Source organism: Erithacus rubecula (assembly GCF_903797595.1).
Source record: "Erithacus rubecula genome assembly, chromosome: 4".
In the NCBI taxonomy this organism is placed as follows: Eukaryota; Metazoa; Chordata; class Aves; order Passeriformes; family Muscicapidae; genus Erithacus; species Erithacus rubecula.
This window is the reverse complement of record NC_136686.1, coordinates 45,886,950-46,107,039: the sequence shown is the minus strand read 5'-3', so window position 1 is coordinate 46,107,039 and position 220,090 is coordinate 45,886,950. Positions and strand designations below refer to the sequence as shown.

Below are 220,090 nucleotides of genomic sequence, written 5' to 3'. Positions count from 1 at the left end.
TTTTTACACTGATTACATTTTAGCAAATAGATGCTGAATGCTCATTTGTTGCTTTTAAGACCTGCTGGAATTAGTAAGAGGAGCTGTAGTTGCCTCTGGGCGAGTAGAAGTACTGTTGTAGAAGCATTTGCGTGTCCCAAACTTCAATTATTCTTACTCGGAAGTCTTTGCAGTCAAAAGATTTTGACATTGCAGTTGTGGGTGGGTGTTTGGTGTTGATCTCTGAGGGTTGTTTGGGGTATTTCTTTTAAGTTAAAACTAGTAAGTAGATGAATGTTACCATCTCAAAACCTCACATAATTCTATGTTTTGCATTTTCTTTCTGAAACGGTGCTTACATCTACTATGTCTGTGATCTTGAGAGGTTGTACCGAGACAGAGGAGAATGGCTGTAATATGCAGTCTGAAGAACAGCTCTTAAAGGGTGCTTCCTAGCTTGCTCTTCCAGGATTTTCACCTGGAGTTAACAACTGTAGGCTTCTTTAAATTTTGTAGTCCCTAATTCACTTAGCAACCTTGGGCATTTGTCTTTTTTTCAGCCAACGGATGCTGTCTCGGAAGTGGGGCATCTCCAGCTTGATAATGAGGGTTCGTTGTTTGGAATATGTGTTACCCTGTATTTGCTTTGCAGGGATGACATGAAGTAGAAAGTTGCTGAATCCCTTATTCTTGAGTTTGCTTCCGGCCCCGGCCGCATCGCCCGTGTGTCGGGCCGGGGAGCGGAGCGGCGGCGATTCCCCATCCCGGGATCCCGGCGCGATGGGCGCGCAGCCCGTGCCTGTGGCAGCCCACGGGCCGGGTCCCGCGGTGCGGGGCAGCGCAGGGGCGCCCGGGGCGGAGGCGGAGAAGCCGGCCCGGCTTGGCGGGGCCCGGGGCGAGGGGAGGCGGCCGGGCGGTGTCCACCCCGTGCCGGGACTACTCTGCTTCTCTGCTTCTCCTCTGGCACCGGGTCGCGGTTCCGTTCCGTGCTCGGTGTTGGCGGGTGCGCGTACCGAGCTATTAATGCCGTCGTGCCAAAGCCCGAGGGGTGCCAAGTGCTGCCGGTCTGTAACAGCCTGCCGGGGCCGCCGCGGCTCCGCAGCAGGTCGTGTAGCATCTGCTGGCGGGTCTGAACTCACTGTCTGCTTGCAGGGTTATTGGAAAGCAACTGGCTCCTCGGGATTCCTTGCCTAATCAGAGGTGTTACCTCCTCCTCTTCCCCCAGTGTCTCTTGACATCATTTCATCCATCAGAGTTTCAGAGGAAAAAAAACACCAACCAAAGCAGAACCCACCCAGTCTGAGAGCAGCCCACACCAGCCCCTCAGTTTTGCCGTGACTGCAGGGAAGAGCTGGATCGGGGCAAAGATGAAGGATGGGAGCGGGGCTGAACTCCACGTCCTGAGGGATTTGGTGCGGGGCGACCCGAGAGGAATCCGGAGCGATGCACTGACCGGCATCCCCCGTACCCCCACAGGGGATCAGTAAGCCCCGCGATCGCGGGCATGCGAAGGTGCTTGTCCCACGCGAAAGAAGTAGCCCTCAAGGTGCGTTTGGCCCTGCTCGTCCTTGTTGCTCCATGGAATTTCTTCTGCCCTCCGCAACTGACCTGATGTGGACCGAAGCGTTTCTAACATGAACTTTCTCCCTGGGATCTGGTGGTCTCTTCCCTTGGTCTTGGTCTGGGCGACCCCACCAGTCACCTCCTCATGGTGGTAAGCTGTGCAATTCCAGAAATTTTTATTTGCTCTTGGGGAAGGTGGGGTCGGATTAATTGTGAATTAGGGGAGATGGGGGAAGCCTCTCCCTCTTAGTCTCACAGAAGCGGAGCTCGCCTGCTGCCAGCTGCTCCGGTCCAGAAAGTCTGGCCTTAAAGCGAGCGGATTTAGATGATCCCGGCACCTCCTTCCACACCCGTCCCCGCTCTCCGAACCTCCTCCTTCGCTTGAGCACAGCGAGCTGCGGGGCTGCTCGGGGCTTTCGGCTGCGGTGCGGGGGGACCTGGCCCGGCGGGGCAGCGGGCACGGCCCGGCCGGCGCTGCCCGGGCGGAGGGAGCGGCAGGAGGGCGGCCAGGGGAATAAAACAGGGAATACGCCCGAGGGGCGCGGACGAAGCGCCGCTGCTGGCAGCCGCCCCTCCGCGCCCCGGAGGCTCTGGGAATTGGCTACAGCGCCTCTACTTTTTTATTATTAATTTATTTTTTCCTTCTTCCTCGCCCTCACCCGCCCCTCCCTCCTTCACTGTTTCTCGTCGCTGAACTGCAAGCTGCCAGGGCAGAGGGCTGAGAGCCCGGCAGGCAGCGCAGGGCCCGGCTTCAAGTGATAGTTGATGTCGCTGCAAAAACGCGTTAGAATGGAAACATAAACCTGCCCCTCAGGCTGGGGACCCCAACCAAACCCAGGCTGGAAAGTCTTGGTGTAGGAGAGGAGGTTGAAACCCCTTCTTGTAATCCTGGGGAACACATTTAACCTTGACTCTGGCTGATGCGCGATCAAAGCCCAATTTATCAGACTGAACATGCTTCAATGAAATAACTATGTCCCTAGTCGTATAAACGTTATTTATAGCGATGGCTTTTTGTCATGGTGTCCTCTAAGTGCCACTTAACTATATAGTTTTTGGAAGTCACGCTTTTAACGATTTTATGATCGTATAAAATAATGAAAATTCAAGAAAAGGACATTTTCTTCTGTTTGATCCCTTCAAAAGACACCTATAGAAGTTTGGATTTTATGAAAGGTACCTTTCGAAGCGTTTCAGGACTAATAGAGACCATCTGGATACAGATGATGTAATTTAATTTTTTCAAGGTTTTTCTTTTTCTTTTTTTTTTTTTTTAAGTACTGCACAGAGCTGCAATAGCGAGGTTTGGGGTTCTCCTGAATGCTTCAGGTTATTAAAAAAACACAGGGTCGATGACTAATTGTAAAGGATTTCCACCAAAATGGCAGAGGCGGCTGCAGCTGGGGGCGCGGAGGAGCCTCCTTCCCCCGGAGCGGGCGCAGGGGGTCGGCGTGGCCCCGCTGCTGCCCTGCCCCTTCCCTCCGCAGGTACATGGGCGCCGTGGGCTCCTCGCGGGTGATGTGCGACAACGTGCCGGGGCTGGTGAGCCGGCAGCGGCAGCTGTGCCGGCGGCACCCCGAGGCCATGCTGTCCATCGGCCGCGGCGTGGCCGCCTGGACGGCCGAGTGCCAGCACCAGTTCCGCCGGCACCGCTGGGACTGCAACGCCCTGGAGCGGGGGCAGCGCCTGCTCGGCCGCGTCCTGCTGCGCAGTGAGTCCGCCATGACTGAGCCCTGGGGTGCGCGCGGCCTGCGCCCTCGGGCAGGGCAAAGCGGGGCTGGGGCTCCTCATAGGGTAACAGGGGCTCCTCATAGGGTAACAGGAGCTCCTCATAGGGTAACAGGGGCTCCTCATAGGGTAACAGGAGCTCCTCATAGGGTAACGGTCTCCTCATAGGGTAACAGGAGCTCCTCATAGGGTAACGGGCTCCTCATAGGGTAACAGGAGCTCCTCATAGGGTAACAGGGGCTCCTCATAGGGTAACGGGCTCCTCATAGGGTAACAGGAGCTCCTCATAGGGTAACAGGGGCTGCTGTGGGGCTGGCACGCCCTGGGCAGCGTGCGGGAGCGATGGCAAGCGGTGCCCGTCCTCCTGTAGCCTTGGGCTTAGCAAGGGTGAAGCTTGGCTTTACATTGCAGGAAGAAAACAAGAGGACATACAATGTTATTTTAGGGTCGGACAGCAGAACAGCATATACGATAACGTGAAGGTCTGTATTGCTTAAAAACTTGCATCACATCAGGGAGACAACGTGGGGGTTTGGCATATTAGGGGCTGGCTCTGCAGTTCCCGACTTTCTTGATCCATAATGGATATCAAACCCACATATTAAGGCTTACAGGGAAATTGAGGCATCAGAATGTGGCAGCAGATCAGAAGACTTTCCATCACAGCCCAGCCTCAGGATACCAGTTCTGGGGATGGGGCCTGCTGGAAGGAGCAGTCAATTGCAAACAGGAGCCCGGTGCGCTGGGATGGCAGGTGACACAGTCCCTCCTGCAGGCGACACAGTCCCTCCTGCAGGTGACACAGTGGCTCCTGCAGGCGACACAGTCCCTCCTGCAGGTGACAGTGGCTCCTGCAGGTGACACAGTCCCTCCTGCAGGCGACACAGTCCCTCCTGCAGGTGACACAGTGGCTCCTGCAGGCGACACAGTCCCTCCTGCAGGCGACACAGTCCCTCCTGCAGGTGACAGTGGCTCCTGCAGGCGACACAGTCCCTCCTGCAGGCGACACAGTCCCTCCTGCAGGCGACACAGTCCCTCCTGCAGGTGACAGTGGCTCCTGCAGGCGACACAGTCCCTCCTGCAGGCGACACAGTCCCTCCTGCAGGTGACACAGTGGCTCCTGCAGGCGACAGTGGCTCCTGCAGGCCCGTTCCCGCTGCAGCATTTCGCCGGCAAAGCTCTGCAGCTGGGTGCAGTGCCTCCAGGCTGTGCTGCCTGCAGGGTGAGGGGCAGCACTGCCCTCCAGGCACTGCGGCAGCTCAGGTCAGGCTCCGGAGAGAGCGGCAGGGCACACGCATCTGACAGAGGTGAGCCAGGCTTGTGCAGACCCCGAGCGACTGAGACTACATGGTGCTTCCCGCCCCGAGGGAGGATGGTTCAACAGGGTGGTCTTGCCGTGTTGTGGTCGGAGCAGGGCACCTAGTGAGTCTTCAGATCTCAAATGTGAGATTTTGACTCGAATAAATGGCTGGGATTTGTTACTGTGCTGCAGCTCTTTCCACCAAGTGCCACACCCTGCGCACATGGCTTTTCTTGGTGCACAGCCAGTGGCTGGCCCTGCCCTGGCTCTTGTGTCCCTGCAATGTCCCCGGCATCATTCTAAGCTGTGAGCAGCGTGGCACCCACAAGGAGGGGAGTAGGAAAGTACTCTGGACCATTGCCCCACAGGTGGGGACGGAGAGGAGGATGGCAGACACTGAGCCAAGCAGGGGGATTCTCATTCCGTGCGAGGTTCTGCTGCTGGGAAGCCATGGTTCCTGTAACCAGCTTCGTGTTCCCTTAGCAATTATTTGTGAGTAACCAGTAACGTCACCCATAGGCTGAAGTTTTCAATGAGGTTTGTCTGATATTCAGGAAAACATGTCAGAACATAGCCTAATAATGATGAGGCTATTTAATAATAAAAAATAAAAAAAAAGTAAAAACGCAGTTTTTCCAAAAGTGAAGTTTTCACTGTTGGCTCATGTGGCAGAATGACAGCATCAGGCTTCTGAGCTGTGCACTGAGCCTGATCAGGCTGTGATTGCCACAGAAATGTAGCTTGATAGCACTCTAATAAAATTGATTAGTTCAATAAACTCAAAAACCCCTTTTCTCTTCCAACAATATCAAGTGTTTCTTTTTAATTAACACTTTACAAATTTTTAATATTTCTGAATAAGTTTTCTCAGAAATAAGTCTTCAAAAGAGTGTGATTTGTAACAAGCCACAGTAACTTCTGCCTATTTTTCAAGGCAGTGTAGGGAAGGCATGGTTTGCCCAGTCCTTTTGTAAGCTTTTAGTTGCCATTTGCAAAAGGCTTGCACAGGGTGTGGAAGTTCAGGGCCCATAAGTTAAACATATTGGTGCTACTGCAGTTGAAATACTAAATAATATGTTCTATGGTGTAATTCTGCCTCTACAAAAAAATCATAGCTAACATTTGTCTTTGGGGTGCTCTTCTACTGTGCTAACATTACTTAAGCTTACAAGCCCTGCAAGATGTCTTAGATATTGCACAAAAATCTACTTGTCATTCTTCCTATGCTAAAAACTTCAAAAGTAGGAAAGTATTCCATTACCATAAAGAGATTTCTGTAACATAGCTCTGTATTGTAAACTATTACATCTTACAATAAAAGCAATTATTACATTTAAATTATATACCTAATCACCTATGAGTAGGCACAGTCTAGAAATTCAGATAATCTTTGGTATAATGAAGTATCTTGATTAGGAGATGGGAAAGCTGCCAGAGCAGCTGGCATGAAGAAGTCACAGCTGCCAGACCAAATCCTGCCTCAAGCATGACACAAGTGGTGCCATTGATTTAATGGAACTTATTTGTGTGAATTACGGTTATGGGCTTGATTCTAGGCAGAAAACCTAATATTAACTTATTTTTCAGAAAATAACACCCAAGCTTTCTCTCTAGCACATTTTAAAGCAGAGATGTCTATTCCAAGAGCTTCAGGAGAGGAAAATCTATTTTCAAGAATTACTTGCAGTATTTTGCAATATACATGTTGTTTTAGTGTCCCTATTTAATAATTTCTTGAGCTTATCTCTCCAATAGCACTTCATATATTCTTCTGAGTTCACGAAACATGATAGGAATGCCAGCTGTCCTTTTCACATATCTGTACAAAACAACTGATCCATGAAAGTATATTAATCAATATCAGAAGCAAATGTTTAATGTTTTCCAACTCTAACACTATATTGATGAGCTTTTACTAGGGAGGGGTCCAAGTTTAAGCCATGACTAATTCTGGCTCCAGGGAATGTGTATTTGTGTGATTTCAGCCTAGTTTATCTTTTGCTGTGCAATAAAGTCCAGGCTAACTGTCTGAATATAGGACAGCCACTCAAAGTAGCTACCCAATGATATTTAAAGTGACTTTTCTTGTTTCAGGTAGTCGAGAATCTGCTTTTGTACATGCCATCTCCTCTGCTGGAGTTGTTTTTGCCATCACCAGGGCATGTAGCCAAGGGGAACTGAAATCCTGCTCCTGTGATCCCAAGAAGAAAGGCACTGCCAAGGACAGCAAAGGCCATTTTGACTGGGGTGGCTGCAGTGATAACATTGACTATGGCATTAAATTTGCCAGAGCCTTTGTGGATGCCAAAGAACGGAAAGGGAAAGATGCCAGGGCACTGATGAACCTTCACAACAACAGAGCTGGAAGGAAGGTGGGTGTCCATCCAACAGATGCCTAGAGATGCTCTTGGACCAGCTCTGGTGTCCAGGGCAGTTAATGCTTGGCCCTTGCTGTCTGATCTCAGCAGTTATGAAGAAATATGGGAAGAGTAGGAGCCTGAGCTGCTGGTTCTATCTCCCTTGGAGGTTCAGTGTGACAGAGACTTACAAACAGACTGAATTCAACTGCCTAACAGTATTCCCATTGGAGTCACTTCAGTTGCTCCTTGTGTGGGAAGTTAAGCAGGAGTCTAAGCTGCAGGATCACTTTTGATGATGGAGGTTTTGTTTTGAGCCTGATTCTTAAATAAGCAGGAGTTTTATTTTTGGTTTATACAGAATATAAATTCCTAAGAGAGGCTGAAGATCACACTGAAGAGCAGGCTTGACAAAGAGCAAATTCAAAATAACTGTTGAGGGAAAAAACACCATTCTGTCCATTTCTGTATATATATGGTAAACTTAGTCACAAAGTGGGCAGCGATAAAAGGTAATTACTTCACTTTTAAAGCAAATAAATTCAAAATGCATGTCCCTCCAAAAGGAAATGGCCTTGGAGCATGATCTGTAACACCTTTTCTAAATATTGTATGAAAATACTATAGTAGAAGGAGTAGTTGCCAGGTGTATTGCCCACCTCTGGTGCCAGGGCTGAGGAATATCTGCAGTAACATTTTGTGGTGGTAGCTATAAAAAGTAAGAATAGTGCATGAAATTGGAATATGCTGTTTGGTTATTTAAAACATGTTAAAAATTTGCTGCTCCCATGACATCTGAAATAATACAGGAAAAAAACTGCTAGACCAAGCACTTTTGGAGTTATTTGTAGGGAGTTTTTGTGTCTTATCTTTGGTTTTCCTTAATGCATATTTAGTAGGAATTGTTTGTATTCTGATCTTTTTTTGTACTGTAAGTAGATTATTTTCCTGAAAAGGTTTTGTTCTTCAGCATCATTCCTCCATCAGTTTATTCCCAGCCGGTGCAATTCATATGTGATAGACACATGCAGTACTGTGATCACGTTTCTGTTACTGTCCAAAAGAGGGTGAAGTCTACAACATAAGCAAAGATTTGTTTTTTAAATGTGGGACAAGTTCCATGATGGGAAGTACCTTCTGTAATATTTGAGCATCTTATTATTTTTAAGTTTTAAAAAACACCAAATGTCAAATACTAAGGTAGTACTGGTAAGGTACTAAGATTTTTAGAACAATATCAAGAAAATTGATAAATATATTCAATTGAAAATGATGAATATGTTCTCATATGCTCTAGGACCTGCTTTATGAACAGAGGCACTGGTTTGTATTCACAGTGCAGTAGTGTAGGTTTAGCTTTGCAGGGATCTCACCACTTTAGCTGCCCACAAGCCTGGCATTTTGACCTGGGTAAGACCATGTTGCCCTTGGGTTTTTTTTGCCCCCAGAAGGGATGTTGATAGATTTCTTTTAAAACTAGACTATTCCAACTGTGTTAATTAAAAAATGAATAGAACAAATATTTATAATATTCCCATATGAATCACAAAACATAATATGCTCTATATCAGCATAGGAACACCACTAACAAAAAAAGTGATCTGCATTCCTGTGTGCTTCTTCCACTATCCCAGCAGGTTGTTTTAAACATACAAGTAGCTAAATTGATTTCTGCTCAGATAATTAAAACCAAGCATCTGTAAATCCCAGATTTGTGATATGGCAATGAAGTGGGGCTGTGGGAATTACCAGTGACTTCTTTGAAGTAGTCATATCATTTTACAAATTGGAAAGAAAATTAAAAATCCTTTGGTTTTATAATACATTCTCACTTTATTACTAAGTGCTTGACTGAAAAAGGCTGCCCCACTGTGCATCAATCTCACTTCTAATCATGGAGCTTTCCTCTCTCTTATCTTCCTCCCATGATGACATTCCTCTTGTACAAACTCTAAAAAGTTCATATTTCATGAACCCTTAAGGCATAATATTTATAGATCAAATATCCGTATCTACATAATTAGGAATGAATTATTTACTGTCTACAAACCCATCTGTTGTTCTCCAACATACATAAGCTATCATACAGATAGCTTAAATGTCTGAGATGAAGCTGAAATGTCTTTAAATGCTATCCAGATGTTAAATTAATAAGAGTGGTCTCTCCAGTGCAAACTAATGAAGGTCTTATTCTAAAATGTTTGTTAGAAGCTGTATAGGCATTTTAAGCATGTTATATTTTAAAATTTTTCATAGATCTGATGCTTAGAACAGGTACAGTGCTTTACACAGTCTTTAAAAATAATTTAAATATTAAATGCCTCTGACTTTCTGGGCAATATCTGAAATGCTGTTCAGGGTAAAGGGCAACTTCATGAAGATGAGCTGGAGAGGGTCAGAGGGTCAGCACAGCAATCCTGCAGCTAGAACAATAGGGAAAGGAGGCACCTTGGCCTCCCAAGGGGGTGAATGATTCTGGCTATTTCTGATCGTTTCCTCCTGTCCAGTCTGTGTCCTGGCACTGCAGCCCACACTGATCCTTGGATGGCTGGCAGGAGCAGGAGGGTAAGCACACCAGCCAGGGGACTGTGTGTGCAGTGAGTCAGGCAACCTGAGCACACCAGCCACATGGGGATGACTTGATGCTACCAGTGGGTGTCACTACAGACCGTAATTTGGAGACCCATCGCAGGTCTGGCACTAGAGCATGGATAGAAAAGGGCTGAGAAGCAGTTAATGACACTTTGTTTTACCTGTGTATATTTATATTTACCTGTGCATTTTAAACAGGCCGTGAAGCGGTTTCTGAAACAGGAGTGCAAATGTCATGGTGTGAGTGGCTCGTGCACCCTAAGGACCTGCTGGCTGGCCATGGCAGACTTCAGGAAAACAGGAGATTATCTGTGGAAGAAATACAATGGAGCCATTCAGGTGGTCATGAATCAAGATGGCACGGGTTTCACTGTGGCTAATAAGAAATTTAAGAAGCCAACTAAGAATGACCTGGTATACTTTGAGAGTTCTCCAGACTACTGTATCAGGGACAGGGATGTAGGTAAGCCTCTATCATTACATGTGAATGCTTTTAAAGACATTTGTACTTCTAAGGTCAAAAATTTTAGTTTTATTGTGTGTCTGTCTGTATATACGTATATGTATGTCCATGCCAACCATCACATTTTCTGAAGAGTTGTGCTAGCCCCCGTGGGAAGAGATAAAGTATTGGTGCTGCTATTAACACTGGATTTTCCTGCTTCAGAGGTTGTATAGAGACACATTTAGTGTTACAGAATTCAAGGCATTGCTAGTCACCAGGAATCCTGCTAGTGGGTCTTGACCCATGTATAGTATTTCCTGATGTGGCAATTGAAAACTAACAACTAGAAAACCAGAAATTTGCAAAAGAGAGGCAGACTAAGTAAGGGATGAGAGAAGTTGTGGAACTAATTAGTAGGTTGTATAATGGGCCAGATTGCACCCTGTATGACAGATCTGTAAGGTGTCTGGATAGCAATGCAACTCAACTCTTTTTGGCACTGCTCCATGTTTACAATCCAAGTTTACTTGGAATAAACACTGCAAAACAGCTGTACTTAAATAAGAACAATATGTGAATTCCTGGTCATGTACTATTGACTTCAGTGAACCCAGAATTTCATCCAGTACAATTACATTGTACAGTGTTTCTGGTTAGTTGAGTCCACAACATAATTTGAAATGTTATTTATTATTTTGGCAGGTAATGTTTATTACCTGCACTAGCACATACCATTCCTTGAATAGTGGCTGATACTGTAAAGTCTAATCCAAGTGAATAAACGGGCATGTTGTGGCATCATGTAGAGATTAATTTTGCAGACTAGGATTTTTTTCAAAACATTTCTCTCTTGACATAGCCTCTTTTATTGTAAAAACCATGATTTCTTTTCACCCAGAAGATCTTGTGCACTACCCAATTCTATGTCAAAAAGCCATTTAATAATCTCTTTGTACTAAGACTAATCTCATATGTCAGTCTTGTTATTATGGAGGAGAGTGGGCATTTTTCACCACAGTGTATTATGTGCATTTGCCAGACACTGACAGGGCCTGCCCAGAGATGGCAAAGTCTGACATGTTCTTTGGCTCAGCTCAGTGTAAGGTGCATCTGAGATGATGTTTCTTTGCTGCCCAGAATTCAGAGAATGTGGCTGTTTGGAAGAGCATATTTTCAGAAAACTGCAGTAAACCTTTGATGGGATATGGGATGCCCTGAAATAAACCTTTAATGGGATGTGGGATGCCCTGCTGCTTGCACAGAGCAAAGAAAGAACCACACAAACAAAACCTGATCTGGCTTTGAGGGAGATGATTTTGGCAGCTGCACCACATTTTTTTCATTTTTTTGGTTTGCCTTGTTGAGCATTGCAGAGTGCCAGCCCTGTTAAATGACTACAAATGAAATGAGATTATGCAAGTCTGAGTTTGGAAATAGGTGGGGAGCATCTCAGTGTCAGCTGAATCTAATACCACAGTGTTTTAGTATATCCTTGAATACAGTTCTGCCTTTCATTCTCCAGGGAATTCAAGTGATTTAATGCTTCAGGGAAAAAAAATATCTTGAGGTTGGTTAATATTGGAGCTGAATGAAGGATTCACAGAGCAAACCTCATTATTTGACCAGGAGGCAAACTGTAGAATGTCCAAGCCAGTGTCCTGTGTGCCTTGGTTGTGCTAACACATAGGAGCCACTGAATTAAAAGTGCTCAAGGATTCTGCCATCACCAGCCTACCCAGGAAAAAAGCAGATGCCTTCTCTTTCCCCACTGGAGCTTCCACCCTGGGTCTGGCATTCTGTCTGAGGGGGCAACTAGACATATATGCATGAACAACCCAAAATGTGGGTTGTCTGTTTTGTTGTTTTTTGTTTTCTTTTTTCCTCTAGAAAGGAAAAGAGAAGTAATTGATTTCAGGAAGGATACAATATGGGAAATCACTTAGAGTAACTGAATAGCACGATAATATAATAGCCTGACCACCTCTTTCCTTGCCTTAAGATTTCATGAAGGACAAAATGAAGATTTTTCAGAAGTGTTCAGAATTTGTTTAACTGTGCACACATAACTCTGCTGAAATAATTTTTGCTCACAATTTCATACTCAAAATTTGATAGAAACAGAGATAGAACATCCCAGAAAGCTTTAAAAAATCATCCTAAGTAAACTGTTGTTTTTATCAACACAGGGCCATTTTTTCAGAGCTGGCCTGGGAAATCCCAGCCCCTCCAGACAAATCTGCCTCCAGTGTGTACTGCCTGTTCTTTTCAGCCCTTCTGTACTGTGTGTTGCCCAAAAGATCCAGTAGCTTCAGAGCTACTTTTCTGTGAACACTTCCTTTAATTATTTTTTTCCCCAAGAACACTTGTCAGGAAACTGTTGTTGGGGATTTCACTGGTTTTGCACTTTTTTTTTCCCTTTTGTGTGTGTATATGTGTGTGAAAGTCTAATAATGGATGTTATTGCTTGACACTAGATTTTAATCAATAGAAGTAGAAAGAAAAAGCCCTCATTATATACTAATAAATAAATCTTAGGGCTTTAATAATGGAAAGAAAATATTTTTCAACATAACTCATGTTGACTTCCAAAAATAACTGCAAACTGAGAAGAAAGGACTTGATATACAGGCTGTGAAGTTGGCAGTATGAAAAGCTGTGGATGTTTTGGCAGGTAAAATGTATGTAGGCATGGCAATTCCAACATTTGAAATGAAAACAAAGAGGTTGTATAAAACCTTTTTACAAGTTAGAACCTACTCCTGCCTTGTAAGTGCTGAGGACGAGCATTGCAGGTAGCAGGCAGAAAACTGCCTTATTTTGTGCAGTGTCTCCTGCTGCCTTCATCCCTCAGCCTGCCAAGGAGTGCAGTAACTTGTCTGGCTCCTCACTGCTGGTTATTGTTAGTTTTCTTTCTCACTAGAGAAGCTGAAGAGATTCTAAAGATGCTGCTTTAACTTTAGAAAAAGGTTGGTTTTGCTCAAAACCCAAGCCTTTATATGAGCTTGTTTTCACTTCAGTCACAATCTGTGGATAATTAAGTCCCCTGTCCTAGTTGTGTAGTGAATGTTGATGTTTTGTGGTCAGCATCAGATGAAACCAGTTTCTGACTGTCTGTTAGTGGCTGAAATAATTTTGTTTTTGAAGCTGCTGGAAAAACTCCTGTTGAAAGCAGTGGGTGCATCCTGCTTAAGTTGTCCTTTAGTGCTGTGTGATTTCCCCTGACATCTGGAAATAAGAACACTGGACTTGGAAACTAACTTGTGCCTCAGCTGGGGAATGTGGTGAAACCTTTCTGGGCAGCTCCTGATGGATGTGGGGGAACATGGGCTCTTCCTTCACCCCCAGCTGCCAAATGACACAGCCCCACTCTGCTCCTGGTTGGGAGTTGTGCTGAGATGGAGGACAGCTTTGCTTTTCCTCCACTGGTGTGAATTCCTGATACACAGTGCAAGTCATGTGGGTCACAAACTTGGCCTTTGAACAGAGAGAGCAGGCCAAGTGCCTTTAAAAGCTCTTCACAGAATCAGGTTGGAAAAAACCTCTGAGATCATCAAGTCCAACCTTTGACCGAGCAACACCAACTAGATCAAGCACTAAGTGCCACACCAAGTCTTTCCTTAAACATCTCCAGAGCCAGTGACTCCACCCCCTCCGTGGAACATGCATTGCAATGTCTAATAACCCATTTTGTGAATTTGGTTGTATTTTGCACATACAGTAACATCTGGGATGTGATGCATATTGCTGTGGGCTGACACAAACAGCAGAACATGAGCTGTTTGCTCAGCGTCATGGATGGAGGAGAGTGTGATGGTTGGGAAGCAGGATCTGGGTTTTTTTCTGCCACAGGCTTCCTGTGAGACCACAGGTGCATCATGTAGTTCTGCATCCCCCTGGCTCTCAGCCTTGCCTGGACTGGGGGCACTGGGGGCCCCTGGAAGTCTGGAGTGATTCCTGAAAAAAGATTGGTCCATAGGCAGCAGCATGAACATGCTCAGAGCCCAGGGAGATTGGGGTTTATCAGGCTGCAGGAGCCTGTTTCTGGCTCCATTCAGTGGGCACCTGTGCTGAGCCAGAGGGCCAGTGGCCACAAGCACCTTCTGCTCTGCCTGCAGCAGACAGGAACCAGCCACAGTGAAGCTCTCCAGGTGTGTACCTCTACCTATGAATATTTAAATATTCCAATAAATACAGGAATCTAGGCCACGGGAAGGAAACTGAGATGTGTTCTAGGGCTGAAGCACTTCTCTGGGATGAGAGTTGAAGACTGTTCTAAATTTGATGCAAAAAGAGGAAAATTTGCACCCCCGTGGCTGAGATGCTGGATCAGGTGTCAGTCCCCTGAAAAAACAGTTTGAGAAGGGGACTTTGGTCCCATTCCTGAGACCCCTCATTGCATTAGTGGTTTGGGGTCAGCCCCCATATAATATGTAGTCTTCATGTTGCTGGGGGGACAGCAGGGAGTGGAGATATAGTGAAGGCTTGTATATTACAACTGCTATGAGACAGCAGCCTCAGTGCATATAATCATAGGGGGAAAAAAAAGAAAATTGGAATTTATTCAGCTTAAATTATTAATAATTGCATTTTAACTGCAGTTTACATTTTTATTAATTAAGATTTGTTTGCTATCCTAGCTCATGCAAAATTTAATTAATGTTTGCATGTATTTGTTTTCCTTAAGAAGGTAAATTTTTCATGTTCAGTGTACACCTGCAAGTGCACATTGTGAAATATTTCCAGTTAATTAACTGACCACACCATTACTTAGGGAATATCATCTTGCCAAGAAGAGAATGGAATTTTACTCAGGTCTGTGGAATGGCAGAATGGATGTTATTATTTTTTTTCTGCATTTGATTAATAATAACAATATGTAAGAAATTAGGTGAGGCAATTAATTTTTATGAAGTTTTCAGATTAGTGGTAATAACCTATGAGCAGTTGTGGTATTGATCCTAAAATGTACCCTAAATCAGTTCTTGTTAGATGAACAGTGGCTCCTCTGTGGTACACTCACTGTTCAGACTAAGACATGCCTTGCAGAGCCATTTTGTGCCACGTGGGTATAGGCACAGTCATTTCAGCCACTCCTCCTGAGTGTTTCAAGAACATAAGCTGTGGTATGGTTCTTCTCCCTCTTTCTGTCCACAGCAGGATATAATTTAGTTTCTTCTAATCTCATAATGAAAGGGGAGAACTCTTGGTGTTACCCACAGAGGTAAGAGGCACACAGAGCAGCAACTCTTCAGCTGCCACCTGAACTGGTGGAATGGGGCCCGTGGGTGGACACAGCAGTGATGCCAAATGCCTGGGGTGCTTCTGCACTCACTTCTGCAAGACTTCACTCACTGGCAGCACAGTTACTTTGAGCAACTCTTGAGTCCCTCACAGTCACCAAAATCTTGAGGTCTTCTCTTTCCTAGTCCCCTCCTGCACACCCAGAGCTCCTCAGCAAAGCCCATGAGATCAGGTGTTCCAGGCAGAGCATGGGCATCCCATTTCAGACAGTCCTGGGGGAGCAGGACTGCCTTGGGAGGGGTGTCTGCTCTCTGGAGGGGAAGAAAGTTCCAGGGAAAGTGAATCAGAATGTGATAATATTAACATAATCAGGCAGACCCTTGAACTATTTAGCTCATTTTATTCCTCCTCATCTCCAGGCCTGATTCCTAGGGGAAATATTAGAGCAATTTTACCTTTATAGACATTTCTCTGGCTTGATATTGAGTCCTGGGTGATGTGATGTTAAAGGATCAAATACATGGTGAATTATGTCTCCTGTACTGTGCTGCCCTGTGCTGGTTGCTTTGCAGGGTCCCTGGGCACGGCGGGCCGGGTGTGTAACCAGAGCTCCCGTGGCATGGACAGCTGTGAGGTGATGTGCTGCGGCAGAGGCTACGACACCTCGCGCGTCAGCAGGATGACCAAGTGCGAGTGCAAGTTCCACTGGTGCTGTGCCGTGCGCTGCCAGGACTGCCTGGAAGTGGTGGACATTCACACCTGCAAGGCGCCCAAGAGCGCCGGCTGGATTTCCCGGACATGACACACGGGCTGCTGATGCTGAGCAGCACGGCCTGGGCCCTTCCTGGGCCCTGCAGGGAGTGCATCAAAGGTCTTTTTTATTTTTATGCCTGTTTTGTCTTTGTTGTCCATTGCACAGAAGCTGCTGAAAAAGTGATGTAAACCCTGCAGCGTTTACTTTGCATTTCTGCATGACAATTGCTGCAGAGTTGTCTCTGCATAAACTGATGCAGCTCTAGAAGGATGTACTTATGCCAAGACTCTTCCAACCACCATGTAACTCTCCTCCAGAATCCTTGTGGCAATTCATTCCTGCCATCAGGAAATATGGCACTTCTACAAGATCACCACCACCAATCGCATGGGCTGGGCTTGCTCAAGCATCTTCTGAAGGATCTTGGGCAGCTCACAGCTGAGCTCTGGATACTGAATGACTCAGGAGTTTGAGCCATTGGTTGCTGATTTCCCCATTAAAGAAAATTTGTGGCTAGATTGGTGAAAAACTTTACTGGAAGGGTGTTTGTTCATCCCTGGTAGACTGGAGTTTGCAGTAAGGTGGCTACCTAAGGCCACCCTAGCCACCATTAGCACACTGTGGCTTCCTGTGGGGCAGGAGTTGGTCCATGGCCTAAAACAAAGGAAATTGCAGGAGATGTATTCAGCCACAAGCTTTGATGAACTATTAGAGTGAAAGCAAATGTCTTAGTTACATGTTTGTGAAAACCTGTCTTTAAAAGCTTTTAAAAAGTAATTAACTGCTGAGGATTTTTTTTTTTTTCTGACATGAAGTATTGAAGAAAATGGTTTTTCACCCTAATGAAAGCTGGGTACAGGACACTCAGCTACCTAAGGATGTTTCCTCCTTTTCACATACACAATAGTGGAAAAATGTTTGCAAAAAATGATGGAGAAGGAAGTGCCTTGCCTCAGTAATGACTTGGATTCTAGAGAAGTTATCAGTTTCTATGATCTTTTAAAGTTAATAAATCTGTTAAATGTGCTCAAAATTATACTTTCCACTCAGATGGAGACATCCAAATTAGACTTTTTTCTGCATGTTTTCTGCTAAACTGCATGCCTGTGATTTGGAGTATATTGGCTTGTGATGGAGGCAGTTGCAGGTTGTGCCAGGTTCCTGTGCTGGGCTGGGATCAGCACAAAACAACAAGCTGCTATAAAGATGTGCAGACCCAGAAACTGGAGCCTTGGTGGAGAGGAACTGGGTCAGAGAGGGACCAGCTGCCTCTCCTCAGGGCAAAGATCAGCAACATGAACCAAGAGAAAAATGGGTTCTGTGCCAGTAAGTATAATAAGGCTCTGAAAAAGCACCCACAAAGAGGGTGCAAGGTAATGAAAAAATAATGTAGGAAAAGGAATTTGAATGAGTGATAGAACACATTGTAGATGAAGGTAAAATTTCATGTGAAAACAAAACAGACTGGAAGAACCCTCAAAGATACAAACAGAGCAGGAAAAAGTAATATCCAAGTAGCTACCCAAGGCAATAAAGTGAATACTCTGGATATGTTTTATTTTTGGAACTTTCTGAAAAGACTTTAAAAATAAGGGGGTTTGGCATTAAGTGATCTTGAGGGAGCAGTCATTTACATCTGCAAGGCTTTCATAAAAGTTTGTATCATTAAAATGGGTAATTCGTCTCCAGAAGGCACAGCTGGTGTTAAAAGATTAGGAGGCTCCAGAAAGTTCTTTATTTGGACAATAAGATAATATTTCAGTTACTGTATATGGAAATGATCATGGCTAGAGGTAACAATAATCACACTTCTGTCTATTTACCTGGTGGGAACAGCCCTACCCCCGTGTCTGTGGATGTGCAGTGTATGTATAATGTGTATGTATGTACCCATGGGCAGCTCAGGGGTTATACTGCTGGCCTCTCCATTGCTGCCAGTTCTGGCTCTGTGCTGGATAAGGAAAATTTCATACCTAATTGTATTTAAAGGTGAGCTCCAAGGAGAATTTTTATTGGGATTTCACTGAAATTAAATCCACATGTAGTTCGTAACCTCAGCAATATCGTACTTTAAGCCTTAAAGAATTTAAAAGCAGTATAATTTTTAACCTTTTAGAGCCATTTTGGGGGGTTTTTTGTTTTGTTTTAAGAGTCAGAGAGCCTGTGTAATCTAAAAGATTACCTATTTAATAAAGCTGAAATTATTTCAGTGTTTTGGAAAAATGAAAAAAGGCTCATTCTTACAAGAGAACTTGTTCTAGGTAGTTGAATGAAGGTTGATGAAATCAAAAGTCTTCTTAAATCTGTTATTTGTTTAATATTTCAGAAAATCAACTCACCTGAATTCTGCAGTCCCAGATAAAGTGGTTTGGAGTCACTGTATTAAAAGTGCATTAACTTTTATTCCCCAACCTGGTCCTTCTCCAGTAAGGCACATCTTCCTGTTCCAAACGTTCCTGTGGGTCAGGGGCCTGTGGTTCCTGAAGGCTGGTGTTACCAGTAAGACCAGGAAGATGGGGGCATTGAGTCCCTTGGCCTTTTCAGTGTCCTTTGTCACCCTGTCCAGCAGCAAGCTCACCCAGGTGTGCACAGCAGGCTGATGTTCCCATTTCAGGCACGTGCCACACTGTGATGCAATGCCTGCATCAAAACCACTTCAGCAGAGGAAACCCAGAATATTTCACAGCATAACAAACGGGTTAGTGCTGAGCTGGCCACTTACTTGATGAGAGTTTTTTCTGTATTTATGGTTTTTTGGGGTTTTTTAGGAGCTCAAGGTAGACTTCTTACAGTTGTAGGTATTTCTGCCTCTTCCACAAAGAAATGCACTCCCAGAAACTTTTGCTATTTCTTAGTGGCAAAAGACACTCAGAGATGTAAATATTTATGGGAAAGGCCCTTCCATGATCTTCAGCAAATCCAACAAAGAATATAAGAGGGAAAAAAAAAAAAGAGGAAACAAAAAAGGAGAAGAAACAGAAATAGGCATGGCAAAGGAAAGAATACTGTAGTTTTGTTCTGTGGAATAAATTTACTCATGTATTTAGTCATGAAGAGGAAACAGCTATCTCTAGGTAGACATTTTAGTGTCAGAATAATGTTAGCTGGGGCTAAAGGTTGTAGCATTATTTTTTTAAATACGCAGTCCAATTTTCTTGAGGGAGTTCCCTTTAATTTGCTGCATGAACTCAGGATCTAGCAGCGCCCTGAAACACTGTTAGCCTGCCAAGGTTTTTGGGATTGCTTCCTCCCCTCTATTTTCAAGAAACTTCACCCTAAAAATTGTGTTGTGCTGTTATAGGTGAAATCTCATTTAAACAATTTAATTTTCTTTTACCACATGGAAAATGAAGAATGAATTAGGAATGGTGGTGTATATTAGGGCATGTGGGCATTGACACTTGAGAGATTGCTGCTTTTTCTTTTCCTGGAAAAATGTCTAAAACCAATTTATACATCTCATCCTGGCCTCCCATCCCTGTGTTAACTTCTTTGCAGATGTGAATTAGAAATAAAATGCTGCATTTTTGGTACCATGCTGCACAGCTGCTGAAGGGCATCTGGCCCAAACCACAGCTGTTGGCCACTGCCTGCAGGCTTCATGTCCAGCTTCTTGTGGGGCCCAGTGTATGGGGGCAAGGGGGAAAGGAATGTCTGGGGATTAGTGAAGATCTGGATCTGGGGAGGGTACTTCTGCTGAGAAAAACCAGCTCTTATTGCAGTGTGGCAGCACAGAGTGTACCAAGGCTCTCTCTTCTCCATGGCGTTTGCCCTGCACTCTTTGGAAAGGCTTCATAGAGGTGGTGGCTGCCTCCAAGGGCAGAAGTGGTTCTGTAGTCACATGTCACAGCCTGCAGGTTTTACCTGCCACTTCAAACAATAGAAATAAACTTACATTGTTATCAGAAAGACAGAGGCAGTTCATGGGCTGCAACCAGAAATGTGATTTTGGGTAGTTTCTTTTGTATAACAGCTCATTTGCTTGGGGAAATGGATGCAACTTCATGAGGTTAAGATCTCTTGTGAGGAAGAAGCAAATGCGTATGAATCAAACCACTGACAGCTCCCTCTGTGGTGGGAGCCGGCCAGGAGCCCTGCTGGAAGCTGGGTGGAGCCAGGGCTGCTTCTTACAATCTGCTGTAACTGGAGCCACTGAGGTTTTCAGGGCCATCACAGGATGACAGCCACACTTGGTTTTGAAGGGATGTGTGTGGTGTGTGCAAGAGGTGCAGCTTCCTTTGGATATTTAGCTTCTGCAGGTTTCTTCAACATGGCAAAACTCCTGATAATTTTCCTCCTTTCTGCTAGGGTAAGGACTTCATGCTCTGAGAAAGCAGTCTGTATGTTCAGCATACACACCAAATGATAAAAAAGAGAAAGCTGCACTAGAGAAAGCAGCAGCACTCCCCTTGGTGTAGCACTCACCTCTCTGAGTGCAGTTCCTGCCAGGGAGCAGCTGTACATCTGTCTGGTGGGAGGGAGGGACAGAGGGGGCCAGCGTGACTTGACAGTCCTGGGGGGAGTCTTCTCCTTTTTTGTGTTATAGTTAGGTTATAGTGTAAAGAGATAATGTGCATACAAATTCCATTGTCTTTAAAGGAAAAAAAAAACCCAGGAACTGCCAACATTTGGAGTTAAAAAACTTCTTCCACCCCTAAATCTTAAGATGAGTTATTATCTGCACCAGATTTCCACAAGGCTCATCTCTGCACTAAGCCAGAGGCTTTCCATCATTATAATCACGGGCTGTGTTTGCTTTTTGATCTAAGCCGTACAGAACTTCACAGGAAACATGTCAGAGGCAGCAAAGCCTAAGGCAATAAACTCTGCCCAATGAAAAAGAAAATCCTTTTGTCTGATTTGCCTAGTCTTCCAGATGCCTAGAATTATAATCAAAGAGAGATTTTCTAGATTAAAAAAATCCATGGAAATAGTAATAAAATTGCATAAAGGTATTTTTGAATTCTTAAATATTCCCCATAGTTCAAGGAAAAGATGTGATTCTTCCAGGAGTTAAGCACTCCTTTTTATCAGAGTATTACAGACAGCAGTTCCCACATAGATAATATCTTCAAGGACTAGGCCAAAGGAAGGTCAAACTACTACCTGCTGACACATATGGAGATTTGTATATACCTAGATATACACTAATGTGCAAATGCAAATGTGTTCACATTCAGGACTGTGAATCACAGCAGTTTATTCCTTTGAAATATAGGGTATAGGTGGATGGGATACAAAGCACAGGACAAGATCTGACTATGGCTGCTCCTTCTGATTTTCAGCACCCTTACATAATTCTGACAGTGCTGTTGAGGCAAACAAAATATGGTTATCCCTAGTTTTTCAGGTGGAGATACATAGCAGCACCTGATGTGAGGGTGTTTTCTGTAGCTGTTCTAGCAATTCAGATGAAAATAGAACTCAAATATTGGTCCATTTCATACTTACACATGCTTATCCACTAGCAATCCATTACCTCTAATCTTAGGCCACATCCTACATGAACTGCAAGCCAGAGCCAGACTAATTTCAACATTATAGTGAATTGTTTTGCAGGAGTAATAGCCAGAGATGATAAACCTGTATTGAAACCTCAACAGCCTCACCAGGTCTAACATGTGTCCGTGGGGTTCTCTGCTCTTCTAGATCTTGGGGCTTCCCCAAGTCTTACAGCTGAATTCTCCTTTTTTAATCTCATAGCACATCAGTGTTTACATGGTACTTTTTCTCACTTGAACAAACATCTGTCTTCTACTAGAGTAATGTGTCTGTGATCAAGTGAACAAAAAAACAATGTGATGCATCTTCTATTGTTAAGGAACACTTTCCTTTTATACCAGTTCTAGTACTGGGAGTTTTATCTCTGCTCACTCATTTCCTCATTGAGAAATAAACTTATCTGCTAGTGATGACAGTCCCTTAAACTGCTCAGTATTTTAAGAGCAACAGTGAAGTTGAAGTGGTAAAGTGGTATTTTTGATCCACTGCATCAGGGTTCTGCTTCCTTATCTAGAAGGTGAGCTGGAAAAAAAAAGCCTTGAGGCATCTGTAAGGATGCACTTTTAATTCTTGACAGAGGACTACTTGCTTCAACTTTTGGATGAAAATCTTCATTTTAGAGCTGGCCTCAGAAGTTTCCATTGACAGTGGCTAAGTCATAAATGAATACTTAGTCTAGTCACAGCACAAGGATAAGATTTCCTGAGGTGAGCACTAAAAGTGAAACACCAACCTCTCCATTAATTGTGCATGAACTAACACCCATTTTGCTAACGAGCTTTCAGAAGGTGAAGAAAATCCATCAAGTATGTGGGCTTCTTGAAAAGTCAAATGAGGATACAGTGACCTGCAGAGAAGGGAATCAGAAGCCCAGTGTGCCATCCAAACTGCCTGGAGAGCCTAAAGCAGCTTTAAGAAGGAGCTTGAACTGTGTGGAAGCCTCATCCAGACTGCTGAAGTGAACGCCTCACCCTAACTGAACTCCATGAGAAAAGGCAGTGACAATGTTGCTTAATTGAAACATTATTGGCAAGTGTCATTATCTGAATGTGTAGCTCTGCCCTAGCGATGGTGATACAGATACCACACCATTGACAAAAACCTAGAATCTGTGTTCTGAAAAAGCTGAAAGACAGCAATGCTACAATACACAAAAGTTTATTTTTTGTCTTTTCTGAAGGCAAAATATAATAGAACCTAACATCAATGTATTTTGTACAACAAAACAGTTTTTATATGAGAACAGACAATCCATGAAGAGTTTTTAAGTCTTATAACTGCTTCCCTTTTTTATCATGCTTTCTTGTGGTCAACAAAAAGTTGGCACAGATGTCATGGCAGTCAGTCAGCAGGCATGCTCCCTCAGATCCTTGTCAGCTGGTGCCACAGGCTGGAGGGCAGGATACTTTCTACTTTTTCCATCACAAAATTTAAAGGGGCAAAGAGGGTGCTGAGAAACTGCAAAGAAATCAGATGTACATTCAGATCAAAATCCAGGCGACAATACATGTCAAGAGAAAGCTATCCAATAAGATAAGATATTCTTGCTGTGTTCCTCTGCAAAATCCTCCACATAATTCACATGTAAAGACTAAAATTCTTGAATCTTGCATATACAGAGATTTCTGGATTTTCCAGCAAAAAAAGCAAGAGCTCCATTTTTACAAAGATCCATCAAAGTGATGAACTATAAAAGTTTTCACACATCTCACATCCTGGATTGAAGCTCACACTGAAGCCACTACAAGCTCAACCTAAAACCTACTGAAGAGAAAGCAAGGCTTTTCCATATCCGGGTCTGCCAGACCACCTCACAGAGACAAAAAGTGTATTTTGAGATTCAGGTTTAAAATGGTTCAGGGTGATGCACAGACTTGCTGTATATACTGAGGCATCATTAACTAATTTATCCTAACATACTCTGCATCACTGACTAAAATTAATCTTAACATCCTCTCTCTATTACAGAACACAACATTCAAATATCACTTCAATATATTAGTGTTCAGACAGGCATATGAAGATGATCAAGATGGAGAACATTTTATCACAGGAAAAAAACATTGGCAGCTACATGTTGTAGAACTCAGGTATTCAAAGCACTCCTGAAATACTATTAATTTTAATTGCTTAATAATACATTTGAGAAATACATGTTAACTGTGATTTACATTGCCTGCAATTCAACTCATACATACAACTCATTACGTACACCTATGCTGGGGCCCTACATGTGTATGAGAGAGTACAGCATGCACAATGCTTATGCATTTTAAAGGAAATAGTGAGCACTCTAACTCCTTTTTTTCCTCTTGGATGTGTTTGCATACAATGCAGACACTACATCATGGACAACTAGTGCATCATGGGAAAACCAGGTAACACCACCCCTGGTAATGTCATTTTGTCATAAGTTGAAGGAAAAAGTAACTGAAGCAGAACAGATATTTCAGCTCTGGTGCTAAAGGTCAAGCTGTATAACATGAGCCACAGCTGAATCAATGAAACACTGATTTACCTAATCTTAGAGACTGCTGTTTCTGTTTTAAGTGGCTTAGCCCAAGAAGAAGCATTCCCTCTGGTTAAGCTGTGAAATGCTTAAATAAATATGTTCCTTTAATTCTGGAGAATGCAAAAGGCTCTTCAGAGAATATCTTCTACTATTTGAGCAACACTTGATTTATGTGGTAAGCTTATAGCATCACATCTACTTGAATAAAACTCAGCTTTGCTACTAGTCCAAACTACATACCTGCTAGATCAATGAAACAAGAATAATTTGCCTGATAGTGACTTTTATTGCAATTCATAGAAATTTTGTTGCTCAAGTAGTTTACTGTATTCTATAAAAAACTCAACAAATTTTATGCAGCTTAAAACAAGCCAAGTTTTTTCTTCACCTGGAAAATAATTTGGTCTACAAAATACAATTCTGTTTGTCTGTGCTTACTAACTAGAAGCTTTACTTGCTCTGATATGCAGAACTGAATAACACCATACAGAGTCTTAGGGTATCTGTCTTAATATTAACACCAATGGCAGCTGTACTTACACATCAGGAAAATAGATCCTTCTTGTATGATTCTACTCACCAAATGGCTTTAGAACCTGCAAGCTCCAAACCATGGAGAAACAATGCCACCAGTGTAACTTCCACTATCTCTATCTGCAATCAAGTCAGCAATCAAAGCCAGGTGATTTAAGCCCATGAAAAGAATCTACCAATTTTTTCCAATTCCAGTAGCTCACTGCCCATGGCAGGACAGCTAAGTACAAAATCTCATAATGCTGCCAGCACATAGTATTTATTCAGGATACAAGGCTGATAAACCCAGGAACAAGGCTAACAGGGACAAATTTGGGATCTGCAATTGATCATATGCCCAAGTTGAACACTTACTGACATGTACACACTCAAGAAACAAGAATGAGTAATAATATTTCAGGTATGTTTCAGCACTTTTTACTGAGAGAAGAGGTACCTTCTGGTATAACTGATCTTTTCCATTTTCTAGAGAAAGAAATGAAAGAAAATTCTTGCTGCATGAACCATTGTTGTACCAGACCCCATTCACAGGCCTGGGTTAACACAAGACCTGTCTCAGTTGTAAGGGAGACTCTTGCCCTTTGCAAAAAGGGTTTGAAAGAGTACTGACAAGCTGGAATTTGTCAAAACCTTTAAGCCTGGCCTCCTCCACTCCACTCCCTATACCCCTAAATCAAAAATACCAAAGACTTTAAAAACAAGGCCAGGAGGCCAGTTTGGAAACATGAGATCTAGAACAGCGACAAATATATTTGAGAAAATATATTACAACAGAAGATACTCAGTATTTACTGGAAAAGCAATTCTTTACTATCTTTGAGTCTTTTCTGTTAGTGGATTTTTCATCTCCTAGCATGCTGGAACAATGTTTCTTGGTTTTGCAAAGAAAAAAAGTTTGGTTTAGAATAATTCATAGCTCTTCCCCCTCATCCTCCAAAATTTATTAATCCTTGGTGGATTAAAAAATTAGAAATAGGAGATATTTCTCTGGATGTAGTTCAGAAAAGTTATGAGGGAAATATTGAGACTCCTTCCTCCTTGGCAGTTCAGTGAAAACACAGAAACTTGTCCTGGTTAACAGTACACTCTATTTCTGCTCATACTGAGTTTCTATTGCATGGGAAATCACAGCAGCCATTATGATTACACAAAATAGGGGGTTCTGCAAACTATTTTTAGTTTATAGTGGATGATACATGAAAGTACTGGTATTTGATTCTCCCAACAAGCCCCTTTTTTGGCAAAATCACAAGACATTAAACCTGACAAGACAGCCATATAAACCAGAGAAGACAAACAGCTGTATCTTACTAATTAGCAGCCTTGAGAGTTGTGCATATATCCCCCTGCTCAGATAGGAACTGATGCTTCTGACTATTTAATACCTGGCAGCATTTAGCTCAGCTTTTCCTGCACTGGTGTCTTTGTTTACCAGAAGGGAGAAGCAGCAAAGAATACTCACAGCTTTTGCAAAGACTCCCATAAGCTCTGGGAACTGATGTGTCAGGAGGGCAAGCATGGCTGTGAAAGAACAGAGTCCAGCAGTGAAGAGGATGAAGAAGGGAAGCTCTTTCTTGGGATAAACTGAAACCTCATGAAATGCTGTAGAAAAAGATATGAGAAAAAGAAGCATTATACATTGAAAAAAAAATGAAAACACAACACCAACCAAAACCAAACCAACATTTTTTACATAATTTAGTCAACCAGAGACACACAAAAATGCTTTTGAAGGAAGAAGATAGAAGTTCAGATACATCTAATGACATTAGTGTCGTGTCAATTGTCTCTGCCAAGTAATTCTCTCTAAAGAGCATATTTCTAGTTTACTCTGGTGCTATGCACAGGTTACTTTTGTCTTCCTTGTAGCTCTGCAACAGCTAATCCCAGAAAACAGACTTGGAAATAAAACATCAATTTTTTTTTAATGCACATCATTAAGTAACATAATTAACTAAGCTGCATGTTTGCTAATGCTGATACACAGAGAGTGCAGAAACAAGTGCCCAGGAGCAGCAGTGAGCCCAACCATACAGAAGCATTGCTGTAGACCAGTTAAAGCAGGCTGTAAAACTCTGTAACTGTAAATTCTGAGTGGTTTATCTGCAGAGCAAGAAATACTATCCTAAAATCAGAACATACAAGCATGTATTTTATAACTTGGAAATTAAATGAACAGTGAATTTTTAAGATGTTAATATAAACTGATAAGAATACAGAAATTTCATTGACTGTGGTATAAAAAGTCCTTCACTGGACTTTGGAAAAAGCAGCACTGAGATGACTAAAAGGGTTAGAAGAGGACAATGACTATTTTTCCAGAGGGATATATCCCTTAAACCTTTATGGCAGCTCAGATTCAAGGTGAAAAGTCCTCTGAGTTGGCAAAAGGTCGAGCTGGCAAAAAGTCGAGTGGACTCTTTAACTGTTTGTTTCACTCCTTCAGTCTACAGTTTAGAGCTACAGTCAAGATAAATGCAAACTTTGAAACATTTTTTTCTCATACAAGACCAACCTCAAGTCTTCCCATATACTCAAATCCTATGGCTGCTCATATATATATGAAACACTGCTCTTCCATTTTGCCTACTTCCTTTGCTTCAGTGATCAGCTCTGCTCTCTTTGTACTTACAGACAACATAAACACAGGGTAATCCAGCAACATGGCAGGATAATTTTCATGACTGCATTCATCCAGAGTGGAGTTGTTATCAAAGCAAAAAGGAGGAATTCGTAAGAGTTTAAATTAGAATATAAAATCTAAAAATATGTATGACTCTTGAGTCTGCTAGTTTGATCAGTTAGAAAAAACTAAAGTAGGGATAGATCACAACTTCTCTTTGATTTAAAATAAATGTAGAGATCAGAAGTACCAGAAATGGGCTTTGTAAGTCTAGGATCTCTTGCACTTTTTTTCCACTGCCTTTTTTAGTGCTCAGGCTCAACCCTGTTGTTCCAATCTGTTATCCAGTCTGGGCAAAAGCTTTGTAATGGATATTTTTAATTTGGAGAGTCTATCAGCTTGTTGTGTTATGATACAATTCCAGCTGACTCTCCCACAAAACATGCACAATTAAAGGGTGTGGACAGGTATGCAAAACCCCTCTAACCCACCTGTGTCTGTCACAGTATGCTAAACCCTTCCCTCCCCTTACCCAGGAGATTTTGCAGTGAAAGGCATTTCCCAATAAGTGCCAGAGCAGAACACACTGCCTGCAAATACTGTTAGAGTCCCACTGTTAGCTTGTAACTTTGACAAGAACGATTAGTTTTGCATCTAAGGAAATGCTGAGCTATTCTGCATGACTTTGTCATTCCTAAACCTCCTGACACTCCACCCTCCCCAGCTCAGCATCCCTCTGAGTAAAGCAAGCAGAGCACTCTGAGAGGTGTTGTTATAATTAGGATGATTATAATGGGGTGGGGAGATACTGTCAGTTGCCAAGGATTTCTGCGTAATATCAGCAAGAATGTGCTGTGGAGAGACTTGCAATGAGTGGATTTTTGCTGTATTATTCTCACCTAATGTTTACTCATGTAGGCTTATAAAAGGAGGCAATACCTTTTTCAGCCCAAACTAGAGAGGTTCTGAATGAAAGACTACAAAGGGTGCAAATGCTCTCAAAACCAGCCTTCCCAGCAGAAGCAGCCTTCATTTTACTTGCTCCAGAACAAATTTTTCTTTATTGCTTCTTTGGGAGAAAGAAGGTGAGAGAAGAACCTTCTTCCTTGGATCAACTTTTATTTGCCTTCTCTGCCCTGACCCTGCAAACTTGTGTGTGTTCCACTTGTGCTCACACAAAGTCCCAGATGACTTCACATCAATCTCTTCATAACAGTACACATGCTATAACTTGAAGAAAACCCTTTGTTGCTATTTAAGACTGCTTTTTGGAAAATGTAAGCACAGCCTGTTATGAGTACTAGCTGCAGTAATGATCCAGCTGTCCTCAAGCAAGTTGGATCCTGCCTTGGAATTTAAGTAGCTAGTGTGTCTACCAAAGATTAACAAGGCTGTGACACTGTGCTTTTGGTTTGATGGGATGTTAACCTAGATGAAAGATCAGTGTCTTGGCAAGAGAGAATAGCAAGATCTAACTGATTTGGATCTTCTTGGTAATCTCTCTCCCTGTCTGTAAGCTGTCAGAAATAATAAATGCAGCTAATTGTTATGAACTATGCTGAGGAGCTGCCTCCTGAACCATCACAGGAGCTCCAGAGGCTCACTGTCAATCTGGTTATTCTAATCCAGTGTACTCAGTTTAAAAGGCATCAAAGGAGACTGGTGCTGCAAGACTCAGGTAAACAACTCTTCAGTGTCAATCATAAGAAGGAAAATATTGAACATACATGGTAGTAGTTCTCTATCTGCAGTCTCTGTACAAATAGGATAAGGGTAGAAAAGATGTCCTTTTTCCAGTGGATAGGGGATCATTCTGAAAGCTGAAAAGAAAACACAGTGCGTAAATTACTGTAAGAGTAGCAGTCACACTTAAGAATACTTGCAATTCTGAAAAAAAAAATAGACAAAACATTTACATTTGGTTGCAAACAGCATATAAATTGCTTAATGAAATGCCAAAATAGAAATCTACATTAAGTTTTTAATGACAAAAACTCCTGTGTTTATTTTATTCTTGAGACAATGTTCATGAATGTCAGGTGAGACCACATTACAAGGACATACAAGAATATTAGCATTATCAAGCCCATTATACTTCCAATTCCATAGCCAAATTTACACATTTTGTCTTAGGCTTTTAGGCTGCTGAGTTCTTAAATTTCAGGGGAAAAAAGTGTATCTGATACAGGCTATACAGGTATAGCCTACCAAAATGACCAGCTAAGCTTGTGCAATCAGACCAATACTTACAGTCTCTGTGCATAGAGTAAGAGAAGTTTTTAATGGAAAAAATACACTATACTTTTTCCATCACACTCCAGCAAGCCAGGTAACACTTGGATGAGATGAGCTCTGAGGAGGATCACTTTTCCAACACAGTCATGCTTTCATTTTATATTTAGTAATCAAAGATTAATTCTATATTATTAAACCCAGGTTCCTCTCATGCATTCTTTCTAAATGCAGTGGATTAAGTCAGGTTTCCAATATAAATTTTCAGGTCATGGATTAAATAATACTTAATTTTATGAGTTTTTAAAATTGAAAATAACAGAGAGGGAGGGAAATGGATTACTAAATTTTGACAGTGCTGATGTCATAGGCCATCTGAGTGTGGTTTATGGAAACATCAGAATACTTAACTGAAATACAGCTTTGCAATCACGGCATCCTTTTCCATTATCCTATATATTATTTTCACTGTTAAAATGTCATCATGTTATTCTCACTACTCCTATGAACATCAGTCACTGAAGCAATATTTCCCCAACAGATGTCCTAGAAGCACTGTACACTTCAGCTGTTAGGTACAGCCCACTGCCACACAATAGCACTCCATTATCTCTTGCTCACAAGGCAACTTAAGAATTTGTTTAAATACACAATGGCCCAAGATTTTCAGCTGTGCACACTGCATGTAAAATGATGTTAGCTGTGGTTTTTTGTGAAATTATATTATTGTATTTTTTATTGATTGCTGCATTTAAAGCATTAGTAAAGCGGGCAGAGATCCTGAAAGATTGTAAACCAACCTGGGTTGTAATGCTCTTCCAGCATTAACCACCCATCTCCATAGCAACCCAAAAAGCCAAGTACAAATAAAATAAAGCTGTGTATGATCTTAACACACAACAAATTTGAGTGTCTGTACAAAAACATGTGGAATGATGTTCAGTGCTCATTTTTCCAAAATCCCTAACACAAGTTTTTCTTTCTGATTTGGCTTAATAATGCAACAGACAAGCAAGCCTCTTCTGCCTTACCCTAAGCCACAGTAATATTAAGATTTTAATCAAAATAAAATGGGAGGTAAAGATGTTGCTTTTACAAAACAGGTGAAAAATGTCTGGATAGATTTTACTCAATTTAAGCAGTCATGCTTGACAAGAGACCAACTATGGGATATTTACAGCAAAACAATTTATTTAGCAATGTTTTCAGCCATGGGAGGAAGTTCTCTGGTTCATCCGGATCAGTTTGTGTCTATGTAGATCCTTCTCTGCCTTATTCTTTCAGTATGATCTATTTTACATTAATTGACTCAGGTAGCACAGAGGCAGTTTGCCACTCACCCATGTACCTGCTGCAAGAGCTACTGGAGTGTTTGGGAGCCCCTAGGTTTCTCTTCTTCATGCTAACAGTAGGAATTTTGACACAAGTTTAGAAATCAATAGTGACAAACCATCACCCCAGACACTTCTGAAACTTGGTTACACTTGAAACTCCAGACCTTCTGTACAGAGAACCTGGCCCAAACACAGTGGTGGGACTTGGGCTTTTATAGTTGTACTATGAATAGAATACCTACAAACACATAGAAAGTGAGGACAACTGACCATGTATTATATGTAGACTATTGGTTAAAACTAGTATTTTATTAATTTAACTTCTCTGTCACGTCTTCACTGGTTTTCACTTAGTTAGGCAGAGATGCCAAGATACAGACCAAACATGATTATTGGACTATACACTGTGAAACCATGAAAACCCTTGCTTGTCTTCATGTGTGAGCAAAATTTGCTAAAAAATTTTGAGGATTCGTGCACTGTTTGTATTTTTCTGAAAACACTGTGCAATATGAATTATGGATTTTTCTACAGAAGTTATGCAATGATATTGATTTACATCTTTACAGGCTATTATACAGCTATTAGCTAATAAATTATGTGTTCAGATTGCTGAATGTGGAGATAATAAGACGTGGAATGTAGTTAGATGAGAATTCCCTATGCTGCCTTCAGGCACAGATGAATCTTTTCCTAAGTGGCAGGAGGACTGCAGGGCAGCCAGACTCCTGTGCCCAAACCTGGTCCTGGTACAAAGCCCTTTAGGGCTCCCCAGCCTGACAAAGCAAAAGAAGATCTGTTCAGGATTCCCTGCAAAATACTGCTTTTACTGATGGAATAATGAACCCTGGGCTAAAGGACTTCTGCAATAATCCAGAAGTGAAGGAACACTGCATAAAGGCAAATCACTGAAAATAAGCCACTGGGAGTGAACCTATGACAGAGAAAATAATAGACTGGGAGAAATAATGGGAGAAGAGCTAGCAGATGTGACAGAGAACAATGCAGCAGAGCAAACCCCAGGCAGCACTGGTGTGATTACTGAGCACAGTGTTCTATACACCTAGAAATAAAACCCATGCATCCTCAGGGAGCCTACACTGCAAATCAGGCAAGTCCAGGTCATTTCATACTATAACTGAGATAGTACATCACATTTACAATGGAGGTATTAAGTGTATTTCTGTAGGAATTATCATGGTAACAAAATATCTTTTCTATCAAAGCTAAATGAGGACAAAAAATGGTGAAACACACAGAGACAAGGTGGTATAATGACATATGGAGAGGATAAAAAAGAACAGAATAAAGTAGAGCAGAAACTGGGAACATAAAGGAAAAAAATTGCATCAAAAAAAGGCCAGCAAAGGCTGATTATAAATTGTCCTTTTAAATTCTCCCTGGTGAAAAACACGTCTCAAAGACGGATAGGGTATTTTAGAAGGTTAGCATAACACCTTTGGAAGTCATATACTCCAACCTCCCACTAAAAGGAGTGTCATTTCCAAATTATGCTGGATTGCTCAGAACTATGTCAAGCTGAGCTTTGAGTATCTCTGGGGCTGGAGATCCCACAGATCCCTCTCACTGTGAAAAACATTTCTTAGGTCAGGATTAAATTTATCTGGTTTGAACTTGTGCGTATTGCTTCTTGTCTTTCTGCTGGGACATTCTTTGAAGAACGTGACTCTCCCATATTATCTCTCTGTTGGGTGGTGGAAGACACCAATTGAATCATCTCTTCACCCACCATAAGACTTCTCCAAGTTGAACAAAACCAGCTTCCACAGCATTTTCTCCTATACCACATATTCCAGCCCCCTATGCATCCCAGTAATCCTTCGCTGAATTCACTCCAGTTAAAAAGAAAGTAAAAAAATACAGTATTGCTTTATATTACACATTCATATATACCTGTCTATAAAGCACACTCATAATTTCTAAATATCAAAGCATTCACAGAATCACAAAATGGTGCAGGCTGGAAGAAGTCTTTAAAGACAATCCAGTTCCAACTCCAATGCCATGAACAGGGACACCTTTCACTAGACCAAGTTGCTTGAAGCCCCATCCAACCTGGTCTTGAACACTTGGAGGGATGGCGCATCCACAGCTTCTCTGGGCAACCTGCTCCAGTGCCTCACCACCCTTACTGCAAAATATTTTTTGTTTATGTATATGAATATACTCTCAATTTGAAATTATTAATTCAAATAATGACAAACTAATCTCTACAACCCTGGAATTAAGTAAGTTGAATTATTATCTCCTTATCTATGAACAAGAAAATGTGTCTCAAAGAAGTCGGGAAATTTCATCCAGTACTACACAGCAAACACAATACAAGACTTTAAACCTCTTTTACTAATTAAATGAAGTTTGTATTTTCAGTTCAAATTTCAAGTATATCAATGCTGGTGAGGATTTAATGGGTGTCCAAAATTCTCACATAATATACTTGCTAAAAACTATTACTTTTTTCATGACATCCAATAAAAATATTTTATTAAATCCTTTGTAAGAAAGAGGATTACTTACTGCCTTCCCATGTACAGTGTAAGAGGTTCAATGCCCCCTCTACTCTTTTCCAGTGTTGAAGATGAAAGAAAGCATATGCTATTGCTTCACTGTCCCCTCTCTTCAGAATATGTTCAGGGGGCAGAATTAGGCTTTTCATTTCTAGTAGATACTGAAATAAAAAAGCAGAGCACAATTATTGCAGAGATAATACAAAACACAGAAAGCTGACTGCAATTTTATAATGCACACTTGAAAGGTTTATTTCCCTAAAGTACTTTTTCTCATAAGGTTTGATCAATGTGTAACATCACCAACTGCACTTGAAGACAACTATTGAATTATTCCCAAAGACTAAGATATGTCAGATGGTTCTGGTCCACAGCAGTAGTATGGGGACTACAGGAATTCAAAATTCAGCATCTCACTGAAGGAGATTAAAAAAAGGGCTCAAAGCAGAAAATAGAATTTAATGACAAGAGCTTTTTAATTAAAAGTGCTTATAATAAAATGAAGAAGACTTTAAGCATGTTGATGCACAAAGTCTTTCTAGACGAAAACAAATAGCACTCATAGTTTGCACACAGGTTGCTGCATTTACTGCATTGCTATTAATTGGTTGTGAGGTCTATGAATATGTAAGCTTGGCAGCCACCTAAGTAGCTAAGAACAAGCTGCAAAGTAAAAATGTTACAAACCGTAACAAATGCGTGATTTCCATGGGTGGGGGTACAAGTATAGGACCTCTTAAGTTTGCTACTTGAACTAGCTGTCAAATGTGTAATTAAAATGGAAAGTACCACTGACTAAACCCACAAGCAATTTTCACAGAAATTTCCCCCATAACTGGCCCCTCTCTCAGCAAAAGCAGAGGATTCACGATGCAGGAAAAGACAGAGGTCTCAGGTATTATTCGAGCAGGTGACTATTCCTCCCTCCTCAATCCATGCACTAGACTAACAGTTAACTAGACAGACAACTAACTCTAGTTCAGCAGACATCACTGCTGTTACTACATTCCAGTGAGTGGAGGGGAAAGAAACAGCAGAGGGTAAAGATATACCCCTTGTTGGCATCCTTTCCTGTTGGAAAAGGACTAACAGATAGCAGACAAGCTGCTGAATCAGCTCCTGTTTGTCAGTTCTCCTAAGGAGCAAACATTTCCCAGCTGTGTCCTGACTGCTCTTCCACAGCACCGGGAAACTGCTGCTCTTTTCCAGGATGCCCAAGTTCAAACGTTCTCCCCACCAGACTGTTCCAGTTAACACAAAGGGCAGCAAGTGATGCAGGCCCTTGCACAAAGATGGGAAAGGTGTGGCTGGTCACTGGCCATGAAGGGGGAGTGTGCAGCCCCTCCATTTCATCCTGTGCTACAGCCTGGTCTGGAAGGAGGACTGCAGGACCTAGGGACTGACAACTTCCTAGGGCAGGCACCCATGAGGAGACAGCCTTGCACTGGAAGAGAAAGGGAGGCATGGGTGGTGCCAGCCTTGCACAACCTCTGATAAATGCTGGCTTTTGTGAACAGGATGTGCTGGTGCAGAAAAGAAGGCAGAAGGAGCGAGGATTGAAAGTCAGCCTTGTGGAAAGGAAAAGGGCAGAGGGAAATGAGCACCAATAGCTTTATTTCATGGAGGATGTCCTAGAGCGTGTCACCCCTTTGTCTGAAGGAGCTGTCAAGCAGGTAAAAGACTTGGAGATATCATGATCAAAACAGAGAACTGTCAATCTTGGGGAATAAATAAATACCTCAAAGAGAAATCACATGTTTCTGACGTGGGTAAAAGGAGGAGAAACTGAATTAGTAGTGGGAGTAGTTGAGTGTGATACCTGGATTTTCCTTAATGCCTTTCAGAAAAAATCTGGGAGAGTTGCAGACCAGGTGGATTAATGGAGGAAATTGCAATTTAGTAGGCAATCCAGGGGATTAAGGGTGATAGAACAGAATAAAGAGCTGACAAGAGGGAGGGAGCTGCCAGGCTCACACAGATACAGCAAACATTCACTGCCCTAAGGAATGCCTCACCCTTTTAAAACACACAATATATCTGTTGAGCAGAATGGAATACAGCTGCAAGAGCTGCAGGTTTCTACCTGTTTTATTAATTCAGAACATTAACTCATATTTCCATATTTTCTGCAAAATTAAATGAGAAAATAAGTTCTCAATATTCAAATATTTCAACCAAAAGAAAAAAACATGAAGAAACACAATGACATATCACTATTAGTAGGGAGAGAAAAAACAGGGAGGTTGTATTTCTAGGAGCATTAAAAGAAAATGTGTGATTTTGAGTCATATGTATTATCTGTTATCAATAAAAAGTAATTAAACAAGAATTGAAAAGAAATCAAGTGGAAATACCAGATGGAAGGATTTATCTTAACACTTGCAATCAAGCTTACTCCTCAGTCAGTTGACTTCTATTTTTCTCAGTTTCAGAAAGAAATTCTTTTTAGCAGTGCCTCAGATCAAAAATGTGAAACCCTCCTCCCTTGTTACTGTATCACAGCTACCTTCCTGAACAAAAGTTCATAACCTGATTTGGTGATACTCAGTAAGACCCACACACAAAGTTGATAGATGGTTCAAGACTCACTTTTGACTCAAAAATGATTTTATTTTATGCATAAATGTCAGCCACACCTTTTGGGGCATACAAACCGTCAATTAATTTATTTTGGAGGCATTTCCAGCAGAAACACTGACTGTACACAGCCCCAGAGAGACCCTGGCTGGAACACTTTGTACAGCTCTCATCAGGCACTTTCCAAAACAAAAAAGATCAAATTTCTCAAGTACACAAAGAAATGGTTTTGGGAGACAGCACTTGAAGGCCTCCATCTACTTAAATTCTCTGAACATTAGTAAAGGATACCAAAAAGCTGCCCAGCTGTAAGTAGGGCTTGATTATTATGGAAGGAGAGATATGACTGAAAATTAGGATGGTCTTGATGTTCTGTACCCTTTTTTTACCTTTACCTTTTAAAATCCCCCTTTTATGGTAACTGCTGGCTACTGGTCCTGGATCTTTCAGAGGCAGCACTGAGCCCCAGCAACCTGCTGGGTTTCTAGCAGGTTGTCTGTGAAACCAACACAGTCTCCCTGAAATATTTTGTATTGGACAAGCAGAAAAAATTCAGTCAAATTAACTAAATAATAAAAAAAACCCCAAGACCTTTCCTTAACAACTACCCAATGAGCTGCAGACTTCATGCTGCTCATAAAATGTGTGAACTACAGTCCTGATGCATGCAACAAACATCTCCAGTTCTTGGGAAAAATCAGCCAAAGACATCTGACTGTAGTTTCCAAGGGGCTGCTAGGAGGCTGCAAAGGCTGGACAGGTGCAATTTTCTCTTGAGCCACAAAAGACTTCAGGGTGGGAATCTGACTATTCATATCTCAAAATTTCCAAAGGCTTATTCCAGAACACAGCCCTTGTTGTCATAGGACTAACAAGGACACAAAATCCAATCATACCACTAAAATTCATACTAGTAACCTAGATCTCTTGACAGACTCCCTATGAACTCTAACTTCTGATACACTGGCATCCACCCAGACTGAACCACAACCTTCACAATGTAAGTGATAAAACTTCAATACCTTGTCAGTCCTTTGAACAGACAGGGAAGAGGGGAGTCCTCTGTCATCCTGACAGAACTCTAAACCCAAGCAGAGGGAGAATCAGACAACAGGCTAAATAAGAAACCTAGCTAAGAGCTAGGCATTCATGGAGGAAATCTAGATGGTAAGATCAACACGTCACCAACTGCATTTCTTTTACAGGAACAAATGAAGAAGTTTAACTAGAACAAGAAATAAAATGCTGGCACCATCTGGGCTTATCATATTCCTTTAAAAAATGAGCCAGCTCAGAAACAAACAGCCTAGACAATTTCAGCCAGAATGATCTTTTCACTCTTGTGGCCAGTGACAGGACTCGCTGGACACTGGAATAGGCTCCCCAGGAAAGTGGTCACAGCACCAAGCCTGACAGAACAAGCATGTGGACAATGCTTGTGGGCACAAGGTGTGACTCTTGGATGGTGCTGTGCTGGGCTGGGAGTTGGACTTGATGATCCTTGTGGGTCCCTTCCAACCCTGCCATTTTCTTTGATTTGATGGTTCTATGACCCAGCCTCAATGAAGTTAGAAGCAAATAGTGGAGTTGCACAATGATTTCTGCCATCATGAGACAGCTCAATTAGCCCTTTGCCACTGCATTGTTCTAGCTTGGATTTTTTCTTGGAGGGGAAGGGGTTGTTTTTTTTTTTTCTTTTTCTGATCTCTCTCTTCTCTCCCTCTACCCTAACCTGGAGATAGAAGTGTAAGGGGTTCTGGGCCAGTTACAGGACACTGTGATAGACACAACTCAGCTAAGCCATTCTTTAGGCATAATGGAATGTGTTTCCATGAGCATTTGGAGAATGACAATGGACCTTGTACACATGAAGTGCAACAGGGTGGAATTTATACTTCTCTTGCTTAAATTGATTGAGTATACATTATCTATTTCACAATATTGACAGCTCTCTGGCTCCTGACTCTCTCCTGCTGGGAGTGCTTTTAGCATTTCACATTACTTCAGTGACCTTTTATAAAATAAATCAACCTAACTCAGGCAGGTTTCTTTCTTTGCCTCACTTGTGCAATTTGACTCTGAAATTAGAGCTCAGGTTGCAAACAGGCAACAGTCACTCCTGCACCTGTGACAGCATCCTTCCAAGCCAGAATATGAGAATTTAACATTGTTTGAACAGGAACACTCCTCCTCCCAGTGGGATGAACAGCATAACCTTAAGGAAGTTCCAAAATACTGGTTTCTACATGCCCAGTGAAGCCACTTTTAGGTTACCTTTCAAATTCTCATTGAATTGATGGTAATTAAGAAATTTGGCCTTTCTCCTGGAAATACAATAACAAATCACTGTCTCACTGAAGAGTTAAAAACTCTCTCGAACATATCTCAAATAGTTTCTCTGTAATATCATGGGGTGTGTGGAACAGATTAATTTCCCATCTGGTCTATGAATTTGTTTGCATTATTTGTTTCTATTAGCAACTACAACTTACTAGAAACCACACAAGCACACGGACAGACACAGCTCTTACTAAGAAAATCAAAATAAAGAAGAAGAAAATGAAAAGGGATGGAACAGAGAACAGATGAATCTTTAAGTGTTTAAGTCAATGGTTTGTTACATCCTTTTAAGAGACTGTTTATAGACAAAATTAGCCTTTCTTAAAGTATTACCAATATTTAAATAGTCTGATTGAAATGCAGCATACTTCAGCAGAGACTGACTCTGTTCAAATCAACTCAGCTCCTGGCTTACATACAAATCCATAGAACTGTGTGCAGGACATACTTTTGACTCACTTTTAACATTTAGATATATGGACCATCATCTGTTTTCTCTTTAATGAATACCTCTAGTCTCATACACCACAAAAAGGACAGGGGTGCTTTTCAGGAGGAGTTTGAATGAAGGGAAAGAACTCTGCACATCAGTTCAGGAAGGGTGTTCCACAACTGAGAAATGTCCAAGAGACAGCTGTGGTAGCTTATCAGCATTAACATTTTATAGTCCTGCTACAGAGGACTACAAAGTAGGGAAGTCCCAAACACATATAAATAATATTGATGAAATCGTGTGTCTGTGTATATATATATCTTTTTCCCCAACCACTCCATAAATTATATACTCTTCATGATATAATATGTACATAAAACCCCTCTGGAATTACAGCTTCAGTGGCAATACAACCTTCTCTGTTTAACTCCTAAATTTTTGTGTAGTATGTTAAATAATTTGTCACATTTGTAGTTTACTTCTTCCTCATTCTGAACAGAAGACTCATTAATGTTTAAATCCCAGAGAAGCTATGAACACACATTAGTTTTGTGGCCCTGTTAGACTTCCTGTGATGCTGCTTGCTAAAACTTATCCCCATTTCATTAAAAACAAGGGATATGACTTCAATTACAGCTGAGTGGCACCTGAGGTGTATACACACACAGTGTGTAAAATTATAAACAAAAATGAACTTCCACACATTGATGTCATTTAGGTAATAGCAACAGGAATGAGTGTGAAATCAGCAATGCTGTATATTAATCTGTATTAGGCTATTCTGTTTTAATGTTAAAATATGAACTAGAAGACCCTCTGGAGTCTGCTCCTGTTACTATCTTATCATCCTGGTAATTTATGTTTCACAAAGGTTTTCAACTTCAGGGTGTCAGACTTTGAAAAATAGAGGGAATCAATTAACAACATGAAGCTAAGGAGGAAGAGGACTGGAATTTCTTTAAATCAAAAGTAGAGAAAATATTATAGAATCTGCATTTCACACATGGGCATACTCGTTAGAGCAGAAATTCAGCTCTTACTGAACAGCCACCCAACCAAAAGGTGCCTAGAAAAAAGGAGGTCATAAAAGATGAATGGAAGTATTGATCTGCAAGAAAAGCAAAATCTTGGAAGTCTGGAAGTTCAGAGGTTATGGAGCAAATACCACAACTTACAGTTAAGTGGATTTTGAAAAAGAGGTCAAACCAAAGAACATCCAGGTCTTAAGCAGAAACGGAAATAACAAAAGCAAAAAGGTGGTAAATGAAGACTTGGCCTCAGTTTCATGGCAGAGCAGAGTCTGGAGACAACAGCAGGATGGACATTAGAAGCATGCACAGAAGTGGAGGCCAGTGCACCAACATCTCTGTCCCTGAACAGTGAATAAAACAGTCCCAGAAACAGTCAAGACTAGAAAAACTGACCTAAATCAAAAAGATCCCCACTCAGTAACTGAGGAGAGACACAAATGGAAAGCCATTCATTTAAAGACGATAGAAGCACTGTGTATTATTATGGGAATGTTAGTATGCAAACTGTTAAAAGAGATTGTGATGGAAACATTTATCAATAGCATGGAGATAAGTGAGGAAAATGGAACAGGCTCCCAAGGATTGCTCATGACATGCTAAACTGGTATTTTTCCTTGGCAAGATCTCTAACTGGACTTCAGTAAAACAATTAGAAAGTTTCACCCAGAACAGGACTGAGCTAGGGATTTAAACTGGCAACTGGGCAGAAGAGAAATACCAATGGCTGTGTTGTCGCAAGAACCATTGGGATAGAAGAAAGTAAACAGAGAAGGCCTGGAACTTTCTTTTTATAGTATGGCAAAAAAATAGAAGCTCAGCTAATAGTACAAAAGGACTCATTCTCACATAAACTTTGTTGTCTAAAAATCAGGCTTTTATTGGAAAAGAGTTGCTCCTTTCATAGTCAACGTAGAAACATTGAGGAGGAAAAGTGTGTCTAAAGATGTCTAAGACAGTTCGTTCTTTCCACTGCCTGTAGAAGAAATCTAGATGATTTTATTAAGGAAACACTCTAACCTTCAGAGAGCTACATCATGCTATTTAGTGGTTGGCACAACAGACAAAGCTCACAGAGAAAACACTTAATTCCTGCAATGCATGAGAATTAACTTTCTGTAATCCAGGTGTACATAAGGAAGATGCTTTGAGTTTACCTTGACAAGACTTGGTGTTCAACTGTACCTAATGAATAGGCTCCCCACATTAACACATTCTAGTTTTCTGCTGCTTACTTTCAAAGGGCAATGCTAGCCCAAAGGTTTGTGGGGTGAAGTTCAGAGTCCAAAAAGGTCCAACTGCCAAAAAACATCAACCTTTAGCCTTCAGCAACCTCTCAGCAAAATTCTTACAGCTGAGATACAAACCCCAGAGAGCAGGTATGGGAATTAGAATGCAAATTCATTTTTTTTACTTTGCAGTACTCAGCAATTCTTCATTTCTGAACTTTGCATTCTCAGAACTTAATGACAGGTTGCTGCATAAGGAATTACTAATGCAACTTACAAACTCCAAAGCTAGGCTCTTCTGTACAGCATGCCAGAAACATTTTCTTACATGCAATCATCAAAACAAAGAGAAGATGCTACTTTGAACTACATCTTTAATGACTATTTTGCAAATAATAATCTATCTTTATGCATGATCTGCCTGCAGCACAGCATTTGGTGAAATCCACCTCAGCTAAAATTTCAAGTTGTACAGTCCTGAATGTGAATGAAAAAAACTGTGCATACTATCAGCTTTCCCTCTTTTCCATTGTTTGCTCTCTTTTCTACAACATCACCCATTATTCTAACACAAAAATCAGGAGTTATATCCTCAGCAGTATTAGAGCTACAACAATGTTTTCTCAATACTCACTTTTGGCACATGTGGATTAAATTCTACTGCTCTGTGAATAGCTTCTACTGCATTCATCTCTGCAGTACTCAGCCCTCGCCTTGAGGCAGCCTCTGGAGAAAATCTACAAAAGCAAAGAAACAAACACATTAGGTCAGAAATACTAGTAAGAAAAAGTCAGAAAAGAAATCTAGAACATGGGCCCATGTAACCAAACTGAGTAATTTTCCTATGCTCTCCAAACTTCCATAGCAAGTGGAAACTCTGAGTGATCTATTACATCAAGGCCAATAAAAATCCCAGCAGAAGCGGAAAGCATGTTTGTATCTAATCATGGCAGAAAGTCAGTTCAAACAGTCCCTTCTCTGTCACTAATCTAAATTTGCTCTAGGTACCTTGCTAGGGGCATATTCAAAGCTGAAATTGCAGGAAAAAAATAAAAGAAAAAAAATAACAAGACCAAAAAAAAAACCAAAAAAAACCAATGCCAAATTATTGTTGGAGGGTTTCTATTAAAAACAGGTTTGGGGAAGTTTTAGTTAAGTTCCCAACCCAATGCCCCTGGGTCAGGTTGAGATGGAAGCACGATGCAGCAGCAGTAGCAGGTGGTCTACTGGCTGCAGCACCATTGAGGGTAGCATGCCCAAACTGTGGGCAAATCATCTGCCCCAGTGAATAAAAAACCAGACCATGCAATCTCTTTCTCACCTCACACCCCACGGCTAACTCCAGAGCTGTACTTGGCAGGCAGACACCACAGGGAAAGCTGTGACAACCTTAGCCCTGCCCTCCCAAGCTGGAGTCGCTGTGTAGGGAGGAAAGATGTTGCAGTAGGTACTGGCGATCTACAGAATAAAAAGAATGAAAGAAAATTACTCAGATCTTGATGTGTACATACACTTTAAAAGCAAAAACTGTCAGGATGTCAGTCAAGAAAATGGCTTTCCACTCCACTTGCTTTTCAACTTTAGGGGGCATCAGACCCTCAGGTGCACAGACACAACTCTGCCTGAGATTTGTGTAAAGGCATCTGAGAGCAGAATGGAGATTTTTGAGCTCCATCTCACAAGGAGCTGAGCACCCTTTCAGAGTGGGCCAGTGCTCTCAAGTCCACAGGCATCAGCTAGATGTGCTCAGCACCTTGGAATGTTGAGACCCAAGCGAAAAACATAAAAGGAATGAACAGATATTTGTGTCTCTAAAAATATGAATGTCATCTGCCTCTCAGAATCCCTGACATAATAATGCTAAATCCACCTGCCGCTATTTAATTAGATGAGCAGTGTGCTGACAGCACTTGCAAAAGGACATTGTCACCAGTGCATCCACATTGAGTCATTACCTTTTTCTGGTCAGGTTTACACAAAGTTGAAGAGATTCAGCCACACAACCCTTTCCAGTTGCATCTTTAGTATACTATCTAGGAAGCCAAAGCTCACCCAGACAGTATATATAAAACATAACAAGAATTGCAATTATGCTATTTATCTTCTTTTCTTCTTTCTTAGCATCTCTACGTGCAATGTTTGATCATTACAAATTTTTAATATAAAAAATAATTTTATCAATTAACCGCAGATCTTAATTTTCCTGCTAAATCAGCAGATTGTTAGGGTGTGGGCTCAGCTAAGAAAAATCTTACATTAAATCAGGAATTTTGCTGGACAGTGGTTCTTAAGCACTTACTTGTCAGAGACAGCTCTGGCTTTGAGCAATGCAGCTGTGTAACATATTGTTGCTGATTTTGGTAAACTTATATCTGTTGAAAAGAAAGGAATAAAGTAAGCATTTGAAAACCTAAAAGGGTGCACGAAGAAAAGTAAGCATGACATAAACAAAATTAGTATGTGAACTCAGAATACTTTCTCATCTTGGTACTTATGCTGCCATGTCACATGGATTTTTAAATTTCCATCTGATATACAGGCTTTAAAATGTGTGTTAATGAACTTTGGAACTGCTATTTAAACAGCAACAGGATTCATTAGAGAACTAATTCAAAGAGTGACATGATAGAGACATAATGAAAGAACTCATTACTCCATGCATAAATGTATAGATTACTTGGAATACTTGAATTTTTCCACAGTTCACAAAATATCTAAGTAAAAGCTGAGGGGCTATCTTATTCTTCAAGTTTCACTGAGAAGCAGTTGTCTAATATGAGTATGTGACAGCTATACAAGTTAAGACAGCTATTCAAGTAATAATGGATTTGACTTGCAAGCAGGACATTGACTGAAGTTAAAGATCAAAAAAAAAAAAAAAGGTATTTTGCCTCTTAAGAAAATATTGGACCAAAACACACATTCACCAGACACTCTCTGGCCATTTTATCCTGTTACAGAGATACACATGATAAACCTGACTTAATCCATGAATTAACCTAATTTATATGTGTTTTCTACCAGCAAATTGGCACAATGCATTCAAAAGGTAAAGAGAAATGCTGCTTAACAGGCTTGAGTGATATATTTGTTCTCACTGTTAGAGAGAATTGCCTTCCACATTTTTCATATCATGGTGTAACCCTTGGAGATGTCCTGTGCAGGGCTAAGAGCTGGACTCGATGACCCTTGTGGGTCCCTTCCAATTCAGTTTATTCATAGTCACATATTGAGACTGAAATATTCCAGCATTAAAAATTTAAAGATGACACAACAAACCAAACCCACTAAAGGTTGGATTCTGCAAACCCTTCTGTACACCCTGATAACTTCCTATCCCATACAGAAAACATAGCAAAACAAAAACAAGGCACTGAAGTAGGTCCATTGTAGAAGTGAGTCAGCCTATCTGACTTTCTGTAAGAAACTATCTGCCCCTTGATTTGTCATTAAACTTGATTAAAAAGACAAAATTACCATGGTAACCTGGTTACTTTAGGATTAACACACACTTGTTATTTACTGAACTCATGTGGCTTGCAACATAGGGCTCCAAAAGGGAGTTAAATAGGACAAGCAAGTTGTATCTCAGCAGTCACCATCCTTCACTTATTAATAACCAAGCAACCAGGCACAATGTTATTCTGTGAGACAGAAGACATTGCAGAATGACTGAGGCACTTTAAAATGCTACCTATCATCTGTTTATGCACTTGCACTTCAAGTATGAGATGTAAAGATCCTGCTGGAGGCTTCCCTATAATATATTGCAACTATAATTTCACTTGAATATCTAATTGTAGTGACTAAAGTAATTAAAATCAACAGCATGCAGAGCAGTTTGGATGACAGATATGCTAATTACTCCTCTAATGGAAGACAGCTACAGAGACAGGCATGAGCACATCTTCAATGACAGAAAGAGAAAATATTTCTGAACACATCCAATAACCCTCTTTATACCAAGTTTTCCTTAACATCAGGAGTTAAAAGTTATCTCCAGTAAACAGAAATGCCTTTTAAATATATTAAAGCAAAACAGAGTATCACAAAGCACCGTTCTAGTAGACAGTAAGTGTTCCTGAGCTGGAAACATCTGTGCATACAGATTGCAAGATGATTCACAATAAACAGCTGGCATCTGCAAGGAAGAGAAATGTGGCAAGATGAGCTAAGGCTCAGATACACCAAGTGTAGAATAAATGGGGTTTCTCAAAGAATGCTGTGCTCAAATCTGATCACCCATGGTCAAGAACAACAGAAGCAAACATAATTATTGGACTGGTTTTGTATCAAACCAAATTAAATAAAGACTGAGAGAAGATCTAGCTGTTTCCTGTGCAGACCCACATGGAACACCAGGAGAGAAGAAGGGCTGCTTAGGTAAAGGACAACACTGGCACAAGAAGGAAGAGTTCAAAATTAAATTTAGAACACAGATTAAAAGAAAGTTTCTGTGAAATTAATATTTGAGGGAGATTTCCAGGTAGAACAGTGGAGCAAAAAGACCAACTTATTCTAGTATGGAGTTTGCTCAGCTCACAGAAGGGGCAGTGTCATGCAGGGGCCCTGATTCAGGAGGCATCCTCCCATACTATGCTCCATGGGAGCAGGCAGGACTTGTTTGAAGTTAATACTTACAGACCCCTAGCAATGGAAGAAATAGATAGAAATGCTCACATTTATCACAGAATCACAGAGTGGCTGGAGTTGGAAGTGAGCTCTGGACATCATCTAGTCCAACTGAGACAGCCCTAGCAGGTCAATGCCTGCTTGCTTTCAAAAGTGTTTTTTCTTTTCGTTTGCTACACATTACACCATAAGTATTTGGTTCTGCTACATGCTGGTCTGTGACTACAATACTTTAAAATCCTCATATAATTTTGGCTTCATCTCCAAAACTGCGCCCTCAAATTTGACAAGGAGGCATAAACAATTATGTCTGGTAACAACTTGAATTTAGCAAGGGAATCGTGTCCAAACTAGCCCTAGGAGATATGTACTCTGTCATGAACCAAAGTGAAGTTTTAATAAATGACTGTGTCCAGCTCTGTGAGCCATCTGGCAAAATATCTTCACATACACTGTTTCCCACCCTCCTGTGATTACTTGTGGAGCTCCCACAATATGTGGAAAGATGTGACTGCTATTCTTTTGTCAAATCCATCAGGACATTTTTGCCTAATAGAAACTGATGTGTCAATCTAGAAAAGGCTCTCCTTCTTTCTTATTGCTTGTATTGTTAAACAGAACACAAGAACTAGACTTAATTTATAAGCATTTTCTTTCCATAAGTCTCCGTCATGTATGGGGCGGTTGGGAAAGTTAATTCTTACTATTCATTTGCTTCTTAAGCAGTTGCTTGTAAGACTGAACTGATGGAAAGATGCTATGGATATGCAGAGTATGCCATATATAATCTAAAATTGTCATGGGATCTAATATTCTTATCAATAGCAACTAAATTAAAAATTTATGAATCTGGATATGGAATGATGCACCATTCCCTACCAAGTCAGCAGAAGGCTCTAAACAAAGAGACAGGCATACTGCAATTGCTTTAGTCATATTAAATGCAAAAATGTAAATCACTAATCACAAATTATTCCCTATTTTGCACAGGGGGTAGGAAGAATTGCAAAAAGAAGATTGAAAGCAATCTAGCAAATAAATATGTGCAGGCTGGATCAGTGATGACAGAAGAGAAATGCAGTCATCTACAAAGACACAAGCATTGAGAAAGGAAGTGAATTAAGCTGATACAAACGGTTAAAAACAAGAGTAATGTGATGGAAATCACTGAAGTATGAGCTGAACGTCAGGGGAAAAACACTATCAAAAAGGTCTAATATCCCATTAGAACACTGATCACATTTTCCCACAAAATGTAGTAGAAAACATGCTGAGAGAAAACAACTATGAATATGGTGCTCAAAAAAACCAGTTCCAATTCTCTGTACTTTTGGCATTCTTTCTCAGTAGTGGGAAACACCCCAATCAAACATACATAGTCACTATGTTAGAATGGGAAAACCATTGCAGCACATATAAGAAGTCTTTATTTTGCCATGACCACAAGTAAAACTTACAATGTTCAGATATGGAAAGATTTAAAACTGCCAATTTTAAACACTTCATATGCCACTCTTGCTGACATGCATATCAGTGACCAAGAAGTGTCATCCACTTCAACCTGACCAAGTTCAATCCTAAATGCCTGTACCGAGAAATAGTAATTTCTGCTAAAGAAAGTTACAGAGAGCAAGACTAGTGTAATTACTTTAGACTTCTTGTGCTTTTGCATAAATAGGAAAACCAAAAAATGCCACAGAATCATATGGAAAAAAAAAAAAGAAACCAGATGGTATGAGCAGACACAGAAGTCATGCTGAAATCTAGCTGAAGTGACAAGTGATTTTGATATGGAGGAAAGAAATCAGTTCTTGCAAGCAGAAGCTGAAAAAAATGTGATAGGAACAAACTATTTTCTCAATATTACTGTTACACAAACTGGAGGTCTTGATTTGCATCTTTCAAAGAAACAAAAGGGACTATAAAACACTGTGTTTGTGGGAATGGCTGATTCCATACTGCCACTTACTACATCTTTCACTCTGAAGAAAACTCTTCACTGCATTTAGAACACTGACTCAATTAGCTCCACCAGGTAGAAGATCTTCAAAAAGTCAATATAAACATGGCAAGCAATGAAACTATCTACAAAACCCCTGGAGACCATAGGTAATGTAGCTGAAGGCTGCATGCAATTGCTTCACCAATCTGGAACTCTCCAAAAGGACCGCATTCTATATAAGTAGAATTTACATGCATAATCTGAAGGACAATAAGAAATTGGACAGAAGGGAGAAAAGAGAGTAGCCCTGAAAAGGCTACATTTTAGAATAGTTACCTCTCTGTGCTAACTCTTTGGATTTCACTAAGTTAAAAGTTTTCCAAGAAAAAGAAGTCTCTGTTGCTAATGTGTTTCTTCAAAGGCCTGCATTTTGATATAACACTTAGTAAAAGCAGGATTCTGCTTGAGTAAGCTGCTACCAAATAAAAAAGTGTCAAAGTATAGAGCAGAATGAGATCTTTTCTATCTAAGCCCCATTTCCTTTCTATGTGTCCTTTGCTATAAAGTATCATCTCAAATGAACTCCACATTTGGGACTCTGGCAAGGCAACATGGTCTTTCTTCTTCTCTGCAAAGGGGTATGCGAGAGAAGAATTTGCAGAAAGTGTTCATCCAGCAAACCAGAAGGATATAAGTCTCGCTGGAAAACACTGCACTTTTAAAAAATGGAAGCAAGGACATGTTTAGAGAAACCATTGCATGACTACAATTAACTACAGAGGCATCCATTCTTTCTAAACCTGACTTTAAATTGCCAGAAAAGTGTGAGTTTTCACACAGTGCCCAGGTTATCATTTAATATTAGAGCAACTGCCTGCCCAGGGAAATTAATAAATTAGTTGCTCTAAGCATGACTACAAGCAGACCAACCCCCCAGCCATAACTATTTCTGCTGTAAATAACACGGATATGTGTTAAATCAGAGCCAAAAATATTTTCAGAATTCAACAGTATTTAGGTCATCCTCACTCTACTGACAGACACTGAACTCTGAAACCATAATGATGTAGCTCAGCAACAGTGCATGCTGTTCCACTAATGAGAACCTTTTTCCATGAATAATGAGTATGGACATCAGCTCTGTTGCCAGGTACATAATATAAACACAATCTAACACATGGCTTTTGGTAAAGCAGTGCATCTGCTTGCAGAGGCTGAGGTTTCACATGATGTGGTCCAACATTTTAGCCCAGGGTGGGAGCAGATTGCTCAAGGAAATAATTTGTTCATATGTTATCAAAATACAATAAATCAGGTTTGGTCTTAGTGAAAAAAAAAAAAAAAAGCAGTAGAGTGGGACCAGCAGAAACTGCAGATAGGAAAGTATAAATGAGTTCAGTGTTTTATATTCCAATAAATCTTACAACACATGAAGCTGATGAGTTCTAAAATGAGCTGTGACTCCCTCAGACAGGCCTTCTGAGACTCATGAACTGTAAGGGTTATATTGGTAAAGCCTGTGTTTGCTGAGTCCTTTTGCAAACCTAGTGCATACACACACCGTAACAAAGTGTGAGTTGAAACTGCCTGTGTTCAAACAGCCAAAGTAAGAGCTTTATTTTTAAAAGTCTCATTTGTTCTGACTCTATCAGAGAGTATTTTGAGAAAATGGAACACACTTTCAAGTTTTATCAACTTCCATGACATAAAGAGCTACCATGGTATTGTTTAAAATCAGGGATCAGTGCTTTTAGTACACTGAAATAAAGCTTGCACTTGAGTTTAGTCTTGAGATTTCAGAGTACAGGCTTAGTGCCCTGTTCTGTCACAGTTCTGCTATTTCCCAGGACTATTACCTCATACTACATTGAAGAATAGAAGGTGCCAACATACTGTGACGCCTGGGGAATAAAAACCAGCATTTCTACTTACTTGCTTCTTAACATGGCAAAATAAAGAATATAGGAATCTCTCCCAGTGTCACAGAAATTACTGAAATACAAGAAGCTACTAGAAAGACTCTGATGTTACACTTAACTGCCAATTTCTTCAATCAGACTAAGTACAACCAAGATCTCTCCCAGAGTCATTACTGCCACTGAATGGCAGTACTCAAGGGCCTGGGTGACACTTTGATCTCTGCTTAGAATGATTTGACTCCAAATAGAGTTGAAAATATTCCAGACTGGACTGGTAGGAGCAATTTTCACTAATGTTGCTTGCAATCAGCTGTTTATTTATCTTTTTTTAAAACAGCCTCATCTCTGCCACAGTTTACTGCAGGAGTCTGAAATCTGGCAGGATGATCGTGTTAGTGTCAAGCCAATGGTCTATTATAAGCCTCATTCAAATTTATCTTAACTTCATAAGTTAAAAGATGTTAGAAGAAAGCAGTTAGCACATATTCAGTGGGAGCTTCTGGCTTTTTTTGGCTATACCACCTAAAGATTCACTGTTCAACAAGTACAGGTGTCAGTACTCCAGTGAACATGCACCACCCCTTTGCCATGGTTCTGTGTGATGATATGGACCCAAGTACTGGGGCTCACAGCAAGAAGCTTCTGTCTGTGTGAGCTCTTACTGTTCTGCTTTTTGGCACTCAGGCACTGCAACAGAGAATGACAAATGAAGAGGAGGCAGAGGCCACAGAGAAAAGGCTAAATAGTAGAGATGTTAAGACAGTAGTTGTAAAGTGAATGGTGATGTATCTTGACCATCACTGCCCTGAAGAGAAGATTTGGATAGGTAGTCAGGAAAAAAACCCAGGAAAAGCGGAAGAACGGAATGGAGAATGAGTGGTACTGGCTGAACAAGGAGGCTCTGGTAGGAAGTGGGAGCAATTAAAAGCTAAAACTGAGCATGTGGAAGAGGATTCAGTCAGCAAATGGGACAGAAGACCAGCCAATTCCTTAAAGAAATCCATGACAAAGAGAAATGAGCACTGTGGTTATAGGCTCCAGTGTCCATATTGGTAGGCATTTATACAGCAGTAGCTCAAATAATGTCCATCTTTTTTTTTTTCCAGTACTGTGGATGTTTCAAGCCTTAAAATATTTGTTCAAAGAACATCTGAGATAGTAAGAGCTACCAATTAAGAACATTTTAAAGGTTATAAGATCAACCTGGCAAAAGAATTTACATCAAAATTAAGGCTACATAGGTTTCACTTAAGTCAGCTATTTGATCCATGCAGGTTATGATCTCATTTCTAGTCACATCATGATGTAATATTCCTTGCATAAACTCGCATAATCCAGTGCATAGAATGACGTTTTTTTGAGGGTGAATGAGGAGTGTGTAGTAACACAATAGGAAACTGACAGCTGTAAGTTCTCTGATTCATTTGCAGAACTTGTAAATTGGCTCCTGACAAGCCAGGGACTGCAGTAAGAAGAGGAAGAGTGGCACTGTGCAGACAAATGAACTTTGCTCTACAGAACTGGATTATATTCCTGGTTTTGTCACTGAGTTTTTACGCAGTATGAGGAAAACCCAGTTAATTTGAACTAAACAAAGTATGTCAGTTGGTGCTTCTACCTCTGTGTCTCTGAAACCGTGGTGCCTTCAAATTTAAAAGCTAGAGCTCCAGCAGCTGTGATTTAAACATGAAAAGAGTTGCAATGCTGCATAAACCAATGTTTATTGAAAAACAAACAAACAAAAAAACCCAACAAAATGTCCACCTTGTCTTCTGAGCTTTCCAAGGTTTCCCTGAAAGACATCAAGTCTGCTAATCACCAGACTGCTATGAAGTTAAATCAATGTTTTTTTCTATGCTACTATATCAACTCCACAGATAAGAAGTGGGGAACTGATAATATCAGGGGAACTGATAATTATTTTTTTCAGAAAAAGTTTCAATAGCATGCAATAAAAATTCTGCAGAACCTAAACAGTCATTCTTTAAACATCAACAGAAAACAAAGAAAGCACTGGGGAGCTGCTGTTGAATCCACCACCCTGTGCAATGATTTCAGCAGAAAAAATTCACTGTATTTAATCTTTGGATAAAGGATTTGTGTAAGGGCATGTATGAAACTCACGCCTATCAATTTAATTACAGAGTTTCCTAAATTTTAGGTGTTTGATGAAAATATATTTCTTTTGTGTGTATCACCTAAAGAAAATACAAATAGATATTTGAACTTACCATCATACTTTGCTAAGACTGCCTGGACATCTGCATATGCTTGCAGTTCCAACAAAGCCTCTAGCAGGTTTTCGTGGATGTTGAACATGCTGAGCAGGGGAAATTCCTTCATCAACTACAATCAATAACATATGAAAGAGTTAGATTATTAAAATCAAGAAGGGTTTCTTGTTCCAAATGCATTGAAATAGACAACACCAAGTTAAAACTCCTCAGTTCCTCTTGATCTTAGTTCTTTCCCAGAGTTCACTATTAACTCAGAAATTTCTGAGCTCATAATGAATACTAGGTCAGGTTCTTGTCAAGACCTGCTTGTATGGGATGTAATTAGTCAAATCCAACAACCCAGCTATCTGAAAATGTAACTCTCCTTCAATGAACAGACTCCTTCAAAGTGAAAAACAGTTATTGTTCTGGGAAAGAATCTTCACCAGTGTAGCTCCAGTGTATCAGCAGTATGTAATGCAGCACCTCTCTGATATATTAGTGGAAAAAACAGAAAATGCATTGAAAAACCACAAAACATCAAATGAGAGAAGCTTACATATATCCAACCATGTTACCAAGAATGTGATGCCAGGATTTGTAATTGCAAATACTTTAGAACACAATTGCTATTGAGGCTAACATGAAAATAAAAGAGAAAGAGGGAAGGAAAGGAAGAGGAAGAGAAAGATGAAAGAAATAAAAGACAGCAACAACAGGAAATGTAAAGCTTATGCAAATCAAACACCATAACTAAGGAATACATCTTGTATGACAAACTGAATGAAATATAGAGTTAAAATAATCTAATCTTTTCACATGTAAGTGCCTTTACTTTATGAACTAAGAGATTGAGAGATACCAGGAATTTGTTCTAAGATATCCTCAGTTTTAGTATCTGCATAGATTGAAATGGTTGAAGCTGATACTCAATTGTATCTCTTTTTTGAAGTCACACTTATAAGAAGCATCCATGTTTTTTACTGCAGAATTGATTAACTGATATTTTTTATTGTCAGAGTGATTCTCCAAAGAACTGAAGTGTTAAAAGATCCTTGTTTCATTGTGTGTCCTTTATGGTTGTTTAACTGCTTTTGTGATACAGATTCAGCACAAAAAAGTCCCTGACAGTGAAGAACTGGGGTAGCTGTTATTACCACTGCTTCTCAGGAACTTGCAGGGTAATACTAAAATTAACAATATCTCTGATAGGGTTTATGAGAACAGTAAAAGTAAAAGTAAAAAGGATTGAAACAAGAGGGATGGATATTCCCTAAGAACTTCAAAAAATGAGACACAGGTAATGCACTGGAGCTTCTTCACTCTGTTAAGAAAGATCTTAACAGGTAAACAGAGAAACAAAGCACAGAGAATTTCTTGTGCAATGGTCTGGTATAAGCTAATGGAAGAACTATTCTGACCTTAAGACTCTAAATTTATTTGTCTGGAATAGCATTGACTTTGCTGCACTTTGAGGATTATTAGAAGATGAAAGGCAAGAATGGCAGTGTTTCGTTTAACTGATTATATAAATTTCTGGTCAGAATTGGGATCATTGAGAGAGCAGCTGAAAGACATCACTGAACTTTTCATGTTAATGGCATGGGGATGCCCATAAACTCCTGGTTTCATTGGTAGGAGCTGAACCTGTGAAAAAGAACACAAAAAAACCTGGATAGTTTGCAAGCTTTTCTCCTCCATTAAAAAAAAAAAAAAAAAGACCACAGATCTTGATGCTCATGAAGGTTAAGTGGAAGGGTTTGAGAATAAAATAAAAAGTTAAGTCATTGTTCATGAAGAAAAGTAAGTGCAGGTGGAAATTCACATAGTTGGATTCATTAAAGACCCATCCTTAAGTCCACTTCTCTTCGTTCTTGTCCTTACTCACTGCTGGATTTTTAAGAGAGGAAGCTACTATTTGGCAGGAAAATGCATGACAGAATCTGGCTCTACATAAATGTGATTCAAAGTTCAGAATGAACATCCTGCAAAGAAACCCCTCTAAGGGATTAAGAAAGATTATCCTTCCTCATTGAGAATGAATAACGGCTGGCAAAATAACATTCCCTCCATCAGTGAAGAAAAGGGAAGAGCTGCAGCTAGTTATAGGTGTACTCTGGCCAGTAAAAGCTTCTACTCTGGGTCTCCACCTCTCACTGACATCACTCACTGATTTTTTTTTTTTGCTGTTTTAATTAGGTTCTGTCAGAGTGATAAAGCCTGTCTCAGACAGCAGAGGAATAAAGGTCACTGTCTGGACTGCCAGGCCTCCAAACTGAAAAGTGTAATTAAGGTTTTCTCTGGGAAAGGTCAAGCACTAAGAAGTCCAACCCAGTAATACTGAACTCAGTTAATACTGCAGCCTCAAAAATAAAACACCTCTAAGTGACCACTCTGCTACTTGAACACTGACTGTGCATAAATGACAGCATGTTTGCTATTAAAAAACAGAAGAATAAGACATGAACTCATTTCTTTGTCATATCTGGATGTATAGTTTCTACTTCTCACTGCAAATAATTTCCAATCACAGTTAAAATTTGTTTACTGAGAAACTTGCCAGAAAGTAAAGCCACTTGGATGGAAGAATATTTTGACAGGTCATCTTTCAGATCTCATAGTGAAAGCAAACACTGGGGAAGAAAAAAAACTGCCACACAGGTCTGGTGACCGGTCAGGGCAGGCCACATGCTGAGGAGCAATGAGGAGCAGACTGAGCTTGCTCCCCTCCCTAGCAGATGGAGGGGGAGCTGGCTCATACTCCATACAAAGATGTAAAGATGGGCACACTGTTCCTGAACACCAGAAGAAAAACACACCCTTGAGTTCCATACTTTGAGCTCTAATCTGGACTCCAGTTTAAGAGGCACAGACATCGCTTTGCACCCAAAGATTCATTTCCTGCAAAGAAAAATTCTGGAAGTAACTCTGACACAATCCAAACGTATCTGAACACTAGTCCCAGAAGCACCCTATTCCCAGACTCACTTCAATTCACATTACAGGATGTAGGTTCACTGATTTTGTGATATATATGAAAAAATGATGATTGGAAAAAATGCCTTGGTACAAAGAAATCCACATCTGATTTGTTGGATGAGAAGCAAGTTTTATCTCTCAAAGGGCATTTATTGAAGATTTCCTAACTGAGAGTATTTCAGTTATGGGCATTTTCATTTAGATCTAATTTTAAAAACATTTTCAAGGAATGCAGCTTTAATGTCTGCATCTATTATTCTCCCCATGACAACATTAACATCATGAATCAATTAATAAAGAAACATTATTTGTGTAGAAACCCACTATAACCTGCAGTTTATGCCTACAACTACACCCCAGGATTCAAGGGAATAGAAAGGTGGGCAAATGAATAATATTATATACAACCTGCTGTTGTTCTCCATTGGGATTATGGTTGTGTGCACGGTCACAAATTTCATGGCAGGGCATGCAATCATTCATTGTTTCTTGTACTCATCTTCTCCACAAACAGTAACATTTGTTAGATTAATATTCAACTGAATGCATTCATTAAAAGGAAGTGTGAATTTATCTCGAAATTAAGAAACAAGAAAGCAATGGAAATTCAATGCAAACAGTGAAACTGTTACAACCTTAATTCCTAGTGGATATGTTCCTGCAGTGGGTATATGAAATTGAAAACTCTGTTTTTTAGGAGGCTGCCATCTTTCAGGTGCAACTGTCCACCAAAACTGAAGGACCAAGCACACAGTATGGATAGCACTGGTATTTTCACAAGTGCTTTGCATAAAATGCTTTCTGGTATATGACCTGTAATCAGTTAACTAAACAAGGTAGGAAAGGTGAAACTCCAAGCCATTTCTGAATAGAAAAACAGAAGCCTCCCTCTCTGTGGGCTTCATTGTCTGCAGATGACCTTTCAGATGTCTAAACTCTGACTGAAGCTCACCCTGAGCTTGAGGTATTTGCAACTCGTCACTCCACACTGACCTTCTGATGTCTAATTAGATATTCCAATTCTTAAGTTGCTGTCCTGGCCAGCTCACCTGGCAAGGACAGAAGGGCAGAAACACTGTCAGCAGATTAAAACCAGTACACAAAAAGGCTCTCTTAACAACATCAGATGCTTAAAAATTAGTCTAACTCCTAGTCCAAAAAAAATTAATTCCATCACTGTCTCATTGAGAGTGGGATTCATGTGATATAAATACGTTATAGCTCTTGGAGTTGGAAAATTATCTAAAATACACTGGACCTACCTGAATTAAACAGAGTTCTGCTTAATTGCAGCAAAAGTAGGATTCTGTCAATTCATTAATTCCTTTAAGTGCTGCATTCCTTTTGGTAAATAATCACTGTTTTGTTTGGAAGTAGCTCTACAGTTACTCTTTTACAGCTCAGAGAGTATAGCAGCTAAGAAACCAAATCCATCAGATCCTGTTGTTTTGAAGCTTGGAAATTATTAGCAGCAGAAAACTTGTCTTTTCCTCATATGCGAGATTCAGGAAATTTGACAACTTCAGTGTCAGAAAAGAGCCCCAGATCCAGTTCACAGTAACTCTGGGATGGCATAGGTTTATAATTTAACATTCCATTTTAAATTTGAATTTAGACTTAGTGCTGCATAATATTCAAAGATATTATTACTTCTCTTCAATGTTGGATTAACAGTGAGTAAATAAAGTGAAAAATATCTTACTAAATATGCAATACTCTAAGGAAATATGTTAGAACATGAAGCCTTTTTGTTCTTCTCTTAATTGAAGGATTAAAGTCTTTAGAGTATGACAAGTTCTTTAAGGAGTACAATTATGAAAAGGTTGCTATTTGGACTATGCTCTAAAATGCATGTATTTCAAGAATAAAGGGAATTTTAAAGACAGATATGGCATGAAGAGCACAAGTTGCTCCAGATTTTATGCTTACTACTAAACAATCATTATATAAAACTAGTAACAGTGCTAAATTGTAATAATATTTGTTACATCAAATATTACTGACTTTATGAAGCATGAAAATAAAGTCATTACTCAGTCCTGCTCAAAAAAAAATCTTTTATTTGTATCACAGATTCACACAATGTTTTGGGTTAGGAAGGACATTATAGATCACCTAGTTCCAACCCTCCTGCTGAGGGCAGGGATACCTTATACTAAAAACAACCTGCTCATGAAAATTCATACTAAATACATCTCATTCTCCCTGAAAGTAAAAGTGCTACTAAAAGGCAGCAAAGCAGTAGACAGAAGGAAAATAATCCTTGAAAGAACATCCTGATGTACTTTTTTCAGAAACTGACATATTTTTATTAGTGGATTTTTGTGAAATTAAAGCGAGGAACTATGTAGGAGCTCAAAAATCAGCTAGGAGATTGCAGAGAGATGGAAGACCACAATTGAAGTACTATAGAAGTCTCTGAATATGAAGTGATGCCAGATGGTCAATACAAAAAGGATTCCAGTTACTGGGGCTCCCACCAAGACTATGTGACTATATTTTGTCTTAATAGAATTACAATGCTGGCAACCTGTAATTTAGATGAGAATCATTACTGTCAGTTTAGGTAGTAGTCACCAAATTTCTAGCTTCTGAGAGCTCTGAGCAGAATCACAATCATGACTAAAAGTGAGGGGTTTGAGTCCTGTGAAGATAAAGGAAGGGATAAACATCATTAGGGGAATCAGAGAAGTCTCCACTTTAAGAGCCCACTGAAATGAGAGATATTCCAGTTTGCTCTACCCACTTACCATATCATGTGAATCTGTGACCAAACAAACTAGAATTGAATATACAGACATGTGAAAATATTAAAATCAGCATTTATCACTTGCCATTATTGCAGTGCTTGAATATCAGAAAAAGAATTAACTGAAGACATCACTCTGTGGTGGAGACTGGCAAATGCCATCATTCAGAAGAATAGCAAAATATATGCAAAAGTACAGTAAAAGTAAAGAATAGTAAAATCTATGAGATAACGCTTGGTCTCATTGAACTAAGTACTTTCTATTTTAATAAATGGTACTTTAAACAACTGCTACAGATGTTAATAAAACTAGAATCCCACTCAAAGCAGAGCAGCCTGCCTAACCTGACCTGTGTAACACAAGCCAAAGAGTCTGACTCACTAATCCTTGCCTCAAGCACAGAAGCATATGGGAGAGACAGACAGTAGCTGTTGATGCAACTAGTTGCAGAAATTGTGTTGTTAAATTGCTAGGGATTATAACATCTTTACTAGGAATAAGTACTCTCTTTGTTTCACACAATTTGATAATTTGAGGTGCAGAACCCTGCTCTGGCTATATATTTGCTTTATTCAAGAAGTAATCAGCAATGCACACAAGAATACAGAATTCAATAAAATATTGAATAGAAATCCCTATTCAAAGCTCAGCAAAAGAAGTTGCCAAGAAGGTATGCTAGATTTGCAGAACTACCATACTAGCAAAAATCACTAATGCAATTGATCAGAAGAAGATAAAAACTCAATCCACCCATATCATTAAAATTGATTTAGTGTGCTTGAGTACTCCTTCAAACTCTTCAAGTGATGTCACCTCTTAAACCATTTCAGATGCTTAGGGCAGCCCAACTGTTTACAGAATTTTTCATGCAGTCAATGGATAAGCATGCAGCACCCTTGACAATACAAGCTGCTTAGGTGTCCTCTGTGGCATAAAATATGCATTTAGTGATGGCAAGTGAGCACCAAGATGAACACACAAATACACTCATGAAATACCCTCAGCAAGGTACTCAGAGCTAAATATGCAGAAAACTACTTCCAGGTCCTTTATTGTGAGCTGAAGTGTAATTTCTCAGCAGATACAACTAACACCAGAAATAAAATACACTTTTCTGACCCTTATCCTTCTCCAGACTTAAGGAAGACCTGGAGACCCTCTTTTTTTCACTAAACCTCACTCAATTCTGAACAAAGTTGCTGAGCATAGAGGAAGGTGTAATTCCACTGTGTCTCAGAAACATATACTTAATAAAACCACAAAGCAATCTTTGAGGGAGTGCATGCCCATGGGGAAGGATAAATACACTCTAGAATGAGTTTCTTTCACCTTCTCTCTGAAGGAGGAAGCAATTAAAAACTTCCACTTGCTTTGTCCACTATCACACCTTTTGCCTGCCACCCTTCTCCTTCATAAACATGTATCTCCCTTCAATTAAAGTTTGTTCCATCAAATGTTCTCCAGAACAATCCCAAGAAGCTCCAATTAATTTGTTGATTCATTTTCTTGCATGGTTCATTTTCATGTGGACACTCCAGTGAGCCAGCTAGGAAAAATTACTGTGTTGGCCTGTTCCTGCATTCAGTGGTGCAGTCACTGATTCAGTTATCCACAAAGCAGAGAGAGAAGTGCCTTTGCATACCCTCCACATCCTCTCTGTTTTCAATCAATGAAAAACACAAAATGCAAACCTAGCACATTCCTGTTTTGGTCCATTGTAATAGTGAGGGACTCTGAAAAGAGCAGATGGAAAGCAGGTGGCACAAAAGGCTACCCTTGCTCATCACCACTACTGGCTTGTATCACTGTCCACAAGGAAGATTCAACATGCAGGGATACTAAAGATTACTCACAGCCACCATAATGGCTGTTTGCCTCTGCACATACTAAATTCTCCAGCATCGTTCAGAACAAACTACTTAAAGTCCTCCTAACATAATCAGCACAACAAATAAAACAAGCACTGTAGACTTTCTCCTCGGGGACAGTAAAAGCAATCTAGTTCCCTCACAGACCATAGCATGCTCTGAATAAACAATAATAAAACAGGAATGATTCTGTTGACTACATTGGAGTTACTCCAACAATACACTAATCAAAATGAGATCACAAGTTAACTCAATATATACAAATAGTGACAGCTGCTGGTTTCTATAGCAAAATATAGTAAATAATTATCATCAGAAATACAAGCAAAAGCAACACCTATGTATGATTACATTACATGCTTCCATGGAAACCACAGGTTTGTAATTCCCATTAACTCAACTCAACTGAATGAATTACATCCAAGCAGCAAAGCCAGCAAAAAAATACTATCTCAAAATCAATCACAGAAGCAACAGAAATTCCTATCCAGTTTTTTATAAAATTAAGAACCCTTGATTTTAAACAGTCTTAAAATCAGTTTTTTAAAAAGCCGCTGGTTTAAAATACCTAAATTTAAATACCATTAAATTAAGAAATACGATTTTCCTATCAGCAGTGCATATAACCATAAAATTAAACTCTTATTTAAGTCACCAACAGCTCATTTTCCTTCCATTAAGGTGCTTTAAGTAGGATCTCAGTCTTTTCATACACAAAATTCAAGCAAGACAAATCTAATCCATCAGTAATGTCCTCAAGATGGCCTTATATATGCAATAAATTAAACACTCTCAAATATTTTATTTTTTCGAAGTGCCAAAGACTCACTACATCCCAATCATATTTCCCAGATGGTGTCATGAACCTCTTAACACTTCATTTCCATCATGTTCCATGTCTTGAGAAACCTGTTTTCAATCTTTCAAACAGGGCCTCCGCCCTCTGTTCCCTGATGTTAGATTCAGCAGTCCCTAGCCAACATACTCTTTTTAGGATGAATAAATTCATCTCCTTCCTCATCAATCACAAAGAAACCCTCAATGACAGATTCATGTTCTTCAAACCTCTCAGTAAGTGTACTATTTATGTCTTCCATGAAGAAATGGAGGATATGCATTCATCAGAAATAAGTAGCTCCAAGCCAGTCTAAGAGAAGCATCTGCAAAGCTGACTTGACCTTAATCTTGGTCCCAGTGTACTGGAGCTGTCACCTAGAGTTACTGCTGCTTTAATATTACATCTAGAGACTTGCTAATTCTCAGCTCTGATTGCTTAAAATAAAGAGCTCTAGAGGCATTTAAATTCAGTTCTGAGGATTTGGCTCAGTGTCTGTATGTGAAAAAAACACAGAATGCATTGATCTGAGTTGAAACTCTCTAAGATGAAATTCCATCTTTATACCTCCTTTTCCTTACATCTAATCCTTCCATTTTAACAAAATATTCCTGCTGACGAGTGTTTTCTGTTCTTCAAATGTCTAATAACTGATGACTTTGGGTTTCCCTGTTATTCCTGCCTCTCGAGATCCATGTTGTACTTAATTTCAACAATTTTCTCTTTTGCTTATAAATTTCAGACAATTTTATCTCTAGTGAAAAGTAAGTCATTCACTAATCAGAATTCTGTTTTTCACTTTGCATAAGAAATCTAGGACTAGACAGACCACCCAAAACCCCAAACCAAGTGTTCTGCATACACAACTATCCATATATATTGACATCAGCAGAATGCCTCACAGAGTATCTGTTCCCCATAGCCCTATCTACAAATCACAAAACACATTCAGCAGCCCATAGTAAGCTCCAGAATTTGCCATAATTATGATGTGTGATATTTGAATGGGAAATTCAAAATTTTATCTTTCTTGTGTATTAATGCCAGAACTCAGAATTCCAATGTCTGTCCCAAAAACATTTCAGTACTTGTCCCACAGTGCTTGTGTAACAAAATTCATGAAGAATCAGTGGAGCTGGCTGGACTGAACACAATGTTTTTGAAATCAACATTCTCCCAGCTGACCAGAAGACTGCTAAACCAGGTCCTTCTTCCTCATCCCTCTTTCTCACACTCCTAGCTGTACAATGACTGGTTTTTTGACAAGCTCTTTTTCAACACCTCTGTCTGGGATTTTAGTGATTCTGGAGATGAGAGTTGTGTGTCTGAAGAGCCCCAGCAAGAGTCAGAAAACAAAGTTACTCACCAATTGCCATGTGTAGATATTTAGGATGAGAACCTGCATTATTATGGTGAACTCTGCTCAATGTTTTCAAAAAATACTCATGAGTGCTCTAGCTCCAGGAGATGTTGAGTCCTGGATTCCAAGCTGGCAAACACACTTGCCCTACTGCCCCTGAAGCAAGTGCCTCAGCTCCAGAAAAAGTAGCTTTCCTTTTTACATCAAAATTCTGACTGATGCGTAACAAGAATTTCCCTTTTCTTTAGGTAGTGTCCTGGACCAGTCATCTGAGCTGCATAAAGCACATTTTACAGGTGCTTCATTCCTGTCTGGGATTTCATTCTGTGCATTTAACATCTGCATCCTAATCTGCAGAACTATCTTGCTGGATTTGTCTCTTCCATTTTTTTGTGGGAGCTAGAATATGAAGTGTAAGAAACTAAGAAAACTGGGAGGTAGTTTTATCATCATCTGCCCAGAGCTGCATGACTCCATTCCTCCTTCTGTCACAGACCTGCTACCTCAGGTGATATAAGTCACTTCCTCAAAGCTGTGTTCCTAATCTGCATCCTGGGAATATCACTGAAAGAAATGCTGGGCATTCACTGCTACATCTAAACTTGAGCATTTTACATACTTGAGACATGTACACTGCCTAATGTGAACAGCTGTCCCTTCTGCCATCTCCAAAATAGCTACTGTTCAGTGTTTCAAGTCTGTAGCTTTGTAGCTTACTGACTTATAACTACCATTGATAGCTCCCCTGCCTACAAAGACAGAATACAGACAGCCCCTATCTCAGAGGGGGTTCAGTTAATTAAAGATTCATTACTTGGGGTTTGACTTTTCAATGATAGGTTTTGCATTAATAAATACTGTCCTCAGAGCTGAACAGTGTGATGCAAACAATGCACAGAGCCAAACTGCAGCCTTGGAGGAGAAAAAAAAATACATAAGATCTGCTTATGAGGTGAGCAGCATTTACCACATGGCTCAGAAAAAACATACTAACTTCATGATCAAATAATTAAAGAATGCACTTCATTGCACATGTACCAGGATGGGAAATTCAATCTATATGGGTAACCATCCATCTGGTATTTGATGTTGCTTTCATAAACTTATAAATAAATGATCACTTAAGTTAATTTTTATATACATTACACATACAAAAGAACTATCAGCAGTGCTGAATGAAGCAGGAATGGCTGCTAACTTGCAAGAAAATGTATAATTTCTATACTACCATTATGTAAATATCACACGTGAAAGAAATCCAGACTCACATCTCTCATCATCTTCACTGCTTCCCTGGTCCTTCCCAGTTTCCTTGCACACATTGCCAGCCTTCTTTTAATATATACTAACACATTGGTGTCCCTTCCTGTATAAGAGGAAAAAGAACAGCGTTAAGATAAAAAAAGACAAAGCTTTATTTAGTCTTCCAACACAAAAGGAAACACAGTTTTCTTTCATTTTTTTTCTTACTTGCTACCATCAGTGTTTTCACAAGATTTTTAATAAAATGTTACCCAATTCTGAAGATTTAGATGTGGCATAATATCACTTAAATCAGTGGCAATAATCCAGATATACAGTGGTACAAATAAGTACTCTTGGGTTGGCCTTGCACTGATGAAATGTAAGATCTGAAGGTACAGTTATGTACATGCTTGTCAACAAGAAGTATTAAAGCAAATCTTCAAACTCCTAACAATCATCTTCTTACTTATTAGAAGAAAAATACACTTCTGTTTACAGCCTTTAGTCATTAGCCAATTATCATCCTCAAATTCCTCACACCACTAATTATGGCAAATTAATATATTTTAGATATGATAGTCCTGTGTGCTGGAAGAATCCCTAACAGCAAGGAAGACAGAAACTAAACAGCAGTTATAATTAGTCTCTTGGAGAATTCTTATGCCTTTCACTTCTCATTCACTTTGAATGCAAACTCTTAAAATGCTTCTGGACCAACAGGAAATGAGTGGAGAGATAATAATCTATAAAATTACTGAATCATGAAAATGTAAGACACCTGCTACAAATTATCTTTGTGTATAGCATGTGGTCTGTAAAGATTGTAGCCTACTCCTAACATTTTCAAGCCTTTCATAATAAGAACAACATGTGTGCTGAAAACATTCCAAGTACCTACAAATCGTTTTAAAGCTGTGATTAAAAATTTCAAATAGATTAAGCAGCAGGTTGAAAGGACTTACTTTAGAAGAAAAAAATAAATAAGGAGAGAAGAATTTCTTTAGCTGTATTCTATATTACCTAATTCCTTATCTCTTTATTGATTCCTATGTATTTAATATACAATTTATTAATTACATCTGTTTCAATATGTTTATGTAATGTACTATGAAGTATACATTTCAGGTTAAGCTTCTTTTCAGGATTTTGAGCAGAAATGGTCAAAAGGCATCTACTTATTATGAAATCAAAATAATTTTTCAGGCCAAATTCTGCAAGGTTACTAAGGATTTGGGATGCCTAACATGAGCAATCTTAAAAATTAAATTGCCCTTGCTTTCTGTAAACTATCACCTTTTGAAAGAGGGCAAGTGGGGTACCCAAGTCATTATCTACTCTTAAAAGTTATTATTTACCCTTTATGATCTGACAAAATATTATATGAAGGAGATGAAACACCTGAATAAACAGAAACACAGAACAATATGTTGTTCAAGAGATGACAGTGTATTTCACCTTTAAAAGATGTAATGCCCACTCTTCATCCCAGAATTAATTCTGAAGTCCAGAAATGGAATGCAAGACTTTTCAGAACCATAAAACTGCTACACATGTCCCCCCTCCACAGTCCCTCCTCTCCAGCCTTGTAAACCATGCAGAAGTCCAGCATATAATCAAAAGAATTCTATGTGAAGGCTCTGAGTCCAAGGCAACATCTGAGGCTGGAGATTCTCTAATTTCTGTGGGTGGACACTGGCATTTCCAAGGGGGACTGAGTGGCACAGAACAGTGGGATGATCCAGCCCCTCCTGAAGACATGGTCAGAGCAGGCAGTCACTGTTCAGCCTCCCTGCTCTGTGAAAATGCACTTAGCTTTGTGAATCAATGGGTTACCTCCTCTGCTGCAGTACTGAGGGCTCAGAGAATCAAATCTGATGATGACAGTAACCATCTAGCACACACAGGTTACAGAAATACTGTACTTGTATGTGCCTGCACAAACTTTCTCAGGTGACCTCAGACAAAAACATCATGACGGTGCTTACTAACTACTTCTTGTGAACTTTTCATAAAGTTGTTGCTTGGAATGGATTGAGTGCACAAATTAAGGTTTCACAGACAACCATAAGTCTATTAGAACCCAAAAATTGCCTCAAGGGCTCAGCTGCTCTATACTTTTATTTTCACCAAAAATGAACAAATCATCCTAAATATAATTTTACAACCAACAAATGTTTAAAATACTGCCCTTGAAGCTTTCTGAAACCTCGGGTTTTCAGGTATAGACTTGCATACACTTTTGAAACCAGGGTCACACACAATTTTGCTATGTACAATTTCTAACAGTAATCTTCAAATTATGTAAGATAGCCAGAGGCTGTGAAATCAGATCCTGAGAAACCTGAAGATGCCCAGAAGTATGGTAGTGCTTGTATTCATGTAATTAATTTGAGTAACTTTTGCCTAAGGTATCCATTGTAGTCTAGAAATAACCTTGACTGGTGGCTTTATTATCTTTTTGGTCATTTACTGTCAGTGAATGTATTTTCTTGGATTTAAAGAATATCTAATAAATAACAGAGCAGATAAATCTGCTTATTCAAATTTTTTTAAAAAGTAATAAAAATCTAGACTTTCAATTAAAGCACTTCCTTATTCCAGTTGTTAAATTTTATGTTTCTGTGACCTTTCTTAATAAACACAACTAACTTCAAATTTCCCACTGGTTAATGGGTCTCATTAACATTTACACAGAACAACACAGTGTAAGCATTTTCCCCCAGAGCTGTTAGGCAAAACATCACTTCACTCCTGTTTCCACCCTTCTACACCACCTTTTCACAGCATGAGCCCAGGTTTAGCAAAATGGCTAAAGGCAACTTCCTTAAAGGGTGTTCAGCTTTTTCTGAACGTCCTATCTCTTTGGCTCTGATACCTTTTCTTTTCAGTTAGTATGCTTAGGCTATCCTGCTTAAGTTATGCTATCATGCTTAAGTATTTTCTGCCATGACAAAATAAAGGCACCTCCGTAATCTGAGCATTGACAGCTCAGGAACAGAATCAAGCAAAAACACTAAAACAGAATAGTCTGGTTCTATGGCCATACTCCAGTCAATGTCAAACACTGAGTGCATAGTTCTTGGGGGGGAAATGAAAAAACCCACAACTCCAAATCCAAAGAACTCTGTGGAAGTTCTCTCCCTCCTAAAAACTTACTGTGTTGGGCTTCATACTGGGCACCGTGGTGCTGTAGCTGCTGACTGCGCCTGTAGCAGCCCTCCCCAGCTTTCAGAGCCTGCTTGAACAGCTTCTCTGCTTCTACAATTGTTGTTGCTTCCTCTTCAGCTAAGAGAATATAAGCAGTAGCACACCTGCAAAAGTATCAGAGGAAAAAAGCATGAGAAAGGTATGTGAAGTAAATAATATATGAAGACTGGCAAGGATGTACTGAATACAGAGGCAAGGAAATTTTGTCCATGTACCCTTCTGATGAACTATTCTGATTAATAAATATTCTGTCAACAACACCATGACTCTCATTTTTAGGTACTGTACCACTAAGCCCTTGAGTACACCTACTGACAACTGTCCCAGAAAGTAAAGCACTGTCTCACTAATCCTAGATCTCTAAAACTCGTTCTGGAAATCAAGACTAGTTTTATGCACAATTGTTTTAATATAAACCATATCCCTTACTGTAATGATATGAAAAGAATCAATAGAACTGTAACACTTGCCATATAAAAAGAATGGGTTATAAATGTAAAGATAAAACAACAACTACAACAAAGAAAACCCAACCCAGACCAAGCAAAAAGCAAAACAGCAATGTGCCCTTGCAGCAGAGCTGCACTAGAAGTGTTTCCAAGAGGTTGAGGGAGGTGATCCTTCCCCTCTAGTCAGCCCTGGCGAGGCTACATGTGGGTGTGCCGTGTCCAGTTCTGGGCTCCCCAGTACAAGGGGGACACAGACGTACTGCAGAGAGTCCAATGAAGGGCCATGAAGGTGATTAGAGACTGGGGCATCTCCCATATGAGGACTGCTCAGTCTGGAGAAGAAAAGGCTTTGGGGGAAATTTGTCAAAGTTTGTAAATGCCTGCAGTGAGGGGGCAAAGAGGAAAGTGACAGGCTCTTTTTAGTGGTTCCCAGTGACAGGACCAGAGGCAATGGGCACAAAATGAGGCACAGAAGGTTCCCCCTAAACCTCAGAAACACTCTTATTGTAAAGGTGACTGAGCACTGGTACAAGCTGTCCAAGGAAGTTGTCAAGTCTCTCTCCTTGGAGACACTCCAAAGCCTGCTGGACATGGTCCTGTGCAATGCATTGTGGGTGGCCTGGTCTGAAGAGAGGGGTTGGATATTGACCTCCAGAGATCTCTCCTAACCTCAGCCATTCTGTAATTCTGTGAAATGTGAGTAGGGCAGGCTTATAGCTCACTTTTCCCTTTTATGCTGCATGTTAAATCACTATACAAGAAGAAAGAATTCTTTCTCTTCTTCTGATGAAACATATGAAGGACAATCTGTAAAGTATTGATTTATGGAATTCTAAAAGGTAGCAATCTCAGTTCAGAAACCTAAGGGATTCCCTTTATGCATGTTAGCAATATTTATACAGTTTGCCATACCAGCAAATCATCACAGCACTGAGATTTTTGTGGGATCTTAGAATACTACACTTCTCATTGAAAAAGTAAGTAACAGACTCAAGGACAAAAAGTCACAGCACATTACATCATATTCTCTCATACTATGAAATGAGTATTTCAGAATGTGTTTATGAGTCTCTTCTTTCTTGCTTCTGTTCTTGATGACTAAGAAATCCAAAAGGGAACTCTCCATCCTGTAAATGCACATTTCATATGCTCATCAGGAGGTAACTTAATTAACACTTTTCTATGCTGTTCCAAAGCCTGCTGACATCAGTGGGAAGACTCCCATTGTCATCACTACCATAAGGATCTAGCCAGCACAACATGCAGCTGTGCTGTTTTCCTTCTGTTTTAGGCCTTCCTTTGACAGGAAGGAATTTTTAATCGTGGTTAAAAATTACTGTAGCAAACCCCCAGCCTTAAAATATCATCAAATGGATTTTTAAAAGACAGAAAATAAATGTTAATATTGTTGTCACTCACTCATTCAATTCCAAAGCTTCATGTGCTGCAGAAATTCGGGCTTGAGGGTTTCTCTCTCTCCAGGCTTTTTGCATTACTATTCAATAAACAAAGAGGAGGGAGAAACATCAGTTATTACAGGATTAACAAGGAGAATCTACTGCAATATAAGAACAGAATTTACTGACCTCAGCCTAACTCACTACAGAGCATTTCCTATAGCTCAGCGACCATTCAAAAGGATAGATAACAAGCAGGTGCTTTTATCCCAAATACTCCATGCTTTTTCTTCTTTCATTTAATTAAACTTTTTTCAAGGAGAAAGCCTGGCTGAGAGACCAGGCTGTCTGCACTGCCAAGTATAGAGGTGACAAGTAGCTACTTCCTCTGGTGTAGTAGGTTCCACAGGGAACAGAACCATAAAGGGATAGCTGGAATTCTTATTTTAGCTCCTTATTCTGCTGTTGCCTTATGTGAGTGCTAAATGGAAACAACTTCCAGGCTAATATTGCCACTTAATAATTACACCACTGAGTTCAGAAAACAGGATTCATATTTATTATGTGTCAAAAAAGCACAGTAAGCTCTCCTTCATAACTATGCCTTCAGAATGGAGCACCCAACTGTTAGTATCTCTGTCTTCCTAACAGACAAAGATTTATCTTTTCAGAGGCAAATTCTAATGACTGAAATCATTGCTGTACATTTTTAGTAGAATAAAAGACTGCATGTGGACTTCACAGTATAGGCTTAACACAACTAAAGCTGCTTATACAAATTCAGTTGTAAATGTGCTGTTCCCATTTTTTACAGAGCTTCTAACTACGTCAGGGAATGAAACACAGGTCTCAAATTTTACATCAGCTCTCTCTCTTTCTGTCAGTGTAGACTAAACAGAACCTAGATAATGTAATGCAACCTACTACACTGCAGCTGGAGGCAAGTGAACTATGTATGTGGAAGCCACTGCAGGAAAGAGGAGGAAAGGAACAAACCTTTACACTTTTAAATCATACCCTGAATGTCTCCAGCAACACAGCAGAACAACACAGCAACATAAATTAGATCACTTACATGCACAGACACTTGCTCAGGCCTAGAATTCTATAAATCCAACAACAATTGTATTTGGCATGATCAAACTTTTGCCTTTTCTTATCTATGCAAAAGAAGTGATGTCTCACTGCAATTTTCTTGCATCATCTTAAATCAGCCATTAATCTATTAGCAAAAGCACTTGTTCACAAGGTCTCTTACTAGCATCTGCAGGCCGTAAATGATCTGTGTCACATGTGAAGAATGTCTGATGGTCCTGTGCCGAAAGATTCATGTCGTAGTAAGTCAGAGGTTCTCTCCCTGTTACCCATGTATACCTGCAAACATGCCAACAAGGAGACATTTCGGTTAAGGAGGTCACACTTGGCAAAACAAATCCAGAAAAGAATCCTAGACCTTTGAGATGGGCATAGCCAGGTAAGTTCACCTGGTCAATCTTCTAACCAATATACATTGCATTTCACTGTACTGTGATGGAGCAGTGGTAGCTGAGCCTAAGCTGATGAGGATATTGAAAAGTACACACTGCAACTTGGTAACACATATGTTCAAATATTAGGACTCCATGAAACCTATATGGAGTTCATTAGGTTGTTTGCAATAATGGATTTGAACAGAAATGCTGCATTAACACCAGTTACAACACACTAAGGTTACTTCATCTTTTTTTATAAGGTTGCCAAAAACTGGAGAAATAGCAAATATTAGAGAAATAAGAAAGTGTATCAGCATGAATTTAAATTCCTTTTAATTCAGAAACTTTTTATAAATTACATAAAAACCTGACATGACTGCATGTATGCATAGTTGATTTTCTTTTCATCTTTTAAGTTAGATTAATTGAAAAGGACAGGTAAGCTCCTTAAGCCAGTACTGTGCCTGAGAACTGTAATTTTGTAGCACCTACCGATTATATTCAGCTCCTCTGAACAGATTTAAAGGATTTCGCCAGACTTTGCATTCTGTAAGAAGTAGACACACACATAATGAATCTCTCCCAAATTACAATGGTACTTGAGATTTATAAAAAACATCAGTCACCAAACAATGAGCCTTTTTAAATGACTTATTTTTTACAGGTGCAAATGCAAAAGCCCATCAAGAGCACTGAAATGAATGTAATCAGACTGGTATTCCTTTCTTAAATAATAATTTAATTATAAATTAGTGTCAACAAATGCAATCATTCCCGACAAATAATCACTAACAAAGCCCCAAATGCCACATGAAAAGATAATACTGATTAGTTCCAGGACTCCCATTTACCATAATGCAAAACTGAAGAGAGATCACACTGGGTTATTGCACTAAAAAACAGCAATTAACTCGGTCCCTATGGACTTGTTATTTCTCCAGAAAAACATAACTGTCCAGTTAATGCTGTAAATCACTGCGAATCTCAGATACAGTTGCCAAAATTAATTCCTCCCTAGTTTGTGAAGTAAAAATCCAGGGAAACATCTGCTGATCTTACTTAAGATAGAAGCAGATGCTGAAATTGATTGGCAGAGAAAAGTTCATTGCATTGCAAAGGTTTCAGAATATTATAAACATTCTATAAACTTCCCTCGGGGGAAAATTTGAAAGAAGTAAGAGATATGGAAATCAACAATGCAATTTAAAGCAAAAGTTTAAAAAATATAATCAAATTGTACAGCCTTTGAAACAGTGAGGTCTTGATTCTGGCTTTTCCTTTAATTTAACACCAGATTAATTCTCTTAATTTCAATAAAGACAACTCACTCCAGTGAAGGTGAGACCAGAATAAACCCCACTATTTGCACAAAGCCTCACTGAGAGGCAGAATGTCATTCCACCTCAGATCTGCTACTGGATGACCCCTCACATGGTGCTCTAGAAAAACTCATCAGTAGCACTGGCCCTCCAGCATTTCACCAGGTGCTTTCACTAATATTCACTACGAATTTTGTGACACCATTTCTAGAGCTCAAACCAACAGTTTTCTGTAGAATATTGAGTCAGAAGGGTATCTTTAGGGTAACAATATGCCTCTTCCCTTTATGTCTATTTTGTTAGAAAAAGAAGTACTGAACAGCAAGTCCTCTTTTTTCATGGACACAGGTCCCACGTCTGAGTATGGGGCTACAGTAGCATGGACAGAAAGCATTTTACATAAATTATTCACAGTAACTGAAGGAACCCTCAGCAGCACAGAAAGTGGAATAGGAGGTGGGCCCTCAGTTTGCTGCCTACCCAGCAAGTGCATGGAGCACACACAGGAAGAGGCAGACTTTAGGGAGGAGTATATCTTTAAGTATCCATTTCAGCAGGCAGCTAATATTAGACAGTTCCACCAGTTTACTCAGCAGAATGCTTGACTGACACTCAGCTGTGCTCTGCTGTGCAGCCAGAGGGTAGGGCTGTTTGACAAGCTTCAATCCGACAGTTTTTACATAATATAACTTTCAAACCATTGTAAATATTAAATCAACATCAGACTTCTCAGTTCCAGAGATGTAATTCAATGTCTACTCTGTTTGCAACCAATAAGATTAGGTAACAAGTATGTAATTGCAGTGACACTTTTTGTTCATCTTACTTGAATTCAACTGGTTATGTTTTATCCAAAGTATGAAGTATTTTGGTACTGTAGCAGGGAAAGGCTGAACTGAGGTAGAAAAAGGAGAGGTAAAGAAGGCCTTTCATTACCACCTTCATGTCCTGGGAATGTTTTGGCATCTGTGTGGCTAATTAAACATGGTGTACTCTTGCTCTTTTCTGTTTTGGTATCTGCTAACACCATGGTCTCAGTAGAACATCAGTCTTCTTACTTTTCTAAAGACAAAGGTATCTACTGCAACATTCTACCATAGTCAAACATCTACAGAGAAACACACAGTGAGCCAAGAGAAAAAGCCATCTTCATCTTGTTGGATATCAAAAAAAAAAAATCCCAGTGTTAATGCATGGTAAACCAACAAGGTTGCCTTTTCTGCCACATTACAAACTGTAACATAACTAAGTACTTATTTTAACTTTTCAGAGACTTTTTCAATAATGACTTTTTAAGCACTGATAACTTTTCTGAAGGCTATCCATACAGGCACACTGTCCAGAGACACTGAGAGTTCCAGCTCTGTGTCATTGCACTGACAGCAAACACACTCCTTGTCTATTTCTTTATATCAGAAAAGTCAAGATGCTGGTGGGAACCTCATTAGTCAAAATACGGTGCCTTCTGCTTTAAAATGACAGGAGTTATTTCAGAGCTGCTGAAGTGTGACTGAGCACACTGATGAGTGCACACAGGTGCTTCCAAGCCATCCCATGCTTTCTGCCAGTTCACCCAAATCTAATATCCTGGACCATGCAGTGCTGCTATTCACAGCCTCTCTTCAGATGAGAATGGCAACAGCTGAATTTGCTGTGCTGTATGGAGGCTTCTTTAAGTAGACTTACTCAGTAAATAACAAGGTTTTGTGAGGCCACCTATATTATTTAACATTTAAGTTCAGAGTTAATTTTTGTTTGCCTGTCTTCATGCACATGGAGGAATAGAGATAAAATTTGCCAGGTACAGACACAGGCAGCTCAGCTGTGAAACAATGTTTTCTCCATAAGTGAATTTTTTTTATTTTTGTGAACCTTTGTAAATTCTGATATATTCTAAAAGCCTACATATCAAATAAACTTAATAAAATTGTAGTTGATTCTAGGATCACATCCCTAATTAAATTCCCATATAAAGATTACAGTCTATAAGCCAAGCTTCGACAGAGACAAATAAGCTTCATTTTACAGATGAGGAGCACAAACCCAGATGCTCCTGCCCTGACTTTAACAGAGAGTCTCTCACTGTTAAAGCCAGAAGCAATAGCATTTTCGTCACTCAAGGGCTAATTTTTCAATTCATTCTCCTCAGGCAGCTAAGTCACCCAAGTAGTGGGTTGACACAAGTTCCCCTGGGGTTCCTTCAGTCCACAAATTTCAGTGCCTGGGGGGCTGATTCACTGTAGGCAGGCTGGCCTGTCTCAGAGGAACCATCATCCAGGCAATCAGGCACCTGACTCAAAGCCTCAGGCTACAGTGACTTAGGGTCAGACACCTTCACTGAAACTTGCATGGCCTTAGAATCCCTGGAAGCTTGTAAAAATCAGGCCACAAAAATCAGGCCTGAAACCATGCCTCCTAAACTGGAGGCCTGTAAAAAAAGCCTGACTATGTTAGGATTTGCCCAAAGTCACAAATCAAATCCATAGCAGAGTCAGGAACATAACAAGCCCTTAAGCTGTTAAAAGTCACCATGTTTCCACTTCCTAAAGTGAAATCCAAGTGTTGTTTACATACTACTTAAAAAACAAAGTGATGCAAACTCAGAATAACATTTCTGGCTTCTTTGTCTGTTTGAGGTTGTTTTTGGGGTTTTTTTTTTTTTTGTCTGATTTTTTTTAACAACTTTGTTATTACTTAAAATGATTTCAGTAAAAATACTTCCTGCCTTTAAAATCACAGAATCAGACAACTGGTTGAGTTGGAAGGGACCACAGTGAGTCACCCGATGCTCAAACAGAGTCATCCCAGAGGCCATGGCACAGGACTGCATTGAGATGGTGCTGGAATATCTCCAGAGAGGGAGACTCCACGGCCTCTCTGGGCAGCCTGTGTTCCACTGCTTGGTCACCTGCACAGTAAAGAAGTCCTTCATATTCTGCCTGCTGCCTTTTGTCCTATTGCTTGGCATCACCGAGCTCCATCCCTTTGACCCCTCTCTTCACATAGACATTGATGAGGTCCCGTCTCAGGAGCAGCTGAACAGGCCCAGCTCCCTCAGCCTTTCCTCATAAGAGATGCTCCACCCCCTCAATCATCTTTGCAGCCCCTCCGCTGGACAAAGATACCGCAGAAAGGGCACGTGCGATTCGGCATGGCTTTCACAAGGAGAAAATAAAGGCAGCCTGAAGCAGAGCCCTGCCTCTCCCGGCGCCGCTCACCTGAGACGCTCTGGCGGCTCGAGTCCGCGTCCCCGCCCGCGGCGCTGGCGGCGCTGGGCGCGCTGTTGTCCACCCCGCCCAGCAGGGGGCGCAGGTGGCTCACCGAGACCTGCTCGATGAAGGAGGTGCCGTACTTGCGGAAGTACCACCACTCGAAGATCTGCAAGGCACACACGCCGTCAGGGCCGCCGGCCGCAAACCGCTCCTCCAGCCCGCTCCTCCCGCCGCCCGCTCCTCCGCCCCGGCCCCAGCCCGCTCCTCCCGCCCGCTGCCGCCTCAGCGCTGCTCCGCGGCCGCACAAGCGAGGCGGCACCTGCCCGCCTCATCCCTCTTAAATACGACCCAGGATTAGGTGCAAAATCTCAAATATTGCCAACGCAATTATTTTTAATTAAAACAACAACAACAACAAAACCCCCTCCAATCATTTCAGCTGTTAGGCGTGTTTGGTTAAATTGTCCTCCAGAACAGCCTCCCTCCCCGGAGCCCCCACCCGGGCCGGTATCAGCCACGGGCGGTCCGGCCGGGATCCGCCTCGCCTCAGCTCCCTCTGCAGCCAGGGACTGTGAGGAAAAGCAGGTTTGCTTCTTTCCCCAGTAAATGCTTCCAAAGACATTCACTGAGTTTAATTTTTTTTAAAAAAATGTTAAAAATGCCAAACGCCAGGAAGTTGAATCCCGTTCCTTTTAAGATTTTTTTTCCCCCCTAGCTGAACTGTTTTTATTTTGTTCGGCTGACTCCAAATTAATTTTATTTTCAGGCATTTGTCTGAGCTAGCAAATCAGAAAAAAATTATTTACAGAACTCGACACAGAAAATAGTTTCACAGCCTAAGAGAGCACCTTGTAATTAAAATTATACGCATAAATACATATCTGTGGTATTTTCAACAAAAATATATATTACTTGGTAAGGAAACACATATTTCAGGAAACCACATAAACCTGGAAATGAAGACTGTTTCATTAAAATAAGGAAAAGGTTTAGACTGTAAAAATTTTAAAGAAACACATGCTAATAATGAATAGGTAAGTTGCACTTGAATTGTCACTCAAACCTCTACATACCATGGGGAAACAAAACCAAATCTGAGAAATTTTGAGAAATTTGGCAGGACTTTGTAATACTGACTGCACTAAAAACTGGGAATGAAGAGTCTCTGCCCTTTCCATTTTCTTCAGTATCTCCACATGTTATACCAGTACTGAAAGCTTTGATAAAATCTCTTCCTACGAGGCACAATCAACAATAAAGGAAAGGACTGTGTTCACATCTTTGTCACCCTCAGTGTGCTGTTGGGCAGGTTTTGGTGGGTCAGCCTATAGACAGCTGGCTCTGGAAAGCTTCTTCAGGGTCTGCCTGCTCCAGAAAACTTCAGGCCAGGCTTCACGCACTTCCTCCTTCAATACTTTTTAAAGTTCTCTTGACCTCTTTATACAGTTGAAAATACTTCTGTCTCCATGAGATTGGATTGTCTGTAGACAAGACATACTTTTTACCCCACCCCGTTTAAAGGAAGGAGAAAAAAAATTTTCTGACGTAGAAAGAAAACGTTCCTCTCCAAAAGATGCTCCCAATGCATTCTGCACTGAGGCTTCCCCTAAATTTAAAGGTGTTGCCAAAGCATCTAGAGGATTCATATAGAAGGAGTTTATCTGCACAGGAGTGAAAAGGAATGAAGCTGGTGGCTACTTGAGATGAGGTCACACAAGATTGTGTGACAGCTCTGGAGATCACTCCCCAAAACAATCTAATGCTGTTTCTGGGAGACATCAACAACAAAAAATTGAGCAGTCTGGGGAGAAGACAGAAGGCCTATGTGCACACCTAGCATTTGGGAAGATAAACAGATGGTCACAGAGAAACCAGAGCATTAATATATTCAGATCTTTGTGAACTCTTTCCCACCCAAGTCACCAAAAACCCACACAACCTGGACAGTTCCTCCTTGCACAGACTCTGAGGTCTGAGCATTTGGCACTGTTCTGGTTTCACTGGCATGTGCCTGCAGCAGCACCCGGGTGGGAATGCCGAGTGCCAAGGACAGAGTGCTGATGCAGTGTCACTGAACACAGTTCCACACTGCTGATAGGCTTCCCCTGTCATGCATCACTGTCTCTGAATGCTGGAGGTGGTGAACAGGGAGCTGGCATAGGTGTGTCAGCTTTGGTTTTAGCTGTTCTCATGCCCTTAGGCACACCACGCTTTTTAAAGGGGTTAAAGTTTATATCTTATGCTTTAAATGAGCATTATAAGCATGTGGCTGACCATAAGAGAAAGGCTATGCCATAAGATACAGCCACAGATCTGCTATGAACATCTGTTTCTCTTCTGTCTTTGAAAACCCTGGAACAAATGAAGGCACAAAAGCCACAGTTCTACCTGTCCAAAGTCTCAGATGGAGAGGGAGAGGGTGTTAGGAATGAAAGATTATAGTCTTGCACTGAGGCAAGGGACACTCGGTAAGAATTTCACTATAGTGCTAAGTCAGGCACTCAAGTACAGCTGCCAGACTGGCTGTGCAAAACTCAGAACCGTGTCTAACAAGCTTCGTACTTTCTCTCAGAGGAAAAAAAAAAGGTTTTGCAAAATGTGCTAATAAATTCCTGCTCATTATTTCAATCATGATCAGCTTTTAGATGAGGTCAGTAAAACCCAGAGAAGGAGTGAGAAGCACAAAAGCACACTTGAGCCCACTTGTCTTGCACAAATGTATACCAGCTGGAAAGCCATCACACTAAATTTCAAACTGAGGGGAAAATCACAGAGCGTACATATATAAATGTAGTCTCTGCTACAGTTCAGCTGAGTGACAGAAACTTGCTCAAACATGTGACACAGCTGTAAGACTACCTCCTTAGACTTACAAATGCATTAATTACTTTTTAAAATTGCACTGAAGTTCATAAATTGTTTAAGGCAGCTTTGAAAAATATTTACTATGTTGAGTGAAACCAATGCTAGGAAACATCAGCCAGATCTCAATCCATACAGTCTTTTAGAAATTAAAGACATAAATCATCATCACCATCATGAGCCTTTGCTTGGAGTGATTTGCTCAGCAAGTATGAGGAGGTAATCCGTAATCTGGTATTTAAATCAAAACAATAAATTCTCTTTAGAGAATCTTTGCATCTTTCTCAGACAGCATAATCTGCTTTGAAACCTGATTCTATAAATCAAACCTGGCCTCTAACTCCATCATCCAGTTTGAAAGCCATGTGAAGTCAAGGAGCTCATCTGATATAATAAATTACTATAAGGATTAATTACCCACTGTCAGAAATCTGAAGTAGAGAAAAAATTAATCAGGTGATTTCTGTACCACTTCCAAAAGAAAAAGCCACCTCGTTTCTGCCATATACATACAGTGGGGGGAGAGCTCATCTTCAGAGATCTCCCCTTCACAGCAGTGGCAAACTTCTTGGGGGTCTTTCTAGTTCGTGCCTGTGCTTTCAAATTGAAACAGGGTCAAACATATCCAAACCCTCAAGGGATTGTTGGGACCATAATGTTCACAAGGGCCAAGTCAAAACCCATTCTGAATATTTTCTGCTTTGTGTAAAGGAATGAAAATTAGAATTTTTAGTTTTTGATCTGATATAGGTATTGCTTAATGTAAGAGTATTTGATTTTGTAAATGTTGTCTTCTTAATGCACTTCTCTTCCCCTGTGCAATGAAAATGTTACAGTTGTCCTCTTATCTGTGCTCTCACATACAAACAATCCCAGATAATTTTATTTATCTCTGTAGCAATGAATCTATTCTGCATCATTTGGCTGTCAAAGCTGATCTTTCTGCACAGTTTTCAGAACAGATATTCCATTATACATGCATCAATTCACAAGGGATGGTTTTGGTGGTGGTTCTCACTGGACCAAGGAGCAATGTCTATCAATGATTTGAATTATGCTTTTCTGTTTCTCATATCTGAGACAGGCATCCTCTCTTAGAGGATGTATATGTAGTGTATATGTATATGTAGTGTATATGTATGGAGTCTTCAACAGAAGCAGTAAAGAATTTCATTTGCCAGTAACTACCACAGCTCAGATCTCTCTTTCAACCTTGTAATGAGACTTTCAGATCTCAGAGGGGTAGATTTGGAGTACTCTTCAACTAAGCTAATTGATTTAAAGGCAACTTACTTTCTGGAGGAACAGCATAGTGACAGTAAGACTTGATTCCATGGTTAAGTCTATTTTATAAATAAAAGGGACCACAGCACAGGTTTGGCACAAGTAATCATGCTGTTTGTTGCTAGCACACTACCTGGCCTGGGTCAACTCTCCCAGGCAATGACTGCAAATGTTCTAGTGTACTACAACCCAGGAGCTATTTCCAGGAGACAGCATGGAAAGGCCATCCATGTTTTGGGAGGCAAAAATGTTTATCCATATGAGTGTGACTATACAATGCTACTTGCCTTCTAACAAAGCAAGCTGCTGGTCTGTTTTATTTAGCTGTTAGGGGTAGCCAGTGACTCCAGGAGATCCTCCAGTCCTGCTCATCTTGGAACTAGGAAACAGCATGCCTCTGATCATACTGAGTGTCCTTAATGACAGCCTTGAAGGATAAGCACCTCCATTCCTTCTGGATTAAATACACCCACTCAGCATCCTCTTAGACTCTGCTCCTGGTTACCAAACCCCCATTTGTCTGATCTCAAAGAGTCAGCAGGAGAACATGCACGCAGTGCTTGTGGGCAGTGTATTCAAAATAAATAGCTATTTACTTAATCTACCTCTAGAAATACGGAAATGCCAAAAGAAAAAAAATTGCCTGGATTAAGTGTATTACTTCTCTCAACACTGTGTAAATCCCACCTAGTTATGCTACCATTTTCTTGCCTGCGAACTGGGTTCCAGCCTACCTTCCAATAGATCCTTCCTCTCTCTCATCTGCTCCTTAGCAAGGGTTTCCAGTCTCTTAGAAACTCCCTACAATTATTCTGCCCTTCCTGACCTGTGAGCCTTTTCTGAGCCGAGCAGAAACTTTGAATGGTTACCATGTATTGCTTTTCAGTCCTTGAAAACGGTCCCTACACAACTGTCAGACTTTCACAGAGTCTGTGGCAGCATTCAGAACTCAGTTACCTTTCTGCCCCTCCACACCAGACTACACAAAGGTAGTGAAACAAGCAGAAGATCAATTAGTATCTACAGAAAATAAGACAAGTCCTGTGTTACTCAGTTCCTCTCTCAGACTTCCTACACTGGTACCATTGGCTAGAACAGGCTGTGACTCTGACTGCTACATAATTGGGTAGTAGCAAACAGCCTAGCTGCTCAATGCTAGACAGTGTGTAGACTCATGCTCTACCTCTGTAGGCTGGCTTCCTAATTCTTGCATCTGAAAGGCCTGGGATTTGTTCATTGCAGAATCCTTTTCATCATGTAGCAGAAGATACTTACTACTGTCCTAAGCTCGGAAGTAGAATAATGAGGAAATATTGGTGGAGATTTAAGTGAGGTTTACTTCTACCTGTGCTTTGTTAGAACTGAGACTATCAGTTTCCAGTGCAAGTGCCTCACATGCTTGCTGAGCAACTTTGGTGATAACTGTGTGTTAAGTATGTGGCTTTATTTAGAAATCTCAGCGGCATTTACATAGTTCTAGCTCACAGCATTTACTGGATGTTCAAGTGTGTTTCATGACAGTTTTATTACCCTACCTGTGGAAAAACTCAGCCTCCCAGACACTGAATACAATTCAGCTCATTGTATTCTGTGAGACAGAAAACTGTATTTTACTGGATTAAAAATAACTGTAGTGGAACCAAGTTTCCAATACAGGATTTCCAATGCAACTCTGGACTAAATCTTGTTCTTATTTTTGATGCCTACAACACTGCACAGATGAAATTAATATATGATAAATTGTTAATTTTTAACTATGTGCTACAGTCAAGTAATTGCTAAGGAAAATGCTTGAGATAGAAAAGTATTTTCTGTACAGTTCTGACCTATAAGAAAAAAGGTCTGAAACCCTTTCAAGGCCAGAATTTTACCTAATGATTTAAAACAAAGTAAGAGACAAAATAAGACAGGAGTGTAGTGTTTTGCAAAGGAGTAATGTAGTATTCAATTGCCCAAAGCTGAACTTTGCAGTCATTGTTTCATGACCCAAACATTAGTTAGTAAAAGCAATCACTTTCCCATCAGTTACCACACTTATGAAATGATGGAATTTTCCACTATTTCATAACCTGCAGTGCTGTGATTTCTCCTTCTGATTAGGAACTGGAGCCAACTGATAATGGAAAGAAATCTGCCAGCCCATATGGTGGAAAATTCCAAGCAATAATAGTACATCTAGTACCCTAGTGATGTAGATTTGACAAGAGAATGCTTATTTTATAAAAGAACTTCACTTTATACTATTAACAGGACTGAGAATCCTTTAGAACTGATGATGCTGTGTAGTCTGACGTAAGCATGTGGCAATGTGGACAATTCACAATGTTACTGATTGTGGTAAACAGCATGTAAAACTGGGCCACTAACAAACAGCAAGGTTAAGAAATATTTAATCTGAAGCACACTTGGGCTAATGACAGGCTAGCACCACCTCATCAGAATTTAATCAGCTATCTTTTCTGATGTGTGGTCTGTTCAACTTGAAGTTTCTTCTTTCCATGAACACATCTTTTTCCATTATCAAATTTACAGAAAACACGTTCCTCTCAACACAGACAATGGTCCCTACAATCTAGGGTTCCTGGCTGTTACCTGTCTGGCCTATATACCTTTTTCACATTTAGAAAGGTGCCATATGAACAACAAACAACAACTGATAGCAGTAGTGAAGATTAAAACAAAAAAGCAAAAAAAAGGCTTAAAGGCTTTCAGTCTGATTTCTGTGTCTACACCTCCATCACCTCATTGTTTCTTCAACTTGTTCATAATGGGCCTTCTTATGCATACTTAGGGATTTCTTTTGATTGAGGCACAATCTGATTTCTTCGTGAAAGGTTTCTATTGCTGTCCTTTTGCCTCTTCTCCATATCATAATCTTGAGTACTTCTTGCCACTTCCTTCTTGTACTTCCCATCACAGTACAGCACTTAGAAATTTCTTGCTCACAAGTTGCCTGCTGAGCTCATTCCTCAGAAACTGCCTTCATGACTATAGTATAAAATGTACCTACATGCACAAAGATGAATTTAGTTCCACATAAATTAGTCACTTTTCAAAGTTTTTATTCCTGTTTGATTCTGAAATGTAGTTCAATAAACCAAAAAATAAACTGTCTTTGTATTGCCACCTCCTCTAGCTGTCTTCGCCCTGTAGCAACAAATAGGGAACTGTGTCTGTGAAACCCATGCTATTTCTCTCAATCCTTCTCATCTTGGTGGTGGGCCCAGCATTTTCTTCTTTTTGAGTGCCAGTGCTGAATGTAACATTATTTTCCTCCTGTGCATTTCAGTGAGTTCTGAAGTGAATCCAAGTCTTGCAGGTCTGGCTCCTGCTCATATTCTGAAAGTTCTGTTGATCTCTCTGGAGCTCCGTAGTGTGCTTTGGGGCTGATGAATGCCCAAGGTGCAGACATTAGGTAATTGCCTTCTGCTATGAGGAAACTCAAAGCAAGGCACAGCAGCAGTGCACCTGCTGCTTTATACCTGAAATCATCTACATGATGAGAGTCTCACAGGCATTCAATAGTCAAGGGTGCCATTTGTTTATCTACATCAGCTACAGGCAATGTGGAAGTGAGAGGTGAAGATTCTCCAAACCAAACTGATAGTGTTCAGCTAGGATCCTAGTTGCTTTCAGGTTTCTCTGAGATTAGCATCAGATTAGATCTGAGGTGATGTGAACCAGCCTCTAGCCATGTTTCTCTCTCTCTCTCCTCTTTCCACTTATCACTACAATAGCTTCCACTTGGTCTCATTGGTCCCCCAGTTACATGCCTAGTGTGATGTGGTGAGGGCCTACAGCTTGTATCCAGCAGATTTTAAAAGTGTACAACTTAAACAAACAAGACTAAAACAAAGGAAACCATTCTCTGAGGAGGGGAAGTGGAGAGGGAGGGGCTGATCACTTCTCCTGGCTATCTAGACACAGGTCACATGGGAATGGTTCAAATTTGTGACAGGGGAGGATCAGACTAAACATTAGGAAGAGTATCTTTACTGAGAAAGTGGTCAGACACTGCAACAGGATTCATTGAGAGGTGGATGTTCCAAGCTTGTCAATGCTTAAGAGGCACTTGCAGAATGCTCTTAATAACATATTTTAACTTTTGGTCAGTCCTGAAGTCATCAGGCTGCTGAACTAAATGATCATTCTCTTCTGTTCTGTGTTATGCTATACTGTTTGTTCATTTGTGTAAGCAGTAAGTCAACTCTCAGCAGTGAGGAAATAAGAACAAGCACCATATACAGTAATATATCTGTACACCCTGTTAATTCTTATATGTTTTAATCTTCATTTGTTTCTATGAAGATATTTAACAGAATTCAGAGAAAATGCTCTGCTTTAGACTCCTGCACTGTGATAGTATTATAGTTCACTCCAGTGCATTAATTTGCATAAAGAAGCCCTCAAGAATTACATATGGGAGGAGGATTTTATAAATGGTAAAAAAATACAGACATTTAAGCAAACAGGCAGATCTGTACTGGGAAAGATTCTAGAACTGGAGATCTGAAATAATTATCCCTTGGAATCCTGGCACTAGAACTGGTGTTTCTCTCATAATTCCTCCTGTATCTTTCTGAAAGGACCACACTAAGTTGAGATAGTTGGTACCTTTCCTCCTCTTCCTTTTATTGGTCTTTTTAATTTCCGTACTACTTGTCAAGGAAAGCACTTAATGTACAAACACTTGTTAAGAATTACTGTAGGGCTGCTAGTGAGTAACATTGTTCTTCAAGACTTTTTTTCTTCAAAGATATAGCGCTGAAAAATCTTTTTTTTCTTTGTCACTCCCACAGAAAGAGGCATACAAATAAAAAAAAAATTATGTGCTGCAGAACTATAAGTTTACAGAAGAAAAAAAAAATCTATTAGTCTGTATGAAGCACAAAATACAATTCAGGATATCAAAATCAAATTCTAAAGTGATAATAATAGATGTAGTACTTACCAAAATAAGTCCAGAGATTAATGAAGATGTGCCTGTCAGGGCAACATAGAACTTGGGGGTTAATGTGTTCAAAAACATACTCACTGAAAAAGAAAAGAGAGGAAACCATGAGTGCAAGAACAGGACATGTTCTTCACATGCCCCTTCCTCCTCCCAACTGCAGGTAAGTTATTGCCTTAGCTTTAATAAAAAAGACAGTAAAAATAACATCCTATTCCATCTGCCTAACATGCAATAAAGTAGAACATTAGACTGCCACATGCAGAATTTTGTTTTCACAACAAAAATCAATCACAAGGCATTGGAAAACAGTTGCACACACGCCAGGGACTTTCCTATTTCAGTCAGTGCCCCACTGACAGAGTTTATGATTCCCCATGATAAATGGAAAATATCTTATTATATACCTTTGCTACTCAGTTTTCTAAGATTTCTGACTGCAACAATCTCAACATCCTGCATTCAAAATTGTCTCAACATCCTGTAGATCCTGAAGTTTTTTTAAGGTTTTTGCTTCTCACTACCTTGGTTCCTCACAAAGTAGAAGATAATGGCATTTTCCTAATTAATCTGACTGCTCCAAAGTTGTTGAACCATACAGTATGACAACAATGAATAAGTGATTAGAAAAAGACCTAATTAGCTTTCTGTTAGTAAGGGGTGAAAAGCATGATAGTTGTCCAGATTATCTGAAATCTAGGGCAGAAGTGAAGTCAGATAAGCAATTCCATCTATATGGGCTTCTGGAAACCCAGAGGGCTTTTTAAGATATCCCATCTTGAAAGCTGCTGAGAAAATCACCAGGTAGTCATGCTCATCCCCCATAGCAAATCCCTATGGCTGGCTTTAGGAGAATAAAATATTTTAGGTGTTTGATGACTCTACGGAAGCTACTAGAAAGAACTGGAGTTCTACTAAATTCTAGATGTTTAAAGAAAATGCAACTTTCTATCATTTCCATCTTCCACAAATGAAAAAAAAAATCCCTATTAAACCACATAAAGGGTTAGAATACCTTTTGTAAACAATTCTACTGGTCTCATCCTTTGCCAGTGCCAAATAATTTCTCATACATACATACATTTATGTATATACACACATATAGAGTTTTGTATATGTACATGTATCCAGAACTGGGGAGGGCAGATAAATTTAAAAGGCTTGTAGCAAAGTACTAGCCATTAAAAAACATTGATAAAAGACCTGGAAATGTAGGTGTGAGGCCCTCAGTTCATTCTGTTCTCTTTAGAAATAACACTTAGCAGAAATTAAATAATATGAAGCTGAAAACGAAGAGGAGACAACAATAGCAGAATACAAACCATCAAACATACAATTCACTTTCCATGACTAGTAAAAAAAATTGTTTTCCAAATGTGCAGCACTAAAAGAGATTAAAACCCTGCAATTCAGCTGCTCTGGTTTTGGCTGCTTATTTTCTGTGTTGTTTTATGGTTTTGTCTTTTTTCTTGAAAAAGCTGTAAAGTGTTGAAATGGAATGGTCCTTTGCTAGTCCACTGGAGTGGCATTAAGCACCAAGCTGATATAGTAAAGAATAAATCTGGTGGTTTTTAATGCTGTTGTACATTTTTTTTCCCAAATGCACTGGATGCCAGATTCTCAATTAGTGTAAATCAGCATCACATCATCAAAACTGCTGTGTGCAACACAGCCATACTATCTCAATCCTTCTTTCCTTAGGTCTAATAAAAGCAGACTTTATATCTACTAAAAACAGACTTTGAAATAGTAGTCCCTGCTTTCTTCAGCCACAGCATCTACTAAGTAGGAAGAAGAATGGAGAAACTGAAATAGCTTTGGCTTCACCAACAACCCTGAGTCTTTTAGAAGAAACATTCCTCATTTTGGAATGCAAATGTAAGCCAGAGACAAACTGTGTCACCGAAGAAATTTCAGACTGCCAGTGGAACTACTTCCTTTGCTTAGGTCAGGATATGCCTGAGAGTGAATATGCTATCATGGGATGTAGATGCCTCTTTTCCACCTTGCAACATAGTGCTACTGCAGTGCCAACAATAACAAGAAAAGCCAGGCAGAAAGAGACTTTACAGGGGAGCTTTCTTTCCACTCTCCTACCACATCATGGCTTATGGAATATTGGAAATTTTTCTGTTAAAACTTCCCATTACCCTGAAGGTAATTTGATTTCCAAAGTTGTGAGCCATCTAAATCTATTGTGAAGATTCCACATGAGCATATCCACTGAATAAGGATATAGTCTATTTGCTTTAAATATTATTACTAACTTCCATCCATAAAAATTGTTTTGGGAAATACACCCCCACTTGGAAGAGCCCTCTCAATAAATTAGCTCCATGGAGCTCATCACTGATGTAGACTGAGTAAGGCTCATAGGAAATGCTATTAGCTTTCCCCTGTCACCACTCTTTTACAAGCAATGTATACTGGTTTATAGAGAAACTCTCAGATGTGAATGGAGATTGAATTTAATTTATCTATAATTGCCCCAAGTGTTAATACTTTATTCTTTGCCTGCACATATACTGCTGCTCCTTTATACTCCTTACTATAGGCTGCTGCTACTATTCACTTTGACAGCTTGGTCACAGGAACTCACAAAGTGAACAGATAGGATGCTGGATGCTTTTAGATTTTATGGACCAGACTCCCAGACAGCTGAAATAACTCAGCAGGTTTGATACACGTGCACTCAATGATCAGAGCTGTTTATCTGGACTGTATCTCTCTAACCCTTTGGCCATTTTTTTACCCACTCATTAAATATAAGAATCTTCTACTTCATTATGAAAAGTGTCACCTTTAGCCAATTATTAGCTACTCTCCCAGTTCCCTTATCTCCATTAATATTAACAAAAGGAAATGCTTTGTAATAAGAAACATATCTCCAAAACAGTAAAACTAAGCACGTGTGGTCTGACTATTTTTATTCTGAAGTCAATGAGAATTCAATCATTGTTTGTGGAAACTACATCAAGGCCTAGTTCTCATAATAATTAATCTCAAGAGTAAAAATCAATCCACTTTTGCATTGTGATATATATCATTATACAAAAGGGAGGATTTCTTTATAGTCAGCATTCTGACACTGAAGAAATCACTACTATATCCAATATCTTCATCCCCCAGAGGAATCAAGGCCCCTGAGTGTGTTGCAGTAAACTAGAGCCATTAGATAATGATACCTGTCCATTTGCCTAAATTTGGATAGCAGTATTTTTCTTCTGTATTTCCATTTGATGATGTAGCAGGACTGAGGAATAGAGAGAGATTTCTGAGAAATGTGAGCTGAAGACAATAGCAGATGACTGCAGAATAAAGAAGCCAAATAGAATCAGCATCAAAAGGTAGTACTGTATGTAATTTCTTCTGAATTCCAGTGTCTGCCTAATTATTTCTGTTCACAAAGGGAAGATGTTCTAGCTATTCAGTTTGGAATATTATCTCTTATCTGTAACTTGGTAGGACTTAAAAAGGGCAAACAATGAGTATCTAGACAAAGAAACTTGCCTGATGTTTCTACAGTGGCAACTTGTTGGAAATTACTGTCAAGTCCTAATTATTTGCACAGGCTTTTGACAATGAATGATCTCTTTTAGGTGTGTTAGTACAGCTTGTTTTGTAATTTTTTAAAGAAAAAACATGACCTACAAATTCTGTCTAGAAAAGCCAAACATGTCCACTTATGAAAGACTCCTAGCCTAACAAATATCCATCCCTTCTTTCTTCCCTTCTTTTTATTACTTTCATTTTAATACTTGAGGCATCCAGAATAAGGCATATTTACATTTTCAGAAGTGCCTAAGTTGCACTGGTAAGTAATTTCATTTTTCTGTATACTATCTAGGGAAGGACTGTTATTTCACTCTTAACTGTGCATGCTCACAGAGATGAATTTACATGCTATTTGATTCACAGCAGACAAGTTACAAAAGTAATATCTAACATTCCCAGTTGAGACTAATCAAAAGAGGTGATTGAAATGTGTTTGAAAGTAGATTCCATTTCATTCCCGGTACATATATTACTCATTTCCAATACCTGTGATTCATTCTGAACCTGGGAATAAACACAAGAGGAAAATCCAGGTATTTTTCAGATAACATGAAACATGTAAAATGTATCACTCAAGATGATAAAAAACACCCTTTCTTTATAAATTTCTTCAAGGTGTTCAGGCATTCAGAATTCAAGCATGTGAGGAACCACAATAAAAAATATCTGGGTTGAACTGCTGAAAGTCTCATATCAGCTGCTGCATCAGTTTATTATATTAGCAGGTCACTAAGGGAGGAAGCACTGCAAATGACCAACTATACTCACATGCAGATCTACTAAAATAACAGCCCCATTACCTACTTCTGAATGTGAGATGATATAAATGTATAGTAAGGTGCAAATAAAAATGTAATAGCAATGTAACATAAATCATATACACAACAGATAAAGAAATTTATGGCACTTCTTTGTTATCTCAAAATGCAGGTAAAATATATATCTCAATAACCTTGTTAAATAAAAAAAAAAATGCATAAATAAATAATATATCATTTAAGTTAAATAAATAAATTTAAAAATGTAACTGGACAGTTAATTTTGTAAGAGCAAATTGCCAGAGAATATATAAAAGTTTAGAGTCACAGAGCCCTTTTAGTGTGTTAGCAGTCCTTAAGTCATACTCAAGTCACTAAGAAAGTCTGCTGCACTTTCTACCTCTGCCCTCCATAATATTTGCTTGGTATGCAGACTGATGCAACCTCTTTTAACACCAGTGCCAAGAGCCCTAAATCCCTTAGACAGGCGACAAGCTAAGAAACCTATCGTTGGAGACCTTTGACACAGCAATTCAACTTCTTTTCACTGCAGCCATCCATTCAGGCTGCTGTTCCAACACGGTACAGAAGATAGGGCAGTGACTGGTTTGTTTCACAGGGGCCTCTGCTTGGATTAATGAAACTCCCCAGTTCAAAGTTGTAGCAGAAATAGAAGAACTCTTCTACCAAAGTGTAAGCAAAGAGGGAAAAATTAAGTTCAATAAACTTCTTTTAATAAATGTATAAACTTTCCCTCTCAGTATGAAACACTGCATACTCTTGACTTTAATTGAACTGCTTGTACATAAACTTTCTGACTCTCAACCCCTCCCTCATAAGAATGTTGCCTATAATATACTTTTGGGAAAACACACTAGGGTCAGGCTGAATTACTCATTATGTACTATGATGGTCTCCAGCTAAATATAAATATAAACCCCATCAGATCTAGCACAGAGTATTGTCTCAGAAAAACAAAAGCACTTTTACCAATTACCAGGATTTTCCCTGGGAAGCTACGAAGATTTTTTTTAAACTTCTTCAGTCTTCTTAAAGAAATTACCAAAGAAGAAAGCATTCAAAAGTTTCAGAATGCTGCAGAGAGGTTTTCCATTTACTTGTTGCCAATGCCATGCAGCTTCCTTCTGTAAGGCCTTTTGTCTAGATCTGTTTCCAAAACTTGAAAAAATTTCTCACCCATAAACAAATATGTGGCCATTCCAGGCAGAAGCAGCTGGTGTTTTACCTGTGCACAAGGAAATCCAGATGCCCACTCACTTTGCTCAACCATCCAGTCCCAGCCTAAAGGCATGAGGGTGAATGGGAGTCACATTCAGACACCTGGAGCCTGTGCTAATGGCCAGGAGTCTGCAGCTCTCAGTTACTGCTGGATCAGAGCCCAGGTGAGAGAAGATGGTGATGTACCAGAAGCCTCCTGTTACTTCAACTCTGATTAACTACATGGTTGTGCATAATCAAAGTTCTGCCCATACAGATATTTCAAATTAGTGAAATAAAACTTTCTGGACTGAAGACCACCACACTCTCTCTTCCACGTTTTTTAAATGTAGGTTTTCCCTTTCAATAGAATAACACAATGAAAAGGGACAGTGAGTAGGAACAGTCTTTTGGGGAAAAATTGGGTATGATGGGAGAGGCTTTCAGCCACAAAGCACATCCCAAAGAGAAGAAAGATGGCAGTAAACACAGGGCCAGTTATGTGTCAAAAACTTTCATGTTCATTTACTTATAACTGAAAAATATAGAGTTTTGAAAATGGTAACTAACATTCTTCCCACTTTGTGACCCAACTGCCCACTGAGCAAAATTATATCCAGCACAGAAAACTGAAACAAATCTTACTAAATTCAGTTCATCTTTTCCCCAAAAAAAATGCTGCCTGAGGATTGCAAACAAATTAGATTTCATCATTCTTCCCAACATGCTAACATGTTAAATATCTAAAGGCCAAAGTGACACAATGATCTGTGCTGGCTTGCTTTTCAACACCAAGTCTATATTCATATTACAATGTCCCAAAGTTACTGGAGGGATCAAAACTTGTGTCTCACTCCTAGCAGGAATTAATCTGTGCTGGCTGTGGAGATTTTGGGACTTAGACAAATATATTGCATCCTTCAGAGAGCATTACCCATTCAGGTTCTTACAGTAAGTTTGCTCATCCCCACTGTGAACAGTAGACAAAGAAATGTAATTGATAAGAGAGAAGAACCAACACAGAGTTGAGGGCAGAAGGGCATACAGGTGCATCAAGGAAACCAGATCTGTGAGACAAAAAAGCACTTAAGATCCTACTGTGACTTGGGAAAGGAAAAAGAAAAGAAAACCAGGTTAGAGGTAGACTACTGAAATACAAAGTTCAGTTAAAAGAAAATTTAAACATCGAATGGGAATAAAAATTATTAAGCATAGAAAGATGATGAGACAAGAGCGGCAAAAGTAAAAAAAAAAAAGATATAACAAATGACACAGGCAACTTGAATGCAAACAAAGGCTATTTTTACTTAAGCAAGAGATGCTTTGCATGTCAGAAGTACCTTTCCACTGGGAGAAATAAGACTGCCAACAATAACAGCTTTGGCCATTTGCGAAGAGATGGTGTCCAGAAGTTATTCCTTGCTATCAAATACACCCCAAAGCCTTTTCTCACAAACTGTTAAACCCGTAACAAAAGGTGCTACTAAAGGTTCTCATTCCCAGATATATTTTCCCAGAATGTCCTGCTATGGTCAACAGCTACACTGTGTAGGAACAGAGAGGTTAGGCATTCAGGCAGAACATGCACTATAGCCACCCCAAGGAAAACATTCTGTATTGCGAGTTTAAATACTAAAGCCAACTTACAGAACTAGACACAAGCAAAGTATTTTGCTATTCCATTTGTCTGAGATCATGAACTCCCTACCTTGTGGATTTGGGGAGGGTAAAAATATAAAGAAAAGAAGATCAACTTTTCCAAATGCAAGCCACTATTATAATGCAAATTTTCTGTCACATAGTTACCCCTGCCAAGGGACTGGGACATTTGCTCTTGCTTTTATAATGCAGTGGCAGCACGAGTTAATTACACAGCATCTGTTAATTGCAGAGCATGGTGCACGAACACCAAGATTTGCTAATAGTTGGCAGCAGAACCCCTTCTAAAAAAACCCCACAGAATTTCCATTTAAAGAAAACAAGGGAGAAACCACTTCCTTTGCAGCCCTTAGCTATCAGGGACTGAACTATGCATTTCTTTATGAGCATCACGGTGTCCTAATGCTAAAAGCAGACTAATGATATTAATAATGTACAAGTGGAAAGGAAAGAATGGGTCAAACAAGAATTGGACATCAAGGATGAGCAATGATGTCTTGAGTAGAGATATTAATACTTGGCTTTTTAGAAATGTGGATGTATAAAGTCATGTTGTTGCTTGGTTGTCAGTCAAATTCTCTTGCAATGCTTTCAGCTTTAATTCTTCTAAAATCAGGATGCTTGCAAATTGATTTGAAACACTGTCATTATACACATCTCCCCTGCAGGTTTAGTTTCAAGAATCACAAGTCCTTGTCTTAATTTTTTCTTCAGCATTGCACTGCATGAGGAAGAGTCTCTCAGATTTGTGATGGATGTCTTTGTAGGCAGAACCAGTTCAGACACTGGGGACAGCACCTCCACAGGTTGTGATTTCCCTTTCTCATCACACACGTACCAGCCTGTGTATCACCAAACTCCCCAACACAAAAGCAAAGGAAATCCTGATGAGATGCAAGAGCCAAATGAGGATGGATTCCCCAGAGGACACTCAGGTGACTGCAAAGTATCACCATGTAGAGGCATCTTCTACCTTCTCTTGGATACACACTTTTAAGAGAAAGCAGGAGTAGGGCAAGAGTATGGCTGTTGTACAGTTTATCAGGCAGATGTTTTAAAGTCTTTTAGGTCTTCAATTTAGGGTGCACAGCAATTGGGCTCTACTGAAAATCAATAGTAATGTATTTCATTGCAAAAATGTACATGCACTGCAACAAAATACCTTATTTTCCACTCTGCACCCTAAAGTGTTCAAAGAAATCCCTACTTCAAGATTACTTTTAATATCAACTAACCATTCATGTAACTCAACTGATAGATCTTTATTCAGTTTGGACAAAGATTTTTGCACTCTTTGAGAGGTTAAACACACCTGTTACCTTAACTACTGATTATTCTAAGGTATTACATAGATCTATGTGGTTTAGCCTTTCAAAGCTGTATTAAAACAAAAGCCAATTACTAAACCTAATTATCTAGAGTCATTTAAGAAAATTAAGGGCTTTTGTTCCAAGTATCAGATCAGTACAGCTCTCTCAATGAAATGGGTATGTTTTGCCCTCTTCTTTCATGCAACACTCAGGGAGGTAACTGCACCATTAAACCTTTTTGATGTTGGTTCATTAGCTGTGTAAAGAATACCCTAAACTAAAAGTTTGCCACAGTGATTAATTCCAATGCCACAGATAACAAAGACTAATCTATTCTAGAGAGACAAATCATGCAGAGTTTTCACCAGCATTCCACAAAAGAGAAAATATCCCATGGGTTCCCATTATCCAGGAACCTCTCTCAAAAGAAGTATTCCTGTGCTAAGACAAAAGAGACACATGAACAAAGCACCCTCAGCTACCCTGCAGCCTCCTTTTGTGCCTCCTTTAATTCCAGGCAGGATTTGATAGGAGCACTAAACCAACACATACAAGCAGTGCTACACTTTCCATCCATGTGGGTTGCATTCCTAGGCATACAAAAACAGGAGCACCATCATTTCTGCAACAAACATTGTCTCAGCAATGAAAAAAAAATCAGAAAACTGGGCTGAAATTTGCATATTGACTAAGACTTTTTTAAAAAAAACTTTTTTTTTTTTTTTTTTTTTTTTTTTTTTTTTTTTTTTTTTTAAATTCTGGAGAAATACTCTATTCCAGACATTTCTGTCCTAACCTTGGCAGCCTGATCCTATATAGTAAATCTGTTTTGGGAGTCTCTAAGATGCTGATCTCTTTGCATAGAAGAAATTGCAAGGTTCTTCTTGGAATAGAGGTGAACTAGAAAACACATTCATATTTAGAGCCAGCAACATCATGAAAATTCCCTGGAGATCTACAGTAGCTAATATCATTATCCTATCATCGAAAACTTGTCTACTTACAAAATCAATAAGGTGTTTGTGTCATTTTTCTTCTATGAGAAATTTCAACCTATGATCAATTTCTATGTGAGGCAGGGATTTATATTTTTTTCCTAGTAATTGATGGCCTGGCTAATGTGGCAGAAAAATAAGGGGGAGAAGATTTTTCCATCAAGTGTGATTCATTCTTGCTATGCATCTAATAATCAGCTTTCCCCTTCAAAATATTCTTAACACTGTATGACTCACACAGTAATTGTACCAAAAGAAAAAGAAGAAAAGACAAGTAGAAAACTTTTACCTCTTTGCCTCCATTTTGGGGTATTTTGAAGAAAGCACAGCAGCAGGTTTGACAAGTACTGTATAATCTCCATTGTCTACTAGTCTCTTGGGATACCCAACACTTATTAAAATGGAAAAGGCTCTCCAGTAACTCTGCAGACAGAACTGCAATTCAGGACCTGACTGATGAGGGGACGAACGTCAGAGGGAAATTTTGCATAATAAAGATTTTCAGTAGAATGAGCTCCAGAGGAAGAATTTCCAACCAAATGCAAAGCAAATGATGCAACAGAGTTTGAGGGAGCACCCCTCTCATACAGACTTATGGACATATAGCATGAAGTTAGAGTTTAAAAAAATTATCATCTTGTGGGGTGGTCCTCCTGTCCCCCATAGGCAGTGAGCTTCTCTCCAGTGCCATTTCCTCTAAAGGTTCTCTGCCCACTAGACAAAACCAGAACTGTCCATAGTTTTAAAGTTTGCTTTGTTTCATGAGAAGACAAATTAAATGCCACTTAGTCTACCTCATTAACATTAACAATAATGATATTATTTGGTTTAGCCTTTGATGAAATCCCATAAGAAAAGGCAGTGCAAGACACCCACTATTTTTCTTATTGAATATTTGATGGTTTTAATTCAAAACATGAAAACAACTAAAATAGCATTCTATCCAAAAGCGTCTTCTTTAATTTTTCTTTCTTCTGTTTAAAATTACTGAATCTTTTCAGAGGTGATTCTCCTCATGCAGGTAGGAGAGACCAGAGGAGGGGTGAGGCAGGACATGCAGCCAGGATTCAAACTGGTACTCTAACTGCAGCATCAGTCAGGCTGTTCAGAAACACCACCCTCACCCTAGCACTGACAGTTACTTGCTAGCTACTTCCAGGTTTCTTTTCCTCTAAAGCCAACCATTATGGAGGGATAAGTGAAAAATGCAGGACTAAATTAGCCAAATATAGCACCATTAGGTAGATGCGAAACTCACATGAGAATCAACATCTGCACAACTTAGTGTAACCTCTGCTCTCATCCCTGTTCTTTTCTCCCACCCACATACTGTATTATCTCTAACTTGAAAATTCAAAGCTGTATTTGGAAGCTCCAACGTTTAGATCCAGCTGAGAATGTGTGAAAGTAAACACTTGTTTACCTGTCTGAATTTCCCAGGAAGACATGAAGGAGCTGCAGAGCACACCTCTATATTTTAGTAAATAACTCTAGGGAAATACTCTGCATGTCATACCATATCAAACTGTAGCTGGATTCTAGAAATTATGATGCAGAAAGCAATTTTAAAAAACCCTCAAAAGTATTTCTCTTTGTTATTACATCTGTGCCTTGGGTTTTGCACAGTTTTTTGCATGTTGGCTTGTGAGAAAGATGCTGAGCTAAAGGGAGGGTGAGCCAGAAGCATGGCTTGTCAGCAACTCTGCTCTTCCATTCCATTGCATCAGGCAGACCTGGGTCTCAAAACAGGCAGGTAATGGCTGAAGATCCTCTTTGCAAGTTCCCCCCTTGACACTGATTGGAGTGAGTTCCTCAAAAATCAGGCCAAGATGGCTCAAATTGAACATCTACAATGAGGAAGTGGTTTTCAAAGTCTGGTCAGGCAGCCAACGTCACTGAGATGAGACAAACTTCAGGAGCTCAGCTTTCCATTCTCTAGGGCTGATAAGACTCGAGCAAATTTGGTGGTCATGGCTTCTACTGATTTCCAAACATGACTGAGTGCTACTTCATCACTGCACCCTGTGACCAGAGAAGGCCATGCTGCAAAAACAGTCCATCCAAATGCTGTGGTTTTCTTGCATCTGCTTGTTTCTCTTCTGGTCACATTAGTGTATCTAGGACTAGTGACCATGACTATGCTAATCCTCAAACACTGGTGGTTAATTATGATAATCACTGCATTGGAATTTTTGCTACTGTCCATTAATTTGACCTATTTGGGTAACTCTGGAAAAGTTGCCTCTAAAGCTAAAACTTGTCATGTTTTCTCTAAATGAAGTACCAAAAGTTTCTAGATTTTTGTTTGTTTTTTTTTTTTTGGGGGGGGGGGGGTAGGGGAATGCCAATGCAAAAGGATTCAACATCTGGGGAATCTCCCATCCACTCCTACTTGTCCCTACACCTGTGGTCAGGAACTAACTTTCTATCTGACCTTTGGGGGAGAGTGAGAGGAAAGTAACCTCCAAGTGTGTGACACGTGGAGCCAATTCCCCTCTGAACACACATCTGAATGAGCAACTGCTTCAACAGAAAAATCCAGAACAAAACTTTGAGAGTGGCAGAATACCAAAATCAATACAGCAATACATTCAAAGTGGGCTCTGATACAGAAAGCTCAAAGAGGGAATGTAAAATTATTGTAGGAGGCTACTTAACTTAATGCTTTTCAAAATGCCACTTGGCTCAGAAAGAGAGAGATTGAGAACCTGCTAAGTGTGTTTAAGCACTTGGAACTGTAGCATTTAAATGACCAACAAAACCCCTATTACTCATTATTCAAAGCACGAAATACCACCGAGAGGGCAGCTGACTTTCTGGCTAGAAGTGCCCATTAGAGAGATGTGCTTAGGGACATATAATACTGGAGCAACATGGAACTTGCAATAGATCTTGGCTTCTGCTCCCAGCCTCATGGCTGGCTTGCCTGCAGTCTTTCAATGCAGTGCTTTGGGGCTTTGGATCCCTGACTGTGCTTTGGGAAGAGACCTAAGTAACCTTTTGTGTGCAAAAGCAGCAGATCTTTGCACTAATTTCTGCCCCCTCTACTGGACTCCTCACTAGCAGGTAGCATCTTCCTAAACCCCAGGAAAGTGAACTGCTCTGGCCTTTTCCAAGGATTGATTCTGGTAGTGTCACCCTCTGAAATAGCTGACTGTATCCAGAGGAAGGCATTTACATCCAGTACTTTCCAGCAGACCTGGTCTAGGTCCAGTCTGTCCTAGGACAGCACAGTAGTCTACACCATGGTGGTCTGTGAAGCAAACTTGCTTGCTATTCACTATATATAAAGGGGCTGGGAGATCAAATAGAGTGTGAGAGGTAAAGGTGATTAGAATGAAAAGCTAATATAGCCTTGCAGACTAAAAAACTAATTTTTAGCAGAAAAAGGGAAGAGTACATATAACCTACTGTGTTGAGTTTGGGTCTCCCTGTATTTGGCTATGATCTCCCTCTTTTCTTTGTTACTTTATAAAGAAGAGAAACAGCTCCCCAAAGGAGGTTTCTCTGAGCTCCACCAACATTGGCACTATAAAGAATGGGTCCCTTAAAAGAGCTCTTTTTCATATTATGCAATTAATCCTGCCCATGGTGAAGAGCTGCCACTGAGCAAGAAGATCCCCAACTTTGAAAATAGGAAACATCATCATTTAGGAGGATTAAGGAAAACCACCTGAGTTTATTAAGGCTTTGCTACCCAAAGGAAACATCACACCACAGCTTGCCAGCAAAGCCAAGCTCAGAGTCAATACTGGTAGCAGAAGCCAAAGGCAGGAAATATCATAGGTCTGTGAGCTTGAAATGGTATCAAGAGATGTTACCATCTTGTAGCTGTATTTAAAAATGTACTTGTCTGACATACAGTGGGGCAAGATTTGTTTATTGTTGCATGAATACTTCAAAAAAGAAATTAACTCTTTCCCAAAGACATTCACAATTTTCTCAGCGAAGCATAATGCTAAAGAAAACACTTAACAGTTTTGCAAAACCCATTTTCTTTTTCCATTAACAAGTCCTTTGCCCTGAGGACACTTAGTTTTTAGATTAAATAAATATATCCAGTCTTTTTTACCTTATGAGTTACGAACATGGCTTTGTGGGAAAAATGCACCTCTTGAAACTGAAATATTATAATAGGCTTCTAGACTTCTCCAAAATGGTGGTTGCCTTTTTCTGAAAAGTAAAACTCCTGAAGAAACTACTCCAGGTTTGTTGCTCATGAAATACACTCTTTTTTTTTTTTTTTTTTTTTCTGTTAATAGAATTAACTAAATAGCACAAAATCATTATCTTTTTCCTAAAGCTGTTTTTTTTTTCCTGTAGAAGTTTTCACAATTTAATTTAATACGGTCAGTTTTCCCAAGTTAAATTAATACCACCAAAGAGGTAAATCCTTCAGAGATTAGTCAGTCTCAAACCAGAGCTTGGCAGACAACTTGCAGTTGTTTTTGCTGCAATTTTAACTATGCTCTTACTGGTTTCCAAAAGCAAGGGAACATTTTTAATCCTATGCTTGATTGTTCCTCTGAGGTAAAGTGCTTGATTGTTCCTCTGAGGTAAAGCAAGCAAAAAAAAAAAAAAGGCAAGAGAACATTGTTTAGAAAACCAAAGTTCTCTTTGCCCCATCTGCCAGGTGCACTGCCATCAATGCTGCTTGGCTGAGAGAAAATTCTGACTACATGGATATGTATGAGGAGAACTGAAGTGCCACAGAAGGCCACTGACATTTTTCCCATACTCAAGTTTTGGGAAATTCTGGCAAATTAGGCAAGCTGAGGCAAAATTACAAGTAAACACATAGCACAGATATTCAAATGAATAATTAAAGTAAATACTCCTGGGTTACATCCAGCCTGGGTAGTTTGAAAACAAGCTCCTGAGGAGTGGTTACAAAAGATCCCTTCACTGCAGTGGACAAGGACTCAGGGGCTGGAGAATCTCCTTCCATGCACACTGCACTGGTACCAAGCAGCAAAGCTTGCCTGGAGCTCAGCTGCAAAGTGAAAACAGAGTTTTTATCCTGAAGTTTCACACTTATTTCCTATGGAGCCAAGCAATTTCTGCCAAATCCTCACTGATAAGACTGAATAAGCAGAAAAAAGGAAAGCAAAATTGACAAATAAAATGAAACATCTGGATTCTCTACTGACAACCCTGAAACGAGTCATTTTAGTTCTGACTAAACCACTACTGATTTTTCTGTTTTGCTCTGAGCAGACAGAATTTTTTTCACCACACCTATATTTCCTTTCTTTAGAGTTGTTTATCACCAGGAGCCCTGCACAGAGCTGCCAGGGAAAGCAGAGCCTCTGCTGGCAGATGGGCCCATTAAGATCTTTTGCTTGAGGCCAGCGTGAGTGGAAGCAAAGTGCTGCCTGTACATCAGATTACCTGAAGTGGTCACATGAGTTAAAAGGACTGAGTTATTTGTTCCTCCATCTCTTCAGGGCACACCTGCAGTTTGTAAGTTAATTTCCCCAGCACACTGTCCAGTTCATAAGGCCATTTTTATTTTCTTCCATGCTGCAGTAGTTTAAAAGCCTCTTCTTGCCTCCACTTCAGTGAAGTGCATCCACTTCCTTACCTCCACTGCAGTTCCTTCCTCTTCGACTTATAAATTATTCATTCTGCCATTCAGCTCAATTTAGTTTCAATTTGCAATGTCATTCAAACATAGCACAGTAGATTTATCCTCTCCTCCTTCCCCTCCCCTCCCACTGCATTGGAGATGGTCTGAAAAGGAGAAGGAGTCAGAATGCAAAACTTCTGTTTGTGTCTTTTCTGACAGGAATAAATAACAGCACCCCTTTCTGAGGAGTTCAGCAGCAGTTGCCACTTCTAAAAGCTGATTGTATGGCAAATAATGATGAGCCAAATGTACAATGAATGCTGATTGGCAAAACTCTAGTCAAAGTTCCCACTGACACAGAACAATTGCCCAGTAAATTATTTCCCAAAGCTTTCCCTGAAATCAGATATCTCTACAGTTCAGCTAAAAAGGCTGGGAAGAAACTACAAAGAAGTGGTTGATGAACAGAATTGAAGGACAAAGGGACATAATCAGGAAATACAAACGTTTATTTTATTTAAAGGAAGAATAAAAAGTTCCTTTAACCTTGAAGGATAATAACTCTGTTAAAGAAAAGGAAACTGCCACTGCCAAGGCTCTATTGCAAGACTAAAGTCTGTAATTGATTTTTGCATTGCCTGGTGAGGTGAAGGCAGTGGGATTCCTGGAAAGGTGCTAATTCATGGAGATAACCTGGGGATGCAGCAGCAACTGTTTCTTTTGATTTGAGGTAGGGCAGCCTCTGTACTACTGAACCTTGCTTCGAAAGGGAGTCATCCCCAAGAAGCTGAAATCAGGAATTACAGGAGTTGCCACACACTGCCAGTCAAGTCCAGCTGAGGGACAATGCAGGCTCTTCCTGGACAAGGTCCCTTAGCACGAGTGATGCTGCCCAGGTAGCAGAGCAGCAGGAGGAGCAGTGTAGAGAGATCCAACTCTGCCTCACAGCAATGGGCTACTAAACCCCTGGCTCTGGTCCCCAAACCCAATGGATGCTGAAAGAAGAGTTTGCCTTCTGTTTGCCCTCACTTCTGTCTATCATCTGTTAGAAAATCCACATGCCTTATTTTTGCCTACTCTTCCTAGACTTGGTGTTAAAATCCTCCAGGTATTGCCATTTCCTACACCATCCCAACAGACCCAGCTACTCAGCTGCACTACCAGGGAGCCAGAGAGCCACATCACTGCTTCCTTTACAAAGGACTTAGAAAGAGGTTAAAACCAGTTCAGTGCCAAAGGGCTTGAGGTCTGAGAGTGCTTCTCCATTACAGACTGCAGACTATCTTGCCTGGGCACAGCACCTCTTGTGGGAGGGCTGCCCGGACCAGAGATGCAGCTGCAGGTGTCAGCATCCACCACTCAGGGCGAACACACCTGCATGACGTGAGTTCATCTCATCAATCACACATGCTACACTTTATATAACTATTTCTGACTCATAGTGCAAAGAGTGACACAGTAGGGTTTATTATAACCCACCTTCTAATGCCAAAAGAGTGCTTCTTAAAATATATCTTAGAAAAGCCAAAATTCACTTCTTGTATTTTTTTCTTTTCGGCAGCTTCTTTCGGCAGCTTTCCTTCCTCCTCCTCCACTTTTAAGTGATCTAAGCCACAGATTCTCCAGGCAGTTTCCCAAATAATCTATGCTTAAGATGGACTCCAAGGAGCAGATTTCCAGCCCAGGGTTTTAGCTTTCCATCTCTAAGAGTACCAGCAGCTCAGCAGCTAAACCTTTGTGCACAGCACCAAGCATTTGCCTGTGCTATTATTTAAGCTGAGGGGTTTAATGAGATTTTGGTTGTTTGATTTAATTCAAAAACTGGTCCAAAGCTGTTTGCTCCAATAGCAAAAGCTTCAGGACGGCTCTGTACCCAGTAATACATACAAATAATTGAGTACAGTCACTCAGTGGTTTTTTAGGTTCATGGTCTTTAGCAATATTTTCACATCTCTTTTTCTGAACCACAAAAAATTGAATAATTGACTGTCTTTTTTCACAGTAAAAGGACATTGTCAGCCTAAAATAAGGCCTTAACAGGCACATTTTTCTTCCCAGTGAAGAGAAAAAGACTGTGTTGAGAACTCCTCATATTAAATAGAAAAGATAACCTATCTTACTCATGGGATTTTTTTCCCCAATCTGTTTGTCTGTTGCCTCTTCTGAAGGGAAGTTTTCAGTAATATACTTGCTATATTTTGGCCTGTCATACAAGAATAGATGAAAAAATCTTCTAACAAACTCAACTGGTATCATGTCTTTTGATACAGATATTACTTTCAATTTATAAGTTACAGCATGTTAAAAGCCTGCAAATAATGAGGTAGTCATAATTTTGATGACTATTTTATAAAAAGTTAATAAGCATTGCTGGACTGCAGCATAATAATGGTGCTTTCTAATATAAAATTAACAGAAGAGTAACTTCTGGATATTTAATAAAACAGCCATTAATAACTGCACATTGCAAGGAGAACTGGGATTCCTGGGGATGGCCAGATCATCCCAGTTGCTGATTTTTTGGTTTTGTTTCTTTTTTAGTTGCATTACCATAGACCATGAAAGATTGTTGAAAGGACAGCATGCAGAGCAGGTTGCCTATATCAGCAGTACATATGCTGGTGCTTGCCTATCATGAGGCAGGACTAAAAGCAAGTATACAAAGAAATTCATAGAACTCAACAGCTCTTGCCAACCAAAATCACCCAGTCTTTGCCTAAATATTAATTTTGCTCATTCTAAGCACGTTTACAAACCTTTGCAATTTAAAAAAATCTAAACAAATCCCAGCAACTGAACGGACGAAACGACATCTGGTAAAGAATTAGTGAAGTGACTGTAATCTCTTTCTCAATCTCATTTCTGTCTTCAGGCCATCACAATCACAAAAGCTCTGCAGCCACAACATGAACACACACCAAAACTTGATGTCCAAAAGAAGGGCTCTATGACTCAGAGGAAACAGGAGTCAGTGACATGACTTCTGTTTCAGAAAGGCCAGTAGATTGGAAACATTTTTTTCCAACTATAACAAGTGATCTGAGGAGATTATCTCTTCTAATAAATGTTGCTTAACCCTTCAGTGTCCTTTCCATTGCAGATCTTGAAATGCATTGTTAAGCAGTGGGCAATAAATTCACAGTTTTTGAAGGGAAAACTTATATAGAGAGAATCATTGATGAAGACTGAGTCTGTGCTTTATCTCAGACAGTAACCACAGGGGAAACCCATCTGCTCATCTTGAAGCCAGGGAAGTTTTGCAACTGATGCTAACAGGACTAGGGTTTCACCTAGCAGTCTGCTGCCTCTGCCATTTCCCTGGTAGAGTTAACAATTCCAAAAAATTCACATCCAGGTGCTAATCTTGCCTCCAGAAGGCAGTCACCATAATAGTGGTAAGCTATGCATGGGGATCATTGTTTGCAGCAGAGTGAACAGTTCTTGGATACCTTTTCCCTTGCACATTGGCTATGGGTAACAGTCATATACATTAAACATCATCTTGGCCATATTTCCAGGCAAAGAGAGGTCTTATAGACAAAACCCATCTGTTTCAGAGCCAACTTCTTTATTTTGCACATCTACTCAGTTAATTTTATTTGGTGTTAATATACTTCACAAGAATCTTTACTAATTAAATAGTTGTTAAAGAATAATAATTTGCTTGATTGCCTACTGTTCTTTGTTTTTCTGCCTTTTCTGGATCTCTCTCACAGTGCAGATGCTGGGAACAAGCCAGTCATTCTGATGCCTAAAGATTTTTAGCTTTTTATATACATTGTATATTTTTAATACATAGCTTATAGTTTCTAACATTTTCTTACACTTTAGAATAACACATTACCCTTTCTCACACATTATGCCACCTTCTTGGAATTCTGTTTAGCATTATTTTCAAAAAAGTAATTTCTAGCAAGAACACCCTGTTTTGCACCAGCACCCTGGAGACATAACAAAAATAAAGGCTAAGAACCTTTGGAGAAAAATAAATTCAAATTCATGCTATAAAAATATAATCTGATACAGAAATGGATGTATTTTCTGACAGCAGCTGGTTCCCCAGTTTTTCCACACCAAGGAAGAATTTAGAATTACTATTTAGTCAATACAAGATTGAGAAAGAATAATTTTTTTCTGGTCCAAGAGAAATAAATGATGAAGGTATCTAGATGTATCATTGTATTAACACATGACAGTCATTAATACATGAAAATCTACAGGGAAGGCACAGGCAGTAGCTTCACTCGGTGTCTCCCCTTCTCCCATTGCCAAGTGTAATTACAGATAGCAGAAACAGCTGACAATAAGCTTAGAACAAGAAAAGGGATGTGGTGGGAATAGAAATGCTGTGTCATATAGAGAAAAAAACACAACAGGAGAAACACCTGAAAATGCAGTGAGCTTCTCTCCCAAAGACAGAGCCATGGCAGCAGTACAGTATCCCCACTGCAGTTAACAGATGGCTGCAAAGGCTGGAGTGATACAAAGATCACAGAATATCCTGCAGAGCCATAGAAGGAAGGAAACCAGTAGCATTGCTTAATAGTCTGCTTATTTTACAGTCAAGTGGATTGCCAAGCAACTAAGCTGTAACAAGCTCCATATTTAGGGGAAGAAATGTTTGTCTTCTGTCTGTCCCTGCTTGCAAATGGCAAGTGGAGGGCATTTCTAAGCCAGATAATTTGAGTACAGCATGTTCCACAAGCCCTGAGCCTGTGCTGCTGAGCAGCCAGTGTTAATCACAGCAACAGTTGACACACACGCCTTGCCAGAGTCCAAGGTTGTCACCATCACTGTGACTCTCTGCTGCTCAAAACAAAACACAAACCCTCAAAAACCTGCAGTCACTCAGGAACCTGAGATTCCCACATTACTTAATATGACTGGACCTCTTTAGAATACAAAAATGGCAACTCTCAATTACAAAAAGAGCTCCATTTGGCTGTCTAAGCAGGTGCATCCAAAGCTGTTTGAGATGCACAGGGTAGCTGACACACTGACACAAAAGCACACACAGACTACTCCCGAGACTAAAAGCTGGTGGCCAGGTGAAATATGTTCCAGGGCATCTGAAATAGCTCTAGTTGTCTCATTTAGGCAACTGACCTGAGCCCCAAATGACCCTTTTATATCTTGCATTCTTCAACCATGTCACTACTCACAAATTAAAATGAGTTAGCATTGCTATTTAAAAGCACTTGTATAAAAGTACAAATACACAAAGTATGTACATTTAGGAGCACATCTGAAATAATTTGCAAAGACTAAAAATGCAGCATTCCTTCTGACACACACATACTGAAGACACTCACCCAAGGGAATAATCTTGTAAACACAATGCTCAAGTCTGAAGAAAGATGTGATTAGGACAAACAACAGAAAACTCAAAAGGATAATACTTCAAGATCCAGGCAGTCCTGTCCCAGGGCATCCTGCTGATGGGGAATGACAGTGCAGGAACAGAACACACCTAGGTCATTCACATATGTGGAACAAAATGGCTCCAGCCTGGGTGACTGATACCCACAACATTATTTCAAGAATGAATGTGGTTGGTTAAACTCAGCACTCCCAGCCCACAGGAGAAGACAATTATCTGAATGATTATCTGATTGGTGGCTTGTCACAGAGCACCTGACTACCTTTATTCAGAAGACATATCTTTTTCCCTAACTCAGCTTTCTGCCATCCAGGATCCTGCCTAATGGTGATAGAATAACATTTAAGGTATGACGAAAAACTATAAAATAAGTGTACAAATAGCACCTCAACCAAGGTACCTTACAGGGTATTTTACCAAGGTATATTATGTTAATGTCCAGCTAAAATATTGATGAATGAAAAAGAATTACTAAAAAGTAATAATTTAAAACAATCAGCCAATTTTGAAACTGATTCATTTTGCAATTCACTGTTTTACTTAAAATAATAGGATCAAATTAATGACAAAATCACTATTTTCTTGCAATCTGAAATTATACTAAGAATCAAAATAGGATTCAGCAATGAAAACATCCGCAGGCTGATCAGAATTAAATTTGACCAGAAAATGACTAAAATGTCTTTGCTTAGGAAATTATTGCATTTAAAGTCTCTGTTTTCAGTTCCAAATTTAAGTTTCACAGCCTTGAGTCAGTTCATCTCTTTATATACCAACAACGAAAACTGACAATAGAAACCCACAAACCCACAACTGAGAACAAGCCTTTTCCCTGAAAGGGGATGTAATGTAAAAGCTTCTTTATTACATACCAACTAGGAAAAACTCCCATTGTATGCATGTGCAAAATGTTTACAACAGACAGTATTAGCACATACATGTGCTCCTATTCTTTTATCCAGTAACTACCACAATAACAAGCAGAGAACACAAAACTAGGGGTATAAATAACTACAACATAAAATTCTGCCATTGCTTTAAGCAAGTCCTGCTTTGCAGGCATGGCAGGTACCTTCCACTCACCACAGGCACTTGCTGCTAAGCAACTTTCAAATCTTGTTTGAAGCAGATGAAATTAGTGACTAGAATTGGAAGCAACATTGTGTTGTGCAGAGATTTATTGGGGTGAAAGTGCTTCCAGCTATGAAGCTGCAGCTGAAGAACCAAATTATCTTCCTTACCCATTAAAGATGGCTGTTGTCAGTCCACTCAAGAAATCAGAAAATCCCACTTAGTAGAAAACTCAACTACATAACAGGACTTGATGAAAAGTCAAATGAGGTGCTTAACAAAATAACTGACCGATTTCCTAGAAAATGTCATGAACTCTAAGTGCACAAACCAGAGTGGCCATAGCCATCTGACCAGTCAGATGTGGTTGTAGCAGACAAAATGAGTCACTCTGGTGTCTAAGATACTCTGTGCATCAGATTGAGCCTGATCAGCCAAATCACACACAGTGCTGGGAGTCAGTCATGAACGACAAATAAGTAAGTGACAGGTATGGGACAAAAATATGACAGACTGCTCCATGCCAAAAAACTGAAGGCCAAGCCATAGATAACAGTAAGTATTTTCTGTACATGTCTGCTTCCCATTACTGAGAGGATAGGCTGTTTTAGTCTTACTTCTCTTTCTTACCATTTCAGGGATTGTAAAAAAAAATATTTAAGTCTTTTGGCTTCAGAGGAGATTTGTATCTACTTTCAAAATACTCAATGCCTATCTGCTACTTGAAAATACATACTATCTTCTGGCTACTTCAGGCACTTCAACTCTTTCATGACAGACAGCTAAGCCCTCTATGTAGCAAATTTTGCAATTTAAACCAGAACTGTCCACCAGAAACTGATAAATAAATGTTTCTAGATTTACTGAATTAATTTAGTGCACTCTTATATGCTCAGGCAACCTCTCTGGCATGCTATATTATTGGTTGTAATAGAAAGGAGAAAATTGTGTTTTGTACAGCTGAGGACTATAAAAACTAAATGCCCAGGAAGAACCTGAAACACCAGAAGTTGGAAGTGATCATACAGCACATGAAACATGGCATGCTTAGTCATTTTCTCCACTGCCATCTTTAGAGTTCTGAAAAACAGGGAGGAAAACTGAGGTAAGTATTCAGTTCATAATACATATTCTGAAAATAAGGAATTTTGCACAGTAAATTTTTTCAATGCTGTAGGAAAATCTCTGAGGGGCCATGCTAGTGATGCTGAATAGGTAAATAAACCTATGCTCAGAATCCAAGTTCTGAATAAAAATGTCAGTGCTGCAGCTGGAGGCTGCAGGAGATCTTCTCAATAAGCAGAGACTTCCAGTTATTTTCCCTGAACTACAAGGTGTTTAACCTAAAGGAAGCAATGGACTGAAAGGGATCTTAACATAGATGGAGCTAAAAAGAGGAGAGGCATGCCTACATAGGGCATACATGCATCTCATTTGTTAGAGAAAGGATAGAACAGAAATACCTCATTTTGACAACAGCTGAAAGTAGCATGGGAGCCCATGGGATGGCACAGCTGGTACTCAGGCTTATTGCTACCATCAAGGCTGAACAGCCAGCAGGATTAGGAATAAGCCAGGCTCACACAAAACATCATCAGGCAGTTTCTCTTGTTCCCAGTTCCCACCTGGCCCCAGTTCTGTTCTTTCCTGCTCACTACACAGTCAATGCACATCCCACCACTAACACAGCTTCAAGCTACAGGCTGAGTGACATGGGAGCAAGAGCACAGCCTGGGCTCCTGCCCCTTCTACAGCACAGACTGCTTCCCCTATTGAAGAGGGAACCATCTGGGAAGAAGAGCAAATGCTCAGCCACTTAATTGGTACTTTCAGTAAAACAGACCACAGTCAGGATTGACAGACCTAGAGAAAAATCACAGAAGAAACCATCAGCCATCATCAGGGAAGGAAAACAGAGCCTGCTTCCACTCCAAATTCTGAAAGATTAGAAAATGTAGGAAATGTAAGAGCTGTGTCAACCCCTCCAGCCCTGGATCATCTCAGTCACTGCAACTCCTAGCATCACCCCAGTCCCTGCTTGGGACAGGGCTGTATGGGGATGATGAATTTTTGTTCCTATTGCAGTCAAGAACAGTGTGACATCACTCAGTGAGGCAAATCATCAGCCACCCACCTTCTCATCTAAATACTGGAATAAATGGGGACTGATGTCTTGTTTTTAATTTCTAAAATGGCCTCATTTACTAAAATCACTTTAATAGCATTTCCAGCATTTTCAACCATTTCTATTTTACATTTCATGGGAATGGCAGCACTCTTTAAAGAAGGATGGGCAGGGTTAAGAAATCCATCAAACCTGTTCATATCTGCCCCCCTCACCTCTCCTTTTTCCCATCCTCCCCCCTCCATACATACATACAGTATACAATATTATTTGGCATATAGGATTTTTGTTCTTACACTTGTCAAATCATTCACAATTTGAGAATTTACTTCACCAGGATCTTCCATGTTGCAGACTTCCTCCCGTCTTCTAGCCCACCACACCTCAATTTTCTTGTTCAAGAAAATTGATGATCTGATGTCTTCCTTTAGGTTTCCAACCATTCTTTTCAGTTTATTTCAGTCTCCCCAGATCAGCCAACTGTGATTGATTTTGCAACAGCTTGCAAAATATATTTTGTGCTCAGTTCCTGTTTTTTGTCAGAATCTCATAAGTTTTAAAACCAGATCAAGTTTAGTATTTAGCTTCTGAAGAGTACATAAATAGTATGCTGTTCTATATAAAGAGTAACTTCTATATGACCTTGGACAATGGCTTAAGTGCTGACTATTACAAATAACATCCTCAAAAATTTCAGGCAGCCCTTTTCATCTCATGTTCTCAGAATTGTTGATGCTCTGCCACTATGGATCAAGAGAAATGTCTCTAGGCCTTCCCAACAGCAAGCATCTAAGGGAAGGATGGCCCTATCCATGGGATGGGCTATTAACACTTCCAAGTACCCATTTTCCTGGCATCCTCCAAATATGTATGATTAGCTTTGCAGAAATATCACCAAAGGGCTGACTGCACAGCAGCAAGATGAAAGAAAACAAAGCTATTCATTTGTTATGCTTAGAAACTGCAGTTCATCTTTGGCAGATGTGAGCTTCAAACCCTTTATCAGAGGTCATTCCTGCATGTCAAGAAACCTGAGAGCACAGGAAACAAGGTAGTATTTCATCTAGAATTTCTGAAAACTACAAGGAGTATCATGAAAGGCATTATAAACAAAAACAATAAAACACATTGGCATTTTTACTCTAATATTACTACAAGTAAACTGACGTGCCTGCACATGTGTTTTGATGCAGTATGCATATTCTTGTGATTTTTATAATGTTTAAGATATTTCTCCACAGAATCACAGAAGCATTTAGGTTGGAAAAGACTTCAAGATCATTGAGTCCAACCCTTGACCTATCTCCACCTTGTCAACTAAACCATGGCACTAAGTGCCATGTCCAGCCATTTCTTGAACCCCTCCAGGCATGCTGACTCCGCCATCTCCATGGGCAGCCCATCCCAATGCTTTCCATGAAGAAATTCTCCCCAATGTCCAATTTGAACATCTCCTGGCCCAACATGAGACCATTTCCTCTTATCCTGTCACCAGTTGCCTGGGAGAAGCCAACCCCCACTTAACTACACCCTCCTTTCAGGGAGCTGTAAAGTGTGATAAGGTCCAGCACAAGTGACAAGTTCCAGCACCTCAATGCCTTGTTTTGGAGTGGATCAGAACTGGACAGAGGACCAAGGTGTGGCCTCACCAGTGCTGAGTACAGAGGGACAAAGAGAGCACCTGTCATGTTCTTGTCCTATCATGATTATCTCATCCATCAGTCTTTTAGAGATTAATATTAGTCTTCAATTACTGTCATGAAGTTTATTTTTATTAGATTTCATTTTGGCTATAACCACTAATAACTTTAGCTATTATTTGTCAGGCTGTTCTCATTTTCTTCTTCAAAATTATTTAATCAGACCAGTTCTGTGAGTTTGGATGCTAGAAGGAAAAAGGACAGTCAGACAGCTGTGATTCAGTTTTAGAATTCAACCATTGAAGTAGCTATACATCTTTTCCTTTGAAAGGTATTTTCAGCCTGAACTTCAGAATGGCGAGATTTTAGCCAATTAAAAAACCAAACAAACAACCAACTAACCAAAAATCCCTAGAAAGCAATTGGCTATATCCAGCAGATGATTTTCAGAGATAAAATTCTTGTTCCTGAAAGCCAGCTTGGCAGTATGATCTTCCCTGACCTGTACATAAGGCAGCAAGCACTTGAGCCAGCTGCAGTGCAGGCTCCCCCATGGCACCTCTGATACACCTCCACCCTGCTGTGGAGTGTGTCTGAAATGCTTTTGGAGATGAAGGACAGTCCACTTTTGTACTTATGTAAACTCTTGGAATACCCATATACAAGAATAACAAAACTTACTGCGTGCCAGGGTAACTGGGCTCCCTGGCAGGAATCAGGAAGACCACAGCTTCTCATCAGCAATGATATGCTATATAGTGAGACAGCCTCAGGGAAAAAAAAGCTTTAATTTCACTAAACTAGTGAAAAAACAAGGTAGTTGTAGTTTTAACTAACAACAGCTGTCAAAGTAACATAAATAAATAGATAGATAAATAAATGCACATACATATTACATACATAAACAAAAACTGGCAGATTTTTAACTCCTTTGTCCATAGTTAAATTGCTCAATGACATAAATACACTTCTTTCTTCCTTTGTAAATCAAACCAAATCAGGAGTACAGACAAAGCTGTGGCCTAGGGGAGAATAACTGAAAATGCAGACACCCATATTTGCTGCCAGCCTGCAGACAGCAGCTGCTGCCTGCAGCACCTCACTCACAGCCACGGCGGCTGCACTGACGCTCCACATTAGAGAGTTATCTTGCTTTGTTCCCTCAGGGGAGCCTCTCTGTTTAAGGGGATACTATTAAGGATGGCAAGTCCAAACATGAGCCCTTTTTTTGTCTTTTTGTATAATTCAGTGAGAATATTTATCTGTACTTCATGGAAGAATTAATTGAATGCTGCTGTAGATGCACAAACAAGACATAACCTAACTAAATGCCAGGCACGTAGCTCACCAAAGTGCTGCAGTACGGAGCCCTGGTTTGAAATCTACAGCTTCATTAAATCTACAGCTTCATTCCTCTCTGACAGGCAGCCAAGCCCCACAGAGACTCCAAGTCATTAGCATACATGCAATGCCCCAGAGGAACCAAACCAATGTCTGTGTGCATCCAGTCACTCACTGTGATGTGCAGTGCCCACAGCAGTGCCACCTCCCTGCTGTGGAGGTGTATCTAACACAGCAAAAACCCAGCTGGGAAAATATCCACACCTAAAACAGTAAGTTTAGAAAAGGTCCTGTGTAAAGGCCTTTGAAAGCCCATTTTCTGTGGGATCCCCCCTGCCAGTGACAGACCACTAGTGCTTTATTTTGAGCAGGCAACCTAATATCTTTGTTACCCTTGCTGTTTTACCCTGTGAGCTGGGGCAACACCCCCTAGTCCCAGTATGATGTAGTAACTGCAAATGATACTAAAGATGATGTAGTATGTCTTATTTAACACACTTGAGAAATCCTTCACCCCACTGCAATCTCCTTGTGCTATCAGAACATTCCAAAGACTCAGTGAGACATCTCTAGCAGGTCAGCAGCTGTAGAAGAATCTCTCCTGTTTGTACTGGCACTGCTCTTCTGTCCTGTGACCAAGGACACAATATCCTCCCGCGGGATGTTTGTGCGTCAGGCCTCTCACACTTGGGTGGATTCCTGGAGAACTTCCACTCCTGATTGTGATGCTTACAGATCAGATCTTGCTGCTTTTTATCTGGCTGCTCACTTCCATCATTTGGACCTTTTCTCCATCCAATCACACAGGCAGCCTGACTATCACCCTCTTTGGTCTGTACAGCTTATCTGGAGTTATCACTGCAGTCCATGCAGGCAGCAGAGGATGCAGAGAATAGCCAGGCTGATACATGTTCCAGAGTCACAGGAATGCTTTCTCCAGCTCATTTAACCCTTAGCAGACCTCTGCCTCCACCCACAGCCTGTAAAACAGATGGACTGCCTGGCCTCATGTCCTTGTGGATGACAAAGCACAGGGATCTTCACATAAAATTTGCCATGTTTCCTTGCCAGCTAATTTGACATTTCTCAGCTACTGTATTCTCTCTGATAATCTAAACAGTCAGAGTATTTATCAGCAGATGGTTTGAATGACTCATGATTACCTACTCCAATGAAAATACAGCAGCACAATCTACTGTTGCCACTGCAACAGTCCTAGATACCTTACTAATGACAGTAATGAATGCAGCTGACAGGAAAAAAAGGTTAGTGGTGCCAATATTTTCCACATTCAGCTCTTTTAGAAAATGTTAAATGCATCTTTTTAGTGTCTTTCAGTATTCCTAATCAGGATGCTTTTCTTTTGTGACCAGCATTATTTTTATCATGCTAAGTCAGTTCAGAATCAGTGTGACTCTTGCTAGGTATCTGTAAGGCTCTGCCTGGAATGGTATATTTTAATAGCAGTTTTTCCTTCTCTTGTAGTAGAGGTCTTATGAGTGGAATCCACTGCCATTTTCTGACCTTCCTGGAGCTGTAGTATATGGTCTTCCTCTCAGAACTTGCTTTTTAGTAGTGTGCTTGTCATAGAATCCCTTACTTCATTGTAAAAAAAATGCAGCTAACACATGAAGTAAAAAATATCTTGTCTCCTTTTTCTACTCCCATCCAGAAACATTTAAAATATGTAATTGAGTACATTTCCTTTTTGCTGCACTTGCACAACCACAACTCATCAACAGCTATATTTAAATGACTATATCCTCTTAAAACTTCTTGATGTACTATCATATGGATACTTCCACACTCAAGAGAGTGCAGCAGGAAATCCAAATACATGACAGCTTTCCAAGACTAGTTCCTAGTGGTAACATGAAAGCTGGCATTTGCTGGAGTGATGACATATGAAATCATATCATCAGTGCAAATTGCAAAGTCACTGGGCTAATGAGCAGCACGGTAAACAGGAGAGGTTAAGATGGATGGATAATCTCTCCACTGACCATCTTCAAAACCTCCTCATGGCTTTTTAGGCTACAGACCTTTTGAGTACAAGGCACTTTCTTCTAGAGCTCATTCTTACCCTCTCTCATCATTCTTCCCTGCTCAAACCTTTAAAAGAGCTACCTAAGGGCTATACAAATGTGGAAAGCCCTCAGTACAGCTATATATTTTCTCTGACACGCTCACTAACTTTGTGTCATTTTCAACTTAGGCTCCTGCTCTAGGCTGAAACACGATCTAGCGTGTTTGAAGGGTCTGCTCAGCATCTCCCAAAGTATGCAGAAAGGAAGACCTTCCCAGCCACTCTATTTCTCAAAGGAGGTCAGAAATTGCTAGTTTGTATCTTTAGTTTCACAAGAATTTCCCTTCTCCTGTACTGATCAAAACACCTCAAGATATCATTTCCAAATGAAATTTTTGAGAGCCCTAAGAAGTCTTAAAATACTTTCAATCTAATTCTGGGAAGCAAGGGCACATTTCTTGGTCTAGGCAGAATATGGGTTCTCTCTCACTCCTGGTTTCTAGGCATCTTAAATTGATCTCTCAGTGTAAGTTTCACCTTGACCAAACACACCAAAGTCAGTCAATTTCTCACTGAGCTCCCCAGATTGTGGGCAGCGTTTCCCTCTGTAGTTGTCCAGCCTATTTGCTTGTCATTTTTAAGATCCTTTAATTTCATATTATACACAGTGACCTTCATATGAAAGGGTCTAAACAATGATGTCGCATCAAAAGTGATTTTCACCAAAAGGAAAAGAAATCCATTAATGTAGAAAATCTGGAGTACTCTCTCTGTATTCCACATGCTTTTCTCCTAGCACTTCACAAACCTTTTCCTGGTGCTTCAGGGATCAAGCAGGGTATTTTAGCTCAGATGAAAAGAGATGGCTTAGATTCTTCTGTGAATTATTTTTTTTGCTAGGCATACACATTAATTATCCCCAAATTACATGAAAAACTACTGCTTCTACCTCAGATCAAATAATGACAGAGTCTTCACTGCATGTACTGCTCTTCCTATCTAGGTCACACAGCCCAAAGGGACTCTCATAATCTTTCAGGCGTCCTTGGTCATAAAGATATTTCCCTATTTCTGGTTCTGTAAATTACACTGGTCAAAGCTGACGCTTGTTTTGATCTCACACCATTTTGCAAACATGCAGATTGATTGAGCTCGTATCTATCACTGGCTCTGACTTGGAGACTGATCCTCCTTTGAGGGAGGTGCTGGTCTCTTTAAATCTAAATTATTCTATGATTTTTGTTTTAAATCTGAAAGACCTTTTGTCGTCTTTGATCAATCACAGACTCCTCCACTAATTATAGTTCATGCTTTTAGCTAATGGCAGGACCAAAAAGTTTGACAAGCTGAAGAAAAGCTTGTCAAATTCCCTTCATGTACCTTCAGATTTCTTCCCCATTCCAGAAACTGAGTGGACACAGCTACTGCACTCAGTAACTCTACATCAGATCCTTGCAACTTCTAAACCAATGAGAGAGGAAAGGTGATCCAGAGCTGCAGGAGACAGAGCACCAAAGACTGTCAAATTCATGTCACACCCAGCCTGTGAGATGTCTCAGTTCACTTTTTGTTTTTGGAGAAAGAAAGGGAAATGTGCACTTAAACTTTCACAACAGCTGCCTGCTTGTGAACAGCTCAACACAGTGAGTTCAAATTGCCATGGGGTGCTGCCTGACTAGAGGGCTGGGCTTCAAGATCCTGCCCTCCTGAGCATCCAGTCAAGCCTTTGGAGACCATACCTCAGACACCTGACAAAGTGTAACACCCAAAGTCACTGATCTCAGGTTTGTATCTTAAAAAAATACATTCATTTAGAAGGTAACATCATCAACGTGCAATAAATCCTCAAAATCTACTGTAAGTGGGATGTGAGACTACATTTTCTCTCCAGGTATCTTGAAGTTTCACTGATGAATTTGCCAAGTTATTAGAGCTCCTGTAACTTCAACCGCTTTCATAACCCAGGTTTATTGTGGCATTTGACAGTGGTGTAGCTAAGCCTCTCTTTGACCTGGTTCTGCAATATTTTCAGTCCTGACTCTACAGGGAACAACAGGAACCTCAGCAGCTACATGTATTAGTTTAAAGTTACAACTTCTGGTACTTTCTGTAACTTCTCTTTAGTATAGTGTTGCCTGAGAAACCAGTGTAACATCATCAAGGAATTGTGGCTGTACTTACTGCTCTCGGCCTTTTAGGATGACAGTGGGCTATTTATGCTCAAAAAGGGAGCATTTTGGTCATCTGCTGGTTCAGAGGAGCCCAGCCTCACCAAGACTGATATCCCACCAGAATTTCAGCAGTCATGTCCCACTCTTCCTCATCCTGTGCTCATCTAACCACCCCATGGACAAGCCTGGAGAGCCAACATGCTCAAAACCAAATACCTGCAGCAGTGGTCAGGTTTTGGTTGGTTCTCCTTCAACTGGGATGAGTACCAGTGCTGGGAACAGAGGAGGCAGGCACATCACCCAGACAGCAGCAACCATCCAGTCAGGTTGTCCTTCATCTCCATGTTTAATGCCAACATCTCCCATTTCTCTACTCCTGGCTGCTGCTGCTTTGCACAGGTTTATAAGACTACTTACTTCTCTGATGCCATAAAATCACTTATCTAGGTGTAACCTTTCCCATTTGTTGCATTTTGGCTAGGAGAAAGTCTGGGGGAAAAGTGCCCAGGAACAAAAGCACTTCCTGAACAGACAGAGCAGAAGACACTGCAGTGAGCACGGCACAAGCACAGAAGCTTTTCCTGGCACATTTAAGTGAGCAAGGTTTCCCATTCCCCACAGCAGTCCTCAGCCTCCCCACAGAGAGCAGCCTTCTAGCACTAACCTTGCAGCAGAGGAAAGCTCCACTTGCCCTTTGGTTTTGTATTTCTCTGGCCCTTTGGCCATCTCTCCTTTGTTTCAGAGTCCTCCTGCTTTCCAGAGTGCAGCTGCTGATCTGGCAGACAGGGATCACCATGAGCATCTCCCAAACATCCCAGGCTGGAAGAGTATTTCCCAGCCCCTCCTGTAACCCTCACAGTTCACTACTGCTGCTAGGTTAAAAGGCCCTGGCATGAAGAAATGCAGCACACCTGAACATCACCTGGGACTGTCACAGCACACATCTGGGGCTGTGTAAGAGCACTGGGGCAAGCACCATGAATATATGTGTGTGATTCCCTTCCTCACAGCTCCCTGCTGAGTTCCTCTGGGTAGCTGAAGCACACACAGTGAATATTCTCAGACATGCATGAAATGGCTCTCTAAGCCTCTTTAGTTGCTTTCCAGGCTCTAAACTGCATCCTGCCCCATTTCTCACCAACACCCAGTCAGATGTGATGGAGCTGCATTCTCCTGACCTCTTCCAGCACTGGTAAGCCCCACCAACTGTGGCTGCTCTCAGTGTTCAGTCTAATTTGTGCCTCTGTTGTCTCTCCTAGAGGCCTGCAACTGTCAGTATTCCTAGTCAGACAAGGGATGCTTATTGGTTATTTCTGCTAGGCTCTTCCCCCTGAGATGAGGGTGTTCTATTTGTGGGGACCACCTCACCACTTGTTCAGAGGTCCATCACTTCTCTGCTTTGGTGCAGCCCTACAACACCATTTCACTTTAAACAAGACTTAATTCTCAATTTTTATAATACCAGATTACCTCCTACAGAATGTGAAACAACTGTGCTGAGCAGATAAATCTTTTAGGTCAGCAGGAGGGGTGGCATGGGATGAAAAGCTGCCCCCCACACCACCCCAGCAGTGTGTCTGGCAGTGGATCAGCACAAGAGCACTGAAGACAAAGTGTCTCTGGCACGTATGTTTCCTGTGGGGATTACAGAAAGGACATGTGACCAATAGGAAATACTGGCCAGGACTCTATGGCAACTGCCCCACCCTCCCACAGTGCCCTTGCACGGCCAATCCTCGGGATTTGTGCTCTGCACACTCTGTCCTTGCTCATCATGCACTGGGAGTGTCAGCAGCTGTTTGTGCACTGCCTGCTGCCTTATGCCCCTTCATGGGCTATTGTCACCGGCTGTTTGTCTTTCCCTCATCCAGGAGGTGATAAGCAGACGCCTGTTCCTGCAAAGACTCTCAAACTGTCTTCTACTGCTCTTCAAACTGCTGCTAAAAGCAAAAAGAAAAAAAAAAGGATTGCCAAAAGAGTGTTGTTTTGACATTTAAAATATTTTGATACTGAGTGAGACTAAAGGTTCTGAACCAGTATTTGCTTCTGACCATTTTTCTTGGCTTTTTAATCAAAGCAGAGAGAAATAAAATCCCAAACACTAAGTGTAAACAGCAGGATTTAAAAAAAAATGTAATCTCCTCATTTCATGCTTTTTGGACAGCAGCAGCAGCAATGGCTTCTGTCATATTTCCAATGTCTAAATAATGCTGACTCTTTTTTATTTTGTCTTATTTGATGTTCGAGCCAAACAGAAACATTAACGATTAGTAGCACTATTATCATTTGACAGCCTGGAAATGTGAAGAAGACAGGAGGAGAGGGAAGAGGAAACACCTCTTAGCATTTTGATTGAAGTAATTTTGATACTACCTTCTTTCTTTGAAAGCAAAGCCACTGTTCCTGCAGCAGCAGTGTGGGCAGGGCTGGTTATGCAAGCACTGACCTGCAGAGGCAGGTGAGCAGGGCAGCACCAGTGACCCTGCTCTCCTCCTGCCTGCCAGCACCTGGCAGCAGCAGGCAATGGGACAGCCTGTCCAGCCTGAACAGGAACTCCTGGGTGGGAGGGTCAGGCCTGAGCAGAGGCACAGGGGACTTGGCCACTACACTGCCTTCCTCTTCATCTGGCCAGAGAGTTCAGGCAGAGACTGACCATAGCCTCTGCTCAAACCGATGGCAATGAGCCATGTTCTGCTTAACCCCATTTTTAAAAGCAAGAAATGTTTCTAGACCTTTCTGGGAAACAGGTAGTGGCTGTTATGGAAGCTTCCATTGCCCTTTTCTAAATTGTGGGAACCATGGAAACAAAAGCAGCCACAGCTGCTGGTGCACAACCCCTATGACTTCAGCCAATGCACCTCGTAAATGAAGAAAGGACCATGAAAATGAACAAGACTGAACAATCTGAGTGCATACTATGGCTTCCTGCAAGAGGGCAGGTGGGGCACAGATTTTATCTCAAAGCCTGTTCATGTGCATTTTGCAGAAGCAGAGCCCATGGACACAGATGCTGGGACTCACAGACCTGTCAGGGAAATTGATGCAGCTACAACATTTGGCATCTCTGTTCATGCTCTGATGACCCAGAACTGCAGACATGTTTACAACTGTGCATGAAAAATGCGTCCCTAAACAAAAGAAATCAAAAGGCAAATTTTGTTTTTATGCTGCCTGACCTTGACTGGGTGTTGTGGCAGTGGAGGGGGCAGCTGTCAGAGCCTGTCCACAGGATCAATTAACCCTTTGGGAGCAAGGGGTTCAATAGCCAGGAAGGCATAACTGTGAGATACCCCAATGCTCTTACCACTTCCTAGGAAGAGATGAGCTGCAGAACAGGTCCCAGCCTAGAAGTGTGGAGACATTACACCATGCTGGATGTGACAATGCTCTACAAAAGCCATTGCTTCATATTCAAATGAGACATGTTTTCAACACACAGTACTGTTTTGTGCACAAAATACAGCGTGAACCAACCATTTTCGATTTTTCGGTCACCCGATAATCACTGGATCAGACTGGTCTCCACACAGCCACAATGTCACCAGTAACATTATTTATACATCAACCCCCAGCCTTCCTCTGCAGCCAGATTTGCCAGGTAGGTAATTGTTGTTCCCATTGAAGCAAAACTGGCTTGCTTTCAATGACATGCATCTGCAGGGCTATTATACAGCAGACTGTCTCAGTTAGGATTTTCCAGCACAAAGATGAGGATGAAAAAAAAAAAAAAAAAAAAGATCCTCTTATTTTGCATTTTTCACCTCATATTTAGAATTCCACATAATTTAATTGCGGATTCTGCAGTCATTTGGGGGGGAGGGGGGGGGGGGGAATTGCAGAGAAGCCTCCTTTTTTTCCCAGAAACAAAAATGAAGTAAATGAGATAGAATGAGATTGCAGTGAGATAGCAGTCTTTTCCTGCTGGTTTAAATCACCTTCCCCCAGCTTTCACCCATCTAATACTGCAGCATTCTCAGTCCCCAAATACCCCATCTGAGTAGTGCATTCATTAGAGTGTCTGCAGCTCCTGATCACTGACAGATGCGATCTTATCAACTGACACATTCAAACAAAACTGCCTTTTCCCCCAATCTTCCAGTAGCCTGAATTCAGCAGTGCTGACAGCCTGCTTTGCTGCTTGCACCAGGGATGCACCCACAGTCAGGAGGTAGCTGCTTCCCCTCCAGCATCCTTCATCCCTTTACAAACAGGCAAGGACCACAGCTTTTAGCCAGCGACCTACGGCACAGAGAATGCAAGTGCGGCGGGCACAGCAAGGATAAAACGAGCCCTGTTCTCAACAGAAAAAGGAGGTAAATGGGATGCATTTACTTACATGACGATTCAGTGCCAAACATGGCTCGCCCCAGATGCTGCTATTTTAAAAAGGAAAGAAGAAAGAAGAGTGGAAGACAGAGGGAGTGTACGAGAGAAGGGATGAGACTGCTACACAGCAGGGGTCATGAAGCCAGACAATGCAGTCCAGGCTATCCAAGCTGCCAGATTCCCCTCTCTCCTCCTCTCCGCACCGCAGCCAGCCTTTCCCTGCAGCCGCAGCGAAGGTCCTTGAGGAGGCGAAAAGCAGAGCTGCAGTTTAGATCCGAGCGGCAAGGCAGGCCGGGCAGAACGGGACCGGCCACCAGCCCCGGCGCTCGCCAGCCCCGCTCGCCGGAGACAATAGCGGAGCTTGTGCACACACGGGATGACGTCAGGACACCGCAAACCCGGCTGCTGCTGCAACAGCTCGCAGGGGGCTTGGACACGGCACAGCCGCTCACACGGGAGCTCCTTTGTCACAAAAAGCACAGCACAAACGCCCAGACGCGCATTCTCCCCGATGCTAAAGCTCCCACCCGGCTCTGTAACGCTAGCAGGAAAAGATCTGCCTTGAATTCGTGCTCATTTTCTCAGCTGCACAAGATGCCAAGCGTCTCTGCGCAAAAAGAATAAATTACAGGGACAAATATCCTAGTAATTGCCACCTAGAGCATTTCCAGAAAAGAATAACCCCAAATTTGTATCACTAATTCTCTTTATTATTTTTCCCTCAAAGAAATACTAAACTCCTGGGCCAGTCTACACTCCAGACCTAATTTTCACATCAAAGTGTTAGCCAATTGTCTCATTTTCTTAAATTTATTGTCAGAATACACCGTAGCAATGGTCTAACCACAATAAATGAGTCACACGTCTGAATAAAAATAAAAACCCCAAAGCATTCTGAATTCAATGATAAAAAGGCATCCTAGCAACCAAAGAAATATTGTCCTTAATTTTTCTTTATTCTTTGAAACCAACTAGATCTAGTGTGCATCTGCAAGTACATTTTTTGGTGCACTGAGCTTATTTTTTTCTTTATATTTTTCCTGATATTTAGTAATTGAAAAGCATTCAAACAGAAACAAAGCCCTAAGCTCACTCCTTTGGTCCTCTCACAGACAAAAGGAATTGCCTGTCTCGTGCTGGTGAGATCAGCCAAGCAGGAAGCTGATGGCTGGCAGACACTGGGGACCATCCATAGAATGGCTGCCCAGAGGGGGCAAGACCAAGAACATTTCTGCAAAGTCTCACTGAACACATACATGCAGCTTTCAAGATGTCAGACACTGAAAAGTACTGCTGGTGGATGAGGGGAAAGGAGATAGGTGCAGGTCCATGAAGAGAGCACTCATAGGCAAGCAGTTTTTGTGGGTCAACCATTCCCAAACACTCCTGCTGCCCTTCATGCCAGGGGGTTTGTGCTGTTTGCAGAATACCCAATGCCACCATGAGCAGCAGGCTGGACAAACAGGTATTACTGAAGGATGGCAGCACCTGCCACCTGAGGAGCTTAGCATGCTGAAATCTTCAGGGAAACAGGGAGGTGTTGGCTGGGACCACTGTAGCCTGAAGGATAGACTGGAAAGCAGCAAATGGGGTTCAGAGACAAAGCAGCTCACTGCCAGGCAGTCTCTCTGGTCCTGGGGAACGTGGTCCCAAGCTCCCATGCCACAAACATTCTTACGGACCCACAACAGCCCTGTACTGAAATAGGAAACAGCACAAAAGGCTGCAGAGAGCCTGATCTTGAGCTTCCCACAGCAGTGGGCACCAAGGCACATCAAGCTACTCTCCTGGCAACATCTGCTGGCACAAAATGCACTTTACTGTTTCCCTGCTTTCCATTTCACATATCCAACAGTCACTCTGTGTTCTGCACATACCACAAAAACAGTTAGGGACACGAAGCCCATGGCAACATTTACCTGTATTTCATTGCTGGAAGAAAGTCATGAGAAAGGCTGTATCCTGTGGTGAGACATCTCACAACACACATTCTAACAGGCAGATTTTAGTCTCTGTCAGCAGACAGGACATCAGTTCTCATAGTCACAGTGACTCAACTCACAGATACCTAAAATCAACCAGATGTTCTCAAATCAGTTCAATTGTCATGATTATTTGCAATTACAAGCGTGCATGCACAGCACCATACAAATTCTCTGACACAGACTGTAGCTTTGCTGTTCCCAGAACTGAATTAGTAATTTTGACTATTTGGAACAGTTAACACCTCCTTCAGTCAAAACAGGTTGATAAGAAGCATAGGTGCATCAAACAAAGTAAGTTCTAGCTGGACTTTCCAGCAACTGGACTTTCCAGCAAATGAGGCAATGTCACAAAAGAAATATGTTTATTATGTATCTGTAAGCCTCCAAGCATCTTTAAACACAGGTCTCTGGAACAAAATCCCAAGTGCACTCATGCAATGGCTGAAGAATAAGTTCTGCTCAGATGAGCAGATCTGACCTTCCCACAGCATTGTTTCCAAGGAAGAAACAAAACCTCAGGCTTTTCCAACAACATCCTTGAAGGTGTCATGGAGCCCGGGCGCTCTGCCAAGTTCTCATTACACTGACGCATATAGGTAGTTGAAAAGCCCAAACAACCCGGGCAGTATCTCTGGAAGGATTTCATAATAATCTGTTCCATTAGTCTTAGGCTTGGCAGGTCAGTATGTTGCCTTGGGGGAAAGGTGACCCACAACAGGACACTGAAGGACTTTCCCTGAAATTCTTTCAAATTTATCTAAAACGTTTCGTCCAATGACTTTGACAAAGTGTTAAAATCTGCTTCTGGCCTACTGCTCTTTTAAGACTGTAACCTTTCAGTTTATTAGCAGAATTACGGATTTCTTTTTATAATGCTGAATGTTGCTGTTGGTTTATTCTACAAAGAAGGGTAAACAAATGGTTTTTCTCTGTTACATTATCTTCACTGCAGTGTAACTGGTGTAACAAAGGAAATCTCCAGCCAGCATTGCTGTGATTTGCTTACAGTGTGCACAAGACATTGTTCAAGTATTAGATTAATTTACAAAGTACTTCCATACATTCCACCACAAACCAGCATGAAATATTTAAATCAGCAACAATATATGCTATGCAAAACTGTCTCCTTCACATTTTCCAGAGAAAGGGATGTACTTTTCAGTCACTGCCACTCCTGGAGCAGATGCTCTTTATTCCTTACTTTATCACTGCAGAAAAATAATACTCATGTATTATTTTGTTTTGTAAGGATACGTGTCTAAGACCTAAAGCATAGTTTGAGTTTTAATAATAAAGCCAGATAATGAAATGTTAAATTTTTTATACAAATGTAAATTTCTGGTTTAGAGTGATTTCATTCTATAAAAATAGTGCAAGCAGGAAATCTGAGCTACCAATAGAGGCAGCTTTACGTGCTTTATGCTGATCCACTAAAGCATGAATCTTTATTCTCTCTTGTCACTAGAAAAACATTTCATTTTGCATTTAACCTCCTTTTTCACAGGAGAAACTCTGGAAGCAGGAAATGAGTCCATCCCACCCATGAGGTTCTCCTGTCCTACTGCCCTGAGCAGCTCACCTCAACAAAGGAATTCTCATCCATGTCCTCCCCAGGGCAAGGGAACAGGTCCCACACCTTTGAGTCTCTAAAGGGGAAGTACAGGATAATCTCAATAAGCCTCAAAGGTAGGTAAGAATTTTTATTACATTAGTTAAACTTGCCTTTCCTTACCAAGTCCCCTGTTCTATAAGTTTTTTAATTCCTGAAAACTGATTTTTTTAAAGACATTGAAAAACTGAATCCATTTAATGTGCTATTGGAGTGACTCTGCAATGAGTCCATACCATTCAGCAACCTCCAAAAGGAATTAATTTTGCCTGTAGTAATGTTAATTACCTCCCTCCTAAATATGCAGTGAGGCCCCCCAGGAACCCACATTGTGAGTCTCCAGCTTCTGTAGGTATTGTCAGTTCTGGCAACAGCTGCCACACTGATTATTGATTAACATGGTACCCACAAAATGATGTAAGGTGGTTTTTGTGCTCAGGAAAAAATTAAATCAAACTGCAGCACATATTACAGAATGCAGCTCTTTAGATTTATGCTTTGCTCAACTATGCTGACCCTAATTATCTTTAACAAACATCTTTGGTGGAAAAGCTGACATCGTGATTACACCAATGTAATAAGTGAGGTACAACAATTTCAGCTTCACATCTCACATGTGTTTAAGGTACAAACACTCCCAAGCAACCAACACAAATTCCCTGCACTGATGCTGTACCACCAAGTCCCCAGGGCAGGGGTGTTTTCCAATACCTCCATCACTAAATGAAGCCAGTGTCCCAGAAATGGCAACTTTGGAGCCGTAGCAACAGGGAGAGGGACCATGGCCAGCTGGGATGGAGGACAGCCCTGACAAGCCCTTCCCAGCAGGAAAGATGGCAGCAGGGCACAGGTCCAGGGGGGCTGCCAGCTGGGACTACAGAACATTCAGAGCCAAGTCAAGCCAAGAAAGGTATGTTCCACTGGATTGAAATGTCTCAAGTGCTATGATTGTGCACATGCCAGCAAGTTTCCACACAGAGCTGCTCTGGACAACTGGAGCAGCTCAGGGAGTAAGGAAGGCTGGCACAGGACCACACCAGGCAGCCGAGACAGGGAGACACAGGGACTGGCTAGCCAGACAGGGGAAAATATCTTTGAACATCTCAGCTGTCTGAAGTCCTCAGTGTTCTCCTCACAGCCTGGTCTTATCACATTTTGTTTGAGGTTTTCCACCTGCATTCTCTCTTTGCAATATACTGTTCCTCGATATGCTGGCACAGAAAGGAAGGAGACTTGGCAGAACAGAAGTTAAGATCTTTGTCCTGCTCACCATAGACAAAGCTATACCAGCCTGATTCACAGACTGCACGAATGTTTTCCTCTTTTTATTATTATTTGTTCTGGTGCTGATTTTAAAAATATTTCTGTGCAGTTCATATTGCATTTATGCAACCCCATTTCATGTAAAAATTACTTTTCACCATTTTAAAGCAATTAATGCCTAGAAAAATTAAGCTTTTTCAGTAAACATATACATGTCTACACACAAATAACAAGACAGACTGAAGAAAAAGTACTTTTTGCCACCAAAAATATTTTTATGTCTGCATTGGTCCTTATCTGAGAGATGATGTACAAAAGACAAAAAAAGAGATACAATGAACCATAATATCAATTATTGCATTACTGTAATGCCTTTCAACATCTCTTTTAGTGAAGATCTTTGCTTCACCACAGCTCTGTACATGATTACTGCAACAATTCACCAGGGGCAGCAAGAGGCAGCTCCCAGCAGATGCTGAGCCATTAAAAGAGGAAGTTCTGAGTGTTTTGTCTCTCCCAGGCCATCCAGCCATCTGAGACACATCTAATGGACATGCAGTTCCACAGTTATGAAATTGTAGAGTAATACACACAGAAAACTGTATGCAAAGAATATAAGAATATTCACATATACATATATGCAGATAAGAAAGGAAAAAAGAGAATGAATTAGCCCAGCTTAATCACCTAATTCCAGAGTACAGCTGAGATTTTGGATCCTGGGCAGGTGTCTAGGTCAATTTCTCTGTATATCTGACACAGTATCAGGGAGTAACAGAACAGAATGGTATTCCTGTTCCCTACAGCAGAGGATACAGAACAAATTGTCAAGTTCTAACAAGTTCCCTTATATCATTCACTGTGAGACTGGTAAAAAAAAGCAAAAATTGTTTTGTAAGTGGCAGAGTACAGCTCACTTTTTGTATAATATTGTCAAAAGATCAGGATGGTGGTTCATCTCTTTTTGGTTTGGTTTGGTTGGTTTGGTTTTCAGTTTGGTTGGTTTCCTTTAAAACACAAAACTGTTTACCCACAAATATCTAAGACAGTTACCAACACAGTGTGACAATCTACTCCCAGCGTGAAAATGACATACCAAACACAAATGAAATGTTATTTTTTCAATAACATCAAACCCCATGGCTCAGCAGAGCATGTGTAATGTCTTGTTAAATCCCAAGAGCATTTTTTTGTCCCAAATGCATGCAACTGTGTGATGAAATTGGGCTACTACTGTATCTGAAAAATGCTCCAGCACAACACATTACCCTTCAGTATGATCCAAAGAGAACTTAGAAACAAATGAAGCAAATAAATCTTCAGTGTTATATGTTAAATTAATTTAAATCACCAGCTATTTAGCTATCTCCCTAAAAGATGAAATATTAGAAGAAAATCAAGGTGTTTATTTTCTACAGAGGGAAATACTTGGATTTTTTTTTTTTTTAAATCCTAATCTCAGGTAATTTCTAAGAATCTATGCCACAGACCTGCACATGAGGTAGACATGAAAGTTCTAATGACAGAGTGAACAGAGGAATATAACAATTTTTTAAAAGGGATTATAAATAAGCTGTCATGTTTATTATGTGACTCTGAGGGATCAAAAATTAGGATTAAGGCCAACTCATAATAAACCACTTGCAAACTGGCATCAGAGGGAACATATGTGCCCCACATAAACACAAATATCCAATTTATATGTATAAAAATGAGAGAGATACTTAGAAGAGTAGCAAATATTGCCAACATTGCATTAAAATCTGCATTAATAATGTCTGATCTAATGTCAAATCTTCATGATTAGCAGAAAGTTTGATTGATGAGAGAGGAACATCAAATGTAGATTACTTCTCAGCCTGAGTAAACACAGTATGAACACTCAACCTGACATTACAAATACCCATGATTTCATCATAAATACAGGAAAAATGAAGGACTTCTAAGCCTACAAGGGAATACCCAGAAAACAAGGTAATCAAGCCTTTGCTGGATGGGTGAGTGCTGTATTAAGCATATTCCCTGGCAGATATAAAGGAATCCATAGCCATGGGGAAAAATTCAACTGTGATTTTTATTTCTATTTCCCTAGATGGATACTCCTGTGCATAACAGTGAATGAGCTGATACTGCAGCCATAAATATAACACAGTTGCAGAATCAGTGGGGAAACCAAGTCCACTAGAAGCTGTTTGACTATTTGCACTGCATGTTTAAGGATTTCAGTTTTCCCAAGATGCAGCATTTTGGTGGTGTCCCAGCCCCTCACTCCACAGATTCCATTCTACTTCCATTCAGTGCCAGCCCCAGACTGGAGATGTATAATTCTTCCCTCCAAATAAAAAAGATTAACCACAAAACTATTAAAAGCCTGGATAGCTTGATTACCAAAGCTTTTCTCGACCAAGAATTGCTCCTGTGAGTCAGCAGAACAGCCAAAGCAGAGGCCCTCCTGATCCTGCCCTGAGATGGGTATCAGGTTGCAGCAGCACTGACATCCATCCATCAGGCTCTGACTGCAGGCTCCAGCCACAAAGCCTGGGCACTGCACCCTCGTTTGCTGAACACCCAACACCACAAGAATAAAACCCCTCCCGGATGTTCTACAAGTTATAAGAAAGACTTATGTGAATAAGTGATAGCCTGAGGAACAAATGTGTAGTGTAGAGGAAACCCCAGCAGTGCACTTAAGCACTGTATCACTGGCTTTTAGGAGAAGAAGGCTCTTAAACTTAACAGACACCCTAGAAAAGCTCTCCTGAACAAAGCACTATATAAAATGTTTGGCTTTTACATTAATCCCAAGGAAGTCCTGGTCAGCACCATTAGAGAGCACTGATTTTCTAAATCAGTTTTGTTCTCAGTTCAGCAGTTGCCAAATTCAGCAGTGCCCATCACTCTCCACTGATACAGAGAGAGCACACACAGAGTAAGATTTGAGCACCTCAGGTGCAGACATCACACAGAAGTGCCTCCTGTGTGTCTGGGAGTTTTAGGGGAACCACTGGAAAAGGAGATGGCTGGGCTAATGTCAGGGGGCGCATAAGTCAAGGAAGAAAATGTAGATCCCTGCACTCCAAATCTGCTTTAAACTGTGGCCTCTTCTATGGCTGCTCCCCCCAAACAGGTCCCAGAATAATCAGGCCACCTAAAGAGCAGCTGAGATAGACACCCTCTTGTCCCCTGCACCTGCAAAGATCTTCATCACACCAGGGATACCTCCTGATACTTCAAAGCACTGTGACAATTCTCTCCCTTCAATGTCATGGAAGATTCAAGGGCTTGTGTCCAGTACTGAGTTTATCAAATTCATCAGCCCAAGCAGGAAGGTCATGCTGAGCATAGTTTGCAGATGCAAGAAGTTGATAAAATCAGCAGGCATCACTTCACCAGAGTAAGTCTTCCCTGCCATATGAGACATCCTACCTCCTAACAAACTTAAGCATGGACACACATTATTTTCTTCAAGTAGGAGTGCTTGTGGCCTTTCCTATGTACCTGATTTGTTTACTCAACACCACCTAATCAGTTATCAAACCAGGCTGAGCATTTGGCTCAGGGCAGGGAGATTGCCTCCAAACATCCATCTTTGATGCTTCCTAAAACCATCAGCCTTTCCATGGCCACCAGCTCTGCTTAGTGCTGTTTGTTGTCAGTGTTAGTTACCCACTTGAGCCTCTGGCTCTGTTTACACCATAGAAAGTACTGTTTGGTACCACTTATCCTTGGCAGAAGATAGTCTGGTGATTGGCCAAAGCACAACCTCAAGCACAAGGACTGACTCCTCTCCTGGATTCAGTGGGTTCAGGCTGCCCCTGTGGGCACCCCAGGGGCACAGGCTTGTGGGTCCCTTAAACTTCAGTCAAACAGCAAGAGAATCGTATCTTGTGAAAATCTTTTTTAACAAAAATTCTCAAGAAAACGTATTCCAAAATAAAACACAGATTATTGTGTATTTGCCTCACACCAAACATCATGGGAAATGGTACACTGGATGAATGCAGCCCAGTATGGCACCTGCTCTGTCCTCAACCTTCATATCACTATAAACTGGTACAAGTAAGATTTACAGGCTTCATTACTTTTGTTGCCAACGATGTGTTTGACTGAAATTGATAAAACACACAACAGATAGGGAAAAGCAAAGGGTTAATTACTTGAATAAGAAAAGTCTGTGTATTATCAAGTGTCCAGCCAGAAACATACAGACTCCCCTGGCATGCAGAGTCAGGTCCCAGGGAAAAGACCTCAGTGGGAAGCACCACTTGTGTCTTAGCTGGAATAAGGGACATGCTAAACATGTCACTATCTTCCTCATGTCCATGCAGAGAGAATTAAGACTCTCCTGGAACACTGGGGTTTTTTTGTATTAAATAATTGCTTCTTATCAGATAAATTATTTTTATACAATAGTCTATAAAAAATATAGTTCACTCAGTTCTACTTTACCCCCGCACTACAGATGGAACTGAAAGCAACAAATATGTGAATTTGTATTTAACCAGGAAACTAACCCTTTGCGGACTTTTCATTGTCATTTACTGTCTTGAATTAGCATCAATTTAAATGCAGTTAGTTAGACAACCATCACTGAAAGAAATGCAAAAACTTTCATATTCCTGTGACATAACATTAAATATTTTAAAAACCTCCTTGTTGAAACATCCCTTATGTGTCTTTTGGCAAGGGCCCACCCTGGCTCAGGCATTGGGCAGACACAATGCTGCATGTTCACTGTGGGAGCCAGAAAGGAGCTGGAATGTCTTACTGCAATAGCCACAGTTCAGCTCTGCTGCAAAGTGCACCAGAATTACGTGCACTGTTAGAGAGCCAGATGTCTCCAGGGCAGGAGCTTTCTAAAAGCAGTGATTTTTGGCCAGAAAGCCAGCAAGCTGCAGTTAAAGCACTTTTTTTCTTTAAATCTTTAAATTTTTTTGGTTTTTATTGCTATTAAAATTTAAACCAGAGTGCTTCACTAGTTTATAACAGAGAAGGAGTACCATGTTTTCAATAGTAAACATAATGCAAAACCAGATCAAGCAAAAGTCTACAAGGCCAGGTGACAGACAGTGTGAAGCAACCCTCTGAGGATGGTTCAAACAAAGCAATACAGTCATGTTCACAGAACTTCATTCAAGCTAAAATCCAAATTGGATGAAATGGGTGTAGGATGTGGCTACTTGTACTACCTACCTGGCCATAGATAAGCTCAGACCCCAGCCCTCAGCACAGACCTACCTATCACTTGCCCCACACTTCCTAATCCAGGACTCTGAGGCATCAGTGTCCACTCTTCCCCTTGGAGAGCACCCAGCCTTTCCTGACATGCAGACAATTCCCTCCTCAAGCCTAATCTCCCCTCTCACCTGCCTTGCACCATATCCTGTGCTGAGCCTCTCTGAAATTGCCCTCAGGAGCACAGACTGCAGGGGTGTCCAAGTCCCTGTCCCATCAGGACCAGCAGGGTGGGTTATGCATGGTCACCTCCACGGGGGTTTTCAGTGTCTCCAAGGATGGAGACTCCAGAGCCTCTCTGGGCCACCTGCTCTGGGGTCTGAACATCCTCACAGTAAAGAAATGCCTTCTCATGTTCAGACAAAGTTTCTTGTGTTTGATCATCTCCTGTTGCCTCTTGTTTTACCACTGGGCCCCACTGGGAATCTAATCACTGTATCCAAGTCCATCTCAAGGACTGCAGCCCCTCCTGGCCCAGAATACACCATTCCTTTCCATTTCCCCATCAAAATACCCTTCTGTCTCAATCAGAGATCCCTTTGATCCCTTATGGAAATAAATTATGCACATTGTTGTATCCTTGGATGAAAACAAGGAGACAACAATGTGCATAATTTATTTCAATAATGGTACTCAAAGTAGATGGATAAATAACTGGATTCCTTTTCTCTTCCCTTTTCCTGAAATCCGAATATCAAGTTTTCTGCACATCTTTGGAATTAACTTCAAACTAAAACTCAGTATTTTTCAGGCTTCTATAATTTGTCCAAGACTATTCCCACCAGAAAAGCATTATGTCCATCACCTCAATTGAGGGAAAAGGACATATAATAATAATAACAATAATAACAATAATAATAATAATAATAATAATAATAATAATAATAATAATAATAATAACCATCTCACTATATTATATAATATGTAATAATATATAATGAATGTAATATATAATATATGAAATATATAATATATAATATATATATCTAAAAGCACAACACTCTGCCTTCTCCTAATGCAGAGCTACTGAAGCAAAAATATACATCTCTGTGAGGAACATACCATACTGAAAACTTTAATCAACAATTCTCAACTTCTGACAAATTAAGACCAAAAAAATGTTTAGACTGAACTACTTTTAAGAGTGCATAATAAATTGATTTTAATACATTAATAAATACCAGCTGTAAGCCACAGGAAGTTTCTTTGCTTTCTCCCTTTTAGCAACTTTCAAAAAAATATAAATTGCAATAGTAACAAGACACTTTTGCAGACCTAATATTATAGAAGTAACCCTTCCAACTGCAGTCTAAGGAAAAAAAACTCATGCAGTGATGGCATGACTAAATATTTCCATGTCATCAAGCCCAGTGAAACAGATTGTGTCATGGAGTTCTGAAGTTTCTGAAGATAAATGAAGATCACAAGAATCTTTGATTTTCCAAACCAAGGACTCTTCTGTAATATACTTTGGGGTAAATGTGATAGATAATGGCTTAGAACCAAATAATGGTTTATATATTTTTTTTATTATTATTTTTTATTGTTTCTTGAAAATAATCAGACAACTGAACTGGTTATTTATCTTTGTTGTGAAACAACTAAGAGTTTCTGAATTTCCTTGATTTAAGGCACCATTGACTTCACAAAAACTACCATCTTAATCCTACTCTTGCTTTTTTCTTCCAATTGACACATGAATTAATATGCTGTTGGCAATGAACAAGACTTTTAATCCTCTTAAAATGAAGCTCAGGGTGACTATTAAAACCTCGCCTGCTGTAATTTTCTTTCACAATCAGACAGATCCTGACTTCTGACAACACTGTGGTATCATTTTGTTGCTTCTGCAGCAACAAAATGTATTTTTGTACATCTCACCATCAAAATTCCACTAAACCATTCCTTTAGCTGTTTTATGACCCCCTTCAGTTGCAAGCACTGCTACCTGAATGCAGCCATGTGAGCCCATGCTCCTCAAAGCCATCCTCTGGCACTCGCTCTCCTGAGCAGCCTGTGGGCAATCAGATCTTGGAGTGGGCTTGGCCAAGCAGAATATGGGGAGGAGTACACAGCAAGACAGGCTGTTCCCACACAGAAAACTGCCCAAGTCACTGCTGACCCATCTCAGCCACCTTTACCTATCTGTGGGATCAGAGGGTTCCTGGAATATTCTCACTGCAGCAAATGCTGTGGGCATGAGCAAATACAGCCTTGGGTCACCTTTGTACTCCTACATACCAGACCATCATGTTGGAACTAACATTCTGCTCTCCAAACAGGCAGAATCCAGCCTTAGGATAAAATTGTCTTTAGACACCAAAAGAGTGTACGTATAAGATATTTTTTTCAAAAAGAGCACAGTTCTTACAGGAAATATAAACCTTTTTCTTTTCAGTGATGGTTGAAGTATTTCTGAATGAAGCTTGGGCAAAAAAAAAAATCTTGATTTAAAGGTGCTGCTTAAATGTAAACTTGAATGCTGCATCTTAAATGACAGTTGCTAGTCTCAAGGCACAAAGTTGAGGGAAATGAAGCACAGTCCCACAAATGTGGATCTGGAACAGCCTCTGAATGCCCACTGCTGACAGAGAGCTCAATGGGCATCTTTCACACATTCTATTTTGTTATTTTGTTTGTTTATTTGTTGCAGAGAGTTTACTGTCTTCAAGATGCCAGCAGGACCTTAAGAAGGCTTCTGCCCTTCTGAAGTCTCATTACTTCCACCTGCCCTGAATGAGAAAAGATTTCTCTTTCCACTTCCATCCCACAATTGTCAAGCTGCCTTTCTGTAACTGGCATAACTGATGAGAAGTGCTGACAGCAGGGTGCAGTGAGCTTCCCAGTGCATGCCCCACCTCCAGACCCTTCTCCTAGGGAACAGCTTCCCAAGAGTTCCAGAGCAGTTACCATTTAAAAGCTTCAGACCCTGCCAGAGGGAGACGTATTGTCAAATTTCAAATCTGTGCCCTCTACAGAGTACTCAGATGTGCTTTTGCAGTAGTAAATTTTAGGTCTACCTTGTGGCATGCACTTAACCTTTTACATAGCCACAATCAAAGACTTACACAAGTCTCTTCCTCTCTGTGCTCCTACTCCTCAATTCTAGTCCAGACACAGTCTCCTACTGAGACAAGGAAACAGCGACCACTTGAGGAATGGGGGACAAACATCCACCCAGCTGGGGTCCAGAGATCCACATCAGTCACTGTCACACACTCTGCTCCCAAAAAATGCTCACATCAAGAGCCTCCTTGCATGCCTTGGAGCCCACCTTCACCATCCCAGTATGGACTTGGGTACCCCAGTTTTTTCAAACCCTGATTTTGCTTTCACAGGGAGTTAAAGCAAATATCCATACATTGTTCATACCAAAACCCAGGGGGTCTTCACAGAACCCCATGGATAGCAAAGGCCTTGCCTGAGAAATACCAGGCTAATGAAAGAACTATGCAAGAGACTGTCTAGTGCCATTACAGCAGGGCAATAGAGCCCTTTCCAGCAAATACTGAAGAACCCAAATCAAACATTGCCATACTGCTGCCTGGCAGCAATCCACACAGCAGACTGGGTTCATTTCCCAGGTCAGCAAAGGTTTTCCTTGCTACAGGGATGTACTTGAGTTTGAAACACCATTTTATCTAAAATCTTCATGAGACTGCAGTGCAAAGCTTCAGGGAATAGGCTCTGCTGAAAAGCCAAAGACCTTGCAATCAAAGAACGCTGCAGGGAAGAGACAGAGTCAGGGCAGACTGAGGTGTGAGCACAAAAGAATGTCAGGAGATGGCAGGAGGTTAACAGAGTAATATGGCAGGAGCATCAGCCACCCCTCTGTGCAGACACAGCTGCCTGAGCCACATCCTGTGACCGAGGAGAGCATCAACAACAAACCCCTCTGAAGCAGCACGGCTGTCGCAGGAATTTTCCCACAGTAAAGATCACATTCATTGCTTTGTGTCAGGAACAACATTGCATTGTAATGTCCCTGGGATTCCAGCAGATACAAGAACCTCAACCACGAACAAACTCTGGGAAGTGGCTAAAATGGAGAGGAGCAATGCTCCTTTGGCTGCACTACAGCATGGCAGATTTTATGTGTTAACAACATGGCCAGCACAGTGACATGAACTCAAATGAAGAATAGAGACTAAACCTTAATAAACCTGAAAAAAGACAGAAAATCCTAAGCATCAGATAAAAACAAGTATCTGAACCTTTCAGATATATATGACCAAAACAAAATTTTAAAAAGAGAAAATAAATAAAGAAGTAAGGAAAATAAGAAAAAAGAAACAGAAACACTGAAGAAGAATTTGAAGTGCTTTCTTTACCTCTACAATCTCACAGATCTGTCTGTGGGAAAGAAACATGGTGATGGGCATGCAGACAAGACTGCAAACGTCAGTGCTTTTAAAAAAAATAAACAAACATTTTCAAGTATTTTTTCAGAGTTCTTCCTCCTTTTTTCTTTCCCTAAGTTTCTCTAACATGTGGCAAAGCTTATGTCCTCTTAAGAAGTAGACTACTCTTCTTATGTGTGATAGCCACTGCTATTTTTCTTCCTATGTATTTTACAAGTTATCTCTCTCAGCATTTATATGAGTACAAGATTTCCCAGACACTCTTAGTTTTTTTCAGGCTGGGACCACTCTCTGTCTTCTCACAATCTTTACAGCAGGAAAGCTGTAGCCTGCACAGAAAGGAAAGCATAAATTACACTATGACAGGTTTATAAGACTAATTCTAATAAATATTCCTCAGTAGCCTCCTATTCACTGTCTCCCTAGAAGACCAAGGAGGGATTTTTCTGTTGGCAGCATTTTCAACTGCATCAATATATTTCATGAAAGTGCATGAACTTCAGCAGCACTTTGCCAAGGAAGCCCACACAGGCTTGCAAACCAGGAGGCATGAGGAGGACCCTCAGAGCCCCTGGGAGGGCATTAGCCTGGGCTAAGACAGACCAGAGACTGGACTCTGTTTCATGACCAGGTGCACTCAATGTACCTTTTTTAGCTCAAATCACTTCAGGTCAGCCTTTGAACAAAGCTTCCTCCCCTACAAGATACTGCTCTGGCCAATTGAACTGAGCAGGAGCCAGCAAGGCAGAGGTCATGGATGTGAAGCAGGCATCCATGTCCTGGGATGCAGCCACCAGAACCCACAAGCCAGCTGAGCCCAACTCACTTCCCAAAGGCACCTTGTGTTTTCTTGCATTGTTTCATGCTGTTTTGTTTGGGCATTCAGAAAATCCAAGGCACTGCTTGAAGATCGCTTCATTTCAGAAGGATCTTTGGACATATCTGTGTTTCACTAGATTTTTATTGAGAAAAAGAAAATGTATTGCAGACAGACAAAAATTACAGCCTGGAAAGAAGCAGTATCCAATGGATCAAAATCAGCTATGCCATATGCTCTGCATGGAGTACATACATTTTTCTTTCAGTCATTCTTTCATGACTGTTAATTGCCCCGCTATTACTATTTAAAAAAACATTTAATGTCTATCCTACAACCATTTATTTGAATAGTGGTTCAGCTGTGTCACTGAAATGCTTAGAAACCCAAGCACATTTTTCAAAAGTTATTTAGGAACTTCCTCATTTAAGTACCATTGGCTTTTCTTGAAAGTCACATCACTTCTGAAAACAGGATTTAGATGCATGATGACATAGAAGGAAATTGAGAACATCTTCATTTGGGAGACATTAAACAGCCCAACACTGACCCACACACACATCATTTGCTACCAAAGTCTTTTATTGCTGATATTCAAGAGGATGCTGCAGAGAGCAGAGAGGTCTTGTGTTCATGCCTGTTTAAATCACACAAACCATGAAAGGCTGGGATTGAAACCAGAGGCTGAAGGATGATGTCCAAAGGCTAGAAACTTTAAGTATTAAAGCACCTCCTGCAACACTCATGAGCGTTCCTTCCTGTGTTACATTTGACATAGCACATACCAAATTATGGCCTTTTACCTTTTGACAAACTCAATCCTCTGTATCACAGTCTGAGTACACCAAATAAATAAGACTCAAATGAGCAACATTAAAAAAAGTTAAATGAAAACAAGAATTGATCTGGTGATGGAGTTCTTGCCACTCCATCTGTTGACTCTCCTTTTCAGATTATTTTGAGAGTTGCACTGACTTTCAGAAACACTGAGAAAGTCTTTCAAGCTTTTCCCTTATGCAAGATGTGCAGCTGGACTTCTTTGGTCTCCGTGAAATGCCCGTACCCAATACCTCTGCTCTTTTCCTTTTCAGCACAAGTTCAGGGAATCTAACCCCACCCCCGCTTTTTTGTTGTGAAATTGGAACATGCCCAACATTTTTTCCTCAGTAGACAATTTATTTTTAAATCCATGGCTAAAGAATGCAGGATAATATATTTTAAAACAAATGTTCTTAGTCATAATTTCCATAATATTTCAACCTCTCCACAAGAAATATCATTCACAACACCAACAGATTAAAAACCAATGGGTTTCTATTAGCAGGTGTCCACAGGTCTTCGTTTCAAATCTCAACAATAGTAAAAAACTGCTGCAATAAAAATTTAGATAAAGACTGATTCTCTGCATTAGCACTATTCAACAGCTAGAGATCTGTCTGGAAGGTATTTCAATGTGACATGTGATTTGACTGCTTAAATTATGTTGTCCATGTTAGGAGCATGACAGGTCTTCACATAAAGAAAGTTTAATATTTATTAGGAGGTAATATAGGTCTAAAACTAAATTATCTTCCTGCAACAAATTCTTATTTATGGCAACTGGCCTGGTATCATAAAGAAGGGTTTTTTATCAGAGATGAGGAGTGTTAAGGTCTCCTATACCATCACTTCCTGTTCTTAAAAGCACATCAAACATGCACAGAAAATGAAATTAAATGACTGGTGTTTTTGCCAAACTAGTTTATTTCCTTCTTTTTCCACATAGCACTGATAAATAAAGATGGATTTTGTGTGAGTGAGCAGGGAGAATCTATGTCAGCTCTGAAGTGTCAAGTTCAAATTGTAAGGTTTTGCAAATTAAGTTTCTATAAATGCCAAGGCCATGGACCTACACCATGAACCTGGGCAGGCAATTTCAGTCATCAACAGGAAATATTCCTGGGTGCCCTACTGCATTACAATTTGGTACAGAAGTGCTCCTGCCACATAATATAGAAGCAGATGAAAATCTTTATTGTACTTAGGGATTTTGTAGGAAATAAGATACAGTATTGACTAAATGTATCTTACTGTGCACAGCTGGGATAAAAAAAGTTACAAATTACTACAAATAAAGTTTCATTTAATTGCTGCATTTCCTCTTTCCTTTAGTTGAATTACTACTTTGCTTACAGCCATGACTTTTTATTTTTAGGTTCTTTTTACTAAACCAAGTAGGAATAGGCTGTGTGTGAAATGTTATTTTTCCTACAAAATTATTCCAAAACACACAAAACTTAGGCAGAAACCACGAATTCATGACCAAACATGAACACATATTTTTAATTCATGTTTCTGTTGACATCACTGTTAGCAGGTCAGGCCATTCAAAAATGTAACAGGATAATGACCTATGGAATTTAAAAACTAAGTGGCAGTCAAAACATAAAATGGTCTGACTGGTATTAAGCATTTTCTCTCAACTCCATTATGAGGTTAAAGGCAGTTATAAGCACATTGTTTTCTAAAATTTGCTTAACAGAGGCAACATGGGCAGAATCATGGAGCATGTCTGCACCATGGCTTAGAAATGGTATCCCCCAGTTTAGTACTCCAGTTAAATCAAGCTGCCTCTCACTGCCCACACCTTCAACTGGAAGAACTAAAGGCAAAGGTTTGAGATAAAAACATGTACTGGAAATGGCAGTAAACAACAGTAACAGCAACAATATTAGTAACAAAAGGTACAAGACAAAGAAACAATTTACACCTCCGCAGCTTTTCTGGACAGAAAGTAACTCTGCTCTCCTAAAGAGCAACAGAGTCCCCTTCTCCTGCCCCTGGCACTCTCCAGAGCTGGAGCTGAACATTTGGGCCTGGCCATGCCCCATCCCAAATACTGCAAAAAATTAATCCTGTTCCTGGCCAGAACCAGGACAGTCTGATATTCAAAAGCCACAGCTTTTGCTGCCCTGCTAACACTGTGGTTTGCTGAGTGGAAAGAACAGGATCAGAAAATACAGCACACATGAGAGTATTTGCAATAAGGAGGATCCATGTCTTTGGGTAGAACCTACACATCCACAGAGCAGAGCCTGTTTGAGTGCCTGCTGAGAGAGGGACATTCACCTCCATGGCCACAGAGCTCCCAAGGATACCTACATTCCATGGCAATATTAAACAGACATTAAATTAAAAAAACAATTCTACCTCCACTCTTTTGCAATTAGATTAATTCAGAAAACTTATTTGCAATCACTGATGAACAAGCCTTCATCACATATTCCTGCCAGAGTCCAGTGGCTTCAGACCCAGAACTAAAAAACAAGTTTCCTGCAGCTCTGAGTATTTAATGCAGATGTTTCCCAGAGAAGGAGTATGGATGTGCTACTGACCTACTTGTACTTACATGGGACAATCTATCCAAAGGAACAGGCTAAACAGAACAATGTTTCTAGTCTCAAATATCCTACCTTGAAAAACAACACACCCTACATGTTGGACCTCATCCCATCCTAGACCCTTGGGTTTACCCAAAATCCTGAATCCCAGCAATCCTCTTAACCCTTGTAATTTTTGTCTGCTAGGATGAAAGACCTAATCTGTATGGGATCTCCTATTTCTCTTACTGTTCATACAGTTCACAGAGCAGAAACCCAACTAGGCTCATAGGCACGGTTGGTTTCCACCTAACTGCACAAGGAGACATTCTAAAGTCAAGGGTCTTGATGGCAGAAAACAACTGCTGGCTTGCTGTGCCAGAACATCTCTGGCCCTGGCTGTCCACGAAGTATCACATCTGTGCTGAGACACAAATGTTGTGAACCAGAACACCAGTTACAACTATCAATGGTTTTCATTCAGCAGATGGAGTTCATATATCACACATGGTTATGAATACACCTAAAAGCTCCTGAGATCCTCACTTATTTGCAAATAACAAGAAAGTTACAGTGATTCCTTAAGTTTGTGCTTTTATTTAATGCTGAAGATTAAAAACTTTATATCAAGCATAGAAAGTAGAAAAATATCTGGTAAAAACCTACTAACCTAAAATAAAGCCCTATGTACTTATTTGAGAAAGACAAGCAAGACTTTTCAAACACACCTACTGTTTGAAACGTTTTCCAATATTATGGACTCTTCTGAATCCATAAAAGTAGTAGCAAGCATTGCATACTTCTTTCATGGCTTTAGAGAAAATGAGTAATGGAAAAAATTATCAAATGTCTACATCATACAAATTAGTCAAACCGCAACACAGAGTAAAGATATTGTTATGGGTGAAACATTCTTGTGTATTACTTCACAACATTAAACTTTAAATATTTAAATATGACAATTATTTGTCATTTCCCAAACTGTAAAACACACCTTTGTACCAAGTTTGTGAAGATTTTTCAAGGAGTCCACCAGCTTGCCATGGGCAGGGACCCCTTTCCACTAAACCATGCTGCTCAAAAGCCCATCCAACATGGCTTGAACACTTACAGGGAGGGGGAATCCACAGCTTCTCTGGGCAGCCTTGTTCACTACCTCACATAAAAACATAATCCTTATATTCCATCTAAATTTATCATCTTTCAAGTTAAACCACTGCCCCTTCTCCTGTCACTACAGACCCTGGTAAAAAAAAGTCTGTCCCCATTTTTCTTATAAGCCCCACTGGAGACTTCTCCAGGTTGAATAATCCCAGCCTTTTCAGCCTTTCCTCACAGGACAGGTGCTCTGGCCCCAGAATGAGACAGCAGAAGTGACACCCAAATTCAACATGTTTACTGGTCAGACACTGGAAGGAGTTTCATCTCCATCTCACGGATGTTAAAACTCACACAATGTGCACACAAAGACAGATGACATGGTACACAGAGGAAAGCAAACAGGCTCTTGGAAGGCAAAGATAAACCCCAGAACATCAAACCACTGGTTTGCTCCTGTTCAGCTACATCAGAAACTTCAGCTCAATGACCTTCCTCTCTCCCACATGCTATCTCCTTATTTCATAAACCTTGACAAAACTACATAAAATGAAGCAAGTTTCTCAAGCAATTTAATTTAATTTACTTGTACAGATAGTTGAGTCCATGGAAGAAATAAATTCTGACATAAGTAATGACCAGATTTAGGGTTTTTTGCCTGGAAATCTCTTCTTAGTTCAAATAACCACCTAGCTACCCATCAAATCTTGCAGCCTTTGCCTAGGAGTTTGAGCAAGGAGGACATTTAATTCCTCAGACTCTGCTTTCAATGATTTGAAACCAGTCATAGAATATCTTTGTTTGGAAGGGATGCCCAAGGATCACCAAAGTCCAGTTCCTGAACTCCTCAGACTGTCTTTGCAACGACCCATGGTTATCCTCAAGTGTCAGCCAGCTTGGCCTTGGTCTCCCAGTGAAAGTGCTGTTGGGTTACCTCTTTTGCTTGTCCCAAAGGACACCAATATCTACTCATATCCAGCTTTTAGTGCTCCTTTTAGAGCTTGCTGAATGAGGCAAGGCTTGCCACCTTCCACTACCTACAGTCCTCCAAGAGAACTTCCAAAGCATGACAAACTAAGTCTGACAGGAATTTTAGTATATAATGTTTTACATTAGCCAGAGGAGCTATAGAATTAAAGTTTCTGGTCAGTCAATGCCCTTCTGTTTCCATTTACGGTTAAGAATGCAAAAACATGATGGTAATTTCTTTCCCAAACTCTTCTCAGCCTGTTCCAATTTTGGGACATAATTCAGTCTAGTCAAAAATATTTTAAACAATGTGGTTTATTTATAATCAGAAAATGCATCTTAGTAATCATCAAAATTACTAGAAGTTACTAAATTTAAATCACAACGGGTGCATTTTCTTCTCTCCCCATACAGAGCAACAGACTGAGCACAAAATCTAAGCACTGCTGTACACAGCTCAACAGAATTCTCTCCCTCCATGAACAGCTGCAGATAGAGCCAGAAAAAGAGACCTTTTTAGGTTTGCTAACCAACCAAAATGTGATATTAGGAATGGCAAGGAATAGGAAACAAGTAATCTATTTTATGTATTGTAGTTCACCTGTATCTTATGAATACTATCACCTATTCAAAAACAAGAGTGTAGAGGGAGATGTAACCATTTTGATACAAATTGTAAGATTAAAAAATCAATATTGCTTTTTCCACATAAGAGCTAAAAGAGAAAGGATACTGCAAATGTCTATAGAACAAAGAATTACAAAAAAGCAAGATTCAGTAAGATAAGGGACAAACTGAAAACTGTATGAGACAGGCATTCACTAAACACATCTTTTACCTGCAGCAGTCAGTATGGTAAGATGCTGCTGAAGTCAAGAACTATGAAAACTCAAAATTGGAATTACAGTAAGAGTAATAAAAAGGCAAGTCAATTAGCAAACTCACATGAGAAAGTAAACTAGAAATGAAAGAAGGGCAGATCACAACAGTTGCCTGCTCACTGGAAATTATTTTCCATTGTTTGCTGAATCTGCATCTGGTATTATCTATTCTCAAGAAAAAAAAAATACACAATCCCTATAGAAAACAGCAATCTGTCCACATCTCCCCTAAAACAACACTAGAAATGCTGAGTGACTTCAGAGGTTGCCATGTTCTGTGTAATTTCTGGAGCAAAGCCTGGTTGCACACACAAAACTCTCTACATTGCTCAGAAATATCAAGAACACATAAAACCCCTTGGTTTACAGGTGGTAGTTTGACCCTGGCTGGATGCCAGGCACCCACCAAAGCTGCTGTATCACTCCCCTCCACAGAACAGAGAAAATAAAACAAAGAGTTCATGAGTTAAGGACTGGGAGAGGTCACTCACCAAATACCATCACAGACAAGAAAGACTCATCTTGGGGATATTAACTAAATTTATTACTACCAAAATCAGAGCAGGATAATAACAAGTAAAATAAATCTTAAAACACCTTCCCCCCACCCCTCCCTCCTCCCCAGAGGAGGCAGACAGGCAATGGGGGCTATGGTCAGTTCATCACCTGCTGTTTCTGACCCCACTCAGGATGAGTCCTTCCCCTGCTCCAGTGTGGGTCCCCCCAGTGCCACAAGCCCTGCCAGGAATCCTGCTCCAGTCTGGGCTCCTCTCTCCAGGGCCTGCAGCTCCCTGCAGGGCTCCCATGGATTCACAGCCTCCTCTCAGGCACCCACCTGCTCTGGTGTGGGGCTCTCCAGGGGCTGCAGGTGGATCTCTGATCCCCATGGTCCAGTATGGGCTGCAGGAGCTCAGCTGCTTCACCAAGGTCTGCAGAGAAATCTCAGCTCCAGCACCTGGGGCATCTCCTCCCCCTCCTCCTGCACTGACCATGGTGTCTGCAGAACTGCTCCTCATACTCTCACCCACTGTTCTCTGGCTACTATTACTTCTATGCAGTAACTGTTTATTTCTCTCCTTATATCTGTTACCTGTCACCTCCCTTTCTGACTGTCTTGGCCAGTGGTGAGTCCCCCAGGATTTGGCTGGCATTGGCTGCCAGACACATGGGAATCTTCTGGCAGCTTCTCAAAGAAGCCACCCCTGTAGCCCTCCTACCAAAACCTGGCCATGCAAACCTAATTCATATAGAGAAATACTTGAGAAATTCACCAATAAATGAGGAATTTGCCTTTTCCTTTCATAAGAAGAATTATTTTTTAATTTAAAAATATACAGTAAGCCCGCTCCTGCTCATATTTCGTGTTCACTTGCTCTCTGCTGCAATTGTTAGAACACAATTGGGCAAATGTAGCTATTGGAAGTATTTCCACAGAAAACTACATCACATTCAAAATTATTTTAATTCTTCTGACTTAGCCATTATTGTTCAGCATTAGAAGATGTAGTAAACTAAGGAAGGGCCCAAGGACTTGTCTACCAAGGCAGATATTCTTGAAAAGTCACTGCACTCACAAATATTTATACCATCTCAAGTGCAAGATGGGACAAGGCTGGAAGATGTAGTGTGAAAAGAGACATAGGAGATGTTTCACCAGAACAGAACACCTATGCCAATGCCCTTGAAATTCAATGTCAGTTGCTGGTAATCATACTGATTTGTTTTCTTGTATTTTGTCTTTCAAATCTCACTATAAGGTGCTGCCTTCATAGACACCAGCAAATGCTTTGTTCCATTTATGAATATCAGTCATGAAAGCACATCACAGCTGAGACTGCTCTCACTAGAACACTTTACAGAGAAAAAATTTAAGTACTTCAATTGCTTCTACCTAGTATGCCTTATTAGAAGTCTCTTTACCTTGGGGTTCATTTACAACAAACCACACAAACAAAAAATCCAGTAAGTGCAGAACAGGTAGGGAGCTGGTGTTACAAACCCTTGAGATCTGTTCAGCACACCTACTCTAAGCCCTACCTGTTTTTCACCTTTTATCACTTAAAAATTATCTTTGCTCTGGATGGATGACATAAAGGTGGGAGCTAGCATTTAACACACAGCCATGTAAAGACCATGTACTTGAGCATCAACCTGGCTGAAACTTCTCAAATAAGCTCATGGACAAAATCCCAATGAAGTAGGCAAGCTATTCCAGAGGCCCCTGATGTTGAAGAGTCTTTTTGAACTGTCTGATCAGCTTCAAAAACCTACATTTTTAATAATGCTGTTGTTGTGTACACACAAAATATCAATGGCAGTCCAAAGAATATAAAGCAGCTCGAGAATAAACTGAATAATCAATATACATATTATTTTATAAGATTTATATGGAAACAAAAGGGACATTTTTCAAAATTTGCTTTGGTGTCCATGGTTAAAGACACCTGAATAAATCAGCAGTACTGTGGGGCAAGGGATACACAAAAAACAACAACCTTTAATTTTTTTCTACATATACAAGCCCAACAACAAAGCCATGTCTGCCTGTATGCACAAATGCTTGGACAGATTAGACATGAGATCTATGTAATAACAGCTGGGGAGAAGACAAACCTTCAGGAAACAAAGATAATTTTGCTGTTTGTACAGAGTAAGTCAGCCAGAGTCAGACATGTTATACCACAACAATTAGCACAAATTTTCCAGAGCCTTAGAAACTACTTTATGTCTGTAAAAACACTCTGTGGCCTTACCAGCTGCAGGCAGGCTGGTACCAGTCACTCCTCAGCACCTCCCTGTAAACTGTCCTCACTGTCACAAAGCCTGCAGTCTGCAGGAGCATGGACATGTACATGCAGCACCCATCACCACAACTGCTTTTAACTCGCTGTTTAGCTTATTTTGTGGTAGTCACTTCAGGAAAACAAATGAGACACCTTCAGGCAACAACCAGTCCTGCATTTTCCATTTTTTTTTTGTCCTATTTAAAATAATCCAGCTTTATGCCAGTTATCACAGTTCCTTCAGCTTTCTGTCGACTGAGATCTATATATCATAAACCTCATTTTTCACCTGACCTTGCAGAAGCCATGTACGGGACCCCATCCCAAACAGGCTACCAAAGCTCAAGGGTGAGACTTAACTTTGTCATACAACTACATCAGCTGTAGGAGGGCCCTGCAGCTTTATTCCTTACTCATCACGTGGCTGTGTCCAAGGCAGCACTTCCCCTCTGTGGGTAATATGCAATACAGTGACATTTAGATGGAGAGGCAGATGGAGAGGCTCCCCAGCACCCCTTTAATGCCTGGGGCTGTGTCAGTGTGTGCAGGCACTGCCTGTGCAGAGCAGTGACAGTGACCCTTCGCCAGGTCTCTGACAGCAGGCACACCTGGGTCTGGGACTAGGTTTGGGACAGACTTCATTCCCACAGGGCACAGCTGCCTCTGCTTGTCCTGGCATGACTCCCGTGTCTTTAAAAGGATGCCCTCTAGTGCAGGAACTGGACAAGCCTTTTCTACCTCTGCCACATTACCGAGTATCAAATGCAAAATCTACTTACGGCAGCTACGGTGAAGGGCTGGCTCAAGCACTAAGGAAAAGACTGGAAGGCAATCTCCTCTTTTTTTTTAATCTGATCTTACTGTTCCCAGCTGAATAACAACCACTAGGACATGGAAATTACTCAAATGCCAGTGCACTGGCTTCTGGTTAGTTTCTGCATGATAAAACATCTTGCGTATCAAAACTGTATTTTCAAATTCAATGAATCCTTTCTTCTAAACTTAAAACTGCAACATGCCAAACAGTAATGCTAACAGTCTCTGTAAGTAAATATGCCATGTATTTTGTTCACTATAAATTAAGAACAGTGTTCAAACCTCAGACATTTGCCCTTTACCGCCACGCTGTGCTGGCAACCATCAGACCAGAGGGACCTGTATTTTAAGAACAACATTGAGGACCTGAGCCAGTCACTGTTGTTCTTGCTCAACTATAGCATTCACAGAAAGCAAACACCATTGCCAATTTGTTTGAACTGGCATATATTTTAGGTTTATTATTATTTTATGGTATTCTCACATCTCTCATTAATATTAACTTTTATTCCAAACTGACAGCATAACTTCCTGCAAAGGCAATGGCTGTGATGTACAGAATTACACTAGCATGAGTAAAAGAATACTGTACCATTACAGATGCACCTTGTACATTGTGTATCAGATATTAAATGCTTTTCTTTCAGTTAGAAAGCATTTTTTGGTTTATTACCATGCTTAGTATAAAGAGTACATGAATAAGTACATGTTAATAAGTAAACTAATGGCTGACTAAAGCACAGGTAATTAAATACCCAGGCGCTTCTGAAAACATTGCCTTGCAGATATAATTCCAGTCTGTGTGTTTAAATACATATCCCAAACAAACTAATGTTGCAAACTGGAACAGAAAAGATACCTTTAAAGAAAATTTATCTTCACCTTGAATACCAAAGGCAGATGTAAATAATTGTAGGTAAATAAAAACACATCCTGAGAACTGCAGAGCCCACCCTGAACCAGCCATGTCCCTACCTACTGCATCAATGCCATGGGGTTTGGATGCTGACACAAGGAGGGATTTTCTGAGGGACTAAGCCCAGGAGCCCACGGCTGTAGCCTGCAGTGCAAGGCTTTGCAAGGGAATGTTGGCTACCATGGGTACCACCAAGCTCCCTCACTCCTACAACAAAGGCATTTGTGAGAAAAGGCTTCATAAAATTTCATCATTCCCAGCATCCTTTCCCCTTAAATGCTTCTCTGTCACATTAGATTAGGAAAGGAAAACAAACACGAAGGCAAACAAGAGAGATTTTGGTTGGCAGGCTTCTCGTTATTCATTGACTGTTTATCATTGATTTTCGTCCCGTGCAGAAGGGTCACGTGTGCACTGCAAAGAGGACGAGGGCAATGCACAGAGGACTGTGTATGCCAGGGAGCTCCTGGCCAGGGCAGCTGTCTGTGGCCTCTCTGTGGCTGTTTTTTGGGTTGTTGGTTATTTTAGACTAAGAAAGTCTCCAGTGTTCAGCCTGGACTAACCCACAAACTCCAGCTCTAAGAGTTCGCTGCCAAGATGCAAAGGGGTCATAACTCGGGGTGGAAGAGCTGAGATCTTGGGTGATCTCTCAAACACAAGGGGGGACAGCACTGCATTTTATTACATATACATTACTAACATAAATATTATATATAAAGTAATATATACCAACATATCTTGTATATATCATATTTTATATATTACTGTATATATTACTCAGAAACAAGAAAACAATGGCCCAAAAACAGTACAGTTCCACAATCAATCATTACCAGTTTGAATGTGGCCTGAGAAAAAACTGGGATTTTTAGATCTACCTGACTTACAGAAGAGTAGAATAGTACTTGAAGCCCCCAAAGTTTTCAGTGAGTGATTTATTAATTACTGGGTTTGGAATATGTGGTGCAAAATTATCACACCATCAGAAAGCCTACGATACCTTGTAAAACTGAAAATTCATATTGCAACTTCAAGAGTTATAAAAATGTGTGGCAAGAGAACAGATTAAAAAGTTTTAAACATAAAAGCAGGTAAGAAACTTTGCAAATTAGGTTTAGACATGCTAAATGCCTTTATTTAACCTGCACTACCATAATCTCTCAGTGTCGTGATACCTGGCACGTTTCAAATCCAGGAAGGCAGCAAATGTGCAAACTTATTGTTGGGAGGTGAATGAGAGTCATTCATGCTATATACTCTCTTCTCGAGACTAATATAAAAAAAACCTCTTGGGGCAACATTATAATTTCCTTAATTCAGTAGAAGCTTTGCCAACTGCTTCAAGGACAGCAGAACTGCAATACAGACTTTCTCAAAATAATAATGGAAAGTTAATTTCAATTTCTACATCATGATACCAGTCTATCAGATAAGGCCTTCAAAGCAATACCAGCCTTGTACAAGTAACACCTGAAAGACCTGGGATGTCCAAAGATTTCCCTCTGCTTTAGTGAGGACAAAAGGCAGAGAAATACAACTACATTTGAAGAAGTCAGACTAAGTTATAATTTAAGATCTGTATAAGAACAGTTAAAACAAATCACAACAAATCCAACAAACCTAGACTATTTCAACAAAATAAATAAAGACACAGCAAGGTAAAAAGCAGGATATGGTAGTTTCCAAAGTGAATACTTATTTCATTTTTGAATGGGAACAAAAACACTGAATGTGGAGAGAAAAAAATAATTAAAGGGCAAGAAAAGAGACACTGTGACAGGAGAAAGCAAGATATAATTCAAAGGACTTAACATGTTCAAGACATGGTTGAGTGTAAGACTAGAGAATGTACTGAAAGCAACCTGCAAATTACATTTGCAAAAGCAAGCCTCATGTTGAGACAGTTTTAATAAATTGTTCAAACCTCTCAAATTATTCCAGAGTATTTAATATTTCTGTTTTTACAATGCAGACCTAAGTTACTGAGACTTCTTAGGATAACAGTGAATTAAGCAAGGGAGGTACTTCAAAGAATAGGATAAAACACAAAATAAATAAATCACGCCAGACCAATGAGATGTGCCCCTTTACTAAAAATATTCAGTTCTCTTACAAAAAAACAAAACAAAAAAAAAAAGTGTAGCTCTAAATTGTCTGTATTTTGGTAAAGTACTGACAGTGCTGTAGACAGCTAGTTAGAAAAGGAGAGGGAGAAAGCTGAAGCCAGCCTGGGAGCACTGAATGGTGTGGGGAGCACATGGAGCTGCCAACAGAGCCTGACAGAGCATTTTCATTACCAAAACCAGAGGGTGCAGAAGGCACCTGGCATGAGCTGCCACAGACACTGTATCACTGTTAATGGGGCAAGAGGCAAGGAACCAGCAAGGCAAACTATTTTCATTGGAAGATGAGAAGGATTAATCAAACTATAAAGGGCACTTAGTGAAGCTTTACCATGGCATGTGATAGAGAGTGCACAAACTCAGTTATGAAATGGCAAGAAAACCAAAAGAATAAAGTACTATCAGCAGAAACAAGGATACCCAGCAGTTTTAGGACAACATGCAAGGACAACCCAACAGGCAAAAACCCCATGAGTGCACTGGGAACCAGTCCTCACAGTGGTGCTGCTGCTTCTGCAGGTAAGGGAGAGAGCTGTCACAAGCACAAACAGTGTGCAACCAGCCACAAATGCATCTAAGCCACAGTGAGAAAAAAAGCTTCTATCCATGAGAATTACCAAGGTCTGGAAAAACATCTTTCAGTGCAGCAGTTTATGGGAAAATAATGTAAAACATGACTGAGTGTTGGAGCTGGGGACCCAGAGAGGCCTGCACACCTCTCCAGTGCCACAGAGCACAGCCCCTACACACTCCTCACTGGAGGACACCAAGGGTGGAAACTGCCTTCTGTGGAGCCACTGACAAAACACTCTCAGCTGTAACACGGGCCAAACCCTCCCAGGTCTGAGGAAATCCTGCAGCTCAGACACTTCTAGAAACCCTGGAGCTAATCAGAGCTCCTTGGGGCTTGTGCTCCCCACAAGACTATGTGGCTTTTGGGGTGACTGCTAAGACCATCAGCTAACTGCTAAGACCAGCTGCTAAGATCAGCTGACTGCTAAGACCATGCTGTCATCAGCACTTTTAAACCATAAACTATTGACAAGAATTTCTGGGAATATGTAGGACAATATTAACTGCTATAAAAGTGACTTACTGTGCTTGTATCAATCCTCCCTTGTCCTGACCCAAGGAGCAGGACACTCAGACCAGAAGGCACTTTCACAACAATGCAGCACAATCCAGGAGCCTACCCCGAGCAGGCAGACAAATCCATCAAGTCAAGCACTACAGAGAAGACACTTCTGGCTTCTAAGATCAGTGATTGTGCATCAGTGCAGCCCTGCACAAGAGCTGCCCAGGTCCTTCTCTTCACAGGGAGGGCTCATCAGCTCAGCTGCAGCATCCTGCTGCTGCACAAAGCTGGCTTCTGCTCAAGAAGTATCCTGAGCCTCACCCTGGGACTCTGTGTCCCCTTGTCCCCTGCACAGGGTGAAGAAGGCCAGCTGCAAGGCTTCTCTGACAGGCTCTGGTTTAACCCTCTCTGAAAACTGAGGAAATGAGTAGCCTGGGACTCTAAGCCGAGATTTGTGTAAAACATACCAGATGGGTACACTGCTATCAAGTTAACTTCAGTATTAAAAATAGCAAAAGAAATTCCCCATGGAACATTAAGTGCATTAGTGGATCATATAACCTTGCTTCAGACCAAGCCACGCTGTAAACAATTTTCAGCCCTCAGCATAAACATACAGGACATGTCATGAAAACTTTTAATTATGGGAAATCCAACATCTATGACACACTCAGGTTACAAGCACATTTTCTTGAGAAATAAATGACCACCTTACAAAATAAGATGACGATGATGGTAACAACATTTCTTGTGCTTTAAATTTGATATCTGAGTGTCTTGCCACTGTGCGCAAGACCACAAGACCCTGCATTTCAACCTAACAGCCCTGACATTTAATAAGCTAAGTTTATTTGTAGAAAGTGAGCTAGAAATCAGTTCTCATGGTTGTAGTTGACACACTACACAGAATAGGAATCTTAAAGATGACTGCATTTCATTTTTGCCCTATAGTTTTCATCATTCTAATTGGTGTATTTAAGTGCACTTAATCACTTAAGCAATGAGTCTACCACAGTGACAAATCTCCAGTTTAGACTCCACAACAATAAATCTTTGTCTTCTCTCAGCAGCTGGCGAGGTTTGATTTGGACTTTGAATTTAGACCCTTTCCTCAGGCTTAACAGTTGCAACTTGTTTGTTCTGTCTGCTGAAAGCATGACATTAACTCTTGTCTCTAAATGCATTATTGTTGCTTAAGCTTAGTGTTCTTGGTGTTAGAATTGGTTGCTCTTCTGGAATGCCTGACTAAGACAAAAAAAAAAAATTCCAATTAGCCTGTGCTGGGATTTCACAAAGCAACTTTAACTCATTAATATTTACACAGCATCACTGGTCCACACGACACTTCACAGACATGAGGACAAGCTGGAGTTTATAACACAATCTTTCAATAGATGCATTCAGTCCACAAAGAGCTAATTTAAAAACAGGTGGAAGGAGCCTTCAGCCACCCCCTTTAACAGCCAACAAAGGAGTAATATCCCCACAAGCACCTCACAGTCTCTCCACAGGACCAGGACAGACATCATCCTAAACTCTATGACAGATGCCTTAAGTTCCTGAAACAGCTCTGGTAAAAAAAAGACAAAACTTAGGTGTGATCATCAAACTACAAGAGGAAAAACTTATTTCAGGTAGAAATGACTGGAGACTCATCCCCATACTGCTACAGGCTCCCTGCAGTACCTTAGTAAAATATTTAGGCCCAAGCCTATGAGAATTCATGCATATTAATTACCTGTGCAGTAAAGCCCTGGGCCTATGCTTGCAGAACAAACTTAAACACTGAAGGTTTGCAGGATCAAGGTCTCATTTACCTTTTCCTTAGCTCTCCCTGTTCAGTTCAACAGAACTCTCCATAGTATTCGACACTCTGACAGGCATCTAGAGCAGGGCTTGATTTTGCTAAATATAAAATACCTTCTTAAATAACTAATCTTGGATCAAAAAAAGTGAATCCTGACTTGTGACAGCCACACAAAAGGCTTCACTAGCTTCTGAGAACAATCTTCAGTCCTTCAATCCAGAAGAAACTGCTTTGGCCCTCCAACCTAAGCCACCACTTAAGTGGTTTTATTTGCTTTACCACTTGCCAACAAGACAAATAACTCTCCTTTAAGCACAGAGCTTGCCAGCTGACTGAACAACCACAGAAACCTTGGACTCGGTGGGGACTCTGGCATGTGCACAAAAGTCCTGGCACATCTGGGACTATCAGAGGCTCTGTGCACAAAATACCTGCTCACCACCAGCAAGGGTTTTAGCTGGCTGTGGGGGTTTTAAACCTCAGCATGATAATGTTTTAACTAGTCAGCTCTCCTGTTTACTGTTGGCCATTAGATTTCACTCCCAGTTTCCCCACTGAAGAGCCTGGCAATACTCACTACACTGAGGATCTTAATACCACAAGAGCCAAAGATGAAGAGGCATAATAACCCTTGCCCTATCAGCTGGGTCCAAAAACACACCTTCAAAAATCTTTTATAAAAAATACTTAGCATGTGCATTCCTCTGGGTTCAGTTTGCAGTCACCCCTTTTTTAAGATCTGTCTTCCCTGTACTGAAGGCTACTTTATTGCCTTTATTTCTTTCTTTCCACCCCTATTAAAGTGAGGGCAGTGCACGCAGCATGTCTCACAGCCAGGCTGCTTCTTCAGACCACTGATGATCTGGGTCCCAATTCTGACAATTTAACATTAATTTTACCACCAAATATTTAGGAAGCTCACTATATGTTTGTCCATTAGATTGTAGCTCTCATACCTCCTTAGCTACTGGCAAGTAGCTTCTCTGTGATTAGATAAACATCTTGAGCTTCCTTAGGCTAGCAGTGTGGTTTTGCTAGACTCTCCATAACTCCCCTCAGAGAATCCATTTTAAAACACAGGCAGGTCATTTCCTCAAAAATCTCTGTTTTATCGAACATCATCTTCCTAATTCCTGCCAGGTGCTGCTCTCAGGCAGGCATCATGACCTATTTTTCATTTAATGTATGGCCTTGGCACAGAATTATGTACTTTTCTCTCTCAGTCCTCAAGGCACTAACACCAGTTAGCATTTCTTTTGTCTTTCACAAATGCAAATTTATGATCTGGATTTTTGCATTTGCTTTGTAAAATAGCCACCAAAAATATCTATTTTAAGTTCTTTCTTTAATTTAGAATGGTGGTATTTTTGCAGCCACTCAGACAATTAGGTCCCATGACTCCTGTGACTGATGGGGGCCTTATGTTGCTTTGGGCTAAATTTGTCCAGGCACTCAGTGGATGCTTTGGGAAAATCCCATATGCAGTTTTAGGAGCATTTCCTCAGATTTTCATCAGCACACAGAGGACATTGGATTTCAGTTAGAAGCTGGTAATACAGCTCCATGACTATATATCAGTCAGTTACAGTAAGTTCACTCAAGATGTTATCAAATATTATTTTGAAGGCTCTGGCTTACACATTTCCCCTGAAATACTGACTGCAAATCTTCTAGAGCATTTAGAAAGTCAATTTCTTAAAACAGTATTTTCTAAAAACCATGCATTTCCTACAAATTTCCATTTGTAGGAAGCTCAGTTTCCATCTGCTGCTGATTGAAAAGTTTAGCTCAACCAAAACATCAAGCTGGTGAAGAAATGTCAAAATTCATAGAAAATAAGTATCATTGTTTACTGCATCCATTGGGAATTGATCCAGCAAGTTTTGATATGGCCTTCCCCCCCAAGAATCCCCAGTTTAATCTACAAAGATTTGTCTACTTTTTGTCAGAAGTAACACACTACTTTCATGCACATCATAACATCTTCCACAAAAAAATTAAAGGGAGAGTTTCCAAGTGTACCATGATAAAAATACACATGCTTAAAACAGTTAAAACCTGTTTTATAATAACCTCCTAAATATTAGTCTACATCAGTAAAAATAAATTTTTGCAAAACCGAAAAAGGCAGGAAAAAACCAAACCTCTAACATTCAAACTCTGTCTGGAGGCTCAGCAGCAACTACAAATGCTTTGTGGTGCTGTAAATGATACAGCTGAAGAGAGGGGTTAACAGTTAAGAAAACACTGTTTACTTTAATGCCACTAAGTAGAAAACAAAATCAGCATTCAGTAAATATTTAATTTACAGTCTAAGAAATGCAAAAATTAATGCAAGTGAGCAAACAATCTATCTGTTACTGATTTTGCGAATTTCATGTGCAGGATTGATCCTGACCTTGACAGAAGTGGTCACGCATTTGAAATCCTACTTTCAACAGTCAAATTCTTAAAAATACCCCAAACAAATCTACGTGGCACTTGCAGGGAGTTAAGAATTCTTCCATCTCCTTTGGCAGCACGAGAGTTTTGCTCCAGGTTTTCTGCAGACTGTCCCACCACCACAATCACTTCTGTAGCTCACACAGCAGATGCTTACAGGGAAACCCATCACAACCATGGCAGATTGCTTTGGAGAAAGACCAAATTACTAGCAAGTCTGCAAAAGTAAAACTAACTGTCCTTCAGTTCTTCTCAAATGAAAGAAACTGTTCACTGGTTTTCAAACTATTTGGAACTCCCTAGCCTTTGTCAGGTTAATGTTTTCCAACCCTCATGATTAACTGCACTAGCTTAAATTTATGAAGGGGAACAATAGCTCCTGACGGGCTGTCAAGATGTTATCACAGCAAACACACCTCACCACGCTTCAGAGGCTGAGCCAGCACTGGCAGCCCTGTCCCACAGACCAGACAGGACATACCCCCACACACCCAGTTCCCAAAAAAACCCCTCTGTCCTAAGGGTGCTTTACTACCACAGCCTGCACACATGCAGCTCCACATGGCCAAAATATCAGAAGCAGGAAAAAAGTGAAATTAGTTAAATTTTAATAACAGGCAAATGTTTTCTGTGGCTACTTGAATGTGAGACCATGGGAATGAAAAGCTATTTTTTCCCCACACTGCAGCTTATTGGGGCACATTGCACCGATGCACAGCACAGATCTGCAGAGTCAGGAAACGCAGAAAGGGAAGATCAGAAAGATGAGATGAGCTTTGCTGACAGCAGCCACCACCCTAAGACAGCATAGCCCAAACCTGAGAGGCAGGCTCCATCTCTCCATCTCCTGCAGTATTTCTGCTAATGAAATCACCCTCAGCTTTACTGCACCGTTTAACACAAGACAGTTTCATAAGATGGGTCTTTTCCATGTGCTTTGCTTCCTGAAGTCGGTGCAATGCACACACTGGTGAACACATCTGAAGTGGGGCCAGGTTGACCAAAAAACCTCTACATTCTGTGTCTTCTGAGAGATTCTTGGACAAAGAGAATGTGTTGTTATCCTAAATGTATAGGTCTTTGAACATGTTCACTTCACCCGTGGTGATGGCCAGTGCTGCCAGCCCTGCTGCACACCAGCCTCTACCCTCCCCAGATAGCCAACACCATGTGCAGTGTTTCAGGTACTGGGCTTTAAGAAGTCTATTACCTGATAACAAACCCCACATTAATTAAAATGTTAGCTATTTACTTCAGTAGGAGTGTCATAATAACAGTTTTTAAAAATTAATAATGAAAAAATATACCATGTTGCTCAGCTACCAACTCTGTCCTAGCCACCACAAGGTGATGTAGTGTTGGTGCTCCAGCTGTAGTTACCCTGAGCCTGCTGACCTCAGGGGCCAGGCAGGACAGCTTCACTTGTTTTCTTCCATTCTGCAGGCTTCTAACACTCCCTTCTCTAGCAGCTCAGCTGGTAACACCACAGGGCCTTGCTCCAGCAAAGATGAATAATAATACTCCACAGACACCAAGGGAGCCAGACTCAGCCCAGAGCTCATACCCGTGTATGGATTCCTCAAATGTTTAGGAAATCAGCTTATCTGATTTCTCTACCCCAGCAAGCCAGAGGGTTCCTCCTGTCTGCCTTGTCACAAGCCAGTTGCACTTAATGCTCTGGTCATTAAATCATCTTTCTGTTGCACTTTGAAAGGATAAATAAAATAATCAGAAACTGTTTAACTTCAGTGCTTCTTTCCTTCTTAGGATTTGACTAGAAACCCAAATTCTTGTGTCAGGAAAAACAAGCACATTTTTAGAAGAGGTGTGTCTTAGTTCAGATTAGTGTGGCATTCAGAAGTTGTGCAAGTGCCAACATGGGAAAATACAGCATGTTATATAAAATAGGCATGTTTAATTATTTTGGAATAAGATGATAACATCCACTTCCTCAACTGCTTATTCTCTATTTAATATTCTAGCCCTCTTGCTTCCTGGCTAATGGTATGGTACAATATTTCAAACTCTCATATTCATAATTTTTTTATTTGATCTGGATATCAAACTTTTAAAAAATGAAAAAACATCACAATCAGACAAACAAGATTTTCCTCTGGGTATATCACAGTAATGTACTCCACTGAGGACACTGAAATTATTCTTGGCCAAACTGAGGACCTTCAAGCCTGGGAGCTCACTGAAACACCTGAGATGACCAACATGCACTAATGCTCGGGTATGCACATCTGTAAAACGCTGAAAGGGGGAAAAAAGACCCCACACTTCTTACTCAGACATTCTAATACAAGTGACCAACCACCTGTCTGTTTGGTGAAACCATCTGCAATGACTCTGACTGCCAGTGGTGCACAGCTTGCTGCCCTGTCCTTGCCAAAAAGCAATTTAAGGCTGCATGAACACTAGTGATTCCTATTTCACCATCGGATTCCAAGACTTTCAGACACGCAAATCCCAAAGGTTCCTTTATCAGCTGATCCAAGTTTGCTAAAAATTAACACCTGATTATGACAAAACTGAGTTCCTTACAGTCATCAATTCTTAAAATTCTTTTCATTATTAAAAGGCCATTTCTTTCTCTCTCTCCATGACAATACTGCCTTACTGTAATCTTATTCTGATGCTTCTCTCCAGCCCTGGAATCATTTTTCCATTATCTTCTCCAGCGTTTCCACTTCCTTTTAAAAATACTGACACTAGGCATGGAAAAACAAAATCATGCAGCAGCAGCAAGCAGCAGGTCTGTGTGGCAGGTGCCCTCCCATGCATGTCACACTAGTCCTTCAGATCACAGCAGCTCACTCTGTTTAAAGGGTTTGATCTAAATCTCTAAAACCTTTTCTAAATCACTATTTCATGAAGTACAAATCACACCTGTGGAACTGCAGTTTTTTAACTGGCTGCCTAAGCCTGCCTCTGGTGGTACTGCAAACCAGTTTGTTTGACCTCAGTGCACCAACAGATCCAGCTTGTTCTGGGAAAATACCCAGTTATTCTTTGTAATAACCCTGCTATTTATTTATGTCATATTGAAATTTCAGAAGCAACATTTCCACATTTATTTTCACATCACTGAAATGAATGTGATTGGTATCACATCATGAGTTGCTGTCATACTTCATGATCAACCTTAAACTAATGGTAGTAGAATTCAACTGTAATCGGCTGGGAAGGCAATCCACAATAAATTAAAATCCGTTTTAATTCATTCACAAAAACTTTGAAAAAACCAAACCAAAAAATGGTCATGTTATTACCAGTACTGTTTTTCTAATAAATTCCATTTAGGAACAGATGATACACAAAGACCATACTGTGCCTGTAGTTCTCCCTGTTAACTCATTTTCATGATTTTTCAGGCTCTCAGTTCCATTTTCTGGCACTTTGGGACTTTCTTCAGCCTTTTTAAACTCCTCAAAGATTTCATACTGTCATTTTACTTGCATTTTGAGACATTTCAGTAAATCCCAAGATGACACAGCTGAAGTAACATTTTAAATGAGAAAGTGCATCAAGAATTTGTTTATTCAAATTCAGGAAGAAATCAGAGGGGGTTGATTAGGTCTCAGATGGAAGCCTGTGATTTTTTGCAATAGTGATAATTATAATATAAAGCATTCTGACATTTGTGTTTGGCAAGTATGGCCTGCAATGGTTACCTGGGACGTACGCATTACATAAATAATTAAGAACCAAACAACAAAAATTACTTCCTGTTCTAATCAGTGTGTGGCAATGTCAAAAGAAACAGGATATTGTCCAAAGACACATAATGAAAATTTGACCAAAACTGCATTTAAAGTTCATAATCTATAAATGCAATTTATAGATTGCATTTATGCTTAAAGTGAAAGCTGCTGTATGCTGAATCTACTTGGGTTTTTTTTTTAATTATTCTTTGATGCTGGAATTGCCAGAGGCTTATCAAATGAGAACAGGCCAGAGGGATGGGTGAAAAACGCTCAGATAATGTTTAACTTCCCAGCAGCACGGATGGCACATGGGTTACATCTCATCTGCCCCAAAACTAATTTGTCTTCTCCAACGTGGGGGTGGGAGAGTGGGCAGAAATTAAATTACCGAAGCAGATGGGTAGGAAAAATAAGCAATTTCAAGATAAAGCCGTAAGTGCCCACTGCAGCCCGGTAGCAGCCCGTGAGTTACTGCCGATCCAGTGCGAGCAGTGGCACACTGCCTGAGCCAGCCCGAGCACCAAAGCAAAGTCCACGCCAACAGCGACATTCTTCCGGCGAACTTGCACTCTTATTACTTATTATCATTCAGGAAAAGCAGCTGAGATGTAATTTTTATCGTAAACACAGTCAAAGTTGTAATGCGGTTAATGAAAACGCCCGGGTACACCAGGAGCAGTCGGCACACGGGAGGCAGCCCGGGAACACGGCGGGGCGGCGCTGGGTGCCGCGGCAGCGGGAGCGCCCGGCAGGGCAGGGCAGGGCAGGGCAGGGCGGGGGGCACAGCCTACCTGTGCTTAAATTGTCATTGATCTTCAGCGGCACCCGCAAGATGTACACCAGGAACAGCATGATGAAGAACCACAGCGTCCAGAGGTAAGTCCACGACCAGACGATGCAAGACTTGAGCTGTTCCAAAAAGCCCGTCCCAGCTTCAGCCATGTTTTTTGGAGAGAAAAGAGGAAAAAAAAAAAAAAGGAGGGGGGGTGGACGGGGACGGACGGAGAGTGGGGGGAAGCCAACCCAAACGCTGCTCTCTGCTGCCACGAGCTCTCAGCGTGTGTTTGTGGGATGGCTCACCCTCGGGCTGCCCGGGCCGCCTCTCTGCGCCGCCGGCTCTGCCCCGCCCGCCGAGCCGCGGCGAGGGCCGGCCGCTGCAATGGATCCTGCTGGCTGCGCTCCGGCCCGGCGGGCGGGGACGCGCTGCGCTGGCAGCGCCGGACCTGCCCCCAGCCGCGCTCGGCCGCGCCCGCGGCTCGGCCCCCGCGCCCGGCACACGGCACCCGGCACACGGTACACGGTACACGGTACACGGTACACGGTACACGGCACCCGACACACGGCACCCGGCCCTGCCCGCGCCCGGCACACGGTACACGGCACACGGCCCTGCCCGCACCCGCCCCACCGTAGGAGCGCCGCGAAAACGGCGGCGGCTGCGGGGCACGGCGGGACCGGGACACGGCTGAACCGGGACAGGGCTGAACGGGGCATGGCCGAACCGGGGCATGCACGGCCGAACCGGGACAGGGCTGAACCAGGACACGCACGGCTGAACCGGGACACGCACGGCTGAACCGGGACAGGGCTGAACCGGGCACGGCGGGACCGGGGCACGGCGCGGCAGAAGGGCCGGGAAACTTCCCCCCTACATCTTTAAGGACCTTGAACAATGATTTCTGGCGGCATTTTCACCACGTAACAGGGCTTCGAGTTTAAAAAGGGCTTAGGACGTTTTTTTGCTGTTGACTCGTCTGAGTTTCTCGCTGGTAATGGAACAGGCGTGGAAGCCCCTGTGTGCCGTGTTGGGATGTGCAGAGTCCTGAACTGCAGAGCTCCCTGGAAGATAACTGTGTGTGCGATAAATGTGTGGGAAGGGACCCGTGCCTTGTTCCAACCCCCCTGCCAAGGGCAGGAAAGGCACCCACTACATCTGTGTCTCGCTCAAACACAGCCAGTAAAGCATAAACTTCATTAAAAGTCGTGAAATTGTACTTTTGGGAAATACACTTTGCTTCTTCCATGAATGAGGTATTTATTCATGAAATAAGATTTGACAGCAGAACGTGATAAAATTTCAGGTCGGTAAACACTGATCCCTGCTTTTTTTGGTATTGTCACACAGCTTATAAACATTTAAGTAAATATGCACCACATACTACCATTTGTTTGGATCTCTCTCCTGGGTTTCCACAGTATCCACACTCTCCAGTACCTTAAGAAACAGGTACTATTTATAAAGTATTACCTAAAGAACAAAAAAATCCTTGAAGATTTCTCAAACTGTAGTAACCACTCCCACCTGAGATTTTCTAGTCTGCCAAAGAAATAGACATCACGGAGAAAAACACAGTAGCTTTCCTGGAATGTTTACAATACCCAAAGGCATTAAACAAAAAGAAAACCCTGTGGCTGTACAAATTGTTACCTTCTCATGGTAGCAAAGGCACAAAATTTGTTCTTCCAGACTACTTTGAGACTTGAAGCTGGATGGGGAACACCGGCTGTGTCTTCTGCATTTGATGGTGACAGGATCTTCTGATTAAGGGACCAGGGTCTCCATACAAGAATATGCAGGACTGACAGAAGTTTTTCTCTCTAATAAATCACAAAACTTTAAAAATTAGAATATACATATTAACTACGTAAAAGGTCATTTATAGTTTAATTACATACCAAAGAAAACTGCATTTCAAATTTTCAGCTTCCCCCTCCAGTTATGAAGGGAAGAAATTCTTAATACATTAGGTCACATCTGACAAACCTCAACCTTATTTTATCATGCAGTTATTTATAAATCAAAACATTCTGCTCACATTTTCTCATGTATTAGCAAAAAGATCAAGGCAGTAGGCAATTTTTTCACTCTTACAAATTTTTCTCTACCTATTTTAATTTTCAGTATATTAGTGCTTATCTTAAAAAACTGACTATGACCAATTTCTTTTATGTATGAAAGACAGAGATGGTGTATAGGGCTTTTCCAGAGTTTGTTATTTTAAACAACTTTTCGTTCTATTGTCTTTTATTGAAAGACTGGAGTGAATTGTGTTGGTTCCTCCTGCTTTGCTTTCTTTGAATCTCTTGTGTCACTGGAAGATGAAAACACTATGAACTGTGCCCACTTAAAGCACAGTTATTAATTTTACGCCTCCCTTCCTCTAAGCACCACTGCTTCTTCTTCCTCTGAATGTACTGAAGTTATTAATACTTTGTAGTAATGTTGTGCATTTCACTCCCAGATCTCCAGTGTTTTTACAGTGAGCATGAAATATTTAAATAATAAGGATTTCTCATTGGGTGCTATAAAAAGAAAAAAAAAAAAAAAAAAAAAAGCCAAACACAAGCAAACAAACACAACAGTAAAAAACAGTGACACAAACCAAACCAAAAAACCAATCAAACAAAACAAACAAAAACACCAACACCCCAGAAACCCCCAAAAAAACAACCCAACAAAAAGCCCAAATAAAACCCCCAGAAACTTCAGGAAATAAAAATCATGTGTCCAAATCCAAATATTTTTGTGAGGTGATAAGCAATTATGCACTGGATATCTTGACTCATGACTAGCTTTGTGCATTCATATGACAAATTACATTTCTGATGTTCATTTTAGGGAAGCACCTAAGCTGACACTCAAGACAAGTTTGCTATTCAAGCTCTGTTTAACACAAATTGTCCCTTGTCTCTCTGTTCTGTTTGAATGAAATTCCAAGTAAATACAAAACCTTGAAATGTGCATTTCACAAGTCAGAAGCAAACTGTTCAGTACTGTTCAGACACCATTTTGAGTGTCATCTGGCTTCAGGCACTCATTTGCTAAATCAAGACAAGTCAGAAAACAGCTGATGTGAATCATTGGACAAAAATAATTTTGAAAGTAGTGTTTTACCTTTCTGCTAAGAGTTTCCACTCAATTATTTCATGTGTTTAGAGTTTCCTCACACAAGGCCTCAGTTCCTACCTCAAAATAATACCTGTTAGTGCAAACACTACTAATTTGTTTGCCATAAACCCAGTCCAGAGTTCCTAATTTCTCATATGACTGTTGATGACTTTGCTAAATGAAATCAGGAAGCAGAAGCAATGACAGTTACTAAACATGAGGTACAGTGAAGTACAGAAGAAAGACGTTTTCCTGAGCTAGGGTCCTGGCAGATAAGAAAGAACAGGTGGGACAGCTGTGCAGAAAAAATCCAGCTTGAAAATTCTGCCTACCCAATCTTTGTGTGGGTCCAAAGTAGTGGGGGTTTTAATGTTTGGGTGTTTTAGTAAACCTTAAAATACCTTCTGTCTGGTAGTTTCAGAGATCAGAATGGGAGGCCTTTTCTAGGCCCCTAAGGTGTAACCTTCTTGAAACTTGGCTATGAAACAGGATTGCATTGGGGTCTTGGCAGCCAAGAGATGGCCAGGCACACTAATGCCAAGGACATTCAGCAGGGGCAGAAATGAGACCAACATGAGCTCCACATATCTATGTGAGCAGTGGGGAACACTGTCAGCTTGGTTCTGAGGAGCCACACATCCCCCTGACCTTCAGCTGCTGCCTCATTAGCAGCTGAATCCATTTAGCAGCATTTCACCCAACACTTTTAAATCTACATATATGTTGAACAACAGTGTACATACGTATGCATCCTTATGTCCAGATGTGAACTTACATCCATACAAATACATATGCATAGAGTGCACCTATTAAGCATATCAGCTGTGTATTAAACAATATCAGGGTTGAACTGGAGATGGCAGTATAAGCTGGAATCAGCAATGGTTGAGAAGCAGTGTGCCAATGTGAGTGAAATCACTGGAGGAGAGTTCATGGGATCCCGTACACAGCACTTTCAGACATACCAAAGTTTGCATAAAATGCCTTAATCATCTACCAAAAATCTGTTTCCAACATAAGTACACACTTAGTCACAATTCAGAGAATCGAAAATATGCTAAGAAACTGAAATTAAAAAATCACAATTTAATTGATGTATTTTTATTAAAACAAAGATATTGCAAAAGTGTGCAACTACTAACTTCTGAACAGTCTGCCCAGGCTGAAGTTTCTGTTCCTCATTCTAAAAGTGGGATATTCCAGTATTACAGGAATAATCTCCAGCTTAAAACCAGTAATATTTAAAAACACGCCACCAATACTAATGAGGAAAAGTCAAATATGCCTTGAGCACCACTTGTCAAAAACCCTAAAAAAATTGTCTTCATTATTTACAAAATGTTGTCTGTGGCTGTGGGTACTCTTCAAAAAAAGAGGGTGCTGTTTAATGTGTCAGGGTATTTGCATGGGAAGGAGGAAAGCCTGCCTGAAAGTTGTTTTAAGATCTTTACTGACAAAATTCTGAAAAAGTCAACCAACCCACTGCCCTAATTGCAAAACAAGTAACAAAACCCAGGTTAGAACTGGCTCAGTTAAGAATCAGACATGCAAAGAGAGAGCAAAGGAAGGTGTTGGTAAATAGCTAGTGCAACTCAGAACACAGTTTCAGTATTTTTGGGTAGTGTTCAAAATAATTCATAAACAGAAAGAAAACCCCAACCAATTTTCAAAAAGAACAAAAAAAAAAAAACAACCCCAAACAACAACAACAACAAAACAACAAACAACTCCCCCGAAAAATAGAAAAAAAAAAACACCCGCAAAACCAAACCAAACCAAACAAACAAAAATATCCAAACCTGTTTTCTTCTGCTGCTTTTTTGCCTAATTCCTTTTTTCCTCTAAAAATGAGGTGGGAATTTCATCCTAACTGTCAGCACACTTAGGCACGAAGGTGGGGAAGTGCTCCGCCCTGAACACACACATTTGATAAAGCAAATTGTTTGGGGTTATTTTAAATGCCTGGAAATATCCCCCAGGAGCATTTAGGTATTTTTGTGAAGTGGCCACACACATTTGTTGAGGTATTTTATTAAGCTTCTGTGTAAGAGGTGGTGGAGCAAGACACGTCAGTATTTGTACACGATGGTTCGTGCTGAGGATTCATGAAGGAATCGTGAGCTGTGAGGATGAGCCCTGGTCAGCAGAGAGCTCTGCACAGGGCACACCCTGGCATCTGCAGCCACACATGTTCTGCATGTCACAGGAGGCTGGGGCAGAAACAGAGAGGCAGAGACAGATGGTGAAAAGCCTGGAGGGAACTGAGGTCGAGGAAAAGGACAAAAGCTCTGCTTCCCACATCCACGCCTTGGACTAAAGCCAAACAGTAAATCAACTTTTATTTTTTTTTTTTTTTTTTAGGAGATGCATTTGTGGGAAATAGAAGACATAGCCTTTTTTTTACTGATTGGTATCTTAATTTTTTTTTTTTTTGTCAGGTACCAAAAATCTGGTATTTTTGGAATCTGCTCAGCATGATGTTCAATTTAATGAGTATTGATACTATATTTAATGAAAAGACTTTTTAAAGTGAGAAAAAGGTCTCAACTCCCATCTGAAATTGGCAATTAGAAGAATGTAGCTTATTTTTTTTCTTTAGCATTTGTAACACTGTGTCTTTACCTGCTATGTATTGGTAGAAGCACAGAAATCCATTACATTACAGTCACATTTTACTTGATCTCCAGAAATCAGTCACAGTGCTGGATCATGTACAGGCAATTATTGCTGCTTGAGGCTGGCAATGGTTACAGAGGAAAAGAACAGCTCTGCCTGTAGGCAGGAAGGGATTGAGCAAGCCATGGAAGCAGGTAGCATGTAAATGGCATGTCATTTACTCATATGACAGCAAGATTTGGCTCCCAAGCCAAATCTTGTTAACCTTTGCAAAATCAAGAACCAAAATATCCTTTTGCCTTGTCTGATGCAATTCTTTTCTCCTTTGCTTGCTTGTCTTGACTCTCTACCCCCATCCAGTATACCATTGCTGAGAAAACCTCCATCATAAGCCTCTTCTCCATACTCTCTCCACAGATGAAGGTCCTTGTGAGCTTGTCTTTAAATTTAGGCTACAGAACAATTGTCTGTCTTACATGTTGGCTTCATCATATCCCGCTTTCTTTCTTTCTTTGCTCTTCAGTTTTGCTTGATCTGTTCTTGCTGGGTCACAGCCTTCTTTATTCTGCACCCAGCAGTCATTCTTCAGATCCAAATACCTTTCTCACAGTATCCTTTAAATCAGTCCATCCTGCCTCCCTTTTTAGTAGAGATGCAATTGCTGTACCACATTTCATTTAAGAAGACCGTGTCCATGACTCTGATGTAATCTTTGCTAAGGAGAAAGAGAGCTCTGGAAAGGAAAAATCATGATGGCCATTTCTCAAGTCTTCTCAAGTCTCCTGGCTGCAAAAGTGACATTTCAGAGCAAGCCCTTGTCTTTAAAATATATTTGTTCAGTTAGAAGGATCTGACAGACCTGCAGCTTGTCTCAGGTCCTGTGTGGGAAGGTGATGGGTCCAGGAAAGAGAGAATGAAGCTTGGCACTGGTACAGAGCCCAGGGTTGCCCAGCAACTAAAACAAAGCTTAGTGTTAATTGTTGTTGCCAAAGGTGTATCTTGCATTGAAGGGGGATACTCATCTTCGTTACCTGAAATAACTTCAAGAAGAAAGTTCATGGAACATCATATTGTAGAATTTGGGTTAGAAAGGTCCTTAAACATAATCTGGTTCCAACACACTGTCTCACCTTCCACTAGATCAGGATGCTCAAAGTCCTCTTCACCTTGGTCCTGAACACTGCCAGGAAATGGGGCATCCACAACTTCTCAGGGCAAACTCTTCCAGTGCCTCACCACCCTCACAGTAAAGAACTTCTTCATATCTAATCTAATAATTTATTTTATTGATTTCACAGTAGGTCTTCCTTTCCCTCTTAATATCAATCTCTTTTCTTCTACATTTTTAAAATAAAGTGTGTGCTCTTTGGCCAAACACAGGCTTAGGTGAATTCTGCATTATACCTACGCTTTTATATAAAAAGTTTGTAGTTCAGCCTCCTTCAGATTGTGAAGAACACAGAAGGGTAAGTGCTTCTAGAAATCTGGGCTTCTCTGGGCTTGCATACATGTAGTAGTTCTCAGAGTAGCTTTCAATTCCTTCCCTTCTCAATATACCCTGCCCTTCCCACATATCATCCCTTAGAAACAAGACTTATTTTCATTCCTGCTTCTGCCATTTTCCTTCAGAAAGGAAGAAAATACTTTCTTTGGCTTCCCCCATTGCTTTTACTAGAGATATCTGTGTATTTTTCTTGCCCTCTCACCCCCCAGAAAATTAGCTGTTAGGCCTTTTCTATCATGAGATACAGACTATTTCCCAAGTTTTTCTCTCTTCTATTTTACACTCTTGTCTTCTGCACTTGAGATTGGAAATCCTTATGAATGCCTGTCCTACAGGCTATACCATGTCTGCTCTGGCTAATTTGTTTTAATGGCATACCTTCCTCTTGGTTGTTCCAGCAGAAAATTTGTTTTGTTCTGCTCAGTATCTCCTAACATTGCTGGCAAGGCACAAATAGCTGTATTGAAGGGGCTTTTCCTTACATCAGAAAACAAGGAGAGATTCTGAAGAGGAATATAGTAATGGTTGCTGCTCACCTTCTGTGGTGATTACCACAGGACTGCCAGTTGATTGTAGCAAGTCCATCAGCTGCATTGAAAACCCACTGTTAATCCATAACCTTGGAACCTTTTACTGGCTAAGTTACTTTGTTGGTAACTTTCATGATGCCTAGAACAATAATTCTTATTTGTGAGATTGCCCAGGTTGTGTCTGCTAGTGCCCAGTTTCTCAACATTGTCATCACCTGTGTTTTGACACCAGGCACTGGGTTACCACACTCTGTCAGCAGCTACAACTTGGGTAGCAACTTTACTGTGTCTGAAAGGACCTTACCAGGAGGGTGAAGTATCAGGTAGCTGGATTTATTCCTTGGGAAATGATATACTAGCACACTCCCCCCCTTCTTCATTTACATTCAGGTGGAGTAACTCTGGACACATCAACTGCTGCTAGGACTGCAAGGCACACTGTTTCCAGCTGAAGGAGCTAAGGAAAGGTAGACAAGCTCTTAAAGGAAAGATAATGGCTCACTAAGTTTAGTAACGAACTGGGAAAAGACAGGTACTAATTACTGAGTAACAAATTCTGTTCCACCCAGAGAATCAGTCATGCAAAAACCTTTTCCTTGCAGCAAAGCCTTGGAACAGGAGCAGCACTTCAATTCTTCATGAGCATATTGCACTTATTTTCTTAGCAACATCTCTCAGGTCTAGCCCTTTGCTCTGGGCACCAAGGACAGTTAAAAGAACCTTTCATACTCAGTACACACCTACAGGAACTTTAAACAGGCTCTTGAATGAAACACATTTTTGTGATACTCTAGAAGTAATTCTGGCTAGCTTGTGTATCTCTACACACATTGAGACATGTAAAGTTTGTGCATGGGTGTTATACCAGCTACCATCCAGTTTTCATCAGATGAGATGCATCTGAGAGCTTGTCAGCTGACTGATCTTTGATTCATTTTTCTTTAGGAAAGCATCATATTAAGTGCTTCTTAGCACAAAACAGGGTGGTGCATTTCAGCTCCTCAGTTTTAACTGACATCAGTACCTACCAAAAAACAAATTGCCCATTGTTGGCACAATGTTGTAAATAACAAGGATTCAGTTCACTGCCCTGGAAAAGTTCACAGCAGCCCGTCTTTTCATGCCAAGATGCTCTCAGTTCAGAATCCATGTGCTGGCTGGTCCACATTATTAGGATACAGATGATCTCAGTTTTTTTGTACACTCCCAGTATTTGCTTTGTCAGTAGAGAAGGATAACATCAGGCACACATACCTAGCAGTGGCTGGTTGGTTAGTTTTATCTCCTTAGTTTAGCATGAATTTTAAAATTCCTAATAGCTGATAAAAATAATACTAGAGAATATTATTGTAATCAAAATTAGATTCTAGCAAAAGGAAATCCAAGTACCAGCTTAACGTCATGACAGCCTGCAGTATCATCAGGCCTGAAATGAACAATACACAGAGAAAAACAAGTGTCTTGAACAGAAACCAAAAAACAGGATGTAAGCAAATTACTTAGAGTATTGGATTTCATATGGAAAGTTGGAGTATTGCAGTATTGGGTCTCTAATCAAACAGCTACAGTCTGGAGACGCTCTTCAAATACATAAAATATGTTGCAAAGAGAATGGGAAAAAGCCTTTCTATATGCTCACAGCTAAGATAAAAAAAGTCACTATCTGGCAGATGGCAGATTTATCTTTTCCTATTACCTTAATACAAGTAATACCAAAACCTACAAGAACTTGGAAAAGAAGAATAATCTTTAGCAATTTATTTCGTAACTGTCCTGAAGTCTATCCTGCCACATACAGTCGAGATGCAGCTGATGGTATCACACTTTGGGAAAAAAAAAGATAAGCTTTCACATTCCATGAAAGGATTTCTAACACCACTATTTTTCAGAAAACTTCCAACTGAATATTCAGCTTTGGAATCTGTAATCAAAACTGCTTTCTGGCTAATTGTTTTTGCTCCTGTTCCTATTGTTACAGTGAAGTTGAAGACTTGCAAAGATTACTAGTTTTACAGCATCTGAAAACTGGTTTGACAATCACATGTCACATAAAATAAAGCAGATTTTTCTTCCTGTTCATAGTTTGAAACTGCTAATGGCTCTTGAAAGCTCCAATTTCTACTCCAATGCACATGCAGATATTAACCTTAAGTGTCACAGAAAGGTTGAAAATGCATAAATTTTTAAAATCTGCTCCTATTTTGAATATTGATTTATTTAGTAATTACCTTGTTTCTTTTCCAAATTTCCAAATTATGTGGAAGTTATTAGTGCATGGCTAGACCCAGGTCACTGTCCAAATTGCAGGTTGTTAACAGAAGGGCCACCAGGGGCTTTGGGGCAGCAGCCTCAGTTGTGTCTGGGTTAGGACAGATTTGCCATGACAGGGAGCACGGCTCAATCAACACTTAGAGCACGTGTGCCAGACAGGTGGGCAGCGGGGGCTGCAGCTCACAGGCACTGTACAGTGCAGACTTTGGCTGTGCCAGCCTCCATCAAGCCTGTGCTCCTGGAGTGCAACTTTAATTGAACTGATCCTTTCCTCAGAGCTGCAGCATCAGGCTCCTTGTCACAGGCTGAGCAGGAACTGAGTGGTTTAATGGAACACGGCACCTTTCTTCCTTGAAAAAAACATCATAATTGATTGCAGTCTTCTGCCTTTTATCATCTTACTGACACATCTTATGTTACAACTGGATGTGCTGCCTCACCTGGGAAGAAGCAGCATGACAGCATTCCAAATCCCAGGGCTAATCTGTGGGCCCCCTGCTGCACAGTTTGATCTCCTGGTACCTTCACAGCACTGCAACAACTTGAATGTTTTTGCCTTTGGGCATATAACTTTTAGTACCCAGCCTCTGTAACAGATACACCACCACCCACGAAGCCAGCACACCAGGCAGGGAGGCTGCTTGAGCAGGCACCAAGAAGCACTTTCCATCCACAGCAGCTCAAGACAATGAAAGGTAAGTATTTTTTCTGCACTCAAGAGCTTGTGGCTGTAATTTTCAATTAAGTTCATAAACACTTCATCTGCAAAAGAAAAGATAGTCTCATTTTCTTTTAGCCAGTTATAGGAACATTTGCTCCAGGGAAACCGAGTCCCGTCTTTACCTCAGGGACTAAAACTCAGCTCTCTGTGCTTGAAGAAAGTACCTCAGGTTCCAGATGCACCACAAGCTGCTGCCCTGGAACTGACAAGGCCCCTTGGGGGCACTTTTACTTCCTCAGAAAGAGATAGTGAGGGTGGTTTGCAGAACCCCTCTTCACAATGCTGCTTGTCTTGTACTCACAGTGGTGTGGCAAAGCTGCAGCTCAGCCTTCTATATTATTAGGTAAATTCTGAAATAATCTTGAAGGGTAACTCAAACTGAGTTGCATACTGGGAAGCTATTTATTAAAGGAACATTTTTGATTTCTTTCACTGATGCCTAAGACAGCTATACTCAGTGTACAGTTGAAATTAAGCACATTTAAAGGCAAAACTGAAATCACTACAAATCATTATGGGCCTATGGTAGTATCCTCCCAAACCATCCAACCAACTACAATATATCTACTTTAATAGGTATATTTACAACACATAAGCTGGAAGTTGTTTCTAATCTGACATTATTTCAAACTGCAGCTAGTCAGGCAAAAAAATCCCTACATGCTACTCTTCACTGAAAAGGACCAAACCTGACAGATTTCCCCCTGAACAATTTCATTGATTTGCAAAGAAAAGAAGCATGGCAAAGTCTAAAAGTATCTTTTAAGAAAATGATTATCACTGACCCCTTTTTCTGATGAGCACATGGCTAATCATGCTGTTACAGGTAGAAAGTCACAGTAGCAGAGGAAAATATTGCTAGTAAGAGAACCTACCAAGTATTAAACATTTATTTTCAGAAAATGAATAAAGTACATATTCACAGCTCCTTTCTTTTAGCTGTAAAAGAAAAACCTTTTTGGTTAAAATCTGATGCAAATTTTCCCCTTAAAAAAAGTTTAAGAGTTGACATTGTCACACAAAAATTGACACTTCAAAGTTATGAACAAACTAAGTTTAATCTAAACCTAGTTTACAATTGCATCAGATGAAGAACAGTTTCAGTCTTTCCAGTCAACAAATGCAGCAGAAACTATGTCTGTGTCAGCAAATAATTCAGTATGATAGGAGTGAATTCACAGAATGGAGCAGGTGATGAAATTTCTATACCTATGGTATTTACAGTCTGGAAATGTGAAGGCCCAGTGTTGTCTGAAGCTCAACACATAGGCAGGTGGCTTCAAGCTGCCTGAAAGAAACCACTGCCATGGACCAGGTCACCATTCAGAGCTGGAGGGCACCTGGTGCACATCCAGAGCCCAGGTGCCAGCACTGAGTCCTCCTAAAGGAAGTGAGCTCACGAGCACCAAAACAGCTTTGACAGCCAAACCAGTCTGTGGGATGTGGGGATGAGGGAGGGATTTCCAAACTGCACAAACTACACTACTGCCACTGAGGCAGCTGGAGATGGCCCCTGAAGAGAACATATCTCTTAGGGTGTTCAGCCTCACACAATGCTTTCAACCCTGGCTGAATCACCATTTCCTCATGAACTGCATTGCAGTGCTCCCAGTGGAACCAGATGGCAGAATTGTTACCAGCATGTAGAGCAGTAAGCAGCCGTAATGATGTAATCAAAATTGCAATGATTTTAAAGTTTCATTCTACCCACAGTCAGAATTTTAAGACAGACATACAAAAAGGGGCTGCTCAGAAGAACCTGAAAGCAGAACTGCCACTCCTGTTGCAGACGTTCACAAAGAACAGCTGCTTACTTGCAAAGTTCAAAATTCCTTCATATAAAGGGGCACTAAGATACATAAGATGCAATACACTTCAAAAACACAAGCATTTTACAAGTCCATTTTACAAGCCATAATGTCTATTACATCGAGATTCAACAATACAAAGCTTGTCTTTATATTTAAAAATAGAATATAAACAAATAGTAGTTCACATTAAGACAATTGCCACAGCAAAATTTCTCAGAGAAAGTGCTTTACCTACAGAAAATACCGTAAAGCCTACCAAGCAAGCTCTAAAATTCGTCAATTTAGAAGTGGTAGGGATAGAAACAAAAAAAAAAAAAAAAAAAAAAAAAAAAAAAAAAAAAAAAAAAAAAAAAAAAACACCCAAAACTTTGCTAGAAATCAAGAACCCCAAATGTGCCATGTACCTCAGCTGATAGTCAGGTCAGCTTCATCTGGGGAATCATTACCCCTAAATATGATACAGCACACCATTTTTAAAAAGTAACAGAATAATTGATTTACTTAAAAATGGCTTTATTGAAGCTATAACTTAATAGATTTGATACTCAAGCTGTAAAGTTGTCTCACAGACTAGAAATTAATACAACAAGAAAAAACATAAGTAATCAGATCTACTTATGTTATCCAACTGGTAGAATTGAACTTGAAGGAAGCAATTCTTTCAAGATAAGGAATTAAGACTATCACAGGACTGAATAAACAGAGAGGGAAATACAGTAATAGAGTACTTCACAGTAAAATACCTCTTTATTAGGAATATATTTAAAACTAGCTCTTTATTTCAGGTAAGAAAAATAGCATTCTGACTTTTAGTCAGTGCTGATTCTAGTCATTTGCAACATTCTAAACAGCTAGAAAAGTTATTTGCACCATTGTTGCCCATTAACAATTCCCCTAACTGTCCATTCACTGCCTTTTTTTCCCTTGTTCTTAAATATGTTGGAAGAAATCCTTCAATAAGGTTTGTGTTTAGATCTTGGTTTAAGACTAAGAGACTGACTTGACAGTGACTCAGTATTTGTTATTAGCTCATATGCAACTTTTATGAGCTAATTTGAAAACAACAACATGGTTCAGGAGCTGGACTACAAAGACAGTTGAGAGGGCAACTATCCAGGAAGACTGTGGTAGAACAAACCCACTCTTCTACTATACAGTTTAGTACTGTAAAGTAGCAGCAGTTTCAAGAACTTCTATACCTCTGCATAAGAGAGCACTGAAGAGCAGAATATTGGGGTATTGCTATTAAAATTCAAACAACTAACTACTTTATATGTACATTTTTATACTCGGTACAAGTCTAGACTCTTGCTATGCTGTAACTTGAATGTTTAAGGAAATTAGGTCACGCTGTAAACAAAGACATAAAACATTTGTGTAAGCTTTACTGATTTAGGAGTGTGTATAACACCTGCCTTCTGAAAAATAAAAAAGCTGTTTCACTTTCTATCATGAGCATATAAATAGGTAGCATATTTTAAAACAAGTTTTTATCCAATTAAAAATGAAATCTATGCATTTCATGAAAGTGTTATACAGCATTTGTAACAAATGCTTTTAGATACCTGGCATCCATTTTCAAAATGAGATATACGAGACAGGAAAAGAATTCTCCAGACAACTATATAAATTTTTGTTCTTGGAATTTCTTCTATCCGCTGTAGCCAATATGAAGCTAAAATATACCTGTTTTAGGTAGACTTCCATATGCAGATGTTTTTTAAATGCAGATGAAGATAATGATATTATGATCTCTAAATACACAAGTTTGTGGCTGTTTTAAGCAGAATTTTAAAAACATTCAGAAACACCAAAAATAGGCTATATCAGGAAGCAATCTGATACTCAAATAAATAGAAAATTTGCATTTTAATGTCACATTGAATTTTAGTACATTTCATTCCAAGAAAAAATAAACAGACGTAGTAATGAGTACAGGATTATATATATTACAATATGCCTTGTTTAATATATTTGTAGCTTTACGATAAAAAACCTGAAGGGCAGATGGAGTTTGAGCTCATAATTGTCAGAACAAAGCATTAAATGCATTTCTGGAGTAAGTATTTTTATTTAATTTCAAAACCTTAAAACAGCATTAGACCTTGGCCTTTTTTTTTTTTAACAATTAGCTACCATGGGGCTAGCAAGTATGTCTTCTAGGTTTAAATGATACAGGAAACACTTTTCCCAGTTTTACATACAATGAAAGGACAGATGATGTCAAAAACAGCACCTATGGCTAATTCCATGTTGACCTTGACCTAGAAATGCATGTTACTGACCTCCAGAAGGAATCCAGCAAATTTTGCAAGTTGTCCATTTCACATGAAAGCAAGAGGAAGGGTTATTATATGCAAAAATAGTTTTTCCAACTGTTCTTAATGTGTAATTGAAAACTAAAGGCATGGTCTCTTCATTATAAAAAAATAAAGGTACAACGGAAACTCTAAAGGAAGATATTCAGCTATATTGAAGTTGCAACCCTCTGAAAGGAAGGAAGGAAAAAGAAAATAAGTCAATTAGCTAAGCTTTGTGCTCTACCCAAACTACTTACAGTGATTTTCAATGGCAAAAGCCCATGCTGACTGGGTGATTTGACAGTTCCAAATATTTTTTGTAATAATTTTTATTTGTACACAAGGACACTAAAATGATCCAGTCATGCAATGTTCACTTTAAGCATTCTGCATCTCTTTTCCAATCTTATAGCTAAGGATCTTGTTCCAGTCAATCTTGGTGCGGGTCACTGGCAACTGTCGACGTAAGGCCTTGAAAGTAGTGTCCGACATAGTCTGATAGTTCTCACTGATAGCAGTCTGTCAAACAGAGTCATACAGAACAAACACATCAGAACTAGGATGCACAAAAACACTCAGTGGCTCACTGGCCTGCTACTTCCTAAACAGGCTTAACAAAACACGCTGAATCGAAATAATATTTAATGAATGAAAGCTGCTCGTTATAGATTGAGACTAAGTGAAGAAAATGAGTGAGACATGTCATAAACCTGGTCGCAGCCAAGGTGTCTCAGCAAACCACAGTGTGGTTAATCAGCAGCATGAATAAAATGCTGATCAGAATTAGTTTATACATCATTAATTCCTGTCAGAAAAGCCTTCCACTGCTTTTTCTGTGGGGAAGTCAGTCCACAACATCATTTGAACTTGAATATAATGCATACTATAGATACGTCAAAAATTTTTATTAAAGGGTATTTCTTTCAAGCTGACAGAACACAGTGTCTGAAATTCACCTCATGTTCAATGCCTGAATTAACATGTATCCACTTCTGAAGAGGGTATCTAGAACAGTTACACTTTTTAAACTTTGAAATGATTAATTGAAAGAGGTAATGCCTACACAGTCATATTTAGCAAAGCTGTCTAACGGAGTAGCCTCTGAACAGAACCTGTACAAAAATTCCACTTAGGGAATGCACTAATGCTTTACTGACATCAGAACTGCTGATACTTAATCATGCAAGGAACTTTTCTGCTCTCAAAAAATTATTTCTGTTATAATGTTAGGCAGGTGAGCACAATCACCAGAAGGCAGGAAAAGGCAAGACAGAGCTAGCAGAACATAATCTATTCATATGGAACTGCATAATCTTGCTGGTTATAGAATACTAGCTTTGATTAAGTACATGGTAATGCTATAAATATGAATAAGGATACAGTATTTATTTCCACATACCTGATACTCATTTTCTGCAGCCTCTACAATTTTTATAAATTCCTTCGCTGTCTGGGCTTCATTCTAGAAAAAAGCATTTGAATTAGGTCTGACATCCAGCATAATTCTAGGACCAGTTGGATTATGTGTTTGCTATAGTTATAAGTGATGTCAGACTTGATGAGAACACTTGACAGTTCAGTGGCTAAACCAAAACTGAACACTCATCCAAAAGGCCCATCGCATGTGATGATGATGTTAGAAAAACAAAATAAAATTGTAACAAGCATAAAGAATGCTATGAAGCTCATTAACAAACTTTGATTAAGAATTCTGTGGTATGATAATAAGACATACGAAACAGATAAGCATTTGGAAAAATGACAGTGCCCACTCAAGTCTCTAAAAACATGCAAAGTATGGATAATAACATTATAAATGCTACATTTCCTGTACGAATTCAAGAAAACTTCAAGAACATCAGCTAACCCACAAGTTACAGCAGAATATAACCAAGAAAACAAAACAGATTTGTTTACCACTAAACATTGTGAATCTGGAGACTAAGCTGAGGAAAACACTAGACTTTACATATCTGGTGTCCCAAAATCATCCCCAAATACATCTTGCAAAAATTAGGGTGCAAATTTCATCATGACTGATAAGGATGAAGTCAGAAAAGAAACTGTTTAAGGATGCAAATGCATGGTTTTCTAAAAAAATAAAATATGCCCCATGAGTCAGTCTGGAGGTATATTTGCTGAAGTGTTTAAAAGAATTCTCCAGCAGGAAATGAGGGTTCAAGAATTTCCAAATTTGAATTAGCATTGGAGACATTCCTAAGAGTGCTTTTGCAGAAGCTGTTGAAAATTAGAAGTGTTCTTGTCCCATGTAATCCCTCATTCCTGCAAAGACTTGGAGAAAACTCTGAGAGCTTCAACCATAACTGGTTCGAAGTTTCAGTGAAACTGCACCTAACAGCTGGAGAAGTGCTCTTGGACACTGCAAGAGACATCAAGGAGACAGAGCAAGATGAACAAATTAAAAGGTTTTGACTTTTCAGTGAACTGAAGATATGCTTTCAAAGGTTATGCGAATGAAAGGAAAAATTCTGAGGTATGAGGTCTTATTTGTCTCAGAGGAAAACAAGGGATAACAAAATAACCTTCAGCAAAACAGCTCTAGCAAGAAGAGAATTGTTCATTTATTTCTGTTGTGCCTGTTAATGGTTTTAAAATGGGTTCTCTGACAAATAAAAACAAAGAGGAGTCATTGAGACTGCTTTCAATCTACCTACCATTTCTTCTGTGTGAAATAAGAACTTGTACAGCCTCTGCCCTCTACAAAGCTCACAGCCAAGGTTAAAAATTGGTAACCAGCAGCAATAAATACTTACTTTTGTTTTAGCTAAGTTATGTAAACAATGTTGTCCTACTCATCAGTCTGCTGCTGCTTTACTGAATTGCAAAACATGATTAAGCTTCTTCCCAACAGTAAGTGAAGCAAAAACCTATTGACAGGAGAGCTGCATCCACATAGCCTTCCCTGAAGCAACTCTTATTTGAATGAAAGACTAAATAGATCCCTTTGCTCCAGGGAGTCAGAACTAATTTATATCTACAGCTCCAGAAGTGTTATCAGTTGGCACCACATTCCCCCATTTTTTTTTTTGGTTCTATTGCAACTAAAAAGCCAACAAGCCTTGCTTTATATTAACAAACAATGTTATTGTTTTTAATTTAATTTAATTTAATTATATTGTTGAATTGACCTATTGAGCCAAATTGGCCACTGCTAATCATTATCATTAAAATACTTCTACTGTTCACTTTTACAATTTCTCTTTGCCAGCTTAACCTCACAGTCTTAAATTTTAATAAAAAAACAGACAGGAAACCTTGCAGTTTATAAATGCCATTATAGACATTATTTCAGAAGTAGTAGCTGTTTAGGATAGAACATTATCAATCCTTAAAAGATACATCTGGTACTATTTCCAAACAATTTTTACTTCTATTATTGGCTCCTCATTACTATAATAATCCATTTGGCAAGAAGTTGAAAAAAATAATGCTTTAAATAAGAAGTGTGTTATGATTCTCAAGTTGTACCATCTCTGAAAGGGCTTTTTGTACAGAACAAGACACTGACAGCACCAGTTACAGATAGAGAAAATTAAGGGAGAATACCCACTACTGCTTCTCAGTTGGTACCATTTGTTTACTGTTTTAGCATACTGGTCTTTTCCCAGTGAGCACAGGAGTTAATCTCCTAGAGCTTGTACTACTAAAGTCAGTTATTTTAACTCAAACCTTCTTCATATTCAAAAATTAATTCCGTAGGTCATTCTGCAGACCAAAGTTTAAATACAACAGAAGTGCAGGAAGACTGACAACAAGCTAATTAAAGCTTTAAAATCAAATTTAAAGTAGTTTATATAAGCCACATGTAAGCATACATTAATTTTTTTAAACACTAGCTACATGTTAAGTAGAAGTAGTAAATATAACATATAGAATATCTGTGAATTTGAACATTACTTCCCATACATGTAGAAGAAAAAACTTCTCAAAACTTCTGAGCTTTTTTTAAAGCTTACTTCTTTCTAATTAAAAAGTCACTTCAATATACCCATTAAGGTCTTTAAAGATCACTTACAGACACTGTTAGAGAATCTTGTATGTCTTTATGGCTCACCAGCTGAACATTACCATCTTCATAATAGTGAACCTGCAGAAAATTAAACAAAGAACCTCATATTAAGTTTTACAGATCAACAACATGCAGGAAAATCAAAATGTTGCGTTATTTATCATAGTAAGAAACCTATACAGATCAGCCAAAACCACATACAGAATGTTAGAGAACAAAAACAAATAGGAAAACCTAAATAATATAGAATTTACTATTTTTGAGGGGGAATACTGAAGAGGCTAGTCTGGAAACAATTTTTGTTGATGTGCCTTAAGTAGCATTTCAAGCAAAGAAGTTTAATTTTTGGTTAACATCCTGAAGATGGAAACACCTTATTTATGTGACCTTATTAGAAAGTCTTGAAATGAATAGACTAGACCATTCCAAATGGTGAAGACCAATTTAAAATTAGAATAGTTATGGGAAATTTTCAGGATACTGTGAAGTTTTTCTGCTTCCCCAAATTGTCCTTATTTTCTAAGGACAGTGCAACATTAAGCTTCCCTTTCTAGCTCTGTCTGGGTTTGATGTTTTCCTCTATTAGATATGTCTCATAACAAAAGCTGGTATTTATCTAGACAAAGCAATTCCCAAGGTTAGATAACAAAGCTGATTGAAATTATTTATTCTTGAAATGCTGTACCTATGGAACAGCTTCCTTGATTATTTTGCAGAACACTAAAACTCTACCCAAGTTAACTTTAGTACTTTTAAATACAGTTGGGACAGATAAAAAAACGTTTAGTTGCTAATGAAACTGTTGGAAAACTTAAAAATCAGGAAGCATATATAAAACTACATGTGATCATTAACAGTAATTGCTAAAGAAACTATGCAGGTTGACATTTAAAAATAAGCATCTCTGAAGGTTTTTTACAAGTTTGATAAAGTCCAGATAGTCAACATAGCTGATGTTATGAGAAAATGAAATATTTGTGTCTGGCCCTATTAGCCAACATAACATAATTTTGAGATTAATGCAAAATAGTATAATTCCTATGCATTATGATCGTATGTGCAAAAGACCCTCAACTTTATAAGTAACAACAAAAACATGACACACAGTAAAACAGCTGCAATACCACACAAAGGAAAGGTTTCCTATATGAGTAAAAATTAGTTTCCTGTGATGCATCTTAAATTATTATTTTGCTTATTGTTAAATACTTGTTTTGGAACAAAAGGTATCAACTTAACCACACAAGAAGTTTCTTTTCAAATCAAATATTGCTGGGTAAAGCCTCTGCCAGTCTTTTTCAATTTATTTCCTAAAAGATGAGAAGTGCTTTCTCAGTGCACAATTCTAAGAACTCCCAATGAAGCAGCAGAACCCAAAGAAATGTGTGTTCCCCATTATCCATCAGAATTCACTGCAGAGAGCCCAAACCTCCCCTATGCTCTGACCAGCACAAACATCTCATCTGTGTAACGGAGTCATATTCTTGGCAAACACTCAGATCTAAAAGCTTAAGAGAGATGGAGACTCAAACCTAATTCTAGGATGTGCTACATCTTCAACAAAATATGAGAAGTAACTGTTCTGTACTACACCTCACTGCTGACATCCTTCTAGAATGCTAGGTCTGGGTTCAGAAGACTACAAGAAGGAGGATGTTTATGAACAGAACCTTCTGTTAACTACTGTTAACTGTTAACCTTCTGTTAAGAAAGGTTAACTAAGGAGGGATGAGAATAACAAATTATCTAAGAGATAAAATTAGCAACCAGTACACTTATAATTGTTTTCCATGCACAGTTGGAGCACGTTAAATGCCACAGGGGCTTAGTTTTAGTAAAAGGCTCTGCTGTTGCTTTTCTCCTTATATATAATTAAAGAAAATTAAACAAAAGAGATTGTGACAATAGAGCATCTCCTACATCAGAATTAACAGAATTCAAGAAAAAAGTAAGAAATTGCACAAATTATCTTAAAAATACTGAAGACGCCTGAAGATAGCAGGTGATGCTGAAATTTTCCTCAACTTTTATTAATAAAAGGCCTTATCAGAAACAGAGCAATAGTGTATTACTGTCAAAGATTTTGCAAACACTGAAATTTCAGTACTCTAAAATTATACTAATGCTGTAGAGATGTCATTTTCTAGAAAAATATTTTGCACCTTAAAAAAAATTAAAGCGCTTTTTTTGTTTGTTTTGTGAGGTGAAAAGGGAACACTCCCACATATATTGAAGAAATTGTACACAATTTCTAAAAAATTAAAACTGAGTTTAAAATTGGTGAAACAAGTAGTTTCTACACAAGCAAAAAAGTAGAACTTTTCATCACTCTCCAGAACACAGACTTTAATGAATATAAATAATGTGTTGATTAATTATGTGAAATAGTACTAAAAGACAAAATCATCTGGTGTCCAAATGAATTCCTCATTCAGACTATTTTTTGGCTGCTGTCCTAACCTTTCCAAGAATTAGGTGGACATCTGCTTCCTTGTTCTGGAAAACTCTTAAGACATTTAACCAAAAGTACATGCTGTGGAAAAAATGCCTGCTTTGCTCCAAGTTGAATTTAAATGACAAAGTCTTGAGAAGCCTAGAAGTTACTTCAGGTGCTGCTTACCTAGACTGTTGTGATCTGACAACATAATAATGGCTGTTTACATTTTGACTATCATTCCAAATGTTGGCACCAGCATAAGAAAGCAGATTCAGGGTCCCCTTTGCTTGAACAAAGCTACCTCATCCTAAACTAACATCCTAGCCTCAGGCTAGAAAAACATTGCTTTGCATCTTCCTTCTGCAGTCATCACTGAGCAGTAATGACAAGCAAAACTCGTGAGAGCAAAAAAACAGCAAGAAAAAGAAACTTGACTCTGTCTTGTAAAAAAAAGAAAATCAACCAAAAAAACCCAAAAAAACCAAAAAAACCCAAACCACTACTACACAGAAAATCAGACTGCATTAAGTTTCTAGTCCCTGATCCCAGAACTGTTTCAAGAAACTGCTGCAATGTATATGTACACATTCCAGGGAATCAATCCAGGAAGTTAAGTTGCTCTGCCTACCACATCACAGACCTCCTTTGCTCTCAAGACTTCTGTCTGCTTGGAATTCCTCCTTTCTGAATACCCTAAAGCCAACAGGAAAGCCAAATTCTGAATTAAGAAGACACATATTCAAATAGTTCTGATGATGGAATTGGTGAAACCAAAGGTTTCCACCTTTTTGAGTAATATTATAACATTAAGAAAAACCCATTATCAATTAAAATGGAAAAAAAATTTCTACTTCAGAACAGGCCTACTCTCAGGAAAAGCTTGTCTCACTGTGAATTCAACAGGAAACCAAAGAGGTATATGTGTAGCTGAGCTGAATGCATGTTCTCAAGTCCTCTGAGACTCCTGCATTCAACACATATTTTAAGTTTTTAAGGATTAGATAAATATGCAAATTAAGTCACTAACACTTAAGTGAATGAACATTGCTGCCTTCCTTATTGGGTCCCCATTTTCCCTTAACATATTTGATACACTGGCCTGAGTCTCCCTTGATAATGACTGGAGACTTTATGGCTCAGGACACAGTTTGAGATAAGCATACCTGAATTTTCAAGATGCCAGCCACTTGAGTGGTTGAAGGGGTGATTGTAAACTTCCATTCTGACCTCCAACGGCCATTCCTTTAAAAAAAGAACAAAACCAGTAAAATAGAAATTGGATGCCACCCCACTGGTTATGGAAAAAAAATCCCAACATACAAAATCGTCAAAAGAAACCAGAAAATGAAATTTGCAGTGCAACTACACATGCAGAAAATCTTCCCCTAAGGATTCAGCCTCATAATCAGTCAAGAAGAGAACAGATCAGTTTCCTGTAATATATAACCTCAGTTTTTGATGTGGATCAAGGAGATTTATTATTAAGGACTTTTTAACAGAAGGACTTAACTTCAGAAAATACCTAAAGCTTCCAATGTTCTTTCTTTCTTGTAGTATTAGTTAGGGACCCACAGTTCGTATTTTGTTTCTAGGACCTCAATGACTTGCTATATCAGCCAAAGTCACACTTCACCTCAGGCTATCAAAAACTTGAATGGAAGCAACATTAAAGTAGCAAGACTTTCTGCTGGGTTTAACTGTAACTAGGCCTTTCAGCTCTTCTAACATTTCCCTTCCAGGATGATTATTTCCTTCCAGCTTCCTTCCACAAATTCAGAATCCTTGCCAAAATGCCTAAAGAGTGTTTCAAACACCTGGAAAATAGCATGGGGAACAGCATGGTGTAGTTTCACCTGATTTCTTTCCTGTAAACTAGACATTTTCTTATTCAGCTATAAGGTTAGTAGATTAGAAGGTTAGTACTATAGAGCTGAATATAGAATGCACTGCAGCATGATTTGTCATGTGTTTGCCCTAATTAAAGAAAGAAAGAAAATTGCTACTATGTGTTCCAATCCTGCTATTCTTAGGTAGATTCCTAACAGGAATTCCAGGTAGATTCCACCGCATTCAACCAGGGAAGAGAAAGACATAAAATATTAAAATTAAAAGCTACTAATATCCACATTATCACTGAAAATATAGACTTAGACAATTCAGAAGCTTGTTAGCATTACTAAGAAAACTGAAAGGATTGCCCAGCTTAGTTGACACTAATACAATTAGTAGCCTTATTGATAACCCACTGATTATGGGAAAGCTTATGTCTGGATTATACCTTAGGTACAATTCTAGTTTTTGAAAGCCACGGATTCAATGGTTAACTAAAATATTTGTTTGCTTCTCAGCCACTCTGTGGTCCCTTGAAGTTGAGATGACAACAGTGTTTCCACTCTAGAATATCTTTTTTGTCCTTAAGTCTCTATTAAAAAAAATTCAAGTTCCGAAGGATTTGTCTAAAGGAAATGTTCTAAGATAAAAACAACTCCATTTCTTCATTTAGCTCAGCTGACTTAAGAGTATTTTGTAAGAGATTAACCTTGCTTTAATAATCTCTCTATGCTACTATGTTGACAGTGTTTCAAATAATCACAACGTATTTTTCTTTGGTATATATTGCTTTTCTATCATCCAACAAACTTAGTCTCATAGTAGGCTAACAGACTTCCAAATGTCTAAAAAGCTGGAACACCTTGAGAATAAATATTGGCTGAGGCTTGGGCTGGATATCCAGCCATACAGCTGGATAACTGAGGAATGGTTAACTTGGAATCCATTCCTCCATCTCTAAATCTCCCAAACCAAGATGCATTTATTACAGCTTGCTAAGAACAAGAATTAAGGTCTGACTACCCTTGAAAAACTTTTAAAAACATGGTCAATATTTACCCATACTTTTAATAAAGTATGCCCAACCATAACTTTTAACAAAGAAAACTTTCAAGAAAGATTTTCTCCATCTATAAAATATTGCTGCATATCTCTTTCTCTTCTTTAAAGACCATAGAATTAATTATTTGGAATAACAAAATTCATTCATACTTCCAAACTAAAAAGAAAACTAGTACTATTTCAAGTTACTTCTAATATTGATGTAAAACATGCAGACTTAAGTCAATAAGAAAAAATATTCATTGGCTATGCAAATTCAATAAAAATCAGTGTACTGGGCTAAAATTTTAACTCATGTGTATTCATGTTGAAATTACTATAGATATATAATATCCACCTTCATAATCAAAACCCAAAGATTTCTGTACTTCCATTCATTACCTGTGGGATTACTAATATAGACTGCAAGCAGCTGCAAAATAGCTTATATATGCAGCTTTCAGAAGAAAGATATTTCATTATTTGGTTTGCTGTCTTTAGGATATAACCTCCTTAACCCATTCCTGATACTGTGATATTTTATGTCAACTCTGGTAATTGCCCTGTATGGAGCTGTCCAAAGACTTCAGACTGTGGAAAACATCATTCAACCAATCTCATAAAAAAAAAAAAAAAAAAAAAAAAAAAAAAAAAAAAAAAAAAAAAAAAAAAAAAAAAAAGCTGAGGTTTTAGGAGTTTATTTAATCCAAAAATCACCTTTATTTGTCTAACCCTAAAACTGATCACTTAAGTCCCACCAACAAAGTGATTTTTGGTCACCTTCTTTCTCTGAGAAATTCAAACTAGAAGGAGCTGGTTTTACCCTGCTAGTCACAACAGAAGCAAAACAAGCCAAATCAACTGTGTTAGTGAAGACAGCCATGAGTACTGGTGTCAGCATGATAAGCAGGAAAATTAATCACTTATGTCATATGTGTGACATGGAATTTTGCAAAGTTCTGCAAAGGAGATGCAGGTACCCACTCTGCCATTTTTCTTATCACAAAGGAAGAGATTTCTACAGCTTTGGCATAAAAACTGGAGTGGAGGGAGAAGGGTCCCATACAAGATAGGCATCCACCACCCTCTCTGAACTAAGGATTATCAGTGTAATGGCACTTACTCAGTTGGCTATACTTTACTGTCTGTGGATCCATACAAAAACTTACCAAAAATTTTTTGCTTGAAACTGATGGCTCTCTATGCATGCAATAATGGTTTGCTGTCCATCAATTGTTTTACCATACACCTTAATTAGGAAACAAAAAAAAGAAGGAAAAAAATAAAAAACAGAGTCAGAGTTTGAGTAGACCTTGCTCAAATGGCTTTGCTATTTGGTTCTACTATTATTTACATAAACTGTAAAATTTAACTTTATAACCATTATGGTTATACATAGTATTCTGTACATGTAACAATAAAGTATTTATTAAAATGCAAAAACCAATAAATCTAAGATTAAAAAGCCTGAAGGTCAATCATCTTAACTAAATTTTATATATTATGAACTTCTCTTTCTACCATTACAAGAATTCTAAGCCTATCACAGTGATTAGTGAAACAATATATATTTATTACCAGCTGGTTTTCAAACACCAGTTATTCTACCAACTATATGACAATTCAAGCCTGTACAGAATAGCAAAAAGGGTGAGTTTGGTCGTGTGTTCTGCTTCACTCCCTCTCAAATCAAATACCACTAAAAATTATTTCAGTAAACATCCAATCTAGTTTCCTTTACAGGAACTGGAACTCATCTGGGAATCCAGCTCCACTTCTTAACTCAGCAGCTGATTTACTTTATTCCCCCCGATTAATTTTTCTGTCACATCAACATAAAGCACAGAACAGCTATCAATAGATCAGTTTGCTGAGATTTAAATAGTCATAGAGCTTGTAACAGCAAGCAAATACTATTTTAGTCCAGACTAAGAGGTTTTATTTTAAGAAGCTATCATTACCACCAATTCTGGTGGTAAGAACACAGCACTTGGATATATAGGAGATATGATGGAGCAAAACCAGTTTGCTTTACTAAGACAGTTTTATCAGTAAATCAAGCCAAGGCAGATGTTTCTATCTTACAGAATTTTTCTCCCCTTCTAAGCAACAAGCCAGATAGTCAGGATCAACCTGCAGTAGTCCACAAAATGTCTAAATGCATTAAGAAATTTAAATAAAAATGCTTAAATACAGAGGTAGATCTTTAGTAAGACCTGCAGTAACCACCCACTAATAATCCAATAGCATAGCTAAAATATTAAATTTCTGAAGCTTTCCTTCATTTCTCATGAACCCCCAACAGGAACAAATTCTTTACAGTCTAAACTGCCTGTCTTTCTGGTTTACAAATAGCTCCCTTTTAAAATTTTTATCTACATATAGTGGTATGGTGGTTATGTAATTTAGCACTTACTGTGCAGACACCATTTGGATAGTGTTCCTTCACATATGCTTTCATTGCTGTTTCAACTGAATTTCTCCAGGACTCTATGGCATTTTCAACTTCATGGGGTCTAGGATCAGTAGCCTCCTTTCTTAAGTGATCAAATTTAAAAGAAATCTTGTTCTTGGGATCCAGAAATTTTCCATTTCCCAAATCACCATGTTCTGTTATCAAAACCTGTATTATAAAATTTAAGTTAAAATTTATTTCATTTATATATATTACATAAAACTTATTAAGTCATAGAATTAGTTAATAACATTTGCTATTCAGTAAAAAATAAAAAAGCCATCCCACATCTAATTATATCCTGCATTTTATGGGAGCTTAATCACACCCAAAGACTTACATTTTAAACAAAATATGCATACAAGAGAGAAGGCAAGTATGATACACTGCCTCAGAAAAACAAATTATGCAAGACAGAAATTCATGTCTTCTACTACTAAAGATGGAGCAAATTTTTTTACAGCTACAAAACACTGAATTCATCCAACACCTCAGACTAAAATGTCAAGCTCTTTAAATACCCCTGAGTGACTGACTTATGGTACTACTGAAGGGAGACTATCTCTATGTTTTGATAGGGAAGATGCATTTCTTTTAATTTTCTTGCCAAGAACTGTTCCAATACCAGAACATCTTTAACAGTTTAAGATTGCAAGTATTTCATTGTATTCATACCTGTTCGTCGTAACCGTCAATTTTTACAGGAGTAAACTGGTCCAAGTTGTACTGTGCAAATGCACTACAAGAGAAAAAAAACCAACAAAAGTCTGCATCAAGCACAATCTTTTTCCTTATTAGCAGTCAAAGCATTTAAATAATAGCTAATAATCTGGATGAGGATGCATTAAAAATTATATCAATGCTTTACCTAGCCAAAATTCCTGCAATCACTGTGATTCCCTCAGTGCTTGTATCACAGATTCCAACCACCATTACACAAAAATTTAAATTCAGAAATAACCTGATACAGACTAACACCTAAACTTTACAGTAACCCATAGAAACTGGAGGAACAGATAAAGTTTAAATTCTGCAGGGATCTGACCTACTATGCCACATATCTCCACTGTTACAGAAGAAACTAATTTTGTCATGAAAGTACAGTAGGCATAATGTTCTGATACAGAAGTAGGGTTTAAGGATGCAGTATCTTGGAGATGTTCAAGTAACATCTACCATGAAAGAGAAAATAAAGTTGCTCTAATCATTAGGATACAATACAGATCTCTCCTTTGCCAAGAATTTAATCTTGATCAAAGATGCCCAACACACACAATAGGGTTTTACTTGCCAAGCACACATCTTTAAATGAACCACTTACAGATTATGCACAAGATGAAAAAACATCTTGTTTTTATGCAACTAACATTTTATGCAATTGATGTGACATCTGGTACTTACTGGGCTGCTCCTTCCCTGAGAAGATTGTCATTATTAAGCAGCAACCGAACATCTGAAAAGAAGCGTTTACAACATGTGAGTACGGTTAACTCAGGAACTTGTTTCAGTCACATAACAAATGTCAACAGACTGTACAAAACAAAAAACCCAAACTACTCCATACCCACAGAGATTACTAGGTAGGAAATTTATTGCTTCATATTTTATAATTTTGACTGAATAAAATGAAAATAGTAGTACAGAAATTGATCTCTTCCAAGAGAATCTGGCAAATAGATACAGGCTGTATTCTACAAGCTCTAGGAATGTGTCAATCTGGTTTTTAGAGAAGCTCTGAATGAGAACAGCACAGAATTCTACCAAGTTTCCTTTAAAATTTGTATTACCAACTCCATCACACTATGTTATTTGTACTGTTTTCTGATGTGGTATGCATTGAACTTACTGGTTTTTAAGCCTTACCCTTTTTAGTCTCATTCCTTAATGACACTTACTAGGCAGAGGATTATATACACCACAATAGCTTTTCTCCTACCATGAGACAAGAAACATATGAATATAGAATAGTCAATCTCTCCTCAAAATTACTTCATATTTATTGTGCAGCAAATTTCTTATTTATTTACTTACTTATTAGTACTTGACTTTACTAGTTACTGTTTTAATAGCAATTTAATTCACTGCTCATTAACCAACCAATCTTTAGTCTTGCCAGAACATATTAAACCTCTTCTAAATACTTCCAAGGTATCATTCAAGTGAAATAAAAAAAACAATCTGGAATATATTTTACGTATTTTTTTCTTTAAAAAACAAACAACCAAACCCTCCTGAAACAAACCAAACTCCCCTACCCAAACCAAAACATAAAATACCTGAAAGAAAAAAATCACATACTCAAAAAACTCTACACACAACCAATCAACCAACCCAACAATTTACAAAATTGGAATGAAAAGCTTTCTCTCTCTTTTTAAGAAGGCAGCCTGAATCTCACTGAACAGTGGTCAGGCATTTGTGATCAAATGTTTGTTAAGTGTTTTCAAATATATTGTTATTAAGCAGGTAGTTGCAACTATGAATTAGCATAAAAATAAAGTTTATAACCAGTAGTACTCTAAGAAATTTTACCAATCTTCAGAAAGCTGAGTTAGTAATCTGCTCACTTCAAAAATGAAGTACTAATTTTAAATAATAATCACCTGGCCACAATTTAACTAAGAACAAGGTACTTGTAAAAGCATTGCATTTTTTAATAAACTTAAGCTCTCTCCAGTGTGACACTGTCTACAGGTTTAGTATACTAAATTTACTTTTTTACTTAAATAGCTTTTGAAACATTTGTAAGCCACAACTATAAAGCCTGCCTCTTTATACTATATGCATGCCCAAATATCTTGATTACAGACAAACAACAATTAAAAAAAATTAAATCTTCGGTAAAGTTCAGACAACAATAGTTGAAAGAAGCTTATTTTAAGTTTCCTTTCAGTTTACCAATACACTCAGTAAAATGGAATGTGCCCAGAATTTAAAGTTTTAGAAATGTTAGGAGAAGATTAATATTCTTTCCACAATGGGTATTAGGCAGTAGTCTTTTGTGTATTCAAGGTTAAGTATTTGTAATGATATTCCTTCTTAAAAAAAATAAAAATAAAAGGACCATTTTGATTTCAGCAAGTTTTTGTTGAAAAATATAATTGTCTATCAAAGATGAAAAATAAGAGCATGTGTCTTCTAAACAGAAACCCTTGTAACTGTTAATTCATGACTCACTGGAAACAGAGACAAAGCTCATTTTCACATCACAAAGAAAAGTAGTACTTCCCTTGTTTTGCATTTAAATTTCAAGCTGTCTTGTGACTGCAAAGTTTATTATGCCCAGCTGCAATACCAGCCCTTATAGCAACGGAGCTGCTACAATATAAGCTACATGAAATTCAGGAGAATCATCAGCAATGCAATTTTGGATATAGATGCCTTAAATGAAAGGACAGACCAGACAGATACTCACCATTGAACACCTCATTGAATTCCCCAGGAGGAGCATGAATTATGAATTTTGCTGCTATACGCACCTTAAATAGAAAAACAGTCATGTGGTTGTATATACTTGCATTCATTCCTATTCAAAGCAGTTACACATTATGTCATTTTAACAGCCAGACACAGAATTGTTTCATATATTTGTTCACATACTTCAACTACTCAGTCTTTATTAAAAAAACAGACTAGAAAGTTCCACCTCTTCAAACAGAATAGATTATATGTGATGGAAGCAGATGGTGAAATTGAGTCATTCATGTTTTCTATTACTGGCAAACATGACTATACAAATAAGATCAATAATATATTCACAATCTATGTCAACTTTCAGTCAATGGAGGCTGGGAATCAATACAAAAATCCAAAAGAGTCAAAAAACATGATAAGGATGCATTTGATCTTCAAAACTTCTCTTCCAATTTTACTACATATCATATGGTTCTATACTTTCCAAAAGGTCCACACTGACAGATTAAGTTGAAAATCACTGCACAGACATTAAAGCTTGTAATTTCACCTGCATCTACCTAAGACCTCTTAGTACCACAGTACCAGCAAATAAAGCTAAAAAAAAACCCACTTTGAGATCTTAATTAGTAATCAATGGCCTTTAGCCACAACTTCTTGCAGAGAAAACACAGCAGAAACCAGTATTTTCACTTTCTCTCTCCTACTGCTTGCACAAGTGCTTGTACAACAGCACAATGAGGAAAATCAGGCAAGTTACTGCTCTTTTTTTTTCAGACCAGGTCCCTGAGTTGGTTCACTACAAACCCACAGACACAAGTGCGTGCAAAAAATCCACAAAAATAATTTCTAAATGTGAAACGACTTTTAAACTTCTCAACTATTACCTTACTTGTAGAATGTCACTTAGTGGACACACTTTCATTCATTTTCCCCCTTGCACTGTTAAAGGCACACATTATAAAAATTAACTAACTAAATATTGGTTCCCTAACTTAACCTGGCAAAAGTTCCTATCCTTTACAGTTATCAAAGTTCACTAGACACTTAAAGCTCTCTTGCATCCTCAATATGGTGGTTGCTCTTCAAATACAAGATACTACCTGAACCAGAATTTCCCCTTCCAAAACCTATCATGTATCTATGGAATGAAGAGCTGGAAGATTCAGGGTCTGGGAGCATCGTTTGACATTAAGGTGTTTGAGAAGTACAGATTTCAGATATCATTAACCAATACCTAAAAATAACCAAAGAATGCATTACACTTACACATTTCTTTGTATTTGAAACCATGAAAGAACTATCTGAGCATGCTAGAGCTCTTAAACTGACAAGAAAACAGCTTTTACAGCTGAGGAAAGGCAGCAATAGAGCCACTGTTTGGGCACCTGCTTCTTGACAGGGCCCAAATTTCACACAAGGGTCTCCAGGAGAGGTGGTTCAAGTTAAAGCGTGCCAGGAGAACACTTAGCTGCTCATTAGCAGCGGTCAACCCTCATGAGATCCCATGTGACCAGCCCAGGCAGCTTTCAGATCACTAACAGCACAGACCATTCAGAGCTGGGTAACAGAAATGGACAAATTGTCAGTTCCCAACTTGCTAACCTAAATGCTGCATTTTTGGATTGCAGACAGCCTTTGTCTGCTACCTCAAATATCTACCATCAGAACTCCTCTTTCCATGGAAACATGAATTTGCATTTTAATGAGATAAATGCCACAGAGTTCACTCTTCTCAAAAGAGACAGAGAGGCAAGAGCACCTTCTTCTATGGCTACTTATAAAAGCAACTTGGATTGTCTCCTCTGAATTAAAAGAATGTAAACTTATCTGCCTTACCAGCATTATCTGAATCACCAATCTGCACACTCCTACATCTTGCTGAAGTCAAGGCACCATCCTCAGCTCAACGCTCAAGCCAAAGTAATATAAAGAATGTGAAATAAAGCCAATCTACGGCATTATTAAAGTGCTTGTGAAGAAGGTAATTTTATCAAATGACCAATTGTGCTGGTTTTGGCTGGGGCAGAACTAATTTTCTTAAGCTGGTAGGAGACTGTGTTTTGGATTTGTGCTGCACATAGCTGTTTTTGTTGTTGCTGATCAGTGCTTACACAGCCAAGGCCTTTTCTGCTTTTCTTCTGATGCACTGGTAAAGAAGTTGGGGGTGCATGGAAGGTTGGGAGGAGACACAGCCAGGACAGGAGGCCCTAACCAAGGGATACTCCACACCATATCAAATCATGCTCAGAATACAAAGTGGGGTGAAGGAGGAGGAAGGAATGGAGATTTTAGAGTTATGACATTTGACTTTCAAAGTCACCATTACATGTGATGGGGCTCTGCTCTCCTGGAGATGGTTGGCCAGCCCATGGGAAGCAGTGAACTAATTTCCCGTTTAGCTTTGCTTGCATGCACATCTTTCACTTTCCTTATTAAACTGTTTTTATCCTGTGAGATGTCACATAGTGATTTGTGCCATTATGAAAATACACCATGGGATCAATACAAACAAGAATACTGCATCCAAAATAAAGCATGGACATGAGACACAGGAAAATCTAATGATTTCATTATCTTTGTTTAAATGACTTTGTTGTAAATTGTTGGCTTTTATGTATTTTTATCATTTTGTCACTATAATCATGAATTGTATCCACTTTTACCTACAAGGAAAATGTGGGCTTGTGTGGTCATGAGCAGACTTGTCCCTGCTGTTCCCTGCTTGCTAGGAGTGTAACCTGACAACATGTTCCAGTCTTGTCCAGACCTGGTGGGGGCTTGTGGCCACTGCTGCTTGAGCCCTTGCCAGCATGTTCAGGCTTGTACCCCAGCACAGGGGCATGTCACAGCCCACCAGGAACTGCCTGGAAAAAGGGGCAGTGACTAAAGGTGAGACAAATGTGTTGGTGGAGCACAGACTCCAGGGCTGCTTGCCTGTTCCTTATCAACGAACTAAGAAATTGTCTTATTGATTGACCTACCCAATTGTGGTGAGTAATTTATAACAATCCCATGAGTTTTCCCACTTTTACCCTTCCAATTCTCTCCCCAATCCCACTGGTGACTGAGTTGCTGATAGGGCTTGGTGGCCACATGGGGTTAAACCATGACACCTATTAATAGGGTGAGGGATCAGCCCTGAAAAGCAAGTTTTTAGTTGAGTGATTTCAGCATCACCAGGCTGACTCACAGCTCAAGATGAAGAAACATAATTTTTTAATTCCTTGACTTCAGGTGAACAGGACTGCTTACCCCTGCTAAGGCCAGGTTAGCTCTGGACAGCAGAGAAACAAGACTTAAGACACATCTGGAGTTGTAAAATAACAGGTCCATCAGTTTTGGGCAGGCAGCAGCCATAGAAGCAAATTAAGCAAAACACAGATGCCCAAACTCCACCCTGAATGACCACATGCTTTAAACTGGTAACATCTGTAAGGTGAGACATTAAGCCTATACTAAAACTGGACCACTATCTCATTTTCAGCTGTTTTGGTAATATAAATCTGGTTTTGCTTATTTTTTACACTATCAGTAAAAACTATTCTTATTAGTTAGATTAGCTACATTATAATTAATATTAATTCAAAAGCATTCAGTAGCAACAGCTGTCCTCAGGGCAGACCAACCTAGACATTACTTTTTACAAACATTTTACAAGTAAATTCAATTTCTCACTGATAAGTTTTTTCAGTGTGAAAATTCATCATAAATGACACTTTTCATAGAACAGATAAAACAAAATCATGCAAATTAGCAATTAATACCTCATCAAGTATAAAATACATTCATGTTTACAAAAGCAAAAAATCTAACATGTTTTCTGAAGTTGAGAGTGTTTCAGCTAGACAGACACACTGTATTTTGCTAACCTGCCTTTTTGAAGCTGATTTAAAAATAATCCACTTTCCTTCAGCAGTTAAACTGAATTAACTTTTCTGTGATGAGTATCTGATAAATCCATTTATTTCCCCAATTCATACATACAAGAAGCCTATATAAAAGAATTAAATCCAGTATTCTCACTTAACACATTCGAACTGAAAAACACTTACAGATTTATTGTCACTGATTTTTTCCAGAAATAAATGCTATAAAGAAGGTTTCTGTTTTTCCAACCCAGACTGATACTGAAAGATAAATGAATGCACTTCTATGAGCCTCTATGAGATCTCCCACTTTTATTCAGCCTCTGGCTCAGCTATCACTTGGAGAAGCACAATAAATGAAGAGATAGTCCATAAAAAAATTATGTTCATGGGCAACAAAAAAAAAGATAAATTAAAAATGCACATAACTTCTAACACAAAGTGACAGGCAAAAAGCTAAACTGCTCTTTAGTCAAACTGAGATAGGAAGTTGTATCTGCTGAAAAAACCAACAACGTGCATTACAGTTGCAACCAATGCTGATTATTCAATTCATTGAGACTTCAAAAAATTGATCTAGGCAAGCCAAAACACAAACATCACAATATCTTAATCTTTTTCCACTCAAGAGAACTTCACCTTTACACATGAAACTTATACATGTATCAGCAAGTAACAAAAAATTGTTACAATTGAGTCTTCCTTTAGAAAACTCAAAGACATAAAACACCTGAAGTTTCCGCACTTACTACCGTAGTTACTCTCAAAACACTACCTAAAGTGTAAGACAGTGTTTGATTGATGTAGATTTGATTTACAAACAGTTTTCAGCTTCAAGTCTTCAGAGTGGCAAGAAACTATAAACTGCAGACTTCACTAATCCAGAACATCTGATCACCAGTGGTTTACAAAAAAACAACTTTTACCACAAACCTATGTAAGGAACCATGCATTTTCTATACTAAATGACTTGAATGCAAAAAATCTCCATCTGTATATGTTTTTATGAATCGTGTTTTTGTGCAGGTATTAATTTTGATAAATCATACAGAAGCTGAGAGCAAGTTTAAAAAAGAAGTATAAAAATTACTTCTGAAACACTGAGAAGGGAAGCATTCCCCATTGCAGCCATTCTCTATATCCAGTTTTCACATTTACACCACTCTCAGTCTTGCTTAAATTGAAGCCTGCTCTCAGTTAGGTAAGAGCTAGCAAGATTTACTTGCACAATTCAAGTGAAGCCAAATGCTACTCATCACATCAGTTAAAAGTTTATCAAACCTAGAAGCTTATTGATTTTAAAAAGTAATCTATTTCAATTTAGGTAAAAATTCATACAGAGAAGCCTAGCAAAAGAGAAAAGGACAGCATTGTTGTATGTGATGAACACAATTACTAGGCATTACGCCTAATTCTTTATTCTGCTAGAGATTAAAACAGTTGGTCTATCAACAAATGCCTATACTCAGTTACAACAATATTTGCAGTTTTCAGACTACACAAGCAAAAAGCAATGTAGTAATGTACAGAATGGTGGCAGTTATGCTGAATCTTTTTTCCATACTTCTGCCTTTATTTCACAACTTAATTTTTCTGAAAGCACAGTACCTATCAGACATATAGAGAAATCCTGCTTCTCTATCTTTTTCAGCCTAAGACATTCTGAAGTTTATGTTACTTTTAAGAAGTTATATATAGTGGCTCCAAATGCCCCGAGATGACTCTTGCTGTTGCTGGCACATGAGAAGTGACAGTGGTTGGAGCCCGACGCTGTGCGCTGTGCGTGCCTATATATGGTCAAGCAGCACTGCGGGCTCCGCAGTGCCACTGTCAGCCCCGCCAAGGCAGCTCGCTCCCGGACGCGGCTACGGAGCTTCTGACACTAACACAGACATTACAACTCGCCCTCTTTCATTCTTCTTCCCCCCTTTTAACTCGACTGAGACACAGTTATTTCACAGCTGTATTTGCTAGGCTCCCTGACAGCTCACTCCTTCAATCAACATCCATGCTGCAAAGAAAACACATGCTGATAAGCAGGATGCTGTGAAACCACACACTCACTCTTTCCTTATTTCAAATTCAGAAATTCAGCTGTGAACTCCCTGCAGCAGGGAGACCCACCCCTTCCTCATAACAGGTTAAAGTTCAATGCTCCACAGCAATAAAAATGAAATAGTGAAACAGATACTAGAAGTAGTTTTTACCTAAGAAATTGTGTGAAAATTTCCAAGGGAAGAGAAAGAGGGAGGGCATGCAAAAGATTCCCACAATAATTTCCACTCAAAGAAAACCTTGTTGCTAACCACAGAAGAATAAAAAGAGCTTCCCAAAGTTAGTTTTATCACCATTACAGCAGGCTCAAAGCATTGTACATCATGAATTTATATTCTGGATTCATGAGGGTACCCTTGCTATCATACAACACACAATAAATCTCCCACTCACAGAAATCTGTGTTTTGGAAAAAAAAAAAAAAAAAAAAAAAAAAAAAAGAGGTGGTATCCTATCCAGAAAGCAGCTCCAGGAATAGTAGAGTCTAGAGAGCTCTGTTCTCAGTCATGCCTTCAGTGTAGTTCTTGTTGTAAACCTGTCTGTGGGCAACTAAACAAATGGGTTTGTCTTGACCCACTTAACTCTACTGACAGGTAGCTACAGGGTTTCTCACAATTAGCTCATAGTCACATAAATATTAACACAGACTGATTTAAATGAGGCAAGTTTGAATTCCAAGATCTGTAAGTCACACTCAAAATAAGGGATACTACTTGTACTCACTGGAGTGATAACAGGACATAATACTTACCTTAGTGAGTATATATATATATAATACTTAGTCTGATTCAAACTTGTGATTTGAATTCAGCTTGAGCTGTACCATTATTTTTCAATATGCAGCTGTTTTGTTCCTTATAAAGCAAACTGCTCTGACATTTACCACTCAAAATGAATTCTGTATTGATGTATATAACACAATAAGGAGCACAGTATAAGGCTCAAATACTTGGAAGATACAAGGCTTGATGCTCTATCCAAACATCAACATAGTTTTTGACTTTGTAAACCCTTCAGTGTTTAAAAAAAATGTAACTGTTTTCCCCTTTGGATAGCTAGATATTTGGTAGTACTGGTTCCCATTGATCATAAATCATTAGTTAGATACTTCCCAGGATGTTACCCAACATTTTTACAAACTCCTATGTATCATCAAGGCCCATCTATTTCCAGGAGTATTCACACAAGCAAACTGATCTAGCTAAAGAATAGCTTTAGAAGGTGGAAAGAAATTTAGCTGAAAGAAATTTAGCAATTTTAGCTGAAAAAGAGCATTAAATACTTATTGCTTCCCGCTGTTGACAGTTTTGTGAGGCAAAAGCCTTCAAACAGCTGGACAAACTCCGAAAACAAAAATGTGAGAAAGAGATTGCCCCATGTCAGCAGCAAACTGCCTTTGCAGCATCTCATGAAACTTCACCACTTCACCATACCCACGGGTATCACTTGCAACAGCATCCCAAAACATGCAACATCTCACATAAACATGGAACGATGGCAGTGACTCTGGTAGAGAGGGAATGAATATAAAAGTAGTGTTGCAACTGCCCTCCTACCAAGCTCAACTGAAAATTCACTGTAGTATCCAAATCACTTCTGCTTCTATAAGAGCTAAGGAAAAAAACCCTGTAGAAATGTGGTTCTGTGGTACAGGAAAGGAGGGACACATTCCATACCTATGGCTTAGACTGAACATACATTTCCTTAATTGTAATACTTAAAGATGCATTGCATCTGGAGAACATGTGTTTTCCTCAATTATTTTTAATACACAAGTATTTAAGGGTAAGTAACAGTACTAATAATGGTGCAAGAAGCAAATCGTATGCAAGTGTGGTAATTTAGCTGCATTCTTTCTACCTGACTTGAATAATGAGATTAATTTTCACAAAAATAAGCACTTTGAAAAGTGGTGGATGCTTCACTGTAGGTCCTTTCAGCAGAAGAATATCTAAAAGCCATAAAAGTCTCCATCTTACACTCACTTTATCCACCACATCATATTAAGAAGGATTTTAAAAATCTAAACTCAAAACAGGACTCCTGAAGGTCATTGTATCAGGTACAGATCGCAAAAAGGAATACAAAAGCCATGGGTTAGTTGGGTAATACACAAGACTAACCACAAAAAAATATTAGAGAAAATAAATCCCCGCCCATTATTCTGCAGCTACTTTTATTACTCCTGAGTATATAAAATTGGAAACCTTTTTATTATATAGATTTACATACAGCTATTTAAGTATATATTGTGTAATGTACACATATACAATTACTTATAGTTATATATAAATATATATAACAACAGCCAAGCAACTGCATAGTTAATGGATCAGATCGACAACAGATAAGCAGCATAAAAAAATTATTTCCTTGCAAAAGTAATTCACTGAAAACTGAAAAATTAGTAAAATTTTAATTTCAATGAAAAGCAAAAGCATTAACTTTAATTTGAGAAGTACATGGTGTAAGAAATGGGTGGCTAAGACTGCACAAAGAAACCAACATTGTCATCTCCCACCGACAAGACATCCTGTCACAGGGACATCAACACACGTGATCCTCAGTTGCAGCATCCAGGCCTCTCTTTCTCCGTAGTCTTTACAAAGTGGTATCCACTGTAAGCTCAAAAGCACTTGGTTCAGATCTGCTAAGTAGTCTTCTTTTACAAAGCCCAAGTTTTTAAAGTGATTCTTCCTCCTACCCCAAGATCATTTGTTACAATGAGATACTCCAAGGACATTAAGCCCAGATTCAATAGCAGTGGGGAGAGAAAAAGAACATAACAGAGCTTGCTCTATGAAAATTGATAGAATAAGATACCACCCTAATTATTATGTCTCCCCCTCCCAATTAGTGTCTTAAAATTTTCTTGAAAAGATACCTATTCAAGGTTTTAATGCCTTCTGTCAAGCTAAGAAAGCATTTGAAGTACTTTACATTTCAGAAGGTTTTTTAGTCAAGGATTAAAAAAATAATTGCCACACATTCAAAAGCCTGCTTTCATTTCTCACCGAACACTTTAAACTCCTTTACATCCTACTTCCAGAACCTGAAAGTGAATAGTGTACAGGGCTGCCTGTAAAAAAATTACATAGGTTTGCTTAATAATCCAGCTTAAATCCTTTTCCTATTCTTTTCTGACTGCCAAAATTGAAACCAACCGAAAACCGAATTTCACAGCAGAACTGTAGGTTGAAGACTGTACTGGTAGGCAGGAGAACCATATATATTACACTATAATGTGTCCAGTTTCATCACTGTATTTGCCAATAACTTATTCTATTACTTTATTTTTGCTTCAATTAGTTTCTCTTATCTACTTGAGCTATGAGGCTTCCTATGCAGCAAGAAGTTTTGAGAGTACAGACAGCAAGAAGGGGTCTTTTGATGGTCCTGAGGTACCACTGTATAATGAATACTCCCTAACACTGTTCAAGTCATAATCCCCAAAGGGTACCTGATTTCTTCAAACTAGTACTAAAGAAAGAATATATGACCTGAAGTTTTAGAAGTCATTGATCTTTTAATAGCAGGCTTCATTTGTATTCATCTTCAAGCAATTACTTTTTAAGTTGTCAAAAAGGCAAACAATTTTGCTTTGCTCAGTAACTTACTATGGAGATATACAGTAAAAGACAAGCAGCACTGTACATAAGTTGCAACAACTATAAATTAGGAAAAGTTTCTGACCATGGGCTTAGACAAACATTGCAACACCTCACCCAGACAGCCAGGACAGTCTCTGTCCCTGGAGACACCCAAAACTCAAAGGGCAAGTCCCTAAGCAACCTTATCTAAGCTCGCCCATTTTGACTAAGCAACATTTGAGTTACCTTCAGAAATTTCTTTCAGCCACCATGACTGTAGAAGTAAGCAAAGTTATTACTTGCAATTACACATACAGTACCTGATTGCTTCTTCTGATAGATTTTAACACTTACCCAAGAAAGCAATTCAAATATCTATACTGTCCTTCAATCTCAATGGTATTGATGCACTTTTAGTTAAAAAAACCCCAAACACCAACTCAATGCAACATGCTATCTTCACACACGTTTTTATGTATATCCTCAGATGGACTTGAAAATCTTAAATCTTGGAAGGCCTCCAATGTTCAAAGTTACATGTCAGTCTGAAAAGCACTTCTAACTTCCTCATTCTTACTAAAGAATTTTACCAAAATGTTATCAAGGACACTAAGTCTTTAAGTTTACTTTATAGATTACAGTGTAATTATACCCATAAATGGTTATTCAAACACAGCTCCTACTCATCTACAGTCTCCAAATCTCGTTTGATGCAATTTTCAAAGTCAGAATTCTAAATTCTTTCAAAATAAGCAATGTAGAACACAGAAATTGCTTTAACACATGTAATTTAGGAAAGTAACATTTTTTTTTCTGTCAAAAATTCTGCTAATGCTTTCAAAGCAGTTTTGGGAAAAAGGTTTATGTTTGCATTGAGAAAAGTACCTGAGCCTCCCACACTGGTACACTTATACATGTAGGTGCAATCTGCTGTCAATGTGTTACATTTTAAAGACAACATTACAGGTGAGAGATTCAGTTTATTGGCATAGACTTCATTGCAAAGCACTGACACAAAAAATGGGTTTTCCTTAATCTGACAAAACTATACTGCAGAGTTTAGTTTAACTTTATGAGGTAAATTAGGTGTCAAAATCTACAAATCTAACAAGTTACAAAGTTACCCAATGCACCAGGAAATACCTGGAAGCCATCCAGGTTCACATTCACAAATGGGACTACTTCCTCAATCAAAGAGAAATTTTCTGCTAATCACACTGATAAACCCCATCTTTCTGAAAAAGCGAAACTACTGAGATATAAGCTTACTGAAAGAGATGTACTTCCTTTTTTAAAAATATATGTTTGACAATTCCCATTTTTATTATGTTCAGCATTTTAAGGAATGCAAGAGGTAATTTAGTATTTGAAAACTTAATGTGTTGTCCTTTCCTCCCTGAAGGCATCCTGATTTTCTGAGGCTTTATCTCAAGTCATACACAGCTATTTAACTATTGTACTTTGTAGATTCACATCAAAACCAAAAAAATCCAACCAAACCTACAGAAAACATGTACCTTCAAGTCACCAAAAATGGACTAGCAAACACTAGTTTTTTGATTTAAAAAGTTTTTGATCTGTTTTTCATTTGTGCCGTTGTTTGTAAATGAGTATTTACATTAGCAAACACAACTTTTACAGTAAAATCAGTACCTTTCATTAATTATGGCCTATATTCATGTAGATAATCCTACCTTGAATATTTTTATATATGTTTATTAGTTTATTTTAGCTATAGATAAGAAAACAATTTCTAGATAAACAGGAATAAAACTGAACTGCAAAAAATTGTTACTAGACTTTAACAAAACTACTTCAAATATCCTGCATACCTAAATAGGTTTTGCAATAAAAATTGTTAAGTGATAATGCATTATCTACAGGAAGAGTGCAGAACTGATGACTTTGCTGCTTGAGAGTTCAGGCTTGTAGATTTACACCTCTCACACCCCATTTTTAAATAAACTGAATCAATAAACAAACAAACTTGTGTTATTCAACATACCTAAAAGCTTCTGAACTTTCAGTGGCCTATGTGAATAACACAGCTACAAAACACTGTGGGTCACAAAAGCTGTCTCCAGCACTGAAAAATCACTGCTCCTGGATGCTAAAACCAGTAACTTTCACTGGCAATGGTCCAACTGCAGATCTTTGGATCTAGCCAAATCTTACACACCTTATTTGCTACAATTCTTTTTAAAAAAGCTTGTTTGAATTTATTGTCACACTCATTGCATCATTGATAGAAAAACAAGGCTTCAAAAATCTCTTAAGAAATGTGAATCTAAGGAACAAGATTGTGTTCAAAACCATTTATGTAATCTTGAATACTGAAATGCTCTTTCTGGTTCTTCTCCTTCTTTGGTTTTAATGATCCTTTACCTGAGCTGTAACAATCTGGTTTGCCATTATTCCAATTATGCCTGTTTCTATAGTCTCACTTATTCAAACACTGCAAGTTTTAAACTGGAATTATGCTACAGATAAATACAGTAATCTTAAATTTAGCAATAGCAAGGTATATGGAACTGCCTACTGCCTTTGCAACATTTAAATCTTTTGACTAAACATGAAGTAAGATATTAATCAAAGACCTATCTGAACTTGTCCTATCATTACATCACTCGATCTCCTACTCATTTGTGCTCACACATCATTATTACAAATCTGAGACAAAAAAAGTATCTGTTATTTGGTTCACCTTTCCTCCTTGAGTTTTAGGAGTTTCAAGGTTCTAGTTATGCCTCTACTTAAATTATCTACAAAACTACATCATCACCACCATCATCTGCATCAGCCTTCAATACTATCAGGTCTATATCATGGGAGGAAAGGAACGATGTGATTTATTTCTTATGAAAATCAATGTTTGCCTCTCTGCATCTACTCCTGCATTTATTTATAGTCCCAAATGGGCGAGTGAGAAGGGTGTGCTTGTCAAATGCCATCCAGCTGATTTTTTTTTAAGCTCAGTAAAACTGAGTACTTGAAACAGCATTTTTATTGTACAGCGATGGCACTACTTACAGAAATAAAATCTTAAGGTATCTCATTAATATTGCCCCATGTGTATTTCCATGAGTTTGCAGTGCTACTCAATAAAATAGCCAATAAAATATACTATCAGGCTTGGAAAATTCCACTGGTACAGGACAATCAATTTTATATGGGACTGATAGAGAAATCAATTTAAATTTACAATGGATGAGTGCTCATTCTAATCACTCATACTAAGGCAGGAAGAATGTCTATGAGTCTCTGCACTCATTTTTGGAGAAAAAATGAAATTAGTGAGTGGAAGAAAGTTCAGAACTCCATCAGCCACAAAAGCACAGACAGCACTTCCAATATCACACAGAGACAAGGTAAAACTGTAATTCCGTCTTTTACTATTTGACAGGACAGGAAGCAATGGGCACAAAATAAAACACATGAGGTGCCACCTGAGAACAAGCAAACAGTTTCTCACTGCAAGGGTGACCAAGCACTGCCACAGGCTGTCCAAAGAGGCTGTGGAGTCTGCATCCCTAGAGATTTCCAAAAGCCATCTGCACATAGTACTGGGCAGTCTGCTCTAGATGACTCTACAAAATTATGTCCAAGGATCCCTCCTTAACCATTCACTGATGGAAAGATAACTTGATGTCAAAGAATTTTCAGCATACTTTCTGGAACAACGTGCTTGATTTGTGTTACTTGTATTTTCTACAAGGGGCTAGAAAAAATGCAATTACCACCTATAATTCTGGATCACATTACTACTCATATCAACAGAGAGGTGGCATTGAAATGTGAATTAAAGTAGAGAGAGGCAGTTTTCAAACGTCTTGGGAAGAGGATTGCAAGATCTTGGTGCTATGCACCCCTAGGCACACCAGTGCATCTCTAGTTAAAAAAACGGGCTCAAACAGGAAATGTGCCTTACTGTAACCACTGAGATATTTTAGACATCCTTCTAACTTCAAGTAAGTTTGAAACATCATTTATTGATGCCTTCCACATCTGAATCATCTCACAACTTCTACAGATATAAAAATATAAGCTTTTAAAGTGGAAAGTGAGCAAGAGCACGCATTACATAAAGGCAGGAGGAGTGCACCAGCACCATGCACACATAACACCACACCCTAGCTCGGAACAGGCAGCTGCCGTAAAGCTGGATCCCACACAGGGTGACAAGGAGCAGTGATAACTGAGGTCTCACAAAAAAATCCTACTCTTTTTGAAACTTTTCTGGAAAAATCTGCCTTAAATTTGAGTTTCCAACCGCCAGAAAAAAAAATACATGGTACATCTCGCTAATATCTGCTCCCTGACCTCACACTTCCCCAGTTACTGCCTCCCAGCAGGAAGCAACACTGCCTTCCTCATTCCCACAGCTCGTTCCTCTCGTAAATCACCGGAATCCCGCCTGCCCCGCAGCCTGCGGGGGTGCCTGGGGACGGCGGGCCGGGTGTCTCGGAGCAGCCGGCTGCCACGGGCACGGCGCCTCGGGAACGGGAAGTGGAGGTGGGGGAAGGGAAAGCCCTTCCGCGTCTCTCCTGCCTCTCCCTGCCGGCCCCGCGCCCCGCACGCCGGGCAGGGCCGGCCCAGGGGACCGGCGGAGCAGCGGCCGCCGCCTCCGCCGGGCCCGCACCGTACAAGGCGCGGCGGGAGATGCGGCCGGGCCGGGCCGGCCCTGCCCCGGCCTCCCCCGACCCTCCGCCCGCCCCTCCTGCGGCCGGGCCCGGCTGCGCGGCCACGCTGGAAACAGCAGCCACGCCGGCTGGGAGGGACAGAGAGGGCGGCTCGGCGCAGCGCACCCACCCATCCTTACCTTCTCCTCGTCGGACAGCTGCTCCTCCAGGTCCGCCATCTTCCCGTCCGGCTGCACCCGCCCCCTCCCGCTCCTCCTTCCCGGCAGGAAGGGCGGGACCCGCGCGCGCCCGGGCGGGGCGGAGCCTTGTGCGCGCGCGCGGCGGGCGGGGATCCCGGGCTGGAGGGACGTGCGGGGAACGGACAATGGGGGATCTCGGGACGTGTGGGGAACGGACAATGGGGGATATCGGGGCGTGTGGGGAACGGACAATGGGGGATATCGGGACGTGTGGGGAACGGACAATGGGGGATATCGGGACGTGTGGGGAACGGACAATGGGGGATCTCGGGACGTGTGGGGAACGGACAGTGGGGGATATCGGGGCGTGTGGGGAATGGACAATGGGGGATATCGGGACGTGTGGGGAACGGACAATGGGGGATATCGGGGCGTGTGGGGAACGGACAATGGGGGATATCGGGGCGTGTGGGGAATGGACAGTGGGGTATATCGGGACGTGTGGGGAATGGACAGTGGGGTATATCGGGGTGTGGGGGCGTGTTGGGAATGGACAATGAGGGATCCCGGGATGGAGGGAATGTGTGGGGAGTGGAAACGGCGGGATTCTGGAAGGGTATGAACAGGAACTGGAATTGTGGGCAGCCAGAAGTAAAAAACTCACAAAATCAGTTTGGTTGGTGAAGACCCCTGAAATCATCGAGTCCTTCCTATGATGAACACCACCTGTTCGACTAGACCATGGCCTCAGTGCCACATCCAGTTTCTTCTTAAAGAGCTCCAGGGACCGTAACCCCCCCGCTTCCCTGGGCAGCCCATTTCCATACCTAATCACCCTCTCCGTGAAGAAATTCCTCCTAACATTCTAAATAAAGCTGCCCTGGCATACCCCTTGGCCTGTTGCTGGTTGTCTGGAAGACAGGAGCAACCCCTCTGGCTCCAGCCTGTCTTTGGACAGGGGGACAATGTCCAGATTTCAGCCCCAGCGTGCTCAGTGTGGGTCACTGGATGCTGGGGCTCTACAGGTGCTAAAGGAGGCTAAAGGGGAACCTCAGTCTAATACCAGCGACAGAAAAATCTGTAAAGTGATTTGTTGTCTAGAAGACTGGACTTGGAATGGGGTCAGTGGGAGAAAAATAAGTAGATTGGAAGTTTTTTACCTCCAGGCTGAGAAATTGTGAGGAATGTCATGCAACGGCATGGCATTGCAGTACACAGCGATTTGGAATGATGACTTGCATGGATTGTCTCTGGGCTAGTAGTTACTCTTTGGTAACATTTAAAAATACAATTTTTTAGCGTCCAGCAGAGTGTACTTCATCTCATTTATGATGAACAAGGAAAGCTGATCGTTGATGGAAATCACAGGTGTTGAGATATACCTATGTGATGTGAATGTAGCTAAAGGATCTTGTTATGCTATGGAGTTCATCCACATCTGTCTTTCTTGCATGAGTATTTCTGCACAAATGCTGCCAACATGTAGTAGAGCAAAATATCCCTGTATCAGTAGAATCTTTCAGGGCTGTTACTCTAAATACTGTAAGAGGACTGTCACATCAAAATGAATGAAAGTGAAATTGGACAAAAAGTTGTTTGAGTCAAATGTGGGTATTATAATGGCACAAGAAAAGTATGTAATGAAAACATGTACATGAAAGTAAGTAAAAAAAATAATAATAAAAAATTAATAAAATAAAATAAAAATAAAATAAAATAAAATAAAATAAAATAAGAATAAAACATGGCTGGTTCAGGACAGTTGAAGAAAGATTTAAAATACCTGAAGCTATGGAGAATAAGGATAATGGAGTGTATTGGAATGCAAAGCATATTTATGTCATGAACAAGATAAATGACACCCAAAGCTAATTTTTAATAAGACCATTGCTAGCTTTAGAGTGAGGTATAGAACTAAAAATATGTAGCTAAGGGGTATTTGGGTTTTGAACATTTTACATGTACAATTTGTATTCAATAATAAAAGGCAATGGTCTGTGGCAGGGAGCAGTATTGTGCAGCATTCAGTGTCATGCAACAATACTTTATAACTTCCACCCAGAAGTCTTAAGAGTCACTACCTGAGGTCTGTGAAATGCTCCTGTTAATTTTTAACATACCTTGGGACTTGCCAGCTGGGGGATATTGCCATGGATGTTGCTTTATTTAGGATGTATGAAGATAGTTCAAAAAGGTAGATCTTCTCTGATAAATGTGGACAGTTTTCTTCTAAGTTAATATATCTGTCTGTTGGATGTACCATATTTACACCAGACTTTTCTTGGAAATTTGCTGAAACTAACCTGATGAAATGAATGATTTGGAGGAGGATAGTATAGTCATCATAGAAACAGATGTGAATCTTCTCAATGGTACCCTCACAGATACTTTACTGTGACCTTAGGACTTAGTGGGAAATGAATAATCATGGAGAAAGAATGTGACTTTGTGACTTTGTATTTTGTGGCTGAAGTATTTTGGAGTGTTTGTGTGTCTTCTCAGGAATAATATGGGAATTTCAGAGGGGTTTTAAAGGAGTACTAAAGATAATCCCAGAGATACAGAAAAAAATTTCAGGATTAAGGATGTCAAGATTGAGAAGTGATTTTGGATATAGCAGTGATAGATGAGTTAGTTTGGAATTTAAATGTATCTTCTATGAAGGCATCTATCTCTGCTTGCTGCTTTAAATTGAATACAGCCAATTTTCAACCAGTAAATCTCATTTATAAAGTTCATATTTTGTGTGTGTCATTATCTCTACACATTGATCAAATTTGCACTACAATCACATACAGAACAGCAAGATACCCTGTTGCTTACTAGCTAGATCACGTCTTAGCAGCTGTCTAGTCCTACTATGTGAAGCTCACCACGGGCTAGCAGATCTGTTTGATGAGCAGCATGTGGTTTACTGATGTAGAGAGAGAAAAATTAATTAATTATGAAAAGAACCCGCCCACCCACGTCCCAAACAACAGCTGTTGAGTTTTACTTAATCTAATCAGACATAGTAGATTACTTCTTCAAGTGCCTTGCTATTTTGCTGTACTGCTTCTGTCAATTTTTTCTGTATTGACTCGTAGAGCCAGACCCCTGGCCCTTGAGTAGCACTGGGAGGGAGAGCACAGAGCTCCTTACTGCAAGGTCTCCCTGCAGGGCTACCAATATGGCTTGAGAGAAGTGCAGTTTCTGTGCTAAAGCCATCCTGAAGATTGGCCATGAGGTGATGTGGCATAGTGGTTAACACAGCACACCTTTGTCCTTCTGCACTGGCCCCATTGGGATAAACAGTGAAAAAAAAAAAAGATTATATTTTCATTCTCCTTCATCAAGGCAGGTGATTGACATTATATCAATTACATCTGCAAGGACAAACTCATGAGAGGTGTCTTTGGGCCTAGTTGTTTAACATGGAGGATGTACTACATTCTTCTGTTTTCTAGGACAAAGATCAACTCTGGCTAAGCTCTGAGCCTGGCTCAGGTGGTGCTTCTGGGGTGGGAGAGGAGGAGTGCTCAGAAAGGTGGGGCAGCCTGTCCCTGATGCCTGCTCCTTTCCATGGAAAGCACCTTCTTGCATCCTGATACTTGTTGGAATAAATCCTCATGTTCCTGTGTATTGGTAGGAGATATACTCCAGTTTCTGAGATTCCCAAGTATGTATCAGATCTTAGGGCCTTGGGAATAGTCTACCAAATTGTGTCTGTATGTTTGGGGACTTAGTATTTGCAAACCTCTCAAATTGCTATTTGTACCTTAGAGATCCTTAGCAGCAAAAGCAAATAGGCTTCTTTTAGGCAAGTTGAGTGATAAATTCCTAAAATAGTGTTGGAAAGAAAGCTGTCATAGGAAGAAAAATATTAGGAAGTATAACTGTGGAGCAAGCCTGAGACTGAGCTGCCTTCTATAATAGCACTTAGGATATTTTAGACCCTAATGGATATTTAAGGTAATACTTAGTAGGCCTTCATTTGCTGTGGAGGTGCTTCTTAAAATCATGGAACAGCCTAGCTTGGAAGGGACCTTGAAAGATCAACTGATCCAACCTTCTGTGGGAAAGGACCTTGAAAAATCAACTGCTTGAAGCTTTTGTGGGAAAGGAAGCATGAACGAGGTTTCTCTCCAACTGAACTTTCTAATTGTCGCATCTTGGACATTTTTCCAGTTAATGTTTGTTCTCATAAAAAATGTCATTCCTATAGTGAGATTTTTGTTGATACCTTAGAATATACTGTCTTTTGGGTTTTTGCTGATCAAGTTCATGGTCCTGCTTACTGTGGAATTCTTTAAATTGTTACACTACTCTTTATGCTTTGCAATCATAATACTTTTGCAAATTTTGTTAATTTTGCACCATATTTTATGCTTTTCATAGAGACTACAGATACAATGACAAACTGAGTAGTTAGAGTGTACTACTTTTGCCAGATAGAGGGATCTTTACTCACACATTTACCTTAGAAGCTCTTTTTAAGTTTTTAAATATGGGATTGCATTCAAATCTTATCCATGCTTGCTTTGTGACTTCCTATTCTGACTTCCTATTCTGTTTCTATTCTTGGAAATTTTCTCAGCTTCTTTATCCACCCCATCCCTTGCATGAATAAAAAGCTATATACATACATATATTTACATAGTTAAAATTCAAAGTCTAGCATTTGCCTTTCTTTTGGCATGTATCCATGTTTTAGGAAGTAGATACTGATGTTGTTACTTAGATTTATCTTGAAATGCAGGCCAGTAGCTTACTTTAGTGGTTGCAACAAGATTTAGTTCTCCCATAAATCGAGATACTTTGAAGCAGAGTGGAATTATTTATTTGTGATACAAAATTTTTATCTAGGGATGGGAACATGCAAAAGGAGGTGAAAAAGAGCAAGTGTTGAGCATTTTAGAGAAGGGCAACCAAAGAAAGGAGATACTCCTAGATCTTGTTGGCTGCTACTCCAGCTCCATCAGAGACAAGGTGGTAGGAGGGCAATGGTCAATAGTGCAGCAACATCTGCAAAGAGCTGAAGTGAGCAAGAAGATAAGGATGAAGTGCTGCATACTGAACCATCTACTTTTGATTCTAGTCAGTCTCCAACTAACTTTCTGAATGAGCAATGCTTGTATATTTTCACATTCTACTGATTCTGTAGCTGTATTCTTTGGGCATAGGGGATCTGATTGTAGGTTTCTCCAAATGTGTTAGTTATCTTTGCTGTCTTAGTTTGTTAGTTTTTTAAAAGCCACAGTGTTAGCTATTAAAATGTTGTCTATAGCAGCCAGCTTCTTTTCTTTACCTTCCTTTGACTCCCTGAATGTATTGTTTGATTAAACTGTCAGACTTGCAAAAAGGCTTAATCCAAAATTCCCTGAAGAAAGAATCCTGCTTTCCAGTTGAAATGTAAAAGGAAGTGCTGTCAAGCAAAGAAGATTAGTGATTTCTTATAAAATGTCTTTCATTTAAGAAAATCTTCTCTCAATTCTGATGCAATGTGATAAGCGACCAAATAATGAAAGTGTATTCTAAAAGTGTTCTTGAAGTTAGCAGTGCATGATGGATTGCTAGAACTGAGCAATTTTTGGGGCTTAAATAAAAACACCAGAGTTTGCAGGGAAAATGGGGCAATTAGAGAAGTTTACAGTAGGATTGTTTACAGTACCTATGGAGAAGTTGCTAACTTAATCTGTGCTAAAGTGCTAAATATTTTATTAATAAATTACATCATAGCTATGTGCTGTGATAGTGCTTTGGAAAGAAGAATATTAGCATGTCTATTTTATAGCCTTTTAAAAAAAGATAAATATATTTGCTATAGACAGGTGCAGCTAGAGGCTTTCAAGGAGAGCATCTATGCATTGCAAAGAGTTCAAAGAATAATCAGGGACTGGAAAATGCAAGCAATACAATCTCTGATTAGTTTTATTAACAAAGAAAACTTATTAAATGTTTGTAGGTGCTTTCGGGGATTTCAGAAAGTTGTTAATTGTATGTTTTGGTGTATTAGAATACAGGATTCATGGCTAGTAGTTAAAACAGGTCAAATTCAGGCTAAAAATAAACTTAATATTGATTGTCAGAGCAGTTAACTATGATTTAATGATTTAACCAAAGCAACACTGGCACTAGCAATTTTAGAGTAAAGACTGACCGTTTTTCTAGAAGATATATCCTCCAATTCAGCGATGATTTAAGGAGTCTTGTGATGTGTGTTGCAGGAGAAGGTGGCAAGGAATGAAATCCTGAAGCCATACTTCCTGACACCATGGCATGATTCTCTGAGCCCTTTTCCTTTTCAGCATCTGATGGAGAGAAACTGAAGAATGGAAATGGCTCCATGGAAGAGATGAAGAGAGAGGATAGTAGGATGTAATGAACTGAATCCAGTAAGAATAGAGTATGAAAAGGAGTGAAAAAATGTACTAGGGAAATTACTGAGGGTAGAGTGGGTATTAATGAAATGGGGAATATCATGGTCAAATGAATCATCTGTAAAAAGGTTTAGTTGAGTATTTAAAGTTGGATTATTGGGTAATACTTTTGATACTTAACTGATAAACATCTGAGTCTCAGCTCATGACCCTCAGCTTCAATCAACAGGGAAGCACATAAGCACTCCAAAGGTGAGATTCATCTGACATAGGTAAGACACGTGTCTTAGGACAAGATTATTGCCTATTTGAGTTCAGACTCAGCTCTCTAAATATTAGGTACCTGTATTATGACAGCCAAATCCCCTTTTACTGTTAGAAGATCAAAAAGAAAAAGGGTGGTGGACCAGTGAAGGGGCACAAGAGCCAACAGAAGAACACAAGGTGCAGCTGAAGTTAAAAGCTAAAGGAAAGGAGAGAGGACTACACCTGCAGTTCAGCACTGCTCTGTGCTCCCTAGGGAAGTTGTACTCAAAGAGGTAAATCACATATTTATGCACACAGGACTTTGTACCAAGAGGGCTGTACTTCTGTTCTGCCTTTATTGCAGCTCCTACTCAGACATCAGGAATGCCATATCAGCAGTTATTGATAGTATGGAGATAGAGCAGGATTAGGATTAACAAAGGAAGAGGACAGGCTGGGCTTTAGGAAACAGACCAGTGTAAGGGTTCTGCAAAGGCTAAAGAGAGCCCTTAAGATAACAGTGTGCCTTACAGCAAGTCCAAAACTTCTCCAGCCTGAACCAGTCTTGCTCTTTTTTGGTGTACCTATTTGTTTGCTTTTGTGGGAGAAAGCAGAACTGAGGAGAGCACTGCTTGTCTCAGCCATCAAATTGTTACAGGAATAGAACAGTAGCTCACAGGATTTGAGCAGCCACCTGATTTTGAAAAGCTCTATGAGAAAATGTAAAAATTCCTTTCCTTCCCTCTCATTGAGCCTGGTTCTTGGTTATATTTCTGGTTATTTCTTTCTTAAAAAAAAAAAAAAAAAAAAAGTGTAGCCTTCTAGCTGGATTTATTTACTTTTGTTCTAAAGGAGACATTGTTTGGCAATTTTATTTTTCAACAGGAAATGGTAAATGTGCTGATTTGTTTAATGAAGTTGAGATTCACTGTAGGAGTCCAAATTCCTTTTTTTGTTTTATTCTCTGTAGAACTGAATGTCTTATGTAGATAAAATCTCAATAAAGATAAACCATTCAAGCAGATGTGGGTGAAGAGCTGAGAATTTCTGGGCTAGTGCAGAGAAAAATGCCTCACAGAATCAGTGGTACTTCATGCTGCTTTACAGTGGTGTGGGGCCTTAGTTTTTGATCTTGTGCACATATTGGAAGAAATAGTAGGAGGAGAAGGTTGGATTTGGAAGTAAAATAATGTCATTATATTTTTGAATGTTGGATCTCTCAATGATAAGCAGAATAAGCACTTGAGAACTCTTGCTTCTGACTCAATTAAAGTCCTGAATGCTAAATACTTGTGAAAATTAGGACAGTGTCCCAATGTTCATGGAGGTACATTACTTTTTTTATCTACTTTTGAAACAGTTACCACGATGCTTATTGATAAAACCACCCATATCTATTAAAACATGCTTGTTTTGTTTGTGGTTTTTTGTTTGGTTGTTGGTGCTGTTCTGCAGTGTTCTGTTCAATCAAAGACTGGTTAAGACAGTGGTGCAATTTGCCTGTAGCCGTCAGGACTCACCTGTGGCCTTAGAGCCAAGATCTGCTTCCTTGGAAGATCTGTCATTTCCTAACACTGCACTGGGACACAGTAAAACCACATTAGATGTAAAAGATACTGGAAAATCTATCTTGCCATTTCACTTTAGCAGAACTAGTCCTATATATGACTGTAGTAATTGCATTGCTCTCAATTTTCTGTTGTCATAGAAATTTGACACTACGAGAGAGCCAAGATTTTACCCACATGGATTCTGAAGTTGATGAGGACTGTGAAACAGGTCAGGTAAATTAAATGAGCAGGAATCAAGGAAGGTTACAGATAAATGGGCAGTGTGTCTGAGGGAATGCTAAGTTTTATATAATTGTACATTGTCCCAAGTTAGCATTGAATTTGTTTGACTTAAACCCCCTACATTTTCTTATTCCTCAATTTTACACTTAATTTGGTTTATAATGGTACAGAGGTCTCAGCTGTGACCAATTTCATAGGCTTCATGTTGACAAACTCTTATTCAATTGTTTAAAAGGAAGAATTTGCACCCCTTCCCTAAGTATTTCTGCTGTTGATTATCTCAATGGGAATGACTTTTTAGATTAGCAATTCTGTTTATTCCTTAGAAGTTTGTAAAAAGAGAAAATACTTTTTGTTGTTGCAGTAAATAGGGTTATAGGGATCGTTCTCCCTCAGCTCTCATGAAGACAATTGACAAATATCTAATGCAAAGACAGAGAAAATACATCCCACCATAATGTCCTCAACAACCCCCCTAAGAACAACAACTCAGAAAAAAGTAATACAAAGATTAAAAGTCTGATTTTGCCAGTTTCATTTCTCCAAGCTCAAGAAATGCAGAGAGGAATAAATCATTAAACTTTCTTCAAAAAAATGCTGTCATTTTCTTTTTTGTGGCACTTTAGAAAGCATTTTGTATGGACTTACTGGGAATGGAAAACCTTGGAATTGTAATTCTATTTTGGTAGTAAGTAATAACTCACTAAAATGTTTAATATCTGGATGAACTATTTTGAACCAAAGAAAATGCTTTTGATCCTGAAAGGGAACAAATTTTTATTCCACATGTGCTTTAACCTGTTTTGCAATTTACAGAGATTTGCATTTGCTACCTGTGCCTGTTTTACCTCCTGTTACTGTGCTATAATGATATTCCTGACTGATATGGATCAGTATTAATCTGAGAAAAAGCCTCATTCTTTCCAAATGTGTGTTCTTTCCAAATGGTAAGCTCAGGCTTTTGCAATCTGTGGAAAGTTAGTGCAAATACTGTGCTCCACTTCCTTCCTCACAGTAAGATTTTGAAGTTCTGTTTTTAGTCTCTCATGTCAGATCAGGATATGCAGCAAAAAAAAAGAAGTCTCATGTCTCTGTTGTGATGTGTAGGATAAAGTGATGAAGAGCTACAAGCAGAAGTATATCTAGAATATCTAGAATATCTAGATATGTAAAGTAACACCATCTAGTGTGATGAAGAGGGGTGTCTACTCTCCCTGTTACTTGTATTTTGAATTTTTGTGGCCCTCAAAAGTAATTTTTTGGGGAAAGGGGGAAAGAAGGGCAGCAAAATGCCTTTATAGATGTTTCAGGTTCAACACAGGACAAAGACAGTTTTCTTGGAGTGTAATGATAACAGAAAATGAGAGTTTGAAAACCTATGAAAGACCTAGAAGAAAAGATGGTGGAGGTGGTAAGATACAGGTGGACCACTGCCTTCCTGTGCTGCTTGCTGGCATGATGGCATGAAGAGCTGTTCCTAACCTGGCAGAATTTACAGAACTGTAACTGATTTTACAGCTGTAATTTTACAGCTGTAACTGAGTCCAGCTTCCTTATACAACCTGTGTCATCTCTGGTTGTCCCTTTGTGTAGTACATGATGATTGGACCTGTATGTGTTAATTTCTGGTAGTTTCAGCTCTTCATTGTCACTTGTTTCTGGGTTTGGCTTTGCAATCCTTTTAGTTATGGTCTTTACTCTGAACCACATCAGAGTGTTGATTCCACCATTGCTCACTGCCTTGTCTGCTGGGAATTCTCCTGGAGCCAAGGAAAAAAGACCTAGGAAAGGAGCGGGGAAAATGGGAAGGTGGGGAGAAAAGGGAAGCAGAACTCATGTATTTTTTTTCCTTACAGCACAATGTCCTTCACTGTTTCCATGCAATATAGCCTGTGTCTTGCTGTGGGCTGTACTCCAGGAAAGGATTTTTCAAATGGTCTGTTAATAAACCCTGATTGAGTCACGAAAGTCTATTGCAGCTCTCTAAGCCTGGCAAAACTGGGCTTTTGTTGTGTTTATGGTGGGCAGCATGGTGGGGTCACACACTGGTGATCAGCCCTGCTCATGCAGAGGCTGGGAAGGAGCAGTGGCGAGGGCCTGATCCTGCCCATGGCACAAGGTGGAGAGGAATGGGCTAAAATGGGCCAGGTCTATGTCATACCAAGGGTTTTTATGTTTTAACATTTACAAGAATTTCTCTTGTTCAACCAAAAGAAAACAAAAGGGAAACAAAAAAAAAAAAAAAAAAAAAAAAAAAAAAAAAAAAAAAAAAAAAAAAACCCCCCAAAAAACCCCCAAAAAAAACAAAAAAAAAAAAAAAGTGAAGTATTTTCAGTGAATTGAGTAGTTGCCCTGATGTCATGGAGAAGCTGATGAATAAAACTGCACAATCTGAAGGATGTGTACTTGTCTTCTGTGCATGCTGCACACATCTGTATCCCAATGTCAACTGAGACGTGCCTGACACTATATTTTATGGGTTAAAGATTAGTGATACCAGGCTATAGGTACAAAAAAGCCCTGGTGAAATATGAGTCCTTAGGGTAGAAGGGGATCTGAGGCAATTGGCATAGAGATTGTAATCTTTCTTTTCCTGCCGCAGGATATACAGCCTTAATTTTAGGGTTTCTTTTGTAGTTTAAGGCAATCTGTATTAAAAGCTGACAATGAATGTACTCTAATCTAGTGTAGAGGGCCAAGTATGATACTAGATACAGTGGGAGGACTGTATAGAATTTTGAGAAAAGGGAATCTATATTCTGTTTATCTGAAAGGAAGCCCTGGACATAGGTAGAGACTGAGGAATGAGATGCTGGGAAGCAGTGCTGCAGAAAGGCACCTGGGGGTCCTGGTCTATGGCCAGTGGAATGTGAGCCAGCAGTGCCCTGGCAGCCAGGAGGGGCAAACTGTCCTGGGGTACATCAGGCACAGCATCACAGCCAGGCAAGGGAGGGATTGTCCTGCTCTGCTCTGAGCATCCTCACCTCTAATATTCTTGCCAGTTTTGGGTGCCATAATATAAGAAAGATATAAAGCTATGAGTTAGTGTCCAAAGGGCAATGAAGATGGTGAAGGGCCTTGAGGGGAAGCTGTGTGAGGAGTGTCTGAGGTCACTTGGTCTGTTCAGCCTGGAGGAGACTGAGGAGAGAGCTCACTGCAGTTTCAACTTCCTCACGAGGGAAGGAGGAGGTGCAGGCACTGATCTCTTCACTGTTGTGACCAGTGACAAGACCTGAGGAAATAGCATGAAACTGAGTCAGGGAAGGTTTAGGCTGTATATTAGGGAAAAATTTTTCACCCAGAAAGTGGTTGAGCACTGGGACAGGCTCCCCAGGGTAGTGGTCACAGCACCAGCCTGACAGAGTTCAAGAAATGTTTGGACAATGCTCTCAGGCACAGGGTGTGACTCTTGGGATGTCCTATGCAGGGCCAGGAACTGGGCTTGATGACCCTTGTGGGCCTCTTCCAGCTCACCATATTCTGTGATTCTAACAAAAAGATTTGAAACATATGCAGAATTTTAAAATCTATTTTATGCATAATATAAAGATTGTAACTTGGGTTGGAAAAGACCTTACAGATCACCTAGTTGCACCCTCTCCCCACCCTTTGCCTGCCCCTGCTGTGGTCAGGGATAGTTTCCACTAGAGCAGGTTGTTCAAAGCACCATCCAGCCTGGCCTTCGGCCCTTGTAGGGATGGGGCATCCACAGCTTCTCTGGTTAACACATTCCATTGTGTCACCACCCTCACAGTAAATAATTTCTTCCTGATATCTAACCAAAACCTACCCTTTTTCAGTTTAAAGCCATTCTCCCTTTTCCTGTCACTCCATACCCTTGTAAAAAGTCCCTCTCCAGCTTTCTTGTAGGCCCATTCAGATACTGGAAGGATGCTGTAAGCTCTCCTTGGAGTCTTCTCCAGGCTGAACAACTCCTCTCTCAGCCTAGATAATATCTAAAAATAAAATAAATCTTTCAGTGTAGCTGTTTTGAAGCAAAATTATTTAGAACTGAGAATTAATGTAATTGCAGAACTTTATTTATTTCAGTTAATTTGCAGTAATTAAATCTACCAAGTAGATTTAACTTTGAGGTTTTATTAATAATACAAATATAAATATGACATAAAACTGACTTTGCCTGAAAGTTATATATTTCCCGCAGGTAAGACTCGGGAGCTCAGGCATATAATTTATCAGTCCCTTTCTGTTAGCATTAGGAAATAGTGAATTAAAAACTGATTATGTGTGATGCTCTGACCACAGCAATGCACTAGATGGCACTGTTGATTTTGGTTTTACTGCTGCCTCTTTTCGGGAAACTTGTCTTAATTAGCTCCTTTTGAAAACAAACATGCTGTTTCAACAGAGGGTCAGTGTACATTGTTCTGGGCTGCTGCTTTTATATTTATAGTCATGTAATCAATATGTTGGAAGGGTAATTAATTTTTAACTTCAAGCCAATTGTAGATCAAATGCCACTAGAGTTACTGGGTGGAGACAGTTTAATTTCCTTTGAAGCAGCGATACTGATTAGCTGTAAAGGGTTTGCAGTGAGTTGCTGAGATCCAGAAGACCTTTTGCTTTGAAATACTGGTATTAACTTTAAAGTAACACCATTACTGTGATACAGATTAATGAGTTGGGGCATAATTCTCATAAAGTTCCACTCATGTACTTGCTATATTTTTTCCTGTCAATTCCTATTTCAAAGCAACTTTATTTGCTTTGACTATTCTGTTTCTATCAAAGGAATGGTACAAAGTAAGCATTAAGTTGATCAAACTGACTTTCTGCTTTTTATCCCTGTTCTCTCATTATCTGTCTTTGGGGACTCTAGAGGCCCATGGCTAAGGATGAGATGTGACCATCTGTACTACAGCATGTACGAGGGATGGCATGAGAAGCTGGGGTATTTTTTGAAATCTCTCCAACCCATGCTTGTCGACATGCTGGTGTCCTGGCCTCCTATCCCTTTCTCCTATTGTCTAGGGCAGCTCTGTCTGTCTCTCAGGCTCCTTACTTGGAGATACTTGCTAGCTTTCAGTGCTCCTCCAGTGCTTTCAGCCCATCCCCTTGATGTGTCCTTATCCTCTGAGCTAAACTTCCTTGATCATATTTTCATCTGTTCACTCTTTCATCTTCTTCTTTGTCTCTGTTCCTCAACATTCAAGCAAACTGAAATATCGGTGCTCAGCTCTCTATCCCTGTCTCACAATTTTAACACCTTCCTTCTCCTTTTTGTAATCAATAAATGAGCCATTTTCATGGATAGGCTATTGATCACTTCTCTGGATGCTCGGATTCTTTCTGATCTTGTGTCTTTGCTTTCCATTACTTAAAAATTTCACCACGGGCTCTGACTATCCACTCTTGAGCAAGTCTCAGAGCCTTTCTGCTGTTCTCATCTTTGTTGATCTCTTGGCTGACTTTTGATACTTTGATCGTTTAATTGGATTTCATGCTGAGTAAAACCATGGGCACTGGTTTAAGTTGAAATTAAACTTTTGTTTAGTCTAACATTAAAAAAATAAGGTCAATTTCAAAACAAAAATATTTCTGTTTCTCTTTAAAAAGCCAGCCTCTTGTATTTTTAAGTTTAAACTATTAATTTAATTCAGTCTGGTCTGAGCAAATATTTCTGTCCATTTAAGTCACACTTTTGAGTAAATCTTATCAATTAATGGAACTATGTTACAGTGCTGTGTTATAAATATCTCTGATTTCTGCTGGAACTGAGAATAACCCTCAGTACAGATGGACACAATCATCAGATATTGAGACTTGTCAGAATTTTAACCTTTTCAGGAAGACAAAACATCATAATTAGGAAAATGATCAGCAGAGGTTATGGTCCACATCATTACATTTTCTGTCAGAAATTAATATTGTGACTAATAAAGGCAGGACTGCAGTTACTGCAGCAGACTGTTCTGTAGACTGTAGCCTACAGTTGTTTGTAAGATATTAGATTAAGATCATGAAATTTATTCTAGTTTTGAGACAAACTAGAGATGGATATATGCAGCATACAAGAAGACTGAAAACTCAATTATCATAACCACAAGAACTGAAAAGAAAAATCTGTGCTGTCTTCCTGTCTGCCGGTTCTACAGGATCAATTTTTCCAGTGATCTTAGTCACAGTGCTTTAAAGTACTACTTTTGTCAAATCTGGCCATTTTGGGGGGCAGTGGGGTGGCAGAAGAACACATCCCAATGCATTTACAGTAGAGGGAGCTGATGTTCAATGCACGTGTCTGTGAGTTTTAACTGCTGCGCCAGTCTTTGTTCAGAATGCGGCGTCACCAGTGCGTGTGTAAGCACTGCTGAAGAAATAACTTCTCTCAGGAGTCTGACAGAACTTCATGCCTTGCCCACTGGCTGTATTCTCACAGAGCTCTCTGTCAGGTCAGTGGCCTCAGGGAGCATTTGTTAGGAGACACCTCTGGGCCACTTGGGCATTTTTTCCATGCATCAGTTTTGACATGAGGGAGTGTCAGGAGTGTTGGTATCACATTGCAAACTCCTCAATGTGTCTCCTCCCTTACCTACCCAAGTCTAATGTTTCCATCTTTCCAAATATCATAACTTCCTATTACACTATGAACAATGTCTCTATTGTGCTCTTAGCTTTGCTCTGCTTCTTGAATCTGGCCTGTTTTCTGCCTGACCCATCCATGAGTAAGTGCTCAAGAAATTCCTTTTGGTACAGCTGTCTTTTTAGAAGCGAGAGATCTATCATTTGTTGGTATTGCCTGGCTGGATTATGCAAATTATTTAAAGTTAATGAATCAAAGTTAGTTAAAATAGAGACAAAGGAAGTGTGAAACCACAAAATACATATGTATTTAAAAATATGTATTATGTAAAATGAATGTAATATTATTTTAATGCAGGCTAAGGGATGAAGGATTGAATTCCTGTTCCTGGCTTTGCTGTAGCTCTTTGGTTAAAAGTTGTCCTCCTGACTGCAGTGGTTCAACTAAGGTAATCACAAAAGAATGAGTTAGGGGAGGGACATAATCTTAAGACAAAAGTAGGATATAGACTTATAAAAAAGAGGATTCGGTGTATTACAGACCCATCCAACTTGTTTGACCAGAAAGATCCTCAAGCAAGTTATTTATTTGCCTTGTTTGCACCTAGAGCCACATTTCTCAATCTGTTTGTAGAAAAAACCTCTAAGCACATAATGTGCTGTAGTATGTTGTTTGTCCAGGCAAATTGGGTCATATTATTGGTGACTTAATTTAGCCATGAGCAACACAAACGCTGACTTAATCATTCTATAAAGTGGTACGTTTTGAGAGTACCCAGTTTATCTTTGGCACCACACTTTAGAAGTAAAGAAATAAAAATAGACTGGGAAGAACCAGCAAGAAGAAATATGTTAACAAAGTAAAGGCTATGACTAAGGGATGAAAAGAACTTTTTAATCTGAGAAAAAGAGATTAAGATGGGGCATCTTTGCTTAATTTTTTTCTGTAGATTACCTGACGTTTGTTGGCTATGTAGCCAGTGTGGGGGTAAAAAGAAAGATATGGGTCTCATACTGAGTAAGAAAGATATAGAAAAGAGATCCAGGAGAACATTTTGCACAATACCAATAATGAAACCTTGAAATCCTTGTAGCTTGTACAAGTGAGTTTTTAAAAGAAAACATTAGACAAATGTTTGCCGAGCTTAGGTGTGTTCACCCTATCTTAGTGACATGGGTTGGACCAAATAATCTCCTGACGGATCTTCCAGCCCAGTATTTTTGTTCAGGTGCTTTGAAATGTATTTATGAAAAGCATTCTCTCCAAACTAGGCAGTAGTATTCATTATAAAAAAGGAAAACTCATATCTCCAAAATTGGTTCTTTCTGCTAATTCTCTAGTCAGCTTTCCTCTTCAGGTCTTGGCACTAGGCATTATCATAGCAGGCTGAAATTTTTATTAGCTGTTTAATCAGAGGAGTGTTTGATTAGAAGCATCATGAAAGGAAACAAGGAGACTTTTATGATGGAATTTCTACATTTTTAAGTATTTTCTAATGGAGTGTTTGATTAGAAGCATCATGAAAGGAAACAAGGAGACTTTTATGATGGCATTTCTACATTTTTAAGTATTTTCTAATTACAAATAATTTTTCTAATAATTTCCTTAACAAGTCCTTCCTAGGAGTGGTTGATTTTTGAGCTGTGTGCCATGGTCTGCATTACTGGTTAATACCTTCATGTTGGAGAGTGTACTGATGTTAGCTGATCACACAGATAGGATGGATTTGATGCTTTTTCAACAGCTTTTTATCAGCTTTCCCTTGTCTTGAGGTTAAAAATGACTGCAGGCTGAGGAACATCTCTCATATTCTCTAAGTGTAGCTTGGCTCTGTGGGAAGATGTGATATATATCCAATCTGTACCTAAAGAAAACCCACTGTGCAACATAAGTGTCTGCATTTGTGGATACCTTTCACATACATGAAAAACACAACACTGGCACTGCAAAACATAGATAAGCCAAAGCAGCAGCCTTCCTTGTTCAGATCCCCTGTGTCTGACAGCTTACTGCTCAGTTCTGCTTTACTACTGAACAGAAGTTCCCTTGCAACTGTGCAAATCTGTCACTTTATGCTCAGATATTTGGAAATTGCAGTACATCTGGGAAGTGAAAAAATGCTGGGAAGCATTTCAGATCTTGCAGTTGAGCACTTCAAACAGATGGCTTTTTTCCAGAGAGCTCCTCCAGCTTTTAAAATTACTCTTCATAAAATTTGACCTAGCTATTTAGGGGTATTAGTAAGAATGGTGGGGAGGAGTGGCATTAAACTTGTAGAATATAGTGTTGGTTACCTTAGGCATTAAAATTCTTTGATCTTCTTTCAGTCTCTAATTTCCTGATTGTGTGTTAAAGCAGGAATGATGGACAAAGTTTCTGTGTTCTCATTCAGGTGATAAAGGAAGTTTGGTGGGTTAGTTTTTGTTAGTATTTTTAATTGAAATGAGACCTTGTTCATTTGAATTCAGGTTGAAAATACCAGAGTGCTGATCCTGTATGTTGTACTTTATGAATGAGTCATGAGTCTGTTTTATACAATCTGCTTGGCAGACTAGTACAGAAGCACAATATGAAAAATATGATCTAAATGAAGCATTTCATTAAGCAAAGACATTTGTTATTGGCTTTTCAGTATGGACCATTAACCTTCATGGATGCTACTTTCCCTGCACTGAAGTTACTACTTGAAAACCATTCATTATTTTATGCAGTAAAATACATAACTACATAAATTTTATAAGGACTTTGGAAAGGGAGTCTTGGGAGAAGTGCTGTGTCAGAAATGATTTGTTCATCACAGTAGTAATAATATATACATACTGTTCATCACCATCCAGACCTTGTCTTCCTATTATCTACAGAGAATAATATTGGGTAGGTATTTATACACAGAACCTTTTATACAAAGAGCCTTCTTGGTGGTGTGAAGATATTAGAGGCAGGAACCAGGACAAAGTATTTGGCAAATCAGTTTTGGCAGACAATGAACCCTCAAGTACTGCAGAGAAATGTTTCTGCCAAATAACCCAAAATCAGTTTCCCTTGAATCCAACTCAGCTTTCAGAAGACAGAAAACATATTTCAAGGTGCCCAGAATGGCTAATTGAAAAGAATTCCCTGCATTTACCCAAAGGAATTAGCAGATACATTTTGAAGTTCCTAGATATAGGACATAGATTTAAACATATTTTAAAATAATTTACTTTGGATTTTTGTGATGGTTGTAAGAAAACCCTGCTGATGCACATAAGATTCCTAGCAAATGTTTTTTATCACTGCTACTGCAGATGTACAGGTATTTTTTCAAGATATTTTTGAATTAATTTAATATTCATAAAAAGAAGTAAAAATAGTTCTGACACAGATGCCCTTTGTTTACCTGCATTTCATACAGCAGCCCAGGTTACACCTTGCAATGAGGTGAGTTTGTTTTCATCAGTTCAGTGACAGGATTCACAGGAACTGCATGGGCCTGACAATTTTTTGTCCTCTTCCCATCTGATTCAGAGCTACTGTTTGAAAATTCTGACAATAGCTGCAACAATTTGGTGTTCAATGGAGGACACAGCAGTGCTGAAACGTTTTTACAGTTATTGAGCTGTTGACCTGTGAGGGGAATGTTTCAATGCTGTTGCAGTTCTTGTGGCCATGTGGCAGATATATCACACAGGAACAGCTAGTGATTTAATAGACCAGGTAATTTCAATAGATACACTTCCAGTAACTGACAATGAATGAAGAAGCTATTAATTTAATTACATTTCTCTACAAAATGCAGAAGTCACATGGTGAAAGTGTTTTTAACTTCTGATGATGGTTGTCATTCCTGTAGCAGTCTTCTCTTCTAAGGTTTGCTTAGAGACTGGTAACATGCAATTGGAGTTGGGTGTGACTCACTCCTTGTTATGTTCCACTTGCTGATGAGGGTGAATGTATTGTCACATCTTTCCATGTGTTTGCCATCAATTCCCTACCAAGAGCTCCAACAGGCTGCAGCCCCACTGTCTTTCTTAAATTGCCATTATTTTATGTTGAGCCACACAAGATAGAGAATATACCACTGTTGTCTGGAGGTCTTTTTTCCTTCCTACTTAAACTTCAAACTCTATTTTTAGCATTTGAATTCAGTTTTGTCACACTTGCAAAGCATGCCAACTGCCCCAGTGAGCTGCAGCCTCCTGGCAGCTGAGGTGTCCATGTTTGGTCATGCACCCTGAAGTTTTTGGCAATAACACTTTTCACATCCTAACGGAGGATATTCAACTGTCATTTGTGCCAGAGAGGGTCTCAATGTGTGCTTGATAATTACAAACTGGCAAATGGTGATGCATGGTGTTTGTAGGAATGCACAGAGCCTCAGAGGCCCAAGAAAGGCTGACTGTCCTGTTAAATTGTAGTGAATGTAAGAAAATGTTTGGCAGATAGTGATGAGCATCCAAAGAGCACTGGGCTGCATCAAGGTACCTACTACTGAAACAGAAAAGCACACAGAAAGCAGAGGGTCTCCCTGGGCTGAAAATGGCAAGGATTTGCTTTCTGCTGAGGGTTTGTCCCCAGGCATTGTGTGGAGGGAGGAGGCTGCTGGCTCTTGAAAGGAAAGCACCAAAATTAATAGTAGCAGCAGCCAGGGAAGCAGATATTCTTACAAAACAGAAATATTTTCTCTTCTGTCCCCCAGGAGTGGCTACAAGTGCTTAATCTTAATCAGAAAAGTATCTTTTGGTATCCTCACTGGAAGCAAATGTGCCTGTAGTGTTAGCAGGTGTATGGGGATTGCAAAAGGAAAATTCAGGTTTTGTGTCAGGGCTCAGTTCTGGTGTGAGAGACTGATTTCCACTGGGCTGGT

At 39.8% G+C, this 220,090-nt stretch overlaps 3 protein-coding genes across 7 annotated transcripts; 1 reads left to right on the top strand and 2 right to left on the bottom strand.

The window, feature by feature from the left end:
* Positions 1-1,290: 1,290 nt before the first annotated feature.
* On the top strand, positions 1,291-20,316 carry WNT2 (Wnt family member 2). The gene is made up of 5 exons (XM_079304314.1): positions 1,291-1,693; positions 3,030-3,253; positions 6,665-6,942; positions 9,718-9,982; positions 15,778-20,316. The coding sequence occupies exons 1-5, from the start codon at positions 1,614-1,616 to the stop codon at positions 16,005-16,007; spliced, it is 1,077 nt and encodes a 358-aa protein (XP_079160440.1). The 5' UTR covers positions 1,291-1,613; the 3' UTR covers positions 16,008-20,316.
* Positions 20,317-22,603: 2,287 nt separating this feature from the next.
* ST7 (suppression of tumorigenicity 7) lies at positions 22,604-156,237 on the bottom strand. Of its 4 annotated transcripts, none has more exons than XM_079304186.1 (15): positions 155,915-156,237; positions 82,731-82,813; positions 73,640-73,799; positions 69,595-69,649; positions 68,889-69,004; positions 67,653-67,728; positions 65,734-65,888; positions 62,601-62,698; positions 51,556-51,670; positions 43,131-43,203; positions 41,466-41,568; positions 33,235-33,385; positions 28,858-28,950; positions 25,970-26,109; positions 22,604-22,919 (listed from the first exon to the last, which is right to left on the bottom strand). In XM_079304186.1, exons 1-15 carry the CDS (start codon positions 156,063-156,065, stop codon positions 22,824-22,826), a joined length of 1,665 nt encoding a protein of 554 aa, XP_079160312.1. In that variant the 5' UTR covers positions 156,066-156,237; the 3' UTR covers positions 22,604-22,823. The 4 variants fall into 4 exon arrangements, with proteins under 4 accessions (XP_079160312.1, XP_079160315.1, XP_079160314.1 ...); XM_079304189.1 differs by lacking the exon at positions 155,915-156,237 and adding an exon at positions 136,597-136,706; XM_079304188.1 differs by lacking the exon at positions 155,915-156,237 and adding an exon at positions 117,885-118,285.
* Positions 156,238-170,315: 14,078 nt separating this feature from the next.
* Positions 170,316-200,416, bottom strand: CAPZA2 (capping actin protein of muscle Z-line subunit alpha 2; the record flags this gene model as incomplete). 2 transcript variants are annotated; one of them, XM_079303587.1, is made up of 10 exons in its annotated part: positions 170,316-171,284; positions 172,165-172,227; positions 174,802-174,873; positions 178,396-178,474; positions 181,273-181,352; positions 182,520-182,726; positions 183,234-183,297; positions 183,960-184,011; positions 185,974-186,037; positions 200,306-200,416. In XM_079303587.1, the coding sequence occupies 10 exons, from the start codon at positions 200,342-200,344 to the stop codon at positions 171,144-171,146; spliced, it is 861 nt and encodes a 286-aa protein (XP_079159713.1). In that variant the 3' UTR covers positions 170,316-171,143. The 2 variants fall into 2 exon arrangements, with proteins under 2 accessions (XP_079159713.1, XP_079159712.1); XM_079303586.1 differs by lacking the exon at positions 200,306-200,416 and having other exon boundaries at positions 185,974-186,082.
* Positions 200,417-220,090: the final 19,674 nt, after the last annotated feature.

What these genes read in the sequence shown, in the direction of transcription:
- WNT2 (XM_079304314.1), top strand. Translation starts at nt 1,614, where the DNA reads ATGAACTTTCTCCCTGGGATCTGGTGGTCTCTTCCCTTGGTCTTGGTC. An exon ending in ACAACAGAGCTGGAAGGAAG is followed by an intron (nt 6,943 to 9,717) that starts GTGGGTGTCCAT and finishes CATTTTAAACAG; the next exon opens with GCCGTGAAGCGGTTTCTGAA. An exon ending in TATCAGGGACAGGGATGTAG is followed by an intron (nt 9,983 to 15,777) that starts GTAAGCCTCTAT and finishes GTTGCTTTGCAG; the next exon opens with GGTCCCTGGGCACGGCGGGC.
- ST7 (XM_079304186.1), bottom strand. Translation starts at nt 156,065, where the DNA reads ATGGCTGAAGCTGGGACGGGCTTTTTGGAACAGCTCAAGTCTTGCATC. An exon ending in TTTACGGCCTGCAGATGCTA is followed by an intron (nt 67,729 to 68,888) that starts GTAAGAGACCTT and finishes TTTATTGAATAG; the next exon opens with TAATGCAAAAAGCCTGGAGA. An exon ending in AGTCTTAGCAAAGTATGATG is followed by an intron (nt 43,204 to 51,555) that starts GTAAGTTCAAAT and finishes TCTTTTCAACAG; the next exon opens with ATATAAGTTTACCAAAATCA.